Raw genomic sequence first — 288,358 nt, forward strand, 5'->3', positions numbered from 1 at the left:
CTTTTCCGCTTATTCCAGTGACTCTGAAAGTATCTAAAAGTATGAGCAATGGTAGAAAAAGTAAAAACTTTAGACCCTAATTGTTTTTAGGATACTCAGGTGAGCTTATGGGCAGGAATCAGAAAAGCTACTGGCCTTAAGAGGCTGCAGACTTCTCCTAGCTCCTATATAGTTGACAAATTCTGACATCCAGCAACTTTAACATTCAAACCCTTCTACTTGTCCCTTAACTACTGTTGGAAGTTCTAGATGCTAAAATGTGTGAAATGAAAAAGATACTACGTATTGCTCAGAGCAGTAGCTAGAACTGGATGAAATAGTGTATTCCAAATCCCTATGAAAATGCCTGGCACAGAGCAAGGTTCAATAAATCCGTGTTTGTTTGTTTTGTTTCCTTTCTTTGCTCCAAGGCAAGTGTTCCAGTCTGTGGATAATTGGCTTCCCATTGGTGAAGTAAATGGTTTCATAAAGCCAAGATATTTTCTTACGTCTTTTAATTTCCAGCAAAAGGCTTTCCCCTGCATTGTGTGAACTACTTTCCAACGGTCACCCACCTTTCCAATTTTTGTTCTTCCTGCGTAAGCTGATTCAGTTAATGAATCACCATTCATCTGCAGCTAACCAACTGGTTATCTTTAGAAACAGTATCATGAAAAAATCCTCCAGTGCTAGTTGAACACTATTTGTGACTCACATTCAGAACTGTTAGTGAATTTGTTCTGCCTATCTGAGCAAACAAATACAAAACCACCTCTAAAATTGCTCAGTGCAAGAGAAAATTAAACACTGTTAGAAAAAATTGTCGATATTCCTGTCAAGTATTTTGGTTTGAGACAGAGCCAGACACATGAGTAAAATCACTTACATGAAGTTCACAAATATTTATATCTAAATCAAAAACAACACTCAGGATTTGACTGCAGAGAGAAGCAAAATAAAGAAAAATATAACACATAAATTAATATCCATACTTTTGGCCACTTAGAACGATCAATGCGTACTTCCAGTAAACTAAGCCCAGTGTCACAATTTCTCATACGAATATCTCAGACACCTCAAGGAGTTATTGTAAAACGAAGATCTCAATAATTCTTGAGATTCATCATTATAATCTAAGAGAATAGTAGTGATAAAGTTAAACTGCTTAACCAAGTAGTTTAATTAGGGAAATTCAACTAAATTCATTCAGTCATTGTAAATAGTGCACCAATTTTAAAGATTTTTGAAGTGTTAATGGTATTACAATCACTGGAATTCAGATCAAACATATTTTTTTTTTAATCAGCGTGTATGTTCAAAGTCCCTTTGAACTTTATTATAGATGAATTTAATTTAAACTCTGATAGTCTTCAGTAAATGATTTATTGTAACATCTAATACACACTCTCTTCAATGGTGTAATGATTTTCTAGTTCATTGCCGCTATTTGAAAATGACATAAAACCTTGGTTCACTTAAAAATATCTTCTTGCTGCTAATGATTTATTGTCATTCTTGCTAAGTATTCCAACTAGTTAATAAAATTTTTATTTATCACTACAGTTAAAAATTTTTTCATTAATTCCATGTCACTGCATCAAGCATTTTCTGAAAAAAGAAAAAAAGTATCAATTAATAATATTTTTTAATATCAAGGGAATAAACAAAGAGGCTAGTGATATGGGCTATGGCATCAAGCAAAACACAAAGCTCTGCTTTTCTCGTGTTCTAACGGTGTGATCTTGAACAATTTACATAAGCATAGAGCCTCCCTTTCCTTATATTTGCAAGTTAATTTATAAGTTTTTCATGATGATTTCTAGTCAAAAGAATGATCTGCATGAATAAAGAACAAGAACTCCATATCTATGTACACTTTACCTGAATTCTCCAGTTGTTATTTTTCTTTTCTATAAATTGGGAGGAAGTATTATCTCTCTAATAAGATTACAGGAAACACTGGTGGTGTAGTTGTTAAGTGCTACAGCTGCTAACCAAAAGGTCTCCAGTTCAAGTTCACCAGGCACTCCTTGGAAACTCTACAGGACAGTTCTACTCTGTCTTACAGGGTCACTAAGAGTTGGAATGGACTCAGTGGTAACGGATTTTTGTTAAAAAGGTTACTGAGTTAATTAATAATTGTACTATGGTCATTAGCTGTTAACATTAGGTGAAGCTGAGTGAAGTGTAGACATGAATTCTGTAGTATTTACATAACTTTTCTGTTGTGTAATTAATTTCAAATGAAAAAGGTACTGCATGTAAAGAATTTAGCATATATAGGCTCACATTAAAAACTCAGAAAATGGTAGTCATTGCTATTATCACACTCCTTAGAATTCATGGTTGTGCATACTACAATGTACAATAAAATCTTCCTACCTTGTCTTTGGAGGTTTGCTTACATGAACATAAAATTTCCAGGTGGACCAAATTATTTTCCCTAAAATATCACCCCACTTTATTTCCCACATGCCTTACTCAAGGTCTCCCTCTTCTTTTATGGTTATGTTACAGGATGTTGAATGAGTCTGTTATTTATTTATTTTTTGCCCATATGGTTTAGGAACATGCATAAACAGAGTCTGCATGAATTCTGAGATGATATAATAAAACAAAGAAAGGAGCAAACCAAAATTAACATATAAGCTTAATTTTGAGAAATTGTCTCATGTATATAGGAAAAAAAATAGTATGTTTAACACCAAATAACAAAATGAGGCAGACAGGCCCAATGAGTATAAAAACAATGAGTATAGGCAGAGTGAAATACTGGCTTCTTTCTGTTGGGACTTGTATCTATAAAATATTTATCATAGAGGAGCAGTGTAAAATATATTCTATTCTATTTGTAAGCAGGAATGGAGACAAGAAGGAGATAAGCAATGCAGGAGAGTTCTTTTTCAAAGTCACCAGTTAAATCACTCTCCTATTTACCAGATATATTTGAAGTGGAGTAAAGATCAGGCATGAAACACTAACGGAGTTATCTTTATCTTTTAAGAAAATATGAAGATATACAGAAAAGATTCTAGAGGGACCTTTTAGAATTCTGAAATTTTACTACTCTATATCTCTTAAATATTGTTTCTATCCCCACATCCTATTTTCTCCCCCTATGATTACAAAAAAATGTGTATGTTTTACCTTCTCTATTCTTCATGTCTCTTATGTTTTTCTTCTTATTTTGCACATCTTTGCCTTCTTTTGCCTTCTACTCAGTTTCTTCCAGTTTATATATTTTCCTGCCACTGTTGTCTAATCTGATATTTACTTTATTCATTAATTCTAATTAGTATTATTATAATATTTTCATTTCTAAATATTTTAATCTTTTATTTATTTTATTATTGTATAAGCCTTATGGTTTACTCATAGTTTAGAATCCATATTTCCTTAAATTTATTAAACATAACTATTTTGTCTTCTGAGAGTTCACAGAATTTTAAAATCTATTACATTGGTATATCTAATGCTGTCATCTGTTTTTCTTGAATCTTATGTTGGATTGCTTTCTTATGCATTATATATATGCAAACACACACACATATATATACATATACCAAAAACCACCAAACCCGTTACCGTCGAGCCAATTCTGACTCACAGCAACCCTGTAGGACAGAGTAGAACTGCCCCATAGGGTTTCTAAGGAGCGCCTGGTGGGCTCAAACTGCCGCTCTTTTGGTTAGCAGCTGTAGCTCTTAACCTCTTAACCTTAGCCACCAGGGTTTCCATATAAACATATACATATGTATGCATATTGTTGTTGGTAGGTTCTGTCTAGTTGGTTCCAACTCATAGCGACAATAGGTAAAACAGAACAAAACACTGCATAATCCTGCGCCATCCTCACAATCTTTGCTATGTTTGAGCCCATTGTTACAGCCACTGTGTCAATCCATTTCATCAAGGGTTTTTCTCTTATTTGCTGACCTTCTACCTTACCAAGCATGATGTCTTTCTCCAGGGACTGGCCTCTCCTGATAACATGTCCAAAGTATGTGAGAAAAAGTCTCATGATCCTCACTGCCAAGGAGCACTCCAGCTGTGCTTCTTCCAAAGAAGACTTGTTCGTTCTTCTGGAAGTCCATGGTATATTCAATATTCGTCATCAACACCATAATTCAAAGGCATCAATTCTTCTTCAGTCTTCCTTATTCACTTATTCAGCTTTTGCATGCAGATGAGTCAACTGAAAATTCCATGGCATGAGTCAGGCACAGCTTAGTCCTCAAAGTTATATCTTGGCTTTTCAACTCTTTAAAGAGGTCTTTTGGAGTAGATTTGTCCAGTGCAATATGTCGGTTGATTCTTTGACTGCTGTTTCCATGAACATTGGTTGCAGATCCAAGTACATTGAAATCCTTGACAACTTCAATATTTTCTCCATTTTTTGTGATGTTGCTTATTAGTTCAGTTGTAAGTATTTTTGTTTTCTTTATGTGCAGGTGTAATCCATACTGAAGGCTATAGTTTTTTTTTTTTCATCATCAGTAAGTGTTTCACGTCCTCTTCACATTTAGCAAGGAAAGTTGTGTTATCTGTGTATCACAGGTTATTAATGAGTCTTCCTCTAATCTCTATGCCATGTTCTTCTTTGTACAGTATAGCTTTGTGGATTATTTGCTCAGCATACAGACTGAATAAGTATGGTGAAAGGATACAACCCTGATGCATGCCTTTCCTGATTTTAAACCATGCAGTACCTCCGTGTTTGTTCAAACAACTGCCTCTTGGTCTATGTATAGGTTCTACCTGAGAACAATTAAGTGTTCTGGGATTCCCATTCTTCACAATCTTATCCACAATTTGTTATTCTCCACACAGTCAAATGACTTTGTATAATCAATAAACACAGGTAAACATCGTTCTGGTATTCTCTACCTTCACCCAAAACCCATCTGACATCAGCAATGACATCCCTGGTTCCACGTCCTCTTCTGAATCCAACTTGAATTTTTAACAGTTCCCTGTCTATGTACTGCTGCAACTGCTTTTGAATTATCCTCAGCAAAGTTTTACTTGTGTGTGATATTAATGATATTGTTTGATAATTTCCACATTCTGTTGGATCACTTTTCATTGGAATGGGCACAGGTATGGATCTCTTCCAGTCAGTTGACCAGGTAGCTGTCTTCCAAATTTCTTGGCATAGACTATTGAGCACCCCCAGGGCTGCATTCTTTTTTTGAAACATCTCAGTTGGCATTCCACCAGTTCCTGGAGCCTTGTTTTTCACCAATGCCTTCAGTGCAGCTTGGACTTCTTCCTTCAGTGCCATGGGTTCCTGATCATATGCTACCTCCTGAAATGGTTGAATGTTGAACAATTCTTTTTGGTACAGTGACTCTGTGTATTCCTTCCATCTGCTTTTGATGCTTCCTGCAACTGCTTCCTGCATAGTTCAATATTTTCCCTGTAAAGTCCTTCAAAATTTCCACTAAAGGCATAAATGTTTTCTTCATTTCTTTAGGCTTGAGAAATTATGAGAATGTTCTCCCCCTTTGACTTTGTAACTCCAGATCTTTGCCCATTTCATTATAATTCTTCATAATACTTCTCAAGGTGCCCGTTGAAATCTTTTCAGCCCTTTTATGTCATCATTTCTTCCAGTCTATTTAGGTACTCTACATTCAATATTAAACTTCAGAGTCCCTTTTGACATTCATTTTGGCCTTTTCTTTCTTTCCTGTCTTTCTAATGAACTTTTGCTTTCTTAACCTATGATAGCCTTGATGTCATCCCACAGAAACTTATCTGGTCTTTGGTCATTAAAGTTCAATGTGTCAAATCTATTCTTGAGATGGTCTCCAAATTCAGGTGGGATTTATTCAAGGTCGTATTTTGGCTTTCCTGGACTTGTTTTAATTTTGTTCAGACTCGACTGGAACTTGTATATGAACAATTGATTGTCTGTTCCACAGTAAGCCTATGGCCTTGTTCTGACTGATGATGTTGTGCTTTTCCATTGTCCTTTTTCACAGATGTAGATGATTTGATTCTTGTGTATTACATCCTGCAGCTCCATGTGTATAAAAGCTGTTTGCAATGAATAAGTCTTTGGTCTTACAAAATTCTATCATGCCACCTCTGACATTGTTTCTATCATCAAGGCCATATTTTCCAACTACCTATCTTTCTTCTTTGTTTCCAACTTTATTTTTTTATTCCAATCACCAGTAATTATCAATGTATCTTGATTGTATATTTGATCAATTTCAAGTTGCAAAAGTTGGTAAAAATCTTCAATTTCTTCATCTTTGGCATTAGTGGTTGGTGCATAAATTTGAATAATAGTCCTATTAACTGGTCTTTCTTATAGGTATATGGATACTATCCTATCACTGACAACATTGTACTTCAGGATAGAAATGTTCTTTCTGACAATGAATGCAATGCCATTCCTCTTAAATTTGTCATTCCCGGCATAGTAGACTATATGATTGTTCAATAAAAAATGGTTAATATTAGTCCAATTCAGCCAGTCCTAATTCACTATTTGTGACTAAAGATTATGTCTGATGCTATACCAGACAATATTCTACTGCTAATCATAAGATTTTCACTGGCCAATTTTTTTCAAATTGGGTCACCAGGTCCTTCCTCCTAGTCTGTTTTAGTCTGGAAGCTCTACTGAAACCTGTCCAGCAAGGGTGACCCTGCTGGTGTATGAAATACCAGTAGCATAACTGCCAGCATCACAGCAACACCCAAGCCACCATACTATAACAAACGGACAGAAGATGGATGGATATATGTATATGCTTATGGATTTAAAGCGCATTCCTATGGAAAAATTTTGAGATTATTTTTACTAGGTATGTATGTGTGCGTGTAACCTTTGAGAATGAATATCAGTGAGTAACAAATAGTATACAATATATTTACTCAGATATAACCTTTTATAGTCACAAATGGTGAGTTAGGAGTTTTAAAGAGAAGGCATAGCAAATGTAGAGTTATTGTATAATTACCACAGAACTTGTACAACTTATTTTTCCTATATAAAATCAGAAAAATGAAGGAATGCAGGTAAGCATCTCCACACTGTACATAAACTGTAGTACAAAGAGAAAACAATATGATTTGCAATGTCCAACTAGGCTTTTATTTACATATTTGAGTGATCAAACCTACTTTCTTTTGTCTTTCTTTTTTAAAAGCTCTCTAGGAATGGCCTTGGGTGACACAAATGGTTAAAGAGTCCTACTACTAGCCAACTTCTTGTCAGTTTAAACCCACCCTATTGGAAGATAGGGCTCGCAATCAGCTTTGGAAATGTTAATTAAAAAAAAAAGCATTGCCATCAAGTCAATTCCGACCCATAGTGACCCAGAGGGCAGAGTAGAACCACCCTTAGGGTTTCCAAGGAGCACCTGGTGGATTCGAACTGCCGATCTTTTGGTTAGCAGGAGTAGTTCTTAACCACCACACCACCAGAGCTTCCCTGGAAAGGTCACAGCCTTGAAAACCCTATGGAGCAGTTCTACTCTGTAAACACGGGGTAACTATGAGTTGAAATCTACTCAATGGCAGCTAACAACAACAACAATGTAGAATGGCCTAATGGGGCTGCCTACTATAAGACCAAGTTGGAAGGCCTCTACTTCCATTTTCTTTAATTATCAAGTTTTTTTTTTTTTTTAATGTATATACTATACATCCTATTTTTGCTGCCAAGCCCCATGCTATGTACTTCAAATATATCAATGTGGAAAACACAGATCCTGTCTTTATGGAGCTTAATTCTAGCAGGTTGAAGATTAAAGGAGCCTAATTGTTCCTTGATCCTTAAAAGTTTCTGGTGTTAATGATCCTACCTTATTAAATCATTTGTATATATGGGACTAGAGGTTTACTTTCTTTTGTAATTTTCTTAACATTTATCAAGCCAGTCTGTCAAATTTTCACAATCTTTAGTGCTTTTGGTTTTTTTTTTTTTTTATTGTAGAAACTTAGTTTCTTATAACACACATTGTAGGACAGTTTTATATTTTATTCTACGCTACATAACAGAATTTTGTATCATAATTTTTCAGTGTATATAGGATTCACAACAGTCCTTTTATGTTCAAAGTTCCTGACACCTGTTTTAAATTGTACCCACACCTACACACACACACACACATATACAGATATACATTTGTGCAAAATTACAACTAGGAAGGGATTATGATACAACATTTGACAGATAATTGCCTAAGACTTTTTATGTTTGACTAAGTCAACCTGTTAGACATGTTAATTGTTCATCCTTCTTTGTTTTCTCAGGCTCCTTTCTTGCATTAAAAAAAAAAAAAAAATAGAATATCTGGAAGTAAGTTATCTAATTCAGCTTCCTGCAGAACTTTCTTTACTAAATTCCAATGTGTTCCAAGGCAATCACCTTTAATAGAAAGCCAGTATGAGAATTACAGACTGAAAAAAGTTCCTCTGAGCCTGTTGCTCATCTGTAGGTGAAGACATCAGCATTTAGATAAGGGTCCACATAATAAATTCCACTTTCAATTGTAACTGGAAGAAGTTTGTCCATTCAGATAAACATATTTACTTTCATCAAATAGAGAAAACTTATAATGAAACATGCTTTCATTTAAGCCTTAGTGGCCAGAGAATGCAGCACTAACTTTTTGCTTGATCACAGTAACCACCAGAATTCACGGAACAGTTTTATCTATGTCTTGTTCCTTTTACTGTTTATTATTATTATTTTAAGTTTTAATGAATTGTGATTGACACAGTAAATTGAACATTTTTAAAGTTTACGATTTCATAAATTTTTATGTAAGTATACATTCATGAAAATATCACCACAATCAAGTTAATGTATATATCCATTACCCCCCAAAAGTTTTCTTGTGCCCCTTGGTAATCCTCCTTTTTCTGCCACTCTTGGCACTCTTACTTCATCACAAAACAAACCACTAATTTACTTTATCCCTACATGGGTAAGTTTGAATTTTCTTCAATTTAAAATTAGTAGAATTATGCAGTATATAATCTTTGTGTGGACTCTTTCATTTAAAATAATGATTATGATATTCACCTATGCTGTAGCATGTGTCAACAATTCATTCTGCTTTTATTGGACCACATCATATGGATACATCATTGTTTATCCAATAACCTGTTGATGATTATTTGAGTTGTTTCTAGTTTTGTACTATTACACATAAAGCTGCTATAAACATTGATATTAAAAGTATTTATATGAACATATGCTTCTGTTTTTCTTGAGTTATACCTAGTAGTGATATGACTGTGTCATACGTTGAGTTTATGTTTAAATTTTTAAGAAGCTTCCACTTTAGTTTTCAACATGGTTGTAACATTTTATATTCCCTCCTGAAGTGTATGAAAGACCCAGTTGCAGGACATCCTCACCAATACCTGGCACGGTCAATCTTTTATTTTAGCAATTTTAATAAATGTGTATTGGTATCACATTGTGGTTTTGATGTTGAATTTGATTTGCTAAAATTTCCTTAAATTTTTGCACCTCTGTTTATGAGCATAAATAAAAGTAAAATGGAACACTCAAAGATGGATATCCTAAGCATTAATGAGCTGAAATGTACTGATATTGGCCATTTAGAATCAGACAATCATATGGTGGACTATGCTAGGCACGACAAATTGAAGAGGAATGGCATTGCATTCACCTTAAAAAAGAACATTTCAAAATCTATCCTGAAATGCAACACTGTCAGTGATAGGAAAATATCCATAGGCCAGTTGATATGACTGTTATTCAAGTTTATAAACTACTAATGCCAAAGATGAGGAAATTGAAGATTTTTATCAACTTCTGCAGTCTGAAATTGATCAGATATGCAATTAAGATACATTGATAATTACAAGTGATTGGAATGTGAAAGTTGGAAAAAAAGAAGAATGATAGGTAATTGGAAAATATGGCCTTGGTCATAGAAACAATAATGGAAATCTTGTGATAGAATTTTGCACAATGACTTACTCATTACAAATGCCTTTTTTTTTCAACAACATAAGTGATAATTATACACATGGACCTCACCAGATGGAAAACAAACAGAGGGATCAAATTGACTACTTCTATGGAAAGAAACAATGGAAAAGATCCGTATCAGTAAGAACAAGGCCAGGGGCCAACTGGGGAATGGACCATCAATTGCTCATATGCAAGTTTAGGTAGCAGTTGAAGAAAATGAAAACAAGTCCACGAAAACCAAAATATGACCTTGAGTATAGCCCACCTGAATTTGGAGACCTTCTCAAGTATAGATTTGATGTTTTGAACACTAATGACTGAACACCAGATGAGCTGTGGATGACATCAAGGACATCATACATGAAGAAAGCAAAAGGTCATTAAAAAGACAGGAAAGAAAGAAGAGAGCAAAATGGATGTCAGAAGAGACTCTGAAACTTGCTCTTGAACATAAAAATGGAAGAAATGATGAAGTAAAAGAGCTGAACAGAAGATTTCCAAGGGCAGCTGGAAAAGACAAAGTAAAGTATTATGATGAAAAGTGCAAAGACCTGGAATTAGAAAGACAAAAGGGGAGAACATGCTTGACGTTTTTCAAGCTGAAAGAACTGAAGAAAAAATTTCAAGTCTTGAATTGCAATTTTGAAGGATTCTATGGGCAAAGTATGAATGATGCAGGAAACATCAAAAGCAGATGCCATTGTACCAAAAATATTTGGTCAACATTCAACAACCATTTCAGAAGATAAAATATGACCAAGAACCAATGGTACTGAAGGAAGAAGTCCAAACTTCACTGAAGGCATCCGTGAAAAACACAGTTCCAGAAATTGACAGAATATCAGTTGAGATGTTTCAAAAACAGGCACAGCATTGGAAGTTTTCACTCATCTAAGCCAAGAAACTTGGAAGACAACTACCTGACTGGAAGAGGTCCAGATTTGTGCTCATTCCAAAGAAAGGGGATCCAATAGAATTCAGATATTATCAAACACACAAATAAAATTTTGCTGAAGATTATTCAAAAATGGTTGCAGCCCGACTTTAACAGAGAACTGCCAGAAATTCAAGCCATAGTCAGAAGAGGAAGTTTGATTAACTATGCAAAGGAATTCGACTGTGTGGATCATAACAAACTGTGGATAACATTGGGAAGAACGGGAATTCCAGAACACTGAATTGTGCTCATGAGGACCTCTACATAGACCAAGAGGCAGTCATTGGAAGAGAACAAAGGGATACTGATTAGTTTAAAACCAGGAAAGGTATACATCAGGGTTGTATCCTTCATCATACTTATTTAATCTGTATGCTGAGTACATAATACAAGAAGCTGGACTATATGAAGAATGGGGCATCAGGATTGGAGGAAGACTCATTAACAAACTACAATATGCAGACTACACAGTCTTGCTTGCTGAAAGTGAAGAAGACTTAAAGCACTCACTGATGAAGATCCAAGACTACATTCTTCAGTATGTATTACACCTCATTGTAAAGAAAAAACAAAAATTCTCACAACTGGACCAACGAACATCATGATAAATGGAGAAAACATTGACATTGTCAGGGATTTCACCTTACTTGAATTCACAAACAATACCTATGGAAGCAGCAGTCAAGAAATCAAACAAAAGACCTCTTTAAAGTATTGAAAAGCAAAGATGTCACTTTGATCCCTAAGATATGCCTGAGGCATGCCATGGAATTTTCATTTGCCTCATATGCATGCAAAAGCTAATCAATGAATAAGGAAGATCTAAGAAGGATTAATGCCTTTGAATTATGGTGTTGGTGACCCCACCCATGGTGTTGGTGAAGAATATTGAATATATCATGAACTGCCAGAAGAACAAATAAGTCTGTCTTGGACGAAGCACAACAAGAGTGCTCTTTGGAAACCAAGATGGCGAGACTTTGTCATACATATTTTGGACAAGTTATAAGCAGGGACAATTCCTTGGAGAAGGACAATGTGTTTGGTAAAGTAGAGGGTCAGTGAAAAAGATGAAGACCCTCAATGAGATGGATTGACAGTGGCTGCAACAATGGGCTCAAGCATAAAATGATTATGAGTATGGCGCAGGAATGGGCAGTGTTTTGTTCTGTTGTACATAGTGTTGCTATGAGTCAGAAATGACCCAGTGGTGCCTAACAACAATGTGTTCATGAGGATATTCTTGTCTAGCTTTCACTCCTTACAATGTTTTCTGTTTGGGTATGTTGTAATTCTTGTCTCATAGAGTTGGTTAGTAAATATTCTGTCATCTTTAGTTTTCTGGAAGAGTGTGCATAGAATTGACATTTTTATTTATTTATTTGTTTTGATGTTTGGTAGAAATCAACAGTGCATTCGTTTGAGAGTGGACTTTTCTTTGTATTAAAGTTCTTAAGCACAAAATTTATGTAACAGATATAGGGTTATTTAGATTATCTATTTCTTCATGAGTTAAATTTGATTGTTAGGGTTTTCCAAAGAAGTTTCCATTTCATTTAAGTTCTTAAATGTATTAAATAGAATTTGTTCATAAAATTCCCCCTTTTCTTTTTTAATATCTGTTAAGTTTGTAATGATGTCACTTTTTCATTCCTGATATTGACAAACTGTGTCTTTTCTCTCTTTTCCAGGATCGTCCTAGCTAGAAATTTATCAGTTTTATGTATCACCTCAAAAACAAGCTTTTGATTGCATTAATTTATTTCTCTATTGTTTTTTTCCTGCTTTCTAGTTAACTGATAACCCCTCTAATCTTAATTTCCTTTCTTCTGATTATTTTAAGTATCTTTTTGCAATTTCTTAAGATAGAATAAAGCTCATTTGATTAAGACTCTTTTTCTGTTCAAATACAAGTATTTTGTTGTATAACTCCTTTAATGACATCCCATGAATTTGATATGTTCTGTTTTCATTTTCATTCAATTCAAAATACCTTCAAATTTCCCTTATGATCTCATTGCTATGCATTGGTTATTTAGAACTGGATTATTGAGTTTCCAAGTATGTGGTGCTTTTCCAGAGATTCTTCTATTATTTGTTTCTAATTTAATTCTATTGTCAGGTAACATACTTTGTATGACTTGAAAATTTTAAATTTGTTGAAAATTGTTGTAGGGTCTAGCATTTAGTCCATTTTGGTAAATTCTTTGTATGTCTTTTAGAATAATATATTTTATGTTATTGTTTGATGGAATGTTCTATAAAATTCAATTAGGTGAATTTGGTTAATATTGTTCAAATCTTCTATATTATTTATTTTCTACCTAGCTATTTTATCAATTATTGAGACCATATATTAAAATCTCTGTAATCAAAAGTATAATTATGGATGTGTCTATTTCTCCTTTCAGTTCCATCAGTTTTTGCTCACTTACTATGAAGCTTTGTTTTGGAATGCATACACATTGAGGATTATTACGTCTTTCTGAGAAGTTGACCAGTTTATCATTATTAAATTACCTCTTTACTCTTGGCCACACCATCCATAACTGAGGATCTATTGCTTTGCATCTAGGTAGTTAGGGCTCCTAGTAAATTCTTGATCCCAAAAGCAAATGTCTTATTTGCATGTCTATCAATTCTTAAAATGGTAAACTTGAAATCCTTTATTATAGTGTATATATTATATGAATTAGGCATTGCTTTGCAGCCCTGGTGGTGAAGTGGTTAAGAACTATGGTTGCTAATCAAAAGGTTGGCAGTTCAAATATGCCAGTCACTCCTTGGAAACTCTATGTGGCAGTTCTACTTTGTCCTATAGCATCACTATGAATCTGAAGTGACTCAACAGCAAAAGGTTTAGTTTTTTTTCCTTAACTAGATTTCCAGAACTGATTAGTGCATATATGAAAAATACTTTCCCTGAAAGTTTTCTGATATCTGTGCAGTCAGGATATTTTGTTTGTTTTGGTAAAGAACAATACATAGAGTACAATACAGTATATAATATAATATAGTATTTGCAACCTATTTAAAGAATGGGTTATGATATAGAATAGTCTACCACACATAAAGAAAGTATACTTAGAAACAATATATTTTCCTGTTTGTCTAGGTAATGGTTTGTGGTCTGGAGATGACTGACAATAAGCTACAACTTGTCTTGGGTTTAACAGGGCTCGTCTACGTATTTTCAAATGTTAAAGTTTAATTTACTTCATGTAGGTAGCAGGTACTAGGTAAATAATTACTAAGGAAATAATCATTTGATTGATTTTGAATGGTTGCGTAGACCGAATACTAAGCCCTGGAGAATGAACAGACTGTGAGCTTTTTTTTTTTTTTTTAATCCCTAATCTTTGAATACTCTTGCCAACTTGAAAACTTATGTTACTGTAAATCAGGTAACCATTAGGCATCAATAAAATATAGCTAAAATGTAAGAAAGAATATATAACTAAAACTTAGATTCCTTATATTCATTCTTTAAAAATAAAATTAATTATTTTTCATTCTCACACTTCCATAAAAAAGAAGACTTTGGGGGAAAAGAAAACAGTATTTGTTTCCAATAATAATAACAGGAAATATGCACCAGGTTAAAATTATAAACATAACTTTTATGTTCTCATGTTTAATAATAATACAATATGATCAGTGCTAATAGTAAATGAAAAAAACTGTTATTTTTGTATGCTTTGCTGTTTCAAATACTTTCTAAAATTTTGTTGCAAATCTTTTGTTTATAAAACATTTTTGCAAATTATATTTTCATCTTCCAAAACTATGTGCCAAATATGTCTGAAATATGAAAGCATTATTCAGAGATTAAGCATTTTAAAAGTTAATCAGTGATTATATTTTACCCTATAAAATTTTAAGTGCAAGTATTCATTAAATTCTCAACATATGATTCCTGAGACTTTTTTTCAAGTACTTTGATGGAGATGGCACCTCAGAGTGATTTACCTGTAACCATGGGATATATTATAATTGACTTCCATTTCCATTGATGGAAGTCTTAAAACGGTAAAAATGACAACTGTCATGATAACAAAACAAAAAAAGGAAATCTCAAGTCTTAGCACACCAAAAAATATTAAAATGGATTTTCCAAAGGAATTCCTAAGACATGTAGACAAGTGAGTTATTATTAGAAAGGCCAACTCTAATTCTTAGAAAATATCAATAATAAAATAATGTCAATAACAGTTAAAATTGAAACATGTGCTTTATTCTTAGATTTGAATGTTAATAAGTAATTCAGCATAAAGTTTAAATGAAAATTCAGTGAACATGAAATCAGTAAGATGCTACAGAAATTACATTTCTTATAAATAAAACAACTATTTAATTAAAACTAAATATTGCATAAAGATAAAATCAAATAGGTATTTCAAAAGAGAATAATATTTACTTGATACTTCTGATTTTTTTTTCTGATTTGCTACATTCCAACAGAACAAAATGGTAGCAATTTTTGTAAACTGAGGAATTGCCACTGAGCCCAGTTTTTATTTAAATTATACCAATTTTTTATTTGAAAAGCCATCCACTATTCAATAACCTAAGCAGTTCACAAAGGTTTTTGAGCTGGTTTCATTGAGTGCCCAAACACAGTGAAACTACAGAAAGTAACAACGCCACCACCAGTTGTCAGAGAGTTGATTCTGACTCATGGAGATCTCATGTTTGTCAGAGTAGAACTGCACTCCAAAGGGTTTTCAGTGGCTAATATTTCAGAACTAAATTGCCAGGCCTCTCTGGGTGGACTCAAACCTCCTACCTTTTAGTTAGGATCTTTTTTACCACCCAGGGACTCCACAGAAATTACAATGAAAATTTATTTTCAACTCCTGCCTGAATAGACCAGTTCTTAGGATTTTGTCATTTTGGCTTGGTGCCGAACTGTGCAGAAAACCCCTCCAAACCCATTGCTGTTGAGTCTATTCTGACTCATAGTGACCCTATAGGACAGAGTGGAACTGTACGCATAGAGCTTCCAAGGAGTGGCTGGTGGATTTGAACTGTTGACTATTTGGTTAACAGCCAAGCTCTTAAACACCGAACCACGAGGACTCCAAACTACGCAGAAAAAAAAAAAAAAAAACACAGTTGCCATCAAGCAACATTCCACTCATAGTGACCATGTAGGACAGAGTAGAATTGCCCTGTAGGGTTCCCTGAGCAGAAGTAGTAAAAGAATACAGACATTGGACAGATTTAAATATTACCAATGCTAATACATGATGATGATATCTATTTTATAATATCTTAGTCAGACATCTAAGCAAATATGAATTGAGGACTTACATTATTCTCTCATTTCTGAAAAGAATTCCCTGGAAAGCAATTGAACATATATACAGAATTGAAAAAAACAAGAACTGATGGTTTATCATTATAGAAGGTGTAAGAATCTAGGATTTACTGATCCTCTGCCCTCTACCCTAATAGTGTTTTTTTTTTTTCTCTTCAATCTTGTATGAATTTCATTGCAAAAGTTCTGTTTAAATTACCCTGCTTCCAAGTGTATAATATATTTATAAAGTCTCATTTGCTTTCTGGTGTTAAAAAAAAAAAATCCTCTGACATCTGTTAGTCAGATTATATAAATCAATACTTTTGGCTACATGGGAGACAAACATAATTTTGATGATCTTCTTTCCAGCCCTAACTACTAAATGATTTTATATATTATTTATTGATTTCATCAAACATATTTCTTTTGTGCCTACTATAAAGAAGACACTTTTACAGTCACTACAGATGGTACAAGGAACCCTGTTGGCAGAGTAATTAAGCACTCAGCTGCTAACCAAAAGGTCGGCAGTTCAACCCACCAGCCTCTTGGAGGGAGAAAGATGTGGCAGTCAGGGTCCATAAAGATTACAGCCTTGGAAACACTATGGGACGTTCTACTCTGTCCTATAGGGTCCATGTGAGTAGAAAATGACTCAAAGCAATGAGTTTGGTTTGTTTGGGAAGACGGCACAGTAAACAAGCAGGAGTTGCCCTCAAAGAGCTTACATTTTTGTGAAAGAAGACAATAAATAAATAAATACAATAAATCAACATATTGTAAAGGAATGATATGTCTGATGAATAAAATTAAAGCAGGTAGTAAAACCCATTGCCATCAAGTCAATTTCAATTCATAGCGACCATATAGGAGAGAGTAGAACTGCCCCATAGAGTTTCCAAGGAGGGGCTGGTGGATTTGAACTGCTGTATTTTGATTAGCAACCAAGCTCTTAACCACTCCAGATGGTGTTGTTATGTGTTTTTAGGTGCCGTAGAGTAGCTTCCCACTCATAGTGACCCTATGTACAACAGAATGAAACACTGCTTTGTCCTGGCGATCCTCACAATCTTTGTTATGTTTGAGCCCATTTTTGCAGCCACTGTGTCAATCAATCTCATTAAGAGTCTTCCTCTTTTTCAATGACCTTGTACTTTACCATGCATGATGTCCTTCTCCAGATACTGGTCCCTCCAGATAATATGTCCGAAGTATGTGAGATGAGGTAACCCCATCTTCACTTCCAAGGACCACTGTGGCTGTATTTTTTCTAACACAGACTCATTTGTTCTTCTCACAGTCTATGCTACATTCAATATTCCTGCTAACACATTAATTCGAAGGCATCAATTCTTCAGTCTTCCTTATTCATTGTCTAGCTGTTCATGCATATGAGGTAATTGAAAATATCAAAGCTTAGGTCAGGCACACCTTAGTCCTCAAAATAACATCTAAAGAGCCCAATGCAGCAGATTGGCCCAAAGCCAATCATTTGATTTCCTGATTGCTGCTTCCATGGAGGAGCCCTGGTGATGCAGTGGCTAAAAGCTTGGTTTCTAACCAAAAGGTTGGCAATTCAAATCCACCACCCACTCCTTGGAAACCCTTAAGGCAGTTCTACTGTGTCCTACAGGGTTATGAGTCGGAATCGACTCGATGGTAATGGGATTGGTTGTTGATTGTGGATCCAAGAAAAATTAAATCCCTGACAACTTCAATCCTTTCTCCATTTACATGATGTTGCTTATTGGTCCAGTGGTGAGAATTTTTATTTTCTTTTTTATGTTGCTTTGTAATCTGTCCTGAAGACTGTAGACTTTGATCATCTTTGGTAAGTTCTTCAAGTCCTCTTCATTTTCAGCGAGCAAGGTTGTGTCATCTGCATATTGCAGGTTGTTAATGAGTCTTCCATCAATCCTGATGCTGCATTCTTTTTCATATAGTCCAGCTTCTTGGATTATTTGCTTAGTATACCAATTGAATAAGTATGGTGAAAGAATGCAACCTTGATGCACACCTTTCTTGACCTTAGACCATGCAGTACCCCCTTGCTCTATGTTTTTGTTTCACATGAGCACAATTAAGTGTTCTGGAATTCCCATTCTTCCAAATGTTATGCATAATTTTTTATGATCCACACAGCTGAATGCCTTTGCATAATCAATAAAAACCAAAACCAAACCCATTTCTGTCTAGTTGATTCCAACTCAAAAAGCACAGTTAAACATTTTTTATGGTATTCTCTGCTTTGAGTCAAGGTTTTTCTGGCATCAGGAATGATATCCCTTGTTCCACGTCCTCTTCTGAATCCCGCTTGAATTTTGAGCAGATCCCTATCCATGTATAGCTGTAACTGCTTTTGAATGATCTTCAGCAACGTTTTACTTATGGGTGGGATTAATGATATTGTTTGATAATTTTTTCATTCTGTCGCATCATCTTTCTTTGGAATGGGCACAGATGTGAATCTTTTCCAGTCAGTTGGCCAGGTAGCCATCTTCCAAATTTCGAGGCATAGATGCATGAGCACTTCCAGAGCCACATCAGTTTGTTGAAACAAACTGTTGAATTTGTTGAATCAGTTTGTTGAGACAAACTTGAATTTGTATTCTGTCAATTCCTGGAGCCTTGCTTTTTGCCAATGCCTTCAGTGCAGCTAGGACTTCTTTCTTCAATACTATCAGTACTTGATCCTATGCTACCTCCAGAAATGGTTGAACCTTAACAAATTCTTTTTGGTACTGTGACCCTGTGTATTCCATCCCTTATCTTTTGATGCTTCCTGCATCATTCGATATTTTACCCATAGAATCCTTCAAAATTGCATCTGGAGGCGTAAATGTTTTCTTCAGTTCTTTCACCTTGAGCAATACTGAGTGTTTCCTTCCCTTTTGGTTTTCTAATTTTTTGTCCTTGTATATTTCATAATATTTTAATTTGTGTTCCAGAATTACCCTTTGAAATCTTCTGTTTGGTTCTTTTACTCCATCATTTCTTCCATTTGCTTTAGCTACCCTATGTTCAAGAATAAATTTCAGAGGCTGTTCCGACATACATCTTGTTTTTTTTTTTCTTTCCTGTCTTTTTAATGACCTTTTTCTTTCTTCATGTATGATGTCCTTGATGTCATTCCACAACTTGTCTGGTCTACAGTCATTAGAGTTCAAGGCATCAAATCTATTCTGGCGATGGTCTCCAAATTAAGGTGGCATATACTCAAGGTCATATTTTGGTTCTTGTGGACTTGTTTCAATTTATTTCAGCTTCAACCTGAACTTGTGTAGGAGCAATTGCAATGCAGTTAGCCCCCGGCCTTGCTTTGACATGATATTGAGCTTCTTCATCGTCTCTTCCACAGATTTAGTCGATTTGATTCCTGCGTTTGCCATCTAGTTAGGTCCACATGTGTAGCTGCCATTAACGTTGTTGATAAAAAGGTATTTGTAGTGAAGAAGTCCTTGGTCTGGCAAAATTCTATCATATGATCTCAGGCATTATTTTTATCACCAAGTCCATATTTTCCAACTACCATTCCTTCTTTGTTTCCAACTTTTGCATTCCAATAGACAGTAATTATCAATGCATTTTGGTTGCATTTTGATCAATTTGAGACTGCAGAAGTTGGTAAAAAACCTTCCAATTTCCTCATCTTTGGTCTTAGTGTCTGGTGTGTAAAATTGAATAATGGCTATATTAGCTGGTCTTCCTTCTAGGTGTATGGATATTATCCTATTGCTGACAGCATTGTACTTGAGCATAGATCTTGAAATGTTCTTTATCAGGGTGAATGCAATGCCATTCCTCTTCAATCTGTCGTTCCCAGCATAGTAGACCATATGATTATCTGATTCAAAATGACCAATACCAGTCCATTTCAGCTCACTAATGCCTACGATATCGATCTTTATGTGTTCTATTCCATTTTTTGACGACTTCCAATTTTCCTAGATTCATATTTTATACATTCCATGTTCTGATTGGAAACCCTGGTGATGTAGTGATTAAGTGCTATGGCTGCTAAACCAAAGGGTTGGCAGTTCGAATCCTCCAGGAGCTCCCTGGAAACTCTATGGGGGAGTTCTACTCTGTCCTATAGGGTCTCTATGAGTTGGAATCTACTCGACGGCACTTGGTTTTTTTGGTTGTTCCACTTATTGATGGATATTTGAAGTTGTTTCTTCTCATTTTGAATCATGCCACATCAGCAAATGAAGACCACAAAAGCTTGACTTCATGTCATTAAAGTCAACTTTACTTTGAGGAGGCAGCTCTTGCCCAGTCACATTTTGAGTACCTTCTAACCTGAGGAGCTCATCTTCCAGCACTATATCAGATAATGTTCTGCTGCTATTCATAAGGTTTTCATGGCCTAATTTTTTCAGAAGAGACTGCCAGGTCTTTCTTCCTAGTCTGTCTTAGTCTGGAAGCTCTGCTGAATCCTGTCCACCAAGGGTTACCCTGTGGGTATTTGAAATACAGGTGGCAAAGCTTCCAGTATCACACCAACACGCAAACCACCACAGTAAGAAAAACTGATAGATGTGTGGTGGAGGGCTCCAGTACTACTGTTATAAAGGAAGCAGTTAAGGCTTATCTTATAAAATGACATTTAAGCAAGTCTTGAAAAAAGGAAATGAGGGATCCAAGTGGTTACTGGGAAAAAACAGAGCATCAAGTGCACATGCCCTAGGGTGAGACTTATTGTATTAAATTGAGTCATGTAAAACAGCGAAAACTTGTCAATTTTCACCTACTTTCATAGACCTATGAAACTTTTTCACATCATTCAACCTTAAATATCAAGGAATTGTCAGGAGACCAATGACTGTGAACCATGGTAAGAGATAAGTTCAGAAAGCTGGGGGGAGTGGAGCAGATAGTTTAGCACCTTGTAAATCCTAATAAGTTTATTAGAGTTCACTGAAGGGAGATGGGAACCTATTATTGGTTTTGGAGGACAGGAGTAATGTTATATGATTTATACTTTAAAAGAGTCACCAAGGATGCCCAATAAATTCAGATTGATGGAGACATATGGCAAAATCAGAGAAGTAAATTTCAACAAAATTCTTGGATATTGAATTAGGGAAGGTGCTGTAGATGTGTTGAGAGGTATTTGGATTCTGGATTTATTTCAGAGGAATTGTCAGCAATATTTTTGGACAGTTTAAACATGAACTGTAAGAGAAAGAAGGAAGTCAAGTATGCCTCCAAGGGCTTCTGCATGAGTAAATTGAAGAACAAATCCATTGTCACCGAGTTGATTCTGACTCAGTGACACTATAGGACAGAGTAGGTAGAACTGCTCCATAAGGTTTCCTAGGCTGTAATCTTTATGGAAGCAGGTTGCCACATCTTTCTCTCATGGAGCAGCTGGTGGGTTTGAACTGCTGATTAGCAGTTGAGCACTTTAATCACTATACCAACAGGGCTACTAAATTAAAGAATAGTAGTATTATTTACCAGTATGATGGGAAAAACTGCAAAAGGAGCAGATTCCTTCCATCTAGGAGTGGAAGTGTGAATTAAGAGCATTCAGTTTTAGGAGTTTGAGAAATCTCTTAGGTATCTACCTAGATAAAAAAAAAGATAGCTCAAGAAAATAGGTGGATATGTAAGAATAGAATTCAGGAGCTATATTTGTGCTAAGTGTGTAAATTTGGAAATCATCAGCATATACATAGCATTAAATTCATAAAATTTGAAGAAGTCATCTAAGAATTGAGCATAGACAAAGAAAAAACAAAAACAAAAAAATACCAGCACCAACAACAAATATATCTGGGCTTGAAAACATGAAATCAAATGCTTCAGTTACCAGAAACAAAGAGAGAAACAATGTCAGAACAGTGAGAATGATTTATTGCTGGAACAGCCAGTTAGAGTTCCATAATCTGACATAGGCTCTAAAAGCTAGGGCCTCAGTATATAACACCCAGATGTGACTGTGAAATGGTTTTCTAAGCACTCGTAGTAGAAAGAGTGGGAACTGACACTTCTCTATGAAGCCTGATTGTTCTAAGAACGTCCCATTTATAAAAAGAGAACCAAGAAAATTCTACTCCTGGTTTCTGCAATATAGGAAGATTATATGCCATTCAGCTAGGTTCTTGATTGGGAAATAATCACCCTGGAGCAATAAAAATCCAAGACTTTTAATCTACACTTTCTGCAAGTTGCCCAATTTCGAAGCCTGGAATTATTATTAAAATTGTCCACTACTACTGAAAACTATATGATACAGACAGAATAGCATGGAAAACCTCAAACCTCTATGTAGCAACACTTGAATGATCCTAGGAAGATGAACATCCAACAAGATAAAAATTCCAGAACCATTGAAGATGAGACCAGGACTTTAAAAATTTTCACATATCATATGAGGAAATAAACTGATTTGAGATAGTGTAAATATAATGAAGAGATGAATTAAAAAACTTAAAAATTGGAGGAAATATACAATCTAAAAGAGACTACTTCATACTTTTTAATCATTAAAAAATATATAATACAACAAATTACAGATTTGATTATAAGAAAGTGTAGAACTACCTCCCAGTTCATTGCATAGTGCCTGGGGTCTCATAAGCTGGCAAGGGGCCAGTCAGGGTACAGCAATTGGTCTCTATTTGTGTGGAGAAACAGAGGAAGAAGTAGAGTCAGGAATAGGAGGAGGAAATGAAATGTGTGGCTAATTGTCTCCATGAACAATTGTCCCATTTTCCTGGCTACCATTGCTGAACATTTACATCAAAGATTCTGTAGAAGAATCCAGATAAAAGGGGAAAAAGCAGAACAAAATTTCAAATTTTCATAGAATCCAGGTCTTCTAGAGCCATGGAGGCTAGATGAACTCCTGAAACTGTTGCCTGAGATAATCTTTAAACTTCAGACCTTAAATCAAAAATATCCCCTGAAGTCTTCTTAAAATCAAGCTATAGATTAGCTTATCTAGTAAGAGCGTCTTCTTTGAGTACTGTGATCCTTAAGATCTATGTATGGGATCAAATTGACACAGCAACTTGAGAGATTAGATATGAAACTTAGGAGATGGTGAGTTTATGTTGATGGCGAAGAAATAACTCAGAAAAGGAGAGCTAAGAATGGTTGCACAACTTGAAGAATGTAATCAGTGTCACTGAACTGTACATGTAGAAATTGTTGAATTGGTGTGTTCTGCTGTGTATAGCACAGAGGTAGCACAGGAGGTAAAGCACTTGGATGCTAAACAAATGATTGGCAGTTCAAACCCACCAGCTGCTCCATAGGAGAATGATGTGGCAGTCTGCTTCTGTAAAGATTACAACCTTGGAAATTTTATGGGGGCAGTTCTACTAAGTTCTTTAGGGTCAATATGAGTCAGAATCATCTTGATGGCAGTGGTTCTTTTTTTTTTTCCTGCTATGTATAATCTCAACAACAACAAAAAATTAAATTATGAAAAAACAAAATGCTAAATGTAAGCACTGGAACAATAAGCAATACCAATAATGATAATATTAATTCAATGGAGGATAAGTTAAACAAATGATTACAGATAGATAATAAGAAATTATTAGAAAAATTAATCTCAATATTTATCTGGAGCATGTAGAAGTGAACAAACGGGCATCTTGATTGTTTTATTTTCTAATATTTCTATATGTTTTATATATTTTTAAGTATATTTTTCTACCTGTTTACAAAAGCTTTATCATCTTACACCTGCCTACAGTGTGCCAATTGGACCCCATGGTGGTAGGGGCCAAGTAGCAGCACTCAGCCAACAAAGACAATGTGGGCAAAGTTACCATAATGGACAGCAGAGTGAAAGAAGTAGTCAGAGTAGTATGACTCCTTCGACATTGGCTACTTCATCATGGTGTGCCTAGAAGTGAAATATACGGGAAATCTACTAAATATTTATTTGACCTACACAAGTGGAAGAATTCTAGGTTAAGTGAATGGCTATCTAACTTGAATCACCGGAACACAGAATCATGGCCACTCAATCAATTCACAGACATGAGCCAGTTTATAGACCCACAACTCCTTGAATGAATGGGAGGTCAGGTTCCCTTGAGGAAAGACCACACTACACTACCAAAAATTTATACTGTTAATCTTTCTCCCAGCCTTCCCCAAGGGGGATATATGACCTTTTATGAGAATAATTGTTCACTGGTTAAATGCAAATATGACTTTTTTGGGAATTACTGGATATTGACTCTGAACTGACACTAATTCGAGGAGGCCTAAAATGTCGCAGTGGCGCATCTGTCAAAGTGGGAGTGTATGGAGGTCAGGTTATTAATGCACTCTTAGCTCAGGTTGATCTCAGTGTGTACAGTGCATTCCTGAACCCACCTTTTTGTTATTTCCCCAGTTCCATAATGCATGATTGAAATAGAAATACTCAGCAACTGGCAGAACTCCCACATTGGATCCCTGAGAAGTGAAGTAAGGGATATTATAGAAGGAAAAGCCAAAAGGAAGACATTAAAACTGCCCCAGCTAGGAAAATAGTAAAACAAAAGCAATATCGCATTCTTGGAGGGACTGCAGATATTACTGACACCATCAAGGACTTGAAGGATGCAGCAGTGGTGATTACCACCATATTCCCATTCAACACACCTATTTGTCCTGTGCAAAAAACAGATGTGTCTTGGAGCATGACAGTGGATTATCATAAACAGTGTGCAGCTGCTCTTCCAGATGTGGTTTCATTGCTTGAGCAAATTAATACATTTCCTGGTACCTCTTATGCAGTTATTGATCTGGCTAATTCCTTTTTCTCCATTCGTTTTTAGAAGGAACACCAGAAGCAGTTTGCCTTCAGTTGGCAAGGCCAGCAATACACCTTTACTGTCCTTCCTCAGAGATGTATCAACTCTCCAGCCCTATGTCATAATTTACTAAGCAAGGAACTTGATCGCCTTTCCATCCATTCCACATCACCGTGATCAGTTACATTGATGACATAATGCTGATTAGGCCTAGTAAGGAAGAAGTGTCAATGACTCTGGACTTACCGCCGGTAAGCATTCACATGCTAGGGAATGGGAAATTAACTGGACAAAAATTCAGCAACCTTTCATCTTGGTGAAATTTCTAGGGGTCCAGTGGTATGGAGCATGTTGAGATATTCCTTCTAAAGTGGAGGATAAGTTATTGCATCTGGCACCTCCCACAATTAAAAGGCAGCACAACGCCTGGTGGGCCTCTTTGGATTTTAGAGACAACATATCCCTGATTTGAGTGTGCTCTTCCAGCGTATTTATCAAGTACTGAAAAGCTGCTAGTTTTGAGTGGGCCCAGAACAAGAGAAGACACTGCAACAAGTTCAGGCTGCAATGCAAGCGGCTCTGTCACTTGGGCCATAAGATCCAGCTCATCCAATAGAGCTTGAAATGTCAGTGGTAGATAGAGATGCTCTTTGAAGACTTCGGCAGGCTCCTATCAGTGAATCACAGAAAAGACCCTTAGGATTTTGGACCAAGGTCCTTCCATCCTCTGCAGATAACTACTCTACTTTTGAGAAACAGCTTTTGACTTATTACTGGGCCTTAGTAGAGACTGAATGCTTAACCATGGGCTACCAAGTCACCATGTTGCCTGAGCTATCCCTAGTGAACTAGGTGTTGTCTGAACCACAGGGTCATAAAGTTGGATGTCCACATCTACACTCCATCATTAAATGGAAATGGTATATAAGAGATAGGGTCTGAACAGGACTTGAAAGCACAAGGAAATTGCATGAGGAAGTGGGCCAAATATCCATGGTCTGTACTTCTGTCACATTACTTTCCATCTCCCAGTCTGCACCTATGGCCTCATGGGGAGTTCGTTATGACCAGTTGACTGAGGAAGAGAAAACTTGTGCCTGGTTTAGAAATGGTTGTGTGATATGCAGGCATCACTAAAAAATACACAGCAGCAGCACTATAGCCCCTTCCTGGGACCACCCTAAGCATGATGGTGAAGGGAAAACCTCACAATGGGCAGAATTCAAGCTTTGAACCTGGTTGTTCACTTTGCTTAGAAGGAGAAATGGCCAAATATGCACTTGTATACTGATTCATGGGCTGTGGCCAATGGTTTGGCTGGATAGTCAGGAACTTGGAAAGAACATGATCGATAGATTGGAGACAAAGATGTATGGGAAAGAGGCATGTATATAGACCTGTCTGAATAAGCCAAAGAAATGAAGGTATTTGGGTCTCATGCGGTTGCTCACCAAAGGGTGATCTCGGCAGAGGAGGATTTTAAGACTGTAATGGATAAGATGACATGATTGTGGAAGCCAGTTATCCTCTTTCCCCATTCACTCCCATCATTGCCCAATGGATTCATGAATAAAGTGGCCATGGTGGCAGGGATGGAGGTTATGCATGAGCTCAGCAACGTGGGCTTCCACCTACCAAGGCTGACTTGGCTATACCCACTGCTGATTGCCCAACCCCCCAGAAGCAGAGACCAATGCTGAGTGCTCAATATTTCACCATTCCTCAAAGTGATCATCCAGCAACCTAGTGGCAGCTTGATTACATTTGGACCACTTCCATCATGGAAACAGCAGAGCTTTGCTCTTACTGGAATAGACACTATGTCTGTATATGAATTTGCCTTCTCTGCATGCAATGCTTCTGCCAAAACTACCATCTGTGGACTTACAGAAGGCCTTATCCACCATCATTGTATCCAACACAGAATTGCCTAGGCTCAAGGATCTCACTTCACAGCAAATGAAGTGTGGCGATGTGCCCATGCTAATGGAATTCCCTGGTTTTACCATGTTCTCTACCGTCCTGAAGCAGCTGGCTTAATAGAACAATGGAATGGCCTTCCAAAACACAATTACAGTGCCAGCTACGGGGGGCAATACCTTGCAAGGTTGGGGCAATCTGCTCCAGGAGGCTGTATATGCTCTAAACCAGCATCCAATATTTGCCGTTGTTTCTCCTATAGCCAGGATTCATGGGTCCAAGAATAAAGGTGTGGAAATGGGAGTGGCACCACTCACTATTACCCCTACTGAACCACTTGCAAAATTTTTGCTTCCTGTACCCACAATCCTATGCTCTGCAGGTCTAGAGGTCTTAGCTCCAAAGGGAGGAATGCTCCTACCTGGAGACATATCACTGATTCCCTTGAACTGGAAGTTAAGAATGTCATCCAACCACTTTGGGCTCCTCACACCTCTGGATCAACAGGCAAAGAAGGGAGTTATTGTGTTGGTTGGTGTGACTGATCCTGATTATTAAGGGGAAATTGGATTGATATTACATAATGGAGGTAAAGAGGAATATGTCTGGAATACAGAAAATCTCTTAGGACATTTTTTAGTATTACCATCCCCTGTAATTAAAGTCAATGGAAAACTATAGCAACCCAATTCCAACATGACTACTATGGGCCCAGGCTTTTCAGGAATTAAGTTCTGGGCCACCCCACCAGGCAAAGAACCATGACCAGCTGAGGTACTTGTTGAGGGCAAAGGGAAACAGAATGGGTGGTAGTAGAAGGTAGTTTTAAATACCAGCTATGACCATGTGATCAGTTGCAGAAAACAAGAATGTAATTGTTATGAATATTCCTTCCTTGTATGTCTGCATCTTATATTTTTGTTTTCTTCACTTATAAAATACAAGATGTACACAGGGCTAGTGCAGTTTTGGTTGTACACATTATAGTTGTATCATGTTAGGTGAAACTGCAACTTTGTCTTAATTTAGAGATTGCGTATGGTTTAAGGAGATGTGTACGGGTGTCAAGTTGACAAGGGGTGGAGTGTGATGGTTAAGGTTGTGTGTCAACTTGGCTAGACCATGATTCTCAGTGGTTTGGCAGTTATGTAATGATGTAGCTTGGCAGTTATGCAGTGATGTAATTTGACAATTATATAATGTAGTTATACTCCATTTTGTGATAGAATCACCTCCATAATGTGATCTGATGTGATCGTTCAATCAGTTGTAATAGGCATTTCCTTGGGGGTGTGGCTTGCATCTAATATATATGTATGTTCGGGCAAAGCTCGCTGGCTTTTGCTCACTCTGGATCCTGCACCTGGCTAATCATTGTTTGACCTTTGGTTCTTGGGACCTGAGCCAACAGTCTGCAGTATTGCTTCCTGATCTTGGAATTTGTCTACTTCCACAGCCTATGAGCCAGCAGCCTGAAGTCTTACCTGCTGATCTTGGATTTCTCATCCTCTGCATTCCATAAGCCTGCAGGCTGCTGTCTGGCCTGCTGATCTTGGGTCTGTCAGCCTTTGAATCTACATGAGTCAGGAGAAACCTCTAGCCTGACCTCTGACCCACTGGCTTTGGACTTGTCAGTCTCTACAGCTACCTGAGCCATTTCTTTGAGATAAATCTCTCTCTTTGTATGTATACATATACATATATATATACACACACACACACACACACACACATACATACACACAGGATCAGTGGAAAAGAGGAAGACCTTCAATGAGGGATTGACACAGTGGCTGCAACAATGGGCTCAAGCATAACAATGATTATAAGGATGGCTCAGGATCAGGCAGTGCTTTGTTCTGTTGTGCATAAGGTTGCTGGGAGTTGGAACCTACTTGATGGCATCTAAATAACAACAACAATACATACACACACACACATATATATATACACACACACCTCACTGACTTTGCTTCTCTAAAGAACACAGCCTAAGGCAATTGCTATGAGTCAGAATTGACTTTATGGCACACAACAACAACAAAAAGTTTCCTCCACCGTTCCAGTCCTGGTTGTTTGGTATTCAACAACAGTATGTAGAGCACAAGTAAGAGAAACATTTTGGCCCAATGCAATTCAATTTAGTGATTCGTTCTTCCAACATCCGGTAAAAGTCATGCCTTCTTTTTTGTTACAGTGGCTGAATGCTTTCAAAACTACACACACACACACACACACACACACACGCATTCACAAAGAATAAACAATGGTACATAAGACATTTCATAGGAGAAACAGTTCTCAAAAAAATATGTAGTTTACCTCCCAATTTCTACAATTCCCATCAAGGTATTAAAAATTCATAAGACCAAATTTTTCAGTGGCAAGATAACATATCATCCTTCCAAACCTGCTGTCTCTGCAAAAGGAAATTGAGACAATCCTATGGACCCGGGGTATTAGATCAATTGGCAGTTCATTTCTTCCTCTCATCTCTTTTTTCCGAGCTCATAACTTTTCCCCTCTGAAATTGATAATTGAACTTTCTTTCACATACCACACAATTTTGTCTTAATCTAATTGAGAAAACTATACTATGTATGGAAACCCTGGTGGCATGGTGTTAAGAGCTACAGCTGCTAATCAACAGGCTATTAATCTGAATCTACCAGGTGCTCCTTGGAAACCCTATGGGGCAGTTCTACTCTGTCCAGTAGGGTTGCTATGAGTCAGAATCAACTCAATGGCTATGAGTTATGCTATGTATAGTATTTAAATTCTTTTTTTTTTTTTTTTTTGAGATTCTACCTTATTTCTATCTTACTTAAACTCATTGGCCATGGTCTGAAGTCTGTGGCATCAGAACTGATGGCTCAAATTCTCTCTAGCTGTGGGATACCTATGGAATTTTGGGTAAGTTACCTTACTTAGGTTGGTCTCAATTTCATCATCTTTAAAACAGGGACAATAAGATCATCTACCTCAAAATGTTGTTATAAGGAATAAATTTATAGAAATAATTAAAATTAATTAACATAAGTGAATTAAGCATAAAGGTAAATGCATATGCAGTATTTATAATGACATGTAAAAGAGAAAACATGAAGTGACCTATTTTTATTACTTTTGTGGTATATGAAAATACCATAAATACTGCATTGGTGTCTTGAAGATGGTTTAATGTACAGTAACATCTATACTTACCAATCAGACACAGGCATATGTTTTGCATATAATAACCCACTGCTGTTGAGTCAATTCCGACTCATAGAGACCCTATAGGACAGAGTAGAACCGCCCTGTAGAGTTTCCAAGGAGCGCCTGGCGGATTCGAAGTGTTTCCTTGCATATAATAAGACGGTTTTAAAATATCAGCAAGCACAGATTTGGTTATTTAGAGATTTTTTTTAATGGATCATTGTTAGGGTGCAGCTGTGGTTTTGAAGGATTTCACAGACTATACCGTAATTAGGCCTTTATTCAACTTTCATTTACTGCAAACTAGACAAATTGATGAATTTCCTTTTTGTGCCAAAAGAAAGTCTCTCAGATACATATTGAATATGTTTAATGTGGTTGTAAAATTAAAGTAGAAATAATAAGTATTTTAACTTCAATACGTACAATACATATATTTATCTTAGAGAAGTAAGCCCTGCAAAAGTAGAGGTCTTTATCATTTTGGCAGCAAGCATCAGCAAACATTTTACATTCCACTAGAGTTGACTCTTTTTCAATATATTAAAATTCTGTTGGGTCTTGAACTCCATTCTCCTAAAAATTATTATTAGCACACTAAGGCTATTTCTAATTTTATTGAATTTCTCCTAATTATTAAAATGTCATAAATATTTTTATGTAAATATATACTGATGAAGATCAAAGATCATAGCCTTCAGTATGGACTACACCTCAACATAAAACAAAAATCCTCACAAATGGACCAATAAGCAACATCATGATAAATGGAGAAAAGATTGAAGTTGTCAAGGATTTCATTTTACTTGGCTCCACTAATCAACACCCGTGGAAGCTGCAGTCAAGAAATCAAAAGACGCATTGCACTGGGCAAATCTGTTGCAAAACGCCTCTTTAAAATGTTGAAAAGCAAAGACGTCATCTTGAAGACTAAGGGGCACCTGATGCAAGCCGTGGTGTTTTCGATCACCTGCTATGCATGTGAAAGCTGAATGATGAATAAAGAAGACCAAAGAAGAATTGATGCCTTGGAATTGTGCTGTTGGAGAAGAATACTGAATATACCACGGGCTTCCAAAAGAACTAACAAATCTGTCTTGGAAGAACTACAACCAAGTTGCTCCTTAAAAGCAAGGATGGTGGGGCTACATCTCACATACTTTGGACATGTTGTCAGGAGGGATCAGCCTCTGGAGAAGGACATCATGCTTGGTAAAGTACCGGGTCAGTGAAAAAGAGGAAGACCCTCTATCAGATGGATTGACACAGTGGCTGTGACAATGGGCTTAAGCATACCGACGATTAAGAGATTGATACAGGACCAGGCAGTGGTTCATTCTGTTGTACATAGGGTTGCTATGAGTGGGAAACAACTCGATGGCGCCTAACAACAGCAACAACATATACACATTATGAAAACTTCAAGGACAAAATGGACATATACATATATGTGTGTATGTATACACAGCACGCACACACACACACGTGTATTTTTTTTTTTTTTTTATACAGGCAGTCCCCAGCTTATGAATGAGATCTGTTCCTAAGTGTGTCTTTAAGTCAAATTTGTAGAGAAGTCAGAAAAAGTGCACACAGTTTTTATTTAGCCTGACTTTAGTGCAAGAAAAGGTTTAAGCCTTTTCAATGATTTAAAAGCTGCATGTGCAGCACGTGAAGGTGACTGTGATGAAGATTTCTTTGGGAGTAGGGATTGCTTCAATGGTTTCTAAATGAGAGCAAATTTACATAACATTAAAGGGCAAGTATGGGTTGCCTGTAAGTCAGACGTTTGTAAGCCAGGGATTTGCTGTACTCTTTTGGTAAAAGAAAGACAAATAAATGCTACATTTAATTTTATTTGAAATGAACATATCCAAAAAAAAAAAATCATTAGATCACATTAAATGGGTCACTTGTTTATTATAACAAACAATTGGTACTATAAATCAATATTTAATGATTATTTAACACTAAGGATGTGCCAGGCATCACACCATTACATACATACCTTATTTCATTATTACAAGAACAATTGGATAAAAAAGATATTTTTTAACACAGCTTTGTACATGAGAATGTTAAGGCTTGCTATACTCAAAATAGCCAGTAATTAGCTAAGGGTGAAGTAAAACTCATGTCTGTAGGACTCCAGAATAAACATACCTCCACAGAACACCATATTTCTATCACTCATAATGAAGAAAAAAAAAAAAGCATAAACCATAACCAAACCCATTGCCTTTTAGTCAATTCTGACTCATAGCAACCCTATAGGACAGAGTAGAACTGCCCCATAGAGTTTCCAAGGAGCGCTTGGTAGATTCAAACTGCCGACCTTTTGGTTAGCAGTCATAGCTCTTACCCACTATGCCACCAGGGTTTCCTAATGAAGCATAGCATAACTAAAACTGACAGAATTCAGTCATTTTAATTTTCAAAGAAAGTTTAAAATAAACCCAAAGAAAAAAAAATACCAACAATAGATTTAAGTAAACATAATTTCATCAAGCTAAGTGTTCTGGGGAGACTTCAAAAGTGAAGCTGATCAATTCCTTCAGCTCACCTGGTTCTTGGACATAACTGATTGTTCCATACCAGATTTGGGTTGGTACTGGTTAATATTAGAACAAGAAATATCTGAGCTTTCTGATTTATTTGCTCAATTTTCAATTCAAAAATTGGAATGAAGGACACAGAGATAGACTAAATAGAGAGAAACATGAAATAGTAAAACCGTTTAAATATGTAACGATTTCTGCTTAAATATTTTTGACTAAACCAAAACCTCTATGTTCCCTCTTTCTCTAAGTATCAATGAAATGAATATAATAATTGTTTTATAAGCAAATAAATGCATAGTAGTTGTCATTGTTAACGTTATGTGTCAACTTGGCTCAGCTATGATTCTCAGTGGTTTGGCAGACAATATGCAATTACCTTCCATTTTGTGATCTGATGTGAGCAGCCAATCAGTTGGAAGGGAAGTTTCCTTGAGGGTGTGGCCTACCTCCAGTATATAAATGAATGTTCTGGCAAAGGTTGCCCTCTTTCTCAACCCTGTACTCTTCTTGTCACCTGACCTCTGGTTCTTGAGACTTAAGCCTGCAGAAGTCTCTGGCCTGCTGCCTGATCTGCAGATATTGGATTTCCCAACTCCCACAAGCCCTTGTTCCAGTACAGGCCTCCAATCTACCACCTGATCTGCAGATTTTGGGTTTGTGTGCCCCTGCAACCACCTGAGCCAGGAGGCATCTTCAGTCTATTGCCTGACCCATGGATTTGGGACTTGCCACCCCCACAAGTGCTTGGGCCGTTTCTTCACAATTGCAAGAGCCATTTCCTTGAAGTAAATTCCTCTGTATAAAAATCTATTTATGTTTCACTGGTTTTACTTTTCTAGAGAACCCAGATTAAGACAGTAATATTGAAAATAAAATGAAAGTATAGCGATAGAACCAAAAATTTGATGGGATCTTGGAAGACACAGAGCAGATGTACATAGGTTGAAGTACAAGAGAGAAGCCTGTAGCCTAAAATGCAGGAGGGAAGAGATGTCTTTGTCACAGGATTTACAGTAAAGCTCGAATTTGGAATAAAATTTATAAACAGCAGGTATAGTTCATGAGTAAAAAAAAAAGAGTTTTAATTGATTCCATTAAGAACAGCAGAGTGTTTAGTCTCCTTTACCTTTCACTTAACCCACTTTATGTATACAAACCAGACAGGCTACAATTTGAAAATACTTCCCTGAAGAAAATGGTGTAAGTGTCAGCAAGGGGTCTGTTACAAATGTCTGAGTCTGTGAGAGAAGCTGAGGCCTTGAGATACATTGCGCCTTCATAGTAGGTTTTGAGGCAAGAAAAAATAAATTAGTTTCCAAGTGTTAATTATGAAAAATGGCTTTCTCCTCCTCAATAAGTGCATTGTCTATTTTGTCAACTGTGAAACAAAATTTAGAAATGTGCATCCAAAAGCTTAAAATTTGTTTTAAGTCTTTGATTCAGAAATTCCAGTTGAGGGAATCAGCTCTAAGAAAACAACAAGAATGTATTTAAGATTATGTTTGAGAGTGTTTGTTATAATAATGCTTGAAACAGAAAATGGATATTTTCACAATGAAATATTACACGATTTTTAAAAAATGTTTATGAAAAATATTCGACGGCACTGAAAGGGACAATAAATGGCAACAGTATGTTAGCAGTAGTTCCATCTTTGCAGTGGAATTGTGAGTGATATTCTTCTTTATGATTTTCCATATTTCCCAAATTTTTACAAGTATATCAATATGTTACAATTCCAAAAAAATGTTATTTATTTATAAATAAAGTATACTTTTGTAATCCAAAAGCAATAAATGATGAGTGTGAGTAATATTGCATCCAGAGGGGAATAGTGTTGAGACTCTCCAGGACCGTTCAGTGGAGACACAATGGTGACAGCTGCATGCTTGTACCAAGTTTTCATAAAGAAACAAGGTCAAAGAAACGCAACTATCATTAATGATGAAAATAAAATGTGAAAGAATAAATATAGAAAGTCAAGGACAGTCTCAAAAAGAGATCAATTTAAAAAAATAAGGTCCTTGATATGAATCATATTTTAATATTTCACATATTTTAGAAGTCTATTCTTTCACTAGGGCATCTAAAAGTCTTCTTGTCATATGACATGTAAATTCTGACCTAGTGTATATTCAAACTTTGTCACCATTGCAATAAGACAACTTACAAAAATACCTTTATTTCCTAGGTGACTGTACCTATATTACTGTGTTAGCCAATGAGGTATCAACCTTGCCTAATTTAATCTGAAAATACAAAACTGAATGGTAAGCAAATAGGAATCTTGATATTGAACATAAGTCACGGAAAGCACTATTTTGCTTAGGACAATCTCTGTCCTCATAAAAGACTTCAATTCAATAAGGTTCACTGAGAAAATAAATTTGTTAGGCTTTATATGATATATATATAGACATATATTGATTATTTTATCAATAACTATAATATGTCTACTGATATAATACTAATACCAAATTCATGATAATATATTACAAACAGTAACTATGAAATATAAGCTACCATTTTGAAGTGCTTCATGCAATGTATTTAAATAACAAGGCAGAAAAGCAAGTTCAGGTTTCAGAGTTAAAATGTGAATAGTCTTTGTAAATTATTAAGCAGGCTTCTTGTTTTGTGAGTGTACTTGAAACATTGAATGTTTAATATGCCTGGTGACTCAAATATTTCCAAACAGCTAAAATATCAAAATACCCAAAACCACAACACTAATTTTTCTATGAACTAACTTGTCTAATAAATTTCCTACTTAAACGCATATACTTCTAGCTTGAAAAATAGTGATTTTACTAAAATTACTACTGTCACAATTTTTATGAAACATTTGTGTAATCCAACATTATAATTAGGACTTCACAGAACATATGGTGTCAGTGATTAGAAACTAAATAATAATTAAATTTGGAAACTCAAAAAAGAGAAATTAAAAGACTTTTTAAAAATATAAAGTAAGTGTGCTGTAATGAAAAGTTGTATATTTTATCTGTATCAAAGACGAATTTTTTAAACAGGCTCTGTCACTTCAGGTTATGTAAAGCAGAAAATGTGAAAGTCACCACACTATTAAAAAAAAAAAAAAAAAATACTTCAAACTCAATTAACCTGAAGTTTGAGGCAAAGATGTTTGGGGATATTTTTGATGGATTTTTCAGTTTATCCTTTATTTTACCAATGTCACCGCATAGTTTGATTCCAACTCAAATTTTCAAATTTAAGTTTCATCCTTGGTTTGCCATTTACACAAGGCTTCACAAACAGTTTTGGGGGCTTCTTGAAGTCAGCAGAAAAAAAAATTCGTATCAATCCTCAAAAGACTTCATAAAAGCTGCTTACGATTTTCAGGCATTCTTTATTCAACACTATAACTAGAGAATCTCTCAATATAGAACATTTAATCAGATAGCATAAACCCCTTGCTGTCGAGTCGGTTGCGACTCATAGCGACCCTCTAGGGCAGAGCAGAACTGCCCCATACTGTTTCCAAGGAGCACCTGGTGGATTCGAACTGTGGACCTTTTGGTTAGCAGCTGTAGCTCTTAACTACTATGCTACGAGGGTTTCCATCATATAGCAGATATGTTAAATACTGGTCAAAGGCATTAGGAGTACATTTTCTGTTTATCCATGCTAATAATAGGGGCACATAATATTGAAGAGCCAGTAATTCTTTATATTAATTAATTTACTTTTCATTTTATAATAATGTTTTGTTCCGGTAAATAATACAATTGACATTCATTTCCATTACCTGAACATACTTTTAATGGTAAAGAGAATGTCAAGAAAAATGTGACAGCCGATGGATAATTATTGAAGAATTTAAAATTTATACTACACAAAAAATAGACATTGTTGAAAGACAATTACAAAGTTGGCAATAAAATGCTGAAACAGAGAATACCACTGCATTAACAGACTTGTCTTCATGAAAAATAATAATCAAATTTAGTAGTAGTTATGCTCAAAATGAAATCATCATTATTAATATTATGAACTGTGAAAGTAAGGGAAAGAAAATGAACCCAGAGATGGCAAAGAAGGTAAAAGGCAACATTAAAAGACAATACGCAGGTTCTTGCCTATTTGTAAAACTGAAGTTTAAAAAAAAATAAGTTTAACAATTTTTCTAGTTGAATGCTTCAAGGTGAAGCAAAAATACATGAGTAATTTTTTTAAAAGATAATAATAGAACAGCTGAATTAAAAACACTGCTTTGGCATTTTTTGATATAGGTATTGCATTTATAATAGTGACCAATACCTGAAATTTAATGACTTAGTGAATAACTGACATTGAACACACACCAAATTTACTTTAAAAGGAAGAGTTTAATATACTGGCACCTAAACTTTTGATTAATAAAAATTAAATTTAAGAGTTTAACAGGCTCCATTTTCTGTTGTTTACCAATCAAATTTCCCACTGTCTTCTGTGAAGATAATTTTTAACAGCATTTTATATGCATCTGCTAGACACACCCAGCTTCTAACTGATGCTGATAAACAATAAAAGTTCGTTCTTTTGGTGCTAACTCAGACATTTTTTCTTTTTAATTAAATTATTAATGATTAAGTATTTTAAAATATGAAGACCTAAAATATTTCTATGTAAATAGGTTGATACTTTCTTTTCTATTGCTTTCCTCTAGCATCATCTCATCTCATTCTATTAGTCAAAAAAAAAAAAAATAGTCAAAGGTGAGAGAAATAAACCGTTATTCATTTATTTTTATCTCTTCTATGATTTTCCGCTATTTCACTATCAAAAAATATATTTCTATGTACTGCATTTTACTTAGAAACCTGCTGCATTTATCTTACAACTAAAAATGACAGAAATTTTCACAAGAGGTTTCTGTAGATTGATCAGAAGTTATGTAGATGATTAAATAATTCATAAGAAGTTGAGGTGGTAAAAGTATAGGTAGTAAATAGGCATAAAATGTAATCTGTGAAATTACCATAAAACAGAAGAGCCGGTGTGAACTCTACCAAAGCAAGCCATTTAAGGGTAGGGGATATTTGTTTGGATCACTGATATAGCCAAACACCTAGCAAGTGCCTGGTTCATAGTAATTGCTCAATAATTGTTTGTTGAACAAATGAAAACAGAAAGCCTGCAAGGTGGTTTGGATAAACATCTAAAAAGCATAAAGGAAAAAAAAAAAATTTCATTCCTACTAATTTTTGAAACTTTATGTTTTTCACATTAAAGTCCTATTTTTACTTCAAATTCAGTATAATCAGTACAATATCTACTCTATACAGTGGCTTTAAATATTAGGATGTACCTATCTGAAAGCAAAAGTGTATATCCATGATAATCATTAATAGACCCACTGACACAGAGATTCTAATTTCTTGGCCACATATGTATTTCAGTTTACTGCCTAATGTCAGGAAGATGCCCATATATGTGACAAATTTCAAATTAAAATAATTATCCTGGGTAGATTTTCATTCTTTTACATTAACTTGGAAAATCTAAAGCTACAGACATTGATTTATTATCCCCAAAGTAGACTTAATGTTATGTCCTTCTAACACAATCCAATGAAATTTATATTGAGTGCCTAATATTTTGTCTTTTATTAGACACCTGGGTAGTATAAAGGTGAATAATGTCTGCCCATTCTACACAAAAATAATAGCTAACATTTATTGAGTGTTTACTACATGACAGTCACTGTTCTAAGTGCTTTGCTTGTATTGATTCAATCTTCAGAAAGGAAAGGTTATTTTCCTTTAACTCTTTTAAATGTTAAGCTATCTCAAAATTGAATATTATTCAGTACCCAATTTTTTCTCCTTATCCTGAATATCAAAAAACACACATACACATTTACAGCTCTCAGAACTGTGAATTATTGTTCTTATGTAAGATTTGCCCTTCTATTTTCTAGGTTATTAAAATCCTATAGTATCATTAAATTATCTTAAAATTCTGTTATTATTATTCTCATTAACCAAACTGCATAAGGAAATCGAGGCCCAAAGAGGAAGATTAAAATTATAGCAACACCTAGATAGAATTTATTATGTCCCAGTCACAGTTCTTCATTTTTTTACATATATTAACTCAATCTTCACTTAATAAACTCATTTAAGTCTCAATTAAGTATGAGAGAGTTATTGTCATTATCATCCACATCTTAGCGATGATGAAACTCGGACAGCAGAGAGGTAAAGTGATTTGCCCAAGGTCACACAGCAAGGGAATGGCAAAGCAAATTGTTGAAGCCAGACGTTCAGAATTGCTTAAATGCACACAGATAATGAGACCCTACAGTGATAAAAAAAAAAAAAAAAAAAAAAGTGATAAGGATACTGGAAAACTTTTATCAGAACCTCTAATTTTTACTATCTGTGACTTTTAGTATGTCCATATTGTCATGTTGTTATTTCATTATTTCTCTTTGAACTCAGTCTGTAATGAAGATATTTTGGGTTGAAATGGGAAAGATTGATAAACCACACCTGCCTGTAGATTCTCAGAGTAGATAAATCACTTTAGAATTCTTTTTCATATCTCTCCTTAGCCTTTTTCTTCTATTTTAGGAAAAAGAACCATGTAGTGATATTTTTGAGAGTATTTTGGATAACCATATTTTTCAATGGTAATGGTGACTGTGAAAAAGGTATTTATCAAAATCTAATCAACCTATAATTTACAGTCAAGAACGTAATAAATGCTATTCTAATGATTGGCATTTCCTTTTATTGGATTTTTCTTTTAAATAGAGTAGATTTGCATTTATAGCAATGCACAGAGATTTTCTTTAAGATTTATCTTTACTTCTTTTTGAAAAGATGAAAAACATGTAGAGCTTTTTGTCTTTCAACTATGAATGGAAACAGAGAGGTAGTCCATTTCCTACCAATTTTAATAAAGTTGAAAAGTGTGATAAATGCACAGAGAATACCTTTTAATTATAAAACAATGTTTCTAAATTTTGAGAAAACTGTGCATTTGCCTCCTTTTGCTTTGTGTTTTCCAATTTGAATAATATTGATATAGCTAACCTTAGGTCTCATTTGTTATGGGGGCATTGGTGGTGCAATGGTAGAATTCTTGCCGCTCATGTGGGAATCCCAGATTCAAAGTCCAGCCAGTGCACCTCATTTGCAGACGCCACCTGTCTGTCGGTGGGAGTTTGCACGCTGGTGTGATGGTGAACAGGTTTCTGAAGAACTCCCAGGCTAAGACCCACTAGGAAGAACGGCCTGGAGTTCTGTATGGGAAAATCAGCTAATGAACACCCTCGGGATCACAATGGTCTGATTTCATTGGGCATGGGGTCCTCATGAGTCGGGGGCCAAAGCGACAGCAGCTAATTGCCGAGAAGGCACAAGTAATGATTCAACTTTTGGACACAGTTTTTATTCTTGTGTACATATAATCCCTTCTCACAGAGGACTAGGAATTTACTGCAAGTAGTTTAAAGAGAAAAAAAAAAAAAGAGGGAGAAAAAAGTAATAGTAAGGGAGAACAGATATGTAGGAACAAAAAGAAAGTGTGAAGAATGATGTCTGTTAGGTGTTTAATTCTAGTTAGTTAATAATAATAGTAAAAGTTTCCATCTTATATTATCATCTTCAGTAGTAGAAATATATCTTCCAACACATTCTCACTACATATGGTTTTCTTCATATTTGAAGATAACACAAATGACATCTGCTATTGAATTTTTCTTCTTTGTGAACTAGGAATGTGTGTCCCTTACTCAGAATTCCCCTCTGCTTCATATACCTTGGAAGGATGAAACCAGTCAAAGCAAAATAAGTATTTACCGTATCTATCCCTGGTGGCACAATGTTAAGCACTTGACTGCTCAACTCACCAGTTGCTCTGTTAGAGAAAAGCTGTGGTGATTTGCTCCATTCTGGTCTATCATATAGGATTGCTATGAGTTGGAATCGATGGCATCCAAAAATATTCCTGGAAAAAGAAAATGTTTATTTTTAGCATACTTAATAAATACAATATAGTTTAACTTCCCTTTAAACAGGAGTATATATTAAGCATAATTCAGGATTATATTTTTGAGCTTTCGCTATTGTACTGTACTTCAAATTTGGAAACTTTTTAGAAGTTTTGGGATCAGTGACATCTAATATCCTTTGTTGCCTAAAGGGTCTAAGTTAAATTTTATGAACATTTTATTACACATTTTCTAAAAAATTTGAGCAATTCAGTCTGTTGCAGGTAAAAGAAATGAAAATATCTAATCGAACAACTTTTTGAATGTCAAATACTTTTATTTTGCAGGGTGCCAGGACCTGGATATTCATTTTAAGGTAGCCAGTTAACTCCTGACTTCTTTACAGTTTTTTTTTTTTTTTTGTTAGAATCAATAATTGTAACAGACAACTTGTCAGTTAACAACATCATTTAAGAAAAAAAAAAAAAAACAAGGAAGTTATTAGAAAAAACCAATATGAATACAGATGACATGAACAGCACTATCAACTGCTTTCCTCTAATGGACATTTATAGACCCCTCCACCCAAGAGAACAGAATACACAATTTTCTCAAGCTACCACCATTACAGACTACATTTTAGGCCATAAAACAAATGCTAAGAAATTTAAAAAAGGGTAGAGCCAGCATGCACCATCATGCTGTCTCTCTGAAGCAAAGACTTTAAAAACTAAGTAAAACAGACACAAACATCAATCCTGGAACCCTAACCATCAAATGAAAGGATAAAGAACTAGATCAAAAACTGAATGGAAGAAGAAACTGAAGGAAAACAGAGAACAAGGAGAGATATGGAGTAGAGGTCCCCTGCCAACTATGATGGCACAGGATTGCCATCTTGGTGCACAGCCAGCAATGACCCCAGACAGGAAGTATGGGAAGGCAACTTCACAGAGCTCCCTACAGGAGACAGAGCACCCAGTAACCAGAGAAACATGTTTTCCCACCCCTCACCTTTCTGCCCCATTTGCCACCTCTTTCCCTTCCTGATGAGTCACACCACAATGCTTGGCTAGAGAGGTACCAGTCCACTGTCACCCTGGGTCTGTCCTGCCCCCACCCAGTGGATCCTGCTGCTCCATTTTTCCCTTTCTTCCTTTTCTTTCTCCCTACCACCTAGCCCAGTATGCCACACCCACCCCTTACCAATAGGCCACGATGTGCCACCTGGCTACAGAGCTAACAGCCTGCCTTCGCCCTGGGTCTAGCCTACCCAACCCACCAGCTCCTACTGTGTCATTTTTTGTCTTTCTTTTCTTCCCTTCCTTTTCTTTCTCCCTCCTACCTAGCACCATACACTACCCTTACCACTTGCCTATGGGCCATGCAATGCCACTCAGTTAGAAGTTACTGCCCCACCTCCACCTGCCAGCTCCCACTGCACCACTGTTTTTTTCTTTCCTTCTTTTTTCACTCTGTCCCAATTAGCCCCCTACCCCACTTCTACCCCTTCCCACTGGGCCCCACCACAAAGCCTTAACTAGAGAACTACTGTGTAGAAACCAGCTCGGCCTCCCCCACCTGTCAGTTCCTGCCAAGCCATTTTTTTTCTTTTTCCTCCTTTTCTGTCTCCCTCCCACCCAGCCCAGTACTGCATCTCTCTCCCTTCCTGCCAGGCTACACTGTGTCACCTTGGAGAGAGAGCCACCAGCCCTCTGCCAGCTTGGGTTCACTTTGCCCCCAGCCATTAACCACCTTCTTTTTCTCTTTTATTTTCTTCCTCCCACCTAGTCCCATACACTACCCTCCCCTTCCCATTGGTCTTTGCTGTGCCACCACAGCTAAAGCATCTCCAGCTTAGGCCTGCCACCACGCCGGGGCTGAACGGCTCCTTCTCTCCCACCAATTGACCAGCCGTTGAACAGTGGGAAGCAAGCCTGTACCACTCCCCATCTGATACCACTGCCTACCTGGCGAGGGGCTGTGAACACTCCCACACTGCTAGGTCAACATCAGGAGGCAGACAGTGCCCGCAAGTATATGCTCAGCCACTGTGCCAATCCAGTGTATACCCTGCTCTGCTTGCTGCTGCCTGCCTACCTGCTCAAAGTGATAAGAGCTATTGTGTGCACAGCAAACTGTGCTGGCCTGCTCACCCTGACATATCAAAACCAAAAAAATGAAATATCTTAATGTCTCAGAAACAGCAGACAATATCAAAACATATCAGTTAGAAAACCAGCAACATCAGACAATAACCAGAGTCTAGGACACATGACAGTATCATCTAGATACCAACCTAGGTGAAGAAGTCTCAACAGTAAAACAAAGCTAACAGACTTAAAGCAGGGAAACAGAGATGACAATCTGTAAATGCCAACAATGTCAAAACAAAACAAGGGGGACTAAACAGTGTAGATATAATACTTTCAAATGGAGAGGAAGTTGAGGCTATACCAAGAAATAAAAGACTGGCTCAAACTTAGGAAGGTGGGGTAAATTTAAAGATAACCACAAAGAAAGTTAACAAACATACTCATCAGAATAAAAAAAGAAGAAAAACATAAAACCTCAGTAAACACAAAATCTATAATAACAAAAGAAAAGAAAATCCACAAACAAAAGGAATTCAGCACAAGGAAGTAAGAGGAACAAAGAAAATACCAGCACCACAAACACACAAAAGCACAATATGACTGCAGTAAACTCATACCTATCGATAATCACACTGAATATAAATGGCTTAAATGTGCCTGTAAAGAGACAGTGGCAGAATCAATAAAAAAAGTACGACCCTTCAGTATCCTGTCTACAAGAGACACAGCTTAGACACAAAGACAAAAATATATTAAAAATGTGAGGATGAAAAAAGAATATCAAACAACCAGTAACCCAAAATGGGCATGAGTGGCAATACTAACCTCAGATAAAATAGACTTTAAGGCAAAATCAACCATAAAAGATAAGGAAGAACATTATATAATGATTAAAGGGATAATCCAAGAAGACAAAGACATAACCTTAATAAATATCTATGCACCCAATGACAGGGCTCCAAAATACATATATATATATATATAAAAAAAAAAAAACTCTAATGCCACTAAAAAAAAAAAAAAAAGGCAGTTCAACAATAATAGTAAGAGACATTAACACACCACCCTTAGTAAAGAAGACCTAAATATAAAACCTAAAACAATAAAGATTATGGAAGAAAAAATAGAGACAAAGCTAGGGGCCCTAATACATGGCATATATACAATACAAATCATAACTAATGATGTACAAATACCAGAAGAAAAACTAGATAACTGGGAGCTCCTAAAAATGAAACACTTATGCTCATCAAACCTTCATTAAAAGAGTAAAAAGAGAACACACAGACTGGGAAAAAAAAAAAATTTGGCTATGACATATCCAACAAGCGTCTAATCTCTAACCTCTTCAACACCTCAACAGCAAAAAGACAAATAATCCAATTAAAAAATGGGCTAAGGGTGTGAACAAACACCTCACCAAAGAAGATATTTGGACATTCAGGAAATACTTGTGTTCATTAGCCATCAGAGAAATGCAAATCAAAATTACAATGACTATCATTTTACTCCAACATTTCTGGAACTAATCAAAAAAAAAAAAAAAAAGCAGGAAATAAATGTTAGAGAGGTTGGGGGGAGACTGGTTGAAACTCTTATGTACTGCTTGTGGGAATGGAAAATGATAAATCCTTTATGAAAAATGATATGGTGCCTCCTTAAAAAACTAGAAATACTATATGATCCAGCAATCCCACTCCTAGGAATATATCCTAGAGAAATAAGAGCCATTACGTGAATAAACATGTGCACACCCATATTCACAGCAAAAAAGATGGAAACAACCTAAGTGTCCATCAGCAGATGAATGGATAAACAAATTTTGGTACATACACACAATGAAATACTAAGCAATGATAAAAAACAATGGTGAATCTATGAAACATCTCACAATATGGATGAAACTGGAGAGCATTTTGCTGAGTGAAATAAGTCAATCACAAAAAGACAAATATTGTATAAAAAAAATAAATAAAACAAAAACCCAAAAAAGGTCTAAACACAGAAAAAAAAAATCTTTGATGGTTATGAGGGAGAGGAGGAGTGGGGGACAGAAATCACTAACTAAATAGTAGCAAACTAACTTTGGTGAAGGGAAAGACAGTGAACAATACAGGGAAAATCAGCACAACTTGACCAAAGCCAAGTCATAGCAATTTTCTAGAGAAACCTAAAACACCTTGAGGGACTAAGTTACTAGGGCTGAGGGTTGGGGGCCATGGTCTTGGGGGCATCTAGGTCAATTGGCATAATATAGTGCATATAGAAAATGTTCCATATCCTACCTTGGTGAGTAGCATCTGAGGTCTTAAAACCTTGCTAGTGGCCATCTAACATATAGCTATTTGTCCCATCAAGTTTGGAGCAAAGGAGAATAAAGAAAATCAAAGACACAAGGAAAAAAAATTAATTCAAAGGAGTAATGAACCACAGCCTCCACCAGCTTGATCTCAGAAGAACTAGATGGTGCCCAGCTACTACCACCGACCACTCTAACAGGAATCACAATAGAGGGTCAGGACAGAGCAGGAGAAAAGCATAGAACAAAATTCAAATTCACAAAAAAATATAGAGACTGGAGGAGCCCCTGAGACAGTGGTCCTGGGACAAGCTGCTAACTCAGAACTGAAGCTACTCCTGAAGTCCACCTTAAGTCAAAGATTAGACAGCCCTGTAAAACAAACAATAACACAAGTAAGGAATGTGATTCTTAGTTTAATCAAGTACACTGAGACCAAATGAGCCACACCTCCTCAAAAGCAAAGAAAAGAAGGCAGGAAGGGACAGGAAAACTGGACAAATGAACATGGAGAACCCAGGGTGGAAAGGGAAAGGGGGAGAATGCTGACACAGTGGTGGGATTGTAACCAATATCATAAAAAATTTGCATATAAATATTTGAATGAAAAATTAATTTGTACCATAAACTTTCACCTAAAACGCAATGCAATAAAAAATAAATTGAACATAGAAAAAGGTATATTCTTACATTAAAAAGGAATAAAACTAGAAATAAAAACAGAAAGATATCTTGAAAACCTAAGTATCTGGAAATTAAATGGCCTATTTCTAAATAATTCATATGTCAAAGATGAAACCCAAAAGAAACTAAAAATATGTTGAACTAAATGAAAAAGAAAACACAACATATCAAAATTCATGGATGCTGTTAAAGCAGTACTTAGGGGGACATTTATAGCATTGAAGCATATATTAGAAAAAAACTTCTAAACTTAATAACCCAAGTTTTCACCTTAGGAAACTTGGGTTATTCACACAATCCAAATAGTGTTAAACAACAACTAGAATAGCTATATTTGTAAATCCCAACTCTAAATCTATGCAAGACCAGCTAAAAAAAAAGGGAAAAAAAAAAATCTGTTACTTATTTCTGCTTGAATACTACAAGCTTCAAGATAAACAATAGATCCACAAACCACCTTCAATCTTTTGGGAGAGTTAAATAATTTTCTTACTATTAAATTTCTTTTCAAATCCCCATATTTCTAAAGGACAATTAAACTACAGTCGCAGTGGTCAAATCCACTGCAAAAGACCTCTTTAAAATGTTAAAAAGCAAACATGACACTTTGAGGACTGCAGTGCATCTGTTCCAAGCAAGCCATGGTATTTTCAGTCACCTCATATGCATGAGAAAGCTGAACAATGAATAAAGAAGACTGAAGAATTGACACCTTTGAATTATGGTGTTGGGGGAGAATATTGAATATATCATAGAGTTCCAGAAGAACAAACATATCTGCCCTGGAAAAAGTACAGCCAAAGTGCTCCTTAGAAGCAAGGATGGTGAGACTTCATCTCACGTTCTTTGGACATGTCATGAGGAGAGACCAGTCCCTGGAGAAGGGCATCATGCTTGGTAAAGTAGAGCGTCAGCGATGATGAGGAGGACCTGGATGAGATGGATTGACACAGTGGCTGCAATGATGGGTTCAAGCATAACAACGGTCATGAGGATGACACAGTACCAGGCAGTGTTTCGTTCTGTTGTGCATATTTCAAGAGAATATTCCTGATATTCTCTGTCTCTTCCAATATACCCCTGTTCTTCCCAAAGAGATTTTGGGCAAAAAACTGGTAGTAGCAATTTCTTATTTAAAGTCAGTTAACAAAATGTTACCCCCAATTTCCAGCTTCATGAAAACAGCCTGAAGTACAATACGTCTCTCTTAAAAAGGACAGAAAAAACTCCTCTGCATAAAAGGTTCTGTGCAATCTGTACATTTGTATGGATATTTAATAACAATGACGATGTCACCTGATTTCAGGATTTCAAATTAGCGTGGAAAGCAACTTCAGCATTCTAAGACAAGATTAGCACTTTAACGTATGATTTATTACAAAAGCCTAGTTGTCTACTACCGAAGTGGGAAGAGAAAGTGTGGGATTAAAATAGGCAGCTTTCTTCCCATCTCTCTTCAGATTCATGTGTGTATTACTCTGTGCCCGTCCATCTTTCAAGAAGTCTTCTCTAATCTGTGTTTAGAGATGAACATAACTGATATTTTGTATCAGTAGTTCCCCATGAAGTAATTCCAGGACTTCCGGGGGGAAAATTTTGAAGTAGTTTTTAAGTTTATTAAGTGGCAACTACACTGTTTTAACAAGTCAAATATTTGAGATAATAAGAATGAATTAAAATTTGGGGGTGGACAGTTTTTAAAGAAATAGTGATGACAGTCACATAAGCATTTAGACATGTTCACAGATTTAATACTTGTTTGTAGTCATTCCAGAACAGGCAAATTTTCTGTGATTATGGCAAAACTCTGGATTGTGTCTAATTCATCATCCTACCATCTGTTTCAATACAGATTTACCACTAGTTACTGGCTTGGAGTAAGTAATCTTTAGAGCCTCTATTTAGTCTGAACAGTGATCTGTAAAGTTTTATCCCTAAGACCTCCACAGGACCTCCGTGACACAGCCAAGTGCCAAACTTAATGTGAATTACAAATAAAAAAAAAATTCATATCCAGCTGTGGCTAAATTGTAGCTTGTTGCTTCGTTTCATCCTTCTATGAAACCAAGTATTGCAAAGAGAACAGCTGCATGGGGCAATGGTACACTTTCCCTATGATAAAAGCTGCCAGAGAAGGAGAGGTTTTTCTCTAAAGGGATGCCTGACAACACTGAGGTTAATTTACTGAAATTGCAAATCACACTTATAGCCTCAGTTCCCTAGTAGACAGATAATAAGGTCTGAATTATTGTTGATACTCCCAGAGGGTAGCATCCCTAATGATACAAACAACTATGAAGTTCTAGGGCTCGATAATTAAATTACTTTTATATTTTTCTCTACTATTTTGCCTTCTAGTGCACACGCATAAAACAACAGGCTATCACTTGTCACAAGGCAAGTCTGCCTGCGTTTGTATAGGAGTCTCCCCTTCCTATGCATCATATTATATTTAGGTGCCCGTAAGGTCTCTGGGTGGCCTAGTGGTTAAGAGCTATGGCTGCTAATCAAAAGGTCAGCAGCAGTTGAATCCACCAGGTGCTCTTTGGAAACTCTATGGGACAGTTCTACCGTGTCCCTGTGAGTCAGAATCGACTCTATGGAAATTTTTTTTTTTTTGGTTTTAAGATCTCTGAGGGTGTGAACTCAGATTTGTTTCCAACCTAAACAGTATTGAAAATCAAATTAAAAAAAAATGGACAGTAATGGAATTATGAGTAGATTTGGTTATAAAACTTTACTGAGACATAATGGAGTTGTAAAAATCAACAGTAGTCTAAGTGGGTGGTAAAAGGCATGCAAGAGTTTATGTTTCAGAAGAGATGTCATAAAATAGGACTAAATCTGGAGAGGTAAAAACTGAAGGAGGACAAGCTTCAAGTTTAGGAAATTAAAAAGAAACAGATATAGTAGTTAATCAAATTCAAGTAAAATAAAAAGAGGGCATCACTTGGAATTTAGGAAATGTAGGTGAAGGGGAAATAAATTCAATGATTCTCTTCTTTTACAGAAAGTAAAATGTACTTAGTTTCTTTCAATAGTTTAGGTAGACTCATATATTACAGCTTTATCTTGCACAATATAGGAAAGACAGGACTATTCATAGGAAGGACTGTGGGTTTTAGATTAAAACAGCAGTACTTGCCAAATGATATGCTTTATTGAAAATTATAACAAAAACAGTCTATTTTTTTCTTGCCTAATGATGCAGCAGTATATTCTATTACAAAAACTGGGCAGTCGTGAGAATAATGAAGGTAACAAAAATATCATTCTTGACATGTTTGATTAAAGCAGTAATAGAATATTCTCTTCACTGTAACTAACCAGCATATGTTCTGCAATATTACTTTCAGTAGATAATTTTATTGGTAGACAGATCTGTGTTCAAAGAATAAGCAGACACACAAGTGTATGGATCATTACTGAGTCCTAGTGAGTAAAGAAAATATAGCTTAATGCTTTTTTAAATATTTCGTGCAATAATATTCACACATGTTCACTAAAGTATATATAGCTACTGAGTTGGTTTAGTTCTAGTTGATAGATTAGACTGATAGAATGAAGACCCCTAACACCATGGTTTGTTTAAATGATACAATACTATATTTGCAGGTTATATCTAATTATTCCTTAAGGCTATTTTTCCTGTATAACGTGGTAATATTTTCCTTTTTAATGCTGTTATAAATACTGTTTACATTTGTTTAAAGCTGTAGACAAATTACTTTTCTTGGGAGGAGTTTCAAAATAAACCAAAGGAAAAAATGGAACACATTTACATCTTTTCCCTAAAAGCAATTGGAAATTTATTTTGAATTATTCTTACAGTTGTAATTCATTATATTTGTTGATTTTATTTATATTTTATTGTTCATTGATTGCCTTATTATACCTATTTGAAATGATTGAGGAGTGCAGAAAAGAAATAAGCAAGACATTTTGAAAATAAAAAGGCATAAAGATCTAATTAAAAAAGAACAAAGTAGAGTAGAAATACAATTAGAAATGATTTTTGTTTATTTGGAATTAAAAGATGGAAAACAGATAAACTGAACTCACTGCTAGGTTATTGTCATAGTTATCTAGTGCTGCTATAACAGAAATATCACAAATGGGTGGCTTTAACAAACAAATTTATTTTCTCAGAGTTTAAGAGGCTAGAAGTACAAATTCAGGGTGCAGGCTCTAGGGTAAGGCTTTCTTTCTCTCTCCCTAGCCTCTGGAGGAAGGTTCTTGTCTCTTTTGTGCTTCTACTCCTGGATGATCCTCAAGAGGCTTAGCATGTCTCTTCTCCCGCGTCTGATGCTCACTAGCTTGTTTAATCCCTTTTGCCTGTTGTACATGGTTCAGTGCTGAGCTGCTGACTGAAAGGTTGGAGGTTTGAACCCACCAGACACTCTGGGGGAGAAAAATGTAGCAGTCTCCTTCCATAAAGATTACAACTTCTATCCTATACTTGAAGGCAAAGGGTTTGTTTTTGGGGAGGGGAGTTACATCCTAAAAGAGATTGATTTAAGACACACCCTACACTAATACTGTCTCATTAACATAACAAAGAAAGCCCATTCCCAAACGTGACTACAACCACAGGTATAGTGGTTAGGATTTACAACAAATATATTTTGGAGGACAAGAATCCATAACAGATATACATATATAACTCTGAGAAAACATCCTCAGGAATTCTCATAGCCATTAAATAAATAAGTGAAACATCTGTATGACAATTTGAAAAATTGGAACTCTTTTTTTGTTCCTAAAGAATGTATTTCCTTCTACTGCAAAATCAAATTCTACTGAAAGAATGCATAAAAAAGCTGAATTTTGATGAAGGGGGGCCAAGATGGCGGACTAGGTAGACGCTACCTCGGATCCCTCTTGCAACAAAGACTCGGAAAAACAAGTGAATCGATCACATACATAACAATCTACGAACCCCGAACAACGAACACAGATTTAGAGATGGAAAACAAACAAATACAGGGAAGCAGCGACTGTTTTCAGAGCCTGGAGCCAGCATCCCAGTCAGGTAACCTTGGCGCCGGGCTTCTGGGCCCAGGGGAGCTGAACTCAAAAATCTTGTGATGGCACAAACAAGGAGCGCAGCCCGACCCCCCTGAACTGAACCCAGGAGGGGACCCAGCTGGTCCGCGCAGGTGGCGCTGCGACACAGCTGATGGGACGAGAAGTCCCCGGGAGGCAGCGACTGATTTTGGAGCCGGGAGCGCAGCGTCCCAGACGGGGAACCTTGGCGCTGGACATTTGACTGGGCGCTGTCACGGCGCAAGCACGGGGGGCAGCCCTACTCCCCTGAACTAACCCTGGAAGGGGGCCCAGCCAGTCCTCAGAGGCGGCGCAGCGACGCGGCTGGCAGGACGAGAAGTCCCCGAGAGGCAGCGACTGATTTTGGAGCTGGGAGTGCAGCGTCCCAGCAGGGGAACCTTGACGCTGGGCTTTGGATTGGCAGCAGAGGATCTGACCGTGGCTTCAGCGGGCCAGACCCTCAGGGGCAATCTCCACACAGCCAGCACACATAGGCGACACGCCCCTCGGGAATCTCAGATAAAATAGTCATTCCAAGCAAGACAAGCAACTTTGGCTATATTCCGAGGTGCTACTCTCCTATCTCTCTGAACCCTCTCCCACCCTTCCCAGGTGGCTTCATTAACATTGGAATTTCCTGAGCCAGAGGGAGAAAGGCTCCGGCTCTGCGGTGGCTTTGCTTTTCCCCTTTTTTTGTTTTTTGTTTTTTTTTTGGTCTTTTCCGAACCCATTCTTCCGGCCTGAGAGAAGGAACCACAAAAAACCCAGGGACCAAAAATCCATCCCTAATTGGACTAATAACACAGAACCAGCTACAGCCAAGCATATATAATCCAAATCTCGGACTTTCATCCTTACAGGGAACAAGGTGGCAGTTATAATCCAAAGGCAATTCTGTTAGGGATCTGACTGCATTTTTTTTTAGCGGATTTTCTGGAAAACAAATTTCCCAGGTCTGATATCTCTGCTTATTCAACAGAACCCTAACTGACCCACAACAGGGAACTGAGGGCTGAAGCTCCCCCCAGACCACCTAGCCTCTTGCCCTAGGGGTCTAAGGAGGGTGACACCTACCAATCAGTAGAGGTACTTGCATTGGGGGTCTAAGGTACAGCTGCAGTGCCCTCCCACCAAGGTGCCATAGGAATAGAGACACACCCACCTCACCGACACTTGGGGGAAGCCTGTCAGCATCCTCCCCCACCGGAGGGTGAGCCCCAGCTGCTAATAGAATCTGGTGCACACAACTATCACCACTACTTCTCGAGGTGGATAGGTGTTAGGGTGCAGCACACACTTAATGACCCCAAATCAGATTCGACTCAAGAATAGTGAATAGACTCAGGCATATATATCTGGCAACAGCCCAAACCAGCTGGTAATAGGTCATAAGTAAGTCAAGGGCTACAACAAACAAGACAGCACAATCTAGTAGCCCATCCACGTATATTGAAAGAAAACAAAACAAGATAAGACTCAGAGAGCAATTACAGAATCAACCACTACTTTATTAGTGATGGCTCAGAGACAGCAGTCAATATCAAACCACATAAAGAAGCAGACCTTAACATCTTCTACAACCCCCCAAGCAAAAGAATCAAAATCTTTCCCAAATGAAGATACAATCCTGGAATTATTGGATACAGAATATAAAAAACTAATTTACAGAATGCTTCAAGACATCAGAAACGAAATAAGGCAAACTGCAGAAAAAGCCAAGGAATACACTGATAAAACAGTTGAAGAACTCAAAAAGATTGTTCAAGAGCATAGTGGAAAAATGAATAAGTTGCAAGAATCCATAGAGAGACAGCAAGTAGAAATCCAAAAGATTAACAATAAAATTACAGAATTAGACAACGCAATAGGAAGTCAGAGGAGCAGACTCGAGCAATTAGAATGCAGACTGGGAAATCTGGAGGACCAGGGAATTAACACCAACATAGCTGAAAAAAAATCAGATAAAAGAATTTAAAAAAATGAAGAAACCCTAAGAATCATGTGGGAATCTATCAAGAAGGATAACTTGCATGTGATTGGAGTCCCAGAACAGGGAGGGGGGACAGAAAACACAGAGAAAATAGTTGAAGATCTCCTGACAGAAAACTTCCCTGACATCATGAAAGATGAAAGGATATCTATCCAAGATGCTTATCGAACCCCATTTAAGATTGATACAAAAAGAAAAACACCAAGACATATTATCATCAAACTCGCCAAAACCAAAGATAAACAGAAAATTTTAAAAGCAGCCAGGGAGAAAAGAAAGGTCTCCCTCAAGGGAGAATCAATAAGTTCAGACTACTCAGCAGAAACCATGCAGGCAAGAAGGCAATGGGATGAGATATACAGAGCACTGAAGGAGAAAAACTGCCAGCCAAGGATCATATATCCAGCAAAACTCTCTCTGAAATATGAAGGCGAAATTAAGATATTTACAGATAAACACAAGTTTAGAGAATTTGCAAAAACCAAACCAAAGCTACAAGAAATACTAAAGGATATTGTTTGGTCAGAAAATCAATAATATCAGATACCAGCACAACACAAGGTCACAAAACAGAACATCCTGATATCAACTCAAATAGGGAAATCACAAAAACAAATTAAGATCAATTAAAAAAAAAATGCTCAAAACAGGGAATAATTGAAGTCAATATGTAAAAGATCACGATAATCAAAAAGAGGGACTAAATACAGGTGGCATAGAACTGCCATATGGAGAGGGATACAAGGCGATATAGGACAATACAAGTTAGGTTTTTACTTAGAAAAATAGGGGTAAATAATAAGGTAACCACAAAGAGGTATAACAACTCCATAACTCAAGATAAAAACCAAGAAAAACGTAACGACTCAACAAACATAAAGTCAAACCACGAAAATGAGGATCTCACAATTTACTAAGATAAATCTCTCAGCACAAAAAAGTATGTGGAAAAATGAAATTGTCGACAACACTGAACACTTATTTATCTATAATTACGCTGAACGTAAATGGACTCAATGCACCAATAAAGAGACAGAGAGTCTCGGACTGGATAAAGAAACACGATCCATCTATATGCTGCCTACAAGAGACACACCTTAGACCTAGAGACACAAACAAACTAAAACTCAAAGGATGGAAAAAAATATATCAAGCAATCAATAAGCAAAAAAGAAGAGGAGTAGCAATATTAATTTCTGACAAAATAGACTTTAGACTTAAATCCACCACAAAGGATAAAGAAGAACACTATATAATGATAAAAGGGACAATTGATCAGGAAGACATAACCATATTAAATATTTATGCACCCAATGACAGGGCTGCAAGATACATAAATCAAATTTTAACAGAACTGAAAAGTGAGATAGACACCTCCACAATTATAGTAGGAGACTTCAACACACCACTTTCGGAGAAGGACAGGACATCCAGTAAGAAGCTCAATAGAGACACGGAAGACCTACTTACAACAATCAACAAACTTGACCTCATTGACTTATACAGACCTCTCCACCCAACTGCTGCAAAGTATACTTTTTTTTCTAGCGCACATGGAACATTCTCTAGAACAGATCACATATTAGGTCATAAAACAAACCTTTGCAGAATCCAAAACACTGAAATATTACAAAGCATCTTCTCAGACCACAAGGCAATAAAACTAGAAATCAATAACAGAAAAACTAGGGAAAAGAAATCAAATACCTGGAAACTGAACAATACCCTCCTGAAAAAAGACTGGGTTATAGAAGACATCAAGGAGGGAATAAGGAAATTCATAGAATGCAACAAGAATGAAAACACTTCCTATCAAAACCTCTGGGACACAGCAAAAGCAGTGCTCAGAGGTCAATTTATATGGATAAATGCACACATACAAAAAGAAGAAAGAGCCAAAATCAGAGAACTGTCCCGACAACTTGAACAAATAGAAAGTGAGCAACAAAAGAACCCATCAGGCACCAGAAGAAAACAAATAATAAAAATTAGAGCTGAACTAAATGAATTAGAGAACAGAGAAACAATCGAAAGAATTAACAAAGCCAAAAGCTGGTTCTTTGAAAAAATTAACAAAATTGATAAACCATTGGCTAGACTGACTAAAGAAATACAGGAAAGGAAACAAATAACCTGAATAAGAAACGAGAAGGGCCACATCACAACAGAACCAACTGAAATTAAAAGAATCATATCAGATTATTATGAAAAATTGTACTCTAACAAATTTGCAAACCTAGAAGAAATGGATGAATTCCTGGAAAAACACTACCTACGTAAACGAACACATTCAGAAGTAGAACAACTAAATAGACCCATAACAAAAAAAGAGATTGAAACGGTAATCAAAAAACTCCCAACAAAAAATAGCCCTGGCTCTGACGGCTTCACTGCAGAGTTCTACCAAACTTTCAGAGAAGAGTTAACACCACTACTACTAAAGGTATTTTAAAGCATAGAAAATGACGGAATACTACCCAACTCATTCTATGAAGCCACCATCTCCCTGATACCAAAACCAGGAAAAGACATTACAAAAAAAGAAAATTACGGACCTATATCCCTCATGAACATAGATGCAAAAATCCTCAACAAAGTTCTAGTCAATAGAATTCAACAACATATCAAAAAAATAATTCACCACAATCAAGTGGGATTTATACCAGGTATGCCCAAGGCTGGTTTAATATCAGAAAAACCATTAATGTAATCCACCACATAAATAAAACAAAAGACAAAAACCACATGATCTTATCAATTGATGCAGAAAAGGCATTTGACAAAGTCCAACACCCATTTATGATAAAAACTCTCACCAAAATAGGAATTGAAGGAAAATTCCTCAACATAATAAAGGGCATCTATGCAAAGCCAACAGCCATCATCATTCTAAATGGAGAGAGCCTAAAAACTTTTCCCTTGAGAACGGACACCAGACAAGGATGCCCTTTATCACCGCTCTTAATAACATTGTGCTAGAAGTCCTAGCCAGGGCAATTAGTCTAGACTAAGAAATAAAGGGCATCCGGATTGGCAAGGAGGAAGTAAAATTATCTCTATTTGCAGATGACATGATCTTATACACAGAAAACCCTAAGGAATCCTCCAGAAAACTACTGAAACTAATAGAAGAGTTTGGCAGAGTCTCAGGTTATAAGATAAACATACAAAAATCACTTGGATTCCTCTACATCAACAAAAAGAACATCGAAGAGGAAATCACCAAATCAATACCATTCACAGTAGCCCCCAAGAAGATAAAATAGTTATGAATAAATCTTACCAAGGATGTAAAAGACCTATACAAAGAAAACTACAAAGCTCTACTACAAGAAATTCAAAAGGACATACTTAAGTGGAAAAACATACCTTGCTCATGGATAGGAAGACTTAACATAGTAAAAATGTCTATTCTACCAAAAGCCATATATACATACAATGCACTTCCGATCCAAATTCCAATGTCATTTTTTAAGGGGATAGAGAAACAAATCACCAACTTCATATGGAAGGGAAAGAAGCCTTGGATAAGCAAAGCATTACTGAAAAAGAAGAAGAAAGTGGGAGGCCTCACTCTACCTGACTTCAGAACCTATTATACAGCCACAGTAGTCAAAACAGCCTGGTATTGGTACAACAACAGGCACATAGACCAGTGGAACAGAATTGAAAACCCAGATATAAATCCATCCACATATGAGCAGCTGATATTTGACAAAGGCCCAGTGTCAGTTAATTGGGGAGAAGATAGCCTTTTTAACAAACGGTGCTGGCATAACTGGATATCCATTTGCAAAAAAATGAAACAGGACCCATACCTCACACCATGCACAAAAACTAACTCCAAGTGGATCAAAGACCTAAACATAAAGACTAAAATGATAAAGATCATGGAAGAAAAAATAGGGACAACCTTAGGAGCCCTAATACAAGGCATAAACAGAATACAAAACATTACCAAAAATGACGAAGAGAATCCAGATAACTGTGAGCTCCTAAAAATCAAACACCTATGCTCATCTAAAGACTTCACCAAAAGAGTAAAAAGACCACCTACAGACTGGGAAAGAATTTTCAGCTATGACATCTCCGACCAGCGCCTGATCTCTAAAATCTATATGATTCTGTCAAAACTCAACCACAAAAAGACAAACAACCCAATCAAGAAGTGGGCAAAGGATATGAACACACACTTCACTAAAGAAGATATTCAGGCAGCTAACAGATACATGAGAAAATGCTCTCGATCATTAGCCATTAGAGAAATGTAAATTAAAACTACGATGAGATTCCATCTCACTCCGACAAGGCTGGCATTAATCCAAAAAACACAAAATAATAAATGTTGGAGAGGCTGCGGAGAGATTGGAACTCTTATACACTGCTGGTGGGAATGTAAAATGGTACAACCACTTTGGAAATCTATCTGGCGTTATCTTAAACAGTTAGAAATAGAACTACCATACAACCCAGAAATCCCACTCCTCGGAATATACCCTAGAGAAACAAGAGCCTTCACACAAATAGATATATGCACACCCATGTTTATTGCAGCTCTGTTTACAATAGCAAAAAGCTGGAAGCAACCAAGGTGTCCATCAATGGATGAATGGGTAAATAAATTGTGGTATATTCACACAATGGAATACTACGCATTGATAAAGAACAGTGACGAATCTGTGAAACATTTCATAACATGGAGGAACCTGGAAGGCATTATGCTGAGCGAAATCAGTCAGAGGCAAAAGGACAAATATTGTATAAGACCACTATTATAAGATCTTGAGAAATAGTATAAACTGAGAAGAACACATACTTTTGTGGTTACGAGGAGGGGAGGGAGGGAGGGAGGGAGAGGGTTTTTTATTGATTAATTAGTAGATAAGAACTGCTTTAGGTGAAGGGAAGGACAGCACTCTATACATGGAAGGTCAGCTCAATTGGACTGGACCAAAAGCAAAGAAGTTTCCAGGATTAAATGAATGCTTCAAAGGTCAGCAGAGCAAGAGCGGGGGTTTGGGAACCATGGTTTAAGGGGACTTCTAACTCAATTGTTAAAATAATTCTATTATGAAAACATTCTGCATCCCACTTTGAAATGTGGCGTCTGGGTTCTTAAATGCTAACAAGCGGCCATCTAAGATGCATCAATTGGTCTCAACCCACCTGGAGCAAAGGAGAATGAAGAACAGCAAGGTCACACGACAACTAAGAGCCCAAGAGACAGAAAGGGCCACATGAACCAGAGACTTACATCATCCTGAGACCAGAAGAACTAGTTGGTGCCTGGCCACAATCGATGAGATGACTGCCCTCACAGGGAGCAAAATAGAGAACCCCTGAGGGAGCAGGAGATCAGTGGGATGCAGACCCCAAATTCTCATAAAACTACCATACTTAATGATCTGACTGTGACTAGAGGAATCCCGGCAGTCATGGTCCCCAAACCTTCTGTTGGCACAGGACAAGAACCATCCCCGAAGACAACTCATCAGACATGAAAGAGACTGGACAGTGGGTAGGAGACATATGCTGATGAAGAGTGAGCTAATTATATCAGGTGGACACTTGAGACTGTGTTGGCATCTCCTGTCTGGAGGGGGGATGGGAGGATAGAGAGGGTTGGAAGCTGGCAAAATTGTCACGAAAGGAGAGACTAGAAGGGCTGACTCATTAAGGGGAGAGCAAGTGGGAGTATGGAGTAAGATGTATATAAACTTATATGTGACAGACTGACTTGATTTGTAAACGTTCACTTGAAGCTCAATAAAAGTTTATTAAAAAAAAAAAAGCTGAATTTTAACAATAGAGGAGGAAACCCTCAAAACAGATAATTAAATTCTGGGGTAAAATGCTCTGATCAAAATTGTAATCGAGGGAGATTGACAGATGTAATTCCTATTACCATTCAATGGGAAACCCAAGGGAATAATAAAGATGTAAAAGACTACCAAAAAACACAGTCATCAATATTTGTGGATTTCTTATTTGCCAATTCACCTACTCACTAAAAGTTATTTGTAAGCCAAAATGAATATTCCCCAATGCTTTCATATACACAGAGCAGTGTACATGTTCTTACCTGAGGTCAAACCAGGCTGGTTAAACCAACCAAAAAACCCGTTGGCATTGAGTCGATTCCAACTGTTCACAAGGACTATAGAACATAACCAAAAAAAAAAAAAAAACTGTTGCCCCCAAGTCAATTCCAAATCTTAGCGACCACATGTGTTACAGGGGACTGTTCCATAGGGTTTTCTTGGCTGTAATCTTTACAGAAGCAGATTGTCAGGCCTTTCTTTTGTAAAGCAGTTGGGCAGGTTAGAACTGCCAACATTTTTGTTAGTAGTTCAGCACAAACCATTTGCGCTGCCTGGGGATGCTTTATAGAATGTAACTACCACAAATAAAGAGAATCAACTTTATTACCTTACGATTAAGGCTAAATTATTGCCACTCGAGGTATGCCCAGAGTTTGTATCTTTCTAGTTGGTTTAGCCTAAGTTCTCATTTACACTTATAAATTGTCATATGAACAGACAGTTGAAATCATGTTGAATAATGACAATTATGGCATGACTGGTGCAGCAGGAGGTTGAAACATGCATTTTTTAACAGTTGAAAAATAGAGCTCCACTTCAGGAAAACTGTCACTGTTTTGAACAATATGTTGTTAAACCACATGGACTGGAAGATGAGACTTTGAAAACACTGACTGAAAGAAAACAGTGAAACAAAGGAGTTAGCTAAATTGCTCTGCATAAGGAATTTACACATACATGGGGAATGGAAGAGCACAGAAGAAATTAGAGGTGAGTGACTGTAAGAGGGTGACAGGGTGGGCCACATGAAATGAGGCAAGAGCCCATAGAGAGCATTGACCAAATTAACTTCTCAGAGATGTGACAGCCGTAGGTATGTAAGAATGAGGATGTAGAATAATATGCAGTTTTAACTTACCACATTTCCTGCAATGTAAACTTTCTGGCTCTCTGAACTTTCAGTAAATCTGAATTCATAACAGTCTTAGGGAATAAAAAAAGGCATTAGTAAGGGGAGGAGAGAGTGGCTTCATACCCAGCCTTCAATGTTGATGTCTATGCTTAGTTAGCACCATTTTATCTCTAAGGAGAGTAGTTCCAGAAAGTTCAGTTTATGGCCATTACCAAGGTGAACAGGTACCCACCACTGAGCTAAGGAGTTGCAATGAGGCTGCAGTGGTTTGGAAGTAATTCAGAACATTACATAAGCCAGCCTCCTTTTCCCAAATACATTAGGGGAAAGTGAGTTTAGAAAAGGGGCAGGCCAACATCTGGATTACAGTGATATAACCACTTATTCACAGATAGAAGATGGTTTAATTATTCCAAGAACAACTATCTATACTGATATGCAGTTAAAATAAAAAATTGCATTATGCCATTTAGAATCCTTCCAACCAGAACTTTATTCAAATGAGGGACATGATGTGAGCAACCTTAGAGGCATGACTTTCTGCTTGCAAATAGACAGCTTTAATAGAGGGTGGGAGGTAGACACAAGGCAAGAGGGAATGGAGGCTGAGAGTACTATTAGGAAGGGGTTACACTTTAGATTTTGAGATTCAGGTAAGAACCAAAGATTAGAGGGCTTTTGACTCATGTTCTTCTACATGCCATAATCCATCTGTCAGATGATATTTTTAAAAATCATTTAAAGGCAGGCATGTTTATGAACCCCAACCCCTTCCACAAATACCCCATCTGCAATAATTCCAGGCAATTTGCCAAGGGCATTCGTAGGCAGAGGGCATCTGAAGAACACATTTGTATTTCAAAGTAGCATACAAAAATTTGTGTCATCTCAAATTCTGACCAATATACAGACACAAGTAGCAACACGTAAAATGAGAAAACTAACCACACTCTTACTAAGTTCTGGGAGGTTAATAAGACTTTTTCTGCATCTTAAGATTGATAAGAAATGAAAAGAAAGAACCCAGCATCACTAGGTTATCAAGTGCAATAGTAGAAAAAAATAAATACATTTCAGATAAGAATGGAATGGAGGAGTGTATGACAGCATCCAGGATAATAAACGTAAGAGGTGTAGATGGAAATTTTGGAATCTGATGCGCTAGCATATCTGAATTGGGTGGCTTCAGGTCTAAATTAAAAACCCCATTCTGAATTAAACTAAGATTTTCATTTCTACTCTTCTAAAGGAACCGTTCAGCCTTTTGTCAAAGTTTTACTGCTTGAAAAACAAAGACGGCAAGAGTCAGGATTTCTAACCTAGATAAAGATTGGGTTCTAGGGTAGTGCCTGTTAGGGATCTTTACACAGCTGGCTGCAGAGAAGGCGCCTTGGTCAACCCGACATTAGAATATAGAGCTGATACGTTAAACAAAGTCAGAACCTCTAAATAACTTCGTAGCCAAGATAGGTACACATCAAGTCTTAGTTCGACATCCTGACTCCCACTGAGATTTTTCCACAGCGTATTTATGCTGGTTCTTCGTAAATTTGAAACTAAGTTTGTTAAAATAAGAAGGGAGATCACAGCTATAAAAGTCTCGACTGTCTGTAACAAAGAGTATAGAGATTTGAATTTTAACTTTTGTAAATAAATTTACGGCTTCAGCTGCTTTCAGCGAATTCATCCAGTGAACGCCTGGGCCCTAACTCACTCCCTCTTAGGCAGATTGAAATTGTTTATACCTGAAAAGTCTTCAGAGTTACAGCCGATTTAATCTTCACTCTTTCCTTTCTTTCCTAACGAATGGTCAACTTTACCTTTCCAACTGCGTTTGACTCAAGCCTGCAATTCATCACTAAACCCCCACATCAAGAATACTTAGATGTCTCACTTTAGGAATATTGCCTTAGTCAAATTATATCAGGAATAAGAGATTTGTGTTAGGCTAGAAATTGATGTTAAGAAAGTTTGTAGTTTGATAACCCCTTGTAAATTTCTCCTTCCCTCCCCTGCACCCTCTTTGATGTGAAACGTTTACCCTTGTTTACTCTGCCTGTTTATAAAAAAAATAAATTTTTTTTATTCTACCTGCAAGGCAGAACACGCACTACAGTCTTTTTGCCACTTCTTTCTCCATTTTGTGAAATGAAATTATTTCTTCAATAAAATTTTTGTTTTAATTTCTATCAGAATGTCTATCTAATGTTTTCACCAGGACAGAGGCTTTAGTCAAGGATAAATAATTTTTATCCTGTACAAAGGTATCACCTATATCTTCATTAAGGGGTAAAATCAGTACTAAACTCTGACATTACCTGAATAGTATTTGTAACAAAGAGTATAGAGATTTGAATTTTAACTTATATAAATAAATTTTTTTACATAAGTTAAAATTTTCCTTTTTGTGTGTGTGCATGTGTATTAGGACTTTAGTAAATTGTTTATAATTTACTTCACAGTGAGCAATCAACAATTACAAACACATCCTTTTTATCTTTATACATTGCCCATTAAAGGGAAGCTTTAGGTGTTTTTTAAGAAGAGCTTTTGGAAATAAGTAGAATACACTGCTTCTGAAGACATCTTCCTCAAATAAACAGAATACTGCCTGAACAAGGGTTATAGCAACTTGCTATGACGTCGTTTATATGCGCACATGAATATTGGCAAGAAGGTGTAGAACAAACAAAATCATGAGACACTGCAATATTTCTATTTTTATTCTTGTAAAAAAAAAAATGTTTTTGGAGTTCTTTGCTCATTCCAGGGCTACTATGTACCAGACTTTGCGCTTGTCTGACTATACAAAGTGTTATGGGGCAAAAAGGAGAAATCATTAGAAAATCAGATAAAGAAGGCTTCCTAAGTGGGTGGCCCAAAATAAATCTTCCTGAAAAACAATGAAATACCACGTAAAGAAGCCGGGATTGTTCAATGGACTTCGCTAGGCTATCTCACTGGCTACACCTGTCATTATTCATACTCTTGTGTAGTGCTTTCCTACATTAACCTGACCTTGACCACATGGTTTACCTTGGTCAATGGGCTATGAGCAAGGATAAAACAAACAGAGGTTTGATATGCAGTTTACATGCAACAGTATGTGTGGTCCAGCCTTCACAGCATGGAACAGAAATCCTGTCAAGTTCACCCGAAAAACTGGAACAAATATACAATCATTTGTGTTTTAAATAACTAATGCTCAGAATGGTTTGTTACTTAGCAATTGTTAACTGATACAGTCAAGTAGCTTGAAAAAGATGCTGTGTTTGGGAGCATGCTAATAGTTGGGTAGCAGTGAGATAAGGTTTAAGGTAGGGAAGAGATACAGCTCATTAGGGATACTGTGTAGGAAAATTTACAGTGGACTTATAAACAGAATATTTAGTACAGTGATGAGTTGGCCTTATTATCAAACAAATATAATTTCTGTCTTACTAGGTACATGGTTCTATTCATTTAGTGTTTTAGGATACAACAATAAACAAGATAGCCTCTGCCTTTAAGGAGGCTTGAAAGAAATTTAGTTGAAATGAAGTGACTCCAAACCTTTCCAGCTTCCCCTTATGTAGAAAGTTAGAAGGAGCATCACTCCTACCCTAATGAAAAGCTGGATAATCTACGTAATTATGACGTTGTATAACCCATAAGAAAACAAAGGTCACAGGGCAACCAAGCAGTATGACATCTTAAGAAAAGACAGGCACCTCAGAAGGGAGATGGTTGTGAACGCTGGCTCACCTGTGCTAACGGGAGAACGATGCAGCCTCTGTACAAGAGGGAAAGGAAAACTCAGTTACAATGTTTAACAAATTGCTAAAGCCAAATGTGGGTTTGTGGGTGGGTAAAAACTCCTAGCAGCTGCAGACACAGATGAGTTCACACACACAAGCTTTTCTCTGCGCACCTCAACTGGTGCTCCCGAGAAAGCCCATGCTGTTTCCTCTGTATTGCAAAACTGTATTGAGATAAACACAAAAAGAAACCTTAGTAAGTGAACAGATTCCTGAATTCATTGTCTAAGTTCATAAAGCTGAAGTTTTGTACAGTGATGATCCTATCTACTATGTATTTCTATTTTTTCCAATAATAATAATAAAATATGATGTATTGAGTAATATATAAAACATGTAAGCATATATGCCCCATCCCTTTTCATGACTAGAACACAACTTTCTGCAAGAGGTCCTGTATGAGACTAGCCCTGATCCTTGGGTTAAATACTTCAAATCTCCTGGAGTGTTCTGTGTATATAAATGGGCACATGGAAGAGAACAGTGGTTTGATGGTGCCAGGTTTGGATATATGATGGTTGTGGTCGAACTTCGATTTTCTACTAGACGATTGTGTATCTAATTCATGAACGAGGGAAGTGTTGTTTAAAAGAATAGGGGTTTCTGGCTGACCAAAGTAGGGGTGGTCTTGCTTTAATATACCATGTACTGGCTCTACCGTTTCAGTAGAGGTTTTCGCCTTCATTAGGGAAAGCAGGTTTCAGTTTTACAAGTCAGAGCTCCATCTCGAAGCCATGAATCCTGGCGTGGGGTTATTTATGTCAGAAGGAAGTGGCACCTTTTGTATAATTCACACAAAGTTGCTTTCAGGGCTACCTTAGTTAAAATCAGAAGAAAAGAATGTATATAACTAAATGAAAAACAACTTCCCAAGAGTCATGAAAATTATATTTATCAAGAGATTACTAAGCACTTCAAACCATGCTACTTCATTTCATGTGGTATATTTCAAAAGAAAAGACATCTTCAGAGAAAAAAAATGTAACCTCCCCTTTTTTTTCTTTCTCTAGGCTGGAAACTCTATGGGGCAGTTCTACTACATCCTATAGGGTCCTATGAGTCAGAATCGACTCAGCAGCACTGGGTTTGGTTTGGTTTTTGGTTAGACTATTGAAAAGTGGATCCTAAGGGCTCTGAAAATTAATCCAAATGAAATTAACGGTCATGATACCTGACCAAGTAATGGCTATTTAATAACATACATATTATTATCAAAGTAAGCAAAAATAACTTTGCCTCCACTGTTTAGAATAAAATCTGATTACTTTAAATATACGCTATTTTTTTTTCTGTTTTCATTTTGCTAAAATTAAATTTTGTTTGGAAAAAAATTAAATTGTGCTTTAGGGGAAGGTTTACAGAGCAAATTAGTTTCTTATTAAACAATTAACACACATATTGTTTTGTGACATTGGTTGCCAACCCCCTGACATGACAACACTTTCCCCTTCTTGACCTTGGGTTCACCATTTCCATTCATCCGGCTTTCCTGTCCCCTCCTGCCTTCTCATCCTCGCCCTTGGATGAGAAGGCCTTTAGTCTTGTAAACATGGCTGAGCTACATGTACTATTGTTTGTTTTAAGGGCCTGTCTAATCTTTGGCTGAAGGGTGAATGCCAGAGGTGACTTCATTACTGAGCTAAAAGGGTGTCCAGGGACCATACTCTTGGGGTTTTGCCAATCTCTGTCAGGCCAGTAAGTCGTGTCCTTCCTTGTGAGTGAATTTTTTTCTTGATTTCTCTCCAGGTCTGTCAGGGACCCTCTATTGTGATCCCTATTAGAACAGCTGATAGTGGTAGCCGAACACAATCTACTTGTGCTGGACTCAATCTGGTGGAGGCCGTGGTAGTTGTGGTCCATTAGTCCTTTGGACTAATCTTTCCCTTATGTTTTCATTTTCTTCATTCTCCCTTGTTCCAGATGGGTTGTGAGCAGTAGAGTATCTTAGATGGCCACTCACAAGCTTTTAAAATCCCAGATGCCACTCACCAATGTAGGATATAGAACATATTCATTATGAACTATGTTATGCCAATTGAGCTAGATGTCCCCTGAGACCATGGTTCCTAGCCCTCGGCCCAGTAATTCAGTCCCTCAGGGAGTCTGGATGTGTCTGAAGCTTCTATGACTTTGCCTTGGTCAAGTTATGTTGACTTCCCCAGTATTGTGTACTGTCTTACCCTTCACCAAAGTTACTACTTATCTATTGTCTAGTTAGTGCTTTTATCTCCCTCCCCCACCCCCATAACTATCAAAGATAGTTTCTTTTTGTGTGTAAACCTTTTCATGAATTTTTATACTAGTAGTCTCATACAGTATTTCTCCTTTTGAGATTGACTTATTTCACTCACATAAAGCCCACCACATTCATCCATAACGTGAGATGCTTCACTGATTCCTCACTGTTCTTTATCATTGTGTAGGATTCCATTTGTGTATGTACTATATTTTGTTTATCCATTCATCTGTTGATGGGCACTTTGGTTTCCATCTTTTTGCTATTGTGAATATTGCTGCAATGAATATGGATGTCCACATGCCTATTCATGTGATGGCTCTTATTTCTGTAGGATATATAGAGTGGGCTTGCTCAATCATATAGTATTTCTATTACTAGCTTTTTAAGGAAGTGCCACGTCATTTTCCAAAAATGGCTGTACCATTTTGCATACCCACTAGCAGCGCATAAGAGTTCCAATTTCTTTGAAGTCTCTCCGACATTTGTTATTTTCTTTTTTTTTAATTCATGCCAGTAATGCTGAGTTGAGGTAGTATCTCATTGTAGTTTTGACTTGCCTTTCTCTAATGGCTAGTGATCATGAGCATTTCCTCATGCATCTGTTAGCCACCTGAATGTCTTCTTTGGTAAAGTATCTTTTCATATCCTTTGCCCATTTTTAATTGTATCATTTGTCTTTTTGTTGTAGGGGTGTTGTATTTTGCTGTAGGTTTTAGAGACTAGTTCTTTGTCATATATGTCATAGCTGAAATTTTTTCTCAGTCTGTAGTATCTCTTTTTACTCTTTTGATGAAGCCTTTTGATGAGTGTGTTTAATTTTTAGGAGATTCCAGGAATCTAGCTTATCTTCTGGCAGTTATGTATTGTTAGTTATGGTTTGTATCCTATTTATATCATGTATTACAGCCTCTAGCATTGGCCCTATTTTTTTTTTCTTCCATAATTTTTATCCTTTTAGATTTTATGTTTAGGACTTTGGTCTATTTTGAGTTGTTTTTGTGCATGCTGTGAGTTATGGGACTTGTTTCATTTTTTTACAGATGGATATCCAGTTATTATAGCACTATTTGTTAAAGAGACTGTCTTTTACCCATTTAATGGACTTTGAAACTTTGTCAAGATTAGGTGACTTTTGGTGGATGGATTTACATCCGGGTTCTAAAGATTCTGTTCCATTGATCAATGTGTCTGTCATTATACCTGTACAAGGCTATTTTGACCACCGTAGCTGTAAATTAGGTTCTGAGGTCAGGTAATGCAAGCCCTACTACTTTCTTCCTCTTCTTCGATAGTGTTTTAGTTATCTGGGGCCTCCTTCTTTTCTATATAAAGGTAATGATTAGTTTTTCCATCTTGTTAAAGAATACTGTCAGCATTTGGATGGGGATTGCATTGTATTTGTAGATTGCTTTAGGTGGATTGACATTTTCACAATGTTGAGTCTACCTGTCCACGTGCAAGGTATATCTTCCACTTATGAGGATCTCTTGGTTTCTTGCAGTAGTGTTTCATAGTTTTCTTTGTATAGGTCTTTTACATCCCTGGTTAGATATATTCCCAAGTATTTTATTTTTTAGGGGCTATTATAAATCCCGTTGCTTTCCTGATTTCTTTCTCGTAGCTGTCTTTATTGCTGTACAGGAATCCAGCTGATTTTTTGTATTTATCTCTCATCCTGTTATTCTGCTGAATCTTTCTATTAGTTCCTGTGGTTTTCATGTGGAGTCTTTTGACTCTCTATGGAGTCTCTGTTTACAGTACGTATCATTCACAAGTAAGGATAGTTTTACTTCCTCTTTACCTATATAGATGCCCTTTATTTTTTATTTCTTGCCTTATTGCTGCAGCTAGGACTCCCAGCACAATGTTAGACAGGAGTGGTGACAGGGCATGCTTGTCTTGTTCCTGTTCTCAGGCAGAATGTTTTCAGCCTTTCCCTATTGAGAATGATGTTGGCTGTTGGTTTTGTGCTATACTTAAATTTTGATTAAAGATAATGAAGACTCTATAAGTGTATGACCTAACAGAACCATAGAACAAGCAAGCTATTATCATATCTCCATAGAAAATTCATGAACTTTCAGATTTAAGACATGTACAAGCCTAAACCACCAGGCTTGGTATAGTATGTAAATGAATAGTGTTATCAAGTAGTAGCTGGAAAACAAAGGACATTGCATATAGAATATTATGAATTGAATTGTGCTCCCCATAATTATGAATGATAGATTCTAATCTCTATGGCTGTGGTTATAATCCCATTTGGGAATGGGTTGTCTTTATTATGTTAATGAGACAGAATTAGCGTAGGATGTGTTTTAAGTCAATCTCTTTTGAGATATAAAAGAAATTAAACGACCAAACTTGAAGCGGAGGTGGGAAAAAATTGATGGCAAGCCACAGGGAGATCTCTAAGGAACCAGAAAACTTGCTGAACAGACAAGGAGTTTCTCCCAGAGCTGACAGAAAGATATTGCCTTTTCCTGGAGCCCGCACCCTGAATTCAGACTTCCAACTTCCTAAACTGTGAGAAAATAAATTTCTCTTTGTTAAAGCCATCCACTTCTGGTATTTCTGTTATAGCAGCACTATGTAACTAAACAAAGAAGTAGGTAGAAAAGAGGTAAGGAGACCTGGTGGAGAAGTGGTTAAGCTCTTCACTGCTAAATGAATGGTGAGTGGTTCAAACCCACCAGCTGGTCAGTGGGAGGAAGACGTGACACTTTGTTTCTGTAAAAATTTTCAGCCTTGGAAACCCTATGAGACAGCTTTAGTCTGTCCCATAGGATCAACTTGATGGCAATGAATAGTAAAAAGGTATTAATAGACTTCCCCCGTGCTATCGTTAGGCACCCCTGAGTCAGTTCTGACTATAGTGTTGCTATGTAAAATGGATCAAAACACTACCTGGTCCTGCCCCATCCTCATAATTGTTACTATGTTTGAGCCCATTGTTGAACTCACTGTGTCAATCCATTCAAGGGTCTTCCTCTTTTTTGCTGACCCTCTCCCTTACCTCTCCAAGGGCTGGTCTTTCCTGATGACGTGTCCAAAGTACGTGAGACAAAGTCTTGCCGTTCTGTTTCCAAGGAGCACTCTGACTGTACTGATTCCAAGACAGAATTATTTGTTCTTCCAGCAGTCCACAGCATACTCAAAAATCTTAGCCAACTCCATTATTCAAAGGCATCAGTTCTTTTATGGTCTTCTTATTGATTGTCATGCTTTCACATGAGTAGGAGGCAATAGACAATATTATGGCATTGTTCAAGCACACCTTAGTCTTCAAAATGACGTCTTTGCTTTTAAACACTTTAAAGCGGTCTTTTGCAGCAGATTTGCCCAGTGCAATACATCTTTTGATTTCTTGACTGCTGTTTTCATGGGCATTGTCTTATTCATCTAGTGCTGCTATAACAGAAATACCACAAGTGGATAGCTTTAAGAAGCAGAAGTTTATTCTCTCAGAGTTTAAGAGGTTAGAAATCCAAATTCAGGGTACCAGCTCTAGTGGAAGGCTTTCTCTGTCTGTCAGTTCTAGGGAACGGTCCTTGTCTTCAGTCTTGTCCTGATCTAGGAGCTTTTCAGCTGGGTCCAAAGGATGTACTCCCCTCCTGCTTCTTCATTCTTGGTAGCATGAGGTCCCCTTGTCTGTTCGCTCGTGTCTTTTATATCTCAAAAGAGATTGACTCAAGATAAACATAATCTTGTAGACTGAGTCCTCCTCATTGACATAACTGCCTCTAATTCTGCCTCATTAACATCACAGAGGTAGGATTTACAACCCATAGGAAAATCACATCAGATGGCAAAATGGTGGACAATCACACAATACTGGGCATCATGGCATAGCCAATTTGACACACATTTTGGGGGGACATAAATTCAATCCATAACAGGTGTTGATTATGGTTCCAAGTAGAATGAAGTACTTGACCAAAAAAAAAAAAAAAAAAATTTGTTGCCACTGGATCGATTCTGACTTACCATGACCCTATAGGACAAAGTAGAACTTCCCCCCAGCTTTCCCAAGGAGTGGCTGGTGAATTCCAACTCCTAACATTTGGTTAGTCACTGAGCTCTTAACCACTGTGCCACCAGAGCTCCTAAAATTATAAACCTAGTGCATTTTTGTATTATAATTTTTAGCTTCAGGAATTTTATCACAGTATCCACAGAAGATTTTTAGTTAACAACTCTATAATAAATGTATTTACAAAGGGTATTTCAGTTTTGTTAAGATAAAGATTCAGATTGTCACTACTTATTTTATCTTGTGTTTCAAGAGAAAATAAATACCATGAGATTTTGAGTTGGTATTATTTGAATAGTAGATGATAAATGAGCCATAAATCTCTTCATTATGGGAATCATATTGGAAGGCTGTATAGATTTATTTTGAATTTCCAGTTCACATTCACAAATCTGAGGCAAAGTCGATAATACAAGCATCTGGTAAACCATTCTGGTCTCTCCAACGATTATCAATGTGTTGGCAACTTGAGAGATAAAGGAATAAATTACTGAAATATATTGACACCAATTTCCTCAAAACACAACTTATGTTGAAGCAATATGTGAGTCCATTTAAGAAGATTTTTTTGTATCCAAGTCATTTAGTTACTATTTATCATCTGAAAAAAAGTACAAACTTAGAATAAAAAAGCCTAGGCTTGGCTCACGGATCAGCAATGTGCTGTGTGTGTGTCAGGGTGTAGTAACTTAACTTGATGAATCTCAACTTCCTCATCTTCAATAAAGTGTTTTAAAGATAAATTGAAATAAAACAAGTAAAGTACTTTGTGCAATTCCTGAACTATTGTAGAGTTGAATTATTGTTAACTTGTTATTATGGAGGGAAAGGCTCTTTTCTTATTTCTAGACAATTATATTTACCCCAAATGTCTCTGGCCTTTGGGCCTACCCTTAACTACTCTCTAAGGAGACCTGGAGGTATAGTGATCTAGCACTTGACCGCTAACTGAAAGGTCAGCTGTTTGAACTTACCAGCCACTCAGCACAAGAAGGAGGAGCCACTCTGCTTCTGTAAAGATTTACAGCCTTGGAAACCCTATGGGAACAGTTCTCCTCTGTCCTATAGAATCTCTCTTAGTCGGAATCAACTGGGCAGCAACAGCTAGGGAGTTAACTGATTGGTGGGAGAGGTTGATCCAAAATTTTAAACTGGGTGTTACTAATCTATCAAATATCCTAAGTGTGGGGTATAACTTCTCCTGCCCCTTCCAGTAAACTTAAGAGTTTTCCCAAGGTTTTGGGTTGGAAATAAGCAAGCTTATTTGTCTCCCACACTTTATCCAAAAGCCTCACTTTCGTGTTTATCACTGATAAACATGATATTGAGTATCTTGTTATTCTCTCTTTTGTTTTCTGTACTAATTGGATTAGAACCAATTGAGATATTAATTATTAAAGAGGAATATTAAATATCCCTCTAGTATTTAATGCTACTAAAGAGGGATATTAACTATTGTGGTCTGTCAAAACCCAAAAACCGTTACTTGTCTCATGGAGCAGTTTTTAGAGAAAAGGGAAAATACATATAAATGAATTTAATAAAATGCACGGCACATATTCAAGGCTCTAAAATGATGATTATTATAATCCTAAAGTTATTTTTTTCAAATAAGTCCAAACATTCTCAATAAGTATTTGAAAAGAAAAAAAAATATCAAGAGTTTTTGTCTCTTGTATATCATTTAAACTGATGACAAAGTACATAAGCCTTAATGGTTTTCTAAATCAGGACATGTGCTGGAACGATTTCCATAGTATTATGTTACTTAAAGAGATTATAGATGTGTAACCACCACATCCTCTCCCAATTATCTCAATTAGCCACACTAGAACAAAATATCTTAGTGGAACAAAAAACTTGAGAATAAGATTGGATATGCACATGATTTCAGTAATAAAATAAATTTAATGATTACATTCTCATTGCTTGAGTAAACAAGTAGACTCTGCAAATAACATCTTTTTCTGTGTTTTGAATAATATTAAAATATTCTAATAACCATTTTGTACCTCACTTCATCTATTAAGAATTGAAGCATCGTAGATAATAAAACATATTAGGAGCTGAGTATAAACTTTTAGATACTGAATAGAAATAGGCAGTTTGTATTTGGAGAAGTTTTATAACTCTTTCTGTCAAAAAGCTTGACCTCAGTTATAACGGTTTGATGACACTAGACAATAATTCAAGAATGAATCTTATATAAGTTATAGTAGCTGTTGATTGTGTTTTAAACTAATAGAACGTATTAGAAAAACTAGCAAAATCTATCAGTTTTTATCTGATTTTCTCATAATATGTCTAATAATATGTGGAACATTACACTCTTTGAAGGATTTTTACATTAATACACTAATTTTTAATCTCATATGTTTCATAAAATGTACTGTAAAATATGGAAAATATTTTTACAGTATAAAATATTATTAGTCTATAACAGAAGAATAGCAGCTTATAGAAATAAAGACATTTCCATGAATTGATGTGGGATTAATGGTCATATTCAGCCTAGTCTGCCTAATACCTAGGTATCACAATAATTTTCTCTGTGCGATACATGCAGAAAACTGTAGTATTTGTACAAAACACAGAGGTAAAATGACCGGTATTTCTAAGCTGGAAGTTTCCAGTGTATGCTGTATCTAAGTTCAACCAAGCCCAGCCTTCCTGAGTAGTGAGGACATCAAAATACATCCTCAGTGAGAAAGTAGTACAGTATGTAAGTAGTCATTAGTTAATTTTCATATTATTTTGCATGGTCAGATTTCCTGGTAGTGTCAAGAATATTATTAAATATGTAGATATTCACTAATTTTAGTTCATCATTATATTCCCATTGCCGTTGAGTCAATTCCAACTTCTAGCACCTCTGTAGGACAGAGTAAAACTGTCCCATAAGGTTTCCAAGGCTGTAAATCTTTATGCAAGCAGACTACCATCTTTTTCCCACAGAGTAGCTGTTGGGTTCCAAGCAGTGACCTATTGGTTAGCAGCTGAGTGCTTAACCACTGCACCACAAGGGGTTCTCATTATTATATAGCATGTATAAATCATTTTCATGCACCTTAAGAATCCTTAAAATTTTCTGTGATATTTGTCTTTATTAAGAAGCCCTGTGGTACAGTGTCCTATAGGGTCACTATGAATCAGAATCAACTGGACAGCAATGTAAATATCTTTATTAATAAAGACACTAGTAATATTAAAAAAGCAAACCCTTTTCCACCAACCATTTAATTTTGTGAACACGTGTAAGAATACATTTTGGATTACCACTTTATTCATTTTTACTTTAATTGGAATATTTAAAAGGAATTTAAGGCATATTAAATCTATTAGATCAAACAGTGTATAATATCACTTGTTGAATTATTCCTAATTTATCAGGGAACACATATCAACGGAAACACTGAGCCAAACTAGTCAGGATAATCAAGCACAGGTATTAAACATCTAGTTGTATGTAGCATGACACTTAAAAGTGGAAAAGCAGACCATACTTCCTCAAACCAGACTCATTACTACCCTGAGACATACTTCTGTGAGTGATTCCACAACAAAATGCATAAATCACTTATTTTTCTTTTTTAACTTACATAGAAAAATTAGTATAAAAAAAGTTCTTTCAGACCAAGTGGTTTGCAAGATGGCAGATTATAAGGCTTTCAATTGGCTGTAACACTATGGAATGCCACTTAATGGTAGGGATATAGGCTATAAAGAAAATATTTTCACAATAAATAACTATATTCTGCTGATATTTAAGCAGATAATTTTTTATTTTAACACATATACTCAAGGAAAATTACACACAATTTACTGTCATTTCTTAAATTATTATTAAATTAATGTTGTTGTTGGGTACCTTTGAGTAAATTCTAATACATAGTGACCCTTTGTGGTAGAGTAGAACTGCCCCATATGATACTGCTGGCTATAATTCACCAGCTGCTTCTTGGGAGAAAAACCTAGTGGGTGATCTGCTCCCATGAAGATTAAAAAAAATATATATATTACAGCATAGGAAAGAAACCGTATGGGCAGTTCTACCCTGTCAAACAGGGTTGCTATGAGTCGGAATCAACTCCAGGGCATATAACAACAACAATGGAAGTAGATCGCCAAGTCTTCCTTCCCTGACCACTGAGTAGGTTCAAACCACCAACGTTTTGGTTAGCAGCCAAGAGCTTAATCTCTTGCCCCACCAGGGCTTCTTATTAAATTAACAGAAGCATGCAATTTTCATTTTATCTTTTATAAATCCATCCAAACCCATCATGATCAAAAATAATGTCATTAAGGGTGATTACAGCACTCATTATTCTAATTACTCATTCAGAGGAGAAATGAAGTTTTTTACCTTTAAAAAAAAAATTAAAACTGACACATAGAAATAGTAAAGGTTGCCCTTTCAGTGTAGTTTATACAGTTAATTATTTCTTGAAGAAACTATGATTTTAAGAATGCACTAAATGGATATGCGTAAATCGTATCCGAGCCCATGCTTGCTTTTAGAACAAAAGCCTTGCTTAAAAAAAAAAAAAAAAAAACATGTCTAATTAGGAAATTTAAAAGGTTTGATTAATTTCACTTACTGTGTCTTGTTAAGCTAGTCACAAAAAGCAGTGGGCCTAGAATTTCTAAGACATAATGGCCTATAGGAGATGTGCTTTATAGATAAATCAAAATGATTTTGAATTCTAAAGAATATTCAGAGGCAGCTTAATTTTGCTTCTATATTGGAAAAATTCTTTAGATAGGATTGAAGTAAGTTTACATTATAATAAGGGAAAAAGTTAATGTTTCATTTGCCTAGTAAGCTGGATTTAGTCTATAATCTTTGGTTAATAGCATCAATATATTTTTTGTTATGTTTTACATGCCAATTGTCTATTTTTTCTAAATATATCTGAGGCAGGCTGCATTAAATCATAAATGTTTAGCGAATACCCTATTTGTATTTTTATAACAAAATTGTATCATTCATATCTGCACCATAACAACTTTGTATCTTATTGTCTATCTTATTATGAAGAGTGGAAGAGAGACTTTATGAATCTCCAAAGAAAAATTAATGAACACATTATCTATATTCTTATATTTTATTACATAAAAATATGCAATCCTAAAAAAAAAAAGCCCTTAATCTTTTAAATCAAAATATCTTTAAAAAAAACACACAAAAGAATTCAGGAATTAGAGAAATCATAAATATAAACTCAATCTGTATACTTAGAGAATGAAGAGATTTCCCAAAGCTATCATATTTTATAGCAACATTACTTTTACCAAATAAAACAGAAGGAACAGTTGTCTACTGACAGTTATGTTCACATGGCTCTAGTCAGCAGGAATGTTATGAGCCCCTGATGCCCATGTAAATCATCAAAACATGTTTTCATTGAGAAGAGAGTGATTAGGGAACTATTTTTATAAAATAATTCATATTCTTATGGGAAAGCATCACGAGTTAGAAATTTTTGCAATCTAGCTAATGTTTCTTTTTCTTTTCCCTTCACTTTTAAATCAGAGATAAATTTGTTTTGTTCTGTCACTTAATGAATATGAATTTTAGAAAGGTGACTACCAAGCATGCTGTATTATTTTAGATAGAATTTTATTACAGGAAGTCAATGTACCCAAGCACAGAACTGCAATCAAAGAACTTAGGGTCCCCCATCTGTTATGCATTCAATAGTGTCCCCCCAAAATATGTGTTGTAATCCTAACCCATATACTTGTGTATGTAATACTATTTAGGGACAGGGTTTTCTTTGTTATGTCAATGAGGCCACATCAGTGTAGGCTATATCCTAAACCTAATCTCTTTTGAATTATAAAAAGAGCAGATTAGACAGGGGAGCAAGCATAAATGGAAGGGAATAATGCCATGGTGAAGATCAAAAGGGAGGGATGCCAGTCTAAGGAAAGCAGATGTTTACTACATGATCTTTTGTAACAAAAAATATTTATTGATAACTTAAGTATAAATGGTGGAAGAGATGGGGCTACCCTGAATGTTAAGATTTATATTGTCATGGGAATAGTAACAATAGAGGTTTCCTAACAGGAACCAGAATTATGTTATTCTTCTCAGAAAAGTGGCTGATGAGTGATCAAAAATAGAACGTGAGTAAGTGAATGAGTATAGAGATAGCTAAATAAAGATAAACTTGCACAGATCATTGGAATACCTGCTGTGTATTAAGCTTTGTATTAAGAAAATATAAAAATTCAAAGGAAAAAAATGAAAAGATCTGGTATTCATTTTCAAGGATTTGAGCCCTACTGGGGGGAAGTATTACAAATGTAGATATAACTCTTATAAAATCTCATCGCTTATGGTTACAATATGAAATGCATAAGCAAAGCACTCTACAAATAAGAGAATGCAAGGTCATTTATTTCAGATGGGTTGGAAGAGTTGAAAAAGAATCAGGGGTGACTTTTTAAATGACAATACTTGCTACCTCAGGTTTTGATGTTGAATAGGATGCCCATTAAGTGTTGGCAAAGAGGTAGTATTTAAGAATGGAATACATCTCACTTAATATGGTATAAAGCAAACAATACATAATGTAATGTAAACAAATAATGTTACAAAAAATTTAAATAAACTAATAGTATAATGTCATTCTTTCCTATAACAAACATTACTGAGTCCCTATAATATCACCCATACAGTAAGTCCCTATAAATAGACACTTTTCCACCATCTTCTCTTTCTCTGAGTGCTCCTCACCTCTTTTCATAATCCGCTGATTGCCTTTATGGTTACTTTCCTTAAAAGAAACAATAAGAGAAAAATCTGTTTACCTCTTACCCCATCATATTTGCTAACCAACCTGCATCTGAACTCATATATTCTAGCTCCCACCCTTAAAAAAAAAATAAAATTTTATATTATCTTAAGGCAACTTTTCCACTTGGCACTTAATCATGTATCTTCATGTCTTGTTTTCACCATCTGATAAAAATGACTTCTTTCCTACTGAAAAACTGTCCTATTTTGTCTTCTAGGACATTGCTCCCTCCTTGATTTCTATTACTGAACTGGGTGTTTCATCTCAGGCTCCTTCGCTAAATAACTTTCTTTGGATTAATCCATAAACATTGGAATGCTTAAGAAAAGTATCCTACCCCTTTCCGCCCCCACCTTCTTTCTCTCTCTCTCTAGTCCTAGGTGACATGATTTGGACCCATGGCATCTAAAGCTATTTTTATGCTATTTACTCTCAAAAATATGTCTGACAACCTAGACTCTCATACCAGCTCTAAACTTATATCTACAACAGTCCACTCAACAGTTACATTTGGATGGTTAATGTATAATCTCTACATTAACATTCCAAAATATAAATTTTTATTTCTTTTTCTTCTTCCGCTTATGACTGCTATTTACTTCTCCATTTACTCTCTTGTTTAAAATTCTCCAGTGATTTTCCATCCTAATTAAAGCAAATTTTTATCACATCCTCAAGTTTCCTTATGATCTGGTCCCAGGTAAACTCTCTTATTCCTCATCCTAACATTCTCTCCCTTGTCACTTGACTGTAATCCCACTGGTCTTTACATTTCTCTAAAAGATCTAGCATTGGCCTACTTCAGATCTTTTGTTATTGTTCTTTCCTTGACCAAATGTCTGTTTTCCACAGATTCCCTGATCTCATCCAGTTCAATTTATTAAAGGATATCTTTTGAAAAATAGCAAAATAAAGGCTCATAGAAATATGAACTGAACACGTTAAAGATTTTATTAAGTTCATTAATTATTGAGGGAATAGTAAGGTGTAATAGTCTGGTTCATAGAAGAATCCAAAAAGCAAACACATATAAAAGCAATCAGGAATACTGAAATAAAAGTGCTAGCAGACATCTTCACAGGACAAAATTTATTTTCAGCTTCTTGGGCAAGAATCTTTTGCATTATTATTAGTTTTCTACAATGTACAGAGATATAAAACAGCTCAGTAGAAGACAATGAAAAACTTAGATTCCCCAAAAATCAAATAGCCCTGGAAAAGTTCCCTTTGGGGGCATAGGTGTACATATTCGTGTGTGTGTGTGTGTGTGTGTGTGTGTGTGTGTATGTATGTATGTTTTCTGAAAGAATATCTAAATTATCATAAATAGATTCTTGGTAGAAATACAGAACTTAAAAATGCTTCATGTGATTTCTCAGAAAGAAATGAGGTACATCTTGTTGGAAACTGGTAGAAAGGTGATCATTGTTATATAGTGGCAGAAAACTTAGCAGAATTACGTCCTACAATATGTAGAAAGCAGAATCTGTAGTCAATGAACTTGAATATTTACCAGAGAAAATTTCCAAGCAAAGTGCTGAAAGTGCAGCCCAGTTTCTTCTTGCTGTTTATAGTATAATCTGAGGAAAAAAGAGATAGGTTGAAGGAAGAACTGTTAAGAAGAATGAAACCAGGATTTGGTAATTTGGGAAATTCTCAATCAATCCAGACTGCAAAAGTCACTAAAATTAGGAGATTCACTATCAGGAAACCTTGCTTTGATGGGAAAGTGAAGGATGTGATTGGACAACTTTTTGCTAGTGTCTCAGAGGGATCAAAAGCTCTGAGATTTGATCACATCAAGGGCTCTTTGAAGGTATTAGGCATGTGACTCATGGATCCTCTTTGCTACCTAAGCAGAAACTAGGAATAGAGATTGAATTGTCCAGGAAAGATCTGCAGAGGAGCCTCTTGTCAAATGGAGTGTACGTCCCAGAGACACATGGGAGACTCACAAGGTTCAACAGAACTTTATATCAATAGAAAGACTGCCAGCCTGGACAAAAAGGGACATTGAGGACAAAATGAATGAAGGCTGTGGGAGTCCCCAAATTCCACAGGCACAAAACACTCTGATAAAACTACACATCTACAGATAGGTGTTGTTGTTATTGCTACGTGCCATGAAGTTGACTCCAACTCACAGTGATCCCGCGTTACAGAGTACAACTAACCCATAGGGTTTCCTAGATTGTAATCTTGATAGAAGCAGACTGCTGGCCAGGTCTTTTTCCTACAGGGCACTTGGTGTGTTTGAAAAGCCAAAATTTTGTTTAGCAGCCAAGAGTTTAACCATTTCACCACCAGGGCTCCTTCAAATAGGTACTACCATTCATGAAAAAGGAAGGATGACTCACATGGTGGAACTGAGGACTGAGGGCCCAGAGCACTGAGATTCCAGCCATAAGGAATTCTCCTCATGCTTTCAAACCTAATGGAGACTTCACTGCTGGATTTCAAATGCCTTGGGACAAGTGCTGTATTTTTATGCAAATAATGTGCACCAACCCAAAACCCACATTTATTTGACAACCTCACCACTATGCCAATTTTTTTTTTTTCCCGTGCTGCTGTAAAAAAACAAAAAACAAAAAAATGCATGCTCTTGAAAATACCTAGGGGAAACTGGAAACTGGCAGAAAGGTGATCATTGTTGCAGAGTGGCAGAAAACTTAGCAGAATTATATCCTATAGTATGTAGAAAGCAGAATCTATAGTCAATGAACTTGAATATTTATCTGAGAAAATTTCCAAGCAAAGTGCTGAAAGTGTAGTCCTGTTTCTTCTTGCTACTTATACTACAATTTGAGAAAAAAGAGATAGATTGAAGGAAGAACTGCTAAGCAGAATGAAATGTCTTGGTGAACAAGCATAGAAAGTGCATGTTATTTGTGTAAAACTATGGTAACACCTTTTGCTCTTCCGTTTTATCCCTTTTTGAAGGGGAATGTCTGCAATTCATATCCTATGCCTGCCCCACCATTGTATTTTGTGAGCAGGTAACTTGTTTTCTAGTTTCACAATCTATACATGGAGAGAAATTTTGCCCCAGGATGAGCATACCCTGGGTATCACCCATTCCAGATTCAGACGATTTATATGATGAGATTTTTGACTTTTGGACTGGTGAAATTTAGAAGAGATTTTAGGCTTTAATTTTATAATACAACGGGTTGAAATTTGAGGAGATGTTAAGGTGAGATGGAAATATTTTGTCTGTGGGGTGGATGTTAATCTTTGTGGGCCATAGGACATGCTGTGGTAAACAAAATAATACCCTTCCTAAAGATGTCCATATCCTAATTCTAGGTACCTGCAAATATGCTACCTTGCATGGTAAGATGGACTTTGCATATGTGATTAAATTAAGGAGCTTGATATGGGGAGATTATCTTGAATTATCGAGGTGCACCTAATATAATCACAAGAATCCTTATGAGGGAAAAAGAAAGGCAGGAGAGTGAGATTCAGAGAGTGAGAAAGATTTGAGGAGGCTACATACCTGGTTTTTAAAGTGAAGGAAGGGGCCATAAGCCAAGGAATGCAGGTAGCATCTAGAAGATGGAAAAGGCAAGGAAAAAAAAAAAAAAAAAGAATTCTCCCCTAGAACCTCCAGAAGAAATACAGCCCTGAGGACCCATTTTGGACTTTTGACCTCTAGAACTGTATCATATTTAATTTCTGTTTTTTTTTTTTTTGTTTAAGCCACTAAATTTGTGGTACTTTGTCACAGCAGTAATAAGAAACTATATACATGTGAATACACAGTACAATAATATAAAATACTGTGAGCATAAAGTTACTACTGAATAGAGTGCATCCAGGACATGATTTAGGACCTAATTGGCATAATTTTAATTTACGTGTTCATTATGTGCAAATTTGTGTATTTAGCACAAATAGAGTGTTCTTGATTTTGCTTAAACAGCTTCCCTCTCTGTGCTTCAGAAATACTTGACAAAGATGATATATTCTGACCTTGTCTTGCACTTTGCCCTGATAAATTCCCACTATTTGAACAGAACAGAAGGAGGAGGAAAAGAAAAGTTAAAAAAAAAAAAAAAAAAGAAAGAAAGCCTGTATAGGTGTAATGAGATAACATTCATAAATTGTACAGCCCCTGGATGCTCCCTTCCATCTTCCCTACCAGCTTCAGAAAATGCAAACAAAATTAGTCAGTCACTTGCTGTTACCTCAGTGAACCATGATTAGTTTGAGTATCTGCGTGTATGACTTTAATATCTTGCCTCATTTGAAAAAATTATTAAAAATCACCAAATAACTACACATTTTATTTTTAGTGAAAAGGCCCTGCTATAGATTGAATTGTGGTCCCAAAAAATACGTGTTGAATTCCTAGTCATTGTACCTGTGGATATGATTCTCTTTGGAAATAGGGTTTTTTCTTTTTTTATGTTACTGGAGCCATATATTATAGGGTGAGTCCTAAACTTACTCATTTCTGAGTTATAAAAATACCAGAATAAACACAAAGATATAAACATGGGGAAAGACAGACTCCATGTGAAGATCGTATCCAAGCCAAGGAATGCCAAGGCACCAGGTAATGCCCACAGTTATCAAAAAAGGAGAAATCGAATAAGCAGAGACTATGATTTGGACTTTTAGCCTCCAGAACTGTGAGAAAATAAATTTCTGTTATTTAAAGCCATCCACTTGTGGTACTTGTGTTCCAGCAGCACTAGGCAACTAAGACAGGCTCCAAATACTACATGCATCAGGTAGACTCTTACAGAAAAAATTAAAACTACTCCTGATTTAAGTTCATTATCTATATAAAACTTCTCATATTTCCTCCTTAATGATTATATTCAGGGTTAATTCCTTCTTTAGCTATTCTATATAATATTCAATTTTATTTACTATCACCACTTTTTTTTTTTAATTATTCTTCTTAAAGCTGTATATGTTTTAAAATAAAATACATATTGGAGATTGTCATGGATTGCACTGTGTCCCCCAGAAATATGTGTATCAATTTGACGAGGAAATGACTCCGAGTATTGTGTGATCATCTACCATTTTGTCATCTGATGGGATTTTCTTATATGTTGTAAATCCTATCACCATGATGTTAATGAGATGGATTAGCAGCAGTTATGTTGATGAGATCTACAAGATTAGATTGTCTTAAACCAATCTCTTTGGAGGTATTAAGAGAAAAGCGAGCAGAGAGGCTAGGGGACCTCATACCACCAAGAAAGCAATACCAGGAAAGAGCACACACATCCTTTGGACCAGAGGTTCCTGTGCAGAGAAGCTCCTAGTTCAGAGGAGAATTGATAACAAGGAACTTCCTCCAGAGCAAACAGAGAGCGTAAGCCTTCCCCTGGAGATGATGCCTGAATTTGAACTTCTAGCCTCTTATTCTGTGAGAGAATAAATTTCTCTTTGTTAAAGCCATCTACTTGTGGTATTTCTGTTATAGCAGCACTAGATAACTAAGACAAATATTAAGTCATTTCTAATTGTCATGAGACTATACTAACGGAATAGCACCAAAGAGCCTATAAATATAAATTGAACTATATCTGTTACTCTTTCTATTACTACCCATATCATCTTTGCACTCATTTAAAAAAATTCCAACATGTATATGCATAAATTGACTGGGCAGCAATGGGTTTATACACATATTCTCATGTCAATAAGAAATGATTTAATATCCAGTATGTACTTTATTTTAAAGCGTATACAACTTTAAGAAGAATAAGAGCAAGTGTGACAGTAAAATGTACTGTGGGGGCTTGCGTGTTGCTGATGCTAGAAGCAATGCCACCAGTATTCAGACACTAGCACTGTCACCCATGGCATAAAGGTTTTAGCTGAGCTTCCAGACTAAGAAATACTTGGAAGAAGGACCCGGCTGTTTACTTTTGAGAAGAATTAGTCAGTGAAAACCTTAGGAATAGCAGCACAGCATTGTCTGATACACTGCCAGGAAAGAGCCCCTCAGGCTGGAAGGCACTCAAGATTCAACTGAGGAAGAGGTGTCTCTTCATAGTAGAGTCAACCTTAATGACGTGGATAGAATCAAGCTTTCAGGACCTCATTCGCTGATGTGGCACGACTCCAAATGAGAACAGCTGCAAACATGCGTTAACAATCGGAAAGTGGAATGTATGAAATATGAATCTAGGAAAATTGGAAATCATCAAAAATGAAATGGAACGCATAAACATTGACATCCTAGGCTGGTATTGGCCATCTAGAATCGGACAATCATATGGTCTACTATGCCAGGAATGACAAATTGAAGAGGAATGGTGTTGCATTCATCGTCAAAAAGTACATTTTGAGATCTATCCTGAAGTACAACACTATCAGTGATAGGATAATATCCATACACATACAAGGAAGACCAGTTAATACAACTATTATTCGAATTTATGCAAAAACTACTAAGGCCAAAGATGAAGATTTTTATGAACTCTGTAGTCTGAAATTGATTGAACATGCAATCAGCATGCATTGATAATTACTGGTGATTGGAATGTGAAAACTGTAAACAAAGAAGAAGGACTGGTAGTTGTAAAATATGGCCTTGGTGACAGAAACTATGCCGGAGATTGCATGACAGAATTCTTCAAAACCAATGACTTCTTTATTGCAAATATATTTTTTGACCAAAATAAACAGCGACTATATCTGTGGACCATGCTAGATGGATTACACAGGAATCAAATTTAATACATGCGTGGAAAGAGATGATGGAAAAGCTCAATATCATCAGTCAGAACAAGGTTAGGGGCCGATTATGGAACAGACCATCAATTGTTCATATGCAAGTTCAAGTTGAAACTGAAGAAAATTAGAACAAGTCCATGAGAGCCAAAATATGACCTTGAGTATATTGCACCTGAATTTAGAGACCATCTCAAGAATAGTTTTGACCCGTGGAACACTAATGACTGAAGACCAGATGAGTTGAGGGATGACATCATACATGAAGAAAACAAGAGGTCATTAAAAAGACAGGAAAGGAAGAAAAGACCAAAATGGGTGTCAGAAGAGATTTAGAAACTTGCTCTTAAATGTCGAGTAGCTAAAGTAAAAGGAAGAAATGATGAAGTAAAAGTGCTGAATGGAAGATTTCAAATGGCAGCTCAAGAAGACAAAGTATTATAGTGACATGTGCAAAGGCCTGGAGATAGAAAAACAAAAGGGATGAACACGCTCAGCATTTCTCAAGCTGAAAGAACTGAAGAGAAAATTCAAGCCTCGAGTGACAATATTGAAGGAATCTATAGGAAAATACTGAACATTACCCAAAACATCAAAAGAAGATGGAAGGAATACACAAAGTCACTATACCAAAAGGAATCAGTTGACATTCAACTATTTCAGAAGGTAGCATATGATCAGGAGCTACCGTACCGAAGGAAGAAGTCCAAGTTTCACTGAAGGCAGTGGGCAAAAAACAAGGCTCCAGGAACTGATGAAATACCAACTGAGATGTTTCAACAAATGGATGTAGCACTGGAAGTGGTCAGTTTTCTAAGCCAAAAAATTTGGAAGAGAGCTACCTGGCCAACTGACTGGAAGAGATCCATATTTATGCCTATTCTCAAGAAAGATGATCCAACCAAATTCGGAAATTGTCAAACAATATCATTAATATCACATGCAAGTAAAATTTTGCTGAAAATCATTCAAAAGTGGCTACAGCAGTATATCGACAGGGAACTGCCAGAAATTCAAACTGGATTCAGAAGAGAATGTGGAACCAGGGTTATCATTGCTGATGTCAGATGGATCCTGGCCAAAAGCAGAGAATACCAGAAAGATGTTTACCTGTGTTTTATTGACTATGCAAAGGCATTCGTCTGTATGGATCAGAATATATTTTGGATAACGTTTTGAAGAATGGGAATTCCAGAACACTTAATTGTAATTGTGCTCATGAGGAACCTACACGTTCATCAAGAGGCAGTTGTTCAGACAGAACATGGGGATACTGTGTGGTTTAAAGTCAGGAAAAGTATGCACGATGGTTGTATCCTTTCACCACACCTATTCAACCTGTATGTTGAGCAAATAACCCTAGCACCTGAAGTATATGAAGAATAATGGGGCATCAGGGTAGGAGGAAGGCTCATTAACAACCTGAGTTATGCAGATGACACCTCTTTGCTTGATCAAAGCAAAGAGGACTTGAAGCACTTACTGATGAAGATTAAAGACCACAGGCTTCCTCAACATAACAAAACAAAAATCCTCACATCTGGACCAATAGGCAACATCACGACAAACAGAGAAAAGATTAAAGTTCTCAAGGATTTCATTTTATTTGGATCCACAATCAATGCCCATGGTAGCAGCAGCCAAGAAATCAAAAGATTCATTGATCAAAGGACATTTTTAAAGTGCTGAATAGCAAAGATGTCACCTTGAAGACTTAGGTATGCCTGACTCAAGTCATGGTGTTTTCAATCACCTGATATGCATGTGAAAGTTGGACTATGAATAAGGAAGACCAAAGAAGAATTGACGCCTTGTGTTGTTGGGGAGGAATATTGAATTTACCATGGGCTGCCAAAAGAACGAACAAATCGGTCTTGTAAGAAATACAACCAAAATGTTCCTTAGAAGTAAGTATTGTGAAACTACGTCTCACGTTCTTTGGACCTGTTATCAGGAGGGGTAAGTCCCGGAAGCACATTATGCTTGGTAAAGTAGAGGGTTAGCGAAAAAAAGGAAGACTCTCAACAAAATGAATTGGCACAGTGGCTGCAAGAATGGGTTCAAACATAACAAGGATAGTGAGGATGGCACAGGACCCTGCAATGTTTATTTCTGTTGTACATAGGGTTGCTCTAAGTCAGAACCAAATGGATGACACCTAACAACAACTTACATATATATAACATATGCACATACATATATATTTATATACACATAAATATACATACATAAAATATTTTCCAAACTGATATGTTGATGAAAATTAATTAAAAAAATGTACAAAGTAAAACATTATGCCTATTCAGTATCTATTATTCTCAACAGGTACAAAATTAAGGTTAAAACTAATGTTTTCTTTGTGATGTGAATAATCGATGTCATAAGCAACATCACATAAGCAACATAAGAAATATAATAGCTCTTTTATAACCATGGTAATATAAGTCCTGGAGCAAATCAAATTGGCCCGATAAATTTAACTTAACAATTCCTCTTTCCTCTATAAATTAGGATTAAAAATCATGCCAGAAAAATAGACAGAAATACCCAGAACCGTCGAGTTGATTCTGACTCATAGCGACCCTATAGGACAGAGTAGAACTACCCCATAGAGTTTCCAAGGAGTGCCTGATGTCTTTGAACTGCTGACCCTTTGGTCGACAGCCATAGCACTTAACCATACGCCATCAGGGTTTCCAGACAGAAATAGTTCCTAGTTTATTTGTGTTAATAAATACTATTTGGAATTACAAATAAACGATGGTGTTAAACTAAAAATACTAAGCAAAGCTCTGTAGTGGGCTGATAATATGAACAGCTATTCAAAATAGTTACACATATCTAAGGAGATTTTATGCTGTTGTGGAAAGCTATATTTGAAGTAGCATTTATGGTATCAATGCAATAAAATATATCATATATTATTATTTATACATTTAAAACTGTATAATGTGAAAATAATTTTTAGTGAGAAAGCCATGGATTAAGATATTTTACTGAAATAAAAAGCAAAAAGAAATATTTGTCATCTTATGAAAGAGAAATTACAATGTTGCAATGTCAAATTATATTTTCCTCTTCACTTAGAAAGTGGTTTATTGGAATACAAAGATTATGATAGAATAATTTTATATAGTGTTTTACATATTGGTTTAAATGTAGATATGTTCTATTCATAATCAAGGTATTATGCATTTAATATGAACTAATATAGAACACCAACGAGAAATGTAATAAATCAATTTATCAAGCTAATATTAAAATTTTTAAATAAATACTTTAAAAATAATTATCATAGATGTATTCTTTCCTCCATGTTGTTGTTCTGAGTGTGTTCAAATAAATGCATGACAAGATTTATCAGAAACCACCTGGGCTCTCTTGGTGATACGCCACAGTAACATGGAGAAACTCTCTCCTGGTGTTAATTGACAGTCTGTTTTTTATACGACTACTGAGGCTAATTGCTGTCTCTGGAGCTGTGGGAGGAGAGGAAAAAGAGAAACGATCTACTTCTTCACTATAAGTTCTTAATTTCACAAAATTCAGCATACAAAAATTTGTTCATATGTTATATGTATGTATAATATTTATAATTTTAATTTCATTTTTATTTACATATACATATATATACTTTCATCATCTCATGAATCGACTCGACGGCAGTGGGTATATATACATTCTTCAAACTTCATTGTCATTTCTTCCCACTCACTTTTGTATTCACCTGGGTAACATGAATTCTGTTCATAGAGCTTCCTGTTCAATGAAAACTCTGTTTTGCAAACCCTGTTCCTCTTCTAGAAATAAGATGGCATTGACATCCTGCTGTAATAACCTGGGATAATTAATATCCTATTCTGAAAGAGAGACATTGTTACACAAGGGAAAGAAAAATGTACTTACTCTTTCAAGGTTACAGCTATTATTTTAACAGGGACACAGCTTTAGTCTAAAATCTTATACACTTAAATTATCTACCTGTGTTTTATTGAATATGCAAAGGCATTCGACTGGGTGGATCATAACAAATTATGGGTAACACTGCGAAGAATAGGTATTCCAGAACACTTAATTGTGCTCATGAGGAACCTTTACATAGATCAAGAGGCAGTTGTTTCAAAAGAACAAGGGGATACCGATTGATTTAAAGTCAGGAGAGGTGTGTGTCAGGGTTGTGTTCTTTCACCATACCTATTCAATCTGTATGCTGAGCAAATAATCTGAGAAGCTGGGCTATATGAAGAATAACGGGCCATCAGGATTGGAGGAAGGCTCATTAACAACCTGCGTTATGCAGATGACACAACCTTGTTTGCTGAAAGTGAAGAGGACTTGAAGCACTTACTAATGAAGATCAAAGACCACAGCTTTCAGTATGGATTGCACCTCAACATAAAGAAAACAAAAATCCTCACAACTGGACCAATGAGCAACATCATGATAAACAGAGAAAAGATTGAAGTTGTCAAGGATTTCATCTTACTTGGATCCACAATCACAACCATGCAAGCAGCAGTCAAGAAATCAAAAGAGGCATTGCATTGGGTAAATCTGCTGCAAAAGACCTCTTTAAAGTGTTGAAGAGCAAAGATGTCACCTTGAAGACTATGGTGTACCTGACCCAAGCCATGGTATTTTCAGTCACATCATATGCATGTGAAAGCTGGACAATGAATAAGGGAGACCAAAGAAGAAGAATTGATGCCTTTGAATTGTGGTGTTGGTGAAGAATATTGAATAAACCATGGACTGCCAAAGAACGAACAAATCTGTCTTAGAAGAAGCAGAGCCAGAAAGCTCCTTAGAGCAAAGGATGGTGAGGTTGCGTCTTACATACTTTGGACATGTTGTCAGGAGGGATCAGTCCCTGGAGAAGGGCATCATGCTTGGCAAAGTACAGGGTCAGCAGAAAAGAGGAAGACCCCTGACGAGGTGGATTGGCACGGTGGCTACAACAATAAGCTCAAGCACAACCATCATAAGGATGGCTCAGGACAGCACAGTGTTTTGTTCTGTTGTGCATAGGGTTGCTATGAGTTGGAATTGACTCGATGGCACCTAACAACAACAACTTCGTATCTATTTTGACTCAGAAAATTAACTTGATCTTGCAAGCTAGCCCCCTCAACCTATCCCATCTTTATCTTAAAAGTTACCATAAAAATATCTTCTCAGGGGAAAAAAAAATCTAGGCTGAATGCGATGTTACTAATTGAAGATTTGGGAGTATGTGAACTTTTGTTTTGTGCCATTCCAGGTGCATTCTTCACTCTTCTCCACGTGTTGGCTCTCTTACTACGCTGGGATAACCAACCCACCTCAGCAGGCACTCTTGCCTTCTAGTTCTCATTGGGTTTGACTAATGATGAGCGCTAGCAAGATATACCAAAAAAAACAAAGCCAAACCCATTTCCTTTGAATCAATTCTGACTCATAAAGACCCTATACGGAGAGGAGATGCTGAATTTAGGATGGTGATTCTCTTGGTTCCTTCTCTACAGAGTCGCTTAGGGTGGCTTTGTTATACCGTCTGATGCTGGAGCCTCTCCCATTTGACTCTCTTCCTTCTAGTCTTGGCAATTTAGCCTTCCTCTCATGTCTTCAGTCACCAGAGAGTCAATGATGCCCCCATTCAAACTAGCCCCATGGACTGCGTTATCCTTCAGCGTTTCCCCACAATCTGACCACAGCTTGTTAAACAGCACCTTTATTTAATTGTTAAAAAAATTCTCAAATAATGTGCACCAACTCTTTTTTTCCAGGGTCTTGACTGACCTAAGGAACACTTTTTTCCCTATTATTATCTTTATTTTCCTGATCAACTGTAGAGTTTTTGTTAAATACCTGTTAGTATTTCCTAGAGCACAAATGGTATTATAGCAATGTATTATCCACCCAGATTGTAAATATTTTCATGAAAGTTTTTTAATAATTAATTTTACTCTAAACAGAATACCTTGCACAAGGTCTTGCACTGTAGAAACACAAGTAATATTTCCTAAGTGGTTAACTGGGTGAATTATTTATGAGTGATTTATTTCCTTCTTTGTGTAGAGGAAACAAAACTCTCCTAAATATACAGATAGAGATAAATTTATTAAGTGAATTTATTAAGCAAATAAGAAATTAATAGTAAAAAAATTCAGTTCTTTCAAGTTTGATTATGATGGCATTATAGCAATACAAGGTTAGCAACAGACGGTTTAAAGCAGAATGTGAAGAGCTTGGCTTTTGTATTTCCTTTAAAAAATTTTAATCAAAGGTAAATTGATCCCTAAAGCTTCATATGTAAAATGAGAATACAAATACTTATTAAAATATATACATAGCACATGAGCATTATGCAAGCAAACATGCATTATATATACATGTGTTTTCTGAAAGAACTGAAGAAAAAATTCAAGCCTCGAGTTGCAATACTGAAGCATTTTACAGGGAAAATATTAAATGACATAGGAAGCAACAAAAGAAGAAAGAAGGCATATGCAGAATCACTGTACCAAAAAGAATTGGTCGATGTCCAACCACTTTAGGAGGTAGCATATGATCAGGAACCCATGGTACTGAAGGAAGAAGTCCAAACTGCACTGAAGGCATTGGCAAAAAAACAAGGCTCCAGGAACTGACCAATTTAGATGTTTCAGCAAACTGATGCAGCACTGGAAGTGCTCACTTGTTTATTCCAAGAAATTTGGAAGACAGCTACCTTGCCAACCAACTGGAAGAGACCCATATTTATGCCTATTCCCAAGAAAGGTGATCCAGGGATATCACCACTGATATCAAATGGATCCTGGCTGAAAGCAGTGATTACCAAAAAGATGTTTACCTGTGTTTTCTTGACTATGCAAAGGCATTCGACTGTGGCGGCTGTAACAAATTATGTATAACATTGCAAAGGATGGGAATTCCAAAACGTTTAATTGTGCTCAGGAGGAAGCAGTACATAGATCAAGAAGCAATCATTCTAACAAAATAATCATTCTAAAGTCAGGAAAGGTGTGCTTCGGCATTGTATCCTTTCACTATACCTATTCAATCTGTATGTTGAGCAAGTAACCCAAGAAGCTGGACTATATGAAGAAGACCAGTGCATCAAGATTGGAGGAAGACTCATTAAGAACCTATGATATGCAAATGACACAACCTTCTTCCTGAAAGTGAAGAGGACTTACTGATGAAGGTCAAAGAACCAGCCTTCAATGTGGATTACACCTCAACATAAAGAAAACAAACAAACAAAAAAAAAACTCACAACTGGACCAATAAGTAACAGCATGATAAATGGAGAAAAGATTGAAGTTGTCAAGGATTTCATTTTACCTGGATCCACAACCAAAACCCACGGAAGTAGCAGCCCAGAAATCAAAAGACACATTGCACTGGGCAAATCTGCTGCAAAGGACCTCTTTAAAATGTGGAAAAGCAAAGATGTCACCTTGAAGACTAAGGTGCTCCTGACCCAAGCCATGATACTTTCAATTGCCTCATGTGCATGCAAAAGCTGGACGATGAATAAAGAAGACCTAAGAAGAACTGACACCTTTGGATTGTGGCATTATCGAAGAATATTGCACATACCATCGACTGCCAAAAGAACGAACAAATCTGTCTTGGATGCTCCTTAGAAGCAGGGATGGCAAGACTAGTCTCACATACATTGGACAAGTTATCAGGACAAGGACATCATGCTTAGTAAAGTAGAGGGTCAGTGAAAAAAAGGAAAACTTTTAAGATGGATTGACACAGTGGCTGCAACAATGGGCTCAAGCATAAAGATTGTGAGAATGGTGCAGGACCGGGGAGTGTTTTGTTCTGTCGTACATAGGGTCTCTGAGAGTCAGAACTGACTTGATGACACCTAACAACAATGTTTTCTATATATTTATAAAAAGGCTTGTACACAATGTCTGGCAAATATTAACAGGTCAATAAAGGGTGGTTATTAGCTAATCCTTCTCTTTGTGCTGATTTTATATTGTGTATGATACATTCTGATATATGTTATAAGAAAACAAATCAATTTATCACCACATTAGTGTACTTCCATTTTTTTTACATCCCAATGTATATGACATACATGACACTTTCCTATCACACATAGTTGTTCACTCACTGTGACAATGATTTTCCCGTGTGTGTGTGTGTGTGTGTGTGAGAGAGAGAGAAAGAGAGAGAGAGAGAGAGAGGTTGGGTTCTGAGAGCTTGTAATTAGAAAGAAATTCTGTAAGTTTTTTAGATTAGGTTTTCTAAAGTGGGTTTCCTGGTTTCCTGAGAAATCCTAGTTGTCACTTATTGAGTACAGACTAAATGAGTGATTTGTTACCATATATCAGAGATTCTTAACTGGTAGTAATTTCTCCCCAGGGGACATTTAGCAAGATCTTGAGACATTTTTGGTTGTCACAGATGGGTGGAGGTGAGGAAGCTACTGGCATCTAGTAGGTAGAGGCCAGGGATGCTTCTTAACATCCTACAGTGCATGGGACAGCGCCACAAAAAGGATTATCTAGTATAAAATGTCAGTAGTGTCAAAGTCGGGAAATTTGGCCTTAAATATTACACTAAACACAATCTAACATAATTGAAGTTGAATACATATTTGTGAAATTGGATTAAAAATTACCACTGTAATCAATTTTTATAGCAGGATTTCACAATATAAAGAAAAAATATATTATTTCAAAGACAACAACATTTTTCTTTTCTGGTGCAACTTAATAAACACCAACCATTTCATAGTAAAACATTTTGTGTGTATGTATCCTTCATTGTTCACTTTAAATTTCCTTTTTCAGATTATATGTATATTATATGGAGCCCTGGTGGCATAGCAGTTAAGAGGTACAGCTGTGAACCAAAAATTCTGCAGCTCTCTGGAAACCCTATGGAGAAGTTCTACTCTGTGCCATTGGGTCACTATGAATCAGAATTGACTCAATGGCAATAAGTTTTATATACATGCACACATATATCCACACATACAAACATAACTACTGGACAAATTATTCTTTTAAGTCTATGGCTTTAGAGGAACTACCAAAACGTTGCAATTCTTAAAATACTGTTTTGTAGATTAAAGGCTGTAGTAACTTGGTAAATGATAATGGTATCTCCTTAAGTGTTATCAATCAATTCATCAACTTTGTTAACTCACAATCTATTATACCCAATTAAAAAATAAAATTAAATAATCCATCATGTAACAATTCTGAATGTTGTTTGCTCAAGTATGGCACCATTACAATCAGAGAAATTAATATTAAAATGGCACTCTGCAGCACAAAACTTATTGCATCTCTGAGGTTTTATATGTAAGTTTCTTTGTTATGAATGGAAAACAAAAGTTTTTCTTTCTCTAACAGCTAGAATTTAATTAAAATTTGTAAATAAACACTTTTTATAGCTATTTTTCTATCATAGCATTGAAACTCCTGAATTACTAAATGAGCTCAACATATTTCATATCTCATTCAATAGAGAAGACATAAAATCTTTGTGCATACCATCTGCACTGATATCAGAAGGTGACTTCTTTAGTATTTTTTAGGACATGGAATGAGGGATATCATTGCTGATGTCAGATGGATCTTGTCTGAAAGCAGACAATACCAGAAAGATGTTTACTTGTGTTTTGTTGGCTATGCAAAGGCATTCAACTGTTTGGATCATAACAAATTATGGATAACATTTCGAAGAACGGGAATTCTAGAACACCTAACTGTGCTCATGTAGAACTTGTACACAGAATAAAAGGCAGTTGTTTGAACAGAACAAGGGATATTGCATGGTTTAAAATCAAGAAAGGTGAGTGTCAGGGTTGTACCTTTTCGCTATACTTATTCAATCTATATGCTGAGAAAATAATTCGAGAAGCTGGACTATATGAAGAAAAATGCAGCATCAGGATTGAAGGAAGACTCATTAACAACCTGTAGTATGCAGACGACACAAATTTCCTTGCTGAAAATGAAGAAGAGTTGAAGTATTTACTGATGAAGACCAAAGACCATAGCCTTCAGTTTGGGTTACACCTTAACATAATGAAAACAAAAATACACACAACTGGAGCAACACGCAACATCATGATAAATGTGGAAAATATTGAAGTTATCAAGGATTTCATTCTACTTGGATCTACAATCAATGCCCATGAGAGCAGCAGTCAAGAAATCAAATGACATATTGGGCAAATCTGCTGCAAAAGAATTCTTTAAAGTGTTAAAAAGCAAAGATGTCACTTTGAGGACTAAGGTATGCCTGTCCCAAGCCATGGTATTTTCAATCACCTCATATGCATGAGAAACCCAGGCAATGAATAAGGAAGGCCACAAAAGAATTTATGTATTTGAATTATAGTATTGGAGAAAAATATGGAATATACCATGGACTGCCAGAAGGAGGAACAAATCTGTTTTAGAAGAAGTATGGCCAGAATGTTCCTTAGAAGGGAGGATAGTGAGGTTTCATCTTGCTTACTTTAGACATGTTATCAAGAAGGACCAGTTCCTGGAGAAGGTCATCATGCTTGGTAAAGCAGAGGCTCAGTGAAAAAGAGAAAGACCCTCAACAAGATGAATGGACAGAGTGGCTGCAACAATGGGCTCAAACATAGCAATGATTACAATGGGCTCAAACATAGCAATGATTGTAAGCATGATGCAGGACTGGGCAGTGTTCCATCCTGTTGTACATGGGGTTGTCATGAGTTGGAACTGAGTAGACAGTGCCTAACAATAACAACAACAGAAGTTATTATGTAAATTTGTAACTCATAATTGAATAAAATTAGGTATTTTACTGAAATTAAACTATATTTTTAAAAAGTTGACTATACAAGTTGACTATACATCAGGCAAATTAAAAAAAAACTTTTACTATATGGGATAGACATGTAGGTGAGCTATCAGCTTGTCTATAAACTAGGTTTACCATAGATCTTGGACATTCATGAGTCAGGGCTTCAGGGGTATAATTGCTTCAGATACAAAGAAATAAGGACAAAAGTCTACTTAATTTAAAATGAGACAGTAGTGGAAAGGAGAAGTTTTATACACAGTCTAGTGACTTTCACTCAGGTTTACCTATGGCACAGGATTGAAGGAGGCCAGATAGGGAGGGTTAGAACTCTTCGCTGAAATCTCTGTCATCAGAAAAATAAAATAGTCAAAAACAGAAATTTCAGGTGTTTTTAATGAAGGGCTACTCTAGAGTCACGGGGAGGTTAAGGAAGAAATAAGGGGTGCCAAGCAACCCACATACCAGCAACAAAATGAAGCCCTTCCTGCCAGTAGGATCCCCAAGTGAAAAGAGGGACAGGTACTGTGTACACTTACCACTGAAAACTGGAAACTTAGAGTAGAACCACATTAATAGGAGATGTGGTACTGAGAAATTCAGTCACTTCTAGAAACGTAGCTCAAATAGGGGAAAGAACAGAGAGTAAATATCCAAATATTCTCACATTTTTCATTAGGAATAAAGCTCTGATTTTTGGCTGAATCCTTTGCTTCCAGAAATGAAAACTAAATATCCCAATCTCTGTTGCAACTAATTGTTCATATAACCAAGTATTGGCCAATGTGGCAAAAGTATTGGAGACAATATCTGGGATGTGTCCTTAAAGGAAGTGGGCATGCTCTTCTTCATTTCTAGATTATACTGCTAAATTAAGTGTATATATAGATATATACACTTGGCAGAGCCTCCTCTACCATAAATAACTTATTTTAATGTTATCATAATTAAGATAATTCAGAATGATTCTCCATTCTTTCTCTACCATGTTTATTGCCCCAGGAAGCTGACCTGAATTTGATACATGAACACACTCACTTGCCATCTGGTTCCTAATTAGATTTAGCCGATGGGAAACCTGGAGAGCAAACTGGTAAAAGAAAGGAGAGTGAATTAAGGCTATTTTTTCCCCTTGATTCCTCCCAGCTGCATCATCTTGTGGTTATAGTATCCCTCAACTGTAAGGTCATAGATCTCAAGATGGCCTTCTCTACAAGGTTTTCTTTTTTTGGATTTGGGTAATTATTTCCCCAATCTCACACCTTCTGGCCTAAGGTTAATAATTCTGTTGCTACTAGTCCTGGGTTTTTACAGTATTTCAACCTTACACTTTAAAATAATCATTTTATAAATAAACTCTCCCCCAGTTATCCTAATCTGAGTGAGCCACATGTTTCCCATCGGGAACCTAAGGATACAATGGAGGGACAACAAATTTGAAGAGGCCTGAACCCCAAGGGGCACGAGACTCATACTGTATTGACTAAATCTAGGTTTATTTTGTATGACAGAAAAATAAATGCCTAATTTTCAGTATGCAGTATGGTTTTAGGTTTGTTTCTTCTCACTGACAAATTAATCCTTACTAATTAAGTGCGCAGTGCACTGGGTTTTGTGTTGGAACAAAGCATTATGATTACCTATAATTTTAAGATGGTCAAATTGTAGTTTAGAAAGAGAAATGCTTTGCCCTTGAGGTGCGCTTGAATCGATTCCGACATACAGCGATCCTATGTACAACAGAACAAAACACTGCCAGGTGTTGTGCCATCCTCACAATTGTTGCTGTGTTTGAGCCCATTGTGGCAGCCTCAGTGACAATTCCTTATTGGACTTCCCCATGTCCTATAGTTTTGTTTGTCTGTACCTCCCAAATCAATTACTTATACTTGAATTCTTATCTCAGGGTCTGCTTCAGGGGAAACAAAAACAAGGGCACTATATTTCTGGATTTTTCTGTTCACCTCAATGGTCTAATTTTCTGTCCTTCTGACAAAATCATACTATCTTAACTATGATAACATTAAAATAAGTTATTATTTATGGTAGAGGAGGACCTGCCAAGTTTTTCTTCTAAAACTGGCTCTGCTTGACCATTGAACTTTCATATACATTTTATAAACATCTTGTTAACTTAAAATACATACTTGCTAAGATATTGCATGGGATAGCATTATGCCTATTGATTAATTTGTAAGAATTTATGACATTATGATACTGAATTTTTCAAAACAAAGATATGATATCATTCCATTTGTTTTTTCTTTAATTTATATAGACACTTTTATAGTTTACTTGATAGAGTTATTGCACGTCTTTAATTCTATTTTAATACTATTTTAAATAAGATTCTTTTTTGTGTGTGTGTTGCTTGTATATGGAAATACAACTGATTTTTTCAAACTGCCCTCACAATTTCTGGTGTTTTTAATGAAGGTCTACTCTAGAGTCACAGGGAGATTAAGGAAGAAATAAGGGGTGCCAAGGAACCCAAATACCAGCAACAAAATGAAGCCATTCTTGCCAGTAGGATCCCCAAAGCCAAAGCTATGGGCTACTCTGCCAAGCCATCTCACGAAGTATCCCCCATGTCCTCACTGGCCCTCTACTTCACCAAACACGACTTCCTCCCCTATTGATTGATTCCTCCTGATGAAGTGTCCAAAACAAGCAAGTCTAATTTTCAGTAGTAGATTACCAGGCTTTTCTTCCTAGTCTGTCTTAGTCTGGAAGCTCCAGTGAAACCTGTCCACCATGAGTGACTTTGCTGATATGTGAAATATTGTTGATACAGCCTTCAGTATCACAGTAAACTAGAAACAGCAGTTGCATACTTGTTACTCTCTTTGGATCCCAGAGTGTTGGGGTACTTTGTCTGCTCATGTGAACTTCTGCAAATTACCTGAATCTGGGATTGCTTCTGATTTCATCTTCCATTTCTATTTGATAGATATCTTTTATCAGTGTAGTCTGAGCCTTTGACATATATGATGTGTCGACACTTTTTTTTTTAACCTCTGTGGATTAATCTTATGATTTCATTTGTGTATTTATCTGTTTCTTCAGCAAACATTTACTTAGTGTATTTTGAGTCAGGCACTCTTCTGGCCCCTGGACTATAGTAGTGCACAAAAATTAATCTTGTTCTCATAGATCTTAGATTCTACTGAGCAAAACAGATACCAAACCTTCTTAGACTTTCACTGGATCATCATAACTGACTCAAGATATTTCAGCTGTTTTCAGGCTTTCAGCCAAGCCCAGTTTAACTGTAATTAGAGTTCTAACATTCTCTGGTTTGACTCATTCTATGGCTGCCTGAACTATTGTTTGAATGGTTAAGCATTCAGTATCCTATTCTATACTTCTTTATGTAAGACTTCAGCTATTGAACTACTTAAATAGCTGGTTTCTATATTTATTTTCTCTAATAAATTGTAAAATGAGCTGTTTCATTGTTCATTTTTCACATATTCAAACATCAAATTAGAATGTATTCTTATGACAGCATTTGTTCATTTGTCTCTATGGGAGAATGAACTTAGCAACCTATTTATATAATGGGGTGGTGAAAAAATAATGTCATAACCAATAGGACTTGTAGAAAAATTTTGGGTTTACAGAGTGCAATTAATCAAATTTGTTATGACACTGCGGTAATTACACTGCTTGGTGAAAAGTACAGAAGGACCTTTAAGGGGTCAGAGGTGTGGTTTTGCATTTTCTTATAAAGAAGATGCATCTACCCAGCAAAAAGTGAAGTTGAGTTTCAAATTACTTAGGTGGAATTAAAATTAACTCCTAAAGACAAACTATTTTTAAACACCTTATAATCTTATCCATAATGCATATTAAAAATTTCTTTGACTTATTACCAATTATTAGTAATCAAATATATTTTCTGCATTTTAATATGAGGTAATTTCTTATGTTTAACAAAATATCTTTGATCTTTCAAATCAAATTTCATGAAATCTCAAGTCTGAAAGCATAACAGGAACATTAATGCTATGTAAGACCTGAGCAATGTCCATTCAGATTGATAATTTCTTACTGATGAAGACAACAAAGTGAATTATGTTCTTTGGTTACCTATTACTATTTGGAGTACCTTTAGCACATCATTTCCTTCTTAAAGCCCATAACGCTTTTTAAATATGCTATCTGTCTATAAAGTTTTCTTAAAGCCCTTTCCTTTGCTTCACCTAGAAAACCTAATAAATCTACAAGCATAAGCTCTAATACTGTGGTGGAGATTCTTACTACTTTGTCTAAGATGAATTTTCCTTTGCATTAGAAAATAATTTTTTTTTTTTTTTTTTTCTGTGAGGTAGTGGAATGTTGTTCAGTGAGACTGGAGCTTAGCTTTACATAGTAAAGAAACAAGAGGAGAAACTTAAAATCTTTGGGATGATGTTAAATAGCTTGAAACTTATCCTGTAGAGACTGGCCACTGTTAAGAGATTATAAGAATAGCAGTTATTATAAATTCTTTTTACTGTTGCATTGAGGTACACTTGACATGCGGTAAACAGCACAAATTTAAAAGGAACAAACTGATAAGATTTAACATATGTATACATATGGCAGCAAAAAAGAGGAAAACTTTCAACAAGATGGATTCACACAGTGACTGCAACAATGGGCTCAAGCATCACAACAATTTTGAGGATGGTGCAAGATTGGGCAGTGTTTTTTTCTGTTGTACAAAGGGTCATTATGAGTCTAAACCAACTTGACAGTACCTAACAACAACGTACATACCCTGAACATTCACCACAATCAAGATAATGAACAGATCCTTCAGCACTAATAGTTCCCTTCTATTCATTTGCAATCCCTTCGTCCTGCAATAAATTACGTACATTCTGCCACTGTAAATTAGTATTCCTTTTTTATAATTTCATAGAAATGGAAACATACTATATATCCTTTCTTGTCTGGATTCTTTCATACAGCATAATTATTTTGAGATTTATTCAAGTTGTTATATTTACTGATACTTTGTTGCTTTTTATTGATGAGTATTACTCCCTTGTATGCTTATGCTAAGGTGTGGTTATCAGTTTGGGGTACCATGAACATTTGTGTACCAGTCTTTGTGTGGATACATGCTTTCATTCATCAAAAACTACAATATGTCTAAGAATGTATGTGCTTAATAATATCTAAAAGTATGTACAGTCGAATATTACAGAGCTAAAAGGAGCAGCAGAAATAATAATACAGATTTTTCAGTAAATAATAAGATGAGAAGTCAGTCAGTAAATCAGGATACAGAAGATTTGAAAATATGTTTAACTAAAGTTCTCATCTATTGATTGATTCATCTATATTTGTCATCTACCTGACACTATAAATAAAATAAATAGACTCATGCAGAACATTATAATAAAACAGTACATCAAGGATAGGTAGTGGGTAATACCATGTAATAAATGAACCTCAAAACATTTGGGAAGAAGGTTGGAGTAGGAAAGGAAAATAGTCTTGGAACAAAAGCTAGACTCTGGGGGCAAAGAGAACACCTACCTACCACATACCCTGGTGCAGTCATATGAGTTATGTGAGAGAGTAAACAAGGCACCACTGAAGAAGCTATGAGAGAAAGAGTATCTCAGGAAAAAAATCCCATATTCTTCAGAGCAAAAAGGAATGGAAACACTAGAGGAGAATTTGAGGATAGAGGTTATTTTGCTGTTGAGGACCAGTGAGTTACAAGGGGCATGATGGAAGAATTACAGGAATTGGAAAATGGGATCAGATTAGAAGATTTACAGGGCTGAGCAGTGATTAGCTAGAGTGCTGAGGAATTACCTGGCTCTTTTGAATTTCTTGTGGATACAGAAGTAAACCAAGTTAAATGGCATATAGACCCTGTTCCATGATTGGTACAAAATGATAAGACTCTCAGTAATTTATGGGCTGTTGAGGATAAAGCTTCGACAGGAATATGTCTTAAAATTTTGGTCTCATTTATTTTTAGCATCTCCTGATAAAGCAAGCTCCCTATTCCATAGTGCTGCCTTCCTGAGTGACCACCCAACAATCTTCAGAAAATGACAAACATCTGTTGAATGTTCCCTCAACTCAATGGGTTTCTATGGAAAGAGGAATTTCCAGACTCTCAGAAACATCTAATATTAGCAAGTGAGTTTCTGTGTGTCCATGTGTGTGCAACACGGATGGCCTGGACTTGTTCCTAAAATGCTCTGCACAACTTTAGGATGAACAAAGCCTGTTGATGTTAGGTGCCTTGGAGTCGGCTCTGACTCATAGCAACTTTATGTACAACAGAGTGAAACATTGCCTGTCCTTATGCAATAATAATTGTTACTAAGTTTGAGCCCATTGTTGCAGCCACTGTGTCAAACCAGAACAAATAATACATTCCTTAAATTACCAGATGAGGCCATGAATGAACTGGGATCTGTATAGTTCTTCAGTACTATCTCCTGCTCCAAACACAAAGTTTTAACCATACTGAACAACTAACTGGCTGTGCTGCCACAATATCCTAGACTTAACCATATGCATTTCATTCCAGGGCTTCCCTTATATTTACATATTCACCTTACTGATACCTTCTCAGTTGGAAAGGTTCAGCTAACCCTGCCTCCAGAAGGCCTTACCTTAGTTCCTGCCCAGAAGTGGCTAAAGTGCTAGGATTTAAAGGCTGCCATAGCACTCGACTACACCTGTGGAAAGAGACAATGGCAAAGCTCAATATCACCAGTCAGAAAAAGGCCAGGGGCTGACCATGGGATGGACCATCAATTGGTCATATGCAAGTTCAAGTTGAAGCTGAGGAAAATTAGAACAAATCCATGAGAGCCAAAATCTCACCTGAATTTAAAGTCCATTTCAAGAATAGATTTGATGTGTTGAACACTAATGACTGAAGACCAGGTGAGTTGTGGAATGACATGAAGGACATCATACAAGAAGAAAGCATAAAAAATAGAAAAGACCAAGATGGATGTCAGAAAAGACTCTGAAACTTGCTTTTGAATGTCCAGTACCTAAAGTGAAAGGAAGAAATAAAGTAAAAGAGCTGGACAGAAGATTTCAAAGGGCAGCTTAACAAGACAAAGTATTATAATGACATGTGCAAAGATCTGAATATAGAAAACCAAAATGGAAGAACATGTTTGGCACATCTGAAGCTGAAAGACCTGAAGAAAAAATTCAAATCTCAAGTTGCAATATTGAAAGATTCTACAGGTAAAATATTAAAAGACACAGGAGGCATCAAAACAAAATGGAAGGTATACACAGAGTCACTATACCAAAAAGAATTGGTTGATGTTCAACTATTTCAGGAGGTAGCATATGATCAAGAACCAGGTACTGAAGGAAGAAGTCCAAGCTGCACTGAAGGCATTGGCAAAAAACAAGACTCCAGGAATTGACTGAATACAAATTGAGGTGTTCCAACAAATGGATGCAGTGCTGGAATGCTCACTCATCTATGCCAAGAAATTTGGAAGACAGCTACATGACCAACCAACTGGAAGAGATCCATATTTATTCCTGTTCCCAAGAAAGGTGATCCAATTGAATGCAGAAATTATTGAGCAATATAATTAATATCACACAAAAGTAAAATTTGCTGAAGATCATTCAAAAGTGGCTACAGCAGTATATTGACAAGGAACTGCCAGAAATTCAAGCTGGATTCAGAAGAGAATGTGGAACCAGGGATATCATTGCTGAAGTCAGATGGATCCTGGTTGAAAGCAGAGAATACCAGAAAGATGTTTGCCTGTGTTTTATTGACTATGCAAAGGCGTTCACCTGTGGGGGTCATATCAAATTGTGGATAACATTGTGGAGAATGGGAATCCCAGAACACTTAATTATGCTTATGAGGACCCTGTACATAGATCAAGAGACAGTCATTCGAGCAGAGCAAAGGGATTAGAAAAAGTGTGTGTCAGGGTTGTGTCCTTTCACCATACATATTCAAACTGTATGCTGAGCAAAACATGTTAGAAGCTAGACTATATGAAGAAGAACAGGCATCAGAATTGGAGGAAGACTCAGTAACAACCTGCGTTATGCAGATGACACAACGTTGCTTGCTGAAAGTGAAGAGGGCTTGAAGCACTTACTGATGAAAATCAAAGACCGCAGCCTTCAGTATGGATTACACCTCAACATAAAGAAAACAAAAGTCCTCACAACTGGACCAATAAGCAACACCATGATAAATGGAGAAAACATTGAAGTTGTTAAGAATTTCATTTTACTTGGATCCACAATCAACAACCATGGAAGCAGTAGTCAAGAAATCAAAAGATGCATTGCATTGGGCAAACCTACTGCCAAAGACCTCTTTAAAGCAAAGACGTCATTTTAAAGACTAAGGTGAGCCTGACCCAAGCATCGCCTCATATGAATGGAAAGCCGAATAGTGAATAAGGAAGACTGAAGAAGAATTGACACATTCGAATTGTGGCGTTGGCAAGGAATATTGAATATGCCATGGACTGCCGAAAGAATGAACAAATATGTCTTGGAAGAAGTACAACTAGAATGCTCCTTAGAAGCAAGGATGCTGAGACTGCAGCTCACATATTTTGGACATGTTATCAGGGGAGATCAGGCCCTGGAGAAGGATATCACGCGTGGTAAAGTAGAAGGCCAACGAAAAAGAGGAAGACCTTCAACAAGATGGATTGATACAGTGGTTGCAACAATGGGTTCAAGCATAACAACGATTGTGAGAATGGCACAGGACTGGGCAGTGTTTCGTTCTGTTTTACATAGGGTTGCTATGAGTCAGAACCAACTTGGTGGCACCAAACAACAACAACAACATAGCAACCTGTATTTATGATAATAAGTTGTACTAAAATCTAAAATCAGCTACTATACTACACACTACTTGACTATTTCCCATCATATGATAATAATACCCATCATAAGCTGAGTGTTATTAAGAGGAAAATCTATTGCACTATAGAGGGAAAAATACATAAACTGAGGAGTAGGTATGTGGAAATGTGCAAAGACCTGCAGTTAGAAAACCAAAATGGAAGAATATCCTTGACATTTCTCAAGCTGAAAGAACTGAAGAAAAAAATTCAAGCCTCCAGTTGCAATATTACAGGATTCTATGGGCAAAACTTTAAATGATGCAAGAAGCATCAAAAGAAGGTGGAAAGAATATAGACTGACTGTACTAAAAATAATTGGTCAATGTCCAACCATTTCAGGAGGTAGCATATGATCAAGAATCTGTAATACCGAAGGAAGACATTCAAGCTGCACTGAAAACATTGGCATAAAACAAGTCTCCAGGAATTGACTGAATACTAATTGAGATGTTTCAACAAAGGGGTGCAATGCTGGAAGCAGTCACTCATCTCTGTGAAGAAATTTGGAAGACAACTACCTGGCAAACCAACTGGAAAAGATCCATATTTGCACCCATTCCAAAGAAAGGGGATCCAACAGAATGAAGAAATTATCCAACAATATCATTAATACCACACTCAAGTAGAATTTTGCTGAAGATTATTCAAAAGCGGTTGCAACAGTACCTCAACAGGGAACCACCAGAAATTTAAGCCAGATACAGAAGAGGTTGTGGAACAAGGGATATCATTGCTGACATCAGATGGATCTTGGCTGAAAGAAGAGAATGCCAGAAAGATGTTTACCTGTGTTTTATTGACTATGCAAAGGTATTCATCTATGTGAATCATAACATATTATGGATAATATTGTGTAGAATGGGAGTTCCAGAACACTTAATTGTGCTCTTGAGGAACCTTTACATAGACCAAGAGGCAGTCGTTCCAACAGAACAAGGGGTTACCGTCTGGTTTAAAATCAAGACAAATGTGCATCAGGGTTGTATCCTTTCACCATACTTATTCAATATGTATACTGAGCAAACAATCTCAGAAGCTGGGCTATATGAAGAAGGAAGTTGCGTCAGGATTGGAGGAAGATGACACAATCTTGCTTGATGAAATCAAACAGGACTTAAAGCACATACTGATGAAGATCAAAGACTACAGCCTTCAGTATGGATTACACTTTAACGTAAAACAAAAATCTTCACAATGTGACCAATAACCAACATCATGAAAAATAGAGTAAATATTGAAGTTGAAAAGAATTTGCTTAGATCCACACTGAATGTCCATGGAAGCAACAGCCAAGAAATTGAAGGACGTATTACATTGGTGAAATCTGCTGCAAGAGACTCTTTCAAGTGTTAAAAAGGAAAGATGTCACCCTGAGGACTAAAGTGCAGGTGACACCACTCATGGTATTTTTAATCACCTCATCTGCATACGAATGCTGAAAAATGAATAAGGAAGACAGAAGAATTGATGTATTTGAATTATGGGGTTGGCAAAGAAGATCGAACATATCATGACCCTCCAAAAGAATGAACAAATCTGCCTTGGAAGAAGGACATACAGAATGCTCCTTAGAAGCAAGGTTGGCGAGACTTGGTCTTATGCACTTTGGACATGTTATTAGGAGGAAACAGTCTCTGGAGAAGGACATCACGCTTGGTAAAGTAGAGAGGTCAGTGAAAAACAGGAAGACCCTCAAGAGATGGACTAACACACTGGCTGCAACAATGTGCTCAAACATAGACAGCAATGGTTGTGGGGATGGAGCAGGACCAGGCAGTGTTTCATTCTCTGTGAGTTGGAACTGACTTGATGGCACCTAACAACAACATGTGGCAGGTTTTTACAGGAATAACTATGAAGTTATTGTTGATAATATTCTATATGTTGTACTATTATAAATATTATTCTGGTTTAGAAGAACAATTATGAAAACAAGGAAGAGACTACATAAAATAAATATGTTCTGTGACTACAAATACATGGTATAAAAATATGGCAATCGGAACGGGTTAATGTGATAAGATCCAGACAAGACAAGTACAAGCACTACTCAAATTTGTCTCAGCTTCAAGGACCCTTTTCTTGAGGAATCAAAATAATAATAATAATAATAACAATAAGAAAAGAAAAAGCAAGTACAGAAAAATCATATAATTAGTTAAATCAATCTTTAAGGAAAGATTGTCATGGGAAATGGAAGAAGTCTGAGTATAAGCTAAAACCTGCAATTATCTGAAGGAAAGGTTTGAATGGTAACAAAATAGACAACTAGCTTTCCTGAAAGAGAGTATCTTGGCAAAGATACCTGCTCCATAAATTTTGTTGTCGATGGTGATGATGTGTTATAATTAGAATAAAAAAAAAATAGGTGAACTAAATGTTTATGAATACTGAGTGCCTCTCCCATTATAACTGACAGGTGCCATTTGTTCATTGACTATCTTCAGTTAGTGTTAGTAGATGGTGCTCACTTAGTAAATTTATTGTTCTCTCTGCTACTGCTGCTACTGAAGATGTTTAAACCTGCTCAAAGGTGGAAGCAGCAGCAGAGTTGTGGTTCATTAGCAATCTTGCCGACAGCAGCCTTTTAATGGTTTTAGCCTGAATGCTGTATATGATTATGTATAATAGTAGATGGATAATTATTTTTGATTAATTCAATGTTTATGAGGGCCCTATAAACATGTCACTATTAAAAATGGAAGAAATAATTGTTAATACATGCAGTAATAAAATAACCCAGAGAAAAGCTATTTCATTGAACATATATCACGCATATTCCTATAGTTACCAAATTTTAAACCTATAAATTGTAATATATCTTATATTTGAAACTGTTATTAAATAGTGTGATATTTAAAACAGAATTTTACATTATTTGCTCTTGAAATTTAGTTTATGCCGTTTACTCAGAACACAAGTGCATATTATAACAAGTTAAAACCAACTAAGTAGGGTAAATATAAGAATATTTTAAATAATACCATAAAGGATCTGTATTTAGCGTTGTTAATCAATCTAACTAACTGATAACACCTTTACAATAAGTTCAGAATCATTTATGTGCATAAGTTTAAAGCATATTCAAAATTTCAATTAAGAGCATCTTTAAGAAGCTTCAATTTAAAAATAATAAAGCCTGAGGGAGGACTGCTCCTAAATATGAAGCTGAGGCAGTTTATTTGGAAAGTTCATATTGGGAAGGTGGGGCTCTTACCTGGCATTTTTATGAAGGAGAAGGAGAAGGAAGAGAAGAAGGATGAGGAGGAGGAAGAGAAAGAGAAGAAGAAGAAGAATGTATTTAAGAAATGTGAAATCATAGGAAATTAAACCAAAACCAAAAAAAAACAAACCCGCTGCCATCGAGTCGACTCCGACTCATATGGACCCTATAGGACAGAGTAGAGCTGCCCCATAGAGTTTCCAAGGACAGCCTGGCAGATTTGAACTGCCGACCTCTTGGTTAGCAGCAGTAGCGCTTAACAACTATGGCACCAGGGTTTCCATAGGAAATTAAAAGCACTCAGAAATTCTGTTTGAAAAGATAGCATATCACCTTAGGAGATTCACTGAAAATGCAGATAGCTCAGCTATTTTATTGAGGGATTCAAAACATTTGCTCATTTTATCTGATATTTACCAGGATATCCATGTATGAGAAAACATCCTATTTTACAGCAGAACACTTTTAAATCAATTACTGATGTCCAAAAACAAAAAATATGGTAAAACATTCCAATGTTTTTAATACATTAAAGAAATTTTAGACGATATATATGTACATTTTATTTCAGCATTAAATAACTTGATGGTAGGATTTTAATTATTTCCATGAGAGGTACATTTTCAATTTGTTAAATTATAAATTAAGAATGCAAAATATAATTTTTATTTTTACATGCCATCTGTTTAAACTACATCTATATTAGCAAAAACTACTATAGTAAAATAATAGTAATAGCAAATACTTATTTACCACATGCCAAGTCTTTTCTAAGAGGTTTACATATTTTATTTGTTTAATTCTAACAATAGTTTTATAAATTAGCTTATTGGTAATATCCTGTTTTACAGAGAAGATAACTGAGGCTTAGGGAGATTAATTAACTCCTCCAAAGTCATGTATTTATATATTTAGTAATGGCAGAGCCAGGAATCAAACCCAGTTTCTCTGCTCTCAATGTCTTTTCATTGGGGGGAAAAAAATTGCATATAATACAATTCAGCAACTCTAATTCATGGATGGAGCCCTGGTGAATGGAACTGAACCTGCTAACCAAAAGGTCAGCAGTTCGAATTCACCAGGTGCTCCTTGGAAACCCTATGGGGCAATTGTACCCTGCCCTATAAGGTCTATTTGGGTCAGAATCAACTCTATGTCAATGGGTTTGGATTTTTTTTTTTTTTTAATTCATGAATACATGGAATGTGTGTTTTTATTTCACATGGGGGAACTTTAACAGTTAATTTGAACATTTAAATACTTAATGTAATTATATTCTATTTATTGTACTTTTGAATAAATTGTTCTATTAGCATTATATATATAATCTCTAATAATTTTTTTTTCTGTTTTTAATTTTTTCCTTATTCTGACCATAGATATAAAACAGGAAACTTTTCACTCTTATTTAAGGTATAGCCCTGCCCCAGTTTCTGGACCAATTACAAATGTAGACAAGAAACAGACAGAGGCTAAACAACTTACTTAATAGTTTACTGACCCAGCATTGTCCAGGGCCCTTCTTTGAACTTGGTTCCAGGATATTTCTACTCACTTGCATCCACATTGGATTGAACCCATCCCACATACTACCAATAATCTAAGTCCTCGTCTTTTTTTCCCTAACATGTCTTTCTGCCTTGAAAACTTGAGCCTTGACTTTATTTCCCCATCTTGTTGTTGTGGTGGTGGTTGTTGTTAGTTGCCATAGAGTCCATTTTGACACAAGGTGATCCCATGTTTGTGGAGTAGAACTGCTCCATAAGGTTTTCAAGGCTGTGACCTTTTGGAGGCAGATCTCTTGGCCTGTCTTCCCAGATACATCTTGGCGGGTTCAAACCGCCAACTTTTCAGCTACCAGTCCATTGCTTAACCATTTGCACCACCAGGGACTAGGCCTTCTTCATTCTTATAATTACCAAATCCCTGTTTCTATAACCTTGTTTTGTTCAACCACTTCTTTTCTTGTGTCTCAATTTATCTAAAACAATCAGATTCTACCTTTGACCTACATTATTCACTATGGAAATTATTTGTATTACCTAGTGATAATGCCCACCACGTGTATGTCAGTTTTTCGTACTGTGGGGGCTTGTGTGTTGCTGTGATGCTGGAAGCTATGCCACGGGTATTCAGATACCAGCAGGGTCACCCATGGAGGACAGATTTCAGCTGAGCTTCCAGACTAAGACAGACTAGGAAGATGAACCCAGCAGTCTACTTCTGCAAAGCATAAGCCAGTGAAAACTTTATAAATAGCAGCAGAACATTGTCTGATATAGTGCTGGAAGATGAGCCCCCCAGGTTGGAGGGCACTCAAAAGATGACTGGGGAAGAGCTGCCTCCTCAAAGTAGAGTCGACCTTAATAACATGGATGGAGTAAAGCTTTCAGAACCTTCATTTGCTGATGTGGCAGAAATCAAAATGAGAAGAAACAGCTGCAAACATCCATTAATAATCGAAGCCTGGAATGTACGAAGTATGAATCTAGGAAAATTGGAAATCATCATAAATGAAATGGAATGCATAAACATCAATATCCTAAGCATTAGTGAACTGAAATGGACTGGAATTGGACATTTTGAATCAAACAATCATATAGCCTACTATGCTGGGAATGACAACCCGAAGAGGAATGGTGTTGCATTCATCGTCAAAAAGGACATTTCAAGATCTATCCTGAAGTACAACACTGTCAGTGATAGGATAATATCCATACCACTACAAGGAAGACCAGTTAATATGACTATTATTCAAATATACGCACCAACCACTAGGGCCAAAGATGAAGAAATAGAAGATTTTTATCAGCTGCTGCAGTCTGAAACTGATGGCACATGCAATCAAGATGCATTGATAATTACTGGTTATTACAATGTGAAAGTTGGAAACAAAGAAGAAGGATCAGTAGTTGGAAAATATGACCTTGGTGATAGAAAGAATGCTGGAATCGAATGATAGAATTTTGCAAGACCAATGGCTTCTTCGTTGCAAATAACTTCTTTCACCAACATAAATGGTGACTTATACATATGGCTCTCTCAAGATGGAACACAAAGAAATCAAAATGACTACATATGTGGAAAGAGATGATGGAAAAACTCAACATTATCAGTCAGAACAAGTCTAGGGGCCAACTGTGGAACAGACCATCAATTGCTCCTACGCAAGTTCAAATTGAAACTGAAGAAAATCAGAGCAAGTCCATGAGAGCCAAAATATGACCTTGAGTATATCCCACCTGAATTTAGAGACCATCTCAAGAATAAATTTGACACATTGAACACAAGTGACCACAGACAAGACAAGTTGTGGAATGACATCAAGGACATCATCCATGAAGAAAGCAGCAGGTCATCGAAAAGACAAGAAAGAAAGAAAAGACCAAGATGGATGTCAGAGGAGACTCTGAAACTTGCTCTTGAGCATCAAGCAGCTAAAGCAAAAGGAAGAAATGATGAAGTAAAAGAACTGAACAGAAGATTTCAAAGGGCTTCTTGAGAAGACAAAGTAAAGTATTACAATGACATGTGCAAAGAGCTGGAGATGGAAAACTAAAACGGAAGAACACGCTCGGCATTTCTCAAGCTGAAAGAACTGAAGAAAAAAGTCAAGCCTCAAGTTCCAATAGTGAAGGGTTCTATGGGGGAAATATTAAACAGCACAGGAAACATCAAAAGAAGATGAAAGGAATACACAGAGTCATCATACCAAAAAGAATTAGTCAATGTTCAACCATTTCAAGAGGCGGCATATGATCAGGAACTGATGGTACTGAAGGAAGAAGTCCAAGCTGCTCTGAAGGCATTGGTGAAAAACAAGGATCCAGGAACTGATGGAATATCAATTGAGATGTTTCAATAAACAGATGCAGCGCTGGAGGTGCTCACTCGTCTATGCCAAGAAATATGGAAGACAGCTTCCTGGCCAACTGACTGGAAGAGATTCATATTTATGCCTATTCCCAAGAAAGGTTATCCAACCAAATGTGGAAATTATAGAACAAGGTCATTAATATTATATGCGAGCAAAATTTTGCTGAAGATCATTCAAAAACAGCTGCAGCAGTATATCGACAGGAAACTAACTGCCAGAAATTCAGGCTGGTTTTAGAAGAGGACATGGAACCAGGGATATCATTGCTGATGTCAGATGGATCCTGGCTGAAAGCAGAGGATAGGAGAAGGATGTTTATCTGTGTTTTTTTGACTATGCAAAGGCATTTGACTGTGTGGATCATAACAAATTATGGATAACATTACAAAGAATGGAAATTCCAGAACACTTAATTGTGCTCATGAGGAACCTTTGCATATATCAAGAGGCAGTTGTTTGGACAGAACAAGGGGATACTGATTGGTTTAAGATCAGGAAAGGTGTGTGTCAGGGTTGTATTCTTTCACTATACCTATTCAATCTGTATGCTGAGCAAATAATCCGAGAAGCTGGACTATATGAACAAGAATGGGACATCAGGTTTGGAGGAAGACTCATTAACAGCCTGCGTTATGCAGATGACACAACCTTGCTTGCTGAAAGTGAAGAGGAACTTGAAACACTTACTAAAGAAGATCAAAGACCACAGCCTTCAGTATGGATTGCACTTCAACAGAAAGAAAACAAAAATCTTCACAACTGGACCAATGAGTAATATACTGATAAATGGAGAAAAGATTAAAGTTGTCAAGGATTTCATTTTACTTGGATCCACAATCAACAACCATGGAAGCAGCAGCCAAGAAATCAAAAGAGGCATTGTATTGGGTAAATCTGCTGCAAAGGACCTCTTTAAAGTGTTGAAGAGCAAAGATGTCACCTTGAAGACTAAAGTGCGCCTGACGCAAGCCATGGTATTTTCAATCACATTATATGCATGTGAAAGCTGGACAATGAATAACAAAGACTTAAGAAGAATTGACACCTTTGAACTGTGGTATTGGTGAAGAATATTGAATATACCATGGACTGCCAAAAGAACAAACCAATCTGTCTTAGAAGTACAGCTAGAATGCTCCTTAGAAGCAAGGATGGAGAGACTGTGTCTTACATACTTTGGACATGTTGTCAGGAGGGATTAGTCCCTGGAGAAGGACATCATGTTTGGCAAAGTACGGGGTCAGCAGAAAAGAGGAAGACCCTCAGCGAGGTGGATTGACACAGCGGCTGCAACAATGAGCTCAAGCGTAACAACGATTGTAAGGATGGTGCAAGACTGGGCAGTGTTTCGTTCTGTTGTGCACAGAGTCGCTATGAGTTGGATCCGACTCCGCGGCACCTAACAACTACAACAACACTGGTAATCCTCTCTTGTGCAGAATGCCTGCTTGCCTAGCTCACCTATCATGTGCTTATCCTTCCTCCTCCACAGCAAAGTTTGACTCAGTCCCACAGATATTTCAAACTTCCTGACGGCAGCTTTAGTAGGGCAGCCTTTTCCATTTCTGACTTAGTACCAGCTGACTGGTAAACATCCACTGCTGTCTGAAACGTTGCACATTGTACAGCATGGTTTATGAGCATCTTTCGTAATTTGAGGTTTATAAAGGGAAATTATGGGCTTACATTTATTACCATAGTCATACCACAGACATTTTCTCAAGTAGGGACACATGAGTATGAAAATGAACCCACTTTAAGAGAGTAAATTAAGGTAAATTAACCATGAAATATAAACCTTACAGGAATCAAAAACCCTTTCAAATGATTATTTCTTTCCAGGCTCATTGAATATTGTTTTCTTCTGTGTGCAAATTAATTTTATGGCCATATGAAAGCATGTTTTTTTTTTATTTCTAGTCTCTCCAGATTTATGGTGTTTCAGGCATTTGAAATGCTCAGTTTACTTAATTGGGTAATTATAACATAGTCAATACAAAAATGACATCAACTAAGAATTTTTTGCTTATAAAATTTCAAAACAAATTTTATTATTCTTGGAAAAATTTCAGCAAGTTTGCATAAAAATAACCTAAAGTATTTTATTCAAAAAATTATGACTCTCACATGAAATAATTCTTAACTGGAGAGTTGAATGCCATTCTGGTATATTCAGTAATGTTTTTTTTTTTTTTTAATGACAGAAATTAGGTGAAATGAAGACAAAACTATTTTTCTTCTTATTAACTAGCTTTGTAGCTTTATCTAATGTTATCCATTGAGTTGCGTCCCTCAAACAGATACGCTAAAGTCTTAACCCCAGTACCTGTGAGTGTGATCTTATGTGGAAATTATTGTCTTTAGAGTTGTAATTAGTTTACGTGAGGTCATACCGGGATCAGGTGGGCCATAATCCAATATCAGTGATACTCTTAAAAAGAGAAGAGACACACAGTCAGATACACATGGAGGGGAGATGACCACATGAAGACAGAGGCAAAAATTAAAGTTATACTGGAAAGGAACACTTGAGGCTACCAGAAGCTGTGACAGGCAAGAAAGAATCCTGTCCTAGAAACTTTAGAGAGCGTATGGGCCTGCCAACAACTTGATATGGGACTTCTAGCCTCTAAAACTGTGAAGGAATGATTTCTGTTTTGTAAGCCACCCAGTTTGTGGTACTTTGTCATAGCAGCCCTAGTACACTAATAATACAATCTGGTTAATTGCTTTAGTACTGCTACTAACTCTACCTTATTTTGTATCTAAAAAAGAAAAGTCATACTACTGCATTATTTTTAGCCATTCCAATTGAAAAGAAACTAAATAGAGCAAAATTAGTAGAGAAACTGTAAGTCAACCAATACAATAAAATGTCATTACTGTAGTTATTTTTTTAAACAATGATATTATTAGTTATAAAATATCACAGTATATGAAATTTGTCTTTGAACTATCAGAACTTCAAAGAATCATAAAATATAGAAGTACACATTTTTGAAAATAGCTTTCAAGCACAGCCTGAGGTTGTTTTCCTTATCTCACTAATCCCTGTGAATCCAGCATGGCTTTACAGTGCTTCGTTGAACTTACAACAGTCCTTGATCCCAAGCTCATAATTTGAATGTTTTCAAATTTGAATTTGTTTGTTTTATAATACAAAGCTTACATTTTCAAATATGCTACTTTATTGAAGATGGGGAGATGTAGACATTCTGTCATATTTCTAGCTTAGTATTTGAATTTCTCATACTTTTATACATTCGTACTTTTGAATTATCTTTTTTGCAAAGACATATATAATCCTAAATTAGCTCTTACTGAAAAGATTCAAGTAAAATCCGCATTGCATGAAATACTTAAACTGTTGGCCATAGCCAGTAGCAGGCTTCTCTTTGTTACTTGCTTTTAGTTAAAAAAAAAAAAAAAAAAGTATGCAGGCGATACTATTTACAGATAAAAAATATTCAGCAAATATTTACTTAGTATCTAATATATTGTAGGCAGAGGAAAGTGCATTGTTTGTGATGATTGTAGTATGTTCTTTTCACTTAGCATATCATGAGCATTTATTGTATTATAAACACCCTTTCACAACGCCATTTTAACGTTTGCCATATATCCTCCTCAATGATGATTTAAGGATCTCTTTCACCATTCTTCTAGTGTGGGTTATATTGACTGGTTTCCAAATTCTTTCTTTATTTGCTCAGAAGAAATATTCAAACCTGAACATATGTTGTAGAGACAGATATCACAGAACTCAAAGGCTAGGGAGCATGAATTTCTTATAGTGTATTCTTCAGCAAATTATTTTACACTTCTATAACTCTGCTTCCTGGTCTGTGAAATGAGGATACTACTACTACATACATCATCATTTTGTTTGAAACATTAGATGAGATGACATTCATAACACACAGGACACAATACTGGGAAATTTATCAGTGTTCTGTAAACGACAGATTCCGTGGTTATACAGGTGCAAGTAGTGTGAAACCCAGTTAAATATGCTTGGTTGAATATACTCTTAGAAAATCACATTTTGGAAACAAAGATGTATAAAAAGGATGATTATAACATTTTATATCAGTGAAGTAATGCTAAAATATATACAGATTATCTAAAGATAGAAAGAAGAACTTCTACCAAGTTAGAAGTGCCAAAGAAAGATATTAGAAGGATGTAACACCTCTGAGTTTTAAAGGAGAATAAAAGTTCAATAAGAAGGTCTGAGGAGAGAGTCAAACCATTAACAGCAAGAAGAAAGAGGTAAGGAACTATGTTTTTGTGGATAATCCAGTCACTATTGCTGCAAAATAAAATGATAAAGAGGTCGGAAGGGTGTATCTAAGCATCACTTCTACAATGAAACAAACTCAGATCCAAGTACTCCCCAAATTATGCACCTAGTAACACCCAGTCTGTGCTCTATGCATAATTTTCTGAGTGCAATGTTAATTAATCGCACTCACCATCATCTCCCATTCTGTTGTGTGCTATTTGGTCATCTCATAATAACAACAGGACAAAGGTAGGCAGGAAATCTTGTCTCATTCAAGGATTATGCCTGCTTATTTGGAGGGCACAACTGAAAAAGTAAATAAATTTATTATTGTCCGCTACACTGTTTTATTTGTCCAGATCTGTGGTGCTGTTCTAGATAAAGAGGGTAGAATCTTGAGCTTGGAGTACGAGTGGGGGTCCCACTGTCTTTATATATGGAAACAAGCTCCTTTGTGTACATACCATCTGACTCCATATATTGAACTGACCCCAAGAAATCTTTTTCATTATCAACCCTGAAACTAGATTCCTCAATCTCTAAATTCCCCTCAGTTGGTAAATATCATTAAAATAATCACTAACCCCTCACACTTACTTACTTGAGGTAATTGCAACAAATGTGACAGCCAGAAAGGAAGTGACGGTTGCAGACAGAGAGGCTGAAGTGAGAACACAATCATAGCATATTTGAGTGTGAACACAGAGTTTACTTAACGTGGTGGAAAACAAAGTACTGAGAATGAATAAGATTTTTTGTTTGTTGTGGTTGTGTTGAGGGAAATAAAATTTGTAATATTAGCTAAATGGCATGCTTTAATAGTGCAACAAGAAATATTAGCCTCAGGTTTGAATTGGAAGTTTAGAATGAGAAAACAGAGGAAGAGAAAAAGAAGAATTTCAGATTTAAGGCTGGTGTACCCTGGAGATGCCCTCTAGCTATTGCCTAGCCCATGGGAACAGCAGCTTAAAGGAGTCAGACTACAGAGCTGGGCATAACAAGAGAAAAAAAAAAAAAAATCATCATCACAAAATAAAATAAATCAATTTTAGCCAAACCATTAGCCATAACTTAAAAACATTTTATGTATTGGTGGAAAATGTATAATACAAAGTATTCAATATGACTCAAATATAGCAAAATATCACCTTGGGAAAGGCACTTGTGAGTGACAACTAAATGTCCAGGTTTGAGAGCTTGAAAAAAGATCCTCAGAAGGCTTGTTGTCAAGAGTGGAAAAAGACTCTAAGAGAAAGAAGAAATAGCTTATAGCTTTATGGCAAAGGGAAAGCCATGGAAGGAGGAGGGGCATTGCAACAAAGAAGTCAATCATTCAGTCATTTAATAAATAATTTTGCATTCTTGAAAATATAATTTGTGTTAATATAATTCTGTCCTGAGTGGAACAAGCATTTTGTTCTCAACTACTAATCTAAAGATTGGCAGTTTGAACCCACCCAGTGGTGTTGCAGAAGAAAAGCCTGGCAATCCCCTATGGAGTAGTTCTACTCTGTAACACGTGGAGTCATCATGAGTGGATAGCAATGTTTTCTTTTTTTTTTGTTTTTGGTACTGGTAGTGCTTACAGGACAGATTAGTGGAGAACAACTAAAATTTGCATTACACTAAGACACAATGCCACTAAACAAAGCTGCATATTCATGATATATTTTACCTAAGAACTTCAGGACAACAATGGAAAGATAAGTATTATAAATATATAGGTACTATAGGAGGAATGATTTTATAAATAGCTTGCCATTCTGTTCCATTAATGTAATATCTACTTAATGTTGAACCACATGGAAATAATGAATTATCTTTTGGAAAAATAGCCTTCAAACTTTTTCTAAAAAACAAGAAATGTCTCAAAATTTAGTTATTTTTTTTAAATTGTTTTTATTCTTAAAAAATATGGTATTGCTGGCCTTGGAATTTAAAAAGAAAGAAAGAGAAAAAAAGAAGGTACAAAAAGATCTTGTTAAAAGTATCTCTCTTTGCACCTGGATCCAGCACTGGAGGTGGTCACTCATCTACACCAAGAAATGTGGAGAACAGCTACCTGGCCAAGCTACTGGAAGAGACCCACATTTGTGCCTATACCCAAGAAAGGGGATCCAACCAAATGCTGAAATTATCGAACAATATCACTAATATCACGCACAAGTAAAATTTTTCTGAAGATTATTCAAAAACAGCTGCAGCAGTACATTGACAGGGAACTGCCAGAAATTCAAGCCAGATTCGGAAGGGGATGTGGAATGAAGGATATCATTGCTGATGTCAAACGGATCCTGACTGGAAGCAGAGAATACGACAAAGATGTTTACCTATGTTTTATTGACTATGCAAAGGCATTTGACTGTGTGGATCATAAAAAATTACGGATAACATTGCAAAGAATGGGAATCCCAGAACACTTATTCGCGCTCATGAGGAACCTGTACATAGATCAAGAGGTGGTCGTTAGAAGAGAATGGGGGGATACTTAGTGGTTTGAAGTCAGGAAAAGTGTGTGTCAGGGTTGTATCCTTTCACCATACCTATTCAATCTGCATGCTGAGCAAATAATCCAAGAAGCTGGACTATATAAGAACATGGCTTCAGGATTCAAGGAAGACTCATAAACAGCCTGCGCTATGCAGATGACACACCCTTGCTTGCCGAAAGCGAAGAGGACTTGAAACACTCACTGATGAAGGTCAAAGACAGACCCTTCAATATGGATTACGCCTCAACTTAAAGAAAACAAAAATCTTCACAACTGGACCAATAAGTAACATCATGATAAATGAATAAAAGGTTGAAGTTGTCAAGGATTACATTTTACTTGGATCCATAATCAAGACCCAAGGAAGCAGCAGTCAAGAAATTAAAAGATGCATTGGGTTGGGCAAATCTGCTGCAAAAGATCTCTTTCAAATGTTAAAAAACAAAGATGTCACCTTGAAGACCAAGAAGCGCCTGACCCAACCAATAGTGTTTTCAATCACCTCATACTCACGCAAAAGCTGGACAATGAATACGGAAGACTGAAGAAGGATTGATGCCTTTGAATTGTGGTGTTGGTGGAGAACATTAAATATACTGTGGACTGCCAAAAGAATGAATAGATCTATCTTGGAAGGAGTATAATCAGGATGCTCCTTAGAAGCAAGGTTCTTGAGACAATGCTTTGGACATGTTGTCAGAAGGGATCAGTCTCTGGGGAAGGACTTCATACCTGGTAAAGCAGAGGGTCAGCGAAAAAGAGGAAGACCCTCAATGAGATGGATTCACACAGTGGCTGCAAGAATGGGCTCAAGCATAACAACGATTGTGAGGATGACACAAAACCAGGCAGTGTTTTGTTCTGTTGTACACAGGGTCGCTATGAATCGGAACCGACTTGACAGCACATAACAACAACAATTTCACATCTATGTGTGAATTTATAATGACAAAATTTTAAACTTACAACCATGTTGAAAGAAATTTACACCCATGTAACGCAATCCAGATTTTATAATTAATATTTTATATGCTTGTATAGGGTCACTATGAGTCAGAATCTACTCTACGGCAGTAGGTTTTTTTTGTTATGCTTGTTTTATCCATAAATATTCATCTGTCTGTCCTTCATCCCATTCATCAATTCACCAGTTTATCAATGAATCTTATTTGCTAATGCAGTAGTGAACTTCCTCCCAGATACTTCAGCTTGTACATCATCAAACTAAAATTGTTCAAAACTCTTTGAAAGTAGGAGAACAACTGTCATCTTGTAACAAATTAGTCTTTTGGAACAACTACTTCTTTTATTAATTGATTTATGCAATCATTCATTCAAAAAATACTTCTTAGTGTCAAAGATGCCCCAGGAATTTGTCTAGGTTCTGAGGCTATAGCAGTAAGTGAAACTAACTTTGTCCCTGATCTCTCTGGCTTTTTATTTACAGATTTTACAAGCAGCCACTGAACCAAAATAAGGTTGTAAAATACAAATAGCAAGTTAAGACTGTAAATAGGCTACTCTTTTGTAAATAGAGAACTCTGTGACAATAATCTGATTGTCCACGATTTTAAACATGTAATCTTAGACCTTAGTTAAAAGCGTGTGTGTGTGTAAGCAGGGGGAAAAAATGGTCGCAACATCAATCCAATTTCTTTTACTATTAAAGGTTTATATATATATATATATATATATAATATTCATATGGGTGTTTTTCAATATAGTGATTTCACTGCATTATTTAACACAATTTGATTTTGAACAACTTGTTCCATGTCCACGATTTTTAAGGAAACATATGCTCTGGAAACCCTGCTGGTGTACTTGTTAAGAGCTACAGATGCTAACGAAAAGGTCAGCAGCTCAAATCTACCAGGCGCTCCTTGGAAGCTCTGTGGGGCAATTCCATCCTGTCCTATAGGGTTGCTATGAGTTGGGATCGACTCAAGGCACTAGGTTTCAGGATATACTCTATGTGGGTGAAGATTTTAATATACGTTCACAAAACACCTAAGATAAATATTACATTGTATAATTGTATAGGCTTCCTAAAATTGTCTCTTTTGTGGAGTAATTTATAGTATAATTTTACAGCTAATTTTAAATTAAAATTGCTGAAAAAATACTTTTAAACTGTGATAATGATATATTAACTCTGTTGTTTTCCAAAAATTAATATGGTTATGGTGTGGTTAATAAAATGGAGAAGGAAAATGCTTGAAAGCAAAGGTATAACTGGAGAAGAGATATTTAAAGCATGAAAACATAACTACCTGGACTAAGATTTGGATAATAGAAATTGAAAGAAAAGAATAAGTGTGAATAATATCAGGGAGAAATGATTCAGGACTTGGTGAAACTAGTGTGAACGAGAGAGATAAGCCAGTGATTTTTTTTTTTTCTTTTCCAAGACAAACTATGAAAACAAAGATATTATTTTCAGAAATAAGCTGATTAAATGGGGAGGTGAAGAAAATACCTTAAACTGAGTTCAGTATGTTCAGTATGGAATTCTCAGTGTCAATTACATCTTAGAACTAAAGTTGTGGCTGCACAAGTATCCAGTTTTTTATTTTTTAAGAATATATTGCAAATCGTTCACTTATTTTAATTTTGTTGAATTTTATATTTATATTACTAATTTATGAGCAATGGAATATACATGGAAGGTGAGTATGACGCTTTCAAGCAGGGTTGTTCAAAAAGATAGAGAATGCCCTTTTTAATACATTCTTCCCTCCGTTTCCTGGCTGTACTATGGATAGAATGGCCAGAGTTCCAGTTAGGTTTCTGGGCAATGAGGCTTGGGAACAAAAGCCACAAAAACAGGAGCAACATGATGGAAAAAGCCTGATCTCTGTTGACTTTAGAACTACCGCATTTATCCTGTACTTACAAACCTCTGGGGCTCCTTTTCAATGTGATGAAGAAATCAATTTTTGTCTCAATCCCTGTTATTTTGGGTTGTTTACTCTTACTCAATATACAAACCTAATCCTAATCAATACGTGGACCAAAGAATGAGTATTTAGATATGTAAAAAATTAAAAGCCCAAAGAGTTTGAGGAGACAAAGAAGTAATAATCAGTGACATTATATATTAATTATAATTGGAGCATGCAATAATATCAAAACTAAAGGGGAAAGGGACTGTAAAGAGCAGAGTTATAGCTAATGCCACAGCAACTGCTGCAAAAGCCTAAAAGCAAAAATGATTTAGAGACTGGGGATCATTAAAAAATATAATTGGGGAGTTTAGTATAAGCAGTATAATACTAAGAACACAAAAATTGAAGAATTTCAGATTGCATATTCATGAAAAAGGAAAGAGAATTTGATAATAACTACAGAACCCCCCAAAAAACCAAACCCACTGCCATCGAGTCAATTCAGACTCACCGAGGCCCTATAGGACCCTATACGGTTTCCAAGGCTGTAAATCTTTACGGAAGCAGACTGCCACATCTTTCTCCTGCACGGCGGCTGGTGGGTTTGAACTGTCAAATCTTTGAGTTAGCAGCCAAATGCTTAACCACTGCACCACCAAGACTCCTATGATAACTACAGGAGTCTAATTTATCAGGCAACATATTTTAAAGAAAAGTAAAATGTAAAATGACAGAGGCAAAGCCTACTGAAATCGTTAGAAACAATGAAAATGATTAAAGAGCAAGTTCAAAGAGGAGATTAAAGAGACAAATATAGAGAATTAAGAAGAGTTGGGCCATAACTGATTGAGTTTTGGGTCAAGTGTAGGAGTTTCAGCTTGAGACTGATATGTTTCTGAAGGTTTACATAAGCTCACATATCAAATGCAAATCTGTCCCCTTGATATCTCCATTTGAATGTTCACCATGATCTTCCTCACTCAAACCTGTCTTCTACTAATTCTTCCTTATGTGAATATAGTTGTTACTAAACCAATGGTGCAAGATACCACTCTTATCCTCACGCAGTGCACTAATGTTTTACTGGTTTTCCATTTATTTTCCAATAGGCCAGACTATGACATTCATGACTTCTTAAGGCAGCATATATTGTTAAGACTGTAGTATTCGAGGCCAACTTGTATCTAGGCTTTTTCATTTTTTTAGCTATGTGTCCTTAAGTTATGATTATATGACCAAGAAAACCCTATAGGGCAGTTCTGCTCTGTCACGTGAAGTCCCCATGAATAGGAATCGACTCAGGGCATGCAACTACAGCAATAAGTTAGTTAAACTATATCTCAGGTTTCTTATCTGTAGAATGAAGATTACAATAGTACCTCTCCCATCGATTTGCTACAAAGGTTAGAGGAACAATTTTCTCAGACTTTAGTGTACATCAGAATCACCTGGAGGACTCATTGAAAGACGGATTGCTGGATGCCAAACCTGGAGTTTCTTATTCTGAAATGAGAGTGAGAATTTGCATTCCTAATAAATTCCAAGGTGATACTAATTTTGCTAGTTCGAAGACCACACTTTGAGGATCACTGAGGTACAGGTACTATATGTAAAGCATTTGACAAGTCCCTGCAAAGAGTAAGCGCTGAAAAAGCGTCAGTGGTTTTGTTTTGTTTTGTTTCCCTTCAAATTTCAGGTCAACTGTAAGTTCAACAGGAAGTCCTTCTGTTTATCAGTCTAGATTGGCCCTCCTTCTGCAAGCTCTTATTGCATTTTTGACACTATTTTGCATAGTTTTCAAGATTTTTTAATTAGTTTGTAATTATATACCAGTAATAAATACACAGATATATAATATATACTTTTTATAATTATTTAATCAAATAATGATATATATACATATTTTATTTTCTTTATTATGTGATCAATACATTTTTCCCTAGCAGACTTCTAAGTTTCATGATGACAGAGATTTACTGACTTTTGCTTATAATTATAAGCAAAAAATTAGACACCCTTGTTCTCTAGTTCCACTATGATACTCCTCTTTTAAGTAGACCCAAAATTCATACTTTGATGCCTTCATCTATAGTCAGTGGGAGGTTGAGAAAAAGTTTGGCCAGATATTTGAAGACAAATGAAGAAATGTGATGGTTTATAGAGGAAATGGAAGGAAGTTACATATAAATTATTATATAAAGTAATACTCTATAACAGAATATTTAATTTTTTCCCCTACCTTCATCACAGAATCATCAAAACACTGTGTAGTATGAGGGCTGGGAGTATTAATATAACTTTGGAGCTTATTAGAAATGTAGAATCTTAGGCCCCACACCAGATCTACACAATCAGTGTATATTTTAGTAAGACTCCCAGCTGATTGTATGCACCTTAAAGTTTAGGAAACGCTACCTTAAGTTATTTGCACTATCTTTGAGGTGGTCTACCTAGCTGAATTAACAGTAAATCAGAATTAAATCCTTTTTAAAAATTATCATTCATCTGTCAGTTTTTCATACTGTGGCAGCTTGCGTGTTGCTAGGATACTGGAAGCTATACCACCAGTATTTCAAATACCAGCATGGTCACCCATGGTGGACAGGTTTCAGCAGAGTTTCCAGACTAAGACAGACTAGGAAGAAAGGTCTGGTGATCTACTTCTGAAAATTAGCCAGTGAAAATCCTATGTATCACAGCAGAATATCGTCCAATATAACGCTGGAAGATAACCCCCTAGATTGGAAGACACTCAAAACACACAGTGGCTGCAACAGTGGACTTGAGCATACCAACCATTGTGAAGACGGCATGGGATTGGATAACACTGGGAAACTCTGGTGGTATAATGGTTAAGTGCCATAGCTGCTAATCAAAAGGTCAATGTTCGAATCCAATCCTTGGAAACTATAAGGCAGTTCCACTTTCTCCTATAGAGGCGCTATGAGTCAGAATCAACTCGACAGCAATGGGTTTGTTTTTTTGGTTTTGGGTAACATTTAGTTCTGTTGCATTTGGGGTCACCATGAATCGAAGCCAAATCAACGGAAACTAACAACAAGAAGAAGAATTAGTAATTGGCTTCCTGCACCAGAGCTTCTCTGTTTCCCCTGTCCTCTTCTCAAAATAGAGTCCACCCAAAGTTTTGGTTCTTTAAAGTTAACAAAAATCCTCTTTCACCTAAGCCGTATATCGCAAGAAAATGCTTCAGCTCAGGTGGGCTTTGTTAACTGTGAAGCTATATTCACTCTGCAGAGAAAGTTCTTAATTTGACTGACATAGAATCATGAGGATGCTAGAAATTTCTGAGAAACTACTTTAATTTTTATGAACATTATTAAAAGGAAAGACAAAAATCCAGCAAAAGCCTGTATGAGTAATGTTTTTCAGGAAGGGCAGCTGTCGTGAAAATTCAACTGATATCTGAAAGAGAAATAAATACTAAAAAAAAAAAAAAAATTTTTTTTTTTTTTTTTAAATGGAGCATGAGAAACAGGAGAAGAACATACTAAGTAGAAAAAGAAGCAATGAGGCAAACACTGTTTCATATACTCAGAGAAAAAAATGGCTGGAACATTGGAAAGAACATTTGGTAAAACGTGATAAATTTAATAAAATCTTGTAAGTAATGGCTGTCTCTTAACTAATGTGAAGTTATTTGGCCTGAGAAAAATGCAAGCAGTGTCTTCAATTTTCAGACGTGTCTGACCAGAGTAGTGGTCTTTGTCTGAACTACTTGAGTGGCATAGAAAATGAAGGAAAGCCAGTTAATTCCAAAATTATTTAAAAAGTTGAATTATTGAGATTTGCTGTTTGATTTGAAGATATAAAAGGGGAAGAAAAAGGATATAAGAATTGTTTTTAAGTTTCTGCCTTGAAACAGAAAGAAAGAAGCCGAACTTCCTTCCACAAGATAACACAGGAAAGAAAAACAAATTGGAAAAAGATAATAAATTCTGGTTTAGACAACTTGATTTTGAGGTCGATATTAGACATTCATGTGAAATACCCTAAAATGTATACATGACATTTAAGGGATTTCTATTCTGTAGAGAAATAATTTTGCCAATAGAATATCGCTGGGAGGACCTTAGTCAGAATTGCATTTGACACAATGCCTTAAGGGATGAGGGTAGGGATGAAATGGGCAGGCAAAAAAATAATAGGACTGAGTGGGAGGCCAAGATAACCATTTTGAGATTGTAGCCTGAAAATATGCTGTCTGCGCATCGGTGAAAAGGAGGATAAGAGGATCAGCTAGTGATATTTATTATGAAATAGATGATTAAACATGGGGCAGAAGGTCCAGGATTCTGCCTGTTATGACAGGTAGCCACACTGTAAATCCTCCATCCTTGGCACTTGAAGACATGTCTGCTTAGTTTTTGCCATCAAATAATGATACCAAAAGTCTGAAGGATTATGGGAAGGAGATAATATGGGTCCTCAAATACCAGTTGTCTTCTTTTGGCACAAAATAATCCTTGAACTATGTTTGAAATCTGGAGGCTAGTAAATTACTTTAATCGTTCTACTGCCACCACTAGTTGCCATCGAGTCGACTCTGACTCATGGTGACTCCATGTGTATCAGAGTAGAACTGTGCTCTACAGGGTTTTCAAAGATTAATTTTTCAGAAGTAAATTGTAAGGCTTTCTTATGAGCTGTGTTTAGGTGGAACTGAACCTCCAACTTTTCAGTTAGCAGTCAAGCGTGTTAACAACTTGCACCACCCAGGGACTCCATATCACCATTATTCTTGGTAACTTTTCCATTCACTTGCTCCTTTCTCTTCAATTCTTCACTTTCTCCACTATATCTTGGTCTACTAATTAATTACCCTCACAATCTCACTCTTTGCTATTACCCTTCAACAGATAAGTAACTTGGATCTCTCCTACCTTAAAATGGACAGCACTTTACTCATCCAAATGCTACTATTTCTCTCATTACAAGGTTTGCTGTGTGGTCTATGCTAATTCCCTTTAAATCAAGGTGGCTACTTTATGACCTGTAGAATCTGGCCTCTTCCTCCAAACTTCCACTCTTAGAACTTTCCCAAAGGTTGTTAAATATATTCCAGCTTCTAACTCCAGACCTTACTGGAACCATTTACAATTTATTCAGAGGAAAAAAGAATGAAAAGAATACTCAAAAAATGAATTTTTGAGTCACTGAGCAACCAGATATAATTTTAAAGACGGTATTCAGGGGACCAGAGAAATTGAGAACCACAGATCAAATCAGGTTTTTATCTGATTGGTGTGTGTTGACCTTGTACACTGCCACTTTGTTGAATTAATTTATTAGCTCTAATAGCTTTTAATTGACTTGACAGCAATGGGTTTGGTTTTTTGTTTGTTTGTTTAATAGGTTTCTTATGAATAAAACTATTCACAATCTGAAGAAAGCATGGACTTTAGTTAATAGTGACGTATCAACATTCATTCATTAATTGTAACAAATGTACTGTTCTAATGTTAGATATTAGTAATAGGAGAAACTGGTATGGAATATATGGCAATTTTCTGCATACTTTTTCTGTAAATCTGAAACTGCTCTGAAATAAAATTGTTCATGTGTTTATCACATGAAGACCGTAAAATCTCCAAACAAAACTCAGCTATTTCTATAAATGGCCCATTACACCCACCAAGCCATTTCTATAAGAAACCTAGACTCATTTTCTTCTTGAGAAACAACATTTTAAATTCCTTAGACCAATTATAATTTTACAAATTGTCACTTTGTTGGACAGGAAAGATTATTGTTAAGAGTAGGTATTGGAAGATGGTTCAAATGCTATGTCTCTTGATAACTGCTTATTCTAATCTCTATATGGAATAGGCCATATCAGCGGGAGTAATGATGAAGACACAGAGAGCTTTTTGTGGTTAGGCTGTCTAAATAATTCTCAATTCAGTAGAAATTGCACTGTGCTGAAGGACAGTAAATTCTAGTCTCTCCTAGACATTAATTTCTCCCACAAAGTTGTTCTAATGAATAGAGTACGAAAAACAACATAGACATCTAACCACATTGTTTGTTATCACGCTAACTTGATCAGATCAGTAAGAAATACAATAGGATGGCAAAACCAAGAAGCTCACAGAAACGAAAAAAGACTCAAGACTACATAATATTATTTTCTTAACTCCTTTTGTCTCTGGCTAAAGGCTCTACAAATCTCATCTCCAGATCTTTGCCAAAGAGGAGCAAACTGTGACTGTACTATATCCAGATACAATCCCACCCCACCACTGCTATTGTAATTCCATTTTCATAAAGTGAGGCAGGGGAGGGTTGGGTATATATAATCTGTCACCTGTATAACCTAAAATGGGGTAGTTCAAGTAAAAGTCTCATCCAGATGCTAACCGTACTTGGCAAGAGTCCTAATATATGTGTTGTTTCCTTTCAAACCTGTGGCTTAAAGAATGAAAACCATCCTAATCTTCTTTTGTCTATTTCTTTACAATATCCCACTCTGCAGAATCACTCTGAAGAGTTAATCCAGAGTTGTAGTTTAATTATTTACTTCATCCTACTTTCCTCTGAATGTTCCTTGGAGAGAAATAGAAACAGACCTGTAATGGTTTCAAATAATGAAATATTTAGACTTATTTAACATTTGAGGAAATAAAAGACAATGATAAGAATTCTGAAGGGTAAGACAGCACACAATACAGGGGAATTCAGCACAACCAAGGCAACGTCATGGAAGCTTCACAGACACATCAAAACCCCCTGAGAGACCGAATTACTGGGCTGAGGGCTGGAGACATGGACTCAGGGGACATTAAGCTCAATTGGCATAACATAGTTTGTAAAGAAAATGTTCTACATCCTACTTTGGTAAGTCGCATCTGGGGCCTTAAAAGATTGTGAGCAACCATCTAAAATACTCCACTGATCCCACCCCATCTGGAGCAAGGGAGAATGAAGAAAACAAAACAAAATAAAAAAAACAAGGGAAAGATTAGTGCAAAGGACTAATACCACAATTACCACAGCCTCAACCAGACTGAGTCCAGCATAACTAGATGGTGCATGGTTACCACCACTGACTGCGCTGACAGAGAACAAAATAGAGGGTCCCAGACAGAGAGAAGTGTAGAACAAAATTCTAACTTACAAAAAAAGACCAAACTTACTGGTTTGACAGAGACTGGAGAAACCCTGAGAGTATGGCCCCTGGGCACCCTTCTAATTCAGTACTGAAGTTATTCATGAGGTTCACCCTTCAGCCAAAGATTAGACAGGCCCATAAAACAAACAATAATACATGCAGCTCAACCATGTATACGAGACTAAATGGACACAACAGTCTAGGGGCAAGGACGAGCAGGCAGGAAGTGACAGGAAACCTGGACGAATCTAAATGGGAACCTCAAGGTTGAGGAGGGGGGAGTGTTGACACTTCTTGCGGTTGGCAACCCATGTCATAAAACATTATGTATATTAACTGTTTAATGAGGCACTATTTGTTCTGTAAACCTTCATCTAAAGCACAATAAAAAAAAAGTACTGAAAAAAATAATAAGAACTCTGCTATCAATGTACATACAAGAAGGAGATATTTGCAACACACATAACTGTCAGACATCTATAAATAGATAAGAAAAAGAGAGGCAACTTAATAGAAAAGTGGGCATGAGACTCGAATAGTGATTTCATATAGGATGATAGCCAAAGTCATTAACCTATGAAAAAGTGCTTGGTGTCATTAGTCATTAGGGAAACGCGTATGAAAATAACAGTTATTGCCCTCTAAAAGTATAATGCAATATAAAAAATTGAAAAGCCTGATAATACCATATGACAACAGGAATTGGAGCAGCAGGAGCTCTCTTGCAATGATGATGGGGGTATACAGTTTTATATACAACACACTTTAGCAAAAGCTTTGGCAGTTTTTTTCTACAGTTAAACAAAATGCACACAATATGACCCAACAATTTCAATTCTAAGCATACCCCACCCCCCAAAAATAAACCCTTTGACGTCTAGTCAATTCCCACTCATAGCTACCCTTTAGGACAAAGTAGAACTGCCCCATAGGTTTTCCAAGGAGCGGCTGGTGGATTCAAACTGCCAACCTTTTGGTTAGCAGCCAAGTTCTTAACCACTGTGCACCAGGGCTCATTCCAAAAATATGTATGCATATGCACAGATGACGTGTATAAGAATGTTCATAGCAACATCTCTCAAACTCAAAAAATGGAAACACTACACATATTCATGATCGATACCATATATCAATAATCTGAGGTGTCCTCATACAATGTAATATTATACAGCAATAAAATGTAAGAACTAAAACTCCTAGCAGCAACTAGGACATATCTTAGAAATGAAAGTGTATGAAAGAACTCAAACACAAAAAAGTAAACAGTGAACAGCCACCTTATATAACATTCAAAAGCAGGCAAAAATATATGATGTTATAAATTATAACTTTTGGAATGAAAGAAGGTGTAGTAATTGGGAACTGATATGATGGAGGCTTCTGGGATACTTATAATGTTCTAATCAAGGCTTTAAACCAGTTCATTCTGATTGGAACCCCTGCTGAGAATTTGTATTTCCACCCCAGATACAATGAATCAGAATCTACATTTTAACAAGATCCTCAGGTGATTTTTATGCATAACTTCCTGGGAACTTGGCAGAAATGCAAATCCTCAGCAGGAAACTTGTTAGAAATGCAAATTCTCAGCAGAGTTTGGAATTAGAACAAACCAGTTAGAAGCCCAAGTTCTAGCTAGTGACCTGAGTAGTGGTTACATAGATATACTTACTGTGTGTTCTTTCACTGAGCACACAATTGTGACTTATGTATTTCCATGTATTTGTATCAAACTATAATAAAAATTTTAAAACATGACTGATGCTTACTGAAATAACATGTAAGCAAGACCAGAAGATAGTATAAGAAAAGTTAAGGATATCTTTTCCCAAATCTTATTATTATTCAACTTGCTTAGTTTTGCACAAAATAAAATATAAACCTTTATCCATAATTATTTTATTTTATCGATATTTTTTTTTTTATCTACCTCATACTTTGTAAGTAAGACTATGGCATAGTGGTTAAGTACTATGGTTGCTAACCAAAAGTTTGGCAGTTCAAATCTACCAGGGGTTCCTTGGAAACCCTATGGGGCAGTTCTACTCTGTCCTATAGGGTTGCTATGAGTCGGAATCGACTTGTCTGCAATGAGTTTGGTTTTTTCTGTGTTTGGTTTTTATAGCATTTCATCGAGTGGGTTATCTCTTTTATATCCTTTTCTATTACAATTCTGCAAGGAGTGTCCTTGCATTTTAATCTTTTGGGCACATGTAAAACTATGTCTTTTGACTAAGTTCCAAATAAATGAATGGATCAAACTGAATGTTAATTTGATAGACATTGGCAACAACTTGGCATAGAAAAACTTTCCTTTAGAATGTGTGCACCAATCTGTTTTATGTGTCTCTGCACCCTTCCATGACTTCGGTAAAAGATGTAAATATATTGCCATGATACTGGTATATTTAATGAAATAGAATGAAGAGGAATCAAAAAGAAGGAAAGGACTCTTCAGCCACACAATATCAGGAGTGTAATAGCTTTTATTTTTAGTAAACATGAATAATGTTTTAAAATTTTTATTGTAGTTTGATGCAAAGACATACAAGTGCACAAGACAAAGTTTTGTACTCATTGTCTTTAGAGTGTTGCCACTAATACGACACGACTGCAGAGATAATCCCTAGTTTGTAGCAAATTTCAGAGAAAGATAATATGATTAGCCTAGTTTCCCTCAGGAACTCTTCAGCTCATTCTTGGATCAATTATCTCTAGTCAGGTAAGGAGGAGCACTTTCTGCAGAACAAATGGTTGTATGCCCACCTTGGCGTGCCTGAGGCCATTTCCCCAAAAGAACAAGTATGGCAAATTTGACTGCCTCTCCCAAGGAGTGCCAAGTGCTGAAAGTTATCAATCACTTTAATCTTCATTAGTTCTGTGGGTAATAAAATAACCCCTTTTCAACTGAGATGTTAACTTCTGAAAATTTGAGGATTAGTCACTTATTTTTGATTCTCAGAAACATCAAGTGTCCATTTTTAGTTTCTGTTTAGTTATCTTTTTCACTCATTTCAAAAATGTCCTTATATATTAAAACATTTTGTCTTTTACACAAGGACTGAATTTTCTCAGTGTGATCATTTACTTTATGTTACTTGGGGTTTTATTTTATTTTTAAAAGGGTTTCCCATTCCAAGAATATAAAAATATTTACTAATGGTATCTAGTACATTTCTGTTTTTATTTTTTTATCTAATAACTATGATTATGTTCCTTAAAAATATATTTCCTTACTTCATCTGGGAATACCTCTTTATTCTTCGAAGACAGATGAGTTTTCATATCTTCTGAGAAACTTCTGTCTTTACTTTCCTTCCAAACTTAAACTATTTCTGTATACATTTTTTGTGTGTGTGTGTGTGTGTAAGCTTATACAGATCTATTTTGGTTATAATTTACTTATCGTCTTCATTTCTGAAAGCATTTCGAAAACAGGTCTATAGTAGGCATTCAGTAGACACTTGCTGAATTGATAAGAGAATTAGAAGCTTTCCCCTAAAGAACTCAATTTAACCACTTGTCAGTATTGAAATCTCATACTCTTTTAAGCTATAGATTACCCACCCCCAACATCTTCCTTAAAACTCTCAGAATGGATGGCTATCTTTCTCCCAAATTTCTCCAGCATATTATTATTACCTCTTTTATTACATTTAACCTCTTTTGGTGTTTTAACTCTATGTACACAATTTATCTTCCTCTCATGTGCTATTTGCAAATTAACTAAAATAGATTTGGTACCTCAAAGAATTGTATATGCTATTTCACAAATAATTTAAATACAAACATAATAAAGTAATGGTAATAATAGAAAGTGAAAGTTTCTTCACTCTTTTTTTTATTGTTATTTAATGAGAAAAATTTAATAACACAAAGCATCAGACCATAATTTACTTCTAGTGAGTTTCAGAATTATTTTGTCATATTTGCTTCCTATCTTTAAAAAAGAATTGAATAGTACATGTAACAACCCACTCTGACAACCCTCTATAATCCAATTTACCTCTTTTCTAGGAGTAAATACCATGAATTTAGTTATTTTTTTCCTATTAACATGCGTTTAATTCAACTGCATGCTTATATACTCATGTTTACAAAAATGTTTCATTGTTTAAAAATTATATAATAGTAATATATTGATGTATCTTTCTGCATCTTGCTGTTTTCCTACCACATGATGTTTTGGGGATTTATCAGTTTTGGTACCTGTAGCTTAAGTAAATTTATTTGATCGTGTATGTAGTATTTTATGGTGTTAATATACCACAGTTTGCATTTTCTAGATTACTGAGGTAGCTGAGCATCTTTTCATGTTTCATAGTCCATATGGATTTCTTCTGCTGTTAATTTTCTCTTTCAAACCCTTCATTTTCTAATCAGTTGCAGGGAAGATCTTATTGATTTTAACAAGTGTGTGTGTGTGTATATATATATATATATATATATATAAACCCATGGCTGTGGAGTCAATTCTGACTCATAGCAATCTTATAGGAGAGAGTAAAACTGCTCCATAAAGTTTCCAAGAAGTGGCTGGCTGATTTGAACTGCCAGACTTTTGGTTAGCAGCCATACTCTTAACCACTGCACAAGAGATCTTTCTTTCTCTCTCCATATATATATATACACACACACACACATATATATATATGCTGTTAGTTACCATGAGTCTATTGCACAATACATATATATATATACATATATATCCTGAAATATCTTCTTCCTTCTTGGCTTATATTTCAATTTATATATGGTGTCTTGTTGTGCAAAACTTTGAAAATATATACATAAATACATACATAACATACATACATATATATATATTTATATTTTAAATCCCTTCCTTTGTGATAAGTTTTTTTTTTTTTTTTCCTGCCTGCCCTTCCTTTGAACATTTCAGAATTTACTGTGATCAAGAACCACTCCAGGTTTGCTCTTAAATATGCTTTAGAGCCATATCCGGATGAAATGACCTATTGTAGCATGAGGGTTCAAACACAAGAAGCAAGTGCTGGAGGAGAAAAAAGGAAGAAAATGGAGAATATAGGTTATGACAAGTTATTAGAAAAAGACAAAGAAAGTAGGTGATTCTAGAGTGTCATTTTGGTAGGTGATTAAAGAAATGACCCATAGAGTGATTTGTTGTCCTCAATATTCTAGAATGAGTTACATGTACATATTGACACTCATTCATGATGAAATCTACATTATAGGCCCAGTTTACACATGAGCCCCTAATCTCAGATATATCTGAGATAGCAGTTAGATTGTCTCAGGAGACTGGTGGGCACGTTATTAGAGAAAGAGTGCTCTTCAGTGGCTTTTCTGAAATGATTGAAACTCAACCTGGTCAAGTCTGAGGATAACAACTTTCTTTGCTATATCAAATCAATACTAATTTATATTTGTCCTTGATATATCAGAGTTTTTGGATTATAAAAAGGATCAAAACAAAAGATTTAATATTTTTACCAAACTTGGCTAAATTTTTAAAATAAAACAGTATTTTGCTGAAAAATTCTGTAATAATTTTTACATATATACTTTATATATAAATATATATATTTACATCTGTACTTTAAGAATTCATAATTTGATTTCCTTCACTAAAAATATGACAGAGAAAATTATAGAATATGCACATTATAGTGACTGTAACATTATGATTAACAAAAGCACTGTTGGAAAACCAACATACAAATTAACATCAGAAAACAAAATAGAAGACTATTTTCACAATGCTCAAGAATCATATGCAAAAATTAAGCACAAAGACTTTAAGCAGGAAATTCACAGCAGGAGAAAATTAAAAAAAACAAGGATCTAGAGATATATGCAAACTGAGTAGTAATCAGAGAAATGAAAGCTAAAGCAATAATGTGTTTCTACTTCAAAACCATCATATTGGCTAAAATGAGAAAGTTGTAGTAAAAAACAAAACCACTCAATCCTTGAAATAAGCTTAGGAGAATTTATTCAGTAAAATAGAAAAAAAGATACATTTGATTATAGAGAGGCACCAGTTCACATAAGTGAAAAACTTTTGGCTTCAGCCAGAGAGCTTCTAACAGGAACAGATAAGTTCAAAGAACAAATAAATTATAATACAATCATTTGATTGGTTATTCTTTGGCTGAGGTCACAGAAACGTGGGTTAGTACATGGGTAATGGGGCTTCTATTGGATAATTGGGTACAGATGCTTACAGTGATCGATTTAAAGAGCTCATTACAGAGGTTTTCAATCATAATCACATATCCTTAAGGAAGGGTCATAAAACATCACTGGTTGATGTTAAGCTGACCTAATCAGTTGTCTCAGGGAATTGTGATAACCATTTACTACCAGTACCTCATTTTCCAGAAACAGCTTGTTAAAACAAAACCCTTTTAAGTTGTCTGAAACACTTCAGATAAGGCTAGCTCAAGGACTCTTTCAAAACAATTTTGATTACATCCTTGTCATAAATAAACATTTCTTGGCCCACTTTACACACTCACAAAAATACCTGTGTCAAGATTCCCTTCCTTTGAGTCTTTTTTTTTTTTTTTTTTCCTGCCTTCATTGCAGAGACAGCCTTTCAGTTCCCATGACTGCTAGCAATTCAGGACCAAGATACTTGTGGCTGTGAAAAGTAACCATGCTGCTGAGAGCAGCCAGATAAATAAAGACTCCTGGGCAGACATGCAAGAAAGAACAGTTTAATTCATCTGAAAACTGAGTTTAATTAACTCACTATTTTGGTCAAAAGAAAGTTTCTTGAACTTCTCCTTTACAAAGTTAAATAATATCATGTCGAGGATACAGGAAACAGGATCCCAGGAGCCCAATTTACTGCTGAAGGAAACGTTTTTGTTAGGTCAGTTGAGATGGTTCCAACTCATAGTGACCATATGTACAACAGAAGGAAACATTGCCTGGTACAGCACCATCCTCACAATCATTGCTATGTTCGAGCCCATTGTTGCGGCCACTGCATCAAAAAAACTATTTTTTGTTTGTTTGCTAATATATGTAATAAGGTATTAATAGAAGACTTGTGTAGAACTTCAAGAAATTCTTTACAATACAAACTGATTGATATGGAAGGGACCCCATTTCACACTTAAACCCTTTGTCCTTGACCAACTTACAAACTGGACAAGCCTGAGGGAGAGCTTCTTGGGTCATGGAAAAAATTCTCTTATCTTTTTGTACCCAAGGACAAAAAGGTACTTTGGGGGGGGGGGTATGGAAAAAATTCTCTTATCCATTTGTATCCAAGGACAAAAAGGACAAAGAAAGGAAGAAATGGCTTTGTGGACAGCTCAGTAATGTGAACATAGGCACGTATGAAACCACTTAAGTGGCTAATTAGACCTAACCTAATAACCAAACTCAGAAATTATATCAATGTACGTTTTTTTTTAATCGGTTCTGGTCAGCAAACAAAATTTCAAAGTAAATTTTCATTCTAGCACATCCTGGATCTCTAAGACAAAAAAAAGCTACTAGCATAAAACTCTTTGCTTTTAGATCAAAAGCACTGAAAAGAAGCATGAAAACCAAAGGGGTAAGAGATAGGAGCAAAGTCCAAAAAGAAGTTTTTTGTTAAGAACCAAGGATTGAATACTTGACACTTTTATCAGAAGAAGGACTTGGGAGCTTAAAACACACATACACACACCATCACTCACACACTGACACACACACACCCACACACGAATCCTGTATTAAATCTTTAATCTCGCTTGACCTAATGAACAAATTCATAGCCAGCCCCTTATTAGGATTTTGGAAAGCTTGAGGGAAAAAAAAGCATTGTCTTTTCACTATTCTAGCCATTAAATTGAACCAGTTCTTACGTCTTCTTCCATTGAATGTAACAGAAGTCAACTGTCTCAATGTATTGTGAGTCGGCATCTCTGCATGTAGAGACTGGATATTTCTAATCACCCCTTATCTTCTGAGAGTGTTAATGAAATAGGTAGTTATAATAAGGCTTCCCCAGGTACAGTGACAGCTGTCTTTGTTTTCTTTTAGGTCCTATTTTAGATGACCTTATTTGATTTTCCTCTTAATCTCTACTGCCCCACCAACTTGCTAGATCTAAACATTCTTTGCATGTTGAGATTACATTTATGACATACTAAAGAAATTAGATACACTAATTTCCTTTATTAAAATAAGAAGTCTTTGAATTTATTATCTTAAATTTTTTAACCCAACTCCCTCCCTCCATTTCAATAAACAATTCAGAAAAAAAGAGATTTGCTTTTATACCCCATGTTAATTGGGTCCAGAGTGTTTAGTCTGCCTAAACATGGAACAAGGGATATCTTTGGTGATGTCTTCAGATGGATCTTGGCTGAAAGCAAGGCAGATTAAATACCAGAAAGCTGTTTACCTGTGTTTTATTGCCTATGCAAAAGGCATTCAACTGTATGGATCATAACAAATTATAGATAACATTGCAAAGAATAGGATTTCTAGAACATTTAATTGTGTTCACGAGGAACCTGTATATACACCAAGAAGCAGTCCTTTGAACAGAGCAAGGGGACACTGTGTCGTTTAATATCAGGAAAAGTGTGTGTCAGGGTTGTATCCTTTCACTATACTTATTAAACCTGTATGCTGAGCAAATAATTTGAGAAGCTGGACTATATGAAGAAGAACAGAGCATCAAAATTGGAGGAAGAATCATTAACAACCTGCAGTATGCAGATGAAACAACACTGCTTGCTGAAAGGGAAGAGAAATTGAAGCACTTACTGGTGAAGATCAAAGACTACATCCTTCAGTATGGATTACACCTCAACATAAAGAAAAAAAAATTCTCAAAATTAGACCAATAAACAACATCGCAATAAACGGAGAAAAAATTGAAGTTGTCAAGGATTTCATTTTACTTGAATGCACAATCTACATCCACAGAAGCAGTCAGTAATCAAGAAATCAAACGACATATTGCATTGGCCAAATCTGCAGCAAAAGACCTCTTTAATGTGTTAAAAAGCAATGATGTCCTTGAAAGACTAAGGTGAACCTGACCCAAGCCATGGTGTTTTCAATTGCCTCATATGCATGTGAAAGCTAGGCAGTGAATAAGGAAGACTAAAGAAGAATTGATGCCTTTGAATTCTGGTGTTGGCAAAGAATATTGAATATACCACGGACTGCCAGAAGAATGAACAAATCTGTCTTTACGTCTCCATTGAATCAGTTTCTACAAAGTTCATCAAAATATCTAGGTTACCAAACTTAATGGACTCGAATGAAGTCATTTACATCGTAACCACCTAAAATAATATATTTATGTAAGAAATAGAAACGATCTGAGGCCATCACTGTGACTTTCATAGATGTGAAGTGGAGACTCAGAGATACTCAGACCAAACATTCAGACCAAATGAATCTTATTTCCATGATTGATTAAATATGTAAGAGCTAGGTGCTGGGTGAAGTAATATTGCAGATTTAGTTCATGTCCACAAAGGTACTGACCGTATTTTAGCCAGGGAAGAAAATATTCAGTAAGGATCAGGGTAAACCAGATGCAGAATCAGAGAGAGAGTATACGAAATTATTTCTCCTTTCTGTGACCTCCTGGATTCAATTCTATTCCACTTATTGATCAGCAATTTTCAAGGGACTCCTGGGTAAGAATAGGAACCAGATAATGAAGCAGAAAGTTTGAGGTAAGTTGAAACAATATGTTTTCTGAATTTTGCTGCACTTTTGTGAATGAATCAATTATTTAGAATTAGGATTACCTGTTTTTCCAGTCTTTTTGATTTTATTTTAATTTTTCATATTATTTTGCAATGAGAAATTCAGAATAAGGTAAGAAAGTTATATATATATACATATATATATTCTGTTGCTATTGGGTGGCAAATATATATATTTTTTGTCTTTCCATTTCATATATTCTACTTCAGCATTTCCCAGTTGTGCTCCAAGTTATGGTGCTCAAAAAAGTTAAAAATTTTAAAACTCAACTTGAAGATTCAAAATGCACACCAGAATATTTAAAATTATAAGAATCCTAATAAGAAACTCAATTACAATTTTTTAATTGTAACTGAAAAGCCTGGGTTTCTTCAAAGGACCTAATTATGGAATTATTTATTTTTTAAAAACACTAATAATTTTTCAGTTATAATACCATTTTTGGACAGTTTTAAAATGGCTGTGTTATTTTAAATAGAGTTACAATTTATATATTTATTATGTATGACTTTATTGTCTATACTTAAAAAACTATGATATCCTATTCATTATTGATTCTACTATTACTATGTTATATTTAAAGTATTGCACTGGCCTAGGCTTTCAATTCAATGTCACCATGTGATAATGAAAGTATCCCTGGTTTATTAAGATTTTAATGAAATTGTCTTTAATGTTTTATTGTGAAGTAGTAGGTTAAAGATGAATCTTTCCAATCCTTTTAACATGTAGATAATATATTTGGGGCTCATTTATAGTGATCATTATGGTATCTGCCAAAAATTATTGGCAAATCCCTTTTTCCTGCCACAGCATACTGTGTTTTAATTACAATAAGGCAAACACTTTATGATTCTAAGTAGGAGATAGTGATCAAAAGTTTACACTAACATTTTATTCCTTATTAAAAGTAATACCCAAAACATATTTTAAGGTAGGAATCAATAATTAACCATGTTATCCTGAGCACACAGTTGGTGTTTCATATTGTGAGGTTTACATGAATTTTACCAGAAAAAATTTAGTCTTTGTCCTTGACTCCTGTGAAATAACCTCTAAAACCTGGGAATTCCTCTTGTGATTGAAGTGTCTTAAATAAGACCTCCAGATCACACATGAAGGTTTATGCTAATGAGGTGACTAGGCCAGAAGGACCACTAAGTGTTATCAGCTAACCTGGGGGATCAGGGGATGGGAGGCATATTCAATCAATCATGACTAAATAACGAAGGTCCAGTAAAGGCTCTGGACATGGAAGCTCCATGGATTTCCTGGTTGGTGAAAAGCATCAATGTACATGGAAGGGTAGTGTGTTCCTTTTTGGATATGGAAACTCCAAGACGGAAACCCTCTCAGAACTATGCATCTTTTCATTGATATACTTTTTTGCTATTATAAAACTCTAGTATTAAGTGTTGCTTTCCATGAGTTCTGTGAGTCATTTTAGCAAATGGTCAAACATAAGGTAGCAGTGGGAGTTAGCACATCAGAGAAGGGAGGGGGGCTGGGAGCCCCTGAGCTTACAAGTGACATCTTGAAGGGGTAGTGGAAAACCTCATATTTCTGGACAACAGGTCAGAAATGAGGGTGTTGTGGGAAGTCCCAAGCTTGCAGCTGGTGGATGCGTGAGGTCGTGGATAGACTTAGCAATCTGGAGAACCGTGCTCTTTTACTTGTGAGGTCTAGCCTATCTCTGGTGGTTAAAAAAAAGAGCTGCATGTATAGTTCATGTCAGAATAAATGTGGAACAGAGGGGAACAGAACTGAATCAAATTTGATTTTTTTTCTATTCACATATTTACTTTGAAATTTCTTGAACAGAAGTCATGTGATCCCAGCAACTAAAGTGGTTTCCTGAAATACTTGTTTTTCTTTAGTAGCAGCTAAGAAGGCAGTCAATGCGATGTCATGAAAAATTTAATTCTTATCTTCTCGGGTATGCATCAAGACCTTTCCCATGTTAATTCTTAAAGGAGGGGACAAACTACTTCCAAATATATCAAGAAGGGCGGGAATGAAAGAAATTTTGAAAAAATAACACATTAATTATTCATCTTTTTTTTTTTTATTTCAAAGGACAAATGTTATTCTTAAAAAGATCCCGGGCGGGGCCAAAATTGCTGACTAGGTAGAAGCTACCTTGGATCCCTCTTGCAACAAAAACTGGGAAAAACAAGTGAATCGATCACATACATGACAATCTATGAACCCTGACCATCACACACAGATCTAAAGAGTTCACCTGAGTGACAGGTGAGCAAAAAGCTGCACTCTGAAGCAGTGACCACTTCTGGAACCGGTGACCTGTGACACAGCCTTGAGCCCTCGCAGTTCCCGGGTGCCCAGTGGCGGGACTAATTGCGGCTTGCTGGGGTGGGGCAGGCACGGGATAGAGCCCTAACCCATAGCCCCCTGGGGTAACCTCCATAGAGACTCAGCCAGTGCAAGCAGGCTGCACACTGATGGGGCTAATGAGACAATGAGCAACCACGGGGAAGCAGCGACTGTTTTCAGAGCCTGGAACCAGTGTCCCAGTCAGAAAACCTTGGCATTGGGTTTTGGACTGCATGCAGGGGAGCTGAGTACGGCATCCTGAGAGCGCAAACATGGGACGCAGACCTAGCCCCCAGAAGTGACCTCGGGGGAGGCCCAGCCAGTGCTCACAGGCAGCGCAGCGATGAGGCTAACAGGAGAAGAAGTCACCGGGAGGCAGTGACTGGTTTTGGAGCCTGGATTGTGGCATCCTAGCCGGGAAATCTTGGCATTGGACATTGGACTGGGAGCGGAGGAACTGACCACGGCTTCTGAGACAGCACAAGCACAGGACACGGGCCTGACCCTTGGGGGCAATCTCAACCAAGCCAATGTACACAGGCTACACACCCCTCAGGAATCTCAGATAAAACAGTCATCACCAAGCAAGATAAGTAACTTTGTCTATATTCCTGGATGCTACTCTCTCCTATCTATCTGATCCCTCCCCTCCCTGCCCCAGGCGGCTTCATTAACATTGGAATTTCCTGGGCCAGAGAGTGAAGTCCTCTGCAGATGGAAAAAAAATATATCAAGTAAACGACAAGCAAAAAAGAGCAGGATTAGCAATATTAATTTCTGAGAAAATAGATTTTAAAGTTAAATCCACCACAAAGGATAAAGAAGGACACTACATAATGATTAAATGGACAATAGACCAGGAAGATATAACCATATTATTTATTTATGCACCCAATGACAGGGCTGCAAGATACATAAAACAAACTTTAACAGAATTGAAAAGTGAGACACCTCCACAATTATAGTAGGAGACTTCAACACCCCACTTTTGGAGAAGGACAGGACAACCAGTAAGAAGCTCAATAGAGACACGGAAGACCTAATTGCTACAATCAACCAACTTGACCTCATAGACTTATAGAGAACATTCCACCCAACAGCTGCAAAGTATACTTTTTTTTTCTAGCGCACATGGAACATTCTCTAGAATAGATCACATATTAGGTCATAAAACAAACCTTTGCAGAATCCAAATCATTGAAACATTACGAAGCATCTTCTCAGACCACAAGGCCATAAAAGTGGAAATCAATAACAGAAAAATCAGGGAAAAGAAATCAAAGACTTGGAAACTGAACAATACCCTGCTGAAAAAAGACTGGGTTATGGAAGATACTAAGGAGGGAATAATGAAATTCATATAATGCAACGAGAATGAAAATACTTCCTATCAAAACCTCTGGGACACAGCAAAAGCAGTGCTCAGAGGTCAATTTGTATCAATAAATGCACACATACATAAAGAAGAAAGACCCAAAATCGTAGAACTGTCCCTACAACTTGAACAAATAGAAAGTGAGCAACAAAAGAATCCATCAGGCACCAGAAGAAAACAAATAATAAAAATTAGAGCTGAACTAAATGAATTAGAGAACAGAAAAACAATTGAAAGAATTAACAAAACCAAAAGCCGGTTCTTTGGAAAAATTAACAAAACTGATGAAACATTGGTCAGACTGACTAAAGAAATACAGGAAAGGAAACGAATAACCGGAAAAAGAAACGAGATGGGCCATATCACAACAGACCCAACTGAAATTAAAAGAATCATATCAGATTATTACAAAAAATTGTATTCTAACAAATTTGCAAACCTAGAAGAAATGGATGAATTCCTGGAAAAACACTACCTACCTAAACTGACACAATCAGAAGTAGAAAAAGTAAATAGACCCATAACAAAAAAAGAGGTTGAAAAGATAATAAAAAAATTCCCCACAAAAAAAAGCCCAGGCTTGGACGGCTTCACTGCACAATTCTAACAAACTTTCAGAGAAGAGTTAACACTACTACTACTAAAGGTATTTCAAAGCATAGAAAATGATGGAATACTACCTAACTCGTTCTATGAAGCCAGCATATCCCTGATACCAAAACCAGGTAAAGACATCACAAAAAATGAAAATTACAGACCTATATCCCTCATGAACATAGATGCAAAAGTCCTCAACAAAATTCTAGCCAATAGAATTCAACAACATATCAAAAATATAATCCACCACGACCAAGTGGGGTTTATACCAGGTATGCAAGGTTGGTTCAATATTAGAAAAACCGTTAATGTAATCCACCATATAAATAAAACAAAAGACAAAAACCACATGATCTTATCAATTGATGCAGAAAAGGCGTTTGACAAAGTCCAACACCCGTTCATGATAAAAACTCTCAGCCAAATAGGATTTGAAGGAAAATTCCTCAACATAATAAAGGGCATCTATACTAGCCCCAGCCATACAAAGCCAACAGCCAACATCATTCTAAATGGAGAGAGCCTGAAAGCATTTCCCTTGAGAACGGGAACCAGACAAGGATGCCCTTTATCACCGCTCTTATTCAACACTGTGCTAGAGGTCCTAGCCAGAGCAATTAGGCTAGACAAAGAAATAAAGGGCATCCGGATTGGCAAGGAAGAAGTAAAATTATCTCTGTTTGCAGATGACATGATCTTATACACAGAAAACCCTAAGGAATCCTCCAGAAAACTACTCAAACTAATAGAAGATTTCGGCAGAGTCTCAGGTTACAAGATAAACATACAAAAATCACTTGGATTCCTCTACATCAACAAAAAGAACATCGAAGAGGAAATAACTAAATCAATACCGTTCACAGTAGCCCCCAAGAAGATAAAATACTTAGGAATAAATCTTACCAAGGATGTAAAAGTCCTATACAAAGAAAACTACAAAGCTCTACTACAAGAAATTCAAAAGGACATACTTAAGTGGAAAAACATACCTTGCTCATGGATAGGAAGACTTAACGTAGTAAAAATGTCTATTCTACAAAATGTCTTCTATACATACAATGCACTTCCGATCCAAATTCCAATGACGTTTTTTAATGTGATGGAGAAACAAATAACCAACTTCATATGGAAGGGAAAGAAGCCTCGGATAAGTAAAGCATTACTGAAAAAGAAGAAGAAAGTGGGAATCCTCACTTTACCTGATTTTAGAACCTATTGTACAGCCACAGTAGTCAAAGCAACCTGGTACTGGTACAACAACAGGCACATAGACCAATGGAACAGAATTGAGAACCCAGATATAAATCCATCCACATATGAGCAGCTGATATTTGACAAAGGCCCAGTGTCAGTTAATTGGGGAAAAGATAGTCTTTTTAACAAATGGTGCAGGTATAACTGGACATCCATTTGCAAAAAAATGAAGCAGAACCCATACCTCACACCATGCATAAAAACTAACTCCAAGTGGATCAAAGACCTAAACATAAAGACTAAAACGATAAAGATCATGGAAAAAAATTGGGAAAATGTTAGGAGCCTTAACACAAGGCATAAACAGAATACAAAACATTGCTAAAAATGATGAAGAGAAACCAGATAACTGGGAGCTCCTGATAATCAAACACCTATGCTCATCTAAAGACTTCAGCAAAAGAGTAAAAAGACCACCTACAGATTGGGAAAAAATTTTCAGCTATGACATCTCCGACCAGCGCCTGATCTCTAAAATCTATATGATTCTGTTAAAACTCAACCACAAAAAGACAAACAACCCAATCAAAAAGTGGGCAAAGGATATGAACACGCACTTCACTAAAGAAGATATTCAGGCAGCTAGCAGATACTTGAAAAAATGCTCTCAATCATTAGCCATTAGAGAAATGCAAATTAAAACTACGATGAGATTCCATCTCCCTCCAACAAGGCTTCCATTAATCCAAAAAACACAAAATAATAAATTTTGGAGAGGCTGCGGAGAGATTGGAACTCTTATACACTGCTGGTGGGAATGTAAAATGGTACAGCTACTTTGCAAATCTATCTGGTGTTTTCTTAAAAAGCTAGAAATAGAACTACCGTATAACCCAGAAATCCCACTCCTCGGAATATATCCTAGAGAAATAAGAGCCTTTACATGAACAGATATATGCACACCCATGTTTATTGCAGCATTGTTTACAATAGCAAAAAGCTGGAAGCAACCAAGGCGTCCAACAACAGATGAATGGTTAAATAAATTGTTATATTCACACAATGGAATACTACGCATCGATAAAGAACAGTGACAAATCTGTGAAACATTTCAGAACGTGGAGTAACCTGGAAGGTATTATACTGAGTGAAATTAGTCAGATGCAAAAGGACAAATATTGTATGAGACCACTATTATAAAAAGATCTTGAGAAATAGTATAAACTGAGAAGAACACATTCTTTTGTGGTTACGAGACGGGGGAGGGAGGAATGGTGGGAGAGGGTTATTTAGTGATTAGTTAGTAGATAAGAACTACTTTAGGTGAAGGGAAGGACAATACTCAATACAGGGAAGGTCAGCTCAACTGGACTGGACCAAAAGCAAAGAAGTGTCCTGTATAAACTGAATGCTTCAAAGGTCAGTGGAGCAAGGGTGGGGGTTTGGGGACTATGGCTTAAGGGGACTTCTAAGTCAATTGGCAAAATAAATTCTATTAAGAAAACATTCTGCATCCCAATTTGAAGTGTGGCATCTGAGGTCTTAAATGCTAACAAGTGGGCATCTAAGTTGCATCAATCGGTCTCAACCCACCTGGATCAAAGGAGAATGAAGAACACCAAGGTCACACGATAACTATGAGCCCAAGGGATAGAAAGGGACACATGAACTAGAAACTTACATTATCCTGAGACCAGAAGGACTAGTTGGTGCCCGGCCACAACCGATGACTGCCTTGATAGAGAGCACAACAGAGAGCCCCTGAGCAGGCAGGAGAACAGTAGGATGCAGACCCCAAATTCTCATAAAAAGACTAGACTTAGTGGTCTGACTGAGACTAGAAGAATCCCAGCGGTCATGGTCCCCAAACCTTCTTTTGGCCCAGGACAGGAACCATGCCCGAAGACAACTCTTCAGACATGGAATGGACTGTACAATGGGTTGGAGAGAGATGCTGATGAAGAGTGAGCTACTTGTATCAGGTGGACACTTGAGGCTGTGTTGGCATCTCCTGTTTGGAGGGGAGATGGGAGGGTAGAGAGGGTTAGAAACTGGCAAAAGGGTCACGAAAGGAGAGACTGGAGGGAGGGAGTGGGCTGACTCATTAGGGGGAGTGTGAATGGGAGTATGGAGTAAGGTGTATATAGGCTTATGTGTGACAGACTGACTTGATTTGTAAACTTTCACTTAATGCACAATAAATATTATTTAAACAAAAAAAGAAAAGCTCCTGGTGGCCACTGGCAGGACTTCCTAGGAAATAAATTTCACCTGGGGGCAAAGAATGGGTATCATATAGAAGCAAGAGTTATAGTCACCAAGCCCAGACAGAGTGTGTGAAAACAGCAAATTTCTTTGCCTACTGATAAGGATAAGTTTGCAGATCATTTTGTCAATTTGTCGAAAGAGTCAACCAACAATTTGAGGTTCCACCCATATTCTGCTTATTTGGGAAAGGAATATGCAAAATCCGGATATCCTAAAAAGAGAAAAATGTGCCATCAAGTTAGGGTTCTCACCTCAAATCTAGCTGAAAATTAGTCTTACTTGGAGTAATTTAATAGAAAGTCATGCCTGGATCCCACACCACGCCAATTTAATGGAAATTTGAAGACAAGTTCACGGTATTTTTAAAAGCTCCAATTCTAATGTGCAGCTAGATCAAGGAGTCATTAATTTATTTGTATAATGATAGACAAGCCCAGGCTATGCTGTTCAAAGTCCATTATAATACAAAATTTTCAGCATAAATTTTTCCCTCATTGTTCTTCATAAATTTCAGATTATTTGAGTGACATATAGCCTCTGGTTCAATGGCCTGGTCTAGTATATACACAGTCCTGGGCTAAGGCAAGAAAATGTGAGAAAACCTTTTCTTAGGTTCTTTCTTCCTTTTTCCAATGACTGAACCCTTTCTCCCAGAGCACCAACTGAAAACTTGGCCTTCTCACACCAGTAATATCAGTAACTGGTTGGGACTCTTGGAATCTGAGCCCTCAGGAACCTATGCATTAGAAGTTGCGCCTATCTCCTTTTACAGTTACTCATACCTAGGATCTTGAGTCAATTTCAATTTTTTTTTCTGTTAACAGAAATTTCAGTGTCCTAACCTAATTATCATACTTTCATTTCCTCCAGCCCACCATCTTCTTGAATAAAAATCAGATTTCAAAATACTCTGGAAAATAGACTAGAGCCGGAATAAAACCCAGAGAAAGGAAACCTAGGGGATAGGCAGAGAGAATTCAGCTCCCTCAGGAAACTAGGTACCACGTAATTTTCTCTGTTGCACCTCCATAGTAGTCTACCTGGAAGCAGCCTGTGCAACATAAAGAGCTGGGCCTCTGAATTCATTGGGCCTGGATTTGATTTCTACTATATCACTGTTTCGAGTTCCTGATTGGTGCAAACAGTTAACGTACTTGGCTGCTAACCAAAAGGTTGGAGGTTCGAGTTCACCCAGAGTCAACTCAGGAGAAAGGTGTGACAATCTACTTCCAAAAAAATTTGCCATTGAAAACCCCGTGGAGCACAGCTCTACTTTAACACACACATGGGGTCACTAGGAGTCGAAATCGACTTGAGGGAAACTAACAGTAGAACAACACTTTTCACTTTAATGATCTAGAACACAATATTTATCCTTATAAATGAGTTAATATTACCAACCTTAAAGGCGAGTTTGAAGGATTAGACAAGATACAACGAAACCTGTGAGAGTCAGAACTCGACAAGACTGCCTTGTTCTTCTAGGTCTGGCAAGCTTTTGCCCTTTGACAGGGTACAGTCTTACCGCTTTTCTATCACTCTCTATTAGTGGAAAATACAGTAAAACTTATGAAAGCCAGAAACTGTGTAAGGTGGAGACCTGTCAAAGAAGGAAAACATGTTATTTATGAGGTAGGATTCTTAACAGAGTGATAGAAAAGTGGGTGATAAGCACCCTGTAAAAGTCAGAATACTTGAGAACTGGAAAAACAAGGCAGTCCCATTGAGTTTCGACTCTCACAGGTTTTTACTGTATTTGAGTTTTCCTTCTCTGGTGGGTTTCCACCTTACATTGGTTCCAGCTTTCTCAGGTTTTAACGTATATGTCATTTGTCTCCATTTCCACAGGGCCTAGTCCAGCTCACTGCACCTGGTAGGTGTTTGTTTAAACAGTGGGACAGTGGTAAGTTTCTTTCTTCATTGGCATACCAGTCCTACTACCAAAGTTGTTCTTTATTAAGAATCCAATTTCTAGTCATATATAGTTTCTGATGTTTCTCCTTCCTAACACTGATTGTAGTTGTGATCAAATCGCTGAAGTTACACATATTTTCTAATGTCTCTCCTCCCTTCTAACGTGTAAGTTCTCTATGGGTAGAATACATATCTGACTTCTTCACACTGTTTCTCCAGTGCCTAGTATAGTGCCTGGGTGGTATCTGATATGTATAGGTTAAATGATTAAATATACCTCCCAGTGCTTACTATTAACATGGGAAAAGGCAAAAGCAAGGAAATGGGGCATATGCTGTGACAGATATGTATAAAGTTGTGCTACGGATTCAAGAGAGGACTTCTTGGAGAATTTAAGCCATTAACAGTCTTCACTTATGAGCATAGTTAGTCGGGAAATAAATATTTTAAAAGGCATTAGCAAACTACAGCCTGGACAGAGGAATTGTTTCTATATAAAGCTCGAACTTAAGAATTTGGACTTTGTCCTATAAACTCTGGAAATCCACTAAAGATTTCAGCAGTTGAGGCACACAACTGTTTACTTAGTAGTAAGTGTTCTGAGTTAATAAATTCCTCAGATTTATTTAAGAGCAAATATCCACGGTGTTTTTTAAGGATTAACAAGAATTTGCTAGAATTTTTTGGATGAAAGAGTGTGATGAGAAAAAACATCATACAGTGAATGAGGTCAAATCAGAGAGCATCACTATGTCTGCAATGTACTAAAAGTGAGATTTTAATAATACAAGTTAAGGCTTCCAAAAAAGAATAAAGTATTTTAACAAAAAAAAAAAAAAAAGATTGTGGTATCTATGAGTATATTAGAGAGGCAAAAGAACTCCATATTTTTAATTATCTACAACTTAATCTAGAAAACTCAATCTTTGGGAAAGAATATTCCACTATGAGCAGGTTCAGTAAATGGGGTTTTCCACAAATGAGTGAACACTTTTAACAACCTTGGGATTCACCTTGTTGAGTTTCATTACCACCAAGCAATCTCCTAATTACCATTTGAGATCCCCAGAGCCCTCTCCACCAGGGCAGGGAGGGAACCCTGGACAGTAAGCCCCTTGATTTTATTTGGTAACTTGTATGGATCATTTCTTACTATAATTGGTTCCACAATAGCAGACAGAGATTCCTAGGAAGAATGGGCTTTTCTTGAATGAACTACTTTATTTGCAAATTATTTATGTGTTCTTCTATTGGATGCATTTCTACCCCTTATTATTATTATTTTATATATGGGGACATGGCAAGCCAGAGCGGAAGAAAGATATCTCAAAGGCCACAGAGTAAGTGACTTCTCTTCCTGAAAGTCCTGTGTTTTGAAATCTACAGCTCTGCCCTTCAACACAAAGCCCAAAACCATTTCCTGTGCAGCCAACAAGACTCTCTCAACTATGATTTCATCTCAGTGGTGTGTGTGTATGTGGAAAACCCTGGTGGCATACTGGTTAAGTGCTACGGCTGCTAACCAAAAGGTCAGCCGTTCGAATCCACCAGACGCTCCTTGGAAACTCTTTGGGACAGCTGTACTCTGCCCTATAGGGTCACTATGAGTCGGGATTGACTCGATGGCAGTGGGTTTTGGGGGGCAGGTGTGTGTATGTGCATGTGTGTGAGTGTGTATACATATATATACACACACACAAACATCCATCAGGGAAATACGTGCCCATTAAAAATCCATAAATACACACAGATACTACCTATTTACAGAGATTTCCTGTCAATAAGAAATTTTACTTTTCATTTTATATGTTTTTATATTATCTGTATATAGACAAGCTTACTGTTCTCATGACTGAACTCATTTTTTAATACTTTTGTCACTTCTTTACAATGTATCTTAAACTCATTTCCATAGCATTAGATTTAGATTTAATTTATTAATTGTAAATAACTAATGGCATATCTGGAAACCCTGGTGGTGTAATTGTTAAGAGCTATGGCTGCTAACCAAATGGTTAGCAGTTCAAATCCACCAGGCACTCCTTGGAAATCCTATGGGGCAGTTCTACTCTATCCTTTAGTGTTGCTATGAGTCGGAATCAACTCAATGGCAACGAGTTATGGGTAATGATATATTGTTTTATAGTTAACCATAATTTATCTAACCACTGCCTTTGATGAACAAATTTTTTCTTCTTTTTTGAAGATTACAAATAATTCCCAAAGAGATATCAATGTACATATTGTACTTGTAAAATTAAGTGAGTTTATCTGTAGGATTCTTTTCTAGAAATATAATTACTAGGTTAAAAATGCATTTGAATTTTGAAAGATGTAGTCAAATTTATGAAGAAAAAGCTTTTTAGCTGGTGGCACAGTGGTTAAGAGCTATGGCTGCTAACCAAAAGGTTGGCAATTTGAGTCCACCAGTCATTCCTTAGAAACCCTATGGGGCAGTTCTACTCTGTCCTGTATGGTCGCTATGAGTTGGAATCACCTCGATGGCTACAGGTTTGGTTTGATTTCTGGCTTAGTTAAATTTATGAAGAAAAAACGGTTCTTAGCAACTATATACTTTCCTTAATTGTATGAGAGTATCTGCATCCCAGCAGCACTTCTACCAACAATAAGTACATCAGTTAGTAATTGCCAATTAACAAATTACCCCAAAATTTAATGGCTTAAAGCAACCATTTATTTAGCTCATATGTTGTAAGTTGGCAATTTGAACCAGGTTCAACTGGGTAGTTTTTCTGGCAAGCCCTAATGCGTAAGCACTTTACCATTCTCCTGCTTGTGTTGTTCATGTTTGCTACAACCTGATCTCATTAATCAAACAATGCATATGGACAAGTCCAGATTCAAGGGGTAGAAAAATATACTCTATCTTTCTGTTGGAGAAGCTTCTAATTCACATTTTTGAGACATACCATATTGATTATATATGAATAAATAGCACTAACAGTCATTGTCTAAGGACTTTGCATTTAATCTTCATAAAATCTTATAAGGGAAGAATATGAGTAACCATGTTACAGTGGCAGCGGTGGTTTAGTGGTAGAATTCTCGCCTTGCATGCAGGAGACCTGGGTTGGATTCCTGGCCAATGCACCTCACACGCAGCCACCACCCATCTGGCAGTGAAGGCTTGCGTGTTGCTATGGTGCTGATCAGGTTTCAGCGGAGTTTCAAGACTAAAACAGATTAAGAAGAAAGGCCTGGTGACCCACTTCTGAAAATCAGCCAGCCAGTCTGAGCCACAGCCTATCTCCTATCGTGAGAATGACACAGGATGGAGCAGTATTTTGCCCTGTTGTACATCGGTTCACCAAGAGTAAGAGGCCAACTTGAAGTTAGCGAACCTCAACTATTTTAGAAAGAGAAAACTGAGGCAGATGGAGTATAAGTAACCTGCCCAAAATTAATCTTTTATAAAGGCTTTCTCTCATCTTCACATGCTTACCCTTGATATTCTGCAGCATCTTCATTTTGGTGTTTTTGTTTTGTTACTTTTAATCCACAAAAATATTTACCAATATTTTCTTCTTGAATATTTATGTGTTCATTTATCTTTTTCAAATATCTCATCTCAAATACAATCTTCAAAAACTCCCATAATCAGTTGTTGTTGTTAGGCAGTTCTGACTCATAGTGACCCTGTAGGACAAAGTAGAACTGTCCACAGGGTTTCCAAGGAGAGGCTGCTGGATTTGAACTGCTGACCTTTTTTGGTTAACAACTGAGCTCTTAACCACTACACCACCAGGGTTCTGCCCACAATCTGGTAAACTCCTATTCAGACTTAAAAAATCACCTCAATTTTAAATCTTCTGGAAAGCTTACAATGACTTTCCTCACCTGGTCACCATCCTCCCTGAATTATTTCAATACCTTCCATGCATATTTATTCTTGGATTAGCCATTTCATGGTTGCAAATTATATTTTTCCTTTATTTATTCTCTCTGTATTAAACTGTGACTTCCTTAAAGGCATTCCTAAGTTTAGGAATTCAATAAGCACTGCTTTTTTGTTGTTGAATGAAGGAAGACTTGCCCTTCAGCAGCTCCTTGACTATTTGGGATAACAGATATGCAAACGTTTGTCTGTGTATGTCTATCAAAAGTAACTCTACATATCATTCCAGGTCCTAACACTTTCTCAGCTAATCTTTCTGCAACTTCTGGTAGATTAATCTCTTTTTCCCAGGTATTCACATGGAGACATAATGTAAACACTTATCATAATACTTATATCATAATACTTAATACCTGCCAACATCTCCCTAGTCCTCTAACTCTCTAGGACATAGCAAACTGCAATAAAGAAGAAATAAACCAGGCATATCTTCTTTCACAAAAAAGTTTCTCAACTTTCCCTTAAATTATGATCTTTTTATATTGTATATTTATAAATTATTGTATACAGTTTTTAAATAAATAAAGTAGCACAAGTGGCCCAGTTTCTCTGTAGCAATTCCATCTATGCATTGTCACCAGATTAATCATTTAAGCATTTTTGTTTCTCAGCTCAATAGCATTTTACAGTATTTCTCACTTCTCTTTGGCCATATTCCCAGTCAATATGCCAAATGCACATAGACTCCAAACTACAAGGATTCTTTAATTATCAGTGTTACTTGTTGGCTTCTTTATTTATGAAGATCATGGGTTTTCCCTGAAAACACTAAGATGAGTGCCCTATATTGCTAATAACATTTTAAAACTGAGTCCAGTAGGACAGGTAGTTTGGATTCCAAAACACAAATCCTTTGTCAGCTATTCAAAGTTGTAGAGCTCTTTATTGACCTTTCAATCTGGATGCCCTTTGCTTCTCTGAAAGTGAACTGAAATCTGAGGATAAAACAGAGAAAATAGACACTTTTCCTCACAGGCATCTGGGTCCTTGATTTATCTCAGACATACCAGGAAGCAAAAAGGAGGCAGAGCTGAGCTAGGGGGCCTGATCAGGTGGCAACCATGAGTTTATTAGGGCTTCCCTAAGGCAGATTCAGTGGGAAATGGGTACTTTGTCTAGACTCTTCCCTGTGCCTCACTCACAGCAATGACTCGAGGATTTTCTGTCTTTTTCTCCCCAATATTTGTGTTCTTTCTGCTCTGCTCCAAGTACTTGGTAATTGTCACCAGCTAGTTATTATTATATTATTACAAGACAAAACTAAGCTTCTAAGAACTGATCTTTATGGAACCAAAGCACTGTTTTGTTTGAGTTTTAAGAAACTGACAGAAGCTTCCAGAGAAGCTCTGGAACTTTGAGCCAGCTGAGGGTCCAACTATAGCCTGAATCCCACCATCACAAAGCTAGTGGGAATGTCTTGTCTGATATTTGTAAAACAAAATCATAAACAAAACCAAAAATTAAAAAAAAAAAAAAAGACTGGTTTCAGGTATGTTTCAATTTAAAGATAGGTGGCTATGACATAGGTTTAAGATACTAGTATGCCAAGGGTTATACAAAGAAACCACTGTGTATAAGAGTTATAGTCATATTGCAGGAACTTTTTTATGGATCAATGGGAAGCCTCATCATTTCAAGAAACTTTAGTGTTGAAAGTTTTAAGTTCAAAGCAGAATGAGTGGGATATTGAAGAATACAGAAGATCAGGCTGCAAAATTAATGAAGCAAAGGCATGTATTAATTGGAATTTCTCCATCAGTAAGGAGAAGGTCTGATTAGAAGGGAAAATAGATGCCAGCCTATTAGGAATAGAGAGCACTATGTAGATGTGAGGAGATTGTTGGCAACTTCTGGAGGTCAGATATGTTTATAATTTTTTTTTCTTTTTTCTAAGGGTGAGGAGATATTTGCCCATGGAGAAGAGTACCTACAATATTTTTTTTGTTTAATGCTCAATTTATTAAATTTACATGTCTTACTAAATAGAACTTTGAAAGCCAATTTTTCTTGACTATTTAAAGTTTGACTACATATTTTGATAAATTGAAATCCTTCAAGCATTTTAAATTGCAATTATAAATTAAAATAAGAAAATATTGATTGGTAGTTTCCACGTAGCCTTAGAATTACAGGGAAAGCCTTGTGTCTGAAAATAATAGGTGGTCCTCACTCCCCAATTCTAAAAAGAACCATGAAGGAGATGAACCGTGCAGACACATCACCTCAAGACACTGGGGACCAGCACATTGCTACCATCTCTGGTCCTGGATTTCCACAGAGAAAAGTGGGAATTTGAGGAGAAGTACTAGAAACAGTCATATTCCTAGTGGGAGACTGGTAGAAATTTTCCCTTTTCTTTCTTGAAAGGCCAGTAAGTGGGCACTTCCATTCTACCCAGGAAACCAAGAAAGGAGGTGGCTCCAAAATAATCATCCCTGGAAAGTTGGAGGTTTCTGGAAGATGGGGAAACTGGGTGTTGTCTTATTTAACAATCTTGCCATTCCACCTTCTGCAAATTTGAGCCATGGACTAAAGGAATTAGAGAGGAAAGACAGATGGAAGACATAGGACAACAGAGACACTGCATTCCTTTTCACTGTGTGATCTAAGTCAACATTTTGAGAATTAGCTAGTCTTAACAGTGTGTAGCCCTCTTTTCTACACCTTAGCCAAGAATGCTGTCTAGTAGAGAAGGTTAACACATCAGCAAAAAGCTGTAGGGTATGCCGCCACGGGGAATAGAAGCTATGGGACAATTGGAGTATATCAGATTGGATAGTATCTCACTCATTAGGCAACAGTGAAGTGGGGAGGTGATGGAAAGAACAAAGGTACAGCCCCAGCTTTAAGTTGCTCATAAGAGAGTTAAACTCATGGGTAAGACACAAGAAGCACATCTCTTTTTTGTGTGTTTAGAGAGATGACTATAATTTCAAGACAATATGGTACATGTTGTAATGGGATTGAGCATAGGAGAGCTCTTTTGCTCATGTACATGCATATCTTCCTTGAAGATTCAAAACCTGAAAAGGTTAGATTCAAAAGTGGGGTAGATTTAGCTTGGAAAGAAAGGGTGAAAGGGAGTTGGCAATGTAGATGGTAGGAAGGTTATTTGTCACTGGATTTAAAAAGTATCTTGAACCCAAAGCCGAAGCATTTGGATTCTTGTTGATGACTGGGAATTCATGGAGAGATTGAATTTTTTGAGACAGAGCCCCAAGCAAATGTATTAATATATTCTTCAGAGTGCTATGAGAGACAAATGAGGTAAAGTGTGACCATACTTAACTGAGTCAGAGATGAGATATTTAGAGAGGAATAAGAATTTCCCATATGGGTGGTACCAGAAAATGAGATTTTAAGCAGAAATTATTACAAAGTGTAAGATACAACAAATCAATAGACCAAGGTTATCAACTACACCTATGGTGGTCTCTAAACTGCATTGTTAAGACTGTAATTTTTTCAAGATTATATCACTGTTGTTAGGTGCCCTCAAATTGGTTCCGGCTCACCACAGCAGCGCTATGTACAACAGAACAAAATGCTGTCTGGCCTGAGTCATCCTCACAATCATTATTATGTTTAAGGCCATTGTTGCAGGCAATGTGTCAGTTCACCTCATTTTTCATTGACTCTCTACTTTGCCTTCTCTAGGTACTGGTCCCTCCTGATAACATGTGCAAAGTACATGAGACAAAGTCTCCCCATCTTCCCCTCAAAGGAGCACTCTGGACATACTTCTTCCAAGACAGATTTCTTGGTTCTTTTGGCAGTCCAGAATATTCAATATTCTTCACCAACACCATAATTCAAAGGCGACCATTCTTCTTCAATCTTCCTTATTAATTGTTCATCTTTCACATGCATATGATGTTATTGAAAATACCATGGCTTGGGTCAGGGGCATGTTAGTCTTCAAGGTGACAACTTTGCATGACCAAAAGCCTTTATCCTATTGGACATTTAATAACAGCACATTTAATAACAACAGCTAAATAGTACTTTTTGATACAGACTCATGATTTCTAAGCTCTCAAGGACATTTAAACCATTGTATGAGTGTTCAATATAGAGGAAACAAAGTTCAACATAAAGAGAACAAAAATCCTCAGAATTGGACCAATAAGCAACATCTTGATAAATGGAGAAAAGACTGAAGTTGTCAAGGATTTCATTTTACTTGTATCCACAATCAACACCCATGGAAGCAGCAGTTAAGAAATCAAAAGACACATTGCATTGGGTGTATCTGCTGCAAAAGACCTCTTTGAAGTGTTGAAAAGCAAAGATGTCACGTTGAGGACTAAAATGCGCCTGACCCAAGCCATGATATTTTCAATCGAAAATATTTTCAGTGAAAAAGATGGAGACCCTTGATGAGATGGATTTTCAAAGTGTCTGCAACAATGGGCTGAAACATAACAATGACTTTGAGAATAGTGCAGGACCAGGCTGTTTTATGTAGGGTCACTATGAGTTGGAACCAACTTGATGGTCCCCAAAAACAACAACATGAGTATTCAATATTTCCGCCTCCTTCATAGCACTAGCATTGTAGGTCATGACTTCTTTAATGAGTGTGGACATATTATGCTCCTTATAAGGATTTTCATATCTGCAAAGTTTAGTGGTTAGACAAGATGATCTCTAATCTCTTTACAATATACTTTTTCAAACAATTTTAAACCTCTTAGCCTCTGAAGAAGGTGCTCCTCATTATTTTTAAGGCCTCCTTCTTTTTCAATCCATCCTAACAAAAAGAATGCCAAACTTGAAAATCCCATTCCCTTCCCATTCCCCTCAACTTCATTTTATCAATCACCCCATTTTTTCCAGTTGACCTCTCTATCAGTTACCTGTTTTACGTTGATTACTATTTTCCAGTTGTTCCCATAATAAAACAATTTTCCTCCCTTGCATTGCCCTTTAGCTATTTCCTAGCTCTCTGATCCCTTTTTACCTAAGTTTCTCAACTGATTCTATTCTCACTTTATTTTACACTATTTACATTTATTGCATTCAGTATTAATTCACTCCAACACAAAAGCCTACGAGCACCACAATCATGAAAGTTCATTTTCATCAACTTGTTTATAGTAATTTTATTGTACACAGTAATCCCCCCCTTCAATACAATCTCCAGTATATTGGCTAAACTGAAGCCTGCCTGAAACCCTTGCCTTTCTTCTTAAGTATCATTTAACAATAATATAATATTAAGTAGATTTTAATTGTTATCCTTCTGTGACGGAAATAGATATAACAATGACTCTCACAGGAATTATTTGGCCTAAATACTCATTTTCCTTAAAATAATTCATCTTGAAATTTTCCAAAGGGTTTTGAATGCATATCCAGCAAGCACTTGGGCTTGTAGTATGTGCATAATAAAGTAACTTTGCTTTTAAAATAGGGAATATGTTTAATTTTTTGCCCATTCTGAGCTAATTATAGATGTAAGTTAGATTTAGATAATTGTTTGTAAGACTAATGCCAACTATTTGAAATAATTAGACTATTAAGAGTAATTATAAGGCAAGAGCTCTTTCCTGGGGCCTTTTACTGTTGCTGTGATCAGATATTTTAACATAGAGCTTTAATTCCGAGTGAGAAAATTCTTGAATAAACAAATAGAGAGAAATCTTCATTAGACAATGTGAGAGTAGCAATGAAAAAAAAATTTTTTTTTGACAATGTTGATATCTTCAAATCATAATAGTTTCAAATTTTTCAAATACATTCTTGCATTGGATTATTCTATGCTTAGGGTTATTGTAAAATAGTGTCTTTATTTTACAAATAGATGAATTAAGATTTGAAAATTATTCCCTGCTTCATGATTAAAGAAGTGGGTGAGATAATTCCAAAACTGAGGTTATTGGGGTCTAAATTTGAGGCTTTTCCTAATTATATACTTAATTTTAGCCTCAGGTGCTCATAGTTGAATTAATCATATACCTTAGATCATATCATATTTTCATATTCCCTTTCCATATTATTCTTTTTTTTTTCATTTTCTTTTATCCCCGTATCCTGCCTCCATTCCTCACTCTATCAATAAGCAACTATTCAAAACTGTTTAATATCTATCTTATCTCTGTAAAAATTAGTATCTTTTCTGCATGTATGTTTGTTACATCAATAATAGTGCTTTATATTTCAAACCATTTCTTATGTTTTTCAAAAATTCCTGTGTTTTTAGACTTATCATTATTGTGATGTGTAAATATAACACACTTCTTCCAATTGCAGAATTGCATATGCTGATATTACTATCCATTATTTCAGTAATAAGCAGCTGTTTACCTACAATTTCCTACAATCACCAAAAAATGCTACACTGAATATCCTTATGCACATTCACTATAAACTCATCTGAAACTATTTTGGGGACACATATCTAAGCATGTGATTGTTGGTCATAGCTACTTATATATTTATTTTGACTAAGAAAGTCTCAGTTACTTTGCAGAAGGGCTCTACTAGTCTATACTCTCATCAGTTGGGCAGGAATGTCCTGAGAGACACACCCTGAGAGACACATATCCTACCAATATTTGGTCTTTGTATACACTTCTTTACATTATATATGTCTGTACAATTCAAGCTTAGAACATAAATTCCCTTGTAAAAAAGGAAACCAGAGACCATGACACAGCACATATTTTTTAGTAAACGTTTATAAATATACATAAACTGCAAGAAAATTAAATTTTGAAATTACATTAAGTATAAGAATTGCCCTCTATCTTTCAGCTTTCTAACCAAGATTAGGCTCAAAGAAATGTACACAAACATACCGAGCTGCAAGACAAAATATACGCATTAAAATTAGATTTAGTAAAGGTTTACCTTCTATCCCTGGTTTCTTACCAAGAGAATGACTAGAGTAACAGATAAGCTGGATCAGAGTCTCAGTTATATCAATATCTGGCAGATACATAGTAATCTCTTCCCCAAATAACCCTAAAATAGAGCTTCCGGAAAAATTTTTGGAGATATTTAACTTAATATAAAATAGATCCTCCAGCACCTCACATACCTCACATTGCATCTCACATTGACTTCACCCAGATTTGTCCTTACACATCTTTAATAAGCAGAGAAGGGAGAAAAGAGAGCAAATGATTGGATTTTACCTCACTCTGCTCCCTCAACACACATACACGACACACACACTCAAAGGCCATGATCATTTGCTCTTAGTAAATGGAGACAGCAGGTGGAGAAACAGAAAAAGGTTTTTCTGAGAGCAGACAAAGGTGACTTCAAGATGGTGGAATGCTCATTTATTAATTCATTAAATAGGTTTAAAAATATTAATTGAGGCTCAATCTTTTGTCATAACTGCTACTCTGAGTTCTGGATACTTAGCAGTATATAAAACAGGTAGTACTTTCCCCCTTCAAAGACTTATATTCCACTAGGTATATATATATATATGGTCTTAGTCATCTAGTGCTGCTGTAACAGAAATACCACAAGTGGATGGCTTTAAGAAAGAAAAATTTATTTCCTCACAGTAAAGTAGGCTAAAAGTCCAAATTCAGGGCATCAGCACCAGGGGAAAGCTTTTTCTCTCTGTGGGTTCTGGAGGAAGGTCCTTGTCATCAATCTACCCCTGGACTAGGAGATTCTCTGAGCAGGGATGACCCCTGGTCCAAAGGAAGTGCTCTGCTCCCGGCACTGCTTTCTTGGTGGTATGAGCCCCCTTGTCTCTCTGGCCATTTCTCTCTTTTATATCTTAAAAGAGATGGCATCAAGACAAAATCCAATCGTGTAGATTGACTCCTAGCTCACTAACACAACTGCCGCCCATCCCCCCATTAACATCATAGAGGCAGGATTTACAACATGTAGGAAAATCACATCAGATGAAAAAATGGTGGACAATAACAGAATACTAGGAATCATGGCTCAGCCAAATTGATACACACATTTTTTGGGGACGTAATTCAATCCATGACATATACATATATATAGTGGATTAATTACTTTCATGTGTGGACTTTCTAGCCATGGTTTGTAACTTCTACCCAGGTGATTGGGTGGGGCTGTGCAAATAAGATAATTGTGGCCCATCAGGGGGGTTGGTCACTTTTGCCTTAAAAGAGATCCAATTCCGGAGCAGGGGGAGGATCCTACCACCACAAAGGAAGAACAGCCAGGAATGGAAGGAGCAGAAAGCATGCAAAGGACCCAGGATCCCTGCTCTGAGAAGCTCCTGGAAGCAGGAGACAGAGAGGGAGAGCGAGTTGTAACCCTGAAGATGATGAGAAGCGGTGGCAGGAGACACAGGGCAGTAGGAGAGACCTGGTAGCAGGAGACAGCTTGGTGGGCTTCCCGGTCCATGGAGAGAGAAAGCTGAGTGCCTTTGGGCAGATGTTGAGGGCAAGGGAGAGGTGTGACTGCCAGCGCAGCTGGGAAGAAGCTGTCCTGATAGAAGAGCTATATCCTGAGTGTTCCTGAGCCTGAATTGTAACTGTTACTTTACTAATAAATCCCATAATCGTGAGTACGGTCTGTGGGTTACATGTGGCCATTACAATGAATTATCAAACCCAGTAGAGAGTGATGTGCGAGAGATGACTGATGTCAGAATTTGTAGAGATGATGGACAGAAGAGGCTTTTCTGGCCTCCACCTCAGGGGAGTCAGCCTTGAGCTGCTGATCATGGTTCTGCTTCCCCCTTGTGGGGTTGGAGGAGGTCAGGCAACTCCCCCATGCTGTTTTTACTATATATATATATATATATATATATATTTGCTGTGTATATGGAGAAACCTTGGTGGTGCAGTGATTAAATACTCAGCTTTTAACCAAAAGTTTAGCAATAAGAACCCACCAGATACGAGGGAGAGGAGAAAGATGTGGGAGTTTGTTTCCATAAAGCAAAAGTGGCTTTGGTGGGTTGTGTATATGTAGATAGATTGATAGAGGTAAATAGATATACATATATATGTATACACATATTTACATACATTTATATATATAAAAAACCACAGCCATTGCCATCGAGTCTATCCTGACTTATAGCAACCCTACAGGACAGAGGAGAACTGCCCCATAGGGTTTCCAAGGAGCAGCTGCTGGATTGGAACGGTCCATTTTTTTCGTTAGCAGCCCTAACTCTTTACTACTATGCCATCAAGGCTAGATATATAGATAGATGATGGATAGACAGAAAAACAGACATAGAGATAGAGACCTGTGTGTGTATGAGTAATGAATGACAGAAATAACTAGTATGAAAAAATAAGAATGGTAAGAGGATAGATCGGTAGGATGAAATGGATCTGATCTTAGACTGAATACTGCAAAAAGAGTCTTAGAAGAGGTGATATTTGAGCGAAGACTTCAATAAAATGAGGGAGTCATTCATGCAAATCTGGATCTAGAATATTCCAGAAAGAGTGAAGACAGTAAAGCCAATTTCCTTAAAAAGGTATCTTATGTGGAATTTTGTAAGAATAACAATGAGACCAGTGCTACTAAAGGACAATGAGAGTGAAAAGCAGAAATGCCATACTAAGGACTTTGGATTTTATTTTATGTGTTAAGGGAAATCATTAGAGAGATTTGTAAAGACAAGTGTTTTATAAGAATCATCCTGACTGATATGGAAAACAGATTTTAGGTAGGTAAAATAGAAACAGTGAGATCTTTAGGAGACTATTTAATTACATCAGGGAATCATGATATTTGGCTTCAATCACTGTGGTAATAGTAGAGATAATATGCATTTAACCAAAAAAAAAAAAAAAAACCAAGATCAAACCCATTGCCCTTGAGTCAGTTCCAACTCATACCAACTCATAACAATATATTTAGAAATAGATTTGGAATAGCAGAACACTTAACTGTGCTCATGCAGAACCAGTACATAGACCAAAAGACATAGAAATGGAGCACAGAAGTGGAGTGAGGTTGGTTTGGTGCTAAAAAAAGGGTATTTTGTTTATTCGTTTTCTGTGTGTGTTTTTTTTTTTTTTTACTATAAGGTGAGAAAAAAATTTCATTACGTTTGTTTGATGATGGGGATAATCCAGTTAGAGAAAGAAAAACAGATGAAATAGAAGAGAGAGAGAGAAAACCTACAGATATGCCCCAATTTTTCTCTCATCTAATCTACCATACCCTTTAGAGTTTTAGTTTCTACCACTAGAGAGGCGGAGAATATTTTCCTGCCTCTTAAGTTTGTGTTTAGCCACTTGACTTATTTTGATCTCTAAACTAAGACAGAAGTGACAGAGTAAAATTTCCTAGTCTAATGGTCAGGTGGTCTTCTGTGTTTCTGCTTGTTCTTTTGAAACTTCGTCCTCACTAGGAGAAGAAATGTGTAGGGTAGCTGTTACCTCCTGAGCCTGAACCTTAGAACCAACACAAGTAGAGCAAGCATGAGCCCAACCTCAGGAAAGAATCAAACCCTGATGCATCCATAGCTTGAAGCAAAGCCTGGATCAGTGATACCACAGCATACTCCCACATGTGTGCCTGATAATAATAAAATCACTATATTCAGTCACTGAATTTTTGGAGTGATTTGTTACAGCCAAAAGCTAACTGATATGGGATCTATCATCTGCACTGCATAGAGCAGTGATGTTGGTCCTAGAAAATAGCATGGATAATTCACCCATTGTAATATGAAGGAAAGGAGATCTTGTAGGTTTAGAGTGATGAAGTTGATTTGGTAGATTAGCTGATGGTTTACAGAAGCATGTAGAAATTGTCTTCTGAAGGCTTCAATTTTCTTGGTGAAATAAGAGCAGAGCTTTGAATTGGTTTGAACTGTTTTTAACAAGTTCCCAGGATGTGCTAAGGCAACTGGTTAGGGACCAATTCTGAGAACCACTAGTAGAGCAGTGGTTCTCAAAATTTATTATACAAAAAGAATCACCTGGGGATACTATTAAAATATAGATTCTGACTCAGTATATCCAGGGTGGATATGCAAATTCTCAGCCGGGGCTTGCACAAGAATAAACTGCTTCAAAGACCTGAATAACAGGCAAGTGTGAGAAAGAAAACTGCCATTTAAAGACAAATGGCAAGATTTAATGTATGGTCAAGGAGTTAATCACAGAGGAGTGAGGAGGACAAGATCATGATGTAGGAGGAAAGCAGGAATTTATTAAATGCTGAGAAAAAGCTAAAGGAAAAACAACAATGAGTCAAATGCTAAAACTCTTTAACGAACGGGAAAAAGTGAACAGGTTTACAGGACTGCGACAGGGAGAGGTAGCCAATTTGCATCAACAAAGCTATGCTTCAAGGCAGTTTGGAGGAAAAGGGAGGAATAACAGTCTGGCAGCAGCCATGAGGAGCAAGAAACACACCTGAACCTCCTTTAAAGTCCCAGTGATGCATGTGACATAGGACAGCCACCATTGTTTCAGAGGCTGCAGTAGAAGCACTGTCTTCATGCGATAGCCAGGTTTCACGTAACACAAGAAGCTAGAAGAAACTTCAGAACTTTAAACTATAAACATTTTTCTGAGGACGAAAACAAAATTCCAAAATGTAGTAAAACTTTTGGGGTCGTAGGGGTAGGGGCTTACAGAAGGGTGGGAGATTAGATCAATAAAGGAATATTCAGAGCTGAATGGGGATAAGACTCCAAATAAAGTGGATTTGGGTCTTCCTGTGAGGAAGTCCCCTTTTCAATGTGCCCTGATAATGAGACAATAAGATTTTTAGCTCAGTAACAAATAAACTGAAGCTTTTTTTTTTTTTTTTTTGCAATTCTTAAAAAGTAAGGCCATGTTCAAGTGTGACTCAAAACAGCAATTTTTAGAATATCGGTTAACATTTTTATGCCAGCAAGGTATGTGTGAGGTCCCTGGGTAGTGCAAGTGATTGACTCTTGCTGCTAACCAAAAGGTTTGAGTCCACCCAGAAGTATTTTGGAAAAAAGACCTGGCAATCTACTTCTGAAAATTGGACACTGAATACTCTGTGGACCATGGTCGTGCTCTAACACACATGGGGTCGCCGTGAGTCAGAATCAACTCAAGGGCAACTGGTAGTAATTTATGTTCACAGTGGTGGGCCTGAGTCATGTATTCGGAGGTGATAAACCATTATTCCCATAAAAACAATACACTAACCTAAATATTTAAATTATTAAAATTACTATATTGTTTTACAACTCTGAATAGGCATATTTTGTGTCCATCTTTTAATATACCTGTTATTCGTTTAATTAAAAAAAAAAAACAGCAATAACAAAGGGTCACAGGGCACTAATGGAAGTGTAATTATTTCCTTTTCAAAGCAATTATCTTATTAAGTTTAGTCAGAGAGTATTTAATTAGTACTCATACTTTGAAAATAAGCATTAAATATCTATTATTTGTTCATAAAGCCAAGAGCTGTACTTTCAAAACTGAAAAACTTGACTGTGAAAATCCATGCTGCTGATGTGATATACTTTGAGTACTATTTTCAGAATGATTTTATTATAGAGAACATCTAAGCAAATAAAGTTCTTCAACAAAATAAATGACTTATAAACAATCTGAGCATTTTCAGTGCAATTAGCAAAGCTTAAAACGAGATATGCAAATAAGCAATGCTCTTATAAATTGGTACTGGTTATTTTATTTTCTCTCTTCTTAATCAAGAAATGTAGACAAATAATGAACACTAAAAATAAGAAACAGGATAATCACGTTCTAGAATGATCTTTCATTTAAAAAAATCACACTTTTAATACCATGGCTTCATTAAGAATGGAAACTCTTGAGAGTCCACTTTGCTATATTTAAATTTACTTTCATCAAACACACTAGAAAGTCAGTCAGTCAACCACGGGCACAGTGCTGGGGGTGTAGTGGTTAAGGGCTACCACTGCTAACCAAAAGGTAGGCAGTTCAAATCCACCAGGCGCTCCTTGGAAACCCTATGGGACAGTTCTACTCTGTCCTATATGGTCACTATGAGTCAGAATCAACTCGACGGCAACAGGTTTGGTTTTTGGTTTACATCATAGAAGAAAGAGTCGCCACATTAAATTAAGAAGCTAAATGAACTGTCAAAACTTTGATTCATGCCTGAATAACTTTATATTGTTTTTTTAGGTTAGGTAATCAATAAATATTTAAAAAGTAAATTAATAAACAGTGAAATTAATAAAATTTCCTTGGAAGTCATTCCATTAAAATAGTTGATTTTTTGAAGAAATATTAGATTGATCAGAGATCAAGTGGCGCAAGCATAACAACAGTTTGGGGTGGGCGAGACAAATCTTGGCTTCAATACTAGTTACTTTACTTACCAACGTTTTGCATTTAGGTGAGTTACTTAGCTATCCATTTTCTACTCATTCTAAAGAGGCAGGAGTTCCCTTGCAGCATTGCAGTGACCCATAATGGATACTGTTTTTAATGTAAGTGCCTCTGATGGTGGCATTAAGAGGTCACTCAATAAATAATAACAATCAAATACAGGCTGGTTTGTTTGGTCGGGGAAATTTCTACAGAAGAGAAGTACTTTAAAATGGGAGAGGAGACATGAGCCACAGCGCAAAACTGATACCACGTTGCTGCACTGTAAGAGCCTGGAAACCCAAAATAGGGAGAAGGAAAGAACTCATGGCTTCAGGGCATTTAAAAAACAAACAAAAACTGCTACACTGCTTGGTTAGTATTTGGCATGTTTTTTTTTTTTTTTTTTTTCTTCGTTTTCCAGCATATAATTTCTCTCTCTCTCTCTCTCTATATATACATATAAGCCAAAAAAAAAAAAAAAAAAAAAACCACTGTCATCAAGTTGATTCTGAGTCTTAGTGACCCCATAGGGTTTCCAAGGCTGCAAATCTCCGCGGAAGCCGACTACCACATCTTTTGCCCTTGGAGCCACAGTGGTTTCCAAAATCCGATATTTCAGTTAGCAGTCGATGGCTTTAACCACTGTGCAACCGGGACTCCTGTCTCTCTCCCTCCTCCTCCCCCTGTACCTATGGAGCCCTGGTCGCACAGTGGTTAAAAGCTCAGCTGCTAACCAAAAGGTCAGCAGTTCGAATCCACCAGTCTCTCCTTAGAAGCCCAATGGGATGGCTCTAATCTGTCCTATAGGGTCCCTATGAGTTAGAATCAACTTGAGGAAAACAAGTTTTTTATTTATATATATATTCGAGTTCATCGAAAGAACATTTTGGAGCATTTTGGGTTCCTTTTTTACCCAGTTAATCATTGCTGTCAATTCTGACTCATAGTGACCCCATGTGTGTCAGAGTAGAACTGTCATCCATAGGGTTTTTAATGGCTGATTTTTCAGATACACTTCTTTCTGAAGTGTATCTGGGTGTGCTTGAACTTCCAACCTTTTGGTTAACAGGTGAGAACTTTAACCATATGCAACATATAGGGACTCCTGTGGAGTCTCTACTAGGTACAAAACACAGTTCTGGCCTCTTGGCATACGGTATTGAGAAAGCCATAAAATATATTTCCTATCTGTTATATTATAGTTCGAGGAAAACAAAAAAGAAATTAACACATTTGTTAATAGAGAAACTATCTGATAATATACGCAATGCAAAGGCCATATAGGTAGGTAGAGAAAATTGAACAGAAATTCTAACGGAACAAGGTGAAAAGTACAATAAAAGATACAGAGGAAAAAATGGCAGACCCTGACAACATTTTTCTTGTATGGGGCAAAGGAAAAAGAGAAGTCAAAGAAAGCCTAAAGTGATCAGCGCAACGATTACAGGCGTCGGGTTCAAATTGATGGCAACAGAAGTTGAGACGCTATGCAGATAAAGGATGTGTTGTTCATTGTACCAGGATAGAACATTTCAATTTTAAAGAAAAAAAATTCTGTAATATGATAAAATTAACAGATTGCCATTTAACATTTAAGCTTAGGATAAAGAATAATTAATTATTACCTGGTTCTATAAATGATTTTTAAAGGCTGGACTCACAATAATGTTATTTAGTCCCAAATTCATTGATAGAAGATGAGAAGTTAAAGCATTTTAAATAAACTGTCTCAAGCTTAGTTGAAAACAACACAACTTTTGTAAAAATATCATATAGAAATTTATTTAAATTTATACTACTCCTGCATATTTGAAACTTAAAAAAAAACAAAAACAAAACTATTCCTTTCCTTATAATGTTCTTTTCTGAGTTAACATTGATTTTCTATCTCATTACAACCGAACATTTATATAAAAGGACATAGATGAATTAATTAGTCAATAGGCACATTCTTTAAAACTTAAATGGTAGTAATTGAAGTGTTTCTTGACCTTGGTCAGTGTTGGTTCTCTTTTTCTTTACCTATTATACAACAGTGAATCAATAACTGTCTAATCACTAGGGAAAAGTAGTCCATTTCATTCTTGAGCTTTGCTTTATTTATGACAGCTCAGTTGGCCTATGGTACTTTATTCATCTGGGTACTAACTGCTAAGAATCCTTGCCTCTAGGTCATTATTTTTCCCCTAAATCATGAGACTATAAACTGAAAATAAAACGTAGGAAGTGGAAATAAAAATTATAAGGTAAAGTATATATTTTCTTAGATGTCAGTTTTTTTTTTTTTTCTTCTCACTAGTGAAAAAAGCAGCAGAGAAGCAGGTTCAGACTAATTTCCAATTCGATGGGAATTCCTAATTGTCCAATCGGGTTGCATAAATGAGTCTGTGTTGAAGAATGGTTTAAAAATTTCCAAATGAGATTGTATCAGTTGTATTGAGATTTTTACTAACATTTTCATTGTTTTTCTAAATCTTTAAAAAATACAGAAAAAAAGCAAAGAGCACACATGTATTTCTTCTGGTATTATGTAATCTTGAGTCTTTTGTATAGCAGCACATCTTTAATATTTGGAATTGTCTTACTAATTTGAAGTAAAGGTATTGATGAAAACTCTGTAAGGCAGAACCAACCTTTGTATTAAGAAAATAAAATATATAACAAATTCATTTTAAAAAATGTCATTACATGCACCACATAATGACATATAATTTTATTTATTAAAAATTATATCAAACACAAGATAATATGAATTGAATGATTCTAGACTTATATAAAAACACGTCTTCATTGTAACATGACATCCTGTATAAAATACTACCAAGCACATTTAAGAAAATGACTTCAAAAAAAATCCACACATTATTTGTAAAAGTTTAACATTTTTAATAAAATAAAATACATACACAAACACATAAGATACAAAAAAAAAGTGACAAAGATAGTAAGTATATTTCAAATTCAAAAATGGTCCAGTGTGGAGGGTTTTATCAGAGTATATAATCAAATACGTACTCTTTTATGACTACTCAATTACAAAAAAAAAAAAGTGAAGTTTCAATGGACAAAAAAAAGTGAGACATGAGCCCTGGATTTCAACTATTGAAATGTCACTCAGTCATAGACTACTATAGGTAAAGAATTGAAAAGAAAAAAAAAGATGAGGTCATTACAGAACCCTTTCTGCCAAAACAAGATTGCTTCCCACACCCCACTTTTTGCTGCCCTATTACGGTTTTAAATGGATTTAGAGATGCCGTTTCCATTATTGCCTCTGACTGAATTTTCATGAGGTCTGACAAATCCTCAACACAAAATGTCAAAAAAGTATGATAAAAATATCCTTTTTAGAGGATTATGAGATTTTGCATTACAGATTTTGCATTACTCTAGAGTAATCTGTATTTTCTCTTACCTTAAATATCTTTTAAAATAGTTGCTGTTGTTGTTGTTAGGTGCCCTCTAGTAGGTTCCCACTCATACCAACCCTTTGTACAATAGAATGAAACACTGTCCGGTCCTGTGCCATGCCCATAATAATTGTAGTGCTTGAGACCGTTGTTGCAGCCACTGTGTCAATCCATCTCCCTGAAGGTCTTCCTCTTTTTTGTTGACCCTATACTTTACCAAGCATAATGTCCTTCTCCAGCGACAGAGACCTCCTCACAACATGTCCAAAATATGTAAGATGTGGTCTCGCCATCCTTGCTTCTAAGGAGCATTCTGGTTGTACTCCTTCCAAGACAGATTTGTCAGTTCTTTTGGCAGTTCATGCTATATTCAATATTCTTCCCCAACACTGCAATTCAAAAGGGTCAGTTCTTCTTCTGTCTTCCTTATTTATTGTCCAGCTTTCGCATGTATATGATATGATTGAAAATACCATGGTTTGGGTCAGGTACACCTTAGTCTTCAAGGTGTCATCTCTGCTTTTCAATGCTTTAAAGATGTCTTTTGGAGATTTGCCCAATGCAATGCATCTTTTGACTTCTTGACTGCTGCTTCCATGGTTGTTGATTGTGAATCCAAGTAAAATGAAATCCTTGACAACTTCAATCTTTTCTCCATTTATCATGGTGTTGCTTATTGGTCCAGTTGTGAGGATTTTTGTTTTCTTTATGTTGAGGTGTAATTCATACTGAAGGCTGTGGTCTTTGATCTCCAACAGTAAGTGCTACAAGCCTTCTTTAGCAAAATTTTACTTGCATGTGATGTTGATATTGTTCAGTAATTTCTTGATTTCATCAGATAACCTTTCTTGGAAATAGGCATAAATATGGATCACTTCCAGTCGGTTGGCCAGGTAGCTGTCTCTGAATTTCTTGGCATAGACGAGTGAGCACTTCCATTGCTACATCCATTTGGTGAAACATCTCATTTAATATTCTGTCAGTTTTGGAAGCCTTGTTCTTCATGGATGCCTCCAGTGTAGCTTGGACTTCTTCTTTCAATACTATAGGTTCCCGATTATATGCTACCTCTTGAAATGGCTGAATGCTGACCAACCCTTTTTGGTATGATGACTCTGTGTGTTCTTTCCATCTTCTGTTGATGCTTCCTGTGTCACTAAATATTTTCCCCATAGAAAACTCCAGTACTGCAACTCGAGGCTTAAACTTTTTCTTCAGTTCTTTCAGCTCGAGAAATGCTGTTCGTGTTCTTCCCTTTCAGTTTCCTATCTCCAGCTCTTTGCACGTGTCATTATAATACTTTGTCTTCTCATGTGGCCCTTTGAAATCTGCTGTTCAGTTCTTTTACTTCATCATTTCTTCCTTTTGCTTTAGCTACTCGACGTTCAAGAGCAAGTTTCAGAGTGTCTTCTGACATCCATTTTGGTCTTTTCCATCCTTCTTGTCTTTTTAATGACCTCTTACTTTCTTCATGCATGATGTCATTCCACACCTTGTCTAGTCTTCAGTCAGTAGTGTTTGATGGGTCAAATCTATTTTGAGATGGTCTTCAAATTCAGGTGGGATATACTCAAGGTCATACTTTGGCTCTCGTGGACTTGCTCTAATTTTCTTCAGTTTCAGCTTGAGCTTGATTGTGAACAGTTGATGGTCTGTTCTGCAGTTGGCCCCTGGCCTTGTTCTGACAGATAACATTGAGGTTTTCCACCACCTCTTTCCACAGATATAGTCAATTCGATTTCTGTGTATTCCATCTGGTGAGGTCCGTCTGTATAGTTGCTATTTATATTAGTGAAAATAGGTATTTGCAATGAAATTGTTGGCCTCGCAAAATTCTATCATGAGATCTTCAGCATCGTTTCTATCGCCAAGTCCATATTTTCCAACTACCAGTCCTTTTTCTTTGTTTCCAACTTTCACATTCTAATCACCAGTAATTATCAATACATCTTGATTGCATGTTTGATCAATTTCCCACTGCAGAAGTTGGTAAAAATTTTCAATTTCTTCATCTTCAGTCTTAGTGGTTGGTGCTTAAATTTGAATAATAGTAGTATTAATTGGTCTTCCTTGTAGGCATATGGATGTTATACTAACATTGACAACATTGTACTTCAGGATAATAGCAGTCAGCAAAAAACATTTTTTGTCTTAATGTGGCAAAGAAAACCCAACCACCAAAACTATGGGGTTACTATGAATCGGAATCAACTCAATGGCAATGAGTTTTTTTGTTTTGTTTTGTCTTATTTAAGTAAAAGTTCAAAATCATTTGAAAAAATGGATTCATAAAGATTTTCAAAATTTGTTCAGTATTTAGAATCTAGAGACCAACTGGCCAGTGTTCTTAGCCTTGGTTTCCTCATCTGTAAAACAGTGTTCATAATTCCTCTGGTGCAGGATTAGTGTGATCAGTAGATAATGGAGTACACATTAAGCAATGAGTACAGTGTACACACACATGATAATACTTTTTTTTTCCCTAAAGGTGCATCTTTTCAGCCTCATCATCACTAGACAACAGAAAAGCAAAAGGTATTATCTAGTGCCACTGTATCCTAAATTTCAAGGACCACTAGTTAGACGTTCAGGAAAATGAATTGCATTTAAGAAAATCTACATGGAATTAAATCCTATTCATTTATTATAAAGAATATTATATGCAATATGATTAGAACACTTGATAAGGTAGGTAAAAAAAAAAAAAAAAAAGCGTTAGCAAAGCTCCTTTCCCTGTTCCATGAGAACATGAACTTTGGTTAACTCTAAGGTTCTGTTCCTCTGGAATTCCAATAGAGGTAAAAAACGTAAACTAAATACCCAGGCAACATTGCTTTTGATTAAAAAACGACCACTGATTTGTATACTGCATCTGGCCTAGGACAGCTATAAACAATTGATGGGAACACACTATTTTGTTCATTCCTGAGTGCAGTGACTCTTGTAACTGGCCATGTCCCTGGAAGCTATCCTTACTGAGACGGTAGAAAAGATATTGACATGTATGGGTAGACTGGGCTGGACTACTGCAAGAACTCTGGCAAAATAATAATGCCTGAATTGTCTTGGTGGCAAGGAGTGGCTCCTGCCCTAATTCTCTCTGATTAGACTGTTGTTCAGAATAGCCTTTATCTCATAAGTCCAAATAGTTAAAAGAGTCTAAAAGGGTTCATGGTGTGCATTACAGATAGCAATGGCAAAATACCCCCAAAATAGAATATAAAATATAACTTGGTTTTAACTGTTCAATAAAGGGCATTTAGAGACACAATTTTTTTTAAAATACAATCCTCATTTTTTTTATTTAACATGGGTTTTTCAGCACACATTGTGCTTACTTGTATTCCAGCAGTGATCTCAAAAGCCTCATGTTAAAGTGTGACAATCTGCATACTTAAGGGTAGAGTTCCTCATCAAGTGCTAATATATAAAGATAATATTTCTAATTGTTTATCAGAAATAGCATTAAATTCATTAACTATATATTAAATTATTAAGGAGAAAGCAGCTTATAAAACATGTTTTATCAGTTTCAAAGAATGATAGAAACATGTCTATGATGGAGATATAACTTTTATGGCATATTCTGTGTTTTTTTTTTTAAATTCTATACTCTAAAAATTCTGTGACATCCAATATACTACTAAGCTCTAAAACACTTAAAAAGACAAGAGGACATCTTATTCAATATTAAAGAGGTAGGGGTCCACAGTGGAGGTGCAGTTTAATACATTCTAAAGTCAATATGTAAACCAAGGATAACATATTCAAGACATAATGAAAGTACATTGAACGTTAAAGCAAATATGTAATTACAACAAATGACAAATTTACTTGAGGTCAATCTGAATCATATCCTTCAGTATCCATGCCTTTTTGTGTTCACTTGCCACACTGACTCCAGTTTGACCGTGGTTGATTTGGCCAATGGAACATTAATAAAGTGATTCAATCATAGACTTAATCAGTTGCTTTGCATTAGGGCTTGCCCTCTTAGGACTCTGCTGCCACCATGTGATGAAGTCTGGTCTAGCATCTTTGAGAATGAAAGATTGCATAGAGAGTGACAGGTCTATGTGTAGCTGTTACTTCTATGCGACTGTTGCCACTGTGGAACTGCAGCCAAGTAGCTGATGTTTGGTCTGAGGCGACATCAGGTTATGGGGGCCAGAAATTGGGACAAGGTTGATGACGCAGAACAGAAGAAAGTGAGGACATAATGGAATCCACCAGGTACCTCTGAGTCTGTCCATAATAATCTCATCTGAGTCTGAAAAGACTTTCAGAGTAACAATCTAACTTCACTTCCACATTCCAGCTCTTGTGTACACTTCTCCACAAATACAGAGCATACAGGATAATGATCTCTTGTTGTTAGGTGTCTTTGAGTCAGTTCCCACTCATAGCAACCCTGTGTACAACAGAAGGAAACACTGCTCAGTCTTGTACCATCCTCACAATTGTTGTTATTCTTGAGCCCATAGTTGTAGCCACTGTGTCAGTCCATCTCATTGAGGGTCTTCCTCTGTTTCGCTGACCCTGTACTGTACCAAGCATGATGTCCTTCTCCAGGGACTGGACCCTCCTGGTAACATTTCCAAAGTATGAGAGACCAAGTCTCGCCATCCTTGCTTCTAGTGAGCATTCTGGCTGTACTTCTTCCAAGACAGATTTGTTCATTCTTCTGGCAGTCCATGGTATAGTCAACATTCTTCACCAACACCATAATTCAAAGGCATTGATTCTTCTTCTATCTTCCATCGTTGTCCAACTTTCACAAGCATATGAAGCGAATGAAAACATCATGGCTTGAGCTAGGAGCACCTTACTCCTTAAAGTGACATCTTTGCTTTTTAACACTTTAAACAGGTCTTTTTGCAGCAGATTTGCCCAATGCAATGCGTCATCTGATTTCTTGACTGCTGCTTCCATGGACATTGATTGTGGATTCAAGTAAAATGAAATTCTTGACAAATTCAATATTTTCTGTTTATCATGATGTTGCTTAAGGGTCCAGTGGTAAGGAGTTTTGTTTTCTTTATGTTGAGGTATAATTCATTCAGAAGGGTGTGGTATTTGATCTTCAAGAGTAAGTGCTTCAAGTCCTCTTCACTTTCAGCAAGCAAGATTGTGTCATCTACATATTGCAGGCTGTTAATAAGTTTTCTTCCAATCCTGATGCCCTGTTCTTCTTCATATAGTCCAGCTTCTCAGATTATTTGCTCAGCATACAGACTGAATAAGTATGATAAAAGAATGTAGCCCTGATGTACACCTTTTCTGACTTCAAACCACTCTGTATCTCTCTTGGTTATCTAGTGCTGCTATAACAGAAATACCACGAGTGGATGGCTTCAACAAACGAAAGTTTATTCTCTCACAGGCTAGTAGGCTGAAGTCCAAATTCAGAATGTCAGCTCCAGGGGAAGACTTTCTCTCTCTGTCGGCTCTGGAAGAAGGTCTTTGTCATCAATCTTCCCTTGGTCTAGGAGCTTCTTGCAAGAACCTCAGATCTAAAGGACTAACTCTGCTCCCTACAGTGCTTTCTTGGTGGTATGAGGTCCCCCTGTCTCTCTGCTTGCTTCTCTTTTTTATATCTCAAAAGAGATTGACTCAAGACACAATCCAATCTTGTAGATTAAGTCCTGCCTTATTAACATAACTGCCGCTAATCCCATGTCATCAACATCAGAGAGAGAGGATTTAGAACACAATTGGAAAATCACATCAGATGACAAAATGGTGGGCAATCACACAATACTGGGAATCACGACCTAGCCAAGTTGATAGATATTTTGGGGGGACACAATTCAATCCATGACAGTATTCCCTTGTTCTGTTCAAACGACTGCCTCTTGATCTAAGTACAGGTTCATCATGAGCACAATTAAGTGTTCTGGAATTCCCATTCTTCACAATGCTATCCATAATTTGTTATGATTCACACAGCAGTTTGTAACAAATTATGGACATATTATCAGGAGAGATCAGGCCCTGAAGAAAGGCATTGGCAAAGTAGAGGGTCAGTGAAAAAGAAGAAAACCCTTAGAGAAATGGATTGACACTGTGGGTGCAACAGTGGGCTCAAGCATGACAATGATTGTGAGGATGTTTAGTTTTGTTGTGCCTAGGGTCCCTGTGAGTCAGAACCGACTTGATGGCAAAAGCGCAGTTGAATGTCTTCACATAGTCAGTAAAACACACGTAAACATCTTTCTGGTATTCTCTGCTTGCAACCCAGATCCATCTGACATCAACGATGTGCTCTTCTGAATCTGGCTTGAATTTTGGCTGTTCCCTGTCGATGCACCCCTGCAACTGCTTTTGAATGATCTTCAGCAAAATTTTGTGTGTAATATTAATGATTTTGTTTGATAATTTCCACATTCTGTTAGATCACCTTTCTTTGCAGTAGGTACAAATATGGATCTCTTCAAGTCAGTTAGCCAGGTAGCTGTCTTCCAAATTTCTTTTCATAGATAGGTTAGTGCTTCCAGTGCTGCAGCAGTTTGTTGGAACATCTCAACTGGTATTCCATCAATTCCTGGAGGCTTGTTTTTTACCAATGCTTTCAATGCAATTTGGACCTCTTCTTTCAGTCCATTGCTTCTTGATCACATGCTACCTCCTAAATGATTGAAACTCGACCAGTTTTTTTGGTACAGTGACTCTGTATTCTTTTCATCTTCTTTTGATGGTTCATGTGTCACTTAATATTTTTTCCATAGTATCCTTCAATATTCCCCCACATGTCTCTCAGTTTGTTGTACTGTGTTGCTGTGAAGCTGGAAGCTATGCCACCAGTATTCCTATGCCAAAAAATATGGAAGACAGCTTCCTGGCCAAATGACTGGAAGAGATCCATATTTATGCCTATTCCCAGGAAAGGTGATCCAACCAAATGCAGAAATTATAGAATATAATTAATATCACACACAAGCAAAATTTTACTGAAGATCATTCAAAAGCAGCTGGAGCAGTATATCGACAAGGAACTGCCAGAAATACAGTCTGGTTTCAGAAGAGGATGTGGAACCAGGGATATCATTGCTGATGTCAGATGGATCCTGGCTGAAAGCAGAGAAAACCAGGAGGATGTTTACCTGTGTTTTAATGACTATGCAAAGGCATTCGACTGTGTGGATCATAACAAATTATGGATAACATTTTAAGGAATGGGAATTTCAGAACACTTACTTGTGCTCATGAAGAACATGTACATAGATTAAGAGGCAGTTTGGACAGAACAAGGGGATACGGATTAGTTTAAAGTCAGGAAAGGTGTGCGTCAGGGTTGTACCCTTTCACCATACCTGTTCAATCTGATGCTGAGCAAATAATCCAAGAAGCTGGACTATCTGAAGAAGAACAGGGCATCAGGATTGGAGGAAGACTCATTAACAACCTGAGTTGTGCAGATGACACAACCTTGCTTGCTGAAAGTGAAAACGACTTGAGAAACTTACTAATGAAGAACAAAGACCACAGCCTTCAGTATGGATTGCACCTCAACATAAAGAAAACAAAAATCCTCACAACTGGACCGATGAGCAACATCATGATAGATGCAGAAAAGATTGAAGTTGTCAAGGATTTCATTTGACTTGGATCCACAATCAACAGCCATGGAATCAGCAGTCAAGAAATCAAATGACACATTGCATTGGGTAAATCTGCTGAAAGGACCTCTTTAAAGTGTTGAAAAGCAAAGACATCACCTCGAAGACTAAGGTGCGCCTGACCCAAGCTGTGGTATTTTCAATCACGTCTTATGCATGTGAACCTGGCCAATGAATAAGGAAGGCAGAAGAATTGACGTCTTTGAGTTGCGGTGTTGGCAAAGAATATTGAATATACCATGGACTGCTAAAACAAAGAACAAATCTTTCTTGGAAGAAGTACAACCAGGATAATCCTTAGAAGCAAGGATCGTGAGACTGCATCTTACATACTTTGGACATGTTATCAGGAGGGATCAGTCCCTGGAGAAGGACATCATGCTTGGCAAAGTACAGGGTCAGCAGAAAAGAGGAAGACCCTCAACGAGGTGGATTGACACAGTGGCTGCAATAACGAGCTCAAGCATAACAACAATTGTAAGGATGGTGCAGGACCGGGAAGTTGTTTTGTTTTGTTGTGCATAGGGTCACTATGAGTCGGAACTGACTCGACAGCACGTAACAACAACAACAATCCTTCAATATTGCAACTCGAGTCTTGAATTTTTTGTTCAGTTCTTTTAGCTTGAGAAATGCAGAGTGTGTTCTTCCCTTTTGGTTTTCTATCTCTAGGCCTTTGCACATGTCATTATAATACTTTATTTTATCTTCTCGAGCCACCCTTTGGAATCTTCTGTTCAGCTCTTTTACTTCATTTCTTCCTTTTGCTTTACCTACGCTACATTCAAACATACATTTCACAGTCTCTTCTGACATCCATTTTTGTCTTTTCTTTCTTTCTTGTCTTTTCAAAGACCTCTTGCATTCTTTGTGTATGATGTCCTTGATGTCATTTCACAATTTGTCTCATCTTCTGTTATTAGTGTTCATTGGTTCAAACATATTCTTGAGATGTTCTTTTAATTCAGGTAGGATATACTCAAGGTCATACTTTGGCTTTCATGGACTCGTTTTAATTTTCTTTAGCTTCCACTTGGACTTTCATGTGGGCAATTGATGGTCTGTTCCACAGTCGGCCCCGGGCCTTGTTCTGACTGATAATATTGAGCTTTTCCATCATCTCTTTCCACAGATGTAGTCAATTTGACTCCTGTGTAGTCCATCTGGCGAAGTCCACATGTACAGTCACTGTTTAAGTTGTTGAAGAAAGGTATTTACAATGAAGAAGTCGTTGGTCTTGCAAAATTCTATCATGCAATCTCTGACATCATTTCTATCACCAAGGCCATGTTTCCAACTACCAGTCCCTCTTCTTTGTTTTCAGCTTTAACATTTCAACCACCAGTAATTCTGAATGCATCTTGATTGCATGTTTGATAAATTTCAGACTGCAGGAGTTGGCAAAATTCTTCAATTTCTTCACCCTTGGCCTTAGTGGTTGGTGTCAAATTTGAGTATTAGGTGTACTGACTGATCTTCCTTGTAGGCATATGGATATTATCCTATTACTGACAGCACTGTACTTCAGAATAGATCTTGAAGTGTTCTTTTTGGCAATGACTGCAATGCCATCCCTCTTCAATCTGTTATTCCCAGCATAGTAGACCATATGATAATCTGATTCAAAATGGACAATACCTGTCCAATTCAGCTCACTAATGCCTAGGATATCAATGTTATGCATTCCATTTCATTTTTGATGATTTCCAATTTTCCTAGATTCATAAGTTATATATTTCATGTTCTGAATATTAATGGATGTTTATAGCTATTTCTTCTCATTTTGGATGAGAAGCTTGGCTCCATTCAATGGATGTTTATAGCTATTTCTTTTCATCTTGGATGAAAGCTTGACTCCATCCAAGTCATTAATGTTAACTCTACTTTGTGGAGGCATTTCTTCCCCAGTAGTATTTTGAGTGCCTTCCAATCTGAGGGCCTCATCTTTGGCATTTTATCAGACGATGTTGCGCTGCTACTCATAAGGCTTTCATGGGCTTTTTTTTTTCTTTTCTTTCAGAAGTAGACCTCCAGGTCCTTCTTCCTAGCCTGCCTTAGTCTGGAAGCTCAGCTGAAATTTGTCTACTGTGGGTGATCCTGCTGAATACCCACGGCATAACCTCTAGCATCACAGCAACATGCAAGCCCCTACAGTATGACAATGTGACAGATGTGTAGACTCTGGGAAATATATTTTCCAGCTTAATCAAGTTATCAAACAAGATGCCCATCAGAGTGCACTTAAACATGGTATCTGTACACATGCCTTTTAACTGTATTCAGCTTCCACATAAGATAACAGTAAAAGTATGCTTCCACTTAATATAATTTTTACTGTAGAAAATATATTAATGCTCCTTCCAAAAGTGGCTATACAAAGATGCCAGATTTCACCATTTCCTAGTTTATTGTTGGTTCATTCCATCTAAGGTAACACCTGGTGATCTTGTGATCTTTTCTTTGGTCCATGGATGTATAATTGGAATGGGTATATGTGGTAATCAGCATATCCTCCATGTGGGTTGTTTGTTCTGAGTTTGGTGAATGTCTATAGAGACAGAAACTGTTATTGCTGATAAGATTCTTCCATGGCAAAATTTTGGTAAAATTAAGTGAGTCTAGGGCTTATCTCTTAGGAATAACACATTGAGTTATATTTTCCGGAGAAATTCTCAATTGCCCATAAGAAGACGTGTAAAGAATGGACATTATGGTACTGTTTATCATAGTAGTGGGGCATGAAAGTAACTTTGTTAACCAGCACTACAAAAATAAATGAGAAAAAAGGTTTAGACTGCATTCTTAAAAAATACTGTGCTGCAATTAACAACATCAATAGACCTTTAAAATTGGACCCAAGTGAAAAATTGCATTAAATTTATAGTGCAGCACCATTAATGTAACTTAAAAACACATAAACCAAAGGGGGGAAAAAATGTCAAGCTGCATGCATATTTAAGAATATTTGCTCAATATAGTATAGTATTATAATAAGTGGCTATTATGGTATGAAATATGGGTGAAAACTGGAACTGAAAAGAAAATAAAATTGGAGAAAAACCTTGCACAAAGCAATGATAACATCGTCCCAAGTGAGGTGTAAGATTAACTCAAGATTCTGACTCCAGTTGAAAAATAGAGATTAAAGCTGAAAATTAAGAAATAGAAAAATATTAGAATGGAAAAATTCAGTGAAAGATAGTTCTTGATAAATATATAGAATAGTTAACTGCTGATTCGTTTGGTGGAAAGAAAAAAAACAAACAAAAAAAAAATTGGTGGAAAGAAGAGACCAAAAATAGAATAAGGAATGAGGAATAAAACATAAAAAGAGATAAAATATAAGAAAACTATTTTAAATGCTTCTATGGGAAGTTTTTTTTTTTTTAAAAAAAAAAAAAAAGCAGGATAAAATAAAGGTTGTCCCTGCAAAATATGAATTACCAAAATTTTCCAAAGTGCAAAATGTGAACAGTTTGATTAATACAAAAGAGATTGGGAAGATAATTAAAATTTTTCCATTGAAAAATTAGCGAGAACAAGTGACTGCTGCTTATTAGTCTGACCTGTATGGAATTACCAAAATTAGACCTATTTGGACCTATAAAAATTATAATTTAATAGTTTTATCTACTAAAATTTAAAGTACCAATAATGGTAAGGTTATTTAAAATGTACTAGTCAATACAGAAATCATGTAAATCTTCCTTATTCATCACGTGAAATCAATGTAAGTTTTACACAAAATTATGACAATTATTGTAAAATAAATATTTCAACAATAGCCCAATCTCACTTATGTAAGAGAAACGCACACACACACACACAAAAAAACCCAAACCCACTGCCATCCAGTCAATTCCGACTCATGTGACACTATAACATGTGACACTATAGGATAGAGTAAAACTGCCCCACAGGGTTTCCAAGGCTGAAAATATTTACAGACCCAGAATGCCACACCTTTCTCCCATAGAGCAGCTGGTGGGTTGAAGTGTTGACCTTTTGGTTAACAGTCTAGCTCTAAAACCACTGTGCCACCAGGGCCCCTGTAAAGATATGCAACAAATCTAAACAAACACATAAATAAAATACAAAAATAAAACTAATGGTACAAAAGCCACAGATGGTGAAAATGTTCTGGATAAAATTTGTTATCTACTTTACTACGAAAAATTGTACACTAGCAAATTTAAAAACCTAGAGGAAATGGATGAATTCGTAGAAACACAGTACTTACCTAAACTAACACAAACAGAAGTACAACTAAATAGACCCATAACAAAATAAGAGATTGAAAAGGTAGTCAAAAAATTCCGAACAACAAAAAAAAGCCATGGCCTGGACAACTACACTGCAGAGTTCTACCAGACTTTCAGAGAAGAGTTAACACCACTACTACTAAAGGTATTTCAGAGTACAGAAAAGGACAGAATACTCCCAAACTCATTCTATGAAGCCAGCATATCCGTGATACTAAAACCAGCCAAAGACACACACACACAAAAAGAAAATTACAGACCTGTATCCCACAAGAACTTAGATGCAAAGACCCTCAATAAAATTCTAGTCAATAGAATTCAACAGCATATGAAAAAATAATTCAACATGACCAAGTGAGATTCATACCAGGTACGCAGGGATGATTCAACATTAGAAAAACAATTAATGTAACCCATCATATAAATAAAACAAAAGACAAGAACCACATGATTTTATCAATTGATGCTGAAAAGGCATTTGACAAAGTTCAATACCCATTCATGATAAAAACTTTCAGCAAAATAGGAATAGAAGGAAAATTCCTCAACCTAATAAAGGGTATTCATACAAAGCCAACAGCCAACATCATCCTAAATGGAGAAAGTTTGAAAGCATTCCCTTGAGGTCAGCAACCAGACAAGGATGCACTTTATCACCACTCTTATTCAACATTGTGCTGGAGGGCCTAGCCAGAGCAATTAGGCTAGGTAAAGAAATAAAGGGCATCCAGATTGGCAAGGAAAAAGTAAAAGTATCTCTATTTGCAGATGACATGATCTTATACACAGAAAACACTAAGGAATCCTCAAGGAAGCTACTGAAACTAGTAGAAGAGTTCTACAGAGTATCAGGATACAAGATAAACACACAGAAATCAGTTGGCTTCCTCTACACCAAAAAAAGAACATTGAAGAGGAAATCACCAAATCAATACCATTTACAGTAGCCCCAAGGAGATAAAATACTTAGGAATAAATCTTACCAGAGATGTAAAAGACTTATACAAAGAAAACTACATTACACTACTGCAAGAAACCAAAAGAGTCCTTCACAAGCAGAAAAAAATACCTTGCTCATGGATAAGAAGACTTAACATTGTAAAAATGTCTATTCTACCAAAAGCCAACTATAGATACTATGCAAGTGCAATCCAAATTCCAGTGACATTTTTTAATGAGATGGAGAAATAAATCACCAACTTCATACGGAAGGGAAGAGGCCCCGGAGAAGTAAGCATTTCTGAAAAAGGAGAACAAAGTGGGAGGCCTCACTCTACCTGATTTTAGAACTTATTATACCACCACAGTAGTCAAAACAGAATGTTACTGGTACAACAATAGACACACAGACCGATGGAACAGAATTGAGAATCCAGACATGAATCCATCCATATGAGAAGCTGATATTTTGACAAAGGCCCCAAAACAGTTAAATGGGGAAAAGATAGTCTGTTTAGCAAATGGTGCTCCATAATTGGACATCCATCTGCAAAAAATTGAAGTAACACCCATACCTCACACCATGCACAAAAACCAACTCAAAATGGATCAAAGACCTAAATAGAAAATCTAAAAAGATAAAGATCATGGAAGAAAAAATGGGGACAATGCTAGGAGCCCTAACACATGGCATAAAGAGTATACAAAACATGACTAACAATGTAGAAGAGAAACTAGATAACTGGGAGATCCTAAAAATCAAACACCTATGCTTATCCAAAGACTTCACCAAAAGAGTGAAAAGATTACCTACAGACTGGGGAAAAGTTTTTAGCTATGACATTTCTGATCAGCATCCGATCTCTAAAATCTACATAATACTGCAAAAACTCAACAACAAAAAGACAAATAACCCAATTAAAAAATGGGCAAAAGATATGAATAGACACTTCACTGAAGAAGACATGCAGGCTACTAGCAAATACGTGAGGAAATGCTCGCAATCATTAGCCTTTAGAGAAATGCAAATCAAAACTGTAATGAGATTCCATCTCACTCTAACAAGGCTGGCATTAATCCAAAAAACATAAAATAATAAATGTTGGAGAGGCTGTGGAGAGACTAGAACACTTATACACTGCTAGTGGGAATGTAAAATGGTACAACCATTTTGGAAATCAATTTGGTGCTTCCTTAGAAAACTAGAAATAGAACTACCATACAACCCAGCAGTCCCACTCCTTGGAATATATCCTAGAGAAATAAGAGCATTTACACAAACAGATACACGCACACCCATGTTCATTGCAGCACTGTTTACAATAGCAAAAAGATGGAAGCAACCAAGGTGCCCACTGACAGATGAATGGATACAGAAATTATGGTATATTCACACAATGGAATACTACGCATCAATAAAGAACAATAATGAATCTGTGAAACATTTCATAACATGGAAGAATCTGGAAGGCATTATGCTGAGTGAAATTAGTCAGTTGCAAAAGGACAAATATTGTATAAGACCACTATTATAAGAACTAGAGAAATAAACAGAGGAAAATATTCTTTGATGGTTATGAGAGGGGGGAAGGAGGAAGGGAGAGAGAGGGGTTTTCACTAATTTGATAGTAGATAAGTATCATTTTAGGTGAAGGGAAAGACAACACACAATACAGGAGAGGTCAGCACAACTGGACTGAACCAAAAGCAAAGAAGTTTCCTGAATAAAATGAATGCTTCTAATGCCAGCATAACAGGGGCGGAGGTTTGGGGGCCATGGTTTCAGGGGACATCTAAGTCAATTGGCATAATAAAATATTTTAAGAAAACATTCTGCATCCCACTTTGGAGAGTGGCTTCTGGGGTCTTAAGCGCTAGCAAGTGGCCATCTTAGATGCAACAATGGTGTTCAACCCTCCTGGAGCAGAGAAAGAACACCACCAAAGACAGAAGGTAATTATGGGCCCAAGAGACAGAAAGGAGTACATAAACCAGAGACTCCAAAAGCTTGAGACCAGAAGAACTAGATGGTGCCCGGCTACAATCGATGACTGCCCTGACAGGGAACACAACAGAGAACCCCTGAAGCAGCAGGAGAGCAGTGGGATGCAGATCCCAAATTTTCATGAAATGACCAGACCTAATCGTCTGACTAAGGCTAGAAGGACCCCAGAGGTCATGGTCCCCAGACCTTCCATTGGCCCAAGTCAGGAACCATTCCTATAACCAACTCTTTAGACAGAGCTTGGACTGGACCATGGGATAGAAAATGATACTTGTAAAGAATGTGCTTCTTGGATCAAGTAGACACATAAGACTATGTTGGCATCTCCTGTCTGGAGGGGAGATGAAAGGGCAGAGGGGGCCAGAAGCCGATCAAATGGACTTGAAAATTGAGAGTGGAGGGAAGGAATATGCTGTCTCATTGGCGGGAGCGCAATTAGGAGTATGTAGCAAGGTGTGTCAATTTTTGTATGAGATACTGACTTGGTTTGTAAACTTTCACTTAAAGTACAATAAAAATTAATTAAGAACAGATTTAGTACCTACTCCTGTTCAAAATCTAAGAACGTACCTAAATACAATAATCGTTATTTCACAAAACCAACAGCACATATAAACAGTGAAACTTTGAATAATTTTAAGGTAATTCAGAAACCAGATAGGAATGTCCATTTTCACCATCCATAGGCATCAGAGTATTAGAGATACAATGATGTGTAACAAAACAAAATAAAACAATTGGCATGAAAATTAGAAAACAAAAATTAAAAAATATTCTTTGCTAATGAGGTGGTTGTTGAACTAAATATAACACAGGATAAGCCATGGTGTTTTCAGTTGGCTCAGGTGCATGTGAAAGCTGGACAATGACTAAGGAAGACTGAAGAAGAATTGACACCTTCAAATTGTGGTGTTGGCGAAGAATATAGAATATACCATGGACTGCCAAAACAACTAAGAAATCTGTATTAGAAGAAGTACATTCAGAATGCTCTTTAGAAGCAAAGATGGCTACGTCTCACAAACTTTGGACATGTTGTCAGGAAGGATCAGTCCCTGGAGAAGGACGTTATGCTTGGTAAAGTAGAGGGCCAGCATAAAGGAGGAAAACCGTCAACAGGATGGATTGATACAGTGGCTGCTACAATGGGCTTAGGCATAACAATGATTGTGAGGATGGCACAGGACCATTCTGTTGTACATAGTGTCACTGTGAGTGGGGACTGTCTTGACGGCACCTAACAAGCTATTGTCATGAAAATGCTTAATTAAGTAACATAGAAGTTCATTTTTCTTTCACATGACTTTCAGAGTTGGATTTTCTGGGGTAGCTTTGCCATACTAATGTGGCTTCCAAGATTATTGTGGCTATTGTTATTTCTCTAGGCTAGTAGAAAAGGGGAAAGGAAAGGAAAGTGTCCAAGGTAAGGATCTTTAGTAGGTGACCTAGGAGTTTCATACATTTCTTCCATTCACCTTCTATTGAGCCAAATCGATTCAAATGCCCGAGTAGCTACAGAGGGGACTAGGAAATATGGTCTGTAACTGGCCAACCATGCATTCAGCTAAGTGTTTTCTATTGTAAAAATGAAGAATGATAAAATGGATATCGGCAGACGATTAGCATCCTCTACCACATTTTCCACAAAGAAGGGCGAACAATCTCAGAAACAAAACGTAATAATGTCCTGGCCTCCTTTTCCAAGGAGTAGCTGGTGAATTTGAACTGCCAACCTCTTGGTTAGCAGTCATAGCTCTTAACCACTGCACCACCAGGGCTCCGCATATGTGCATAGGAATGTAAAGGGAGTATCTATGTAATAGCAAAATATTGAAAATAATCTGGTTGTGCATGGATATGGGAATATATAACTCTTTGATTCATACACAGAAGTAATTAGCAATGAAAAGTAAATGAGCAAAACATCTTTCCCTCTCTCTGTCTCTGTTTTGTCTAGTCTCTCCCTACATATACATATATATATGAAACTCATTGCCGTTGGGTCGATTCTGACTCATAGTGACCCTATAGGACAGTTGAGAACTGTCCCATAGGGTTTTCAAGGAGGGGATGGTGGATTTGAACTGTTACCATTTGGTTAACAGCCAAGCTCTTAACCACTGTACCACCAGGTCTTCATATATATAGATATGTGTGTGTGTATGTATGTTTGTTGTTGTTAATTCCTGTCAAGTCAATTCTCACTCACAGAGACCCCATGTGTTGCAGAATATGACTGTGCTCCATAGGATTTTCAAGGCTGTGACCTTTCAGAAACAGATCATCAGGCCGGTCTTCCCAGGCAGCTCTGGGTGCGTTTGAACCGGCAACCTTTCAACTAGTAATCAAACAATTGCATATGCCACCTAGGGATGTGTGTGTGTGTGTGTGTGTGTGTGCGCATGCATGTAAAACTCATATTAAAAAGTTAATCTGGGAAAAAAAAATTTGTAAACTAGATACCTGACAAGGGAGTTGTATCTAGAATATACGAAGACTTCTTAAAAAACAACAGTAAAAACAAACAACACAATTAGAAAGTGAGTGAAAGTATGAACAGACATTTCACTGAAGAGGATATATAGAGAGCAAGTTACATGATGTCAAAAGCAGGGCAGAGGACTTCTTTTTATTACTTCCTAAAAAATACCATATTTGTTCTATTCAGCAATCCAACTAATATTAATACAGCAATGCTATAATCAACAAAATTAGAGGAAATGAAACGTATGTATTTTAGTAAAACATAATGTCATAGGCACAACAGAAACTGAAATAAAATTGCTTACTGCATTAATATTTATTTGCAGTCTGAAAAGTTTAGGACTTAAATGATATGGATTTCAATAATGCAGAAACCTCTTGTATTGATATCACATGACAGTTATACACTTAACAGTGAGTTATCATGGTCTACAAACTATGAGGCCAATAAAATTATATTAGTTAAATTATAAGCCCAAGAGACAGAAAGGTTCACATAAATCAGAGATTATATCAGCCTGAGACCAGAAGAACTAGATGGTGCCCAGCTACAACTGATGACTGCCCTGACAGGGAACAAAACAGAGAACCCCTGACGGAGCAGGAGAGCAGTGGGATGCAATTCTCATAAAAAGACCAGACTTAACGGTCTGACCAAGACTAGAAGGACCCTGGAGGTCATAGTCCTCAGATCTTCTGTTAGCTCAGGACAGGAACCATTCCCAAAGCCAACTCTTCAGGCAGGGATTGGACTGGACTACAGGATAGAAAATGATACTGGTGAGGCGTGAGCTTCTTGGATCAAGTAGACACATGAGACTATGCGGGCAGCTCCTGTCTGGAGGGGAGATGAGTAGGCAGAGTGGGACAGAGCTGGCTGAATGGACACAGAAATACAGGGTGGAGAGGAGGAGTATCCTGTCTCATTAGATGGAGAGCAACTGGGAGTATATAGCAAAGTGTATATAAATTTTTGTAGGAGAGACTGACTTGGTTTGTAAACTTTTACTTAAAGCACAATAAAAATTTTAAAAAATAATAAATTAGGAGAAAACTAATAAGAGGCACCCTTTTTTTGTTTGCTTTCTTTTACTTGGAATATGGGTATAGACACAGGCAGGAGTCCAACTTACATGTATTAAATTAATTGAGAAGAATTTTCCAATCAATGGTAATATGAGTTTATTTTAAATTACACCAACACGTTAAGCTTAGAAAAAGAAAACAAAGTTGTGACAATCTTAAAAAAAAAAAAAAACTCAGTTTATGCCAAAAGCTAAATCCAACGCAGTACTTAGGCATTCCTCTTTCTTTACTCTTCATCCAATGGATATAAAAACTACTTTTCTGCTTTCTTTTAGTCAAATTCTAAAATTCTTTACTCTTCCTCCATCCAATGGATACAAAAACTACTTTTCTGCTTTCTTTTAGGCAAATTCTAAAGCAAGTTTAAATTCCTTTCAGACTTCTCAAACCTATTCATTACTCTCTGTTATGACTATACTTTGGGTTTTGTGTCAGAAAGAGAAAGAAGAATTATTGCTGAGTTTAGAATATCAAATAGCTATTTTTACTTTAATTTCAGGACTTTCAAGTCATAATAGGTTCTTAGAGGATCTGAGATTGAACAGGAAAAATAATGTAACTGTAAAAATTACTCCATAGAAATGCAGAGCCTTGGACTAGCTGTTGAATGAGCTTGGACAGCATGTATTCTGGCTTTTCTGTCCAGCATGTTACATCCATTATGAAAGTGAAACTCCCTAGCACTACTTGCATTCACAAATTTGTCTCACAAAAAAAAAAGAAAAAAAGTCCAGGTTAAGTCGCCTCAAAGCAGACACTTCTATTATTTTAAGAAGCTAAAAGAAAAATGAGCTACTTAAAAGGTTCTGTTAACAGAAAATTTTGCCTGTAGGTGACCAAAAACAATCTAACTGCCAAAATGTAGCAAATGGATAGAAGCAGTTTATGTTGCAAATCCAGTAACTCTCTTTAGACATGAAGAAGTGTCCAATTCAGATCTATCACTTGTTTCTGTGTGTGGTAGTAATAATGATTTGTGCTCACTTAAAAAAATATATATATATCAAAAGAATCCACTAGACTTCTAAAGTCAGTGATGTAACAAAAATACCCTAAGTTATTAAGGGCAAGTTCTAATAAAATAGATCATGAAAACACTGTAAATTAATATTCTATCTATTACAGAACACTTTACCAAAAAAAAGTGCTACTTGTATGTCATAGTTTGCAACTGATAAAATGCGGTTACATTCAGAGATTAATTTCATGGCGAAGGATCACAAGATATTTTGAGGATTTAATGAGAAAATATAACACAAAGCAGTTAGTCAAAGAAGTTAAATATTGCTGTGATCTCTTATCGAGATTATAAATCGTAACATTTTTTCCCCCAAAAGGCCTTTCATTATCAGCAAACTTTAAGTTCTACATTATGGTCTACTTTCCACCTGTTTTCTAGAGAGTTCCAATTTGGTAGGGAATGTTAGAGTGGCTCTTCTAGTAGAGACACTAGTACCTTTTCTTTAAAAAAGGATGCTTAGAGACTACTTATATCATAAATTAGAATGAAACTGAGAAATTACCTGTATTACAGTTTGACTTTTCAAAATTATCCCAAAACAAAAAGAATAAATGCCTAAACAAGATTAACAATAAAACTTGCATATATATCTAATCCTGAATTTCTAAGAGGTGTTATGCCATTCAAACACAATAAAAGATGAAAATATGCAAAGTCTTATTTATACACTGGAGCCCTGGTGGCACAGTGGTTAAGAGCTCGACTGCTAAAGAAAAGGTCATCGGTTCAAATACACCAGCTGCTCCTTGGAAATCCTATAGGGCAGTTCTACTCTGTCCTATAGGGTTTCTATGTGTCAGAACCAACTTGATTGCAATGGATTTGGCTTCTGGTTTTTATTTATACACTAGAATGTATTTCAGATGTTTGCTTAAACTTTGCTACATTAATACATTTCACCATTTTTATCACCTAATGATAAAATAGTGTTATCACTACATGATGATCAAGTAGTAGTTAATATCTTATGAAAAGAAGATAAAGACAAAGTGAAAATATAAGATGAATAAAATAATAATATTTGGTCTAACAGAAGTTTTCCTATAGAATCTAAGACAAGATAAAAATGCTAGAATAAATAGCATAAATATTACTGGATATCTACTGTTTGCTAGATACCACGTAGCTCCTTCATGCACATATTGATGTTTAATACGTACAGTCCTGAGGTGGTTATTATCACCCTAATTTTTCAGATGAGAACACTGAAGCTCAGGAGAATTAAGTAACTTGTCTAGTTGTATCTAGTAAGTTTCCAATCAAGGATTTAAATTCAAGCCTGTTTGAACCAAAACGTGATCACTTCACTCTACCACACTGCAAGAAAACCATTCTGTATCTACATAAATGTATTACAGCATTGCCTATGGATTCTCCATCCCTGTACATGCTGCTGAGCAATGTACCATCAGATGTGTAACTACTCTAAATTTGACGAATATACTCTACCACCTTGTGAAAACAGTTCAACCACTAAGAGACCCTGAAATTCTAGGAAGTTTATTCTAGGTGCAAACTTTTTTTTTTCTTTTTTAGGTTCATTCCATAGAAGAGATACTCGAGAAATTCTTAAGTTTGAAGCTGACTCCCATAGGCATTCCATAAGTCCAAATGGTTTCCACTGAATTGGAGGATGGGCACGGTGTCTGTAGTCATATTTTGTGAAACATACTTCATTAGCTTCCCTGAATCTGACCAGTGAGATGGGAACTGGAGTATAGATCGAAGGTCATAGTCTTGTTGGACCTGGTATAAGAGTAAATGAAGAAATAGGAAACAGATAAAGATATACGGTCATATTTAAGGAACGATGACCTTCAGGATGATATTAGCTTCCCTATGTCTGATCGTTAGGATGGAACCTAGAGAATGAATTGAAGGGTACAGTATTTTTGGACTTAGGTAAGCCTGATGGGCAAGTCTGACTCATGATGATGCAGTGCTTGAAGTGCTCAGCTGCTACCCGAAAGGTCAATAGTTCGAACCCACCAGCCACTCCATGGGAGAAAGATGAGGCAATTTGCCTCCTTAATGATTACAGCCTTGGAAACCCTAGAGGGCCGTTCTAGTCTGTTCCACAGGGTCTCTATGAGTCAGAACTGACTCAACGGCAATGGGATTTTTTTGGTTTAACATATGAGAGATTTGATCTTCACAATAAACTGCATCTTCCAACTTCACTTCATTTGTACTGTAGGTGATATTTTGGTCTCTGTGCTTCCTGTCTCATTTTATTTCACTATGTTTTCAGAATTCAGTTTAGAAATTGGCAGGGGGTGGGTATTGGAGACTCTCAGAGGCCCAAGATGTACAATATTTGTTTCAAGCACATGAATACAGAGTCATATAGGGAATCTGATAGAATACAAACAGGGATGATACAGAAAATCATAGTGAATGATAGGGTCTGTGTAATCTAAGAAAACTGAGACAAGTCTTCACTCATGACAGTACAAATATTGAGAGGAAACTGTGGGCAGTGGATGATGGACAGAAATTTCCTTTCAGAGGTTTTTTCCATGGGTCATGGGGGGAAGGTGTTCTTGGGAAATAATCAAACCTGTGCCATCAAGTCGATTCTGACTTATAGGGACCCTATATCCTTCTCCTATTATGGATACTGAGAAGCAATATCCTTTCTTCATACCTGGGAAGCACAAAGAATATCTGAATTTTCACTTCACACCCCACCTTTTTTGATGGAAATTCAAAGTCAAAATTAGGCTGATTCATAGAAAATAAAGCAATGTGATATATCTGGTGACCTAAAATTACAGACTAATATTCAGACCTGCTACTCCACCAATTCCACATAGACGTAGACAGTTCTCCTTGTAACTGGACTGTGATAATTATATACTGTAGAGAGTGGCCATACACCCATATACAAATTGTACTTTCCAGTACTGTCTAAGTTACTTTATGGATCATAGGGTCATACTTATGCTTGAAAGAAGTGTGCTGCAAAAGATGTATGTGGAATCCAAATGTCATGTCCAAACTCATTCAGAGTTCTATTACTTCAATAAAGTATAGGACTGAAATCAATCTAATGAATTGCTCATGAAGATCCCCTCCTTGTACCAACCTACAGTAGAGCTAGGGGGAAGATTCTAACTACTCAGGTTGACCAAGGAGAACATAGGATTTGGTAGTGTACTAAGGAACAGAACACATCTCATAAAGCACTCAGGGAATCACAGTATATGCTTAAATTTAGATTACTGAGGTTATATGACTTATTCCTCAGTTTTACCTCAAGTGCCAGGAATAATTCTGATACTGAGGTCTTCAAAGTCACAATCAGGGACCAGTCATCACATCACCACCACAAATGGTACAAGTATAATGGCAATCTTCAAGTAATTTTTAGTACAATAACTTCTGAAACTGGGTATAAATGTGTCTCCAATATCAATATGGGTAGTTTTACTGAAATCCTATTAGTCTCTCAAAAGGCAGAGAGAGATGTGCTCCAGGTCAAGTGTCCATTTAGTAGATCTCCTCTTGTCTGTATGAGTGTAGTATTATCACAAACTGAATTTGAAAATTCACGTTTGGATCCCATAACTCTACGTTACTTTATAAAAGCAATGGCATGATGCCACCACAACATGGAGGGTATGTTGTTTAGAATGTCATGGAATCCAAGGCCTGGCCACCACACTGATAGAGAAGTTGGAAGGAAGGTTCAAATCAGCCAGTGAGAGCGCTGTGCAGATGAAGCTGATAGAGAAAGCGTCTCCTCAACAATCTTATGCATCAATACCCTGGGAATAAATGAACATGCCACCACCTATCTGTCAGTTTGTCCTATTGTGCTATCTTGTGTGTTCCTGTAATACTGGAAGCTTTGCCACCAATATTTCAAATACCAGCAGGGTCACCCTTGGTGAATAGGTTTCAGCAGAGCTTCCAGACTAAGACAAAGAAGAAGGACCTGGCAGTATACTTCCAAAAAAAAAAAAAAAAAAATTGGCTAGTGAAAACCTGGGAAACCCTGCTGGCATAGTGGTTAAGTGCTACGGCTGCTAACCAAAGGGTCAGCAGTTTGAATCCGTCTGGTGCTCCTTGGGAACTCTATGGGGGAGTTCTTCTCTGTCCTATAGACTCACTAAGAGTAGCAATCAACTCAATGGCACAGAGTTTGGTTTTGGTTTGAAGTGAAAACCTGATTAATAGCACCAGAACGTTGTCTGATACAGTGTTGGAAGATAAGTCTTTCAGGTAGGAAGACACTAAAAATAGGATGGGGGAAGAGCTTCTTCTCAAAGTAGAGTTCACCTTAATGACATGAATGGAGTCAAACTATTGGGACCTTCCTTTGCTAATGTGGCGTGGCTCAAAACAAGAAAAAAAAGCTGCAAACATTCATTAATAATCAGAACATGGAATGTATGAAACATGAACCTAGGAAAATAGGAAATCATCAAAAATGAAATGAAATATACTTAAATATTGATATGCTAGGCATTAATGAGCTGAAATGAACTGATATTGGTCACTTCGAATCAGATAATCATATGACCTACCATGCCAGAATTGACAAACTGAAGAGGAATGAGGTTAAGCTCATTGTCAAAAAGAACATTTTGAGATCTATCCTGAAGAACGAAGCTGTCAAAAATATAAGAGGTCGTTAAAAGGACAGAAAAAAAGAAAACACCAGAATGGATGTCAGAACAGACTCTAAAACTTGCCCTTGAATGCAGAGTAGCTAAAGTGAAAAGAAGAAATGATGAAGTAAAGGAGTGGAATTGAAGATTTCAAAGGGCAGCTCAAGAAGACAAAGTAACTAGCATAATGAAATGTATAAAGACCTGGAAATAGACAACCAAAAGGGAAAAATTCCCTCAGCATTTTTCAAGTAGAAAGAACTGAAGAAAAAGTTCAAGCCTCAAATTGCAAAATTGAATGATTCAATGGGGAAAATATTAAACAATACACGAAGCATCAAAAGAAGATGGAAGGAATACACTAAGTCACTGTACCAAAAAGACTTGGTCAATGTTCAACCATTTCACGAGGTAGCATATGATCAAGAAATCAATGGTACTGAAGGAAGAGGTCTGAGCTGTACTGAAGGCATTGGTGAGAAACAAGTCTCCAGGAATGGACAGAAAACCAATTGTCATGTTTCAACAAATGGATACAGCGCTGGAAGCACTCACTCTTCTATGCCAAGAAATTTGGAAGACAGCTACCCGGCCAACAGGCTGGAAGAAATCCATATTTGTACCCATTCCAAAGAAAGTGATCCAACAGAATGTGGAAATTATCAAACAATATCATTAATATAACACACAAGTAAAATTTGCTGAAGATCATTCAAAAACCGTTGCAGCAATACATAAACAGGAAACTGCCAGAAATTCAAGTTGGAGTAAGAAGAGACATGTGAACAAGGGATATCATTGCTGACGTCAGATGGATCCTGGCTGAAAGCAGAGAATAACAGAGAGATGTTTACTAGTGTTTTATTTACTATGCATTCAACTCTATGGATTATAACAAATTATGGATAACACTGCAAAGAACAAGAATTCCAAAACACTTAATTATATTCGCAAGGAACCAGTGCTTAGACCGAGAAGCAGTCATTCCGACAGAATAAGGTGACAATGTATGGTTTAAGTTAAGAACAGTGTACATCAGGGTTGTATTCATTCACCATTCTTATTCAATCTGTATGCTGAGCAAATAATCCAGGAAACTGGACCATATGAAGAAGAATGCAGAATCAGGATTATAGGATGACTCATTAACAGCCTGTGATATGCAGATGACACAACCTTGCTTGCTGAGAGTGAAGAGGACTTGAAGCACTTACTGATGAAGACCAAAGACCACAGCCTTCAGTATGGATCACACCTCGACATAAAGAAAACAAAAATCCTCACAGCTGGACAAATAAGCAACATCATGATAAACAGAGAAAAGATTGAAGTTGTCAAGGATATCATTTTACCTGGAACCACAATCAACACCCATGGAAACAGCAGTCAAGAAATCAAATGATGCATTGCATTGGACAACTCTGCTGCAAAAAAGGTCTTTAAAGTGTTAAAAAGCTTGTTTTTCAATTTTATCTGGAATTTTCTCTTCTTTTCCTTATGGTACTTTTTTTTTTATTGTGGTAAATATATGTGCAAGAAAAGATTTGCCGCTTCAACATTCTTTACATGCACACTACAGTGACATTAACTTATATTCATCATGTTGTCAACCATCATCCTTACCCATTCCAAAATTTTTCTATCACCATTACAAGCAGCTCAGTGTCTCCAAAGCAGTGCTTTTCTGTCTGGCTTTATTTTTATTTTGCTCAATATATAAATGTTTTCAAGATTTGTCCCTACGTTTGCATGAAGAGGTAGTTGACTCTTTTCCTCTTTTAAATGAGGTTTACTGAAGTATATTTATACACAATAAAATTTATCAATTTTAATTCTATGATTAGGTGAATTTTAGGAAACGTTTATAGTTACGTAACTACCATATAGGTGACTTTTGTTAAAGTCAATAAAATAAAACTTGTTTCCAACAAGGAGCCAATACAATCAGTGAAAATTGAAAAAAAAAAAGGTAACTTCGTAAAGGTAAGTAAAAAGTGTATATTTTTCCAGTCACTAATGGATACTACTTAGTAATTTGACTAATTTCAAATTTTATATTAAAACACTGAATATCCATCTGCAAAAAAAGTGAAACAAGACTCATACCTCACACCATGCACAAAAACTAACTCAAAATGGATCAAAGACCTAAATATAAAACCTAAAGCAATAAAGATCATGGAAGAAAAAATAAAGACAATGCTAGCAGCCCACATACATGGCATAAACAATATATAAAACATTACTAACTATGCACAAACACCAGAAGAGAAACTAGATAACTGGGAGCTCCTAAAAATCAAACACTTATGATCATCCAAAGACTTCACCAAAAGAGTAAAAAGACTATATACGGACTAGGAAAAGAAATTTGGCTACGACAAATCCAATCACGGTGTGATCTCTAAAATCTACAAGATACTGCAAAATTTCAACAACATAAGTAAAAACAAATAACCCAATTAAAAAATGGGCCAGGATATGAACAGGCACTTCACCGAAGAAGACATTCAAGTGGCTAACAGATACATGAGGAAATGCTCACAATCATTTGCCTTTAGAGAAATGCAAATCAAAACTACAATGAGATACCATCTCACTCTAACAAGGCTGGCATTAATCTAAAACACAAAATAATAAATGTTGGCAAGGTTGTGGAGAGACTGGAACACTTATACACTGCTGGTGGGAATTTAAAATAGTACAACTACTTTGGAAATCAATTTGTCACTGCCTTAAAAAGCTTTTAAAAGAAGAAATAGAACTATTATATGATCCAGCAATCCCACTCCTTGGAATGTATCCTAGAGAAATAAGAGCCTTCACACAAACAGATACATTCACACCCATGTTCATTGCAGCACTGTTTACAATAGCAAAAAATGGAAACAATCAAGGTGCCCATCAATGGATAAATGGATAAATAAATTATGGTATATTCACACAATGGAATACTATGCAGTGATAAAGAACAAGAATGAATCCGTGAAACATCTCATAACATGGAGGAATCTGGAAGGCGTCATGCTAAGTGAAATTAGGCAGTCACAAAAGGACAAATATTGTATGAGATCACTATTATAAGAATTCAAGAAAAGGTTTAAACACAGAAGAAAATATTCTTTGATGGTTACAACAGCGGGGAAGGAGGGAGAGGGTAGTCACTAATTAAATAGTAGACAAGAATTATTTTAGGTGAAGGGAAGGACAACACACACTACAGGGGAAGTCAGCACAACTGGAATAACCCAAAAGCTAAGAAGTTTCCTGAATACAATCAAACTCTTCAAGGGACAGAGTAGCAGGGGCAGGGGTCTGGGAACCATGGTTTCAGGGGACATCTAGGTCAATTGGCATTACAAAGCATATTAAGAAAACGTTCAGCATCCCACTTTGGTGAGTGGCATCTGGGGTCTCAAAAGCTAGCAGGTGGCCATCTAAGATTCATCAACTGGTCTCAACCCACCTGGAGCAAAGGAAAATGAAGAACACCAAAGACACAAGGAAAATATGAGCCCAAGATAAAGAAAGGGTGACATAAACCAGAGGTTCTATAAGCCTGAGACCGAAGGAACTAGATGGCGCCTGGCTACAACCAATGACTGCCCAAACAGGGAACACAACAGAGAATCCCTGATGGAGCAGGAGAAAAGTGGGATGCAGAATTCAAAATCTAGGAAAAAGACCAGACTTTATGGTCTGAGTGAGACTGGAGGGGCCCCAGAAGTCATGGCGCCAGACTCTCTGTTAGCCCAAAACTAAAACCATTCTCAAAACCAGGTCTGCAGACAAAGATTAGACTGGACTATAAGACATAAAATGATACTAGTGAGGAGTGTGCTTCTTAGCTCGAGTAGACACATGAGACTATGTGGCCAGCTCCTGTCTGGGGGCGAGATGTGAAGGCCGAGCGTGAAAGGAGCTAACTGAATGGCCCCAGAAAATACAGGGTGGAGAGGAGGAGTGTGCTGTCACATCTTAGGGAGAGCAACTAGGGTCAAATAACAACGTCTGTATACGTTTGTGAATGAGAAACTGACTTGAATTGTAAACTTTCACTTAAAGCACAATAAAAAAAAGTATTAAAACAACAAAGTAACACAATTAGCTTACAGCTTTTTTTTTTTTTTTTACCTAGATCATGGGAACCCTAAAACAATGTGGAACAGTCAAAAAAAAAAAAAAAAGGAAGAAAAAATTAACTACACTAATTAGGTTTAAACATTTGAGTCAAGAGGTATAAAAATTATTTGAAGCAAAACTTTTATTTGGATTCACTAATAATGAAGAGGTAGAGAAATGAGGGTGTTGAAAACAACAACAATAACAGCAAGTCAGGCTGGCAAAAGGGTAATAGTATCAAAATCAGCATAGCGAGTCAAGATTGAGTGATTTTGTTTGCTTTTGTGGGGTCTATGCATAAAATACTTAGGCTGTGTTTTATAAACCAATATGAACACTTAACTTATGATGGAGGTCTCATTACAATAAAATAATTTTTTTTAATTACTTCAAATTACTATGTCAGAAAATTTTATTTTCCTCTGCTTTTACTTCAGTAGGAGATTAGAAAAGTTACTGAACAAATCTAGGAAACTAACATATATTCAATGCAAATTTTGATAAATTATTTTTGGGCTCTGTAGGACACTTGAGTGCTAGAATATTGTACTCCTGTCAATTAGTGACAAGTAACTACCAAACATAGACACCATTTCTGCCCATTTATTTTAATTAATAGCAACCAATATGAACAGTTACTGACCATATCATGGTGGGAGGGAAAAAAATTGCTGGAAACCTATCATGGATGAGTAAAATGTAAGTACAGCCTTTTTGAAGAACATAGGAGTAGATTTTTTAATTTGCAAGGTTTTTTTGTATGGGGGGGTCATTGTTTTTACCCATGAGATCAGAGTTTTAAAAATAATCTGAAAATTTCAAAAGTACTTTAGAAAATGGCTGAAAAAAATTGAGTAAACTAATGTATTGGCAGATACTGAGGACAGAGAGAAATGATGAAGGAAAAACACAAAAAAAAAACAGCAAATTTTGTTAGGTAGGCTTTTATCAGAAGCGGATGAGTCAGAGTTCTCTGCTATGATTGAAGCTTAATAATTCTTTGTTACCTACCCATAGGAAATGGCCTCATGGAATCTACCTAGATGTTACTTGCCACACGTTTCATTGAAATTAATAGCTTCTTAACACATGGCTTAACAATAAAGTCAAAGATGCATCAGGGAAAATATAGAAGGAAGGAGGGAAAAAGGAAGCGTGGAATAGAGGCAGAGAAAGAAAACCTTTTAAGGTATTTTGCCTAAAGGCCTTTGACATCAGCAAATCTCCACTTTTTAACTTACTGTTTTTGGACCCAAGTGCACTATTTTTATAGCTTTATTTCTGTAGTTATTTAAGAAAAAAACAGAGGTGGCTGAGGATTCAGTAGGAGAGAACTCTCCTGGGTATATCTGCCAGTATTTTCTTTTCCAAACACATCTTATTTTAAATCATGGCAGCAGAAAGAACCAAAGGCCTATTCAGCCACGTGAGGATTCATCCAACACGTTTCTCTGCCAGTGTTCATCCCAACACCAGAATATAACCATCCAGGCCTAGGTAACTATGCAAAAAGTGTTTCGTCTGTCTTCCTGGTTTCCAGGTAAAAGGAATTAAAGCATGGATGAAAATAAACCTATGATGCCTTTAATTTAATGTAAATTTAGCTATGTTTGTTAATCTCCTTTTGGTTCTAATTAATTCATTATATACTCAACAAATGTGTACTAATATATTATTTTCAAAAACTACCAAAGGGATCATGAGTTTCATTACCAAAAATTATTTTATTTTAGAAACATCACACAAATGCATAAAAAACAAAACCCCAAAGCAGAGTAAAAAAACCAAAACCAAAACCGTTGCCACTGAGTCAATTCTGGCTCATAGTGATTCTATAGGACAGAATAGAATGCCCCATAGAGTTTCTGAGGAGCACCTGGTGGATGGATTTGAACTGCCAACCCTTTGGTTAGCAGCCACAGCGTGTAACCACTATACCACCAGGGTTTCCCAAAGCCGAGTAGAAGATAGATATCTCAAGCCAAAGTGTTCTAGAGTAATTACACGAGATTAAGCATAAAGTTATTTTTTACAGCTATATCTCATAATAGGCTCAAGGCTTCAGGTAAAACAAAGTTTTTCTCTCATATAAATTGATGGGTTTTATAAAGATAGGAGAAAATGCCAGAAGCAAATAAGTTTATACTATCTCACAGCTATTTGACTATTTATACAAACATCCCAATGATCATGAGGATTGCTCAGGACTGGGCGATGTTTCGTTCTGTTATATACAAGGTTGATATGAGTTGGAGCTGACTCAATCGCAACTAACAACAGTAACATAGCTAGTAAAACATACTTCATTTTCATTTTGTCTGCTCAATAGAACTCATCCTCAACTCAATCAGAGTAGAAAACATATATGTTCAAAGAATCTACTGAACAGGTTTTCCAAAACATGACAACAAATTGTTAGCATTCTAAGTCCAAACTTGTTTGAATCCATGAGAAGATTTACGTGCAAAATTCTAATCAAAAACCTAAACCATCTAACCTAAAATTTCCTTAAGTAGCATTTTTTTTAACAGTGTAAGAATCTTTTATATACAGCAGTGACTTTCAGCCAGGGATGACTTGCCCTCCAGGGGACGTAAGACAATGCCTGGGGCATTTCTGTTTGTCATAACTGAGGAAGGCGGTAGTGCTACTTGCATCTAGGGGGAAGAGGCCAGAGATGCTGCTGGACATCCTACAATGTTCAGCACAGCCCCGCATGTCAGAAAATCACCTGGTCCAACACGCCAATAATGCCGAGATTAAGAAACCCTGCAAACTTTGTGACAGTTGCTAATTATTGAGATTCAACTATTATTCCTTACTAAGATGTTTAATATGGTACTTATCTACTGATCCTAAATTGAAAGTAAAGTTGGTATTGATTTACACTGAAACACAGAAATTATAAAGTATGAATAGATCGCTTTCCTAACCCAAAAGAAGCTTAACAATTTTGTTCCATTACTGAATAACCTGACACAAAATACCTGAAGCGGACAAGAAGATAAAGCAACATCTGTAGCACAGAGATAAAAGGCATCCTTAAAGTCTTCTATCTTGGCAGTTTACTGCGGAACGATTTAGTATCACAAAAAGAAAAACATATCAACAAAGTCTATGGGTTATCCCTCAGTTGAGCAGACTAAATCTGACATAGACAGGGTTTTCAAGTTTCTAACCAAACAATATGCCTAAATTGAAATCATAGAAATAGCTCCACTAACACCTGGAAAATGTCAAATCCTTTGATACAGAAAATAAACACTTTAAAGATGAGAAATTTAAAACTTAATTTTTAAAAGCTGTGAACTTGAGACCCCCTTAAAGCCTGATCGGTAGAGAAAAAATGAAATATCTGGGAGTGGGTTAATCTATATTTTACAAAATGAAAATTTACATTACATGAGAACAGGTATTTCTTGCCAAAACATTTATCAAAATCTACTCCTTAACATGGAAGATATAATTGTCTTTAAAGTTCATTTAGGTATTAGTTTCACTGCCCCAAATTTATGTTCAAAATGTAAACTTCATTTTCAGTAACTAAATGGGAATTGTTTACCTTGTTAACATACGATTAAAACAAACAAAAAAATTATATGTCCATGGTACAGAATTATGGTCAGAATAATAATTTTATGATCTTCTATGAAGTGTATTTAAAATCCTCACCTACTTATTTAACATTCTCCATTTCTGCTTAAAACATAATTTTATCAAAGAATCTAAGGCAATTCATAAAGTTACTTTATGCCCAGAGCCCTGAAATTCCCTGTGCTGCGATGACATTGTTTGAAAATCCCTTATGTCTCCAACACCAGCTCTGAAACAATTTTACTATGATTGCATTGTATCAAAATCTGTATCTCTTATTGACCAAATAATAGACAATTTCTTTTTTTTTTTTTTCTTTCTTGGCACCAGGCAGAGGAAGCATCTTTGATTATACTTGAACCAAATCTAAATAACCTGCTCTCCTTTCAGACATGATTTCCTTTGTATTTGCCATTTCTAGGATTCCGTACTATTTGAAAACCACTTAAAATTCTATTATAAATAAATACACAGAAATTCTCATTATAAGGGAGGCTTTCAATTCATATCAGGTGAAACCAAAAAGAAAAACTCTTTGTGATGTAGTTTAAGCTTTTATGCCCATTTTATTCAGAATAAGGAAATAATATCTAAAACCTCGTTTTAAGACAAAGCAGTAAAAAGAAAATTAATTTACAAAAAAGAATAATGTCTAATGGACTAACTGGCAACAATTTAGGGAAAAAATTTCCAAGCATCTCAAATGTAAAAGATACTTATAAAGAGGAAATTGAAGCTAATTCATCCATGCCTTCTTATACAACATAGATCCAAAACCAAAAATAATTTATTTTTAATTTTGTCATAAGAATAAATTTTAAATTAGAATAGGCACTTTGGAAAAAGTTTTAAATATTATTAAACTTAATACAAGCAGAACCATTCTTTCTCTTCTTCCTTCCTTCCTTCCTTCCTTCCCTGTCTGCTTTCATTTCCTTCCTTACTACTTTTACTAAATGAGAAGGTTTATATGTAAATTGTTTTGTTAATGACATCAATTCTGTTAGTTTTCTATTGCTACATAACAAACTACCACAAACTCAGTAGCTTAAAATAACACATGTTTATTATCTCAGGATTTCTATGAGTCAGGAGCCCTGCTGTTGTTGTGTGCCATCAAGTCAATTCCAACTCATAGTGACTTTAAAGGACACAGTAGAATTGTCCCATAGGGTTTCTAAAGCTGTAATCTTTACAGAAGCTGACTGCCACATCTTTCTTCCACAGAATGGAGCAGACGGTGGGTCTGATCTGCCAACCTTTTGGTTACCAACTGAGCTCTTAACCACTGCACACCAAGACCCCTTCTAGGGCTCCTAGGAAAACCAAACCTGTTGCTATCGAATAGATTTCAACTCATGGCTGCCATGTAGGACAGAGTAGAACTGCCCCATAGGGTTTCCAAAGAGCAGCTGATGGATTCAAAATGCCAAACTTTGAGTTAGCAGCCAAGTTCTTACCCCTGTGCCACCAGGGTTCCTAGCATGACACAATTAGGTTTTCTGTTTCAAGGTACCTCATGAAGTTGTAATCAAGGTGTTGGCTAGAGCTATTATCTGAACTCAGCTTGGGAAAGATCTGCTTCAAAGTTCTCTTTTTGTAAGTAATCATTTCCCTAGGGACTGTCAGAATGAGGACCTCAGTTCATAAATACCAGAGAAGGGGAGCATTGGGCAACAAGTTAAAATCTTTCCCCTATGATAGGTAAGATACGATGAACAATTAAGACTCCAGAAATTTGTGATTGTCCCCATCTCCCTATACTCCTAAAATGTCTGAAGCTAACTCTCTGGAATAAATACTATATATATATATTAAAAAAAAAAATTTTTTTTTTTTTATATAGATATATCCCTCCCTTAAGTATATAGGCATCCAATTGAATAACAGAGGAAGTTATATGTACAATTTCTTCCTTCCCACTTTCTGAAACACAGATGTGGTAATGAATCATCTTTAATAAAGTGGTGGTACTAAAAAAAAAAAAAAAATTTTTTTTCTAGGTTTAATTTTCACACACCTCTAAGGTTTAATTTTCACAGACCTCTATGACTTAGGGAATATAAATATCTAATATTCCAGACAAAAAAAAGTGAGGCACAAAAAAAGTTAAATATTTTGTCCAAAATCACACAACACTTGTGCTATTACCTGAATCCAACTCTTATAAATCCAGAGCTTGCATTTCTCATTTTATCATTATTTTTGTTTTCTTTACAACTTCACAATTTGCATTAGTTATGTAATTAAACAAAAGCATTTTAAACTTAGATGAAATTATTACACTAGCATAGAAAAACCATTTGCATACCCTGCAAAGGTTTTCCAATCCAAATATTCACTTGATTTCATAATTAGATAGTTTTGATTTCGGTATCATTTGAAAAAATAAGATCAAGCTGACAAGCTGAGAATGTTTTGTAGTTTCATTAAAAAAAAAAAAAAACTTTTAAAGCATTCTTTATACATGATGGAGAATTTTCTGAACAGTTCTCTATTGAAGAAATATCTCTGTATAATAATAAAGATCTATAATAAAAGAGGCCTAGATGTGATAAGAAAGACCTAGAGGTTTATGCTGAATGTCCTTAGGATTTGAGATAATTATTTGAAATACATTAAGTTGAATGAATAGATAAAATTAATTAATTATAAGTTGCCTAAAATAAAATACCTAAACCCAGAAATATCATAATTTGAAGCTTCGCAACATGTTTGCGTAGCAGTTTACACTTTAGTACCAAAACGTTTCCTTGTTCTCTGAATTAATATCGGTTATTTTTTTATTCCAACGAGGGGTATAAACACACACACATCAAAAACAAGTTAAGCACTAAAAATATAAGCTAAGATTTACTTACTATAATGTTATGATAAACTAAATACCTTTAAACATATATCTATAAATACCTTAATAAACATAATTTAAGGTAATACTTGCAAAACTGTTTTCCCACTCCAATACTCAACTTACAAAAGTCACAATATTCTTTAATCTATAACAGTGGCTCATTATGGCAGTGACTGTTAATGAGAGGACTAGGGCTCCACAGAGAGTTTAATTTCTTTAGATGAGGGCAGAGGGATAAATGGTAGGAGCTTCACTCTAAATTAAAAAAAAAAATCACTGCAGTTAAATTTTCCATAAAACAAATTGGTGAAAAGGGACAATTTGGGTACATTCTCAACAACAATAAACAGCAAAACACATATATATCATTCTACAATATGAAACTCCAAAAGAAATCAGTTTGGTTATTTGAGCACATACTTAAAACAAGTTAAGATAAAAATCACTCAGAAGATGAAAATATTATAAAGATTATATGGACACACCGGCGTGGCGAAGCTATTCCATGATCAAATCAAATTCAGTCACTTAGTGTTTTAGTTTATTGGGTGTATATTTGTGCATTTGTGCACACTTGTGCCTTTGTGTCTCAAAACTAGCTAGATGGCTCTTTTTTATTTTTAACTTTATCAGTTTTCATGTAAAGTAGAGGAACCTAATTTTACTTCCTTAATTATATAATTGATGTTTGTTACTTTGCCCTAATTCTCCTTAGATTTTTATAATCTTTACAGTTTGAGGTAAAGAAGAGTGTTGGCTTAGACCTTATTCTTTGTGTCTTTGAGGACTCATAATTACCCTAATTATCTGCTTCAATGCAATGTTAAAATGTTTTAACACTCCACTTTATCTCCTGAGGGATGTACTTAGTTTCTAAGAAGTTGCCATCTGTTTTTTGAGTGTTCACTGTAAGTTAAAAATCCACTTGTATGTTCAGTGTTATCAAAGTCATCTGTCACAAACTTTCTACTTCAGAGGCAAAAAAAATTTACAAATGAAAAAACAAAACAAAACACTGCCGTCAAGAAACCGTATAGGACACAGCTGAACTGCACCACATGGCTTCCCAGGCTGTAATGTTTATGGGAACCAACTGCCACATCTTTCTCCTACGGAGCAACTGGTGGGCTCGGAGCAGCTGGTCGGTTTGAACTGTCGACCTTTCAGTTAGCAGCCGAGGCCACTGTGCCACCAAGTTCCTTAAATGGCAGTAAAAAAAAAAAAAAAAAACCATTGCCATTGATTCAATTCCGATTCATAGCAACTCAGTAAGACAGAGTAGAACTGCCCCATAGAGTTTCCAAGGACTGCCTGGTGGATTCCAACTGTTGACCTTTAGGTTAGCAGCCATAGGTCTTAACCACTCTGTCACCAGGGTTGTTTCCCAAATGGCGGTAGAAGGTATAAAAGCAAAAGCCAAAGTGCAGAGAAAGACCTGGGTTTATACCATCTCCTCTCTTTCTCCTTCTAGAGATCCTGGAGAGGCTATCATTTTTTCCCTAACACTTTTCTTTCTTCCTCTTTTTAAATGGACTTTTAACAATTTTCATCAATCCCAAAATTGCATTTGTGACTCTTCTCAATTGCCTCTGTTTCTTTCTGGAGTTGTACATATTTATACAAAAGGTTATGCAAATATTTCAATTTTCAAAAAATAAAGTGTGGAAGTTACTGAAAGCCATAGTAACATTATATGTGGATTAATTTGAAACTATTAATTGAAATCTAAATTTGACTCAAAATTATGTTACACAGACAATATCAACCAGGAGCACCAGTTTATGTCATTTATAGTATTATAAATTTCTAGTCCTGTTTGTGATTACTATCAATTGTATAGGGAAAAGTCAATGATTGATTTTGGAAAAGCCTTTATAAATTAGTGGTTTGGAAACATTTTCCCCCTTGCATCACAAATGTAATGAAAGTTATGTGTCCTCTCCCCAGCAAAAAAAGTTATGTTCACAAATATATGTAGTTTTAGAAGATTAATTATCTCCCTGAAAAATACTGCCATCTTGTCCTGCCATCCAAACTTGCAGTTTAATAGATGCAAAATTCAGAATAGGCACATAAAGTTTTTGATATCAGATAATGCTGTAAAGTGAAATTATAAAAGAGGTCTGTGACTTTATGTTGTAATCTTAAACAAATGCAATGCATTTTTTCTTTCCAATGCACAGAGAAAAACAAGCATCACCTCTGTGCATAAAATCACATAGCCCAGCCCAGTGCCGTCAAGTACAGTCCCTGTTTAAACACATTTTCCCAGACCCTGCTCCCTGTGTCTAATACAGTAATTGTGACTTGAGTAGTAAGAATCTGAATTGGCTAGAGATAGCAGGGACTGAAAATAAGTAAATCTTCTAAAATGGATACTAAAAATTTTAGAACGGTAATAATATTCTATTTCCTAAATGCTTTATCTCTCATTAAAATAACTAGAAACCAAAACATAGAATTTGAAAAGCTAGACTATGAAACTTATTCTTGCTAGGGAAACACCATAGACATTTTCATAAAATAGTCCATATTAATTTTCAGAATAATCCATTGGAAAAAAAAAAGGTTATTCTGAAAATTAATATGGGCTATACATAGGTAAGTTTTTTTTTTTTTCACCACATTTACTATAGAAATCGTAGGTACTCAATATGCTGCTCTTGGAGTTCAAAATAAAGATGTATTCCACAAATTTTAACTTTGTGCTCTCATTTGGAAGAAATGATTGGGCCCTAAGATTGAATGTGGGGTAAGAATGAATTATAAAGTTCAAGTATCTTGAAAAGTACCACTGCAATGCATTAAACCCATCAAAACCCAGTGCCGTCGAGTCGATTCCGACTCATAGCAACCCTATAGGACAGAGTAGAACTGCAATGCATTATTCCTTATTACAAAGGCATTATTTACTGTTCAGAAGCTAGATCAGCGGTTCAAAACCACCAGTGGCTGCTCAGGAGACAGATGTGGCAGTGTGCTTCTGTAGAGATTTACAACCTTGGAATCCCCCTGGGGTCGCTATGAGTTGGAATTAACTTGACAGCAGTAGTTTTTTTTGGTTTACATGATGACCAAATTGATTAATGACAAAATCCAGAAAACTCAAAAATAAAATTATCACAAATATAAATTTAGAATGGAAATGCTTGATATTTTTAAGTAATAGCATTATATGTCTGAGGTAGGATAATAATTGAGAGTGCAAAGTTGAAAAGCAGGGACCTTGTAACACCTCAAAACAATGAATGATGTCAAGGTGAAAACGGACACTATGACTGAGTGAAGGCTAAAAATATAGCTTATTCTCCAGATAAGTACATTTTAAGAGAACATAGAAACTGGAAAACATGATTAGAAGGCTTATCTCATAGAAATGAAGGCAAACCAGTCAAATGTTTAGAAAATTCACATATCTAGGAGGCAACACCTAAGACAATGCTCTGTCTACACAAAAATAAGGCTGCAACTCAGAGTTCTTGAGTTTCATTCATTTCAAAAGGCTCTTACCTTGAGGCTAAAAGTGTTAAAAGCAGGCTGCCTCCTTCCTGATTAAACCTGTTGCCACTGAGTTGATTTCAAGTTATAGCAACCCTATAGGACAGAGTAGAACTGCCCCATAAAGTTTCTTAGTGGTGACTGGTGGATGTGCACTGCTGACCTTTTTGGTTAACAGCCTTAGCTCTTAACCACTATGCCACCAGGGTTTTGGGATACATTAAGCCCGATGAGTCACAAAGAGTTAACGATTAGGTAAAAAAAAAAAAAAAAGATGAAAATAACAAAAGCAACCAAACAACAATAAGGAGGGATGGCTTATGAAAAAATGGGGAAAATGAAATATTTTATTTCTAAAGCAAACACCACAAACTGCCTTAATATAGGTTAAAGATAAACATATAAAGTTTTGAAGCTGATTGTACTTAAATGTTGCCCATTCCCGGAGTAAGGAATGAAGGAAGAAGAGGGTAATGGTGATTGAGTATTTAGAAAAGTTCCTGGTTTATAGTAGTTGGTCCATACATTTGTTAAATAATAATGAATGAATTAATAGCAAATGAATAGATTCATAGTCAAAAATAAATAAGAAATATTTAAAACAAGATTAAATGAGGTAATTGTAAAATTTTTAAGGACAAAATAGTTTAATAAAAAATAAGTAATTAAAATGGCAGAATTTACTGTGTGAAATCAATACCTTACGGAGTTTCCACCTAAATGACAGAGCATGGCTTTGGCATTATCTCACCTCCTTTCATGATAAAATTGGTAAAGGCTTTATCTAGAAGTGGCTTGAAAAATCCCTGCGTACCGGCCTCCTCTGTCCATTGCACCCTAGATCTCCATTAGAAACATCAGATCTTAGTTTCAGAGCATTTATAGTAATTATAGAAAATGCATACTCACGATCTGTAAATCACTTAAATTCTATCTACAAATCGCTTAAAATCGTTGCATTTATTCTGTAGATCCCCCTAATGTTCATATAAAAAATTAATTACATTTATTATTTCAAATAAATTTAAGTAAAGCTTCCTGTATCTTTAAAACAAGTTACACATTTCCTGGAGTTGGTACCTTTCTGCTATATTTTATTGTTTTATGGCTCTCTTGGTTTACATAAAAGTGGTTTATTATTTGGTGCAAGATAACAAGTCCATTCATGTTAGCCCAAAAGTCGCTGGTGTTTATATTTTCTGCTTCAATACAGACAGGCACTCGATGTAGTTTTTCTTTCAGTTTGTTTAGCCTTTTTCAGAACCACAATGTAAGTCATAGATATAGATTCTGTTTTTTTTTTTTTTTTTTTTACTACTATATTGGGGTATATGAAGAAGAATAGTTCATCAGGATTGGAGGAAGACTCATTAACAACCTGTGTTATGCAAATGACACAACCTTGATTGCTGAAAGTGAAGAGGCCTTGAAGCACTTACTGAGGAAGATCAATGACCACAGTCAGTATAGATTACACCGCAAAATAAAGAAAACAAAAATCTTCACAACTGGACCAATAAGCAACATCACGATAAAAGATAAAAGATTGATGTCAAGGATTTCATTTTATTTGGATCCACAATCAACACCCATGGAAGCAGCAGTCAAGAAATCAAAAGACACATTGCATTGGGCAAATCTGCTGCCAAGGACCTCTTTCAAGAGTTAAAAAACCAAGGTATCACTTTGAAGAAGAAGACACACCTGGCCCAAGCCATGGTGTTTTCAATTGCCTCATATACATGCAAAAGCTGGACAATGAGTAAAGAAGATCGAAGAAGAATTGATGCCTTTGGATTACGGTGTTGGCAAAGAATAATGAATACACCATGGATTGCCAAAAGAACTAACAAATGTGTCTTGGAAGAGGTACAGCTGGAATGCTCCTTAGAAGCAAGGATGGTGAGACTTTGTCTCACATGCTTTGAATTGTAATTAGGAGGGCTCAGTCCCTGGAGAAGGACATCATGGTTGGTAAAGTAGGGGATCAGTAAAAAAGAGGAAGACCCTCAATGAGATGGAGTGACACAGTGGCTGCAACAGTGGGCTCAAGCATTACAACGATCATGCGGGTGGTGCAGGACCAGCAAGTGTTTCCTTCTGTTGTACATGGGCTCACTATGAGTTGGAAGGGACTGGAAGGCACCTAACAACAACAACGACACGTCTTTGTATGAACATATGCTTTCAATTCTCTTGAGTAAATACCTAGAGTAGATGGCTGGATCATACAGTAATTTATGCTTAAATTATTAAGAAACTGTCAAACTTTTTTTCTAAAATGATTTCTCTGTTTTACATTCCCACCAACAGTGTATAAGAGTCCAAGTTACTCCACTTCCTAACCAACACTTGGTATAGTCAGTCTTTAATTTTACTATTCTAACTGGTGTGAGGAACACTGGTGGCACAGTGGTTAAGATTTACAGCTGCTAACCAAAACGTCGGGAGTTCAAATCCACCAGCCGCTCCTTGGAAACTTTATGGAGAAGTTCTACTCTGTCCTATTGGGTTGCTGTGAGTCAGAATTAACTCAAAAGCAATGGGCTTAATAGGTGTATTCTTAATGAGTAATGATGTTCGGCATCTTGTCATGTGCTTATTTTCCAAATGCATATCTTCTTTCATGACATGTCAGTTCAAGCCATTTTTCCATTTTTTTTTAAATTATGATTGAGTTTTGAGAGTTATTTATTCATTCCTGATACAAGTATTTTACCAGACATATAATTTGTAAATATATTCTCCCAGTCCATGTATTGATTTCATTCTCTTAACAGTGGCTTTTCAAAAGCAGAAGTTTAAAATTTTGATTATTTAATTTAACAATTTTTCTTTTATGGACCGTGCTTTTGGTGTCATGTCTACAAAATCTTTGCATAATCTGTCACAAAAGTGTTCTTTCAAGGAGCACGCCAGAGAACCCCTGAGGGAGCAGGAGAGCAGTGGGATGCAGACCCCAAATTCTTATAAAAAGACCAGACTTAATGGTCTGACTGAGACTAGAAGAATCCCAGCAGTCATGGTCCCCAAATCTTCTGTTGGCCCAGGATAGGAACCATTCCCGAAGACAACTCATCAGACATGGAAGGGACTGGACAATGGGTTGGAGAGAGATGCTGATAAGGAGTGAGCTACTTGTATCAGGTGGACACTTGAGACTGTGTTGGCATCTCCTGTCTAGAGGGAAGATGGGAGGGTAGGGAGGGTTAGAAACTGGCAAAACGGTCACGAAAGGAGAGACTGGAAGGAGGGAGCGGCATGACTCATTAGGGGGAGAGTAAATGGGAGTATGTAATAAGGTGTATATAAGTTTACATGTGGGAGACTGACTTGATTTGTAAGCTTTCACTTAAAGCACAATAAAAATTATTTAAAAAAGTGTTCTTTGCTTCTCTTTTAGAAGTTTTATCATTTCAGATTTTATAGTTAGGTCTATGATTCATTTTCAGTTAATTTGTATATACATAGACCTCTGTTTCATAAATGTTTGAGTCTCTATTGTTCAGTTATATCTGCTACCAATCATGCTCCAGATTTAATCCTATATGAAGTTCATAGTTTACAGTATTAATTACATAAAAAGCTTACCAATAAAAATGAACAACACACAGAGAGCTAACTTCGGCACTTTGCTATCAGTAGGAACCAATTATATTAAATTCCATTGTTTACCTACTGTGTGAACCTTTTGAAAACCAAAGGGAAGTATTTAACTATGTTCTCAGTGATGAAGGCTTCTTTTAATCTTATTTTCCCTAGCCTTTCTATTGCAGACTTTTTAGCCGGTAAGTTAGTTACAAAAGTTACTCAAGGCAAACAAAACAAGGCAGTTACTCAAAATTGCAAATACAATTTTTATTTGTGGACAGTGCAGACCAATCCTAGTTTTAAATAAACCAGTGTCTTCATAATGAGTACTTCTTCTAGGAGATTCTGGGGGAATCTTAAGTGGAGCATTGATATTTTGTAATTTGCAGAGATTGATCACTCTTGTTAGATCTGGTAGGAAATAATTTTGGACATGAACACTCTTGTATATTGGCAGCCAGAAGTAGGCCAGCCACGTGAAAAAAAAAAATAAATAAATAAAATGCTACCAGATCTCTGGTCATACAAATATCTAGTATCTAAATGTGTGAAATAGTGCTGTTTTTGTTAACATAAACATCATTGCTTTTCTATACTCCTCATAATTTTCAGTATTTAATAAGTGTAAGTAGTTGCAAATTTCGCTTACTACCAGTGTTTTCCCTAAACCATCATTAACTTAGATACTTGAGTTTTATTTCTACTGCCAACCAGGATGTCTCATGAAGACAAGAGATTACTCCACTCCAAATTTCCAACCAAGATGACATTTAAAATTTAAACAATGAGGGAGATATAATTGCTTTTATATTCTGTAACCTGAGTATGGAACTTTTTTTTTTTTCCCCCATGGTCACAGAGAAATAAATTGGCTTCCTGGAACTATAGGGTTGAGACTTAAATCCAGATTAGCTATTAGAAACCACCATGCTCATAAAGTTTAGTTGTGCTATTCTATAATCTTCTGCTGTAATTAAGATTTTTTTTTTTCAGAAAAATAAAAGGAACAAATGAAGAAAGGTAAAAAAGAAGGGAGAGAAGGAGAAAGAGAGGAAGGCTGTCTGAGACTTGATGCTCTTCCTAGAAAATAAAGAGTATTAATTCAGTGAGTTCAGGTTTAGATATCCTGAACACACATGTATAAGTATACACACACATATACATGCACACAATTTTTCAATACCATATGTATATATGTACATATATGCAGAAACATGCACACATATATAGATATACACACAATATGATATTTGAATATGCAAATTATACACACATGAAGTTGTTGTCAGGGTGGGTATGTGTTTATATCCAGTTAAATGGGATAAAAAAAAGAATTTTTAGACTATAGATAGACCTCTAAAAAAATTTATTTGAAAAACTGCATAAGGTGCTCTAGTGTCTTATACTGTTTCACTGCTTGCAACAAGTTTAAATTTGACTTGGCAAAATAAGGCATTAAACAAAAAATACATCGTATGGTATTTAAAAATTTTTAGCATGAACTATATAGAACAGAATTTGAATCTCAATTTAGCCTTTTGTAAGCTATATGACTCTGAATGAACTTTTTATATTCTTTGATCTACAGTTTTCTCCTCCACAAAGCCGAAAAACCCCACGTCTCTAATCATGGATAAAGTGGCACAGTGCTGGAATACAGTGCATACTCAATAAACACCAGTTTGCCTTTCCATATGTCAATATTTAAGTAATAGTAAAAGATAAAACTAATATCAAGAGGGTACATGCCAAAATAATCATCCTGAGTGGTAATCATTGAGCAACTTGAAGAAAGCAAATATTTCATTATGACATGATCAAAGACGCTTCTTCAGAAGAGATGGAAATTGAGCTAAGCCTTGAAAAATATTAATTCCTACTTAAAAAAAAAAGCAGGGAAGGAATAACTTATGACAGGCCAGGGTAGGTGCATACATATTTCTTTGAAAGCACCCAGCAATATAGGTGTTGTTAATCTAGGTTTATGGAAGGATAGTTCCAAAACTCCGAGGTATTAAATTCCTTCTACTTTTTTCCAAGATTTTGTGAAAGTAGGGCTAGGAGTTTAATCTAGTCTGTGAGATCCCAAAGTACCTGCTCTTTTCACTACTGCGTTATTATCCTTCCTAAACCAGTCCCTAGAAGAAAGCTTTCTGGAAGGTGAGGGGGTGCAAATATGACTAGAGAGAAATGCTGGGGTCATTTACAGATGATTTATTGGGGTATCGACTGGACAACAATGGGTATGGTCTTTATACTGTGGCCTGGGCTGTTTACAGAAGGATTTGAAGTGCTCATTGAAGGACAGATAAAATCTAAATTAGAATGGTAAGTATTGAACAAACTTGTACATTCAGGAATGTGCACCTTTTTTATACACCAAGCAGAGGTATTTAGTGAAAGGGGAAAAATAGGTTGGAAGTGTAGATTGAGTCAGAATTTCTTCTGGGCTTGAATGGCAAAGTAGTTTGTATTTTAGCCATTGTTTTGCAAAGAATTGCAAAAGGCGTTGGAATAGAAGAATGGCAAGAGAAAAATGGAGGATTTATTTGAAAATGTAGCAGCACAATTTGAAAAAAAAAAAAGAAGCTGGAGATAGTTTGATCACCTAAGAGACTTTAAAAATGTTCTCAGTGTACACATAACCACCAGAAATAGGAGCTATAGGAAGGGAAGGGAAGAAAAATGTGGAAGGCATTAACTTGGAAGAATCTGCTGAAATTTGTGACTGGTCATAGGTTGGAGATCAGGGAGAGCCAATAAAGAAAAACTATAAATATGTAATAATAAATTAACAGAAAATGACTAATGGTGTCAGTGAAAAAAATAATTTAAGATGAGAAAGCAATTTTGGAGTTTGGCTTAATATATTTGAAAATGTGAATATGATATTAGAAAATGATAATAAAAAATATATATTCTTTCGTTTACTCAACAGATATTTATTAAGTTTCAACAATGTATACAAATACTATTCTAACTGCTGGAGTTACAGTGGTGAGCAAGACCCGGTTTTGTTTGCTGGTTTTGTTCCTGACTCCGTAAGCCCCTCGGAGAGCATATGTTTGGGTATATGGATACACAATAAAATGGTATGATTTAGTAAAATGAAATTATATTAAGGAAATAAACAGGATGGCATGATAGAGAGTTAATGGGGACAGTGAGGATTATTTAGTTAGAGTGACTGGGAAAGAAGATGATATATGAGTTGATTGCTGAAGGATGAAAAGAATTACCCATTCAGTTAGCATGCAGAAGCAGTCTAGTCAACGATAGTTGCAGGCACAAAGACCCTAAATCTGAATACTAGAACAATGTATCTGGGGCACAGTATCAGTGCAGAGACAGGTTAAACCAAATTATATAGAGCCATGGAGGTCAAAAAGAACCCTGATGGCACAGTGGTTAATGCTTAGCAGCTAACCAAAAGGTCAGTGATTGGAACCCACTAGCCACTTCAGGGGAGAAAGATGTGACAATCTGTTCCCGTAAAGATTACAGCCTTGGAAACCCTATGGGACAGTTCTACTCTGTCCTGTAGAGTCACTATGAGTTGGAATCAAGTTGAGGGCAATGAGATATGGAGGTCAAGGTAAAAAGCCTGGGTGCTATTTTAAATTCAGCGTAGCCACTGAAAGAATTTAAGCAAGGGTGTGTGGAGATTTCACCACATATCACTCTGTTTCTGGGTAGAGAAATGAAAGTAGGAAGTCTAATATGGAGAATATTGCAGGTTAGAGTAGAGAATCGACAATTGTGACCTAGACTGGGAGGCTGACAAATGAGATGGAGAGAAATGAAAGAATTAGAAACCTACTTTGAAAATGATAGACAAGCTTATAGAACTAACTGGGAATTGAGGAAATTTCAGGCTTTAAAGATAAATGTATACTTTCTTTGTTTATTTTTGAATATTTGCTTGTGCAATTGCATGGTGGTGCCAATTAAAAAGGAAGGCTGAAAAAAGAAGCATTTGAAAAGGATAACCTGAGGTATTAAGTGTGTGTGTACATGTATATGGAATATCTCAATAAGCTAATCATTTAATCACCATTCAATAGGAAAACCAAAATTATCAACTACATTCAATTGTCTAATACATTTGTAGAAACATATTTATATCAATTATATGCGGACATCAATGCAAATGGTTTTTGTTTTGTCTTGGTTTTTAAGTAATTATAGGAATTATCAGTTTGCTGCATGATTAAGGTGAAACAAGTAAACAGAAAAGCAATTTAAAGTAAAGCGTAAGAGTTATTGGTGAGATTTACTCACCTTCTGTTCCCAAAGAAGGGATGAAATGAGAATCCTGGAGTAGTAGATTATGTGTATCGCACCAGGTGTTCTTTAGCTCTCACAGAACTTGCAACTTCACAGAAAGAGCTAAAACCAGGAAATCTCAGCCTACCGAATCCAGATGCAACGCTGAATTTTCTGAAATTCATCATAGCACATATTTTCCAGAAATTAAAACCACTGATTTCATGTCACTAAGAATTAAAAATCCCATTGTCTCATTGCATATCATTGTTGATAGAACACTAAGCTAAATTTAATGTATATGTGGTGTAGTGGTTAAGAGTTCCGCTGCTAATCAAAAGGTCAGCAGTTCAAATCCACCAGGCCATCCTTGGAAACTCTATGGGGCAGTTCTACTCTGTCCTATAGGGTTGCTATGAGTCGGAATCGACTCGATGGCAATGGGTTTGGTTGGTTTTGGTATATACACGTGTATATATTTTTTCCTTTTGATGAAATTTTTTAGATATTAACCCAAAGCAGATCAGTATCATAGGCTATCGACACATGAAAAACATTTTCATATACGGTGTGTTTGAAAAGTTAACATCTTTACACAAGCATCATCAGATATCTTTTCCTGGTATCATCACTTATTTTTGCTTTTTTTTTTGCTTCATACTTGGAAAGCTAAGGGAACTTTGCATCAATAATTTTTAGTAGTTTCTCAACATTATTATGTATGTGCCAAATGTACGTTGGGAACTAGTTTCATTAAAGACAACTACTGTGTAATTGCTTATATTCATTACTGAAGGGAACAAATTATGGTCACAAAGTGAAAACGCTTATTTCTAAATCATGTTTTAATGGAATATTCTAAGGGCAAATCAACTAACAAAATTTTACCCCAATATATAATACCCTATCCTCTATATTTTTCAACCCAAAAGTCCACTCAATTTTGAATGGTCCAAATGATCAGAAACATTTCCTAAAGGCCCTGACAGTTCTTTGTAATATAAATGAAAGCCAATCATGTTCTTCTTAATTTGGCCATTAACTCTCTTTACTTTTCAAATTGTTCCATTAAATACAGATACACTTGCTCTCTTCATAGCAGCAGAAACATTTTAATGCAGCAGGAAAGGTTTTGTTTCATATAAATCATGTGTCAAAAGATTATTAAGCAAAAGGCATAGGCTTGCGTATGACTCAATTTTATTTAAATCAGTCTCCTCCAGTCTCTCCTCATTAGAGGACCAATTCCACTTTGAACCCCCACACTGTTAATGATCATATTCTCTCATAATGAAGGTGATGAAAACCAAAGACAAGGAATCCAGTAGTGGTAGTAAAGGGTGGAGTGGTAGCAATCACATTTATAAAATTTACCTCACTAAAATATGGAACTAATTTCACAGTATGTGGAGTATTTTTTACTAAATTGCTTGCAGATTATAAATAAAGAGATGCTATGATGGGGCTCAATGAACATTTTTAAAATGTTGGTAATTATTTCACAAGTATTAACTCTCACTATGTGTTTAGATACAAAGGAAGGATAAGAAACAGGCAGTACCTATCAATTTAATCCTTACTACGACTCTCTAGGTTATTATCATTCTCTCCATTTTAGTAAGCAAAACCATTATGGCACAGCTAATATCTGGCATATTAGTTGGGGACAGAAAGCATGTTCAGGTAATCGGCTCTCTGCCTTGTTGCAGGGCCACAGTTATCTTTCTACAATTTTATTTCCTTACTCCTGATTTCTTTTTATAGGAAGTGCCTAGATCCCAGTCTCCTCCAGGGGGAGAATGCCACTTAACCATAACTGTGATATTGCTATCCCAGGACCTTCTTTCACTCTTATCTACTCTATTTTGTTTTGGACTGTCCAATTCCAGCTGTTTACTTAGACTGTAAATGAATGTTATTAAAAACTTGACACCTTGCTCACTAGGCTGGATGGTATGATATAGTAGAATAAGCATGGGATTTTGGAGCCGTGGTACTAGAATTATATCAGTAAGGTCAAGCAACATGAAACATTGAAAAGGAAAAAAACAACGTTTCACACGGGACTCCAGTACTGGGGGAAAAGGATTCCTTATGTTTGACCTTAGTTATGAGGCATCCACCATTATTCCTTGTTACCAAAGAAGCAGGTTTAAGCCAAATGCCAGCTAATCAATAAGCCTGAGAATGAGAGGAAAAGAGTGCTGGCTCTTCTCTCATTACGTTGTTCAAGAATTCCCCTTTTCTATTTAAGTCAGTAGCCATGTTCCAATGAATCTTGATTAACAACTCCAATCCTGGGATTTTGTTATAGCTGTTATACAAAAAAAAATAAACTAGATTAATTATGGAAATACCAAATAACAAGTATTAAGCCTAACTGGATAAATTTATATCTTTATTTCAAAAGAAATTTTCAACAATACTATTATCACATTTTTTTACAAAGGGGAATTTCCTTTAATCTGTGAATTTTGTGAATGTCAAACTCAAATGCTTGTTTTCATCAATTAATTGTATTTTATTTAAAGTAGACCAGCAAAATATCAAATCTGTAAGGTCCCAGGTTAATTCATTGGTTCAGCAAATATGTTACTAAGTGCCTTCTACATTTCTGAAATTATTCTACACATTGGGGATATACAACATGGAAACACAAAGTTTATGTTTTCTTGGAGCATAGCAGAAACAAGAAGCATACAAATTAAAATATACATACATCAGTTGAAAAGTATGATGGGAAAAACAGGTCAGGATAAAAGAAACAGGGCATGGTAGGAGTTGCAATACTGTAGGAATAGGAGCTGCTACTTTACACTCAGGAAAGGCTTCTTTAATAAGACGTCATTTGAGAAGAAACATGGAGGTTGAGAAAGAGTGAGCCAGTGGATATCCAATAGATGAGAGATGCATACTGAGGTAATAGGTGAAAGCTTAGAGATAGGAATATAGGTAAGGTACAAATACAGCCAGAAGACAAGTCTAGGGGTAGTGTGCAGTAGTGGGCATGAGAAAAAAAAAAGAAAAAGAAAGTCTTAGAAGTAAAGGGGAAAGACGTATACTGAGGGATCTTAAACTTCACTGTAAGGACATTGAGTTTAAGTAAGGTATGAAGCCATCTGGTTTTGAGCAGAGATGTGACAGCCATAGGGTAACTCTAGTAGCTGGAGGAAAAAAAATGCCATTATTGCAATTTCTATAACATAAATTTGTTCACTAATTTATTATACATTTTACAAATTTGTATTGTAACCAAAAATCTTTTGACATTATTGTTGGTTTTAGGTGCCATCAAGCCAGTTCCCACTCAGAGTGACCTTAGGTCCAATGGAATGAAACTTCACCCAGTCCTGCACCATCCTCACAATCATTGCGGTTTGAGCCCATTGTAGCAGCCAGAGAGTCAATCTATCTCCTTGAAGGTCTTCCTCTTTTTCGCTGACCCTCTGCTTTACCAAGCATGAGCCCTTCTCCAGGAACTGGTCCTGCCTGATAACGTGTCCAAAGTATGTGAGATGAAGTCTTGCAATCCTCAATTCTAAGGAGCATTCTAGCTGTACTTCTTCCAACGCAGACGTGATCATTCTTCTGGCAGTCCATGGTATATTCAATAATCTTTGCCAACACCATAATTCAAAGGCATCAGTTCTTCTTCAGTCTTCCTTATTCATTGTCTAGCTTTCCCATGCATACGAGGCGATAGAAAATACCATGGCTTGGGTCACACACATCGAAGTCCTCAAAGTGGTATCTTTGCTTTTCAACTCTTTAAAGAGGTCTTTTGGAGCAGATTTGACCAAAGCAACATGTCATTTGATTTCCTGGCTGCTGTTTCCATGGGCCTTGATTATGGATCTGAAGAAATCTTTGACAACTTCAAGATTTTCTCCTTTTATCAAGATATTGCTTATAGGTCCAGTTACAAGGATTTTCATTTTCTTTATGTTAAAATAATCTATAGTGAAAGCTACAGTGTTTGTTCTTCAGCTGTAAATGCTTCAAGTCCTCTTTGCTTTCAGCAAGCAAGGTTGTGTCACCTGCATATTATTAAGTACCATAAAATGGAAAACATCTAAACTCTGTTGAGAGAAGAAAGGAAGAATTATTTCTCAACAACTTCACTCTTAGAAACATTTTAATGATTTAATAACAATTTTCTAGGCCAGATAAAATATGCAGACAGCATAAAAATGACATATGCTATTGGGTAAACTCTCAGCATTTCTAAGCACTATTTCTCTCTCCACATGAATGTCCTCTGCATTTGAAGCCATTATCTAAGCCTGACTTCTTTTCTTGGGATGTGAAAAGAAAGCAAATACTTCACTGAGATATACAAACTTGCATAAAACATTTCTACAATTGAAACAAGACCACATGGATCCAACACACAGTAATTAAATGAAGTTCATAGGAAGAGGGCTTTTAGTGTCCAGAATCTGTTAAAAATAATCTTGACTTTGAGTCCATAAATAATTGTTTTGACATTTCCCTTAATCTGGGGTGTAGTGGATTATTGATTCACATTGCTTTTGTACCAACTGCATAAAATTGTTAGGTGTGCCCGTATCCATTTTACAGAAAACTTTCTGCATAATTTACATAATAATCCTAAAGTATCCAGTTTCATGAGTTTTTAAATATAGGATAATCTAATACATTGCTTTTCTTTTACTTCAAGTTTCTGCAAAAAGAGTCTCTCCAAACTAGGGTAAGTGCTATTTCTTAGTCTTAAACTCTCTTTCTTCTGGTTTTATCTCATTCATTCTTCCAGCTTCCTTCAAATCTCACCTAAATTCTACCTATATAGATAGAAGTCATCACTGAAAAGGTAATTAAAAATAGCTCCCTCCACTTCGATCACCCAGATTTTCCCACAAAGCATTTACTTGCATTTGGATTAGTTAATATTTTGTTTTTAATATCTTAAAAAGCTTTTCTCATTATGCTCTGAGATCTTCCTTTTGGGGACTATTAATGGGCATTTTGTTCATTAGTGGGCACTCAGTAAATAAGCAAAGGAACCGATAACTGTCCAGGTTTCTGTTCATGTTCACATACATAAGTAAATCCAAAATGCAGAACCATAATTGAGATATAATTTTTTACAGCAGTTTAATATTTCTTCAAGATGGAAAAAAATAAATAAAAATGTATGTCTACTAGGAGAAATATGTAGACCTAATCTCCAAATTATGAAGTGTCTAAAATAATCAGTAGAAACTGAATAGTAAACACAATATTTTAATGGTACTTTGTGACAATCTGATCCTTTTTGCATTGTGTAAATTCATGTGCTCTATAACAGTATAACCCTGGCTGAAGGAATCAGATGGAAGCAGGATATCTCTATAACCAAAGCCATTTTCATAGCAGTGTAAATTACTTCTTCACTTAATCATGTTTTGACAAAAAATTATAATAATGGGTAGACACACAAAATTTTTTTTTAAGGATGTTAATATTAAAAAATAAATAAAAGAAAAGAAAATAGTGGTTTTAAGTTTGTCTCACAGTTTTTCCTCAGCATAATCGTGGGTAATACAAGAAAACTAGATTTTATATGAAGGTAGATAAAGATTTTAAGAAAACTGTAGGTTACAATTATGACTAATGAGTGTGACTATTTTAATGAAAAAAACAAATCACTGAGAAAATGATTAATTATAAAATATTTGATAATTATAATACAGTCCTGACATCGATAGACTGTATATGGGCTTCCTTGCATAAATAACTGAGAAACCATTTGTGTGTGGCAGAAGGTAAGGGTGGTGGGCTTGTAGGGTATGTGTCTACTTCTGCATACAACTAATTAGGTTGATTTTCTATATTGCTTATTGTATTCAAAAGTGATCAAGGAAAGAAGCATTTTTTAAAAGATTATATAATCTCCTTTAACTGTTTATATAGTGTGCTCTAGAAATTCTAGTAATTTTGGTTAAAAAGATATTTGAGAAATTGCATTGTAAATTAAATTATGAGATATTCTGATTTTATGATTTTTTAATACAGAGGAACATTAATAAAATTAACTGTGAAACTATTTGTGAGGATACATAAAAAAATCCTGTTTTCAAAAGTTTTATTTAAAACTAAATATCCCCTGCTTTCTCATTTGCATAGCACTCTGTAAATTATCCTAACAATTATATTAGGTTGAAAATATTCAACTATATGATTGTTTCCCTAGCCAACTTGAAGTACTTGAAGAGAAAAATGCCATAGTTTTTATTACAGTGCAATGCCTGGCACATAACTATTGAATAAATAAACGAATTAGTTACAAATGTAAATAATGAAAGCACAGATAAATCTCTGATCCTTGGATGTTTTAATGAGGCAGTTATTTATGGGGGGTTAAATAATGATTCAAATGTTCTGGGTCCAATGGTCTCTAAGGACAGGAGAAGACACGACAGGGGGAATCCTATCTCATCTAGAATTATAGCCCAATTTTTATGAGCTTTACATATTGTGCCTCCAAGAAAGATTTTATTTGAAAACATAATTCTACAGCTAAAATACATTTATAACGTACGGCTGCTCTAAGATATTATCTTTATAGATCTAAGTAAATCATAGATGGAGCACATAAAATAAAAGAAAAAAACAGCAGATATGTTGTTCTTCTTACAAGAGGACTGAACATAGAGTGTAGATGAGTAATGCCATACATCGTATTGCTCCAGGAAAAGCAGTGCATTGTCTTCACTCTACCGAGTGTACTTGAGTAGTGTCACTTTTATAGTGAGAAGGCAACATTGTTGTTACGAGGCTATTGGTAATATCAGATATCTAAAACTACATTTTACACATATGTTTAAAGAACCAAAGGTACATAACTTCTTTGCACTCTACAAGCATCATATTATCTCTTTCATAAGTGTAATTAGAGCATTGGCAGATAACATAGCAATTTATGAACAGTGGACAAAAATAAAAACATAGAAGCACAATCATTAGGATTCCAGCTGTGCTTATCTTGTTATCTCAGTCAGAGTAGAAGAGATTTTAAAATGTTTATGTATAGAGAATGTTAACTATTTTCAAAAGATCATTTTTAAATATTTCATTATAAGAATTTAATAATACGTGTATAGTACACAGGTATGGTTCTAGGAAAAAACCTTGGTACTTTCATTTCCATGACTATAAACAATTTCCAATATCAAGCACTTTTTGTGTTTCTCAGTTGATAAATTTTGAAACAAAATCTATTTGTCTTAATCATCTTCTACAAAGTAATAGTAAAAACTTGAAAGAAAAAAAAAATAGCACCTGAAAGTATCAAATCTCTGGATGATTTATATGAAAATTTTTATAAAATTTAGAAAATCAATGATTTATCTTGGTTACATATGTATAAGATTATACAAGCAGATTTTAAAATGTTATTATTATTTTTTACATCAAAACAATGACGATAACCCTAGTATGCCTGACAACTCCAGTGATTACACAAGCAACCTTTGGCACAATGGAATCTTACAACAGACTTTATCAACATGGATAGATCTCAGAAAAACTATTGAGCATAAAAGGTAAGGCACAGAAAATTACATGCAGTTAAACCTACCCAAAAACCCCAATGCCATTGAGTCGATACTAAGTATATTTTAAAAATACCGAAAATATTATTATATTGTCTATGGATATATATATATTTCATGAAACCATAACCAACAGGGTAGGAAAAATAAGCAAAACACCAGTAATTTGTGCAACTTTTTCTAACAGTCTATTCACATATTCTGTCATATAGTGAAAACAGTTCTTCATTGTTCCAGCAAAAGATTTTAATAACAAAATTATAATTAATATTTCATGAACTTTTATAAAAATCTAAAATTGTTTCAAAGTCTTTTGTGATGTTCTTAATACATTTCTATCATCAGAATAGTGAATTACCAGCTCAGTTAAAAATGAAGTTGGTCAATAGCAACTCAAAATTTTAGATCCTGTGGATTTTATATAAATTGTGTTATTAAACAAATTAGGGACAAAAAAAATCTAAATTATTATTTTGAAATACAGTATTTAGAATTGAACTATAAAATGCTTGTAAAGAAAAAAAAAGTTGCTGTTTAGCAATAAATATATAAAGATTGTTGTTGCTATTGTTAGGTCCCATGGAGATGGTTCTGACTCATAGTGACCCAATTTACAACAGAATCAAACACTGCCCAGTCCTGCACCATCCTCACAATCATTGCTATATTTGAGAACACTGCGCAGCACTGTGTCAATGCATTTCATTGAGCATCTTCTTCATCTTGGTTGACCTCTACTTTACCAAGCATTACGTCCTTCTCTAGGGGCTGATCTCTCCAGATAACATGTCCAAAGTACTTGAGAAGATGTCTTGCCATCGTTACTTCCAAGGAGCATTCTGGCTGCACCTCTTTCAAGACAGATTTGTTGGTTCTTCTGGTAGTCCATGGTGTATTCAATATTCAATGCCAACACCACAGTTCAAAGGCTTCAAATCTCCTTTGGTCTTTCTTATTGTCCAGCTTTCATACACATATGAGGCGAGTGAAAATGCCATAGCTTGTGTCAGGCACACCTTAGTCCTCAAAGTGACATCATTGTTTTTAACACTTTAAAGAGGTCTTTTGCAACAGATTTGTCCAAAGCAATATATCCTTTGATTTCCTGTCTGCTGCTTCCATGGGCATTGATTGTGGATCCAACCTCAATATTTTTCTGTCCACCATGATGTTGTTTCTTGGTCCAGTTATGAGGAATTTTGTTTTCTTTATTTTATCAGTCCTGGACCCTTGTTGTTCACCAGTGCCTTCAAAGCACCTTGAACTTCTTCCTTCAGTACCGTGGGTTCTTGATCATGTGCTAATTCCTGAAATGGCTGAACGTTGACTAATTCTTTTTGGTACGGTGACTCTATGTATTCCCTCCATCTTCTTTTGATGCTTCTTATGTCGTTCAATATTTTCTGCATAGAATCCTTCAATATTTCACATCAAGCCTTGAAATTCTTCTTCAGTTCTTTCTGCTTTAGAAATGCCAGGTGTATTCTAACTTTTTGATTTTCTAACTCCAGGTCTTTGACATTTCATTATAATACTTTGCCATCTTGAGCTGCCCTTTGAAATCTTCTGTTTAAGTCTTTTACTTTACCATTTCTTCTTTTCACATTAGCTACTCCACATCCAAAAGCAAGTTTCAGACTCTCTTCTGACATCCATTTAGGTCTTTTCTTTCTCTCCTGTCTTTTTAATGACCTCTTGCTTTCTTCAGGTATGATGTCTCTGACATCATTCCACAAGCGTTCTGGTCTTCAGTCATTAGTGTTTAGTTCATCCAATCTATTCTTGAGATGGTTTCTAAATTCAGATGGGATATACTCAAGATCATATTTTGGCTCTCATAAACTTGCTCTAGTTTTCTTCAGCTTCAACTTGACCTTTCATATGAGCAATTAATGGTCTGCTATCATGCAATCACTGGCATTGTTTCTATCACCAAGGCCATATTTTTGAACTACTGACGCTTCTTCTTTGTTTCCAGCTTTCTCATTCCAATCACCAGTAATTATCAATGCATCTTGATTGCATGTATGATCAATTTCAGACTGCAGAAGTTGGTAAAAATCTTCAATTTCTTCAACTTTGGCATTAGAGGTTGTTGCGTAAATTTGAATAGTGTTTGCATTAACTAACCTTCCTTGTACCCAGACCCAGTGCCGTCGAGTCAATTCCTTGCAGGAGTGTGGATATCATCCTATCACTGACAGCGTTGTACTTCAGGATAGATCTTGAAATGTTCTTTTTGACCATGATTGCAATGCCACTCCTCTTCAATTTGTCATTCCTGGAATAGCAGACCATATGACTGTCTGATTCTAAATGGCCAATACCAGTCCATTTCAGCTCACTAATGCCTAGGATATTGATATTTATGGGTTCCATTTCATTTTTGATGACTTCCAATGTTCTAGATTCATAGTTCACATATTCCACGTGTCAATCATTAATGGGTGTGTGCAGCTGTTTCTTCTCATTTTGAGTCATGCCACATAAGCAAATGAAGTTCACAAAAGCTTGGCTCCATTCAGGTCATTAAGGTCAACTCTACTTTGAGGAGGCAGTACTTCCCCGCTCGTCTTTTGAGTGCCTACCAACCTGAGGAGTTCATCTTCTGGCACTATTTCAGACAATGTTCTGTGCTATTCATCAGGTTTTCACTAGCCAATTTTTTCAGAAGGAGGCCACTGAGTCCTTCTTACTAGTCTGTCTTAGTCTGGAAGCTTTGCTGAAACCTGTCCAACAACGGTGACCCTGCTGTTATTTGAAATACTTGTGGCAAAGCTTCCAGTACCACGGCAACATGCAAGCCACCACAGTACAACAAATGACAGATGCATGGTGGGAAAAAATTTTAGATATTGCTATTTGAGATATCTTTTTTTTTTTTTTAAGTAGGAGAGAAAAAATATATAATTGCAGAAAAGGTGAAAAGAGGTATATGTTCAACCTTGATAATTACCAAAATGTGTACTGAATTTGATATATTTTTAGAAATTTTAAAGGGAATACATTCCTTTAAATTCCTGTGTATAAACATGATTAATAAACTGATAGGCAATTTAAACATTTTTTTCTGAAATATCCATCCTCTATAATACTGAATATTACAAATTGTAGAAAATTACAAAGATACTTTACTTATCTATAAAGTGAAGGATTTGTACAAAATCAATGCATTTTAATTTATTTCTAACCATTGGTTCCTTTCTGAAAGTGAAATCTTATGCAAGAATGAAATATTTTTATCATATAAAAGCAGAGTTTATCTGAGCTAAGTGTGCACAGAGATGGGAGAGGTGCTTCTGGCCCATTACACATCTTTCTTATTGATGAAGATAAAAGATTACAGCATTCAGTATGGATTATACCTCAACATAAAGAAAACAAAAATCCTCACAACTGGACCAATAAGCAACATCATGATAAACAGAGAAAAGACTGAAACTGTCAAGGATTTTATTTTACTTGGTTCTACAATCCACACCCATGGAAGCAGCAGTCAAGAAGTCAAACGATGCATTGCAATGGGCAAATCTGCTGCAAATGATCTCTTTAAAGTGCTAAAAAACAAAGATGTCACTTTAAGAACTAAGGTGTGCCTGACCCGAGCCATGGTGTTTTCAATTGCCTCATATGTATGTGAAAGTTGGAAAATGAATAAGGAAAGCTGAAGAAGAATTCATGTCTTTGAATTATGGTGTTGGCAAAGAATATGTGAATATACCATGGACTGCCAGAAGAAAGAACAAATCTGTCTTGGAAGAAGTACAGCTAGAGCGTTCACTGGAAGCAAGGATGGTGAGACTTCATCTAACATACTTTAGACATGTTATCAGGAGTGACCAGTCCCTGGAGAAGGACATCTTGCTTGGTAAGGTAGAGGGTGAGTGAAAAAGAGGAAGACTCTCAATGAGATAGACTGATGCAGTGGCCTCAACAATAGGCTCAGACAACAATGTTTGTGAGGATGGCACAGGACCAGGAAGAGTTTCGTTCTGTTGTACATAGGGCTGCTATGAGTCGGAATCAACTCAAGATTACCTAACAACAACAACAACCCATCTTCCACTCCCACTGCGTCAGCAAAATGCCTAAGCTAGAGGCCTTTGTGTGTCCCAGAGAAATCTGAACACCACTACACTATATTGTCTAGTTCTTTCTAAACAAAAAATTCTATGATTTAGAAAAGAGCAACCCTTTTGAGTTTAGAAAACTGTTAAGTTACCCATAATATTTCAAATCTCCCTATTCATTGTGTGGAAACAGTTGTCAAATATAATTTCACAATTCTATACATTGGAAAGAGCCCTGATAGTGCAGTGATTAAACAGATCGACTGTTAACCAAATGGTCAGAGATTCGAAATCACTAGGGGCTTCGTATGAGAAAGATGTAGCATTCTGCTTCTGTAGAGATTTACAGCCTTGAAACCCTATGGGGATGCCGTGGGTTGTAATCGACTTTACAGCAGTGGGTGGGATATATGAGATGCTTTAATATTCCGAATTACAGGCAAAAAATTGAGGCTCACAAATTCAAAGTAAACTTTCCCAAATTCCACATTAAATTAATTTGTAGTCAGAGTTGGAAATAACCTATATTTCTAAAGCCTGGTGACTTTTTAATCACATCATACTCCACAACAGGCAATAAATCAAGTTGAATGATTTCAAGGATGCAAGGAAGTTTCTCTTGACCCTAAATATCCTTCTTAATATCCTTAAATGAAGGGTGAATTTCCAATAATAAAAATTTAATAATTTTTTGCTAAGAGTGTTATTCCTTCAATGAAATGCAAATATCTCCACAGAGATAACATATTAAGTTCTTATCATTCCTTAAAACCTTAGGGTGAATTAGTTTATAAGAGTACTTTCAAAAGTTAGCTTTGAATGAGGTCTATAGAGAAGTGAAATATGTGGATCTGGACCATAGGGCAGCCTAAGCATAGAATGTTACTGGGAGCCAGTTTCCTGTTGTGTTTAAAAGCTTAGGCCAAGAGTCATACAGACTTGTGTTCAATATCCTGATAACATCACTTACTGTGCAAATTTCTAATTTCAGAAAGTCATTTAAATTCTTCAGACCACATTACCGTCATCTGTACGGGGCGGGGGAGGGGGGGTCTGTAATTGCTCCTATTTCACGGGGCTCTGTTAAGGATTAAAGACGTAAAAGGCACTAAGCACAGTGACCCGTATACAGTAAAGAATTAATAAGTAGTAATTATGAATACGCTGGGGTCACCATTCAAGGAAGAAAAGAATGTGAAGAGGACAAAATTAATTAACTCTAAATCGGAAGGCAGAAGATGTAGCTCCATCAATAGCTGTCTGTGAACTGTTGGGTAGATAATTTTAACCTCTCTGAATTTCATTTGTAGAATGAGGGGGAAATATAGTGGGTGGATAATGGTATCTAAGTGTCCCTTTATTTCAAATGTTCTGTGATTTTCATAATTGTACCTTATTCTAGCCTTAACTACAACAACCTGCAAACAGCTCTTCTACAGAGTGAATTTCAATGCCTAAGAAGTGCCTTTCTCTGGAAGGTATTTTCATCTTACAAGATTTGATGGGCTGGGTGATAGGATATAGAGCAAGATGGTTTTATAGAATCCAACTTGCTAAGTATGGCATTTGTAAATGTAGAAAAAAATCAAGATCATTACCATTACATTTGCTTTTTAATACTTACGTAAACTGGCTTCAAAACATTCATAAAGGGGAAAAAACTTATTTTAGAAACATTGCGTAGTCCTTGCATCAGATAAGACAATAATTTCTCACTCAGTTTAATTCAAGGAAATAGTTGCAATAAGGAAAAAAAAAAAAATAAAGAAGGAAAAAAAAAAAAAAAAGCCCTTCCTGGAGGTCTCCATTGCCTTAAAATTACAGCACAATCTCATTAAGCAGTAATGGAAATGGAAATTACTTGCTCTTATAGCGCTGATTATATTTCTGTTAGGTCGTTTGCATACTGTTCAATGATTGGAGCACTGGTGAGGCTGAGAGGTCTCAGAACTGCATCCCTGCGCATTCTCATCTAATTCTACTGCTGTGACTACGAGGAGAAATCATTTCCTGAACTTCATAATGTGATCCTCAAGGAAGCACACAGCCTTCTTTAGATTTTAGATAAGCATGAGAAGTGTAAATTCTATTCTAATGTTGCCCCAAAGCTGGAGAATTTAAAGCTGGGTCATTTTTAAAGCTGGGTAACTTAAAAAGCTTCAGATATACTTCCCATGTTAAGCCATGGAATGTTAATAACTTTCTTAACAATTCCAAATGTGATGAGCTGGTAGTTAATTTTCCAACAATGCTGGTACAAAGTTTAAAAAAGAAAGAAAATTAGAAATAGCAAAACAATTCCTCTTCGATATCCCAGAAAACCACTTGTTTTGATTAAATACATTTATAGCTTTTTTCCTTTCCACTTTCTCACTCTTTTTTTTTATTTATTTACTTTCTCTTTTGGTCACTTTTGTATTATTTGAGGATTTATAATTCTCTCCCGGTATAAGTACCTATCCACCATCTGTTTGTCAGTTTTTTATATTGTGGTAACTGCAAGTTGCTGTGATGCTGGAAGTAATACCACTGGTATTATAAATACCAGCAGGGTCATACATGGTGGACAGATTTCAGCAGAGCTTCCAGACCAAGACAGACCGGGAAAAAAGGACTGGCAACCTACCTCCAAAAATTAGCCAATGAAAACATTACGAATCCCAACAGAATATCTGCCAGTATAGTACTGGAAGGTGAGCCTCCGAGACTGGAATGCACTCAAAATACACAGTGACCATGACAATGGACTAAAGTGTACCAAAGATCATGAAGACTACTCAAGAACGGGCAACATTTTTGTTCTATTGTACATGGGGTGCCAAAAGAAACAATGAGACAGTAATTAACAAAAGCAACAATAAGTACCTAAAAAAGTAAAAACTGTTAATACTTCTTCCTTTCCAACAGAAAACAACACCTAACATGGCACTTTGTACACAGCAAGCACTAAGCAAAGTAACATTTACTTAAAAAAAATCAATTTCCATCTATGTATCATCTTGTTATGGATTGAATTGTGTCCCCCCCAAAAATGTGTGTCAACTTGGCTAGTCCCTGATTCCCCACATTGTGTGACTGTCCACCATTTTGTCATCTGATGTGATCTTCCTATGTGTTGTAAATCCTACCTCTATGATGTTAATGAAGTGGGATTACCGGTAGTTATGTTAAGAAGTTAGGACTCAATCTACAGGATTAGTTTGTGTCTTAAGCAAATCTCTTTTGAGATATAAAAGAGAGAATCAAGCAGAGAGGAAAGGGATCAAGAATGGAGAACCAGGAGGGGAGTGCATCTTTTGGAAATGGGGTCCCTGTGCTAAGAAGCTCGTAGACCAGGGGAAGATTGATGACAAGGACCTTCCCCCAGAGAGAGAAAGCCTTCTCTGGAGCTGACACCCTGAATTTGGACTTGTAGCCTCCTAGACTGTGAAAGAATAAATTCCTCTTTGTTAAAGCCATCCACTTGTGGTATTTCCGTACAGTAGCACTAGACAACTAAGACACATCTGTTTTTCTATATTTATATATAGAAACACAAAAGAGTGAAATTTAAAAAATAAACAAAGTCTAAAGCACACAGAAATCAATTTCTACAGCTGAGTCCTCTCCCTCCCAAGGTTTCTCATCTGTTTTAAAGAACTATCAGTGCTACTCAATTCAATAAACTTGTTTCATTTGCCCGTAAGTGAGGAAACTTGATAATAGCCATGCAAAAATAATAGGCATAAACTAAGCACTAAAATAAGATCAGACACTGTTGTCACCCAGTGTTGATATTTCAGTTATATCTGCCAACATTTATCTTCAATATCACCCCTGAGGGACCAGCTCTTTAAGAGCCCCATACCTAATCACGATTTAGATTGCTAAACATATAGATTTATTTTTAAATGAAGCACTAATTTCATGTCTGGTTCTTCAGAAAAACCCAGCATTAGGAAAGTAGTCCAAGAGTAAAAAATGGGTACTTTAAGAATGTTTTAAGAATGATTCAAGCAATTTTCCTAGCCTAAATTTATGCCATTTTCCCCTTTTTACCAATTCAATTTTTTACCTTTGATATTTTTTATTAAGGAAGTTTGAAATTTGGAACTGGATCTTTTGGAATCATAACAACATCAATAGAGACGTAATATTCTATTAGTCAAGTTGGGTCTGTTATTTTATTATGGCACCATCAGCACTTGAAGTCAGGACTAAACTAGTACCTAGGTCTGAATTCTTACAATGTAGAACAGTGCCAAGCCCAAACTGAGAATAGAAATGTTCTAATAAATTTATTAGATCATATAAATGAAGACATTATCATAAAATTGGACTAGATAATGACACTCATAAAAACATATTAACTTAAAATAGTTGAGTTAAAGGAAACTAAAACTCAGTATGTAATGAAAGACAATGGCCCCTAATTTGACAGTGGCCCACTGCTCATATACTAGTTTAAACATATATTCTTTTTTTTTTTTCCAAACATTTTATTGTGTTCTAGGGGAAGTTTTACAAAGCAAATTAGTTTCCCATTCATACACAAATTGTTCCATGACCTTGGTTTCTATTCCCTTGCATTATGTTAGCACTCTCCCCATTTCCACCCTCCCTTCCCTGTCTTCATCCCCTCAGCTTCCCTGACCCCCTTGCCTTCTTATCTTTGCTTTTGGGCAAATGCTGCCCATTTGGTCTTGTATAGTTGATTGTTCTAAGGAGCACATTCCTCATAGGTGTTATTGTTTATTTCATAGGCCAACTTATTAGTTTCATAGATGATCTCTGGGTGCGTCTTCGGTTCCAGATTAAAAGGGCAAAAGTCTTGGGGGTTCTTCCAGTCTCTATCGGTCCATTAAGTCTGGTCTTTCTTATGAATTTGAGTCCTGTCTCTGTATCCTGGCTTCCCCCTTGCTCTGTGGACGCTAGGATCCCCGGAGTTCTCAAGCTCCGTGCTGTACTTTACTCCCTTAGATCTGGTTTATGTTTTGCTCATTTTGCTTCACTCCAGGTATGTCTATACAATTTCACTGTCTGCTATTGGGAGTTCCTTACCCAGGATCACTGACAGCTTTGTCTCAAGATAGTCACACTGTGCCAGGTTAGCTGGCAGGGCATGTCCACACCATATCTCTCCTCGTTCACTGTTTTTGTTCAGTTTCTTTTTCCAATCAGTGTTTGATCTAATTTTTAGTCTTCCATTTGATGCTCAGGGTTCCAGGATTGTCATCTGTATCTGTTTCACTTGGCTTCTCGGGTCTTTGCTGTAGGATGGCAGCATAGTGTGCCTAAGCCACCATCTTGGGCCATCTCTAAACATATATTGTTGAATAATTTTAATTAAATTATTTAATTTATAATTCTCAATTTATTCATTAATAAATATAGAGACACTGAATATAAATTATAGAGTTCATATAAAAATTCAAAGAAAAATATTTTAAAATTAAATGAGGTAACTTCTGTGAGATAACGTACAACTGAGCAATTATATATTTTTGTCATTCTTTCCATTGTTTTCATAATGTTATATGATTATGTATATAATAAAAATACACGGTCTTTATTTAGAAAAAAAATCAAGGATTTCAGATGCACATAGAGTTAAAAATTCAAGTGAACTTTCATTCATAACATCATTTTCCAGCTTAGAAGGAAATACTATTAACAGTTTTATATTTTATATCTTCCATTGGAAAAAAAATCATGAACACACTAACATAAGAAAATATTAGTGGTAGCAAAATCTAAGCTGCTGTAACAAAGCAATCCCAAAGTACAGTGTAGTCAATAGCACGTGGGCACTTCTGAAACATTAACTCCTTCATGGACCCAGGTTCCCGCCATCCTGTTGCTCTGCCATCTCCTACATATTGTTAATGTCTTTACAGTTGAATCTGGGTCATCCCCATGTACTATATGCAAAATGCTAGTATAGTATAGTATATATGTAAAATGATATATTCTACCTACATTAGTTTAATCCTAAAAACACTATTATCAGTTAGATACTATTGCTATCCCTATCTTTCAGAAAAAGAAAATGTAACACAAACAGATTAAGTAGTTTACCAACAGTTACACAGCTAATAAGTGGCAGAAGTTAGTATTTCTTAAACTATTCTTCTTGAAAGTAAATTGATAATGGGTATATTTCTGTTCTGTTACTATAAGTAACAAATATTTCTATGGAATACATTTCTACAAGTAGAATAGCTAGAAGACAAGAAATAGACCTTTTAAATTTTGACAGATTTTTCTCCAAATAGCTTCTTCCAACTTATACTCTAACAGGATATGAGAATGGAAGTTTCCTGAAATTCTCATCCACACTGTGTATTATAAGTTAAAAACATACTGACCCTCTACTTCACCGAGCATGATGTCCTTCTCCAGGGACCGGCCCCTCCTGATAACATCCCCAAGGTACATGATATTAAGGCTCACCATCCTAGTTTCTAAGAAGCATTCTGACTATAATTATTCCAAGACAGATTTGTTTGTTCTTCTGATAGTCCATGGTGTATTTAATATTCTTTGCTAGCACCATAATTCAAATGATCAACTCTCCTTCGGTCTTCCCTATCAATTGTCCAGCCTTCACATGCATATGAGGCAATTGAAAATACCATGGCTTGGGTCAGGTGCACCTTACATCTCAAAGTGACTGTCTTAGTTATCTAGTGCTGCTATAACAGAAATACCACAAGTGGATGGCTTTCCCTCTGTCCAGGGGAAGGCTTTCTCTCTGTCAGCTCTGGAGCAAGATTCCTTGTCACCAGTCTTCCCCTGGCACAGAGCTTCTCAGGCACGGGGAACCCAGATCCAAAGGACACACTCTGCTCCCGGTGCTGCTTTCTTGGTAGTATGAGGTCCCCAACTCTCAGCTTGCTTTGCTTCCCTTTTATCTCTTTTGAGAGATAAAAAGTGGTGCAGGCAACACCCCAGGGAAACTCCCTTTACCTTGGATCAGGGAGGAGACCTGGGTAAGGGTGGTGATACAGTCCCACCAAAATCCTTTCAACATAAAATTACAATCACAAAATGGAGGACAACTACACAATACTGGGAAGCATGGCCTAACCAAGTTGATATACACATTTTTGGGAGGACATAATTCAATCTATGACAGTTACATTTTGCTTTGAACACTTTCAAGAGGTCTTTTTTTTTTTTTTTGCAGCAGATTTGCTCAAATCTTTAGGCTCCTGTAACTAGATAGAAGACTGAGTCTTGTACCTCTTCTGCATCCCTTAGAGTAAGGCTTGAGCTTTTATTATACTTTTTGTCCTTGTTTGAGACATTTCTGCTTGTTTTATTCTTTCATATCTGGGGTTTTTAGATGTGACATAAAAGTGCAGTGCCCTGTTCAGTGTTTCTGGACTTTTACTTGTCACTTATTGTGTGTTGTTGTGTGTGAGAAGAAATAAGGAAAGTGAGTTAACAAGTTCCCACCAGACCAGTCCTTAAACCCCTCCCTGGTTATGTGTAAAAGCATCATGGTGTCAACAAGAAAAAAAGAAAAAAAAAATACTTGAATATTGGAGGGCTCTCACTAAGGAACATTTAAAATTACAGTGGTCACTTTGAGGAATGTTTGATGTAAATAAGATTATTCACTTGAGTGGGACATTAGAAATGGGAAGATAATCTCTTGAGGAGATTATCTCTTCTATTTTAAAGACAGATAATTTAAGCAAGAAAGAGCACTTTAAACAAGTTGTAATGACTTTCTTTTGTGTATAGCTGCTTGTCAATGGAGTTCATCTGACTCATGGCAACCCCATGTGTGCTAGAGTAGAACTATGCTCTATAGGGTTTTCAATGGCTGCTTTTTTGGATGTAGATCACCAGGGCTCTCTTCCAAGTCACCTCTGGGTGAACTGGAACTTCCAACCTTTTGTTAGTACCTGAGCATGTTAACCAAAAATGTACATTTTAGCTTCCTCCATGCCTTTTAGTGGCTTGATAACTCATTTCTCTTATTGCCAAATAATTTTTTACACTTTAAAATTTTGCAAAGGTGATATGAGTTATCTACTGATGCGGGGGTAAAAAACAGTAAACATTCAGAGTGACCCGTCTTCTGGGTTTCTCTATGTCTGAAGGAAACAAAGTTAGCTAACTTGGTTAAAGATGATAATTGGAATAAATGATTGAGGCTAAAATAGATATAATAGTTACAGAAACATTCAAACATCATACAAGAAAAAGGATGTATTTTGTCTCATGGAAATCATTATGGTCTATTAAGATGGAAAATTCAGTATAACATATGCATTGTTTTATTTAATATGCTGATGAAGATAATTATATTTAAGTATAAATTTAAAAGGTTAATTTTATCATTTCATATAGATGGGGCAAATAGTTACATTAAGATTATAAAGATCATCAATAATAAAAATGAATATAAAAGTAGTGATGGAATATGTTAATATTTTTTATAAAGTGTCTGAATTTTATTGGGTTTATTCATAAGTAAAAAGGTTTATAAATCCTTTATCAAAATGTAATATGTATTTAGTGTAAAATTTGAATTTGGGTTTTTGTCTATGAAATGACCAAGTTAGTCTTAACCTAAATTGCAAAAATTCCTTAGTATAACCAAGATAGTCATTAAGCATTATACTTCTGCATAGTCTTAAATAATTTTAACACAAAGTTTGTTTTTATGAAATTTAATTTCCTTACAATCATTGTATCTTTTTTTTTGTGGTTTTCAACAAAACTATTTCTTACCTCTGAAAAATTGACTTATTTTAGTCTTGCTTTGCTTCTCAGTTCCATCAGATTTTGGCTTTCCCATATTTAGACCACAATAATGAGTAGTAAAGCTATTGTCTTTTACTCCTAAAACTAACTAGGTTTCCTGGAGTGGCTGCCAGGTAACATAAAGATTTGTTCCATTCTTTTATAAAGGAAGGATAACAAACATAATTGTTTGTTGGTATTCCTCAAATTTTAATTAGCTTATAAGCATTTTCTTTACTAAATTTAAGCTTTTTATTTACCAGACTTAAAATAATGAAGGTAAAAAAATGACAAGAGAGAAATTTAGTCTTTGTATTTTATTGTGTAAAAGATGTGCTATTATAAATAAATTTCAGCAACTGCATACTATTCAGGTACAATGATTCGTATAATATAAAGCAAACAAACCATTTGTTGTCAAGTCAGCTCTGACTCATAGTGACCCTATAGGACAGAGTAGAACTGCCCCATAGGGTTTCCAAGGAGTGGCTGGTGGATTTGAACTGCCGACCTTTTGGTTAGCAGCCAGAGCACTTAACCACTATGCCACCAGGGTTTCCAGTGGAGACAGAGTAGGTAGTAAATAAGTAGACTACTATCGTTGAATTGCACTATTTTTTAAAATTCTGCAAGAGTTATGCTCTGAATCTTTTTTTTTTTTGCCCATTTGTGGTGTTTTCAAGTTAAGGGAGATGCGATAAAGCCCATAGTGACTTGCCTAGTAACATGAAGCATTCTGTGTGTTTATAATAAATTTTCTTTGAACTGCAGTATATTGAGTTTTAGAGGATATAGCCTTAGGCAGTATGCCTGAGAAAGGGTATAATTTAATGGGAGGAAAGAAGATGAAAAAAGATGTTAAAGTAAAATTCTTGAGAAACTGGAATGCTGTTGGTGTAAGCACCCCCAGAGGAATGGGATAGAAGAGATAACAATGGAAAAGGTTTTTACTTATTTGACAAGTTTGCCTAGAGGACATCCTGAAGGTGAAGGCGACCACTAAAATGTATTTTGTTTGACTGAAAGTACAGTCCATAGAGTAGCCTGTCAAGTGTGTGTGGACCTTTATGTGTGGGCAATGCTGTTTGGAATCATATTTTATCCCCCAAATTCCCTTGAGCTGTTCTTAAAATTTAGTGAAGGCTTCAGTCTAATAGTTCTGTATGAGAAATAATTTATTTGTATAGCGTGGTCAGCCATTAATTCCTTTTAGAAGATAGTTTGTGCCCATAAATGGAAACAAAACTTGTTTTGTAAGTAGCCTATTTTATGCTATTTTCAAATAATAGAAATTATATTCTTGATTCCATTTAATAATTACACAACAACATTCCTTGCATACTTTTATCCTCTGATCTCTTCCCCTCTAATGTGAAATAACTATCCTATTTTTCTATTTATATACTTCTTGGTACAATTTGGATTATATCAGCCTTCATGCTTAAACTGCTGTTGGAGCAAAGCAGGATTTATATCCATTTACTTCACAGGTTTATCTGTTCACACCAAATTTTTCCCGTTACTGATTATTTCAGGCGTATTTTTTTTTCTCACTTAAACCATTATGGTATGTAGTCTTTTACATTAAATGTACAGCTTTTTCTATGTTGTTCGTAAAGTGCTCTTAATTTGGCCTTCTATTCATCATCTGTATGTTTGGTTTGCTGGTTCCCTTTTTAGTTAGCAAATATTGCTTAAAGAATCTAAGAAATAATTTTATTTGTGATCTTAAAATTTTATAAAGGTCAGTTTCATAGATCAGCTTCTTTAAGAGGACACATGGAAGAAATATCTCTGGGTTTCTACTATGAAGAATAATTATGCTTGTCTCTATGAATCTTACAGACTTGATGGCAACAGGTTTGGTTTTGTGTGTGTGTGTGTGTGTGTGTGTCTGTGTAAATTGCTTTTCTTGTACTGTGGTGGTACCCCAGTTAATGTAATGACTCAATTTGCCTTTGCCTTGCCAGGTAGAAATTGTTTATTCATGACTCTTAAAGCTGTAGATGTGTGATATTTCTGTGAAAAGTTGAAAAACATTTAAAGCTGACCCTATTTGTCAACTTTTCATTAAATTCCCGAATTAGTGACCAGAGACAGCTCTATTAGTCTGAATAACTGAAGAAACACAGATGTGAGTTTGTTAATATGTGCCTAGTATGCCAAAGTCAAAAGCAATATGAATTTTTTTCATATATATATCTTCAGAATATTGAAGAATTTCTCTGCTACCTAAACTTTTAATTGTAAAATAGTTATAAATCTTGAAGATTTACACTAACAGAAAGTTGAGTTAAATTTCATTTCCTCATAAATGATGTACCCATTTAAAAAAAAAAAAGTTGCCATTGAGTCAATTCTAACTCATAGCAATCCTACAGGACAGAGTAGAACTGCCCCATAGAGTTTCCAAGGAGGGACTGGTAGATTTGAACTGCCAGCCTTTTGGTTAGCAGACAAATACTTAAACCATTGTACCACCAGGGCTCTGTATAATAAAACGAGAGGGTCGCTGTGAGTCAGAATTGACTCAGCGGCAATGAATAATGGGTGGTGTGTCTAATTGTCACATATAAAGGATACTATCATCCTGAATTCATCTTGACATTAATTAATTTACAGAATTAATTAAGAATTAACAAGAAACGAGTTTCTGTGCTATTCTTAAGCTGTTCTTATATTGACAATAGATTTTGTTTCCTTAATTTGTGTTTAATATTCTTAAAATTTATTTAAAAAAAAAATTATGACTGACCTTCAAATCATTTAGGCTAGCCTGAGAGTTGATTGAAGACGTTTTCCGTAATAGATCTGGCCTCCTCCATTTTCTCTGTCCATTGAGTGCATGTGCGTTTTCACTTTTGAAACTATGATCTTGAATCCAGAAACTGTGTTGGTTGTGTTTGGCATCATCTCCTCAGTGCCTAGCATAGTGCTTGGCTTAACCTGTTCATCAGTATTTAGTAAATCAGAAAATGTTAACACGTATTTCCCAGAGTTGGAACAATTTTAAATTTATCTAGAGTGTAATTCAATCAGACCCCATATTTTTGCCAGGTCGTTATTATTACTCCACTCCTTACCTACAGTCTCAGCTCTGCGCAAGGTCTTTTGCACTGACTGGCCCAGCTAAGATCAGAGACCATTTGGGGATCTCTAACTCAATATTGTGGGGATATATACTCCCAACTTATTAACCTTGAGTTTTCTACTTGTAAGAATGCATAATGTACTTTCTCTACATAAAATTCTTCAGTAGGAATAAGTAGTTTAAAATTTGAGGACCAATTATTTTCATCTTTTTACTAGTCTCAAAGATAAGTTCTAGTACAATGTTCTAAGAGCACTCAATATACTACAATTCTAAAAATCAGGGCCCATTTCACATTGCTTTTGGTGTGCTGAAAACTAAACAATTAATTAATAAATTCTTGTGCCTTCAAAAGTTCTGATGTGACACTTTTTCTCATGAGTGGATTTACCTTTCAGTTAGCAGTAGGTGTGTTTTTCACTGTAAAACTTTCAGCCTTGGTGTTTCTGTGAATATATTAACTATTATGTAGTGTCTCATATTGGAAGACATATTCAGTAACATCCCTGGAGCTGGATTTCTAGGCTGTAAAATATCTAGAGTTCATTTATTCTCCTGAAATAATCAAATGATTTCATAAAAGTTGTAAATCCAAATCAAATTGAACACGTTTTTATCTGGGGGTTCAAAAGACTTGCTCATCCAGGAAGGGAAAGCATAGCACATTATATGAAAAGGGCATGGGAAATAAAGTCTTCTATTAGGATTTTTTTTAAGCTCTCTACCACTTGGATAAATGCAGAAACAAATTCTGTTCTGAAACAGGTTTTATTAATAACTCATCCCAATAAATAACTTTTGTGCTTTTATTTCTTCTATGATGCTAACATAAGGGAGATAACTTACTCATTCTATAAGCTTTGAAAAACACATGGATTAAGCATTTTTTAAAAGAAAAATTCACTGCTGAAACTCTGAAATTCTATGGTCCTGAAATTCCAAAGCCTTGTATATAAAACCTTCTGAAATGCCTCTAATCTAACTCAATCCACTGACCCATTTCATTTGGTGCTACACAATGATATTTCTCTCTCTGTCACACACACACACACACACACACACACAGACATGGAATTTTATGCCTTGGGGACAATTGCCCGTATCCTATCACTACCTGTTATTCTGTGCCTCACTTATGTTAACTGTTTGACTCTTCTGCATTTAAGCATAAATCTCTGATTTAACTTAAAATATTATATCAATCTTTAAATGACAGTGCATATAGCACTCTTATGTACAGTGGGTCCTCAAATAAATTTTAAGGTAAACATGGCCTAATTATCCTGATAATGAGTTATCTTTTTTTATTTATCATTAGGAATATAAATGTGCATGTTTTTTTTCTTCCTAAAAAAAAGAAAAGAAACCAATAAATCAATTAACAGACCACTAAAATTTTCAGTTGCATATTTGTTATTAATTTTATTTATTTATTTTTGCTCTTTAAAAAGCGGTTGACTTTTAAGAGTTTTATGCCAAGGAAGTAAACTAAAAGCAAGACAACAACTACAAAAAATCCAACAGAAAACTCCACAGTTCCATAAAACCTATCAGCAAAATAGAAAATTTATGCTAGACACATGCATACAGGGCATTTTTAACCAAGAAGAGAGCTTCTCTTGTTCGTTGAGTACGATGTTAAAGAGTTCATGGGGGAAATGTGTTTTATATGAAAATTAAGTGTTTAATGACATAAAATAAGCATTGTACAACATAACTATATAGAATTAAAATTTTCCTTTTTTTGCACTGAAAATATCTCCAGATGGCACTAGTACAGAAGATTTCCATACATGTGTTACACATTACTTAAGCCTGATTTTTATTCTGCTCACTAGAGCTGCAGATGGTGGTGTAATTAAATTTTGACAGGGACCCCTTGACACCTGTTAACCCTAATCCAAACCTGAAAATTCTATACTACAGAATGAACTAAAATTTCTCCTTTGAAATATATATGTGCTGTTTGTATGGATATTGTCAAGGCAAATTAAGACAATTCTGTAGTATGAAGATTGTACCACTAGACTCAGATCAAAACAAGGTAATAAGGACTTTGAGAGCAGGGACATGTTTCATGTCTATTGGCAATACCCCACACAGAAAGATTTGGATCAGTTAATTTGTGGAGAAAAGAGTTATACAATTATCCTTAAAAAAGTAGTTGAATGAATCATACTTCTCTTTTTTTACGTATTTAGATTCCATGACAAATCATATTCATGAGGTGGGATGTATTTGTTAGAGAAAGCCCCCTCTTTTTTCCATAATTAATGCCAAAGTCAGAAACTGGGAAAAAATGTTCACTCTTTAACTTCCGTCCAATCTCAAATATGTCAAATCATAATCGTAAGGTTGCAATAAGTCGATCCTACTGACTCCATCCTCAGTGCCATTGTATGTGCCTAGAAACGTATCATTTATTTCTTGAATTATTTACCAAGATGTGGTTCCTCCAATCTATTCTCCACATTGCCATAAAAAGTGATCTATTTAAAACACGTATCTGATTATGTAACTCTCTGCTGAAAAATTGTTAATGGCTACCTACTTGGAGCAGTATGTAGCCTGAAGGTCTTAATCTAAAAGATTCTGAGTCATCTTGTCACTGCTTACTGCTTAGCCTCATTGCTTGTCAAACACATCTTTTGTCCATGACTGAAATGGCTTCCTTTCACTGCTTCACTTGGCATACTTCTCTCTAGCCTTCAAAACTCAACTCTGGTCCATCTTTTTAGAAATCTTTTCTTCACACTCAGTCTGAGCTGCATCTCTCCCTTGTGTTCCAGATGAGTCTTTTGCTAGCCTACCACACAGAACTGATACAAAATTCTCAACTAAACTATCAAGTATTATTAGAGGTAGACCCAGTGCACATATTTATCCTATTAACCAGCATGATAGCAGGTGATTAAAATCATTTTTGAATGGTTAAGTGAATAAACTTCTGTAACATTTATGGTGCGTAATGCCTCAATAGCATAAACATAATTAAGAAAGAGACATAATTGTACAATCAAATACAGACAAATATGATTTTGGTAAGATGAGGTTTTTTTCTTAAACAAGAATTTGAATTTTAGTACATGGCATAAAATAATACAGCTTGGAATCTCAACTCCACTGAAACCTAATTATACAGCCTCATCTTAAAAGACAATATTTTTTATAGGTACTTACCACATAGAATTATTGTAAGGATTAAGTTATTGTCTATGACTGCACCTAGCACGGAAACTCTGGTGGTATAGTGGTTAAGAGCTGTGGCTGCTAACCAAAGGGTCAGCAATTAGAATCTGCCAGGCGCTTCCTGGAAACTCTATGGGGCAGTTCTACTCTGTCCCATAGGGTCGTTATGAGTCAGAATCGACTCGACGGCACTGGGGACACCTAGCATAACATTTGGCACATAGTGGAGATGTATTGTGTATGCTCCAAAACCTGGGCATTGGAGTGTGACTGGTTTTGAATTACATCTTCTTTAGTCTCTAAGTCTGCAGCCTTTGAGAAATTAATCTCTCAAAATCTCACATTTACCAATGGCAAAATGGAAATAATAATGGCATCCCTCTGATAAGTTATTGTATTAAATAAAATCATTCACTCAAGTGCCTGGCACATTGCAAACATTCAATAAACATTAATTATTAGTAGTAGTATTAGAGTTGACACTTAAAAAAACAACAAAAAAAAGTCTTACTGTCAAGTCAGTCCTGACTCATAGTGACCCTATAGGACAGAGTAGAGCTACCCCATTGGATTTCCAAGGCTGTAATCTTTATGAAAACAGACTGCCACATATTTCTCCTCCAGAGATGCTGGTGGGTGTGAACAGCTGACCTTTCAGTTAACAGCTGAGCACTTAACCACTGCACCACCAGAGCTCCTGCGTAGACACTTAGTGAATGATTATTTCCTGAATCTCCCTTCCTGCTCTTGCCTCAGAATAATCATAAAAAAATATTCAAGTGTTCTGACAGCAGCCACTATAGTAGAACATTAACAAGTCTAGTATTAGAAATTTTAGCTTAGAAAAACCATCAAAAGGGCACTTTTAGATGCTGAAAAGGGTTCTTAAAAAAGGCCCAAACCAAAACCAAACCCACTGCTGTCGAGTTGATTCTGACGCATAGCGACCCTATAGACCATGCCTGATGAAATTTTTCTTTGAATTGATTATATAATATTTTGAGAAAGTTCTTTTTTTTTTGAGAACTCCTGTCTTCAGAAATTAGACAGGAACATTCAATTTAAATTGAGAACACCACAGGATTCATTAGTGTAGTGATAGTGTCTCCCAGGTATTGATCATGGTGTGCCGTTGCTTCACATCTTCTGCCACTGTGATCTTGATTCTTGACAAAAGTCTTTCATCTCAAGATTCAATAATTGCTTATATCCTCTGTTCTCTTACTGCTTTCTAATTGTGCAACTATCTTAGTCAAGTTAAGTATCAATCTACATGACTTATCTGAAGGACAAAAAATAGCTTTCACTTTTGAAATGCCTACAATGACACACCACATTAAGCATTAAGTTGTTGAAATTGAAAATGACTTTATTAAAATGTTGCTGTCATGATATAGGAAACCCTGGTGGCGTAGTGGTTAAGTGCTAGGGCTGCTAACCAAGAGGTCGGCAGTCTGAATCTACCAGGCGCTCCTTGGAAACTCTATGGGACAGTTCTACTCTGTCTTCTACGGTCGCTATGAGTTGGAATCCACTCCACGGCAGTGGGTTTGGTTTCTTGGGTCATGATATTGTTTACATTGGGCCACTGCATTTGTTTTAACCTATTTTCTCTGTTGACCTAAGATTGACTAACCTGTTGAGACATATTCACCATAAAACAATTGAAGTTTTAGGGCAATTGTAGTGAAGTTTTTCTTTTAATATGTTTGTTTGCTTTTTAAGTTCCTTTCAGATCCACTTACCGTCAAATCAATCCACACTCATGGAGTGAGCATGATGTACGTCAGAGAAGAACTGTGTGCTCAGTAGGGTTTTCAATGGCTGATTTTTCAGAAGTAGATCACCAGGTCTTTCTTTCAAGGCACTTCTGGGTGGACTCAAATCTCCAACCTTTTGGTTAGCAGCCAAGCACATTAACTATTTGTACCACCTAGAGACTCCTTCGTTCAGATTAAAAAAAAAAAAAAAAACCTGTTACCTGTTACCTTTGAGTCCACTGGGAATCATGACGATACCACGTGTTACAGGGTAGAGCTGCTCCGTGAGGTTTTCTTGTCTGTAATCTTAAAAAGAAACAGATTACTAGGCCTTTCTTCCTTGGTGCTGCTGGATGGGTCAGATCCGCCAACTTCTAGGCTAGTAGTCAAGGGCAAACCATCTGGGACACCCAGGGACCTTTTCTTTCAAAGAGTCTGCTTTTATTTCTTGAAGATAGAAGCATGTAATCAATGCTGCCTTGTTTGAGGAGTGGAGGCAAATTGGTAAGCTTTATTTCTATCATGAGTGAATGAACAAAGTACTAAAAACTACTTAAAAAAATAAAATATTATCTTAGGAGCAATGGTAAAGAATTTCAGAACTCTGCAATGAAAAGTTTCATGTTACCAGTAACAAACTTATTAACACATTCTTCTCTGGCTTTTATCCTATCCTCCTTCCGTTTTTAGACTCCCTCAAGCCTTTTTCATTATTTCTAATTAACTTCAATACATTCAAAATTTTAAAAAACTTCGCGGAAATCGTACTGTAAAACCAGTAAGCAGTACAAATTCTAACCAGATAGAGCAAAAGAGTTAAACATTTTACTGGTAACTTTCTTGTACTCACTCACAGAATTTAATTCTTCTTAGAATGTCTTAGTTTTTTTCAGACATAAACAGTCTCTGCCCTGTTTTTATATTGTACTCCAACTTCAAATGAATAGTATTATCTTAGCTTTATTATCTACTCCTAGCTCTTTCCTATGATCTAGCTCCAAGATCTGACATTTACTCTCTTTCTTGGCTCTAAACTGCCAAAATGAAAGGACATAGTTGTTCTTTTTGTGTCCAGAATGTTTGTTTTGCTTATACAGGGCTGCAAGTTCAACAAGATTTTGGTACATCTTGCATCTAAAAGAAGTTAAATCCTTTCTCTTTCAAAGCATTTTAAAAATAAAGTCAATCTGGGATTATGTATTTGTAACAAAGACATGCTTTTAAATGATGAAAGCTTGCTGCTGTTACCTAAACATCCTTAACCTATCATTCAAGGTGCTGGCCTTAGTCTAAGCTTCAGTTTCTTTTTATATAGCAGCTGTCTTCAGAATCTAAGGAAACAAGGATTCTTTGTATTCTCTAAGATATTCCCTACTTTGCAATTTATATCTTTGTCCTTGTTACCTATTTCTCTCAACATGCTTCCTGTCTTCATTTCTGTCATTAAAATCTGATATTTCTATCCTGTCTATACTCAAATCTTACTTTGTTTATTAAGCCTTTCCCACCTCCTCAGCCACCTAAGGATATTAGAAAAGCACATTGAAATATAAGGGCACATCTTATTCCAAAGCATAGCATCTGGCCAGGGGACTTCATAGTAAAGAGGTTTAGCAGTAGGCCCACATACGTGGAATCCACTGGCTTTATCATATATTGTACCATTAACGACCAGCTTCCCCGAGAGAGAATTAGATGGCCTGCTGTAGGTGCTGCTGGAGAGCCTTCTCGGAGGAAATATCTTCCAAAATGAGATATGCACTTGTATAGCCCTGTGTCCTTAATAGGGAGGCTGTATGGATCTTGGAACAAAGGGGTACAAAGCCCTACTTACCAGTTATTCCCCATGATGTACTAGGGGACTTATGCTTCCCATCCTTGAAACTCTGGGATGTTCAGGCTTAGTAATTCTATTCAGGAAGAGCATTTTCTTGCCAAGTGACATACAATAGATCTGTTGCATTAATGCAATGACTGCTACCTGTTCGAGGACCAGGCAAGAACAAGAGTCACTACCTAGGCAGGAGTAGTTAAACCTGATCAACAGGGGAAAGGAAAGGCTATGTGTGAAACTCAGATGATTCATTTGGGCACCTCCTGGTGTTCTCTTTCTCAACTGTGAACGTCAAAGGATAAGTGCAGCAAACACACCCTGACCAAGGAAGGGGTTCAAGGGGCTCAGTCCCCTTGGGAATAGGACTTTGATGACACCACCTGTGAAGCCACTAAGACCAGTGGAGTTGCCTGGTGGCAAAGTGAATTTAGAATAGATAGTGGACAAGAGAGGTGATGAGCATGAGACCAACAGCAGTGCTGAGGAGCTGTAATTTATCTCACTAACCTCCTTCTTTTAATTTTCCACCCAGAAAGAAATGCTCTTTGGAAACATGGAGGAGCTGATCTCCACAAGTGTATGGAAGTGAATCTGTGTAGTGTGAGGAAAGGGCTATGCCAGCCATGGAGGTATGCTGCTCAGAGTTCAGTCAGAAAAAGAAAAAAGTTGCTAGAATTTTTATTGGCTGATTTTCAGAAGTAGATTACCAGTGAGCTGGATAGACAAGCCAGTGACTGAGCATGCTGGCGGTATTAGGGCCTGGATATTTCTACCTAATGGAGGACTCCTCTAAAAGACCCATCTTTGCTCTAAGTGCCCCATTCATTTGCTGAAAATTTGTGACAGCTGCATCGTGATCTAAGGCTCTGCCTGCCTGTCCAATTCTGCTTTTCCTCTTCTTTCCTTTCATAGGTATCAGCTCTACAGCACAGTCCAAAGGCTTCTCCTGACCAGTCCTATTAATCTCTCTTTTATCTTTCATGGGCATTCATTACTTTTCAGTAAAACTTTTGCATTCCGAATTCTGTCTCAGCGTCTGCTTCCTGCAAGACCCGTGATGTGTGGAGTCAGTTCCAACTCATAGCTACCCTATGTACAACAGTACGAAACACTGCCTGACCCTGAGCCATCCTCATAATATTTGTTATGTTTGAGCCCATTGTTGCAGTCACTGTGTCAATCCGTCTCATTGAGGGCCTTCTTCTTTTTCACTGACCCTCTACCTTACCTACTTTAATGAAAGCCTAAAGTATTTAATTTCACAAGCTCCTTTAGGAAACTAGTCTCTTATACATTCTTCATTTAAGATCTGGACCTGATGTAGATTGCTTCACCTTTACTACATCTCTTCAAGAAGCATATTTAATACATTATAATATTTTACGTCTCAGGCTGCCAACCAAAAGAGTGGAGGCTTGAGTTGACCCAGAAGAATAAAGGAGTAAGGACCTGACAATCTACTTTCAAAAAATCAGCCATCGAAAACTCCACTGTTTACAGTTCTACTCTGACACACATGTGGTTGCCATGAGTTCGAATCTACTTAAAGAAAACTTCTTACTTTATTTTATTTTTTAATTTTAATAAGGCTTGTAGCTTTCTAGTTTTGAACTGACAGGACTAAAATTTTCTACTTTAGCCAGTGTGCCATAAAAACAAGTAGTTTTTATTTCTGACGGAACACACGATTTATTTCAACGTATTTTTCAGTAAGATTTTGAAATGTAATTCTTCACCACCATTCATAGCTAGTATTAATAACTACAGAATAATGTAGGTGAAAAGTAGGAGTAGGTGTTTCGATGATATGTGAATGTGGTTTATATGAAAAGTAGTTTAAAAACTGGCTGAATGCAATTTTCTTATTCTGAGCACTGAAAGTGGGTAATTTTTCTTCCTAATCTTTCTTTTCTATTGCTTCATTTTATTAATTTAGAAAAGACTTAACCATTTCTGTTGAAATGGGGGAGGGAACTCCTTCTAGGTCAGCTAATGTGTGATCAAGAGTCATAGTTAGCCATTAAACACACACACACACGTTTCCTAAAATGATAAAATAAAATGTACTCCTTCTTTGAGATAAATTTATAATAAAAACTGGCGGGGTAGAAAAATAACTATAGAGAGAAAATGTGCTGCAGTTTAGTAGTTAAATGCGGTGAGTGATGGAAGCTCACATGAGAAAATTTTTGGATAATTGTAATTAACAAGGTATAGATTGAGAAAAAGTTCTTGATAGAAAAATGTTAATAATACCTGTTTACATGACGACTCCTTGGAAACTCTATGGGGCAGTTCTACTCTGTCCTGACGGCAGTGGGTGGTTTTGTTTTTACATGATAACGTTCCTAAAATGAAATATTGTTTTTTTGTCAATTTTTTTTTTTTTTAGAAATAGGACTAACGTATGTATTTAAAATATGTTTTACGTGTACAGAAGGGATTATATTACCCCCACTTGAATGAAATGTAGGCACTGAGCTATGTAAGCTGTTTCCTGAATTATAGTGGGATTGAGTTAACAACTATACTAGGCACTGTTTGTTTTGCCCACAAGCAGATTTGAAGTGAGAGTTCTGGAGGATAATATCATAATTATACACAGAAAAAAAGTTAAAAAAAATTCAGTGACTAAAAAGAAAACAGAGGCCAGAGCTATTTGTGTTAATGTGAATGTAGAAAAATTGATCTAATTCAACATGACCTTAGAAAATCAGCAAAAGCACTTTGTTAATTCTGTCCTAGAAATGCTAATTAAAATAAAAGAAAAACAAGAATAACTAGCTGAAATCAACACAAAATTAGACACTTTTGCACTGAAGAATCTGTCTTTAGTCTTAATACATACTTGTCTGGTTAGGTTCAGTTTTAATTATTTTTTCCATTTCTCTCTTTTAACAAAAAAGTGCCCTCTAATGCTGAGAAGGAAGATGTTAAAATGATTACTATCTCCCCCTGTATAGGAGAGGAAAGTAAGGTTCATTATTGTCCTTGCTAGCAGTCACTGAGTTGGCCCCAACTTATGGAGACCCCCATGGACAATGGATGGAATGATGGTCAGTCCTGCCCAAGCCCCAGATCAGCTACAGGTCTGACCATTGTGATCACAGGGTTTTCATTAGTTGATTTTCAGAAGTAGATTACCAGGTCTTTCTTCTTATTCCATCTTAGCCTGGAAGCTCCTCTGAAACCAGTTCAGCATCACAGCAACATGCAAGACCCCACTGATAGAGGTACATTAGTTGGAAAACGAATACAGGTCTCTTGCATGGAAGGCAAGAATTCTACCACTGAACGACTAAAAATAAGGTTTTGAAAAGTTAAATAAAATTGCACAGAAATGAACCTGTTACCAAGTCCTTTGTCTCCTAATCCAATGTCATTTCTTTTAGACAAAAGAAATATATATTTATTAAGACACAGAATTATTTTGCATATGTATGAACTAAATATATTTTCTTGATTTATAGTGTCATTTTAGAAGTGGCAATACTTCAAAATCAAACAAAAATGATTTGGAATAAATTTAACTTGGTGCCAAAACTATTAATTGCAACATAAAATGTTGTATCCATTAAGATAATTGTTGCATTTCCTGGTGGTTGTTTTTATTACATATATTTTATTTATTATGTATAATGAGTATTATACTTCATTTACTCTTGACATGTGAAATGCTTAAATAATTGTGTGGTTGCATAAAAATAGCTTCATACATCTGTAGTCATTTTTCTGAAAACTTGGGGCCAAATATGATTTAAATTTTGCTTTTTTTTTAATTTTAGAAGAATAATGTGGTGCATATATATATGATGTTGGTGGTGGTAAGTGCCATTGGGTCAGTTCCAACTTACAGACAATCTATGTGCAACAGAATGAAACACTGCCCAGTACCGGGCCATTCCTCACAATCATTGCTATGTTTGAGACCATTGTTGCAGCCACTGTGTCAATCCAGTGATATGTCAAAATCATCCCACATAAATAGGATAAAAAAAAAACTTTAAATAGCCCAACATCAGTTCTGGTGAATTTTTATGACCAAATAAATTAAGATCAATTTTGGTTTGGTGGTCAAATAAGAAAAACATAAAGAAATAAAAATAATGAAAAAAATGTTTTAGAAATTTTAGTAATACAGGTGGCATATAATAGATTTTAGACTCATAGAGATGTATAAAAAGAGTATTAAAATTAGTATTAATTATCATAAAAATGAGTAATATGTTCTGTGATGTAACTGGGAGGGCAATGTCCTTTTTGTTAAAGAAGCAAGTCAATATTATCCTAAAGAGTGAGAAATTAATTGACATTAGTGTAATTCTACTCACTTAGTAGACTGAAAATCATGCCTAAATATAATTAAGATGGTATTACTGATAATGCTAATAATCTGTGTTTATTGAAGGCTTACTAAGGGCCATGTTCAATGTTAACTGGTTTACCTGAATTTCCTCACTCAACATTTGGGCAACGGCAAGAAACAGTTAATATTAGCAGTCATGAGGTGGGGTCAAGGTTGCTAACAAGTCATAGCTTCTGTTGAACCCTCTTGCAACAAAGACCCAAAAAAACAAGTGAATAGATTACATATATGACAGTCTATGAACCCTAGCATCAAACACAGAATTAAGGAATCGATCTGAGTGACAGGGGAGCAAGAGATGGTACAGAAGCAGCAACAAGTCTCTGAGTCCGCACAGCACCTCAGCTCTGATTCCTTGGCGCCATTCTTTAGCACGAACGTGGCAGGGCTGATGGTAGTTTCCTAAGACGTGGCAGGTTCAGCAAAAAAGGCAAGCAAAGTGGTGCACCCCTGAGCTTGTGGCATGTCTATAGTGGGGTTGGCTGTGGTGTTTAGGAAACAGTTGCTTCAGTGAAAAAAGACAAATGAAGTGCTGGCACCCCGACCCCCTGCTGTGATGGCCGCGGGTCTGGCTATGGGGTTTAGGACAAAGCTGCTTCAGCTAAAGAAGGCAAGTGTGGGACACAGCACAAACCCCCTGGGGCAATCTTGGCATGGACCAGCACACACAGGCTACACACACCTCTGGAATCTGAGATGAAACAGCACTCTAGACATAAGATAAGTGACTTTGTCTAACTCACTGTGAAGATCTAATAGCTCCTTCTTCTGAAAGTACTGTCTTCTATCTATCTGATCCCTTACCCTCTACCCTAGCAGGCTTTGTTAGCAGTTAAATTCCCTGGGCCTGAGATAGAACGTGCCGTGCTCTCTCTGACCCATTCTTCTGGCCTGGGAGAAGGAGCAAATCAACAAAAAGGCAAAAAATACTTTCCTGACCCCCCTAAACTGGAAGCTCAGAGCAGAAGTGGCTCTAGTCCAGGCATAAGTGATCCACAGACTTTGGCTTTCACTGCTACATGGAACGAGGTGGCTATTATAATGCAAGGGCAAGTCTGTTAGAGGTCTGACTGCAATTGTTTCAGCTGTGCAGTGGAGGGGCAGATTTTGGAGGTCTGATACTGCTGTGCCTAATAAACAGAGCCCTCACCTACCCACAGCAGGGACCTGAGGGTTGAGGCTCCATCCACACTACTTAGCCACCCACGAGAGGGATCTGAAGATAATGGTGCCTACCAGTCTTTACAGGTATAAGCATTGGGTGCCTAAGGTACAGATACAGAGGCCACCCACCACATCACTCCTTCCTCACTAACACTTGGGGGAAGGCTGTCTGCACCCTGCCCTCCTCAGAGTATTACCCCCACCACTACAAGAAACCAGCATATACAACCATCACCACTACTCCTCTAAGATAGTAGCTGAAAGCCTACACCACACACTAGATGACAAATATCAGGACACCTGAGCTGAATCTATAGAAGAATAGTGAATGAACTCATAGGCTCATATACCTGGTAACAACTCTAACCATCTGGCAAAAGGACATTAGTGCTTCAAAGGCTCCAATAAACAAGTTAGCACACTCTAGTAGCCCATTTGGGTATATCGAAACAAAACAAAGCAAGAAGATAGGACAAAGTGAGCAAACATAAAATAAATTATTACAATAACTTATAGATGGCTCAGAGACAGCAGTCAATACCAAATCACGTAAAGAAGAGGACCATAGTTACTTCAACAAACTCCCAAAACAGAATCAAGGACCCTCCCAGATGAAAATGTATTCCTGGAATTGCCAGATGCAGAATACAAAAGATTAATATACAGAATGCTTTAAGACATCAGGAAAGAGAACAGGCAATATACAGAAAAAGCCAAGGAACACACAGATAGAGCAGTTGAAGAAATTAAAAAGATTATGCAAAAACATAACGAAAAATTTAACTAACTACAAGAATCCATAGAGAGACAGCATTCAGAAATTCAAAAGATTAACAATAAAATTACAGAATTAGACAACTCCATAGGAAGTCAGAGAACCAGAATTGAGGAACTGGAACACAGAATTGGAGAGATGGAGGATAAGGCACTTGGCACTAATATATAGGAAGAAAAATCAGAAAAAAAAATTTAAAAAAATGAAGAAAGCCTAAGAATCATGTGGGACTCTATCAAGAATAACTTGCAAGTGACTGTAATACCAGAACAGGGAGGGATAACAGAAAATACAGAGAGAATTGTTGAAGATTTGCTTCAGAAAATTTCCCTGACATCGTAAAAGATGAAAAGATATCTATCCAAGATGCTCATCAAACCCTATACAAGGTAGATCCCAAAAGAAAGTCACCAAGACATGTTATCATCAAACTTGCCAAAACCAAAGACAAAGAGAAAATTTTAAAAGCAGCAATGGATAAGTGAAAAGTCACCTGCAAAGGAGAATTAATAAGATACGTTTGGACTACTCAGCTGAAACCATGGAGGCAAGAAGGCAATGGGATGACATATATAGAGCACTGAAGGAGAAAAATTGCCAGCTAAGAGTCATATATCCAGTGAAACTGTCTCTCAAATATGAAGGCAAAATTAAGTCATTTACAGATAAACACAAGCTTAGGGAATTTGCAAAAACCAAACCAAAACTACAAGAAGTACTAAAGGGAATTCTCTGTTTAGAAAATCAATAAATCAGATATCAGCACATTAGGATACAGAACAGAACATCCAGATATCAACTCAGACAGGGAAATCACAAAAATATAATAAGATAAAACAAACAAACAAACACTCAAAACAGGGAATCAGTGATGTCATTAAGTAAAAGATGACAATAATCAATAAAGAGGGACTAAATAAAGTAGGCATAGATCTCCCATAAGGAGAGAAAATCAAGGCAATATAGGGAGATACAAGTTAGGTTTATACTTAGAAAAATAGGGGTAAATATTAAGGTAACCACACAGAGGACTAACAATCCCATACTTCAAAATAAAAACCAAGATAAACATAAAGACTCAGAAAAAAAAACTCAACCACAATGAAAAAGAGGAACAGACAATTTACAAAGAAAAACTTCTCAGCACAAAAAAGTAAGTGGAAAAATGAAAGTGTCAACCACACACAAAAAAGGCATCAAAATGACAGCACTAAAGTCATACCTATCCATAATTATGTTGAATGTAAATGGAATAAATGCACCAATAAAGAGATAGAGAGCTGCAGAATGGATTAAAAAACATGATCCTGCTAGACACTGCCTACAGGAGACACACCTTACACTTAGAGACACAAACAAACTGAAACTCAAAGGATGGAAAAAATATATCAAGCAAACAACAATCAAAAAAGAACAGGAGTGGCAATATTAATATCTGACAAAATAGGCTTTAAAGTTAATTCCACCACAAAGGATAAGGGAGGACACAATATAATGATTAAAGCGACAATTTACCAGGAGAATAGAACCATGTTAAATATTTATGCGCCCAATGACAGGGCTGCAAGATACATAAAACAAACTCTAACGGCCCTGGAAACTGAGATAGACAGCTCCACAATTATAGCACGAGACTTCAACACACAATTTTCAGTGCAGGCCAGGACATCCAGAAAGAAGCTCAATAAAGACACGGGAGATCTAAATGCCACAATCAACCAACTTGACCTCATAGACATACAGAACATTCCACCCAACAGCTGCAAAGTATACTTTCTTTTCTAGTGCGCATAGAACATTCTCTAGAATAGACCACATATTAAGTCATAAAACAAACCTTTGCAGAATCCAAACTATCAGAATATTACAAAGCATCTTCTCTGACCGTAAGTCCAAATAAGTAGAAAACAATAACAGAAAAAACAAAGAAAAAAATCAAACTCTTAGAAACAGAACAATACCCTGCTCAAAAAAAGACTGGATTATAGAAGACATTAAGAATGGAATAAAGAAATTCATAGACTCCAATGAGAAATGAAAACCCTTCCAATCAGAACATTCGGGACACAGCAAAAGCAGTGCTCAGAGGTCAATTTATACCAATAAAGGCACACATACAAAAAAAGAAGAAAGGGTCAAAACCAAAGAATTATCCCTACAAATTGAACCAATAGAAAGAGAGCAACAAAAGGAACCCTCAGGCACCAGAAGAAAGCAAGTAATAAAAATAAGAGCAGAATTAAATGAACTAGAGAACAGGAAAACAATTGAAAGAGTTAACCAGACCAAAAGCTGATTCTTTGAGAATATTAAAAAAATTGATAAACCATTGGCCAGACTGACAAAAGAAAAACAGGAGAGGAAGCAAATAACCTGAATAAGAAATGAGATGGAAGATGTCACAACAGACCTAACTGAAACTAAATGAATTATATCAGGTTACTATGAAAAATTGTACTCTAACAAATTTGAAAACCTAGAAGAAATGGATGAATTCTTAGAAACATACGACCTACCTAAACTAACACAAACAGAGGTAGAACAACTAAATAGACCCATAACAAAAGAAGAGATTGAAAAGGTAATCAAAAAGAAGCTCTCGCCTGGAAAGCTTCACTGCAGAGTTCTACCAAACTTTCAGAGAAGAGTTAACACCACTACTACTAAAGGTATTTCAGAGCATAGAAAAGGACGGAATACTCCCAAACTCATTCTATGAAGCCACCATATCCCTGATACCAAAACCAGGTAAAGACACCACGAAAAAAGAAAATTACAGACCTATATCTCTCATGAACTTAGATGTAAAAATCCTCAACAAAATCCTAGCCAATAGAATTCAACAACATATCAAAAAAAAAATTCACCATGACCAAGTGGGATTCATACCAGGTATGCAGGAATGGTTCAACATTAGGAAAACAATTAATGTAATCCATCATATAAATAAAACAACAGACAAGAATCACATGATTTTATCAATTGCTGCTGAAAAGGCATTTGACAAAGTTCAACGCCCATTCATGATAAAAACTCCCAGCAAAATAGGAATAGAAGGAAAATTCCTCAACATAATAGAGGGCATTTACACAAAGCCAACAGCCAACATCATCCTACATGGAGAAAGTCTGAAAGCATTCCACTTGAGATGGGGAACCAGACAAGGATGCCCTTTATTACTATTCTTATTCAACATTGTGCTGGAGGTCCTAGCCACAGCAATTAGGCTAGAAAAAGAAATAAAGACATCCAGATTGGTAAGGAAGAAGTCAAAGGATCTCTATTTGCAGATGACATGATCTTATACACAGAAAACGCTAAAGAATCCTCAAGGAAGCTACTGAAACTAATAGAAGAGTTCAGCAGAGCATAAGGATACAAGATAAACATACAAAAATCAGTTGGATTCCTCTACGCCAACAAAAACAACATTGAATAGGAAATCAAATCAATACCATTTACAGTAGCCACCAAGAGGATAAAATACTTAGGAATAGATCTTACCAGAGATGTAAAAGACCTATACAAAGAAAACTACCAGACACCACTGCAAGAAACCGAAAGAGACTTACATAAGTGGAAAAAAATATCTTGCTCATGGATAGGAAGACTTAACATTGTAAAAATCTCTGTTTTACCAAAAGTTATCTATAGACACAATACAATTCAGATCCAAATTCCAATGACATTTTTTAATGAGATGGAGAAACAAATCACCAACTTGAAATGGAAGGGCAAGAGGCCCCAGATAAGTAAAGCATTACTGAAAAAGAAGAACAAAGTGGGAGACCTCACTCTACCTGATTTTAAAAACTATTACACCGCCACAGTAGTCAAAACAGCCTGGTACTAGTACAACAACAGATACATAGACCAATGGAACAGAATTGAAAACCCAGACATAATATCCATCCACAAATGAGTAGCTGATATTTGACAAAGGCCCAAAGTCAGTTATTTGGGGAAAAGACAGTCTTTTTAACAAATGGTGCTGGCATAACTTGATATCCATCTGAAAAAAATGAAACAAGACTCATACATCAAACTATGCATAAAATGAACTCAAAATGGATCCAATACCTAAATATAAAATCTAAAATGATAAAGTCCATGGAAGAAAAAATAGGGACAACTTTAAGAGCCCTAATACATGGCATAAACAGTATATAAAACATTGCTAAAAATGCAGAATAGAAACCAGATAACTGAGAGCTCCTAAAACGCAAACACTTATGCTCATCCAAACACTTCACCAAAAGAGTAAAAAGACTACCTGCACATTGGGAAAAGGTTTTTAGCTGTGACATTTCCGATCAGCACCTAATCTCTAAAATCTACATGATACTGCAAAAACTCAACTACAAAAAGACAAATAACCCAATTAAAAAATGGGCAAAGGATACGAACAGGCACTTCATTAAAGAAAATATTCAGGCTACTAACAAATACATGAGGAAACGCTCTCGATCATTAGCCATTAGAGAAATACAAATCAAAACTGCAATGAGATTTCATCTCACTCCAAGAAGGCGGGCATTAATCCCAAAAATAAGTATATAAATAAATGTTGGAGAGGTTGTGATGAAACTGGAACACTTATACACTGCGGTGGGAATGTAAAATAGTACAACCACTTTGGAAATCGATTTGGTGCTTCCTCAAAAACTGGAAACAGAACTACCATATGATCCAGCAATCCCACTCCTTGGAATATATCCTAGAGGAATAAGAGCCTTTACATGAACAGATATATGCACACCCATTTTCATTGCAGCACTGTTTACAATAGCAAACAGATGGAACCAACCAAGGTGCCCATCAATGGATGAATGGATAAACAAATCATGGTATGTTCACACAGTGGATTACTATGCATTGATAAAAAACGATGAAGAATCCATGAAACATTTCATAAAGTGTAGAAATCTGGAAGACCTTATGCTGAGTGAAATTAATCAGTTGCAAAAGAACAAATATTGTGTAAGAGCACTATTATAAGAACTGAAGAAATAGTTTAAACAGAGAAGAAAATATTCTTTGGTGGTTACGAAAGTGGGAAGGGAGGGAGGGAGAGGGGCTTTCAGCAATTGGATAGTAGATAAGTTTTAGTTTAGGTGAGGGAAAGACAACACACAATTCAGGAGAGGTCAACACAACTGGACTAAACCAACGAAGCAAGGGCAGGGGTTTGGGAACTATGGTTTCAAGGGACATCTAAGCCAATTGGCATAATAAAATCTATTAAGAAAACATTCTGCATCCAACTTTGGAGACTGGTGTCTGGGGTCTTAAACGCTAGCAAGCAGACATCCAAGATGCATCAACTGGTCTCAACCCATATGGAGCAAGGAAGAATGAAGAACACCAAAGACGCAAAGTACTTATGAGCCCTAGACACAGAAAAGACCACATAAACCAGAGACTACATTAGCTTGAGACCAGAAGACCTAGATGTTGCCTGCCCACAACCTTTGACCGCCCTGACAAGGAACACAAGAGACAACCCCTGAGGGAGCAGGAGAGCAGTGGGATTCAGACCCCAAATTCTTCTAAAAATACTAGACTTACTGGTCAGGCTGGGACTAGAAGGGCCCCAGAGGTTGTGATCCCCAGACCTTCTGTTAGCCCAAGACAGGAACCATTCCTCAGGCCAACTCTTTAGACAGGGATTGGTCTGGAATATGGGATGGGAAATGATACTGGTGAAGAACGGGCTTCTTGGATCAAGTAGACACATGAGACTGTTGGCATCTCCTGTCTGGAGGGGAGATGAGAGGAAAGAGGGGGTCAGAAGTTGCCCGAATGGACACAAGGAGAGTGAGTGGAGGGAAGAAGTGTGCTGTCTCATTAGGGGGAGAGCAATTAGGAGTGTATAGCAAGATGTGTATAAAATTTTGTTTGAGACTGACTTGATTTTTAAACTTTCACTTAAAGCACAGTAAAATTTAATTAAAAAAATATTAGCAGTCACATTGCGTAGATGAGAAGACAACGTTTACAGATACAAAATGAAGCCACCCAACTAGGACGTTTAGGAGCCATAATAATAGCCTAGATAGACTGAGTTTACTGCACCCTGAAATTCTAAATTCTACTGCTTAAAATTCTAAGCTTGTATAAAATGTGACTTGAATTTCTATTCAGTATTATTTGGATTCAATTATCCCAGTAGCAATGTGATTTTATTAAGAACAACTCTTTGAGGCTTTTGTTCTGGTGTGAAATTTTAATAGTTTTTAATAATATAAAAATATTTTATATTTATAATGACAACCAAAGGGAAGGTATTTTCATAAGATCTTATGCTAGAAATAGATTAGCTAGCTAGCTAGCTAGATGATAGATAGATAAACAGATGATAGAGAGATAGATAGATGATAGAGAGATAGATAGATGATAGATAGAAAATAGATAGATGATAGATAGATGATAGATAGATAGATAGATGATAGATAGATAGATAGATGATAGATAGATAGATAGATGATAGATAGATAGATGATAGACAGACAGACAGATAATAGAATTATGGATTGAACTGTATCCTTCAAAATATGTGTCGGGGGGCGGGGCCAAGATGGCGGACTAGGTAGACGCTACCTCGGATCCCTCTTGCAACAAAGACTCGGAAAAACAAGTGAATCAATCACATACATAACAATCTACGAACCCTGAACAACAAACACAGCTTTAGAGACGGAAAATGAACAAATACGGGGAAGCAGCGATTGTTTTCGGAGCCTGGAGCCAGCGTCCCAGTCAGGTAACCTTTGGCGCCCGATTTAGGGCAGGGCCCAGGGGAGCGGACGGTGCAAACAAGGGGCGCAGCCCTACCCCCCTGAACTCACCCCAGGAGGGGGCTCAGCCGGTCTACGCGGGCGGTGTGGCAATGCAGCCGGTGGGAGAAGTCCCCAGGAGGAAGTGACTGGTCTTGGAGCTGGGAGAGCAGCGTCCCAGCTGGGGAATCTTGCCACTGGGCATTTGACTGGGCGCTGTCATGGCGCAAGCACGGAGAGCTGCTCCACTCCCCTGAACTAAGCCCGGGAGAGGGCCCAGCCGGTCCTCGGGAGTGGCGCGACGACGCAGCTGGCAGGACGAGAAGTCCCCGGGAGGCAGCGACTGATTTTGGCGTCGGGAAAGCACCGTCCCAGCAGGGAAACCTTGACGCTGGGCGTGGGACTGGCAGCAGAGGATCTGACCACGGCTTCCGTGGGCCAGATCCCCAGGGGCAATCTCCACACAGCCAGCACACATAGGTGACATGCCCCTCGGGAATCTCAGATAAAATAGTCATTCCAAGCAAGACAAGCAACTCTGGCTATATTCTGAGGTGCTACTCTCCTATCTCTCTGATCCCTCCCCCACCTTCCCCAGGCGGCTTCATTAACACTGGAATTTCCTGAGCCAGAAGGAGAATGGCTCCGGCTCTGCGGGGGCTTTGCTCCCCCCCTTTTCTTTTTCTTTTGGTCTTTTCCTAACCCATTCTTCCGGCCTGAGAGGAGGAAACACAAAAAACCCAGGGACCAAAAATCCACCCCTAATTGGACTAAAAACACAGAACCAGCTACAGCCAAGCATATATGATCCAAATCTCAGACTTTCATCCTTACAGGGAAAAGGTGGCAGTTATAATCCAAAGGCAATTCCGATAGGGATCTGACTGCATTTTTTTTTAGCGGATTTTCTGGAAAAATTAGTTTCCCAGTGATGGCTCAGAGACAGCAGTCCATGTCAAACCACATAAAGAAGCAGACCATGACAGCTTCTACAACCCCCCAAACAAAAGAATCAAAATCTTTCCCAAATGAAGATACAATTCTGGAATTATCAGATACAGAATATAAAAAACTAATTTACAGAATGCTTCAAGGCATCAGAAACGAAATAAGGTAAACTGCAGAAAAAGCCAAGGAACACACTGATAAAACAGTAGAAGAACTCAAAAAGATTATTCAAGAACATAGTGGAAAAATTAATAAGTTGCAAGAATCCCTAGAGAGACAGCATGTAGAAATCTAAAAGATTAACAATAAAATTACAGAATTAGACAATGCAATAGGAAGTCAGAGGAGCAGACTCGAGCAATTAGAATGCAGACTGGGACATCTGGAGGACCAGGGAATTAACACCATCATAGCTGAAAAAAAAATCAGATAAAAGAATTAAAAAAAATGAAGAAACCCTAAGAATCATGTGGGACTCTATCAAGGAGGATAACTTGCGTGTGATTGGAGTCCCAGAACAGGGAGGGAGGACAGAAAACACAGAGAAAATAGTTGAAGAACTCCTGACAGAAAACTTCCCTGACATCATGAAAGACGAAAGGATATCTATCCGAGATGCTCATCGAACCCCATTTAAGATTGATACAAAAAGAAAAACACCAAGACATATTATCATCAAACTCACCAAAACCAAAGATAAAGAGAAAATTTTAAAAGCAGCCAGGGAGAAAAGAAAGGTTTCCTTCAAGGGAGAATCAATAAGAATAAGTTCAGACTACTCAGCAGAAACCATGCAGGCAAGAAGGGAATGGGACGACATATACAGAGCACTGAAGGAGAAAAACTGCCAGCCAAGGATCATATATCCAGCAAAACTCTCTCTGAAATATGAAGGCGAAATTAAGATATTTACAGATAAACACAAGTTTAGAGAATTTGCAAAAACCAAACCAAAGCTACAAGAAATACTAAAGGATATTGTTTGGGCAGAAAACAAATAACATCAGATACCAGCACAACACAAGGTCACAAAATAGAACATCCTGATATCAACTCAAATAGGGAAATCACAAAAACAAATTAAGATTAATTAAAAAAAAATGCTCATAACAGGGAATCACTGAAGTCAATATGTAAAAGATCACAATAATCAAAAAGAGGGACTAAATACAGGAGGCATAGAACTGCCATATGGAGAGTGATACAAGGTGACATAGAACAATACAAGTTAGGTTTTTACTTAGAAAAATAGGGGTAAATAATAAAGTAACCACAAAGAGATATAACAACTCCATAACTCAAGATAAAAGCCAAGAAAAACGTAACGACTCAACAAACATAAAGTCAAACACTACGAAAATGAGGATCTCACAATTTACTAAGAAAAACGTCTCAGCACAAAAAAGCATGAGGAAAAATGAAATTGTCAACAACACACATAAAAAGGCATCAAAATGACAACACTAAACACTTATTTATCTATAATTACGCTGAATGTAAATAGACTAAATGCACCAATAAAGAGACAGAGTCTCGGACTGGATAAAGAAAAACGATCCATCTATATGTTGCCTACAAGAGACACATCTTAGACTTAGAGACACAAACAAACTAAAACTCAAAGGATGGAAAAAAATATATCAAGCAAACAATAAGCAAAAAAGAAGAGGAGTAGCAATATTAATTTCTGACAAAATAGACTTCAGACTTAAATCCGCCACAAAGGATAAAGAAGGACACCATATAATGATAAAAGGGACAATTAATCAGGAAGACATAACCATAATAAATACTTATGTACCCAATGACAGGGCTGCAAGATACATAAATCAAATTTTAACAGAACTGAAAAGTGAGATAGACACCTCCACAATTATAGTAGGAGACATCAACACACCACTTTCGGAGAAGGACAGGACATCCAGTAAGAAGCTCAATAGAGACACGGAAGACCTACTTACAACAATCAACCAACTTGACCTCATTGACTTATACAGAACTCTCCACCCAACTGCTGCAAAATATATATTTTTTTTCTAGTGCACATGGAACTTTCTCTAGAATAGACCACATATTAGGTCATAAAACAAACCTTTGCAGAATCCAAAACATCGAAATATTACAAAGCATCTTCTCAGACCACAAGGCAATAAAAGTGGAAATCAATAACAGAAAAATCAGGGAAAAGAAATCAAATACTTGGAAACTGAACAATACCCTCCTGAAAAAAGACTGGGTTATAGAAGACATCAAGGAGGGAATAAGGAAATTCATAGAATGCAACGAGAATGAGAATACTTCCTATCAAAACCTCTGGGACACAGCAAAAGCAGTGCTCAGAGGCCAATTTATATCAATAAATGCACACATACAAAAAGAAGAAAGAGACAAAATCAGAGAACTGTCCCGACAACTTGAACAAATAGAAACTGAGCAACAAAAGAATCCATCAGACACCAGAAGAAAACAAATAATAAAAATTAGAGCTGAACTAAATGAATTAGAGAACAGAAAAACAATTGAAAGAATTAACAAAGCCAAAAGCTGGTTCTTTGAAAAAATTAACAAAATTGATAAACCATTGGCTAGACTGACTAAAGAAATACAGGAAAGGAAACAAATAACCCGAATAAGAAACGAGAAGGACCACATCACAACAGACACAACTGAAATTAAAAGAATCATATCAGATTTTTATGAAAAATTGTACTCTATCAAATTTGCAAACCTAGAAGAGATGGATGAATTCCTGGAAAAACACTACCTACCTAAACTAACACATTCAGAAGTAGAACAACTAAATAGACCCATAACAAAAAAAGAGATTGAAACGGTAATCAAAAAACTTCCAACAAAAAACAGCCCTGGCCCGGACGGCTTCCCTGCAGAGTTCTACCAAACTTTCAGAGAAGAGTTAACACCACTACTACTAAAGGTATTTCAAAGCATAGAAAATGACGGAATACTACCCAACTCATTCTATGAAGCCACCATCTCCCTGATACCAAAACCAGGTAAAGACATTACAAAAGAAGAAAATTACAGACCTATATCCCTCATGAACATAGATGCAAAAATCCTCAACAAAATTCTAGCCAATAGAATGCAACAACATATCAAAAAAATAATTCACCCTGATCAAGTGGGATTTATACCAGGTATGCAAGGCTGGTTTAATATCATAAAAACCATTAATGTAATCCATCACATAAATAAAACAAAAGACAAAAACCACATGATCTTATCAATTGATGCAGAAAAGGCATTTGACAAAGTCTAACACCCATTTATGGTAAAAACTCCCACCAAAATAGGAATTGAAGGAAAATTCCTCAACATAATAAAGGGCATCTATGCAAAGCCAACAGCCAATATCACTCTAAATGGAGAGAACCTGAAAGCATTTCCCTTGAGAACGGGAACCAGACAAGGATGCCCTTTATCACCGCTCTTATTCAACATCATGCTAGAAGTCCTAGCCAGGGCAATTAGGCTAGACAAAGAAATAAAAGGCATCCGGATTGGCAAGGAGGAAGTAAAATTATCTCTATTTGCAGATGACATGATCTTATACACAGAAAACCCTAAGGAATCCTCCAGAAAACTACTGAAACTAATAGAAGAGTTTGGCAGAGTCTCAGGTTATAAGATAAACATACAAAAATCACTTTTGAATTCCTCTACATCAACAAAAAGAACATCGAAGAGGAAGTCACCAAATCACTACCAATCACAGTAGCCCCCAAGAAGATAAAATACTTAGGAATATATCTTACCAAGGATGTAAAAGACCTATATAAAGAAAACTACAAAGCTCTACTACAAGAAATTCAAAAGGACATACTTAAGTGGAAGAACATACCTTGCTCATGGATAGGAAGACTTAACATAGTAAAAATATCTATTCTACCAAAAGCCATCTATACATACAATGCACTTCCGATCCAAATTCCAATGTCATTTTTTAAGGGAATAGAGAAACAAATCACCAATTTCATATGGAAGGGAAAGAAGCCTCGGATAAGCAAAGCATTACTGAAAAAGAAGAAGAAAGTGGGAGGCCTCACTCTACCTGATTGCAGAAGCTATTATACAGGCACAGTAGTCAAAACAGCCTGGTACTGGTGCAACAACAGGCACATAGACCAATGGAACAGAATTGAGAACCCAGATATAAATCCATCCACGTATGAGCAGCTGATATTTGAAAATGGACCAGTGTCAGTTAAGTGGGGAAAAGATAGTCTTTTTAACAAATGGTGCTGGTGTAACTGTATATCCATTTGCAAAAAAATGAAACAGGACCCATACCTCACACCATGCACAAAAACTAACTCCAAGTGGATCAAAGACCTAAACATAAAGACTAAAACGATAAAGATCATGGAAGAAAAAATAAGGACAACTCTAGGAGCCCTGATACAAGGCATAAACAGAATACAAAACATTACCAAAAATGACGAAGAGATACCCGATAACTGGGAGCTCCTAAAAATGAAACACCTATGCTCATCTAAAGACTTCACCAAAAGAGTAAAAAGACCACCTACAGACTGGGAAAGAATTTTCAGCTATGACATCTCCGACCAGCACCTGATCTCTAAAATCTACATGATTCTGTTAAAACTCAACCACAAAAAAGACAAACAACCCAATCAAGAAGTGGGCAAAGGATATGAACACACATTTCACTGAAGAAGATATTCAGGCAGCCAACAGATACATGAGAAAACGCTCTCGATCATTAGCCATTAGAGAAATGCAGATTAAAACTACGATGAGATTCCATCTCACTCCAACAAGGCTGGCATTAATCCAAAAAACACAAAATAATAAATGTTGGAGAGGCTGCGGAGAGATTGGAACTCTTATACACTGCTGGTGGGAATGTAAAATGGTACAACCACTTTGGAAATCTATCTGGCGTTATCTTAAACAGTTAGAAATAGAACTACCATACAACCCAGAAATCCCACTCCTCGGAATATACCCTAGAGAAACAAGAGCCTTCACACAAACAGATATATGCACACCCATGTTTATTGCAGCTCTGTTTACAATAGCAAAAAGCTGGAAGCAACCAAGGTGTCCATCTACGGATGAAAGGGTAAATAAATTGTGGTATATTCACACAATGGAATACTACGTATCAATAAAGAACAGTGACGAATCTGTGAAACATTTCATAACATGGAGGAACCTGGAAGGCATTATGCTGAGCGAAATTAGAGGCAAAAGGACAAATATTGTATAAGACCACTATTATAAGATCTTGAGAAATAGTAAAAACTGAGAAGAACACATACTTTTGTGGTTACGAGCGGGGAGGAAGGGGGGAGGGAGAGGGTTTTTTTACTGATTAATTAGCTGAAAAGAACTGCTTTAGGTGAAGGGAAAGACAACACTCAATACATGGAAGTTCAGCTCAACTGGACTGGACTGGACCAAAAGCAAAGAAGCTTCCGGGATAAACTGAATACTTCAAAGGTCAGCGGAGCAAGGGTGGGGGTTTGGGAACCATGGTTTAAGGGGACTTCTAAGTCAATTGGCAAAATAATTCTATTATGAAAACATTCTGCATCCCACTTTGAAATGTGGCGTCTGGGGTCTTAAAAGCTAACAAGCGGCCATCTAAGATGCATCAACTGGTCTCAACCCACCTGGAGTAAAGGAGAATGAAGAACACCAAGGTCACATGACAACTAAGAGCCCAAGAGACAGAGAGGGCCACATGAACCAGAGACCTACATTATCCTGAGAACAGAAGAACTAGTTGGTGCCTGGCCACAATCGATGACTGCCCTGACAGGGAGCACAATAGAGAACCCCTGAGGGAGCAGGAGATCAGTGGGATGTAGACCCCAAATTCTCATAAAAAGACCATACTTAATGGTCTGGATGTGACTAGAGGAATCCAGGTGGTCATGGTCCCCAAACCTTCTGTTGGCACAGGACGGGAACCATCCCCAAAGACAATTCATCAGACATGAAAGGGACTGGACAGTGGGTGGGAGAGAGATGCTGATGAAGTGAGCTAATGATATCAGGTGGACACTTGAGACTGTGTTGGCATCTCCTGTCTGGAGGGGGGATGGGAGGATAGAGAGAGTTGGAGGCTGCCAAAGTTTTCACGAAAGGAGAGACTGGAAGGGCTGACTCATTAGGGGGAAAGCAAGTGGGAGTGGGGAGTAAGATGTATATTAACTTACATGTGACAGACTGACTTTGATTTGTAAACGTTCACTTGAAGCTCAATAAAAGTTAATTAAAAAAAAAAAAAAAAAAGCTATCCATAGCAACTGTAAGGTTAGATAGGAAGTTTAGGGTGCAGTGAGTTTATGTTCATGGGGGAGAAAAAAAAGGATGAAAATGGTTGCACAACTTTAAGAATGTAATCAGTGTCACGGAATTGTATTTGTAGAAATTGATGAATTGGTATATGCTTTGCTGTGTATATTTTCAACAACAACCAAAAAAGTAAATAAAATGCTCCATAGAAGCAAGGAAAAAAAAATATATATATATATATATGTGTCAGCTTGGTTAGGCTATGAGTACCAGTACTGTGTTCGTGACTGAAGTAATTTTCCTATGTATTGTAAATACCAATCTCTGTCTGAGGTTAATGAGGCAAGTCTAGCTTGTGTTAAGGAGGATTAGGGTACAATGTAACACCTTTCCTCAGGTTGCATGCCTGATCCAATGTAAGGGGAATTTCCTTGGGGTGTGACCTGAACAACCTTTTATCTTACAGGAGATAAAAGGAGAGCGAGGCGAGCAGAGAGTGGGGCAGCTCATAACACCAAGAAAGCTGCACCAGGAGCAGAGTGTGTCATTTGGACCAAGTGTTCCTGCATGGAGAAGTTCCTAGTCCAGGGGAAAATTGATGACAAGAACCTTCCTCCACAGCTGACAGAGAAAGACTTCCCCTGGAGCTGATGCACTGAATTTGGACCTCCAGACTCCTTAAATGCGAGAGAACAAGCTCCTGTTTGTTGAGGCCATCCACTTGTGATATTTCTGTTATAGCAGTACTAGCCAGCCACTAGATCACTAAAACAAGCAGATAGATAGAGAAGCAAAAAGATAGATAGATAAATTAACCTACCAAAATGCAGGGTTTTTTGTTGTTGTTGTTCCTTAGTGAGAAATGGAATTCTTTTTGCTTTGATGAATGCCCTGGTGGCACAGTGTTTAAAAGCTATAGCTGTTAACCAAAAGGTCGGCCGATCAAATCCATTAGTAGTTCCTTGGAAACCTATGGGACAATTCTTTTCTGTCCTATAGGGTTGCTGTGAGTCAGAATCAGCTTGAAGGCAATGGGTTTGGTTTTTTGGGTTTTTTTTTTTTTTTAAAAAAAAAAACATTGATGTGTCCGCTTGTGATATTTTGTCTGCAGTGTTTTTTTTTTTTTTTTATTGTATTTATCTTCAGATGAAAAGTGGAAGGGCATATTTTATCACAGTTTCAATTGTGCTAAGTCATTGTTGTTGTGTTGTTAGGTGCTGTTGAGTTGGTTCCAACTCATAGCCACCCTATGTACAATAGAATGAAACACTGCCATCCTCACAGTCACTATTATGCTTGAATCCATTGTTGTAGACACTGTGTCAATCCATCTCTTTGAGGGTCTTCCTCTTTTTTGCTGACTCTCTACTTTACCAAGCATGATGTCCTTCTCCAGGGATCCCTCCTGATAATATGTCTGAAGTATGGGAGATATAATCTCACCATCCTTGCTTCTGAGGAGCATTCTGGCTGTACTTTTTCCAAGACAGATTTGTCCGTTCTTTGGCAGTCCATGGTATAGACGATATTCTTCGCCAGCACCACAATTCAAAGGCTGCAATTCTTCTTTGGTCTTCCTTATTCACCTTTCAGCTTTAGCATGCATATGAGGTGATTGAAAACACCATGGCTTGGGTCAGGCGCATCTTAGTCTTCAAGGTGATATCTTTGCTTTTTAACACTTCAAAGAGTCTTTTGAAGCAGAATTGCCCAGTGCAATGCATCTTTTGATTTCTTGACTGCTGCTTCCATGTGTGTGGATTGTGGATCCAAGTTAAATGAAATCCTCGACAACTTCAACCTTTACTCCATATATCATGATATTGCTTATGGGTCCAGTTATGAGTATTTTGCTTTCTTTATGTTGAGGTGTAAGTCATAGAGATACTTCTAATTTCTTTAATATATATTTACTGAATGTATGAGTCTGTGTGAAATACTTTTTGCTTGCTAGGGATAAAATTATAAATAGGATATTGTTTCTTCCTTCAATAAGTTCAATTTCTATGTTTATCATTAAAATTTTTTTAAGGCTGTGCTAAATTTACTAGTATTATATCTTGAAAAGAAAAAAAAATATCTTGAGATATATAATTTTATTAGAAGGAGCAGGGAAGTAACGAAGAAAAAGTCAATGCAGAATTTAATAACAAAAAAATGATGTGGTTATTTTCATGTGTATACCTATATCTTTTAAGGTCTTACTCAACCCTCTAAGACAGGTACTACTATGATCATGATACTGAGTTGTGGAAACTTGGAATCTAAGATGTAGTATACTACCCAAGAATGTACAGATGGTGTAATGTCAAAAAATGGTTTCAGACTGACTCTTTGATTACAAACTGTTAAGTTTCTACTATGATACACAGCATAACAAACAAAAAGTTTACTCATATACTTCCGTTATAGGTTTGTCTATAGGGCAAATATCTATTCCTTATTTTATAAATTCAACGAATTTTTGTATTATGTTTCATTGTATTTTATTGATCCTGCTCCCTTACAGTTATTATGGAAACAAACAACAAAATCGTACTTAGATTTTTGCAGCTAAATCCCAAACAATTTTGTGTATATATATATATATATACACACAGTTGTCACCGAAGGCAAAATTATTTATATAACGAATATGCATACCTTTTTTGTCTCTTTCAGTACATTGTGTACATGAATTGTTTGTGGTACACAGCATGAGGATCCAATATATGTAGTTTTCAGTGTGATCGTATGTTAACTCTCCTTTTTTATTTTGCTCTGTGTCTCCTTTCCTTCATAGAAATTAATACTCTGATGGAATGGTTTGAAATATCACAAATGTGTCAGGATTTGAATCAAATGCAATAATACTGTTAGCAAAATTATGTCAAGGTACTTTTTTTTGGTTTTCAAAATGAGAACAGGTATACTCTCTTCCTGATTATAAAAACGGTACACATTCTTTAAAACAAAAGCCTAAAAAACCCAGGAAAGTATAAATAAATAATATTTAAAATCTAACCATAAAAAGACCTGCAATTTTAACATCTAGTGAAAATCACTGTTAGAATTTTGGAAGAGATCTTTTAGGAGAATATCTACCTTTCTCCTTTTCTCTCTTTGAGATATATCAATTGCAGTGAAAGAGAAAGAGCAAACATTTATCCCTTTTTATCTCTGTCTTCAGGTACTTTTATAAAAATGCAGTTATAACGTGTGTGTTAATTTTCATATGCTGTCTGTTTTCCATACTTAAACCATCAGGATCCGATCAGGAAAGAGTAACAAGCAATTTGAACAAGGAAAGTTTAATATAAATAATTATTAACTAGAACAGGGCATTGGAGTAGTATGTAAAGGACTTAGGTCTAGATATTGTACATGTCACCTTCTTGTTGACTCCCCGGCTCACTGAATTTCAGAGAAATAGCTATGGCCCTGTGTTGTTGGAGCTTGCCAGGTATCTCCCCTCTAGGGTCCAGGGGAGATATTCAGCAAGTTGCGACAGCACAGAGCCATAGCTGCTTCTCTCCTCGTTGCACAGTGGTTAAAGCACTACACTGCTAACTGAAAGGTCCATGTTCCAGACCCACCAGCTGCTCTTTGGGAGAAAGATGTGGCCATCTGCTTCCATGAAGATTTACAGTCTTGTAAACCCTATGGGGCAGTTCTACCCTGTCCTATAGTGTGGCTATGAAATCATCTTGAGGGCAGTGGGTTTTTTAGGGTGCTGTGAAAAGGGACATAACTCACCAGAAAATGCCGTTGTTACCAGTGGGTGCAAGGGAAGCTGTTGGCTGCTGGTTGCAGCTGATCTGTGTGTAGTGAGTGCAGGAGCTGTATGTTGAAGACACTGCATGCTAAAGTGGCCTGGAGCAGCCATCCACATTGCAGAAGCCCAATGTTGAAGAAGCTTGGTGTTGGAGAAGCTGTGCATGAGGCAGAAGCCTAGGGAACCAGGAAGAAAAGCCCCTTCTCTCCTGCTGTGTTTCTTCGTGGTCCTCTACTGGCAAAGCTTAACATTTTGCCAGCTGGCGAAGGAAAAATACTTAAATGGCGCAGCCCTATTTTGCCAGAGCAGACAATGAAGTATAAAGATGGAACTGAGAGGCAATATTATTGATAACTGGCATTCCTACTCACTGAAATATCACAGTCACATTTTACTATCCATCGATATAAGATTATGCTATTATTTTAAATGCTGGATAGGGTCCCAAGGAATGAATAAAGCATAATAACAAAAATGGACATTAGGTTATTTCTTACAATTTACTACTTTATTATAAACAACATCATAATGAACATTCTCATGAATTACCTTTGTTTAATTTTACAGTTACCTTCTCAGGGTCGATTCCTAAAAGCTGGCATCCTTGCCTATAAAAACCAAAAACTAAATCCATTGCTTTTGAGTTGATTCTGACTCATAGTGACACTATAGGACAGGGTAGAACTGTCCCATGAGGCTTCCAAGGAGCCACTGAGGGATTCTAGCCTCTGACCTTTTGGTTAGCAGCCAATGCTTAAGCACTGTGTCACCAGGGTTCCAGGTTGTGATGCTTTGACTCCTTGCCCATAAAATATGTTTAAATTTTCAGTTATTGACTGACTGACCTAAAGAATGAATATGCTAATTAATATTCCAAAAATCTTTGTGGGAAAGTGCATGATTTCTCACTATCACTAATACTGGGTCTGCTTTGTTAAGTATCTTTGTCAACTCGAGGGGCAAAATATTTTTTGTGATTTTGTTTTTAATTTCTTCAACTTCTAAGGAACTTAAAAAGTCAATACATAACAAAATCATTTGCTATTTTATATACATATTTTATATTACTTATATGAGATACAGAAACCTTGGTGGTGTCATTGTTAAGAGTTTGGCTGCTAACAAAAGGTTGGCAGTTCGAATCCATCAGGCTCTACTTGGAACCCCTAAGGGGCAGTTCTGCTCTGTCCTATAGGGTTGCTATGAGTTGGAATTGATTCGATAGCAACAGGTTTGGTTTTCTGGTTTATTGTATGGCATACATTTTATGTTCTTCCTTTTTTATTTTTTTAATTATATTATGGTATTTTCCCCATTGATGTGTAATAATCTGTTTTTGTAAGTTATATGTAAATCTTCGACCCCATTTTATGTGTTCTTCCTTTTCCCTGGTTTTTCTTTTATCATTTTACTTTATTTGTGGTAGTTTTTGTCATACAGAAGTTTTAAATTTTTAGAGTCAAATTCATCAGGCTTTTCCTCCATCGTTTCTGTCCTTAATGCAAAAACTTCCCCCTCGTTACGTGTATTTATTCAAATATTCTACCAGTATTTTATGCTTTAATTTCTAATTTAATTTCTTATGTACTTGTGTTTTATTTTAGAATAGAGGTTACAGTCCCTCATAAGGTTATTTGGCTATTTCCAACATTTGACTAATTAATTCCTAAATTTCTCCACTAATATTAAATGTTGCCTTTGCGTTACACTGAGCTTACATCTGTATTTCTTTCCATTACTGAATTCTCCACACTGTTCCTTAATGTTTTGTCTTTCCCTGCACTCCTTCTTCATTCTTTTGCAAAGTACTGAGATTTTACAACATTTTAATTTCTAAAACCGGAAGTCCATCATTGTCCTACTTTAAACTTTCTTTGGGCATTCTAGCAAGATGGCATTTTTAATGACATTTTGACTTAAAAATTTTGACCTAAAAAAACTGACTTGAATTTTTGAATTAGTGAGAGGTTGATTTGAAGATTACTTAGGGGAGAATTACTAACTTTAAAATGTAGAATTTTTCAAGCCACCAAAAAAACTATCTTTCCACTTAATCCTTGTTTCCTTCAAGTTTGATTTTATTGCTGTAGGCCTTGAATAATTCTTCTTAGTGTACTCCTTAGAATGTTATCATTTGTGTTGTAATTGAAAATGAGACTTTTGGTTTATAGAAAACAATTAGTTTTTGTAACTTTATTTTGTATCCAGATGTTATAGTGAGCACTCTTGCTCTTTCAGAGATTTTAGTAACTACAAATAATAATATTTTTGTTACCCTCCCTTGAATTATACTATTTAAAAAAAAAAACTTGTCTAACTGCCTTGAATAATATTTAAAAAAAAAATATTTAAGGATACTGTTAATTAACACTCACAGATCACATTATTTTTGCAGAATTAAGGAAAGGAAGACAGTTTTCATCTTAGTCACCTAGTGCTGCTATAACAGAAATACCACAAGTGGACGGCTTTAAAAAAGAGAAGTTTATTTTCTCACAGTCGAGTAGGCTAGAAGTCCAAATTTAGGGCATCTGCTCCAGGGAAAGGCTTTTTTTCTCTGTTGGCTCTGGAGGAATGTCCTTGTCATCAGTCTTCCATTGATCTGAGAGCATCTCAGAGCAAGAACCTCAGGTCCAAAGTGCATGCTCTGCTCCCAGTACTGCTTACTTGGTGGTACGAGGTCCCCGTCTGTCTGCTTGCTTCCCTTTCCTTTTATCTCTTATAAAAGGTGGTGCCTGCCACACTCCAGGGAAACATCCTTTACATTGGATCAGGGATGTGACCTGAGCAAGGGTGTTACATCCCGCCCTAATCCTCTTTAACCATAGGCAGAGATTATGATTTGTAGGAAAATCACAAAATGGAGAACAACCACACAATACTGGGAATCACGGCCTAACCAAGTTGACACATATTTTGGGGGGACACAATTCAATCCATGACAATGGTTTACCATGAAGCAGAAGTTTCGCCAATTATTTTAAGATGCATGTTTTCTTTACTACCTCAGGAAAATATTCTTCCAGTTCAATTTCTATTTTTATTAAGAAAAGTTGCCCTTTAATCAAATGCTTTTATCTACATGATCATGTTTTCTTCTCCTGTGATTTATTCATATTGCAAATTATATTGGTAGTTTTCTGTATACTGAAACATTCCTAAAGTGGTATTTCATGAGGTCTTGGGTTATTTTTCTTCTATTATACTGCTAATATATTGATTGGCATTTTTAAAATCAATGATCATAAATGAAATTGATGTATGTTATTCTGTTTTGTGTTTTCAGGATTTAGTTTTAAAATTAATCTGGTTTCATAAAAATAATTGGGAGTCTTTTCTGATTTATATTTATTTTTCCTGTTTCTCCCTGGGAAATATAATTGTGTCCCATTGCTTTGAATTTTAAATGCCATGTATATGAAAATGGGAAACCTTGGTGGCGTAGTGGTTAAGTGCTACGGCTGCTAACCATAAGGATCCGCAGTTCGAATCTACCAGGCGCTCCTTGGAAACTCTGTGGGGCAGTTCTACTCTGTCCTATAGGGTCGCTATGAGTCGGAATCGACTTGACAGCACTGGGTTTTTGGCTATATGAAAATGTCTTCAGGTTTATGCATCGAGTACTGAACTCTCACTTAAGCTCCTGACCAACTGGAATACACGTGTAATAGGCATCTCCACTTCAGTGTACAAAAAGTAGCTTTAAATTGAACAAGGCCATAGCAGAACACTTTTCACTAGTCCCACTTCCTTTGTTGGCATGGGTAAGGACCTAAGACCATAGTTTCTTTACCTGACTGAAGAGGCTAATTTTTAAAAGTTTTCTTTTCCTGTTCCTTTGGCTAGTGAGAGCAGGCTTTTGTTGCTGGTCTCTATTTGTCTACACTCATTAGCATTACTCAGTTGCTAGCATCTTTAGCCACAAGTCTGGGATATATGAAGCAAAACAAAAAATATTAGGGAACTCACCACTGTGGCATACCTTGAGTCACAAGATCCCTGTGAATGAGGACCTCGTGATCTACTTCTGAAAAAATTGATCAGTAAATAATAAATAGCAGTGCAACATTCTGATATAGTTTGGGAAGATGAACCTCTCAGGTGGAAAGGCATTCAAAATATGACTGGGGAAGAGCTGCCTCCTATAGTCTACCTTTATGATGTGGATGGTGTGGAGATTTTAGGGCCAACATTTGCTGATGTGGCATGACTCAAAATGAGAAGAAACAGCTGCAAATATCCACTAAAAATTGAAACTTGGAATGTACAAAATATGAATGCAGGAAAATCAAAAGTTGTCAAAAATGAAATGTAATCCTTGAAGATCGATATCCTAGGCATTAATGAGATAAAATAGACTGGTATTGGCCATTTTAAATAGGATAATCATATGGTCTACTATGCTGGGAATGACAAACTGGATAGGAACAGGGTCATATCTCAAGAACAGATTTGATGGATTGAACACTGAAAACCAGACAAGTTATGGGAAGACATCAAGGATATCATACATGAGGAAAGGAAAATGTCTTTAAAAAGACAGGAGATAAAGAAAAGACCAAAATGGTTGTTAAAAGAGGCTCTGACTTGCTCTTGAATGTAGAGTGGCTAAAGGGAAAGGAAGAGGCAATGAAGTAAAATTGCTGGACAGAAGATTCCAAAGGGCAGCTCAAGAGGACAAAGTAAAATATTATAGTGAAATATGCAAAGACCTGGAGTTAGAAAACCGGAAGGGAAGAACACATCCAGCATTTCTCAAGCAGAGATAAATGACGAAAAAAATTCAAGCCTGAAGTTGCAATATTGAAGGATTCTATGGGCAAAATATTCAAAGACACAGGAAGCATCAAAAAAGATGGAAGGGATACACAGAGCCACTGTATCAAAAAGAATTGGTTGACCTTCAACCATTTCAGGAGGTAGGACATGATCGAGAACTGATGGTACTGAAGGAAGAAGTCCAAGGCATTGGTGCCAAACAAGGCTCCAGGAATTGATGGAATACCAATTGAGATATTTCAACAAAAGGATGTAACATTGGAAACACTCACTCTTTCTGCCAATAAATTTGGAAGACGGCTACCTAGTCAACCAGCTGGAAGAGCTCCATATTTGTGGCCTTTCCAAAGAAAGCTGTTCCAACAGAATGCAGAAATTAACATCACACACAAGTAAAATTTTGAAGATAATTCAAAAACAGTTGCAGCATTAATTGAAAGCGAACTGCCAGAAATTCAAGCTGAGTTCAGAAGAGGATGTGGAAAGAGGGATATCATTGCCAATGTCGAATGGGTCTTGGCTGAAAGCAGAGAATACCAGAAAGGTGTTTACCTGTGTTTTACTGACTATGCAAAGACATTTGACTGAGTGGATCATAACAAATTATGGATAGCATTGCAATGAAAGGGAATTCCAGAACACTTAGTTGTGCTCATGAGGAACCTGTACATAGACCAAGGGGCAGTCATTTGAACAGAATGAAGTGATACTATGTGATATAAAATCAGGAAAGGTATGCATCAGTGTTGTATCCTTTCACCGTTCTTATTCAATTTGTATGCTGAGCAAATAACCTGAGAAGCTGGACAATATGAAGAAGATCACTCCATTAAGATTGGAGGAAGACTAACAATGTGCAATATGCAAATGGCAAAACTTTGCTTGCTGAAAATGAAGAGGACTTGAAGCACTTACTGATAAAGATCAAAGACTACAGCCTTTAGTATGTATGGATTATACCTAACCATAAAGAAAACAAAAATCCCCACAACTGGACCAATAAGCAACATCATGATAAACAGAGAAAATAATGAAATTGTCAAGGATTTCATTTTACTTGGATTAACAATCAAAGCATATGGAAGCAACCGTCAGGAAATCAAATGACTTATTGCATCTGGCAAATCTGCTTCAAAAGACCTCTTTAAAGTGTTGAAAAACAAAGATGCCAATCTGAGAACTAAGGTACGCCTGACCCAAGCCATAGTATTTTCAGTGGCCTCATATGCATGCCAAAGCTGGATAATGAATAAGGAAGACTGAAGAAGAATTGATGCATTTGAATTATTGCATTGGCAAAGAACGTTGACTATATCACAGACTGCCAGAAGAACGAACAAATCCTTAGTAGAGGTACAGCCAAAATGCACCTTTGAAGGGAGTATGGTGAGCCTTGTCTTATGTACTTTGGACATGTTATCAGAAGGGAACAGTCTTTGGAGAAGGGCATGATGCTTTGCACAATAATGAGTCAGTGAAAAAGAGGAAGAGCCTCAACTAGATGGATTGACACAGTGGCTACAAGCAAAGCAAGATTGTGAGGATGGCACAAGACCTGGCAGTGTTTCATTCTGTTGTAGGTAGGATTGCTATGAGTGGGAACTGACTCCGTAGCACCTAACAACATCAACAAGGGGTAGGAAAGAATAAGTATGTTTACTCCATTTTCCCAGAAGCAGAAGTTTTTGGTGGGTTTTGATAGAAGCAGAAGTCTAAATAAGCATTTTTCAAACTTCTTTTCCAGAAAAAATATACAATTTTTTTATATTAGAAAATATTGTATAAATGAATATTTTCATCTTTTCTGATTTTTAATATGGAACTATGATCTAAATTATGTTTTCTTTTTTATTTAGGTTTATTTAATACAAAAATTTAAATATCAAATTTATTAAAGATAAGGCACATGTTAGTTAAGTCCTGTTTTCCTGGCACCCTCCTATCTTTTAAACTTCACCCTACTATATTTTAAGAAAAGGTAACATTTGTAATTGTCCTTATGTGAGTAATTTGTTGCCGAGTTATCTGTTTAGTCTAGAAACATATGATATATCAGAAAAAAAATACATAGATTATCAAAATATTTCATAAGTAGATACAATTATGTGTACTTCTTCACTATTAACCTATAAAGTGTGCTGCAACAAAATGGTGTTAAATAAATAACATCTGTTTAGAACAGTAATACTTTCTGAAACCAAATAGTTTCTGTAGTGGTTAAGATTGTGTGTCAAATTGTCTGGGCCATGATTCTCAGTGTTCATATGTGATCAGTCCCATGATGGGATCTGCTGTGAGTAGCCAGTCAGTTGAAAGGGAGTTTCATTGGGGGTGTGCCCTGCATTTGAATATAAGTAGACATTCTGGCTTTTTGCTTGCTCTGGATCCTGTTGCTGCCTCCTGTTTGTCTGACCTGCAGTTCTAGGAACTTGAGCTATCATCTTATCTGTTGATCTTGGGATTCGTCGATCTTCACAGCTTGTGAGCAAAGCCCTGGTCTCTGACCTGCTGATCTTGGGTTTGACAGCCCCTGCAGCTAAATGAATCAGGAAAAGCCTTGCAGTCTTGCCTGCCAATCTTGAGATTTGTCGATATTCACAGTCTGCGAGCAAAAGCCCAGCTTTCCAACCTGCTGATCTTGGGTTTGCCAACCTCTTCAGTTACGTGAATTAGGAAAAGCCTCTATCCTAATCCTTGGACTTGGGATGTTTCAGCCTCTACAATCACATGAGCTGTTTCTTTGATATAAATCTCTCTCTCTATATATATTTACACGCTTTACTGGTTTTGCTTCTCTAGAGAACACAGCCTAAGACAGTTCCCTATACAGTGTAGTATTTCACCCATATAAAAAAAAAAAAAAAATAGCACCAGCCAAATTCAGTTGATCTGGGACTATTTTCTGATGTCATAAAAAGGAAGAGGCAGGGAGTGAGGTTTAGAGAGATAAGGAGAGTGGAAAGAAGAGAAAGAAAGGAGAAAGAGAAAAGTTAGTTTGCCCCAAGTTACACAGGTGGGAATAACAAAACTCAGAGTCATCTTTTAGTTCAAAAGATCTATAGGACAGCAGCTCTGAAAAATGGGGAGCACAGCCATTAAACTGGGTTTCATTTTGACATGGGACTATGACTACTGTTTAGGTTGGTGGTAACTCCTTGTATTACACTGCCAGATGATCAAATTTTCTCCTTTTTGAATAAGAGAAAGATATCTTCTAAAATACAGAATATGTATTTCATTCGTTAGGTTAAAATATAAAAGTGTCATTTTTATAGGTAAATTCAGTAGAATATCGGCAATTTCACATGTTTAAATATGTTATGCAATTAATTTCCATCCTATGCAAAATAAGACTCAAAGTGACTTATGTTAAGCAAAGTACTCTTAAGAAAACACTCACCCATTTTTGGACTTTAGGATGACTCTTTTTAATTACTTAATGAATACAATTGCTTTTTAATTAAAATCATGTATTAGAATTCATGTATTTGGATATTTTATAATTTCAGTCTACTTAATTTTTTTTCTAATGCACACTTCTTCAAGTTCCAATTTCTTATTTTAAACTAACTTTAGTCATACGCCTGTTTCTTATTTTTTAGCAACTCACAGTCTGTTGATATACACTCAATCTTCACAGTCATTGAAGCACAAGCCCTTTAATCCTCGTTTTACTTGCAATTCAGACCAAAAGCAAAAGCAAAAGCCTAAATAATATTACAAGGCACAGGTGGCAAGTGTGACTGTTGCTTGTTGTTGCTATCCAATCAAGATCAACTTTATTCTGATTACATAATAATTATGTGGTCATTTATCAGGGGAATTAATTTAATTTAATTCACATTGAATAGTTACCCTCCCCCTTAGCTCAGTAGTTTATATCATTTTATAGCCTACTCTTGCTATGCTGTTTTCAGCCTGGGTTTCTTTGAAGGCATTCCTTACAGATGTTTCAGTTTTCTTTTGAACATAAACATATGCTAACTATAAAATAGAGCAAAGCCTTGAAACTATTTATGTCTTCAATATTTACAGATACTATTTTAATTTGTCCTTAAAATATCCACTTGTTTTCATTTTAACATATATTCATTGGTTGTGGAGATACTGATCTTTTCCTTTTAAAATTAAGTAAGAAAAATAAGGCCAGAATTATTGAAAAGATGGCACTAATACAAGACTATCTTCAATATGAAAAAAATGATAGAATGACAAACTAATTGTCTTAGTTATCTGGTGCTGCTATAACAGAAATAACACAAGTGGATGGCTTTAGCAAAGACAAATTTATTCTCTCACAGTCTGGGAGGCTAGAATTTAGGCTGCCAATTCCAGGGGAAGGCTTTCACTCTCTGTTAGCTCTGGGGGAAGATCCTTGTCATCATTATTCTCCTGATCTAGAAGCTTCTCAGCACAGGGACTCCAGGTCCAAAGACGTGCTCCTCTCCTGGTTCTTCATTCTTGGTGGTAGTAGATCCCTTTCCTCTCTGCTCAATTATGTCTTCTAAATCTCAAAAGAGATTGGCTCAATATACAACCTAATTGTATAGCTTGAGTCCTGCCTCATTAACATAACTGTCTCTAATCCTGCCTCATTAACATCACAGAGGTAAGATTTATAACACATAGGAAAGTCACATCAGATGACAAAATAGTGAACAATCATACAATATTGGGAATCATGGCCACACACTTTTGGGGGACACAATTAAAACCGTAACACCAATATCTTAAATCTAGTCAGACATAGAACTGCATAAAACAAGATAAGAACTTTTTATACAAGTGACATTTTGAAAAAATAGCAAAGTTCATAACTTAACAATAGATCATTTTTATCGGGGACATAATGGCAGGCATTGTGTTGGGGGAATTATTTGAATTATACCACTTATTATAATACTGGAAATTAGATTTTTACTACACCTTTTCCCCCAGTGGGGAACCTGAGGCATACAGTTGTTCAATACCTTGCCCAAGGTCACATAGTTGATGAGCCAGGAGTCAATTGCGGGATCCTGTCTCTAGTGCTAGCACTCTTAACTGCCACGCTATCGCTGGTACTTTATCGGTCAAAGAATATTCAAAGCTTAGGAATAAGAAAGTGAATCACCTCTGTGATCATCTTGATATACTTCCCCTACTTCAAGATTCTGCTTACAGCTCATAACAACCAAGGCTAATGAACACAGATGCAAGAATACGAATTTTACCTTGAATTTCTTCCATGCTCTGATTAGACAGTCTTCCTCCTAGGGCCTTTGTAAGGCTCATATTACATAAATACAATGAAGAGCTTTATCAAAATAGCGCTGTTAATCACCCCTCCCTAGCTATTCCCCCTAAAACAAGTCCATCTCATTTCTAGGGAATTCCATCTTCTAGTTCATCAGAACAAAAATCCAGAAGTCACCCCATGCACTCCTTATTCTCTCACACTTCATGTCCCAACTGTCAAAAAATTTGGCCATTTATATATCCAAAACATAGACATAATATGATCACCTTTCACCATTCCACTGCCACTACCATAGTCCAAGTCATCATAATCTTTCACCTAGACCATGTCAAAGGTTACCTAACGATTCTCTCTGATTTCACTATTACTGTTTTTAGCTTATGTGACCCTGCTGCGGTCAGATCATGCCATTCAGCTGCTCAAAATATATCTAAACAAATACCAAGGTCTCCAGGTGATGGGATGCTGACATTCCTGAACAACTCTCATAAGCACCTGGTACCCCAACTTACGGCTGTTTGGCACCAAACAGCCTGAAAATATCTTTACATACAAGATTGCTCTCCTTACTTCCCCCAAAAGAAGGAAGAGTAACAGAAGATATGGGTCCCACCATTGAAAAACATTTTCACACTTTGAGCTCAAAAGAACCCTGGTCTTGGAATACCGCCTGGTGAGATAATATAAAGGACAGTTCTATTCCTTTTCTTCTGATTAATCTTGGCTTGTATGTATTACTATTTTCTCTGAAAATGTCTGTTCTTTATCCCACACACATTGAGACATTGTGGAATTGGTTCTGAGTCTTGGAAAATGACAGGTGGGTGGACCTGTGTGCATAATGATGCCTTCACTGTCAGTACTTGGAACATATGATAAATAATATGATTATAACTAACATTTATTGAATGCTTAGTATGTGCTAATGACTATGCCAAAAAATTTCATGTAGTACCTCATTAATTTTTACAACACTGTGAAGCAGTGACTAGTATTTTCATCAGTTCTTTATAGCTTTACAATTGGTAAGACTGATGCAGAATGTTAAGTAAATTATATGTGGTCACAGAGCCAGTAAGACACAGTTTTTGAACCACATCATCTGGCTCTGGGGGCTATGTATGTGAAATCAACACCATTAAGCTTTCCATGTTACTGTTGTTTAGAAAGGTGGTCCTGGGGAGGACATGAAAATGTAGCCATTGGATAGGTCATAAAGAGACTTTTCGGGGACTTAGGTTCATAATGTAGGTACGGGGGAGGGAGTTTACCTGCAAATTTAAGAAAGTAAATACATTTTTATTTTGGATATATCAGTCAGGAAACTGAGACTGAGTTTGAGACTGACAAAAATTAATCAGAAAACTAATTAGAAAACTGTTGCAATATTATATGTGGAAAGGAGTGATGATTAGAGAAATATCTAAGAGGTAAGATTGACAGGATTTTATGTTTGATTATGTATATAAGGATTAAGTTAAAGAGAGGAGTCAAGAATGACTCTCAGGCCTGTATATCAACAGCTAGGTATAAGATGGAAACAGCAATATGATAGAGCAGACAGGAGAAGAATCATGGTTAGAAAAATGAAATGCCATAAGGGCAAAATTCCTTACAGGTAGGCTCAGACTTCAGGTAGTAACCAGGAGTAGAGTAAAGGGACACAAGATATCTCTTAAAAGAAAAGATGTCAGGGTTCCACAGGCCTAGTAGATGGGCCAGAAGAAAACAAAGTACAAGCCCACGAATCAAGGAATTGAGGCTAGATGACCGGAGACCAAAGAAGGCATAAAGCTGGGCAGAATTTTAAAATCTATTAATCATAACTCTTTTAGAAACAGTCACAATAATAGGACTGCCGTACATAAATCTAGTAGCTAAAATATATTTCCCTAAGTCATTGCTTGGATCAGTATTGCCAAAGTTGGAATTTGTAATTATTCTGTTATGTGCTTTGTGGATAAACAACACCTTCCCTCTCCACCTACACATACAACTTCTAATTTTTTTTTGAATTTTTTATTTAGATATGTTATTAATTCTAAGAGTTTTTGGCCACTTGAGGTAGTTTTCCTGGATGAAATCCATTTTCTGTTCCTGAAGATTCTTATACATATTCAAACTCAGATTTGTTATGTGTTTATTTTAAAGTACCATTCTCAGAAAGTACTTTCAATCCCATAATTTCCTACTTTTTGAAATTTGTATGTGAAGGTAGGAGAGAATATTTAACTGTTGCCCTCAACCACTAATGGCAGAGATACCAAATTACTGCTTTGTAGGCAACCAGGTATAGTAATTCAGCAAACAGAATGAATCTTTAGGACAGGAATGAGAATTATTTTATAATAAATATGCTCTAAACAATTATAGGAGCACTGGTGGCATAGTGGTTAAGCGTTGGACTGCTAGCCAAAAGGTCGGCAGTTCAAATCCACCAACTGTTCCTTGGAAACCCTATAGGGCAGTTCTACTCTGTCCTGTAGGGTCGCTATGAGTCGGAAATAACTTGAAGGCTGTGGGCTTGGTTTGGTTTTTTGGTTAAACAATTACAGTTTTATGGAGTATGGATTAGTCTGCAGTGGCATCTAGACTGTTCTCACTTGAATCCATTCACTGAACTCTAAAACACAAATCTGTTGATGTCGTTTTTTTGTTAAATTCTTACAATGGAACCTGATGTCTTTAGAATTAGGTCACAAGTCTTAGTTTGCCACAAAGCGAAGGACTTGCCTTATGCTAACCTCTCTAGATTCTTCTCTTCCCACTCGTTCCTCCCATATGATGAATTCTATGCTAAATCACCTGCTGTTTTTTAAATGAGCCATATTCTTTCAAGCCCTCTTTCAATTATCACAGTTTACAACTCTGCCTATCAGTATAACTTCTCAGTTATTAAAACTCAACTTTCACATTTATTCCAGGAAACTTTTCTTGGCCCAGCCCTTCTCTAGTACATAGCTAACAGTCAGTGTAGCCCACGTGAACATGGCCTTCTCTACTTATCCATCCACTGATAGCACATGAAACCAAAAAAAAAAAAAAATCAAGCCCACTGCCCTTAAGTCAATTCTGACTCATGGCGACCCTATAGGACAGAATATAATTGCCCCACAGGGTTTCCAAGGCTGTAAATCTTTACAGAAGTAGACTGCTGCATCTTTCTACCATGGAACAACCGGTGAGTTCGAACTGCTGACTTTTCAGTTAGCAGCCGAGTGCTTGACCACTGTACCACCAGGGCTCCAATATCACATGATGAGGTATAATAATGTCTGCCTCCCCATTTTACTGTGCAGACCCTTAATGGCAAGAAATGTACCTTTGATTTATATATTCAGCTTCTAACAAGTGTCTGGAATCTAGAAGATACTCAGTAAATATTTGACGCATGCATGACCAGTGATGGGAATCTTGTATAGGATTTCCGTAACTGTTTTAAGACAACTGTTAATAAACATTCTTCAGGAAAAAAAAAAAAAAAGATTCCGTATTGCAAATGTGGGACATTCTTGGCTAAAAATATTTAAACAGTGTATTTATAACAATAATTCTGAAAGCTATAGATATGCTAATTTGCATTGTCGCTTTCCAAAAGATGGCTACTGTATGTAATGTTTGCTAAACTTGTTTCAGAACCTCTTTTGCATTTAACATCTATTATCTTTTCAAGTACCATTTCAGAAAACAGCTTTGGGAAACCTGGACTAGCCTCTATCCTATTCTCTACAAGGATGACTACCCTAAACTTCACCAAAATGTATTTTATTCCCCAACTTAAGAAAAAAAAGGAATAAAGAAAATTTCATACCTTTTCACCATAATTTATTACAAATAAACTTATACCATGAAATTAGCATTTTTACTTCTATAGCATCTTTATTTTTTAATGTTGGAGACTTAAATTTTCAAAAATATCTATTTCTTTATTTTCTTTAATATGGCTGTAAAGAGTAAAGATAGTTGAAACACTGAAATAAAGGAGATTAATTCAGTCAAAAGCAAAGGCTACATTCCAGATTTTCTTTTATATAATTGTCAAGAGGATATGATAAAAGAGTGCCATCATATGTAATATATGTGTTATTATAAGTAATCCATTAAATTATTATTGTTACATTCTGTATCCCACTTTGGAGAGGGGCATCTGGAGTCTTAAATGCTAGCAAGCAGCCATCTTAATGCATCGATTGGTCTTAACACACCTGGAGAAAAGGAAAATGAAGAATACCAAAGACACAAGGTAATTATGAGCCCAAGAGACAGAAAGGGCTGCATAAGCCAGAGGCTACATCAGCCTGGGTGGTGCCTGGCTACAACCGATGACTGCCCTGACAGAGAACCCCTGAGGGAGCAGGAGGGCAGTGGGATGCAGACCCCAAATTCTTATAAAAAGACCAGACTTAATGGTCTGACTGAGACTAGAAGGACCTCAGAGGTCATGGTCCCCAGACCTTCTGTTAGCCCAAGACAGGAACCATTCCCAAAGCCAACTCTTCAGACAGGGATTGGACTGGTCTATGGGATAGAAAATGATAGTGGTGAAGAGTGAGGTTCTTGGATCAAGTAGACACATGAGACTACGTGGGCAGCTCCTGTCTGGAGAAGAGATTAGAGGGCAGAGGGGGTCAGATGCTGGCCAAACAGACATGAAAATAGAGAGTGCAGAGAAGTGTGCTGTCTCATTAGAGGGAGAGCAAGTAGGAGTATATAGCAAGATGTATTAAAGTTTTTGTATGAGAGACTGACTTGGTTTATAAACTTTTACTTAAAGCATAATAAATGTTATTAAAAATATTATTGTTATTATTTTCATTGAAACAACACTCTGCTGAACAGTTCTTGTCATTCAGCACAACTGACTTGATGAACTACATTCACTAATACACTAATAGAATAACAATAGATTTTTTCTTTTTAATGTGCTATGGTTTTTACATACCCCTTTTAATAAGTGAGTGCTACTTGTATACTTACTACCGCTCAATAGATCCCACACTGATCTCCACATTATTTCCCTCCTACCTTCATACTTGTTGAGATTTCCTAAATACTTAATAATTTATTACCATATTTTTTTCAATTCCACAAATATATATCCAAATATGTGTTAACAGTGATTGATTTCCTAAAACATGCTACTGATGCAATTGGCATGAATCACAAACTTTCAGCGGTAGATGTTTACAAAGCTTTATGGCAAGTATAAACCTATCAATACACGTGTGACATTAAAGGTACAAGTAAAGTGCTATGATGACTCAAAGGAAGGAAATATCACATATTATGAGGAATGAGGGTCAGTTGGGATCAGGAAAAAAAAATCGCAGGAGAACACAATTGAAGGTGCTATTTTCTTTGAAGAATGGATGGGATTTCAGGAGGCAAAGACTTTGGAGACATTATTCCAAACTGAAGAATTAACAGGAACAGGAAGTTGGCAAAGCCTGGAACTTGTCCAGGAGTAATCGGTTGTACTGAACAGCTGCTCTATTACGTAAGTGTGGAGCAGAAGTGGGTAATAGAAAAGAAACTTCCGTTTGAGGCTATTTTGTAGGATTATTTGAAAATCAAGCAGAGGACTTTGTATTTAATTGATACTTGGATGTCATTTCAGGTGGGTGAGCGGTAGAGAGATTAAATCAGTGTTGCACTTTAGGACCATTGATCATCATAGGATGAGTCAGAGTGTGGTTGAGCCAGAGACAGGAAGACCAATTACATAAAAGGCAACAGGCAGCAGACCTGTGAGAGGATTAGAGGACCTCATTAAAACTGAAGTGAAAGTAATGAGGATGGAAAGGAGAAGCTGGATTTGAGAGTCAGAGAACACCGACAGAGACAATATAGTTGATGATGAAGGGTTCTTCATATTTATTCCAATACAGAAATTTTGATACAATACAGGGTGAAGGATCAAAGATTAGAGTTGCCTAAAGGGAATACATTTTGGTGGCTTTATCACAGGTATTTTTGAAGAAAAATGATTTTTATTTTGTTTACAAATTTGCTACAGGTTTTTCTTAAGAAAACCAGACCTTACAGATTAGGTTGAATTCCCTTAGGTTGCTCTGTCCAGTCATATTGCATCACTTTTATCATAAATTCAGTGCATATTCTGTTCATGGTTTTAAAATTTTCATATACATATATGCTTATATAAGAAAAATATGTAATATTGTTTTAGCATGTCCTTGGTTTTAATTAAATCCTATCATATTGCTCTGCAATTTGCTTTCCAAAGCTGCATGTCATGGGATCTATCTATATTGATGTATATAGGTCTGGTTAGTTACTGCTAACTTCTGAATAATATAAATATACCACAGTGTATTTTTATATATATTTTTTTATTTCCTTAAAAGTGAACATTTAGGTTGGTAACCCAATTTTTTTTCTGCTTTATTTAGAAGTTCTTTTTATTTTGGAATACCTTTAGATTTACAGTAAAATTTCACAGACTGTACAGAGAGTTCCTGAACAACTCACACGCAGTTTCAGCTTCACCTAATGTCATCATCTTACATTGCAGCAGTACACTTCTCGAGGCTTGTAAAAAGAAAAACATCTTACTTTAAACACATATTTAAGAATATGTATTTATTTTGTTGTTGGGAATATATACAGCAAAATATACACCAATTCAACAGGTTCTACGTGTCCAATTCAGTAATATTGTTTACATTCTTTGAGTTGCCCAACCATTCTCATCCTCCTTTTTCTGAGCTGATCCTCCCCCATTAACTTAAACCCACCACCCCCTAAGGCTCCTCTCTAATCTTTTGAGTTGCTGTTGCCAATTTGATCCCATATAGATAGCTTTTAAAAGAGCTTAATTCTCAAGGCCGACTTTTTTTGCTAGTTGCTAGTTAAGATAAGCTATTGTTTGGCTTCAAGAAGACTTCAGGGGGATATTTTTGGTTTAAGGTTTAAAGATTATCTCAGGGCAACAGTTTCAGAGATTCATCCAGCCTACATGGCTCCAAAAATTCTGCAATCCATGAGCATATGAAATTCTGAATTTTTCCCCTTTTGACCAGAATTTCTCTGTAGTATCCTTGATCAAAATGTTCAGTAATGATAGCTGAAAAAAAAAAAAAAAAATGATAGCTGGGCACCATCCAATTCCTCTAGACTCATGGCAAAGGAGGCTGTTCTTCATGGAGGCATTTGTCCACACATTCCATTTTCTCTCCCTATTCCTAACTTCCTTTTCTCTTCTTTTGCTTCAGGCAAATAGAAACCAACTGTTGTACCTTGAATGACTGCTTGCAAGCTTTTAAGACCATCAGCACTATGCAATGAACTAAGAGAGGTAGAACAGAAGCACCAAACACATTACTAGGCCAACTAACTGGAAATGTCTCATGAAACTATGATCCTAAACCTCAAAACCAAGGAACCAAATCCCATGAGGCTTTTGCTTGTATGCTTGTACGTAAGCAGCCTCAGAAGGTACTCTTTGTTGTTATTGTTATAAATATGTCTATCACACCACTTTTTTCAATTCAGTTTTTTACAGGTGTACAACTTATTAACAGCAATTGCAATAGTCCTCTGGAAACCCTATTCTTAGTACAATTTTTCCATCACTATTAAGCCCTCCTTTCCCCCTCCCTCCACCACTGGTAACCACTAATGAACTGTGGTCTCTATACATTTGCCTTTTCTTATCTTTTTGTGTACGTGAGGTAATAGAGTATTTGTCCTTTTGTGATTGACTTATTTCACTCAGTATAATGTCTTCAAACTCCATTCTTATTGTAACACGTGTCAAGACTTTATTTCTCCTATTGGCTGAGTAGTGTTCCATTCTATGTACTTACCACATTTTGTTTACCCACTGATCTATGGAAGGAAATTTAGGTTGTTTATTTTGGCTATTGTGACTAATGCTGCAATGAACACTGGTGTACAAGTCTCTGTTTGAGTTTCTACTTTTAAGTCTTTTGGGTACCTGGGAGTGGACTTGAAAGCAATGGGTTTCAACAGGTCCAGGAGTGGAATTGCTGGGTCATATTGTAGTTGTATTTTTAGCTTTTGAGGAACTTCCACACTGCGATGCCAGTACCATATTTCATTCCCACCAGCAGTGGATAAGAGTTCTGATTTCCCCACATTCTCAACAACATTTGCTATTTTCTGCACTTTTTTTTTTTTCCTCATCTTAGCCATTCTGTTGTTTTGTTATGTGCCGTGGAGTCGATTCCAACTTATAGAAACCCCATAGGACAGAGTAGAACTGTCCCATAAGGTTTTCAAGGAACGGTTGGTGGATTCGAACTGCTGACCTTTTGGTTAGCAGCCCAGCTGTTAAACATTGTACCACTGGGGCTCCAATCTAGTGATAATGAAATGGTAGCTCATTGTTTTGGTTTACCTCTCGCTGATAGCTAGTAAAGTAGAGCATCTTTTCACGTGTCTGGTGGCAATCTGAATACCCTGTTTGGTGAAATGTTTGTTAGCATCCTTTTCTCAGGTTATGACTGAGTTATTTGTCTTTTTGTTAAATTGTTGAAGTGTTATATGTATTTTGGATATTAGATATTCTCCCAGTTGGTAACTTGTCTTTTCACTTTTTTTTGGTAAAGTCTTTTTCTGAATAAAAGTTGTTAATTTTTATGAGGTCTTATTAATTTATTTTGTCTTTTTGCATTTGTGCTTTTATTATTATGTTACACAATCCATTGTTAAAACCTAGGCCCGACAGCATTGCCCCTGCATTTTTTTTTAAGGATTTTATGGTTTTAGTTTGCACATTTAGGTTCTTAATTTATTTTGAATTTGTTTGTGTGTGCAATATGAGGCATGGGCCCTGTTTCATTTTCTGCATGTGAAAATCCAGTTTTCCCAACACCATTTACTATGCCAAGAAATATGGAAGACAGCTTCTTGGACAACTGAATGGAAGAGATCCATATTTATGCCTATTTCCTAGAAAGATGATCCAACCAAATGTGGAAATTATAGAACAATATCATTAATATCACACGCAAGCAAAATTTTGTTGAAGATCATTCAAAAATGGCTGCAGCAGTGTATCGACAGGGAACTGCCAGAAATTCAGGCCGGTTTCAGAAGAGGACGTGGAACCAGGGATATCATTGCTGATGTCAGATGGATCCTGGCTGAAAGCAGAGAATACCAGAAGGATGTTTACTTGTGTTTTATCGACTATGCAAAGGCATTTGACTGTGTGGATCGTAACAAACTACGGATAATACTGCGAAGAATGGGAATTCCGGAACACTTAATTGTGCTCATGAGGAACCTTTATATAGACCAAGAGGCAGTTGTTTGGACAGAACAAGGGGATACTGATTGGTTTAAAGTCAGGAGAGGTGTGCGTCAGGGTTGTATTCTTTCACCATACCTATTTAAACTGCATGCTGAACAAATAATCCGAGAAGCTGGACTACATGAAGAAGAATGGGGCATCAAGATTGGAGGAAGACTCATTAACAACCTGAGTTACGCAGATGACACAACCTTGCTTGCTGAAAGTGAAGAGGACTTGAATTACTTACTGATGAAGATCAAAGACCACAGCCTTCAGTATGGATTGCATCTCAACATAAAGAAAGCAAAAATCCTCACAACTGGACCAATAAGGAACATCATGATAAATGGAGAAAAGATTGAAGTTGTCAAGGATTTCATTTGACTTGGATCCACAATCAACTCCCAAGGAAGCAGCAGTCGAGAAATCAAAAGACGCATTGCATTGGGCAAATCTGCTGCAAAGGACCTCTTCAAAGTGCCGAAGAGCAAAGATGTTACCCTGAAGACTAAGGTGCACCTAACCCAAGCCATGGTATTTTCAATCACATCATATGCATGTGAAAGCTGGACAATGAATAAGGAAGACCAAAGAAGAGTTGACGCCTTGGAATTGTGGTGTTGGCGAAGAAAATTGAATATACCATGGACTGCCAAGAGAACGAACAAATCTGTCTTAGAAGAAGTGCGGTCAGAATGCTCCTTATAGGCAAAGTTGGTGAGATTGTGTCTTACATACTTTGGACATGTTGTCAGGAGGGATTAGTCCTTGGAGAAGGACATCATGCTTGGCAGAGTACTGGGTCAGCGGAAAAGAGGAAGACCCTCAAGGAGGTGGATTGACGCAGTGGCTGCAACAATGAGCTCAAGCATAACAATGATTGTAAGGATGGCTCAGGACCGGTCAGTGTTTCGTTCTGTTATGCATAGGGTCGCTAGGAGTCGGAACCGACTCTACGGCACCTAACAACAACAACAACAACAACAATGTGGTATGTAAAAGCTGTTTGATAAAAAGTAATCTTTATTTCCAAAATAAGATGCACAACAAAATACCATTCCATTGGAAGGCATAAATTTGGGCTAGATCACTAAGGTAAAATGTTCTTCATTAATATTCCAAAAAATTATAGACTCTGCTATAGTTATGATTACTTTTTAATATCTATCAAGGTTTTTAAGATAAGTTTATTATGAGCTTTTAAAATATTTTAAATTCTTTCATCATTTATATCATGCATCAAAATCAATGTCAAGAAAATCAAAATTTCTCAATTTTAATAACTAATCCTAGTTAGAAAATGATTTTTGTCAGACAGCTGAAGAATTGCAAATGAACTTTAATACCAATGAATAGAATGGGGTAAAAATTCTGTTACTTTAAATCATTTGACATTAAGTTTATAAAAATGAATTAGCAGCAATAGGTCTAAATTAAGAGCATGTTTATTTTTTCCTTTATTTTTTAGCTAAGTGTAATATTTAAAAATGACCACTAGATAGAGCTAGTATAATAATATCCTGGGACAATAACTTAAATATATGAAGCTTATAAAAAAAAAAAAAAACCCACTAGACTTAGCACATATATAGACTGCTTTTCTTTATATTCCATTCTATATGACTATAACTTTAAACTAATACAACTCAAGCTCTATTTTTCACTGAAGTACATTCAACTACCGATTTTATTAGTTTCCCAATAGTAATCTGTTTGTAACACACTAAGAAGTTTAGTAATTGTAGTCATAGTTCTAAATCCATAACTTAGTAATTTAGGCTGTCTTTGCATGAAAATTATGCTAAAAGTAACAAAAATAATTAGGTAATGAACTCCTAATATATTTCATGATTTTCTTTGATACTCATATACATTGTAGTGCTTATCATGCACGGAATGAATGAGCCTTTCTACTTTGAGATAAATATTAAATGTAAAAAAAAAGAATACACCAAAATAAAGATTCAGACTAATTCTGAATTGTTAAAGCAGAAGA

This window comes from Loxodonta africana, chromosome 14 (genome assembly GCF_030014295.1).
Source record: "Loxodonta africana isolate mLoxAfr1 chromosome 14, mLoxAfr1.hap2, whole genome shotgun sequence".
In the NCBI taxonomy this organism is placed as follows: Eukaryota; Metazoa; Chordata; class Mammalia; order Proboscidea; family Elephantidae; genus Loxodonta; species Loxodonta africana.